This window comes from Sciurus carolinensis, chromosome 8, assembly GCF_902686445.1.
Source record: "Sciurus carolinensis chromosome 8, mSciCar1.2, whole genome shotgun sequence".
Lineage (NCBI taxonomy): Eukaryota > Metazoa > Chordata > Mammalia > Rodentia > Sciuridae > Sciurus > Sciurus carolinensis.
Genome location: NC_062220.1, coordinates 23,529,595 through 23,785,333, shown reverse-complemented (window position 1 = coordinate 23,785,333; position 255,739 = coordinate 23,529,595). Strand labels below are relative to the sequence as shown.

General features: G+C 39.3%; 4 protein-coding genes and 1 non-coding gene across 6 annotated transcripts; 2 read left to right on the top strand and 3 right to left on the bottom strand.

Moving 5' to 3' along the window:
- The first annotated feature begins 27,498 nt into the window (after nt 1–27,498).
- On the top strand, nt 27,499–27,605 carry LOC124992070 (U6 spliceosomal RNA). The gene has a single exon (XR_007110066.1). It is a non-coding gene; the product is annotated as a U6 spliceosomal RNA (small nuclear RNA).
- A 14,504-nt stretch (nt 27,606–42,109) lies between these two features.
- Nucleotides 42,110–64,381, top strand: Mest (mesoderm specific transcript). 2 transcript variants are annotated; one of them, XM_047560103.1, is made up of 12 exons: nt 42,110–42,250; nt 50,656–50,810; nt 52,335–52,414; nt 52,821–52,898; nt 53,021–53,157; nt 53,332–53,390; nt 54,552–54,592; nt 55,393–55,463; nt 55,704–55,805; nt 57,089–57,165; nt 58,011–58,074; nt 59,025–64,381. In XM_047560103.1, exons 2-12 carry the CDS (start codon nt 50,657–50,659, stop codon nt 59,140–59,142), a joined length of 981 nt encoding a protein of 326 aa, XP_047416059.1. In that variant the 5' UTR covers nt 42,110–42,250; nt 50,656; the 3' UTR covers nt 59,143–64,381. The 2 variants fall into 2 exon arrangements, with proteins under 2 accessions (XP_047416059.1, XP_047416058.1); XM_047560102.1 differs by lacking the exon at nt 42,110–42,250 and adding an exon at nt 47,565–47,831.
- Nucleotides 60,285–174,645, bottom strand: Copg2 (COPI coat complex subunit gamma 2). Its single transcript, XM_047560101.1, has 24 exons — nt 174,535–174,645; nt 173,382–173,434; nt 172,698–172,778; nt 169,889–169,960; nt 167,004–167,083; nt 150,276–150,351; nt 147,947–148,039; nt 146,827–146,913; nt 145,503–145,660; nt 122,693–122,826; nt 121,977–122,044; nt 120,732–120,920; nt 115,007–115,102; nt 114,219–114,462; nt 111,951–112,026; nt 111,032–111,135; nt 110,342–110,467; nt 108,904–108,966; nt 108,289–108,428; nt 106,225–106,396; nt 62,604–62,701; nt 61,734–61,872; nt 61,350–61,448; nt 60,285–60,894 (listed from the first exon to the last, which is right to left on the bottom strand). Exons 1-24 carry the CDS (start codon nt 174,569–174,571, stop codon nt 60,764–60,766), a joined length of 2,616 nt encoding a protein of 871 aa, XP_047416057.1. The 5' UTR covers nt 174,572–174,645; the 3' UTR covers nt 60,285–60,763.
- A 302-nt stretch (nt 174,646–174,947) lies between these two features.
- Tsga13 (testis specific 13) lies at nt 174,948–218,255 on the bottom strand. Its single transcript, XM_047562102.1, has 10 exons — nt 218,169–218,255; nt 212,763–212,850; nt 212,218–212,367; nt 210,187–210,307; nt 186,154–186,232; nt 183,825–183,896; nt 182,698–182,904; nt 178,705–178,847; nt 177,889–178,016; nt 174,948–175,117 (listed from the first exon to the last, which is right to left on the bottom strand). The coding sequence occupies exons 1-10, from the start codon at nt 218,253–218,255 to the stop codon at nt 174,948–174,950; spliced, it is 1,245 nt and encodes a 414-aa protein (XP_047418058.1).
- A 14,236-nt stretch (nt 218,256–232,491) lies between these two features.
- Nucleotides 232,492–233,475, bottom strand: Klf14 (KLF transcription factor 14). Its single transcript, XM_047562101.1, has one exon. The coding sequence runs from the start codon at nt 233,473–233,475 to the stop codon at nt 232,492–232,494; it is 984 nt and encodes a 327-aa protein (XP_047418057.1).
- Nucleotides 233,476–255,739: the final 22,264 nt, after the last annotated feature.

Below are 255,739 nucleotides of genomic sequence, written 5' to 3'. Positions count from 1 at the left end.
AGAAAGACAGGTAATTCTCTTCTGCCAAGTCCCACCAAAGATACAAGGCAGTGTTTAGCTACCACAGGAGGAAGGGAGGAAGGGGGGTTACTCTGAGAGGGTGTCAACCTCTAGTTCCAGGAGCACAGCCTTGCCTAAGATGGAGACTGGACCAGGAGAATCGAGAACTACCACCTGCTGCCTCCACATCTTAGCTGCTGCCACAGGCAGGTCTGCGGAGAGAACCCCAAGACAGTGTGGGTGTAGGCCCTGCTGAAAGCAAGCAGGCGTTTTGGGGGAAACCCTGTAGTGACCCACTCCCACCTCCAAACACAAGATCACAGCCCTCTCTAATGCACTGAGGGTAATGATAGCAAAACCCGCATTCAAACCAGCTCAGCCCCGCAACAACAGTAGCCTAGCAGAAGACAGGGCATGACCATATCCCAGCATAATACACTTCTTTTCAATTTCTACTAACTTGTTACACATAATGTTCAGCATTCGATATTAAATTATGACATGAAAAAAAGAAAAGAAAAATGAGAGAGAGGTTTATTGTCAGGAGATAAAGCAATGAAGAGAATCAACAATTAGGATCCATCAGACAGGGTTTTTTTTTTTTTTAATAACTATAACTAATATGGTAAAGTTCTAGTAAAAAAGTTAGAAACACATATATGAATATATGGAGAATTCTGGCAAATAGAATCTATTTAAAATGTCAATGCAAGAAATAATACAGTAATCAAAGATGAAGGATTCTTTTTTCTTTTCTTTTTTTGATGCTGGGGATCAAACTTGTGGTATTAACCACTGAGCTACAACCCAAGTTCCCTTTTATATGTTTGGTTTTAAGACAAGGTCTTACTGAGTTGCTTAGAGCCTCACTTAAGTTGCTGAGGCTGGTCTCAAACTTGCAATCCTCCTGCCTCAGCCTCCCGAGTTACTGGGATTATAGTTGTGTGCCATTGCACCCAGCACCCAGCAAGAATTCTTGCAATAGGATCATCAGCAGACTGGACACAACTGATGAGAGAATCAAAATCAATGACCTTGAAAATGAAACAATAGAAATTATATTATTATTATTATTATTATTATTATTATTATTTTGGTAGCAGACTGAACTTAGGGTGCTTAACCACTGACCACATCCCCAACTCTTTTTATTATTTTGAGACAAGGTCTTCCTAAGTTACTTAGGGCCTTGATAAGTTGCTGAGGCTGACTTTAAACTTGTGGTCCTCCTGCCTCAACCTCTAGAGTCGCTGGAATTAGAGACATGCTCCTCTGGGCCCCCCAGACAGTGGGAATTATCTAAAATGAAACACAAAGAGAAAAAAGGGAAGAACACACGGAGAATTAAAAATTTGTGAGACAATATCAAGGAGAAGCTAAAGAGGGAAACGGGCAGAAGAAATCAAGACATAGGGTTGGGGTTGTAGCTCAGTGGTAGAGTGCTTGCCTAGCATTCATGAAGCATTGGATTTGAATCTCAGCACCACATAAAAATAAATAAAACAAAGGTCCACTGACAACTAAAAATTAATAAAGACAGAATGGTGAAGGATTTTCTAAAATTAATGCAAGACGACAAACTAAAAATCCAACAAGCTCAACAGCATAAATTCAACCAAACCAAATCAAAGCCAAAAAAAAAAAAAAAATCTACCTATATACTCATAGTCACATTACTGGAAGCTAAAGATAGGAAATTTTATTTTTTAAATTAAAAAAAAATTTTTTTTAGTTATAGATGGGCACAATACCTTTATTTTATTTTGTTTTTATTTTATGTGGCACCCAGAGAAAAAAAGAAATATCACACCATACAGAAGAACAAAGGTAAGATTAGAGCAAACTTCTTGTCAACAACTATATAATACAGATGACAATGGAGGGACATTAGTTAAGTGCAGAAAGTTTTAAAAAATCAGCCCTGAATTCTATATTCAGGACAAGTATCTTTTTAAGATAAAACAAAATAGATATTTTTTCACACAAAAGTGAAAGAATTCGTTGTCAATAGACTTGCATTACTACACAAAATATCAAGGAAGTTCTGTGAAAGAAAGTGTGTGATACTAGTGGAAATTTTGGTATATATCAAGAAATAAGTAGTGAAAATGATTAAATGAGGGCAAATGTAAGAGATATTTTCCTGTTAAATTTTAGTCTTTTTAAAATAAAATCTACCAAGTACACTATTATACTAAGTATGTCATTTAGAACATGTAGAATTAAAATGTATGAGAATTCGCTCAGAGGTTGGGAGGAGTAACAATGTACTCCTGGGAAGTCCTTCAGCTATACATGAAGTGATATGTTATTTCAAGGTAGACTGTAAAAAGTTTAATATGAATGGCAAAGCGCATGTTGGCACACGACTGTCCTCCCAGCTACTTGGGAGACTGAGGTAGGAAGAATGCAAGTTAAGGCCAGCTTCAACAACTTAGCAAGACCCTGTCTCAAAATTAAAAAAAAAAAAAAAACTTTTAAAAGGGCTAAGATGTAGTTAAGTTGCAGAGTGCTTGCCTATCCTGTATGAGACCTGGGTTAAATTCTCAGTACTGCATAACACAAAAAGTTTAACATACATGTTGTATATCATATTATAAATCTTAGGCAACAGTGCAGATAACATAAATTAATTAAAAAGCATTCCATTTTTTTCTGAATAGCAGAAGAGAAAAAAGAAAAATCCAGAGAGTAAAGGGACAAGTAGAAAACAAATAGCAAGATGTTAAGTTTAAATTCAACCATATCAAGAATTAGAACAAATCCAAATGTTCTGAACGAGGGGTAGGTAAACAATGACCCTTGTCTCCAATCTAGCCTGCTGTCTGTTGTAAGAAAAGTCTTAGTGGAATACAGTGTCACCCTTGAATTTATGTATTGTGTATGGTTTCTTTCTCACAATGGCAGAGTGCAGAACTTACAATAGAGACTGGATGAGTTGCAGGACCTAAAATATTGGCTATCTGACCCTTTACAGAAAAAGCTTGCCAATCCCTGGTACACACACCCAATTTAAAAGGCAAAGATTTTCAGATTAGATAAAGAAAACCAACTATATGCTATGTGTAAGAAATACACCTTAAAAGTATAGGTACAGAATGGTTAAAATGAATAGAAAAGGTTATCTATGCAAATACTAATCAAAAGAAAGTTGGACTTGGGGAAAAGACTATTCGGAAATAATTCTGGGAAAACTGGATACCTCCACGCAAAAGAATGAAGCTGGACCCTTACCTTATACTAAATACAAAAATTAACCCCAAATGGATCAAAGATCTTGTCTTTGTCTGTTTTCTGTTGTTATTGCAAATATCTGAGGCCAGGTAATTTATAAAGAATGAAAGTTTATTTGGCTCAAAGTTCCCGAGAAGGTCAGGAATACAGAGCCAGTGTCTGTTCAGTATCCGGTGAGGGCCTCCTTGTGCGTATAACATGGCGTAGAGCATTGCGGATGAGACAGAGCAAATGTGCTAACTTCTTATAAAGCCACTGAGCCATCATAAGATCCCTACCCTAATGACCTCGTCTAATCCTAATTACCTCCCACAGGTCCCATCTCCAAATTCCATTAACATATAAATTTGGGAATTAAGTTTCCAACACCTGAGCTTTGGGGGAACAGATTCTCCATAACGAGACCTTTGAGATTCTGTTCTCTGCCCTCTGTTTCAGCCCAATTCCTTGCCATCCTGAGGGCTATAGCCATTTTGAAGTGCAGCTCTTCAGACGTGCTACCTTGTCTCTTGGCCTTGAATCTTTGTGTCTGCTACTCCTCCTGTTTGCTAAGTCCTCCCGCTCTTCATCTGGCTACCTTCTACTCATCCTTTAGGATAATTATGAAATACCCTCCTTCTTGAAACCCTGACTATCCTCTTCTCTCATCCCAGACTTTGGGAACTGCTCTATTTAAATGCCCTCAACGCAGTCATTTAAAAAGGCCTGCTGCTGGGTGTGGTGGCACACACCTATAATCCTAGCAACTTGGGAGGCTGAGGCAGGAGGATCGCAAGTTCAAAACCAGCCTCAGCAACTTAGTGAGGCTCTAAGCAACTTAGAGAGCCCTTGTCTCAAAATAAAAATATATATATATATATATATAAAGGGCTGGGGATATGGCTCAGTGGTTAACCACCCCTAGGTCCAATCCCTGGTACCAATAAGTAAATAAATAAATAAAAATTAAAAAGTCCTGTGCTGTGATAGATGGTTTCCTCATCTGTCTTCTTCATTGCCCCATCAACTTCTTGAAGGAAGGGATATCAATCCTCATTCCTTACCTCCAAGTGCCTAGTAGGGTATCTGGCATCAGGTAGGCAACTCAATAAATATTTGTCAAGAATGAAATTCTGTGACAGTGCCCATGATGGCACACAGGAGACCCAAACATGAGAAGCCTCCCCTTAACCACGCTGGTAATTTTCAACCTTTTTTTCTACTGTCTAGTGTATCAGTACATCAGACATGCAGGTGAAGTGTCTCCCAAATCAATAAGTAATATTATCCTTTGCTTGTTAAAATAATGAGATCCGCACACAATGGATGTGAAGAAACGTCTGCAAATGTCATCCTAGGAAACAGGATGCAGCAGCGCCTGGAAATCTAATCAAGGCATGACGGAATGTGAAGGCAAGCTGTAACCTAATCAATGGCCTTAACAGCTGAAGAAAGAATATGGGAGCAGAAGGGGGGTGGTCTGTAGGGAGTGCTGAAAAGTGAAGCCAAGGAACAAACATTTGTCATCATGTCTCCAACCCTGTCAAGGGAAAGAGCTGTTCTTTGACCATTAGACACAAATATGCAGTCCACCCTACATCCCTATGGATGCCACAGAGCTCATCCAATTCCCTCCCTTTGTTCCGATTTCATGCTCACAAACAACCTCCTGATTATAATTTGGCTTCCCATGTAGATTTTCCAATTGGAGAGAATGCGCTGACCAGTCAACATGAACATCTGGTCCATTTGGCAAGGAGCGTTCTCTTTGTATATGAATGCAATGGTGTTCTGGTTTATACATCAGTCAGTTTATACACCCCAGGGGCTACAGAGGTGCTCGTTCTCCCAGCTCTTGCTAAGACTGCCAGCGGTCCTGTTCCCCTTTGTTTGCACCCTCGCTCAGCATGGTTGGAGGACACAGCATCTCCAATGAGCCACAGCTCTCCTGGGGCCAAGCCCATCTTGCTTCAGGCTAACTTCTTCCGCACAGAGAAAGGGCTTTGAACCCCCCATCAGTGGTGATGTGCAGGGTCTGTCCTGAGTTTTCCCTCTCTTCAGAAATCTGGTCTATGCTCGTGATATAATTCTTACCTTCCCATACCGTGGTTCTTTGCCAGTATGTTCCTTCACCTTAGCAATCACATTCAAGGGTTAGGAATTAGGAGAAACACTTCCAGAGAGGATGTTAAGAGTTTTAAGAGTTGAGGTGATTCTTATGTCAAGGGCTCAGATACAACTGGAAGGGAGGAAGAAGAACAAGGCGATCAATCTCTGCCTGGTTGAGTTAAGTCATATTGGAATGAATGCTTAGACAATTTCTGTACACATTATGGCCTCCACTAAAAACTTGGGTAGTTTAATGGCTGTTCTGGGTGCTTTGTCTCAATGAACCACTTTGAATTCAGAGAAATGGTTAGGAGCTAAGTTAATGGAATCACTGAGAAGAAATGCCAAATGGATCAACAGCTGGTCAGGAGAGAGACCTTGTATACATTTTCAGACTGAAAAGATACACAGAAAGTAGAGAGAAGAAAGGTGGAGGTTAGTATCTAAGAAAAAAAACTTGCAAATTTGTAACTAAATGGAAGAGAGTGTACACTTATCCTTCCTTTCTCATAGGGACTGATTTGGGGGTAGGCAAATAGCCCATCTGTCTTAGTCCATTTTCTGATGCTGTAACAAAATATCTGAATTGCGGTCAATTATAAAGAAAAACAAGTTTGGGCCTGGTTGTGGCTGGGGGGTGGAGCGCTTGCCTAGCACGCATGAGGCACTGGGTTTGATTCTCAGCACCATATATAAATAAGTAAAATAAAGGTCCATTGACAACTAAAAAAAATTTTAAAAAAGAAATAAAAGTTTATTTGGACTCATAATTCTAGAGGCTGGGAAATCCAAGACTGGGCACAAACATCTTTCCAGTTTCTGGTAAGGGCCATGGGCTGCTTCAACTGATGGTAGAAAGCAGAAAGAAAATGGACTTGTGCAAAAGAGAGAAAAGGGACCTTCACTCTCATGGTAGCTGCCCTATTTCCTTGAGAAAAGTATAGATCCATTCATTCTTGCTCCTTTACCCAAACCCCTCCCTCTGCATCCCACTTCCCAACACTGCCACATCAAAGAACTCAGTTTCTAATACAAGAACTCTGGAGGAACATGTTCAAACTATGGCACCAAGTAGTTGATGAGGAAAGCTTTACCAGAAGAACTTTAGCAATCAAATGCATAAAGAATTATACAATAAGAAAAACAATATTGTGGAAGCCCTCATGAAATTGTTGATTCAAGCAGAGAGCTTCATTCAATTACTATTAAAAAAAAAAAAAAAAAACTGGTGAACATTTGTTCACCACATTTATTTGTTAGATACTTGTGCAGTGCTAAAATACAATACTTTTTGTAGTGACAAGGGGACTAATCCATACAATAAAGGAATAATGTATTCCTTTATCTGGGTGTCAATCTTAATGTCACAAATGGACAGTCGATAAGAAGATATTACACATCCTCTAATGGGACTATATGGAGCACACAATATAATCTATGATGTATTCTAGCCAAGTATATTTAACTCTAACAGTTTAAATATCAACTTTTTTGGAAGGGTTAAGCAAATACTCTACCATTGAGCTACATCCCCAGTCCAAAATATCACCTTTATTTTATATGCAAAATGGGAGATGGAGGAAAAAACTGGATGATTCCATGAAGAAGCAACCAGACAAATCCAGAGAACAGAAGATTCTGCAAAAGTAAGTGCGCTGGCCTCTTCGACAAGTCAAACTCATTGAAAAGGGACCATGCTGTGTTCAAAGAGACTTGGGGCATCAAAGCAAGATGTCGAGTAGTGTCCTGGGTCAGAAGTTGATTTGAGCAAACTAGCTGTAAAGAACATTTTTTTTCAACAAATGAGAAATTCCAATGTGGATTGAGTATTAGATGAAATGAAAACTTACTAAAATGAAAAGGCAACTGAAAAAGATTTCAGAGTAGTAATTTATCATTTAAAAAATACATATAGGCATAGAGAAAGATTTTAAAGATATCGATGTGAGTCTTAGGTGTAGTATATTGACCTTTTATGTCTGGCATCTATCACTCAGCATGTTTTCAAATTTCACCTATGTTGTTGCATGAATCATTACTTTATTCCTTTTTTGACTTATCCATTTATGGATGTCCACATCTTGTTTACCTAGTTATCCATTGATGGACACTTGTATCATTTTGACTATGATGATTAATAAACGCTGCTATGAACATTCGTGTACAGGTTTTCGTGGGAACATGTTTTCAGTTCTCTTAGATATATGCCTTAGGAGTGGATTCGTCATATAGTACTTTACGTCTAACTTGTTGAGGAAATGCTGTTTTCCAAAGCAGCTGTAGTATTTTACATTTCCACCAAGCAATGTATGAGGCTTCCAATTTTCTCCACCTCTTGCTAACTCTTATTCTTTCTTTCTTGTCTTTTCAGTGGAACGGGAATTGAACCCAGGATTCAGGTATGCTAGGCATGTACCCCACCAACTCAGTTACGTCCTCAGTCCTAACACTTGTTACTTTATGTTTTATTTTGTGTCTTGATAATGTCATCCTACTGTGTATGAAATTGTATACACACAATAAGTGATTTGGCTTTTCATTTCTCTTACAACCGACAATAAGCATTTTGCATGTGCTTATCAGTCATTTTTATATCTTTTTTTTTGTTGTTGTTGTTGTTATTGGAGATTGAACCCAAGGGTGCTTAACCACTGAGCCATGTCCCCAGTCCTTTTTATTTTTTTTATTTTGAGATAGGGTCTCTCTAAATTCCTTAAGGCCTCACTAAGTTGCTGAGGCTGGTTTTGAATTTGAGATCCTCCTGCCTCAGCCTCCTGAGACACTGGGATTGCAGACTTGCACCACCATGCCCAGCCATTTTATAACTTTTTTGAAGAAGTGTTTGTTCAAGTCCTTTATCAATTTTAAAATTAAGTTATTCTTTTTTTTTATAATTGAGCTATAAGAATTAGTTCATACATTCTAATACAAGATCCTTGTTGGATATATGATTTGCAAATATTTTCTCCTATTCTGTATTTTTCACTTTCTTTACTGTCCTTTGAAGCACCAACATTTTTAAATTTAATGAAATTCAATTTGTCTATGTTTTTATAATGGATTTTTTTTTCAAATATTTTTAGTTGTAGATGGACACAATACCTTTATTTTTATGTGGTGCTGAGGATTGAGCCCAGTGCCTCACACGTGCTAGGTAAGAGCTCTACCACTGAGCTATAACCCGAACTCCTGTCTTTTTTTTTTTTTTTGATGTTAAAAATGCCATGCCAAGGACGAATGATCTCGCTGATAAGTGGATGATGACACATAATGGGGGGTTGGAGGGGAGCAAGAATGGAGGAAGGAGGGACTGTATAGAGGGATAAGAGGGGTGGGAGGGGTGGGGGGGAAGAAAAAAATTAACAGAATGAATCAAAAACTATTACCCTAGGTAAATGTATGATTACAAAAACAGTATGCCTCTACTTCATGTACAAACAGAGAAACAAGTATACCATTTGTTTACAATAAAAATGAATTTTAAAAAATGCCATGCTTAACCTATATAAAGATTTACCACTGTGTTTTCTCTAAGAGTTTTATATTTTAGCTCTTATAGTTCAGTTAGTCTTTGGATCCATTTTGAGTTAATTTTTGTATATAGTATGAGGCGGGGTCCAACTTTATTCTTCTTCATGTTGGTATCCAGTTGCCCCAGAAACATTTGTTGAAAGGATTATTTTCCCCCACTGAACTGTCTTGGCACCCTTGTCAAAAATCAAATGACCATAAATGTATGGGTTTTTCTCTTAATCCTCAAACCTCTTCTATTCATCTATATGTTTATCCTTCTGACAGAACCAGACAGCCTTCAATACTGTGGTTTTAGTGTTTTGAAATTGGGCAGTGGAAATGTGAGTCCTTCGGTTTAGTTTTTCTTTTTCAAGATTGTTGGCCTCTTCTAGGTCTCTTACATTTCCATTTCAATTTGAGGATCAGTTTGGCAATCTGTGCAGGAAAAAAAAAAAAAAAAAAGAACTCTTCGAGATTTTTATAGGGACTGTGTTGAATCCATAGATAAATTGGGGAGTTTTGCCATCTTACCAATAATAAATCAGCATGTTTTTCCACTTCTTTAGGTGTTCTTTCACTTATTTAAACCAAATTTTATAGTTTAAATTGTGCAAAACTTCTATTTCTTTTGTGTCAATACAAGCAAACTCTCAGGGTTTTTGCTAATCACGTGCACAGCCCTGGGCATAAGCATTCTGTATGTATACACACAGCTTTCACAAGAACATACAGATCTTTTTTAAACCCTTATGGACATTTTGTTCCCAGATTTTTCTTTAAAGTTTTTTGGTCAGTCTATTATTTGGCCTAACCCTTATTCACTGATTCAAGCCACCATGAAGTTAAACAATTATCTGCAATTGTTTTTGACAAACATCCTAGGAAAAAAGTTTTTTGCACTGATGAACTCTAATCAAATAAAGCAAGCCTCACAAGTTGGGTCTCCCAGGGAAACACCAGACAGATAAAACAATGACAATTCTTTATGAATGAGGCTTTTAACTAGCTCTAACTCCTTCAAAGAGGGGCAGGGGAGTGCTGCCCTTTCTCTATCTGCTAGACTGTTGATTTTCATTGCAATCATGGCCTCTTTGTTTTCAGGGCTACTGTGGAACTGGAAAGAGGGAAGTAGAAACAGCAAGTTAAATTATTACAAAACTCACTGATTTGACTGAGATTCAGCAGTTTTTCTTGAATAAATACTTTCTGAATTGCTATATGCCTCGGTTAATTTCTGGAGCTCTGAAAAAATTGATTCTGGAGGTATTTTCTACTTTTTTCATTGCTTTTATGAAGGAGAGGATTTTGAAGTTCTTAGGTCACTATTTTTGCTAACATCATCCAGCAATGTTAAACTCTTGGTGATGATCATGTAGTATTTTATTTTGTAGTGTTAGTTTATCAAAATTTTCTGATTTTCTACAATATATATGATGTATATCACAGTAATAAGTGGTCATTTATATATAAAGTAAAAGAAATAAAATCTAAAACTAAATTCTTGGAACTTTAGTTATCATCTCAAAGTGAAATTTGTCTATTTAGACCAGAGACCATGAACTAGGATCATTCTTTTAATTTTCCCTTATTTGTTATTTCAGTGATCACTGACACTTTACCTCTATCAACTAGACATAAAGTCTTTAATTAATTAATTAATCAATCAATTAATGTATTTTTTGTAGTACTCGGGATTGAACCCAGGGATGCTCTCCCACTGAGCTATACTCCTAGCCTTTTTATTACTTTCATCTTGAGACAGGGTCTTGCTAAATTGTGGAGGCTGGCCTTGAACTTGCTTATCTTCTGCCTCAGCCTCCCCAGTTGCTGGAATTTCAGGGGTGCACCACTGTACACACCCCACTATAATGAAGCCTTTAAAATGAGAAGTTTGATGGCTGGGGAGATAGCTCAGTCAGTAGAGTGCTTGCCTTGTAAGCATAAGGCCCTGGGTTCCATCCCCAACACCCCACCCCTGCCACAAAAAAAATGAGAAGTTTATCTATATTTTTGTAAGGGGCAGCAAAGAGAACAGTGTAGTGACTGGCTTTCTGGTTAGACTTGAGAGAGAGAACTCCTTGGGATGGAGAGGTAATAGTTACAGTGACTGTATGCCTGGTTTTCCTGGCACAATTACAGTTTATACCTGATTTCACAGTGTCATAATTAATAGTATCCGGTGTTTACTCTCAAAGGGATCCCAGTGTGAATGATGAATTTTAATTCTTGACAGCAGCAGGTGATGGGAAGCCAACCTATGATTCAGGGACTGCTTCAAGAATGGAAAACGTGGGAGGCCAGCCTGGCACCAGGAATGGCCTGGGGATGAGCAGTTGAAAGGTCTGAGCATGGCTCCCCAGGAAATGCAGAGGGGCGTCCCCCATGGTTTCTCAGGTATCTTTGGAACCTCCATTGCATGGCAGTTTTTGGTTTAAACTGATTCCTTCTGAGTTACTACACAGCAATCACTAGGCCCTCCTCCCGGCTGCCTTGCAAGCAGGTGCGTTCAGTCCCACCTCCACACTCTCGCAGATGTTTCCCATTATCATTGGTAAGAACGGCCACATGATGGTCCTTCTCTGGGCTCCTTGGGTCAGTATACAACTTGGGATTCGTGGTACTGAGTTCCCTAGTTGAAGGAGATGCTGCTCGGATGGTCTTGCTGGCATCTAGAGTCTAACTGATGCTCCTTTGGAGGTGCAGGAAGAGACATAATCACTTCAAGAATTTAGGTAAATGATCAGGTTTGCAGGTACTGAGGCTGCTTCCAAGAGCTGAGGTTTTCAGCGACCTGAATTCGGTGACAGTTAAATGCAAAATTAGGCTACGGTCAAAAGAACTCGATTCCTCTGGGTTGAGGCAGGCAGCTCATTTCACTATCTTCTTGGTTTTAGAGGAGAGGAACACCAGAAAGGAATTCTTCTGGCCTGGGGCAAATATCTGAGTGTTGCTCATTGAGAAACTAAAGCAGATAAGTTCAGAATCCGGTGTCTGTACTACAGCATTGCAAACCCTTTCTATGAAAGGGATCTTTCAAGGAAGCAGTCAAAGCAAGGGGAGCCTATCCTCTGAACACTTGCTCTCACCTCCTGCAGGCGTGAGCCTGGGTGTTGATAAGGCAAAGCTCTTTCATAATAGAACTGGTGATGAGGTGTGAGGCAAATCAGCAGGTGGGGTAAAGCCAGTTGTATAATCGTAGCCCATATTGAACTAGACTCTGCTGGAGAGAGGCTTGTTTAAAAGGTATTGAGTGTACCTACAAAATCATTTGTCTCATTTACCTTTCGTCCCATCAATGTAGTGAATACTATCAATTGATTTTCAAATGTCAAGCCAATCTTCCATTCTTGGGATAAACTTAGCCATGATGTATTGTCCTAAAAAGAATTATCCATTCATTATATTAATATTTTCTAGGTTATGTTCATAAGGAATATTCGTCTAGCATTTTATTTGGTTATAACGTAAGTGGGTTTCAGCATCAAAGTATTGCTGGTCTCATAAAATGAGTTGAAAAGGGTTCCTTCCTCTAATTTCTAAAAGAGTTTGTATTTTCTGAAAGATTGGTATTGTTTCTTCCCTAAATGTTTAATAGAAACCAGTGAAACCATCTGTGCCTAGAGTTTTTCTTGTAGAAAGATTGTTTATACTCAACTTTATTGAGTATAATTTACAAGCAATAAAACACACCAACTTCAAGCTTGCAAGTCAATGAATTTTGACAAATATATATATATCCATGTAGCTACAACTGCAATCAATTCTCTTACCCTTAAAAATTTTCCTTCATCCCAGTCCTGGCAACATACCTTACTGTAGTCCTTTCGTTACTGTGGATTAGTTTTGCATTTTCTATAATTTCATCTATATAGAACCATAAGGGTATGATTATTGCTGTAAATCATACTTTTTTTTTAAAAGTCTATTTTTATTTTTTAATTGGCACACATTAATTATACATATTGGTAGGGAACAGTGTGACATTTCGATCATACATATAATGTGTAATGATCAGGTAACTGGCCTGTTCATCACTTCAATTTATTGTTTTTAAGACTTATCCATGTTACTGTAGGTATTAGTACTTAGTTCTTTTTGTTACTGGGTATGTATATACCACAATTTGTGTATCCATGCATGTGTTAATTGACAATTGGATTAATTTTCAGATTTTAGCTCTCTTAAATAAATGTTATTCATGCACAAACTTTTACATGGACACATGTTTTTACTTCTCACATGTAAGTAGGAACTGAATTGCTGGTTTGTATGGTAAGTGTATGTTCAACTTCATAAAAAACTGCCAAACCATTTTCCAATGTGGCTGCACCATTTTGCATTCCCATCCACAATATGAGAGATCTAATTTCTCCACAGCTTCTCCAGCACTTAGTATTCTAATCTTTTAAAATTGTCATCATCTTAGTGGTTGAATAGTGGTAAATTATTATGGTTTTGGTTCTTATTTCTCTGATAATCATTGGATTATCATTGGATAAGTATCCAATGATACTGTGGATTTTTGTGTGTGGTTATTGGCTAATTGTGTGTCTTATTTTGTGAAGATCTCTTCAAATCCTTTGCATATTTTTAAACTAGGTAGTTTGTTTTCTTTTTCATGAGTTTTGAGAGTTCTATATATGTTTTGGATTCAAGTCGTTTGTCTCATATCTATGTCGTGAATACTGTTTTTTGGTATTAGTTATAAATTTTAGTTTTTAGACTTTCCTCATTGTATTTCAAATTTGTTGGCATAAACTTATTGGTAAAATATTTATTATTACTATTATTATTTTGTACTAAGAATTGAACCCAGGGCACTTAATCATGGAGCCACATCCCTAGCCTTTTTTATTTTTTATTTTGAGACAGAGTCTTGCTAAATTGCATAGGGTCTCGATAAATTGTTGAGGCTGGCCTCAAACTTGTAATCCTCCTGCTTCAGCCTTCAGAGCTGTTGGGATTATAGGTGTGTACCAACACACTCAGCTATTTTATTATCTTTTAATGTCTGTAGGATCTGTGATGATGGCCCTTTCTCATTCCTGAACTTAGTTATATATGTTTATTATTCCTTGAACCATCTAGCTAAGGGTGTATCAGTTTTGTTGATGCTTTTAAGTAAGTACCTTTTTGCTTTGTTTAATTTTACCTTATTATTTTTCTCCTTGTTAATTTGTGTATTTTACTTTTATGGATTATGACTGTCTTTGTTTTTCTCTTTCTAGTTTCTTAAGGCAGAAGCTACAGTTATTGATTTCAGGTCTTTCTCCTTTGGGTCAGGTCTTTTTCCTTATGAACACTGCCTTCGTTTCATTCCAGAAATGCTGATATATTGCATTTTCATTGCCATTCAGCTCAAAATATTTTCTTATTCTCCTTGTGAGTTCCTTCTTGATTCATGAATTTATTATAAATTTTTTAATTTAATTTCTTTCTACTTAGTTATGAAGACCGTAGGAAAGACTATTGGTACTTTACTTGGTACTATACACCTTTAGGGTTTTTTTCCTGCCTGTGTTTGTTACCTTCTGCAGCATCATGATAAACTTCACTTACCCCTAGGTCCCATAGGCACCTGTATCTGCTTGCTGCCTCTCTGAAATCTCCTGCAAGGTGAAACCTCTTTCAAATCTCATGCTGGAAGGACTTCCTCTTATAAAATGTCATTCCTCACTGTGCATACCTCCTCTGTGTTCTGAGCTTTCTCCCAGAAAGCCATCTTTTCTGCCACTCACTCAGGGACGTCTACTCTTATGTGAGTAATTAATATTCCTTTGATTATATCAAAGGAGTACTGTCATGTTGACATCCAAACATAAAGTTGGTGTGTCTCTATGTCATGGTAAAATTGCTATAACAGGTATTTTGTTGAGTTTTATTTAATGTCTTTGTGGCCATAGAATACACTCTGTATAATTACCATCCTTTTATACTTACTGAAACTTTCCATGTTTCCAACATGGGAAGTCTATAGTGGTGGATATACCATGTGAATTTGAAAAGAATGGGCATTCTAAAATAATTGGGAATATGTTCTACAAATGTCAGGTCAATTTGGTTAATTGTGTTATTCAAGTATTCTGTATCTTAGCCAAATTTCTATTTGTTTTACCAATTACCGAGAAAGTCTATTTTTTAGTTCCATTAATGTTTGCTTTATGTATTTTGAGGCAATGTTGTTAGGTATAAACACATTTAGTTTTGTTGACGAAATGAAATGATTAGCTTAGCATTATGAAATGTGACAGAAAGGATTCTAAGATGACCCACAAAATTTCCTGCCCCTCTAGTGGACATGACCTGAATAATCTCCAGGACTCTAAGATGTTAGATTTTACTACCAGGAAGAGATTATGTTATAATGGCACTATAGAGTTTAAGAAGGGGAGAATTATTGGAGTGGGTCTGACCTAATCATTTGAAAACAGAGTTTTTCCAGCATGTCACAGAAAAAGAGTCAGCAATTTGAAGCATGAGAAGGACTTGTATTTGGAGGGGACCACATGTCAAGAATGGCAGGAACTGGGCTGGGGAGATAGCTCAGTTGATAAGAGTGCTTGCCTCGCAAGCGCAAGGTCCTGGGTTCGGTCCCCAGCACCACACACACACACACACAAAAAAAAAAAAAAAAAAAAGAAAGAAAAGAAAAGAATGGCAGGAACTAAGAGTGCTCGCAGCCAGCAAAGAAATGGGGAACTCAGTCAAAAGCCACAAGGAATCAAATTATTCCAACAAGAGTAAGCTTCCAGATAAAGACCACCTGGGCTGATTTCAGTCTTATAATAACCTGAGTAGAAAGTCTAGCCATGTACAGAATTCTGAATTAACACATGGGGATTGTTTTAAACTACTAAGCTTGTAGTAATTTACTATGTAACAATAGAAAACTTTTATAATTCTTCTTTATCTCTGGTAGTATTCCTTATTCTGAAGTCTGCTCTCTGATATTTGTTTAGTCACTCTAGATTTATTATGATTAGCATTTGCATGCTGTATTTCTTTTCATCTTTTTGTGTTAGTCTTTATGTCAAGTGTGTTCCTTGTAGTTATGATATATTTGAGTCTTGTTATGTACTCTGATAATTTATACACTATAATTGAATAGTTAATTAATTACTTTTGGGGTACTGGGGATTGAACCCAGGGGTGCTTAACCACTGAGCCACATCCCCCAACCCTTTTTTATACTGTATTTAGAGACAGGGTCTTGCTGAGTTACTTAAGGCCTCATTAAGTTGCTGAGGCTGACTTTGAACTCATGATCCTCTTGCCTCAGCCTCCCAAGCCCCTGGGATTACAGGCCTTCACCACAGCACCCAACTATTTTTATTTATTTACATTTAATTTAATTACATGTGTGGTTTGGTTTATATGTACCATCTTGGTATTTTGTATTTGTTTCATTGAATTTTCATTCTTTTCCTCCCTTTCCACCTTCTTTTGCTTTAATTGTGTATTTTTTAGTGTTTTCTCTATTGTGTTACTACCTGTGGCTCTTTGCTTTATTTTCCAGTGGTGGTTCTATGTCATATAATATCCATACTTACTACGTTGCATCTTCAAATAATATCACATCACATTAAGTATGTAGTTGTACATTTTGGATACTTCTCCAGTACTTTATGTTCTTGTTTTTATACATTTTGCTTCTACACACAAATCCCACAAAACACTGGAATTATTTTCAGCTTAAGCAGTTAGTTAATTATACTTTAAAGAAATTACAAAAATAGAAAAATTTATTTCAACCCATACACTTACCAATTCCTTTTTTTTTTTTTAATTTTGGGAGTGTGGGGTGGGTAGTGAACTGAGGTTCCTTTCTTCGAGGAGAAATAATTTTCCTTCAGACTGAAAAATTTCACAAACAAATCTTGAGGTATGGTAGTACATGGGAGACACACTATTTTAGCTTTGTGTTAGTCTAAAATATCTTTATTTCATCTTCATTTTAAAAAATTACTCTGAAACAAAAGAGAGTTCTTTTAAGTCCCTGACCATTTCTCCTATTATTAACATTACATTACTATGGCACATTTGTTAAAACTAAGAAACCAACATTGGTACATATCTAGTAACTGAACTCCTGCTTTATCTGCATTTCAGCAGTTTTCCATTAATGTCTTCTTTTTCCCTGTACCACGTTGCATTTTGTGGTCATGTATCGCTAGTCTTCTCTGGTCCATATAGTTTCTCAGTCTTTCCTTGTCTGTATTACTTTGACAGTGTTGAACAGCAATGGTTAGTTATTTTACAGACTGTGCTTCAGTCAGGATTTTTCTGCATTTTTCTTCTGATTGGATGAAGGGTCATGAGTTTTTGGAAGGAAGGTCACAGAGGTCAAGTGCACTTCTTGCTGTATCCTCTCAGAAGGTCCATTATTTTCACATGACATCACTGGTGATGGTAACCTTGATGCCTTGCTTAAATCAGTATTTTGTAGGTTTCTGTGTGGTCGAGTTATTATTTCTCCCTTTCCATACTTGATTATTATATTTTTTTAGAAGTGAGCTACTAAGTCAAGGAAAGAAGGGCTTAATTTCTTCTTCCTGGAGTGGGGAGCATCTACATATATTATTATATATATTACTTGGGTTTTTTTAATCAGCAAAGAATTTTTTTTGATGAAATGATGTCATACAAAGTCAAGTTGGTGAAGACAGAATGTGTATCTTGTGTCCTACTATACTCTAATCTGCTATAATTTTGAGGGAATTAAATGTTTAATGAATGCCTACCACATACCAAGATATTGGCTTAAATGCTTTTGCATGAATAATCTGACTTAATTCCCAACAAATCTTGAAATAGGAATTATTTTCCCTAATTCACAAATGCAGAAACAGTGGTTCCAAGAGGTTAAGTTGCTTTCTAAAATTGACCGCTAATAAAGCATGGAAATGGAGCTCTGGTCTAATTCTCTTTCTCTCTCTCTCTTTTTTTTTTTTTCCATAGCTTTATTGAGGTAAAATTATAGTACAATAAAATGCACACATTTGAAGTATGCAATTTGATCAGTTTTGACATTTTTGTTGCCAACACAATAAATATAAAATACATTTCCATTACTTTAAAAAATTTTTGAAATCATGCAGAGTGTGCTTCCTGTATGATTTATTACATTAGAAATCAGTCACCTTAAGATATACAGAACCCTACCCCCACATGTCAACTATTTCAAAATTAGATGGCACACTTAAAAATATCTCAGAGGTCAAGGAAGAAAGCATAAGAAAAGTAAATAAAAAGTGCTTTGAACTAAGTGATAATAAAAGTTTAAAATATCAGGATCTCTGGGATGGAACAGTACTCAGATGAACATTTATAACTTTAAGTACTTGCATCAGAAAGAAGTTAGAGTAACTTAGTAGGAAGGAAAAAATAAGAGTAGGAACAGAAATATATGAAATAGAGAAGCAGCAATACAGCTAACTTTTGATAAAAATCAAACAAGTTTAATCAAGAAAAAAGCAAGAACACAAAAATTAATATCAATGGAAAGGTAGCTATCAAAATAACCCTATATTATGAAAAATGAATCAAAATGCAGTCTGGTAAAAAAATATTTTAAAAATAAATAAAATAAATAACCCTACAGATGCTAAAAATATATTAAGGTAATATTACAGTTGTATGCCAACATATGTGATAGCTTACATAACGGTCTATATTAGGGAAGGATCCATATGCTGCTGAAAAGAAAGTATATTCAGTCATTGATGGATGCAACAAATATATATATATATACATATATATATGTATATATATATATATCTGTTAATTCTAAATTACCAATTATATTTTTATTTCTATAACTTCTTTGTTTAGTTGTAGTTTGGAAGATCTATCCAGTGGTGACAGAGACATGTTAAAGTTTCCCAGTATTATTGTGTTGTGGTCTATTTGATTCTTGAAATTGAGGTTTTTGTTTGTAAGTAAATGCTCCATTGTTTGGGGCATAAATATTTACGATTGTTATGTCTTGTTGATGAATAATTCCCTTAAGCAGTATGAAATTAATTTCTTTGTCCCTTGTGATTAACTTTGGCTTAAAGTCTGCTTTATCTGATATGAGGATAGAAACCCCTGCTTATTTATGTGATTCATGTGAGTGATATGTTCTTTCCCATCCTTTCACTTTCAGTCTGTGGATGTCTTTGCTTATGAGATGAGTCTCTTAGAGACAGTATGTTGTTGGGTCTTGTTTTTTAATCCAGTCTGCCAGTCTATATCTTTTGATTAATGAGTTTAGGCCATTAATGTTCAAGATTATTATTGAGATATCATTTGTATTCCCGGTCATTTTGGTTTATTTTTAGGTTTTAACTTGAATTAGTTTGTCCTTCGATTGACTATTCCTTTGGTGTAGTTCCTCCCTTTGCTGGTTTTCACTTTTTTTTTTTCACTTCATTTTCATGGAATATTTTTTTGAGAATGTTCTGTAGTGCAGGCTTTCTAGTTGCAAATTCTTTTAACTTCTGTTTTTCATGAAAGGTTTTTTTTTCATCTTCAAATCTGAAGTTTAATTTTGCTGGATACATGATTCTTGGTTGGCATTCATATTCTTTCAGAGCTTGGTGTATGTTATTCCAAGACCTCCTTGCTTTGAGGGTCTGGGTTGAGAAATCAGCTAAGATCTGAATTGGTTCCCCCTATACGTAATCTGATATTTTTCTCTTGAAGTCTTTAAAATTCTATCCTTATTCTGTATGTTAGGCATTTTCATTATAATGTGCCTTGATGTGGGTCTGTTGTAATTTTGTACATTTGGGTTCCTATAAGCTTCTTGTGTTTGATTTTTCCATTTCATTCCTTAGGTTTGGGAAATTTTCTATTATTTCATTGAAAAGTTTTTGCACTCCTTTGGTTTGTATCTCTGTGCCTTTATCTATCCTGATGGCTCTAGGAAGTTCTGTTCATGGTTTCTTAACATTTTCTCTCTGTGGTCAACTCTTTTCAGGATTCTATATTTTGCCTTTATTGCCTGAGGTTCTTTCTTCCAAGTGGTCTATTCTGTTGGTGATGCTTTCTGTTAAATTTTTAATTTGGTTTATTGATTCCTTCATTTCGAGAATTTCTGCTTGATTTTTCCTTTCTTTTTTTCAGAATCTCTGCCTCTTCATTGAAGTGATCTTTCACTTCCTGTATTTTCTCTCTGATTTCATTTCTTATGCTGTCCTTTTCTTCACAAATCAGGTTATGTATATTCTAAACTCCTTCTATGTGTGGCATCAGTCCACTATGGTATTGATTATTGATGGATTTTGTTATTGGAGTATCTTGGCTTGTCTGGGGTGATTTGTTCCCTTGCTTTTTCATGTTGTTTTTGTGTTCTACCCATCTAACATATGGATCTGAGGCAGTAGAGTTTTTACCTTATGGACTTATAGTGTCCCTAAACAGTACCTCACTGTTTAGGGGAAGACAAATAATAACAAAAAACAATGCAAAATGTATACAGCATTAAACCAAATAGTTCCTACTATGACGTCTACATTGTTAACTATCACAATAAACAAATTATGTGATTGGTTATGCCCTGAATACAAGCAGCAAGTTTGCAAAAGGGTTTATAATTTCATATGGTGAACAGGGAGAGAGCAAAAGTGATATAGGATGTGATGTTTATGAAGGAGGAGGAGAGAAGAAGAAGTAAAAAATGAATGGAAGAGAAAACAATAGAGATTGACTGTTGGCAGAAGAAAAGAGAAAATCAAGAGAATCAAGGGAAATGGGAGAAAAAATGTACATATATATATTTAAAGTAAACAATTAAAAATTAAAAACAAAAGTAAAAGAATACAAAACTAAAATATACTAACCAAATATTCTATTCACAACAAAACTAATCCATGAAAAATAACTGGCTTCAAAAATGTTAGAAATGAGAAAAAACCAAATATGAATATGTACAAATGCCCATGTACCAATAAGGTCACAATTAAGCAGAGAAAAAGAATTAAAAAAAAAAAAGATCTTGGTGAAAAGTTAAAGAATTCTTTCCATTGGAGTTCAAAGGATTCTCTGCTTCTCTTCTTAGCAGTTTTAGGTGGGGTGTTCTGGAGTGAGATGTTCCACCCTCTGCATTGCTGGAGTGGAGTGGTAATCCCATAGGCGGAATTCCTGGAGGCAGAGTTTAGCTTTAGGTGGGCTCTGGGCTCATCACTGAATGCCTATTGGTCTGGAGATTTTAAATCAGTGCACCTCCAGTGCCCAGGACTTGCTGGTTCACACTGGAAGACTGTGTACCCTAGGGATTTCCCCTGGGTTCCATTAGTGTGGTGGGGACCATAGTCTTAGTCCCCTAAGTCATCTGCAGACCCCACATTTCCTAGTCTCAGTTTCAATCTTTAAACAATCTCTCCTGCCCCCACCCTTCTGAGTTCCTGGCCAGAGGCACACCTCTCCCAGCCAGCTCTGCAAGCAGTCAGATTGGAGGCGGGAGAGGTAGAGCCAGGTGGGTTTCTGAGATGAGTTGTCCTCTACGTAGACCTCTTTCCACTTTTGATTTTCTTCTGGTCACTTAAGCACACTCTATGTAGTGTAGTTCGTGTTTACTGGGCCTGTATTTTGGGTCAAACTCGGGTTCGTCAGGAGTCAGCTTCCTCAGCTGCTGGGCCTCTTGCCTCAGCTATAAAATGGTTCCTTCCTTTATCCTCTGTATGCTGTCTGGAGAGATGGTGGCTTCTTTCCCCACACACAGATATTGTGTAGTGCATCTTTCAGGTTTGCTGGGCAACGTCCTTGATCTCTAAACACTCCATACCCAGGCACACCTTGGGCCTCCCTACAATGTGGGTTCCTATAATTCCCTTATCTCTCCACGGTGCTCACAGAGGGACTGTTTTGGCCTGCGCTTCCAGCAGGGCCGTGTCTGTGGCTGCACCACTGGGGATTTCTTCCTTGTTTTTTTATATCCAACCTCTTGAGTCCCCAGTTTGCTTTGAATGTCCAGCTTTACATTCCGGTTACATCCCTCTGCCTTTTTTTGTTCACCCACCTTGCTGAGAAATTGCCTGTCTGTTTTCTTGGTTTCAGGAGAATTTTATTCTTGGCCAAGAATGGAAGAATCAAGAGACAGACTTATAGATCAACTTCTCAACCCACTGGCGGTCAGGAGGTTACAGATTCAGGGAAAAAGAAATGAGGGGGAGGGATAGACGAATCAAAGAGAGGAATATTCATGTCTTTATGGGGGATGGGTGGAGATTTTCCAGGAATTCAGGTGCCACCTCTTTTTACTCCTTTTGTAGTTCTCCCCATCATTGGCATAGCAATTGTCCACTGGCATGGTGCTGAGGGATGTGTCATTGAGCATGCCATTGGAATCATATGAAGTCAGAGGCTATCTGGAGGTTAGTTTGGCAGCCATCTTGGATCCAGCCTGTTTTGGCCAGTCCAGCTGAGAGGCCTAGAGGCATCCTGTCCTCCAATAGAAACACATTAGCCATGCGTGGTGGCACTTGCCTCTAATCCCAGCAGTTGAGGAGGCTGAGGCAGGAGGATCGAGAATTCAAAGCCAGCCTCAGCAAAAGCAAGGTGCTAAACAACTCAGTGAGACCCTGTCTCTAAATAAAATATAAAATAGGGCTGGGGATGTGGCTCAGTGGTTGAGTTCCCCTGAGTTCAGTTCCTAGTACCAAAAAAAAAAAAAAAAAAGATAAACACATTGTTTCTTATCTAAAGAAGTTTGATCTTTTTGCTTTCATTTTATTTTTTGTTTGTTTTTATGTATTTATTTACTTATTAATTTAATCATCATATCATTAGGGACTCCCATATATTTGCTTTGTACTTTGGATTAAAACTCAATACTGATTTGTGTTGTTGTTTCTCAAATTGTTCCCAATTTTGGAAGTTGGGAGCACTTTCAACTTGATTCCCTATGTCCCGTTGACAGGTCCCTATCCTTTTGTTTTTTGGACATTTTCTTAATTTCTGGTACTACAAGATGCTCTAGGCTTACCTTGGATTTTCCCCCTGCCCAGCCCTTAGAATCAGTCTTTTTTTCAAGATAACTATTTTGTTTTACTTCATTATTATTATTATTATTATTATTATTATTATTATTATTTTGTAGTGCTGCAGATCGAACCCACAGCTCCATGCATGTTAGGTAAGTGCTCAATCACTCAGGTATATCCCCATCCAGTTTTGTTTTAATTTGAAAATGTCATATAGAAACCAAAATCTGGGCACTAGATCTGTTTGTTACTGCTAGGCTATCATTGTTTTTAGACTTCCTCAGTAGACAAAGGTAGGAAATATATGTATGTATGTATGCGAATTCATGAATACAAATATCTCTCTAATTGTTTTTCCATCTGTGTGTGTCAATCCATATTGATGCCTGTGATTCCCGTTCAGTCCCACAGAGTCCACTCCCTTTCCTGTCTTATATTTCTGTCACTTCCCTTCTCAACAGTGAGAAACCTGGTTTCCAGCATCCACCATGCATTTACTTAATTTTTCATTTTCTGTATACATGTAAAGCAATTTCAGAATTGTTAATCTGTACTCCAGTGGGAAATAAATTTATCAAGTAGGATACAGCGTGTGTGTACAGTTTCTTTTGTCTGTAGTCTTAAAGCTTCCAGCTAAAATTTCCAAGGTTACTTTCAACATTTCTTTTTTCTTCCACTCCCCGAAGAGTGGTTTTGTCATATATTTGTAGTACAGTTAGATTTATTGTAATAGTTTACATTCCATTCTGGGATTCCTGGCTGATCTCTATCTGTATCTACCTCTAATTGCTGTCAGAATTTCTGTTGTGTTGCAGCAATAGGAAGTCTTGAAATCAGGTAACTTGTTCCTCTTTTTGAGAATTGTTTGACAGTTCTCCCTTTTTTTAAAAAATATATTTGGCTGTAGATGGACACAATAGCTTTATTTTATTTATTTATTTTTTAATGTGGTGCTGAGAATTGAACCCAGTGCCTTACCCAGGCAAGGTGAGCACTCTACCACTGAACCACAGCCCCAGCACTGGAATTGTTTGACAATTCTAATTCTTGTGCCTTTCCTTGTGAATTTTAGAAAGAAAAAAAAAAAAAAAAACTTATTAAAAGCTAACAAACAGACAAACAAAAAAAACCCCAAAACAAGCTGGTTGGTATTTTGATTGGGACTTCAGAGCTTATTTGATAGAATTAATGTCTCTTTTTTTTTTTTTTTTTTGATACTGGGAATTGAACCCAGGGGCACTTAACCACTGAAATAATTTTTTATTTTTTTGTTTTGAGACAGGGACTTGCTAAGTCACTTAGAGCTGCCTTCACTATACTGCTGAGGCTGGCTTTGAACTTGCGATCCTCCTGCCTCAGCTTCCCAAGTCGCAGTATCACAGGTGTGTGCCACCGCACCGGGCTAGAATTGATATCTTTTTATTTTAATAACGTTGTTTATTTTTTTTATGTGGTGCTGAGGTTTGAACCCAGTGCCTCAAGTGTGCTAGACAGGCACTCTATCATTGAGCCACAACTCTAGCCCTAGAATTGATATCTTTATGTTGTCTTCCAGGCAATGAGCTTAGTATATCTCTCCATTTATTTAGATCCTCTTTTATTTCTTTTATCATCATTTTTTATTTTTCCACATATAGATTTTGCACATATTTTGTTAGATTTATACCTAATCCATTATCCTTTTTCCTTCTGTCTTTTTGTTCCCCACAATAGGAGGGTGCTATTATAAATGGTATTGTTTTGTTCTGTTTTTTTTTTTTGTTTCAGGTTCTAATCATTCATTCTTTTTTTTATTTTTTGTTTTTTAATTGTAGATGTTCACAATACCTTTATTGTATTTATTTATGTGGTGCTGAGTATCGAACCCAGTGCCTCATGCATGCTAGGCAAGTGCTCTGCCACTGAGCTACATCCCAGCCCATCATTCTTTGACTATAGGAGCGCGGTTGACTTTTGTATGTTAAGTTGGAATCCTATAATTTTGCTAGGCTCATAGGTTAGTTTCAAGAGATATTTTTAAATTTTTTTTTTTAGTTGTTGAAAGACCTTTAATTATTTGTTTATTTACATGTGGTGCTGAGAATGGAACCCAGTGCCTCTCACATGCTAGGCAAGCGCTCTACCACTGAGTCACAACCCCAGCCCTCAAGAGATTTTTAAATGTAGATGATTCTTTGGGATTTTTACATAAGCAATCATGTTATATGTGACCAAAGTCAGCTTTAGTTATTCCTTTCTAATCTTTATACCTTTTATTTCTTTTTCTTACCTTATTGTACTAGCTAAGACTATACTGTTGAATAGGAGTGGTAAAGAGGACATCCTTTCCTCCTTGTTCTAGATCCTAGAGGAAAAATATTTAGTCTCTCACCATTAAGTATGATAAAGTTAGCTATAGGACTTTTTTTTTTTAATATTAGGTTGCAGAAGTTTTATTCTACTCCTAATTTGCTGAGAGTTTTATCATAAATTAAAGTTTAATTCTCCCAAAAGCTTTTTCTACACCTACTAATTTGGCTATGTGATTTCCTTCACTTAGTCTATTAGTATAGTGAATTACATTGATTTTGAATGTTGATCCAGACTTGCATTCCTAATATATATCTCACTTAACCACATGTATTATTCTTTATATATGTTGATGGAGTCAATTTTCTAATATTTTGTTATGAATTTTTGTGTCTATGAAAGGTATCAGTCTGTAGTTTTTCTTGTAATGTCTCTGACTAATTTTCTTTTAAGATAATGCTGGCCTCATAATGATAAGTCAGGGATTTTTCTGTTTTTTTGTTTTGTTTTGTTTGTTTTTTGTATGTTGTAGAAAAGAGTGAGTGTATGCAGAGTTAGTGGTTATTTCTCCCTTAAATATTTAGTAGAATTCACAATGAAACATCTTGCTAATCTTGCTATGGATTTTTTTAGGGGGAAAAGGTTTTTTTAAAAAATTTATTTTAATTGTAGGTGAACACAGTACCTTTATTTTATTTAATTATATGTGGTGCTGAGGATCAAACCCAGTGCCTCACATGTGCTAGGTGAGTGCTCTATCGCTGAGCCACAACCCCAGCCACTAGGGGGAAAGTTTTTAACTACATATTTAACTTCTTTAATAGGGTTATCAGAACTATAGTCATCGATTTCTTCTATAACAAGTGTGATTAGTTTGTGTCTTTTAAGGAATTGGTCCATTTTATCAAAGTTTTTGAATTTGGAGGCCTAGAGTTTCTTGTAAAATTGCTCAGTTATTCTTTTAATATCTGTGGGATTACTCTTTTTTTATTCTTAATATTGGTAGTTTGTATCTGCTCCATTTTTTTCTTGGTTAACTTTTTTTTAATAGAGAGGGGGTCACTAGAGGGACATTCAAGGAGCATTGACTTACCTAGAACATTATACAGTATGCATGGAACTCAAACATTAGTCGAAGAATACCTGTAGAGTTTTTATTCTGGACTAAAATTGGATTTCTTGGCATCAGGAAGGCCAACCTTACTGAGCCTGCTGGGGAGTCATGTATTCAGATAGAGAGTAGATTTATGTTCAAGCATAATTTCTTAACAACCTGAGTTACTTTAGTTGCTTTAGTAAGTCTCCTTAGACATTGGACTAGAATGGTCTTGTGATAAGGGATTAGTAGCCCAGGGTTCTGGAATCTTTCTTAGAAGCTCATTCTTTTTGAGATGGTTAAAAACTGGTGCTTTGGAAACCAATGAAGTTGATAAAGCTGCAGTCATCCTGATCAGGAAGAAAACAGACGATACAAAGTACCAACGTAAGGAATGAGTGAGAGGATGTTACTACTCTTCCTGCATAGAAAGGAAAATGTCAGTAATGAAAGACTACCCGCCAGTAAATTTCACAATGATGCACACTACCAAAGCACACTCAAGATGAAATGGGTTACCTGAATATTATATACCTGTTAAAATAATTAAGTTGTTTCCACTTATTATACCCAGAATTGAACTCAGCAGTGCTCTACCATGAACTACATCCCCAGCCCTTTTTTATTTTGAGACAGGTCCTGGCTAAGTTACTGAGGCTGGCTTCCGACTGTGATCTTCCTGTCTCAGCCTCCCAAGTTGCTGGGATTGTAAGTGTGCACCGCTGTGCTGGGCCAAATCATTGAATTTACAGACTAAAAATCTCCCTCTCCATAAAACAAACTGAACAACGACAACAACCAAACAAGAAAAAGAACAACAATAGCAACAAACCCTCCAGGCTGAGATGACTTCACTGATAAGTTTTAACAAATCATTTTTAAAATTTCTATTTACTCATTTATTTTGTGGTACCAGGGATTGAACCCATGGTGCTCTACCACTGAATTATACCCCTCAGCCCTTTTAATTTTTTATTTGGAGTTAGGATCTCACTAAGCTGCTTAGGGTCTCCCTCAATTGCTGAGGCTGGCTTCAAACTTCTCATCCTCCTGCCTCAGCCTCCCAAGTCACTGGAATTACAGACATGCGCCAAAGCATCTGACAAGTTTTATAAAAATTTTAAGAGAGGAAAATACCAGTTCTATACATAGTTTTCTATACAGTGGGAGAGGAAGAACCATTTCCCAACTCATCTTGTTAGGTCAGCATCAACTTGATACTAGAACTGGACAAGGGTCTTATAAGAAAATGAAAATTATATGCCAATGTCTTTTATAAACTTAGACACATTTTTTTTTTAATTTGTTCTTGTGCTTGCTTCGGCAGTACATATGCTAAAATTGGAACGATACAGAAAAGATTAGCATGGCTCCTGTGCAAGGATGACATGCAAATTCGTGAAGCATTCCGTATTTTTTCACAATAGCTAGATTGTGGAACCAACCGAAATGCCCTTCAATTGATGAATGGATAAAGAAACTGTGTATGTATATATGTATGTGTGTATATATATATGTATATATATATATATATAATGGAATATTATTCAGCCATAAAGAATAAAAAAAATTATGGCATTTGCTGGTAAATGGATGAAGTTGGAAAATATCATGCTAAGTTAAATAGTCCAGGCCCAAAAAACCAAAGGCCAAATGTTTTCTCTGATAAGTGAATGATGATACATAACGAGGGGGCAGACAGGGTGTGGGGTGGCGGGGAGAGAAGAATGAAGGAACTTTGGATGGTGTAGAAGAAAATGGGGTGAGAGGGGGTGGGGGGAAGAAAAGATAGTAGAATGAGACAGACATCATTACTCTATGTATATGTATGATTACATGAACGATATGAATCTACATTGTGTACAACCATAGAAATGAAAAGTTGTACCCCATTTGTGTACAATGAATCAAAATGCAGTCTGTAAAAATTAAATAAAAAATTTATTCTTTTTCGTTATACATGAGAGTAGAGTATATTTTGATATATGTACATACATGGAGTATAACTTCCCATTCTTGTGGTTGTACATGATTAGAGATAAAAATTCTTAACAAAGGTTTAACAACTTGAACATAAATTAAACATAAATCATCAGTATTTGCTTAAAAGAAATATGTCCATACTAAGCCTTGCACATGAATGTTGAATAATGTCTTTAGATATGATATCCTAAAATGGAAACAACCCAAACGTCTATCTATAAATGGCCAAATAAATGAATAAATGAATAGATTGTTGATGACTATATAATTGATTCCACATAATGGAATACACTCAGCAATAAAAAAGAATAAACTGTATACACAACAGCATGGATGGTTCTCAAAACCATTATGTTAAGTGAAAGAAACTGGTCAGAAAAAGAGTCCATAATGCATGATTTCATTTATATATAATTCTAGAAAAATCAAACTAACCTCTAAAGACAGCAGTTGTATTTGGATCACCAATGTCCTGGGGATGGGGATGAGAGATGAAGAGAGGGATTGTAAAGGAGACAGGGAAGCTGGATTCGTTCATTACCTTGAATATGGTAATGATTTCAGGGGTACGTACATATGCCGAAATTCATGAAATGACATGACTTTAAATATTTGGTGTTTTTTGTTTATAGTATTAGAGATTGAACCGGGGGCCCCACACATGGTAGAGACACACCCTGCCACTGAGCTACACCCCCGGCCCAAATATTTGTGGTTTATTGTATCTCAGTTGTTTCTCTATAGGACTGTTAAAAACTCAAAAAAAAAAAAAAAAAAAATGCAGCAATAGGGCTGAGAGCTTTCGATGGACTTGGTCTCTGGCAGGCACCCATCTCTGGCTTCCCCACTTGCCTAGTTCTCGTCCTTGGATTTCCTGGGGCCTTGATCCTCCCTCATTTTGGCTCCGTGTCTTAGCTTTTATTTCCTATTGCAGCGTCAGCACCTTACAGGGTAGAACCTGGAGAAGGCTCTCTTCAACCTTTTCTTAAGCCCTCACTGTGTCTTTAGTTTGCCTTCTTTTTTTCCAAAGCTAAGACCCTTTCCAGAGCAAGTATTTGTTCCCTGTGTACATCCTATTTGTAGTCCCTGTCCCCAGTGGCTGGGCCCTTCTACTGCATCTATGTGAACCCAAAAGTTTAATAGTAACAAGAACAGGCAGTTTGTTTGTTTGTTTTTAACACCCTTGAGTTTTTAGCTGTAAAACTCTATCCTTGGATTGCAGAAGGCAGTCTGGCCTCTGATGATGGTCTCTGCCCCCTGTATCCAGGGCTTTGGGCCCCACCTCTAATCCTTCATATGCAATTTTCTTTCTTTTTTCCAGGAATCATTTTAACCAATTCCACAGCTTCCAGCTGCTTCATCTTGAGAGCATAGAGTGCTACACTAATAGCAGGCAGTTCTCCCAGCGCAATTTATGGCCTCACAGTTCTGACAATGACAGTCATTTACAGTCTTCTCCATTAGTGCCCTGACCCCATCCTGTTACCTCGGCATGTTTTTGGTTCCTGATGTCTGAAACTTCTTGTTGCTTTCCTACCTGATCGCTCCAAGCTGAAAGTGTTCCTTTTCCATTTCTGATGGGGCTTCTCATCTGAAGACCTGCTCCATATTAAAATCATGGGGTCACCTTTGTTTGTTTGTCACTGGGTTCACTAATGCTTCCATTACAAACCCCTAGTTTTCCATAATTAGTTTTCCTAAAGGGGATAGATGATAGGTAAATTCTGACTCTTCTCAGAGTCCTATTATGTAAGCCAGTCCTGTCTATTTCTCTTCTATGAGTGGGCTCATTGCACTTAAAATCTCTCCCACCATCAGTCCAACACCTGTGTCAAACCCAGACTTGGCTTCTTGAGGCTCCCTGTTAGTGAGTCTTGCTACCTATTTAAGCTGACCCTTGTTTCCTTGTTTATTTGTTTGTTTGTTTGTTTGTTTTGGCTTTTATTTTATTTTATTTTTTTGAGGTACTAAACTTAACACAGGTATCACTGAGATATATCCCCAGTCCTTTGTCTTTTGTGTGTGTGTGTGTGGTGCTGGGGATTGAATCCAGGGCCTTGTGCTTTGGAGGCGAGCACTGTACCAACTGAGCTCTATCCCCAGCCCTGTATTTTTTATTTTGAGACAGGGTCTCACCAAACTGCCCAGGTTGAACATGCGATCCTCCTGCTTCAGCCTCCCAAGTAGCTGGGATTACCGGGGTGCATCACTGTGCCTGGCTGATCTGGAGGGGTTTTTGTTTGTTTGTTTGTTTGTTTATTTTATCTGGAGGTTTTTCGGGAGCCCTGCGCCTCAGCAAGCTTAAGCCCAGTAGCCATTAAAGGGCAGTCAGGCCTGCTATAGTAGGGTGATTCTCAAACCTTGGGGTGTGTCAGAATTACTTTAAGGGCTTGTGGAGACAGATTGCTGCTGGGCTTTGTCCCCAGAGTTGCTAATTGGGGGTGGTGGCTGAGTATCTGTGTTTTACCAAATCCCCAGATGCTGCCGCTGTTATTGGACAGGGGGCCACACTCGGAGAACCCCAGCTTTAGCTCACTCTGGTTATGGGCGGTATGCTCTGGTCTTTGGTGATGTGTTTTCCAACCTCCACATTGCTCTTCCCTTTGTCATTGGCTACTGGTCGGCTCCACAGTTGTCCTTTGTGCTCATTCTCAGGCTTTGTTCTCTTGGTTTTCTCTTATCTAGGAGCTCTTGGACCTTTCTTTCTGGCTCTGCCTTCTCCAGGTCACCCAGGTGGGAGCCCCTTCTCTGGTTGTGGCCTCTCAGGGTCCTAAATTCGGTACCAAAACCCTAAACCATCTTGCAGGGGATGTTCAAACCAAATCTGACTGAATCCCAACACAGAAACTTCCTGACCATCTTTCCCAAGCCATTTCTCCTGAACTATTACCTTCAAACTGGCCAGTTAACATCAGTGCATTTTTTTGCACTAGCTCCCAACTTCCTCCTTTTCCATCTGCCACCTCAGATTACCATTGTGGGTACCAGGGACCAGGTGCTGGAATTTATTTTTATTCTTACTTTTCTCTCAGTGGCTCTCATGAGCACATTTTGCTAGTATGCTCTGGGGCAGAGGCAAGGAGATAGACAAGCATATCCCAGTTAGTGCACCCAGCAGATTTCCCTGTTTTTCCGTTAAATCGCTTGAGTGTCTCATCACCCATCTTAACCACTAAATGGAAACAACGAAAACAACTTCCTTCTTCCTAACTTCATTTTTCAAAGCAGTTAAATCAGCATTTGTTCTTTTAATTATATTTCTTTCATGTAGTCTAGTCTGGTTTCTAAGATTTCAGCCATCCTAAGTAGGGCCTTTTTTTCCCTCCTCCTCCTTCTTTCTCCCTTAAGCCCTTGTTATTTTCCTATTTGCCATTTCCAAGCTAAGACTGTCTCCAGGGCAACGGTCCTCGGATCCCCGGTGAGTCCTCAGCCCCTGCCCCCTTGGCAAAGGCCCTTCCACTATGTGCAAATTGGATTTTCAGAACTTAATGTTCCAGGTGGAGGCTCATTGTCTCCCCCTCAACCCGCTTTTTTTTTTTTTTTTTTTTTTTTTTTTGCCTTTGGGTTTGTAATTATTTAATTTTTTCAACATCTCAAAGAAGCTATATTGCCAATTTAATTCTCCCACTTCACTCCACCTGTTCCTGTTTTCTTTCCTTTAAAACACACAGTGATAATCAAGACTTATTGATTAAAATTTCCAGAAGACCCCCAACCAAGAGAGACAGAAATGGCAGTGTCCTTGGACATCTTGTGGTCACAGATTTCAGGCTGATGTCCAGGAGTCTATTGGAGTCTATTTGGTCTATTTTTTTGTTTTGTTTTGTTTTTTGGTATCAGAGATTGAACCTAGGGGCACTTAAACTCTGAGCCATATCCCCAACCCTTATTACATTTTGTTTAGAGATAGGGTCTCGCTAAGTTGCTTAGGGCCTCGCTAAGTTGCTGAGGCTGGTTTTGAACTCATGATCCTTCTCCCTCAGCCTCCCAAGTTGTTGGGATTACAGGTGTGCATCACCATGCCCAGTTTTTGTTTTTCTAAGCTGAAAATACAATACAGTTCTTTATTTTATGATATATTTAACTTAGAATTCATTTAAATTCATACAATTAATATACAAAGTAGTAAGAGTAGTTGTCTTTAGGTTCAATAAATACTTTGAATACAGAAATGGTGGTATGGCAAAACTATACTTAAGTAACTTAATCAATGAGTCAGCCTGTTTTTGAATAGAGTCCTCGTAATTTTCATATCATCCCAGAGTGCACGAAGAAAGAACCCATCCTGTCCCTGACTCCCATCCTTCAGAATGATGTGGTCTGTTATAGAGATTTTTTTGTGGCCTGTGTAATAAAGAAGAAAAAAAAAAAAAAAAAAAAAAAAAAAGAAAGAAAGAAAGAAAAGAAAAGGCCAGGTGCCAGCTAATGGACTTTTTTCTTCTGGGGAAGGACTATCACTTTCCATTTTGTCTTTCTTACTTTTTTTGCTCTTAAGTTGTTTTTTCTTATGACCCTTTGTGGAGTTCCCATATTTTATTAAACCTGTGATTTCAAAGCCTCCAAGGCTCCATCTCTCTCTTCCTCCAATTCTGAGGCTAAGAGCCGGCTCACTAGAGCTTGTTGTTTTGAGATGAACTTTCTCTGACCCCAGAATTGAATCTGCCTCTCCAAGAACACTAGATTCCTACTCCCACCAAGAGACGTTTGTCCAGACCCTAAGCCAGGGCAGGATCCCATGCTTTTCACATGAAATGTCACCTAGGAATGCAGCTGCTCTGAGGGTTTGTGTGAGCAGCCCCCAAACCTCAGTCCCTCATGCATATGCTTATATTGGTTCTGCCAACCCCACCAGATGTTAGCCCTGTCCTCAGAATCCCAAACCTTTCCATTCTGAATCCTTGCCTGGCTTCCTCTTCTGGCAAAGTATCTGGACACTGTTAAAAAAAAACAAAACAAAAAACCTTAAGAACATATCTGATCCCTAGTCCTTATTCCTTAAAGAGGTACTTCTCAAATGTTTCCCCAAAGTCTTCCTAATGGCAATAGAGAAACCTCCTGAATTTACATGAAGGGGAGAGCAAAAGGCAACCTAAAGGAGTTATTGAAAGAAAGAAATGCATATTTGATCTTACAGTTCATGCAACATTTACATTTGCCTTCATAATAGATTAATATTTGTGTTAATATAAAAGTGTTTCAAATGATTCATCATCAGGCAAAGAGGTCCGACCTTCAGAAGTGCATAGCTTGCAGGTGGCGTAAGAAGTGATGGTCCAAGAAGTGACCCCACAGATGTCTGTCATCCCCATGCCCCAGGGCATCCCTTCATGCACTCTGACCCATTCTCAGAGGTCTTTTATTCATCTATGTCTAACTTCCTGTGTTGTTTCCCTCAAGCGACTGACTCTATTAATGCCCTCCAAGCCTGATCTTACCTCCACCTCTTTCTACAAATTACCTTCCATTTGGGTAACAAAAGAGTTCCCCTTGGATGGCATCTTCTCCAATCCATTTCAGAGAATGTTGGTATGTGGGCTGAAGAGTGGATCCCTCCCCATCGATGTTTTGCTGTCAAAAGAGTACCTAAGGATATTTCCTTGGGCTCAGTTATTCCAAAGATTAAAAAAATAATAATCATATTCTTCCTGTAATCCCAGCGACTCAGCAGGCTGAGGCAGGAGGATCACGAGTTCAAAGCCAGCCTCAGCAAATTAGCAGGGCCCTAAGCAACTCAGTGGGTCTCTAAGCAACTCAGTGAGATTCTATCTCTAATAAAATATGAAAAAGGGCCAGGGATGTGGCTAAGTGGTTAAGTGCCCCGGGTTCAATCCCTGGTACCAAAATAATAATAATAATAATAATAATCTTTTTTTTTCTGATTCCAAAAGTGGTAGAATAGTTACCTGCTGCCTCTGTTTACCAAGCTGCCTACTCTGGTATTAGATCCCCCTTTGATTTCCCCAACTCCTCTCCTTTTGGAAACCACTCCTCTGTGTGGGGCTGATTCAGCCCTGGTCCTGCTCAGCTCCATGGATGGTCCTGTGACTTGGTCCTGGCCATCAGTCTTAGTGCTCAGAGAAGGCAGGGCATGTGTCTAAGTTGGGCCATTAAGCGTTGGTCCAGGACTTACTGTATGTTCCCCTGTGGGGTTTCCAAGCTTGTTGGCTGCTCTGCCATCATCACAGTGGGGAGAGGCAGCTGGAGAATGAAGACTGAACAGAGGGAAGAGCTGCCTTTTGGGGGGAAAAGCCTTTTTGCAACAAATTCATCAGAGTTCCTGGATTCAGTCATGTCTGAATCCACCCCCAGACTTTTCAGACACAGGAAGCAATAAATTCCTCCTTTTCTTAAGTTAGTTCAAGTTGGATTTCTGTCATTAGCAACCAAAAGAATCCTGGCTAATCTAGAAGTCTCTTTGTACACAGATTAAACACCATAGAAATATATAATAAAGTGAAACAAAGTGTTTTTAAAAATATTTTTGTTTTGGTTAAGAAATCTTTGCCTAACCAAAGCTCAGTAAGAGTTTTCTTCTGTAACTACTATAGTTACAGTTCTTTTAATATTTAGGTGTGTGATTCATTTTGAATATATTTTTAATATTGCCTATGATTCATCTTGAATTAAATTTTGTGATTTAGTTTTATTTCATTTGTGTGTGTATTTTGCATATGTATATCCAATTGTTAACATTTTCCAAAAATATTATCCTTTTACCACTGAATTGCCCTGGCAACTTTGTTGAAAATCAAATGGGCTGTTTCTATGCTCTTTATTCTATGACATCGCCCTACCTGTCTATTTTCATATCAACATCACTTTTTTCTAATTACTATAGCTTTATAGTCTTGAAATAAGATAATGTACATTTTTTATCTTTGTTCTTTATTTTAAAATTTTTTTTGGTTATTCTACATCCTTTGAATTTCACATAGAATTTAGAATCAGCTCCTTGTTTCTACAAAACATTCTCAGAATTTTATGGTGATCGTGTTGAATCTATAGATCAGTTTGGTGAGAATTGGCATTTTAACAGTGTCGTGTCTTCCAATAGATGGGCATGGCATAATTTCACTTATTTGGATCTTCCTTGGTTTTTCTCAGCAATGTTTTCAGACTCCAGTGATATTTTATTTAATTTATTCACAGTATTTCATATTTTAGATGTAAATGATATGATTTAAAATTCAATTTTCAATTGTTCATTTTTGGTAAACAGATATATAATTAATTTTGTTTAATCTTCTGTTCTACAGTCTTATCAGATTCACTTACTGGTTTTGGTAGTTTTTGCATAGGTTTTTTGGGACTTTCAACATGCACGATCATGTATATAATAGAGACAGTTTTACTTCTTTCTTTCCAATAGGCATAACTTTTATTTCTTTTTCTTACATTATTTTCATTGTTTAGGGCCTCCCATACAGTGCTGAATGGAAATATGAAGAGTGGATATCATTGCCTTGTTTTCTATATTAGGGAAAAGGCATTAAGAACACTCTTTGCTGTAGGGTTTTCATAGTTGATGTCCTTTCCCATGTTGAAAAAGATCCCTTCTATTTGTAGTTGGCTGAGAGTTTTTTAAAAAATGCAGTTTAAGTTTTGCCAAATGCTTTCCTGAATATATTGTAGTGCTTTACCTTCTTCAGTCTGTTAATGTGGTGAACTGTATTAATTGGTTTCTGAATATTAAAGCGATTTTGACATTTCTGAGATAAATCCCATTTAGTGATGATTTATTACCCATTTTATATATTGCTAGATTCAATTTGCCAAAAAAATTGTTAAGGATTTCTGAATTTATGTTTATGAGGATATTGGCATATAGTTTTCCTTTGTCTGTTTGTTTTGTAACTAAATGATGCTGGCCTTATAAAATGTCTTGGGAAGTATCTCCTCCTCTTCTGTTACTAGGAGATTTTGGAATCATTTTTTCCTGAAATGTTTGGTCGAATTTACCAATGAAGTCTTTGAGACTTGGGATTTTCTTTGTGGGAATGTTTTTGACCATGAGTTCAATTTATTGGGCAGATATAAGGATATTCAGTTTCCCTCTTTTTTTCTTGTCTCATTAGTTGTATGTTTCAAGGAATTTGTTTATTTCATTGAAGTGATTAGATTTATTGGTGTAAAGTTGTTCATAACATTTCCTTTTCACCTTATTTAGATGTCTGAGGATCTGTAGCTTTCTTTCTTCCTTTCCTCCTCTTTCTTTCTTTCTTTCTTTCTTTCTTTCTTTCTTTCTTTCTTTCTTTCTTTCTTTCTTTCTTTTTCAGTGCTGGGGATCAGATCTAGAACTTCAAGCATGCTAGGCAAATGCTCTACCACTGAGCTATACCTCCAGTCCCTCTTTTCTTCTTGATATTGGTAATTTTCTCTTATTTTTATTTCCCCTAATTCATTCAACTAGTTTTATTAATTTGATTGATTTTTAAAGGAATTAGCTTTTATTTTCATTGATGTTTATATATTGAGTTTCTATTTTCTGTTTCATCAATTCTGCTCATTATTTCCTTCCTTCTATTTACTTAGCAATTACTTTACTCAAGTTATAATTGTGGATTTGCCTATTTTTCTCTAAGTTCCATAAGTTTTTGCTTCAGTTATTCTGAAGGTCTATTGTCATATTGTCATAAGTGTATACATTTTTAGGATTTTCCTTTACTTTTTCTGGTAAATTGGTCCCATTTTTTATTGTGAAGTCTTTCTTTATCCAGGATAATATTCCTTGTTCTGAAAAATTTTAAATGTTGATTATGTAACTCTGCTCTTTAAATTAACATTATCTTGGTATATGTCTTTTATTTTTAAATAAAATATTATTGAGATATAAATTATATATATTTCACCTACTAAAATATATAATTCAATGACTTTTAGTATATTCACAGTTGTGCAATTATCACCACTATCAACTTATAACATTTTCACCAGTTCCATAAAACCCTGTACCCTGTGCCCATTACCAATCACTCCCTTCTCCCTCTCCTCCAACTTCAGGCAACCACTAATCTACTTTCTGTCCCTATAGATTTGCTTCTTGCAGATGTTTTATAAAATGGAATCATACAAAGTATGCTCTTTTGTGACTGACTTCTTTCACTTGACATATTTTCTACAGGCATCCTTCATTCCCTTTTATTACTGTATAATATTTCATTGTTCAGATATTCCACATTTTATTTATCCATTTGTTAGTTCATAAATATCCGGGATGCTTATGTGAACTCAGTGGATTTGCCTTGAAGGACTTGAACATTCCTGAGATACAGTGTTGTGGGACAGAGATAGTGGAAATGGGGGTGGAGTGGGTGATAGATGGGAACTAACTCTTCTATGGTCATAGTTCTCTGGTCTTCCCACCCTTATTTCTTTTTCTGAGAAATGAAGCAGCCAAAGAGATAAGTAAATCCTGGGTCTGGCTTTCTTCATGCTCAACGTTCCCTGTTTGGAGCCATGTTGAATTCCCTGCTGTTCAGACCACTGAGGAGAAAGTTTCTGACATACCAACCTCCGTTCAATGAAATCTTTTCAAATAAATAATCTCATTCAACTGAAGAATTTCCAGTGGATGAAAATACATAGTATGGCCTCCTGGACTCTCACCAGTCTGTCTTTTAGCTGCTGTCCCCAAACAAGAAAATGTTTCATTTGGAAGTGTTCCTTGTTTTAATTTAAAGGTAAGGTTAATCTTTACTTTTCAGACTGCAGGGTATTTTTTTCTTCATTATCTTGAAGTTTACTGTGGAACCACTGGTTCTTTGTTCCAGACAACATGAGCAGACCTTGACTCAGGGTTATTCTCGTTTGATTTCCAAAACCTTTGGTGCTGCCAATGCCCACTTCCTATACAGCTGGTGCCCACACAGTTAAGGGGGAGGAATTAACTCTCAGGAAAGAGTACTCCTGGGAGAGTAATCTCAGGGATTACCTGGACTAGAGTGGGCCTCCCACAGTGCAGCAGAGACCTACCCAATGACCTGGGTGATAAACCACAGGCTATAATTTCCAGAGGGGAGAAAGAAAGAACAGGGATCCCAGACATTCTTTTAATTACAGCAGCTGAGAAAAAAGTTTAAAGGTTTCAAATCTAGTGTTCACAACTTATCCTTGCTTCTCTGGCTAGATCAGATGCTCTTTGCTCCTTATCTGGGCTATTGGGGTAGCATCCAAACCAGTACCTCTTCTTTCAGGATCCTTATTCTCTTCCAGTCCCCAATCTCCTTGGCAGTGCAAAGATGGCAGTCTCCTACCCCACACTTCCTTAAGGTAAAGTCATGTTTGCTTACAGAATAGAAATGGAAAGTAAAGTCTAAGCACCCTTTCACTTGCCCTCACACCCTCATTTCTCTTCTCCTGTGCATTTAGGGACCAAATAATAATTGAGGGAAGAAGTGGGTATATGATAATAGGGAGGGTTAGAGAATGCACAGCAGCTCCTCCTTAAGGTATTCAAATTTAATCTAAAACCAACCAACCTATCAAACAAATCTTCCTGCAGACCACATTTATCCCTGGACTGTCAATTTTCCACTCCTGGGTCTTTCCAGGCATTTCAAATATATATACATAGATATTGATATTATAAATACAGATATTTAGATACAATGTACATGCATGTTTTTATACAAGTAGGATTGTAATATACCCATAGTTTTGAACTTTGCTTTTTCATGTAACATTGAGAAGCTTGCTATATTAGATCACTTCATATCAAGTACTGGATCATAAATTGTACCCTATAGGTGGATATTTAGTTTGTTTCCAGTTTAGAAAAAAAAATTTCCAAATAATGCAGCATTGTTCATCCTTGGACACATGTCAGGGAGTATGCACATGGGATAATTTGCAAAGTGGGATTGCTGGGTCAATTTTGATGACCACTGCCAAAACACCCTCCAAAAAAGTTGTATCTATTGAATTCTACCAACAGTGTTCCTCTGTTTAATTTTGAACTTTTTTCCCCTTATGTGTCTCATTAGTTATTCCCATCAGAATAACTGCCCTCTTTTCCCTGGGCCAGAGTGAATTACCCACAGTAAGTTTCTTTACTCTGTTTATTGAAGAACTGCAGGAACATAAATATGTTTTGCCTACATAAAGTTAATGGCCTGTGGTAAAGAATGTAGACTTTTAAGCAACCTTCCATGTCATTTGGCTGGGGAAACACTGGATTAGTGTGCTAGACACCTGGCACGGGTTTGAAGGAAAGAGGTGGGCCTTCTTGGGCAGTGCTCGCCAAGTTGGACCACAGCCTCCATGGCCTACCCCTTTCCTCTTGCTTAATGTACACATCATCATGTCTGTGCTCAACTGTTTCTGCACTCTAGGGAGGTACTGGAGCCTGGGGATGGGAATGTACCTGCCCTTCTTGGAGTCTGATTATCCCATTTAGACTCCTGGGTGGGGCTGAAGCTTCCTTTGGGTACTGAGCTACACCACCATAAGCTTATGTGACCTCCCCATCTCTCATATCATCTTAGTGAAAGTCTTTCTCCCTAACCCAGTGACCAAGCCTCCTGCCTATGACAGGCACAAAGAAATGCTTGGAATGGTGTGGGCATTTTAAACATGATGGTTTCTAAGAAATAGAGCTTCTCATAGTAAAATATTTTGCTAAAAATATTTTTTTGCAAAAGCTAGGTTGTATTTCTCTGGTTCTAGCAACTTGCTCATTCTTCAATCATGGGTTCTCTGGGTACCATCTTGTTTCCCTGCCATTCTTCTGATTCCCTGGCAGATCCTCATCTCTGAAATTCTCACAGAATTTCCATCATAGGTGCATTATATCACCTATCACATTCCTTTTATCAACTATATGTTTATCTTTACACTGGATTGGGAACTAGTTGAAGTTCTTAACAATGACACCAGTAATAATATAGTGTTTCCTATGTGCTGGGTGCTCGACTGAGTGTTTTGCATATGTTAACTCACTTAGACTTCACATATCCTTCACAATATCTTGACATCTCCATTGCTGGCAACTTCTTGAACAGTGTATATCGATTTTCAATTTAGATCCCTCTTCTCCCACTCATCCAGAAACTTTTATTAAAAAAAATTTGTTTATAAACATCAGTCCCTTAGCAAACATACTCATAACATTTATATAATAAGAACATGATATGGAATAATAAAAGGATTGTCTTTTCATTTAGCCTGACATCAAGAATATTTATTTGGCTTTATATGCCATTAGTTTAAATTAGAACACTTTATTTCCCTCTACTAGACTAAAATAGCTTTGTGCTTTCCTCTTAAAAGATAAATTAATTCTGTAAGCATTTATACTTTTAAGAAATGATCTGTGATTTTTCAAATATCACTTTAATTCCACCAAACTTTTCAATAAATGAATAAACATGAGCAGATAGATCTGGATTCAAATACTGACTCCACAATTTACCAGCCCTGCAACCTTGGCTAAGCTCCTTAATCCATCAAAGCCTCAGCTGTCTTGTTGGCAGAGTTAATATAATAACAGTTCTTCTTTTGTAGGATAATCACCAGAAGTAAGTAATATACATGAAGAGTTTGGCACAGTGTCTGGCATAAAGTGATCAACAAACGTTTGCTGTTCTTCATTCTTCTCATCATGATAAAATGTTGGGTTGAGAAAAGGGACACAGAAATAAATGAAACTGTCCCTGTCCTCAAGGAGATCAGCATATGGTAGAATAGACAAGGTAGACCTGCAAACATTACTACAAAACAGCCTGAAAAGTGCAACCTCATAAGTGTGTCCAAGGGAGAGTGTGCACAGGGAAGGAGTATCATTTCTGTAGGAAGGTTTCAGGGAAGGTATATAAGAGAACATTACAAATGAATTGAATTTTGAAGGCTGAACAGGAATTTTTTTAGGTAACTAAAGTGGGGAAGGACATTTGGTCAGGGAAAAGGACATGCCTGAAAATGTGGACAAAGAAAACTGCCTGGTGTTTTGGGAGAAACTACAATTAGTAACATTTGGTCAGATTATGAAGTTTTGGGGAATGAACAAGATAGGAGTGAAAGAGAAGATTCTGGAGGAAGGCAAGGGCCAGATTTTAAGTGTTTTTCATACCAAGCTAAAAAGGTTGAATTTAGCATCCGTAAAACTTTCAAGAGATGTGATCAGGTTTCCATTTTGGAAAAATCACTGCCAGGTGTGTGAATGATGGAAATAGAAAGGTATCATGGTGGAGAGCCAATCAGAAAGCAACAGTCCAGGTGAGAAAAAAGGAGGCTTGAAGAAGGGCAGATGGCAGCAGGATTGGAGGGCAGCAAAATGAGTTCAAGAGAGACTTGGGAGGTCAGAAGAAAAGGACCAGGAAGAGGGAAATTACTGACTGCCTGAATCCTGGGCCTCATTCCATTATGCCCTGGGTTTTGGCGATCTTGTGTGGGAAACTAGAGTGAATGGTAGTGCCATTAGTCAAGACAGAGAATAAAGAAGGAAGGAAAGATTCTGGAGACAGTTTGTGGTGTGACAAAGAAGGGGTGGAGAAAGGGTGATGAATTTCATCTAGCCATTGTTGAGTATGAAAGTTTGTGTGTCATCCATGTGAAGATGAGAAGGCAGGCAACTAATGCTGATCTATAGAGTGGGTAAAAGGGTAGGGCTGGGGATTAAAAAAAATTGATAGTCTTGAGGGTAATTATGAAATTAGTGTAATGGATGAGATAGGAGAGATTCGCCGAGATCTCTCCACAGTTAGGAACTTTCAAAATATCGCTTCTTGGGCCTTCGCTTTTAATAATCGAATGCGAAAAGTACTCGGATCAGGCCTTATACAATTCTATTTTTTATCCAACGCCTTAGACCCATGTCAAAGACACGGCCTGCCATTTCATACCCTTTGCCATAGGTGGCGCTGACGCCTGGCAGGGAGAAGGCGGCAGCACATGCTGGGCTCGGGGGCGATGGGCTTGAGTGCCGAGGAGGCGACGCTCTAGCCCGGAGCCTGACATTCGGTGGCTTGGCCGAGTCTTCCCTGGGGACTGGGTTAAGGCCGAGAACCTCTGGCCCCAAGGAGCGCATGCGCGCCCGGTTCCCCCCAGACATGGAGTCCTGTAGCCCAGGTCTTACCTGAGTCAGGTAAGAGACGGGCGGGGAAGGAGTGGAACCTCCACCCTCCCCCTCGCAGCCCACCCCAAGAGTGGGACTGGCCCCACTTGGGCTACGTGGATGGTGCGAATGGACCACGCCAGTCCTGGGACCCAGCTGGATGACAGTGGCCTAGGGGTGCGAGGATCTGCTGGCGAGCGCAGGGCGCCCGCGGGTGCGTGGGTGCGCGCACGAGGCGTGCCACATGGGCGAGGGCCTCGATCGTCGTCTCCCAGGTCTCGGCCTGGACCGAGCACAAAAGGCCCCCAACCCTCGCCCGAGGCCTGGCTCCCCTCCAGCGTTTCCTCATTCCGTTAGCCGGCGTGACCAGCCCTCCCGGGCGTCCCGGGGGGCTGCGCTTTTCCTCCTGGGATCGGCCTCTGTGTCTGGAGAGGTCGCAGGCACACCGGTGTGACCGAGGGGTGGAGGGCGAGGCGGGGGCACCGCGGGAGGTGGCAGGGCGGGGGTGCGCGGCGGCTTGGCGCGTGGGGGCCTCCCAGGCGAGCGCTGCGGCGGGAGCGGCCGGCCTGGGACCTGCTAGGGGGCGGAGGGCACGAAAGCTGCCATGGTGGCGTGGGTGGGGGCCCTGGAGGGCGGCGGGCGGACAGCTGGGGAAGGTGTGAGGTGACGAGAGCAATCGAGGAAAAGCGAAACACCTGCTCGTGGGTTGACTCCTCCAGGCTGTGGGAAGTAGTGGGGGAAAACCGAGGAAAGGCTCCCAGGCAGCAAGGAAGAAGTTGCCTGTCTGTCCGAAGGAAGGGTTTCTAAGAGGACTTTGGTGAGCGGCACATGAGATGACATTATGTGAAAGGACAAAGTGCTGTAAGCATGCAAGATACTGTTATCGAATTAGGATCCTTCAACCTTTTTATCCGTTAGAGTGGCTGAGATGGCCCCTAGGACTGGAATAGTGGGGTAGGAGTACCAGGGCTGGGATCTGGGGATGGGCGGAGTAATGCAGAGGGTGGGTAAAGATAATTTAGGGGTGCCCAATAATTCTGTAACGTGTGGAAACCACTGCAGTATCTGTCCTTTTGGTTCATCTGGTTACAGGGGTTGTTCAGCTGTGTTGTTTCCCTCCTTTACCATTGTCTTTGGAGATTTCCTGCAGAGATTTTTACCCAAAAACGGTCCTGAAGGGGGAGAAAGACAACAGGCACTTTAGGAATATGTTGGTTAAATTTGAGAGGGAGGTTGCTGTGATTTTATTGGTAATTTCTTCAATTTGTCTTGCCCTCAGCATGAAGCAGTCTGTTGTACAAAGAGTTCTGGGCTGAGTGACACACCTATGGAAGACTGAGGGGTGGATGTGTCCCCTGGGTAGAAGGACCTCCTCAGCCAAGTTCCACTACTTCTCTGAGCCTTAGTTTCTATCAGGAAGAAAAAGACCTTAAAGGTCATTCAGCCATATGTCCAGAGCTTGCATACCTGCCACAGGGTTACCCAGCCTCTAGTGACAGGGAACTTGTGTCCCAAAATGGCCAAGGCACCTCATCCCTCTAGACATTCCTGACTGTTGAAAATTCTGTAGGTTGAATCGACATCTGTTTCTCTACAGTTTGCACTCACTGAAGCCATACAGAATAAAATGTCTAATGCTGCTTCCACAAATATTTGAGGACTGCTAACACATTTCCTTCTTCCACTCACTCCACAAGGCTTCTTTTCTTCAAACTAAACATGCCCAGTTATTTCAAACAGGGAGGCAATGTGGGGCAGTGGAAAGAACGTCAGTTCTGGAGCCAGACACATCTGATTCAGTTCCCAGTCCCTTCCCATACTAACACTTAGCGCTCTGAGCTGCTATATCTTTCTCTGAGATGTGTGAATGAAAATACTCATTTAGCTGGGTTCCCGTGAGGATTAGGGATAAATTGGGTGATGATCCATGCTCATAGTAGGAGCTTAAAGTATGAGACCTGTTATACCTTTTATGACATGATTCGTAGTACGTTTTAGTTGATCTTTGAACACACTGCTGTTTGTGTATCTTAATATCTGCTCTATAGAACAGAATAAAATACTTTCTGTGAGGTCTAACTAGCAGAACAGTGTAGGATTAGCTTATTCTGTGTACTTCTGTATAGTCTACAATCACAGGAGTTTTTTTTGGAGCCATATCACACTGACTTACCAAACTTTTTTTTGTCAACTAAAATCCTAAGTTTAACAAAGTGCTGTTGTTCAACCAAGTTTCTTCCATTTTGCACTTTCTTAGTTTATTCAAATCTATAATTACGGCTCTTAAAAGTGGCAGCCCCAGTTCTATCCTGTTGTCTTTGTAAATATTCTTGAATTTGTCATAGTATGGGTCTTAAACTGGGGTTAGAAAAATATGATTATTGAGTCAACCCTGCTGATTTCCTAACACTGTTGTGCATCAGTGAGATGGTAAATGCAGAGCTTTCTATACTAATTTTTGCACAAATCTGAGGTCTTAACTGTGATGTGAACCGGTGTTAGAATTGGAATGTGATAGGAATGTCTGATAAGCTGTTGTCTGAGGAAATACTGCTTCGTGTGATGTTGGTCAAGGATAGGATCCATTTGGAAGAACCGAAGGGGTATCCTGAGAGCAAGCCAGAGGCCGACTTAGCATTTATGTACAGTTCTGTTTTCTCAGGCACTTCCAAGGGTTATATACCTCGGGCCAGATTCTCCCTCTGCAGAGAAGCTTCCCTCTGGAATTAAGTCAGGCACCGTTAGACGATTCCTTAACTCTTTGACTCCTGGGCATTATGGCTAGCGTTTTCTCCCTCTACTTCCAAAAGAAAATTCCTGGCTTTAACCAAGCTCATCTCTCATAGCATTCTCTGCATTTTTCCGACTCTTTGTCATTCTGCAGAGGTTTTTCCAAACTGGAATGCTTTCCCCACTTAACCAAGTTCTGGGTTCCATGGCTATCGACCTCCATTCCCCTTTTCCAAAGAAGTTTTTCCTAGTCGCTCTGTGCGGGAGGATTTCTCCTCACCGTCAGACTTGGAATTTCTGTTATTTTGGGGAGCTTTCCCTGGTCCTCTTTCTTCCCACAGGGGCTTACACTGTTTCTCCCCCAGTCTGTGCACTTGTTCCATGTGGGTAGATATGTTCTGTGGCCTTCCGAATAAGATCCTTTGTGGGGCACTTAGTCCATTAATTAGAAAATTGCCTTCATCTTGAATGCTGGTGCTTCTGATGGCCTGGCGAGAAAGAAAGTATGGAATTGTTTGTAGGACTTAAAGGTTCCATTGAGGATAAATATGAGAAATATATAATGCAGAGGCTCTTGCTATTGTTTTCAGTAGTTAAAAACAGGAAAGCCCTTACTTCTTTGAAAGGACCAGTTTACATCTTGCTAAATAATTCAGTCTTTAAAAGGTGGCAGTGGCGAGTTAGTATAGGTAATTCTCAACTTATAAAGAGGCTAATTTAAATTTTGTTAAGTAACCAATTAAGGCCCTTTAGGGTTTAAATCCATCTGTGGCGTCTCCTTTTCTTTAGGACGAATTCCAGACTCCTTCCAGACTCCTTCCGATGAACTACTCTTTCTAGCCTAATTTTTTTTTTTTTTTTGCCTGTTGGGGCCCGGGGCCCAAAGGGCGTGCCTTTTCCCCAATGGTTGTGCAGTCCTGAGCCTCCCGTGCTTTGCGAATGCCGTCCCCTCTGGCTGGAATGTTCTTTGTCTCTCCGGTAAATGCCTATTCATCATTCAAGACAACCCTTCCCCCCTCCCCTTAATTACTTCCTCCCCTTTGCGCCCTCAAATTTTTGTACTTATTCATGCAGTATTTGTTAGGAGCCTGCTTTGTGGCTGGCACCGTGGCGGGCTCTGGGGATACAAAAGGTGAATAACACTTGGGTTCGGTCTTTGAGGACCTTACCCGTTGGGGAGGAGGGCGCCGATCTGTAACAAAATGTTGCTAGGAAATCAAAAGGAAAATTTTAAAAGCATCAATTCTTGTCTGTCCCTCCACCTCCAGATGGCCAGCGTCTTTCTCTGGGGCAGGGGCCGTTTCTCATTTATTTTGTACCCCTGCTCTTAGTGCACTCTACGTGCTAAACAAGCATTTGTTTCATGCCCCTCTTAATCAGACCCTGGTAGGTATACCCCGTATGCACCACATGTTCTGATGACATGCTCCTAGGGCTGGCTTCTACAGCGGCTGGTGGGTGGCCCTGAGCTCCCGGCGCGATTAGATACCCGCGGGCTCCGCTAGCCCGGTGGCCGGTCTTTTGCCGAGTGGTGCTGCCTGCAATGCTGGCCTAACCGACTCGGCGAAGTGTAGGAAAGGCGTCGTGCTCAGTGCGGAACAGAGGTCTGCAGCGCCCCCGCTGGACCGGCCGGCTTTGGGCTGGTACCTCGCTTGTTAACGCTCCGCCTGAGCGCGGCCAACAGAATTTCAATTTACAGCCAGAAAATGAACGCAGACACTCTGATGGTCGACACTTCTCTTTTCAAAGGCGTAATAGACGCCTTTTAAAGGATTATGGGTTAAAGAAAATCCCTTTCCTTTTTCCTGCACCTTTGGTGCCCCTACATTGTGATTTACTGTACATAAAGGGGGTCTTGCTCTCTTGATTGTGCGGCAGGTCCAGTGCCGCGTGGGACCGGCGCTGCGGTGGCCTCCGGCATGCTGACCACGTCGCGCTGCTGCAGAGGAAACGTGCCCCTCGCTGCTGTGGTTGCCCGAAGGAAACCAGACTTTGTGCAACTTTGGCCTGCTTGGCTCCGTAGGAGCCATCCTATATGTGCCCACTAAACCGCTGGAGAGTCCCGCAGAGCTTGTGGTTCCCTAACCATTTGGTGTGCCCTTGGTCGTTACCCATACTTAGGGACTTGGGAGATGTTGGGTGCTCGCGGTCCGCTCTTTCGGACATGGGAACTTATAGGGTTTGGCATCCATGCTTTGGGTATGGAATTCGAGCAGGCACCGCGGCAACAACCATAGCCCTGCTCTCCTTTTAGGTCAGGCAGCCAGCCTTTAGGGCTGGGGCCTGTGGGGACTATAAGAGGAGTGTTGGGGGTCTCAAGGGTCTGCCATTTTTCCCTGAGGCCTTAACTTTCAAGGAAGGGTTCTGCATCAGAATCACAAGCTTAGGGTTTGGGGGGTCTGAGAAGAAGCTGTAGGATGGTGGGGGGGTCCACATTCCTGAAGCTGCCAGTGAGGGGGGCACCCCACCACTGCGGCGGCAGCAGGGCTGCAGGGAGGGGCTCTGCGGCTGGAGCGCGCGGGAGGGGCGCTGCGGTGTGGTGGGCGGGCCAGGGGCGGGGCGCGGGTGGGCTCTAAAAGTCGGTGCCCACTCGCTCGGCACTGCCGCGGCCACCAGCACATCCCAGCGCATTCCGGCAGGCGGCTGCAGCCCAGGCACCTCCTCTGCGGCAGCCGCGCCTCGCCAGCCGGGGCAGTGCCGCATCGCCCAAGTGGCCGCTCATTGCCGCCGCTGCCGGCTGTCCTGTGCCGGCCGTGGGCTGCGTCCCTGCCGCCACCGACCTCGCACGGCTGCAGGCGCCTCAGTGCGCCCAGTGCTCTGCAACCCTGCGGCGGGCGGCATGGGATAACGCGGCCATGGTGCGCCGAGATCGCCTCCGCAGGTGGGTGCGTGCGGGCTGCGGTAGGGCGCGAGGGGGTGTGGCCGGCTGATCCCGGTCTCGGGTGCCGGCAAGTGCCGCGGACTCTGCCTGGCAGAGCCGGGCTGCCTTGCGAAGAAAACCCCACCCAGCTGGCCACCGCTCAGTCTCCTTGGTGGTGGTGGGGTCACTTCTGTCAGATGTAGACTGTTTCAAATTTGGGGTCTCTCTGGCTTATTTTTTAAACCCTGGGATCTCCCCGGTGAGATTTGAGGTTTTTAGACCATGAGCTCACCCAGACTCCTGGTATCAACTTGCTGCGAATTAGAATTTTTTAGACCCGGTCATCTTTGTGGTGCGACTTAGGACCTTTACAGCCTGGAATCACTCGTGTGGTTTACGATTTCTAAGACCCTGCCATTGATGTGGTGTGATTTAGATTTCCAGATCTAGTCACTGCTGTGGCGTGATTTAAGATTTCAGGACCCAGGCAATGCCCCGGTGTGACTTAGGATTTTCAGACCTGACCATCACTGGTTGGTGATTTGGGGTTTCTAGACCTGGGTATCGCCTTGCTGTGATTTATGATTTCAAGACCCGTGGTATTGATGTGGTGCGATTTAGACCCAGGTATTGCACTAGTGCAATTTAAGATTTCCAGATCCTGGCATCCCGGTGGCGTGTTACCGCATAGGTGTGACTAGAACTTGCCGCGCCGTATCTCCAGGATGTTAAGTATTGTTCGGAGGTCCGTAACGAGGAGTGGAAGGGGTAATGGGGATGCAACCAACTGCCATGCGGGTACCGGCGATGTTTGCTTTGATTTAGCGGGTTTACAGAGTAGTTCGTCCTCTCACAGCAAAGCCGTCAGGTGGTATTAGATAAATGCATTTTTCCCGTGTACAAGATGAAGAAATCAAGGCTTAGAAGGGTTGATTTCCATAAAGTTTTTACTGGAGTTTGCTGAATTTATACTCTTGAATCATGGCTCCATCAAATAATGGGAATTCGACAAACAGAAAATGCTTAATCCATTTTATCTACGTACTACTAGCTTGTTTCACTACTAAAAATTCTAAAACGTCGATGGGGCAATTTTACAGAGGTATTTAAAACAGAGAACAATTCCCTATGGGGCTGCTGCTTTGCCTTCTCAAGAGTAAGAGGGTCCAGCGCTGGGTTGTGCGGGAGCGCAATGTGGGTATCGGGCGCCGGGTTTTTAGCCCCCTCCCTTTTATGGTTTGCTGCCAAAAGAGCCCCTCCCTGGTGCTCTGCTGAGTCACTGCAGATTCAGCTGCTGGGACCGCGAATGGATGCCAGGAGAGGTGATTTGAGAAATAAATGAACTGAGGTATAGAACACATAGCACTGAGAAAATGATAACCCAAACCTAATGTTTTTTTGTTATTTAGGAGGAGGAATTGGGATGTTGCCTGCTGCTGTTGTGGGGCGCAGATTATGATACGACTCTCTCGTTCCAGCCCTTTTCCAATCATTTCTAGTATTACCTTGAAAAGTAGAAGCAAATCATAGTGTCTGTTTTATAGACAGATACTTCAGGGGTCAGGGGAAGACTACTCTAGTGGCTAAAAACCATATGCAGGGGAACTGAGATTAAATCTTTAAAGGACATGGTTATTTTACCATGGTGGAATCATGGGTTTATTTTTAGTTTAAAAAAAAAAAAAGCATATTGTGAATTGCATTTGTTCATGATGGGTAGGGGTTTTGGCCAGATTACAGGTAATACAATGGCAGAGTGAGTGTACAGACACAAAGCGGTTCCCACCAAGGTGTGAGCAATTGATTTCCTTTATTTGTGACTACCTTATTGATAGCTCTTATTTTAGTTTTGGAGGGCATTATTTCCATTCTGGCTGTTTTGCAAAAACTTCTGGCAATTCTTTCCCTGTTGACCATGGGGTGTCACAGACTAGACACAGAGGAAATGGTTTCTAATTCAGTGTGGATGAATTGTTTGGATCTTTGAAGTCTTGGGCATGGCAAGGCTGGGCGTAGAAACCAGTGCTTTCTTTCCAAAGAGAAAAAACAATTCGCACATGCGGGGTATGCGCTCTGTCTGATTTGGGGTGGAGGGTTGGGGGGTGGTGTCATGAAATTAACTAAATGAGCACTTAAAAGAGTCTGCTAAGAAAAGCAGGAATATAATCTGTTGCCCAGACTTTGTAAGAGATTAGATATGCAGGCTCATGACAAAGCTGCTTATGTTGGAATATACAGTGTAGCAGCTGTCTTGTTGCTTTCACAGACTCTACCCTGGCCAAATACAGACAGGAGTGCTAAATGGAGCTTCACTTGGGTCAGAGGGTTGACAAGTATTAAAAATCAGGAGCAGTTTTCTACTTAAGAATATGTGATAAGTCACACACATACACAAATTTTAAAACATTAGTAGCATGCATATGTATTTTAAACACTGGGGGTTATTGAGTAGGTGGTAGAGTTTTTAGAGTAAATATGCAAGAAATTATATTTTTCCCTAGGAAACCTTGATAAAAGGCAATGAAACCTTTAGCAGGTATTGGGAAGAGCACAAAGGTGGGGGGTGGGGAACTAAGAGGTTAAAGTGGCTGAAGGGAGGTAGAAGGTCACATATTGAGATAATATATTTTCCCCTTAAAATTAGAGTGGCGAGCAAAGATGGTGATTGCCATAGCAGCAGAGATGTGATCGATTCCAGTTGATAAACTTTTTGCCATGATGGGGGGGGTGGTTACAGGGGAGGGAGCAATATGGTCACACTGTATGATACAGAAGTTTCCCACTCCATGTTACCAGCTCAGGTTTGTAGAAGTGTACCATGTTACTCCAACTGCTTTTCCCACAGGATGAGGGAATGGTGGGTCCAGGTGGGGCTACTGGCTGTGCCCCTGCTTGCTGCGTACCTGCACATCCCACCCCCTCAGCTCTCCCCTGCTCTGCACTCATGGAAGACTTCTGGCAAGTTTTTCACCTACAAGGGACTGCGCATCTTCTACCAGGGTAAGAACTGGACTACTGGAATACTCTATGGGTGTGAGCCACTTGGGTCCCAGCTGAGGTATTTTATTTTGTGTCCCTTGGTCTCTGTTGCCCCTTAGTGATGGAGGGGAGTAACCCCTTTCTTTGTGTAGTGTCCCTGAAGGAATGAGGGAAGTGGATTAATTCCCCTCATTCGCTGGAGAGCTGTGGGGGGTGGGGGTGGAGTCCAGAGTCTAATCTCTGTGTATACCAGACTTTTTAGTAAGTTTTTTTTTGTGTGTGTGGCTTGATTTGTATTCAGATATTAGTTTTCTCTTTTGAGCACCCCTAGTGCCAGGCTATATGTAAAATATTCAGAGGTGTTAATTACCATTGTTTTGCTTTCCCAAATCCCTGATTCAATTTTATTTAACTGTTTTCTATAAGATTGTTAAATGTGATTTAAGTCGTCTGTTGTATAAATTAATTTGCTAATGATAATTATTATGACTGTTGCTTATCAAGTAATAACCATATGCTGGGCATTGAGTTACATTTTCAACCTGCATTGTTTCATTTAATCTTTACAACAGCATTTGGAGATAGGTGCCATTAATCTCATTTTATAGATGAAGAAACCGAAACAGATTGGAAAAGATTTCTTTTGGGCGGGGGTCAAGAGCAATAACGAAAAATGTTTGTCATAAACCGTTTTTCATTATTGCTCCTGACCTCCTCTCATTTGCTATATTCAGTTAAGTAAGTATATTTTATGTTGGTTGTTTGGTTTGTTTCCAGATTTTCAGTATTTTTTGTTGCACAGATTATTTGCATAGATTAAGAATAAATTTCCTTGGCTAAAGCATATAACATTTTTAATTACTTTAAATTATTTTTTGAAAATCTCATTACTGAATTTTCATGCTACTGGTAATCTAGTACTGTTAGTGGGGCATTTTACTGTCTATTTGGCTATTTTGAAAGATGTTTAATAATTCCATTTTATCATATGCATTTAAAATGTTAGTATCTATATTGATTAACCCTTCTTTGTAGTTGACAGAATTGTATAATAGTTTAAACATTATGCTTTTGATACCACATTGGTTTTCTTCTACTAAAACAACATAAACTAAAGTGCTCATGGGAAGAGTTGCTCTGTTATAGAATTTTTGTAACAAATTGACAAATTACAAATAGTTTTTAGTTTCTGCTGATATATTTTTTAAATGTGAAAGTTTACTTTTTACTGTGAATAAGTTTGTATTTTAACATTAACACAAGGGAGGTATAGGGATATTGCCTTTCAAAGGGAATTTAGGTAAAGCAAGCTGCCTTCAAATATTTTCACAGAAAGTATGCTATTTATAATTTTTCAGCATATAGATTAAAAAGTGCCTGTTCTTACCTAAAGCAGTTAGCTTGCATTTTAAAAAGCAATGTATCACTTTAATGTCATTACTTTGGTTGCAGTTTTTTGTCCTTTGTACCATATTAGTTAGATTTTAACATAGTCAAAGTTATTTTTATAGGGAGTTGGCCTAATTGATCTGTCTTTTTTTCCAGACTCTGTGGGTGTAGTTGGCAGTCCTGAGATAGTTGTGCTTTTACACGGCTTTCCAACTTCCAGCTATGACTGGTACAAGGTAATGAAGTCAGATTTATAGATCCTACTGTGTCTTGAAAAATACAAAAGCAAGGATTTTCTTGTTAGCACTACAAGGCTCTTACAAATTTAAATCACTTTATGAAACAGCATTAAATATCAAACTGTTTCTCATTTACTGTAAGGGAGTGAAAAACTCTGGCAGTGTGGAAAGGCTCACTGCCAAGTTAAAAACGCTGGAGTTCCACCTCAATAGATTAATCACTAGGAATCAAGTACTTTCCAGGAGGATCAATTGGGGGGGCCTGTGGTAGATTCATGAGGTTTTTCACTTTTTGGAAGTCCATCTGTTAAGCCGGGATAGGGATGAAGCTTCTGTTGTGCTGTGGGTTGGGGGAGGGGAGGCACAGGAGCAGAAAGTCCAGATCATCCTTTCTTTCTTATAGATTTGGGAAGGTCTGACCCTGAGATTTCATCGAGTAATTGCCCTTGACTTCTTAGGCTTTGGCTTCAGTGACAAACCGGTAAGCAGCATCTATATGGAACCAGTGTTAGGGCTGGGGTGGATATGGATAGAAGGGTCAGGCTGACAGAGACACCTGTGCTCATGACTCCATCCTATGTATCTGACCCTTCCTTTTCTTAGAGACCACACCACTATTCCATATTTGAGCAGGCCAGCATCGTGGAGGCGCTTTTGCGCCATCTAGGACTCCAGAACCGCAGGATCAACCTGTTGTCTCATGACTATGGGGACATTGTTGCTCAGGAGCTGCTGTATAGGTCAGTGAAGCCAGACTTCTGTATTCTTCCCAGGCTGCACTAGCTTAAGATGCTGGGAAAGTAAATTGTTCCTGGCCCCTTGCTATTCCTTTCCCTGGGGGTTGTCATCAGCTGCTGCACTGGTATCAGTCTGCTCAGCTATGTGTGTGTGTGTTTCCTCATCCCCTGCTCCAGGTACAAGCAAAATCGATCCGGCCGGCTTACCATAAAGAGTCTCTGTCTGTCAAATGGAGGTAACTGTCTTGGCGGATGATGGAAAAGTGGGGCGTAGCCTAGGAGGGCCACCTTTAGAGGTTACAGGGACATCTAAGTGGTAATCTGATGATACTGCAGGCAGACATAAACTTGGAGATCTTTTGCCTGTTTTGTTTGGTGAATTTCTTTGGTGGTCTGATGACATTTATGAATCCTTTCTCAGAATAATGATTTTAAATATAGAAAATAAATAGGCTTATAAAGGAAAGTGATTATGGTGACATGCGGTCAATAAGAAGCTGCATTATAGTGATGTGGGCTGCTTCTGCAGGGCATTAGTGAGATCTAACGGCAGGCCCGGTGGCATTCTGACTAGCAGTAGTAAGGAGTGCCAGTGCGGCTCTGCGTGTTGTAACAACCACGGTGGGTTATGAAAGAACAGGCTTGAAGATATCAAGTCACAGATGCTTCTGATACATCTATGGTATTAGTCTTAGAGTCTTAAAATTCTAAATTGATGGCAGTACCAAGTTTCAGGTAGAAATCAGTGGGCCCCAGATTAGAACTTGTGGAAATGTTTCTTTTTCATTGTGTGCCATTGAGCACGGCTTGTAAATCCATGAATAATCCAAATGTCTCCTGAATGCCTTAAGGGCAGCTTGGGAGAAGAGTCAGTCTGTTCCTTTTTCAGTGATGTTTATGTCTTTCTTCCATTGATTCTGGAGAGAAATGGAAAAGGAAAAACTAGTTGTTTTTTTCCCCCCCACTTTTCTTTTAGGACCTTCACTTACTGAAAAAATCCTGTTTTTGCAGCCCAAATCATTAACAACACTATGTGTTCTGAGTGGTGGGAGGAAATGCTAAGGAGTCAGCCTAGTCATCAGCATTATGGATGGCTGTGTAATTATTTTTCCCACCTTTAAAATGGGGAAAATAATTCCAGTAGGATATAATTTAACCAGGTAAACACAAAAAATCTTGGAGAAGGAACAGTATGGTGTGATACACATATATGCAGTCTTCTGTTGACTGAAATGTTGTTATGAAGTGCATGCTTGTACAAAGTTTTATTTGTATATCTGTTTTGGCAGTAAAGACCCAAAAGGTGACAATGAATAGGGAGAATACTTTCTGATAATGGGCTTGTTTTTGACCTAGAATTGACAGTAAATGACTAAAAGAAGTATCTTCTTCTACAGGTATCTTTCCTGAGACTCATCGTCCTCTCCTTCTCCAAAAGGTTGGCTACTTCACTAAATAGGTCCTCAATTTTAAGACCTGTGCTCACATTAAGTAAAACTGGGACCTTTTAAGAGTCATACCTGCTGTAATGGGCTATAAAGTTTTCCTCCTTATGAATTCACTTTAATAAAGTTAATTTTTCCCTTCTTAGGCAAACAAAGCAGTGGGAAGTGGCTCCTACATAAAACTGAAAACTTTCTGAGAATAAGAGATGAATAGATATTTGGAGAACTACAACTATGTAAAGATTTGTGTCACAAGTGTGATGTTTGAACAAACTGGGACCCCTAGTCTAAGCTTGAATATGCAAAAGTTTAAAGTCCTAAGGATTATGGTCAGGTGCTATAGTGTACACCTGTAGTCCCACGCTACTTGGGAGACTGAGCTAGGAGGATGTCTTGAGCCCAGAAATTTAGGGCCAGCCTGGGTAACAGAGACCCTGATTCTTTTCTTTTTTTTTTTTTTTTTTTGAGACAGACCCACTATGTTGCCCATTCTGGCCTTAAATTTCCAATCCCCCTGTCTTAGCCTCCCAGGTAACTGGGATTACAGGTATGTACCTGTTTCTTTAAAAAAAAAAAAAAAAAGAGTATTAGGGTTTAAGTGGAGTATGGAAGTGCAGTCTGAAAGAGAAATAGAGAACATGGGTAGGCAAGACAAAACTGAAGCTAAGCATGGAACTTTTTAGAAGGAGATTTGACTAAATTCCTCTTTTTTAGTTCCTAGTATAAAACTTTTTGTTCTGATGAGTTGTTTTGTCTGGATTCTTGATTTTTACTTTCACTTATTACTTAACAGCTACTTAAAGACGGAGGCGTGCTGTCACCCATCCTCACGAGGTTGATGAACTTCTTTGTATTTTCTCGAGGGTAAGTCATTAGCAAAGACTGACTATGGCCTGTAGTGAAACGTTGCTGCCATTACAATTCAGGGCCAAATCCTGGGGCTTGAGATAGTCAGGCAAAGGTGTTGGCCACTTGCCAGGGAAGTAGTAGAAGGAATTCATAAATCAGTTAAGGGTCAGACTTCGTGACCTCTGAAGTTCCAGCCATGTTTAACATTCTGAATTCTCTCCACACTTATCCTCCTGCATTCTGGACTCTTTTCAGTCTTACCCCCGTCTTTGGACCATACACTCGACCCTCTGAGAGTGAGCTGTGGGATATGTGGGCAGGGATCCGAAACAATGATGGGAACTTGGTCATTGACAGGTAAGAAATAAGCCTTTGCTTTGTGTTCTGGAGAGGCTCTTTTGGAGAGTGGGGCAAGATGCAGGATTGCTTGTCCTATTCCCTGGCTTGATCCTATCACAACAAGGCTGGTTAGGACCTCTGAACTGAGAAGAGTCATGGTCTATGCTATTTAAGTAGAAACAAATAGCATAACGTTCTTATGCCATTAGGCATAAGAAGTGTGAATATACAGCTATAACTTCTAATGCTAATTCAGTTTATAACTGACTGATTGACTTTAGATGTTTTTGTTAATATTAATGCTTCAAAATGTCCAATCACAGTTGTGAAAGGAGCTTGGTGCATCTCTCAAAAAAAAAAAAAAATAAGGCTCTTTCTTTTGCATACCTTCTCTATAGCAACAGGGAATGAAAGATGCAAGACTTTTCTGTCTTATACAAAGAAGCACCATGCCTTGGTTCTCACTAAGGGACCTAGAGATGGTGATATCCATAACTACTTGAGATACCGCCCTGTCTTTTTTATCAGCGGGGTCAGGTAGCATCAGTGTTTTTAACTGATGGCTTTGCTGGGATTGTGTGTTAGAGGGACCCATTCCTCTCTCCTAACCCTAACCCCCATGAAATACTTCAAGATTAGTTTTAATATAAAAAATTGAAGAACAAACATGATCTCCTTTAAAATTTTCCAAAAAAGTAAATACAATTCCAAGAGGTGATATTTGGGTTCACAAAAATAATTGTCCTGGAGTTGGAAGAACAATGGAAATGCATGAGTCTGAGTGCTTAAATGTGGCTACAGCATTTATACTTTAGGAAAAGGAATTCTCCCCATTCTCTGTGGTTGGATAAAGTGCAGAGATGACATTTTATGTTCATGAACTTCTACACTTAGAATTTTAGAGGCAGATGTCAACTTAGATAGAGATCATGTAGTTTGAAACTGAGATCAGAAGATATATGTTATGCCTTTGAGTTGTAGAGCTGGTTAGTGGTGGAGCTGAAATCAGAACCTTAAGTCCAGGTATTAGTCACATATGCTCCGAACCAACTTTCAGCCTTTCTGAGCTCTCATTCCCTTCGTAATAAATGCATAAGACCATTCATGCTTCTGGCGATATGAGGCATGATCACTCCTGTAGCCACATGGTACTTAACACAAATGGATAAAGTGGGTCATTCCCAGGATGTCTAAGTTGTTCCCAGATGAAAAAGTGTTCCTTGTGGCTCAGGTCAGGCTTTGGAGTCCCACTAATAATCAAGGTTTCTTGTTCTGCTCCTACTGACTTACCTGTCCCATAGTCTCTTACAGTACATCAATCAGAGGAAGAAGTTTAGAAGACGCTGGGTGGGAGCTCTCGCCTCTGTAACTATTCCCAGTGAGTATTCTTATATTACTTTTTAGGAAAACTTAAGTTTAAAATAATTGCAACTCATCACTTCCAGTTAGGGTTAGCAAATAAAAATACAAAACACCCAGTTAAATCTGAATTTTAGCTCATGAGTAAATATGTTTTGAGAATTAGTATATGCCGTGCAATGTTTAGGACCTTCTTATACCAAACTCAAAACCAAACAACAAAGAAAACAAAACTTTTTTATTTTTTATCTGAAATTCAAATTTAACTGGGTGTTCTTTTATTTCATTAGCAACACTACTTCTAACATCTGGAACACTAGTGACCTGTGTAGAGTGAAATGTGTAAACCACTGAAGCATGTAGTTGATATTGCTGAACTATTGGGTCAGAAGGCTATTGAGATTACTAATCAAGAGGCTATATAGGTGCTTTGTGTTCATTTGTGTCTTCATTCTCACAGATTAAAAATATCTATATAGGCCTCACACTTAGTAGTTAGTGCTCAAGAAATTATTGGTTGATTTCAAATAACTGTAGAGACTTAAAGAATGACAATATCTTGGATTTACAGAAAGAGAATGTTGAAGTGGGGCTTATTCCTTTTGGTCCAGGAACAGAAGACTGGGAAGGATCAAATGACTGTATATAGGAGAAAATGTGCCAGATGAAACAACTGGCTTGTCCCCAGCAGTTCTTTGTAGCTTACCTATTAAAAGGAGCTAGGTTACCTATTAGAAAAAATTTATTTAATTTGCAAAAAATCTTTTTTTGTTTTGAGGAGGGGAGTTAATCTTAGGGTGGCAGTAGGAACACAGAAATGAGAGCTGTTGGTAATTCATAATTCATTCCTCTGCTCTTTCTTAGTTCATTTTATCTATGGGCCATTGGATCCTATAAATCCCTATCCAGAGTTTTTGGAGCTGTACAGGTGAGTCTCCCTCAGAGGTCTTTGTTTTGTTAGTACTTCATCCTGACAGGAATAGACAGAATTACTTGTTGAGGCTGCTGGCAATAGCCAGGGTCTCTGACCTCACTGGCTGTTCATCCAGAAACCATATAATGGAAAGATGAGCTGGGGAATCTTATTCTTGCATGAGTGTAAAGATCAAGAAATTGAGTTATATATTCTCTTAATGTGTATAGCCTGTTTTCACTGTTACAGCTATTTCATATTCTTAGATATAGAGGTAAGAAAAAGCTATCATGTGAACCAAAGAATGAAAGCGGATATATCTTAAATGTTTGTTTTAGTCTGACTGTAAAGCCAGTTCGTTGACCTAAAGTGAGCAGACTGGTAGGAGAGATTGAGAAGAGCTCACTGTGGAAAAGTGCCTTCTCACTGGTTGTTATGCTCTCTGGGTACTTACTTGGAAGGTGTTGGAATATGAAATCTTGACTATGTCACATAAGACTGTTCCATACCTTCATATGGCCTAGTGGACATATATGGCCTAGTAGTAGATGGCTTGCTTGTAATTTTAGTCAAAATAATCCCCTCTCTCATCACCTCCTGAGATTAGGGAAGGTCCTTGGATATCTTTTCTTGGGGCAGTAAGTTGCTGAGCGGTCCATTTGTTCAATGCTTCATGCTTCTCTAAAGAGCTGAAAGTCATCCTGTTTTGAAAACTGTTGCAAAAAGTGTTATATTTTCAAGTTGTTGTCTGTTGAATTATGAACAATTAAAAACTAGTCTGTATAAGTGGAATTGGCAAGTTTATCTGCCTTAGATAATTCCAAAGTAGAAGGCGAATAAGCTTTTTGTTGGTTCTTTCCAGTGTGGTATATGTCTGCAGGGGCATTTGCTGGGGCTTCCCACTGGCTTACACCCTCCCTTCCCTCCAGCCTTAAGTTCACCTACATGCTGTTCTCTTCCACTAGGAAAACGCTGCCGCGGTCCACAGTGTCGATTCTGGATGACCACATTAGCCACTACCCACAGCTAGAGGATCCCATGGGCTTCTTGAATGCATATATGGGCTTCATCAACTCCTTCTGAGCTGGAAAGAGTAGCTTCCCTGTATTATCTACCCCACTCCCATAACTGTTGTGTATTCCACTTAGGAAGAAATGCCCAAAAGAGGTCCTGGCAATCAAACACTAATTCTCTCACAAAAGTCCACTTTACTCACATTGTTGGAACAGAATATAGAAAAAAGGCAGCAGAAACCATGACAAATAGTCCACCTCATTCCTTTGTCATCTGATTAAGTATATGGACTTGTCTTTGTGTTATTAGGAAATTCTGCTGAGCATGACTTCTCATGGATGCATAACGATAGGCATTAGACATTCTTTTGCTTAAAAGACTTTTCAACACTTCTGTGGACTTTCCTGAAACATCTGAAAGTGCTAATTTTTGGCCCAACCCCAGTTGGAATTCCACAGTAAAGAATGAGGAGTGGGGCCTGTTACCTCTCCTTGAATGGCTGGAAGGGTACATGGTTTTTAAAGTTCTCTAAGCAACATAGCTTAAGTGAGAGTGAATCTCCCTCATCATACTTTGGATTAGTTTCATCAGCTGCTTCAAATTATAGACATTTTGTTAAAATATTTGTTTAAGTAACGCAGTATTTTAAAGTATGGCGTAAGAATATGATTTGCCTACACACTGTGTATAGTTTATAAGGACACTAAACTGGCAGACCCTTACCCTGCCATAGTAGTGAATCTTATTAAAGGTGTATTTTTTGAGTAAACTAAACTAAATCCAAATTATTTACAGAATTTCCTAAAATCACAGACATTAAGAACCAATTGCATCTGTGCCAGAGATTTACTGTTATTAGCTGGAAAGATCAATTCTAACAGCAAATAATAGTCTGTCTACTCATACCTCACTGCTTAGAAGCATGTCCCTCCTGGGTTGAAGTGTAGGGAGGGGACTATTGTATACTCCGAGTTACCTTGCTGAAGTACACTGATTCCTCTTGTGATGGTTGCTTAGCTTCCCATTGGCTGTCCCAGAGAGGCTTTCTCATGCAGCTCAGCAGTTCCTGTACTTAGCAGACAGGATAGTTCCCAGATACTTTAAGAACAAATTCTCAAAGACGTATGAGCAAATGGTGCTGAATAGTTTTTTTAAGCCACAGTTTCATCATCTTAGTCAAAGTAGAATTATTAAGTGATTAATTTTAAATTCATTTTTTAAAAATTAGGAACTTCAAGTATAACAACTTTGAAACTGGAATAAGTGTTTATTTTCTATTAATAAAAATGAATTGTGACAAAAGTGGATTCTGGCTTCCCCTCCCCCACCACCCCTTTGGGATAAAATTTTCCATCATTGCCAGGAGCTTTCACACATTAAACAAAAGAATGTAATGAAGTTAAGCAGCTGGAGTATAGGATAGTATCTGATTTTCAAGCTCACCCAAAGCTGCACTGTCATACCAGAGCTGACCAAGTGAGAAAAAGAGAAAGGAGAAAACGAAAACCAAGGAACACCAAAACCCATGCACAAGGACAGACACTGGCTTAATCTGCTGGCTCAGGGCCAAATAGTCTGTTTCTCTAAAGTCATTAAATCTTTAAAGTGTGATTTTAGGAAATTCATGCCACTAGCCTAAAAGCTCTCTGACAGTGAAGTACACATCAACCTCATCTTGCCCAGTAAGAACTTATCCAACAGAAGCCAAGATAACATCTACAGGTGTTCTCTCTTTGCTTCTGACAGTCACCTGCATGGTCACTCCATCTGCTAAGGCCAGCCTGGACCTCACCAATAAGTCAAAGCCACCTCTGTATATACCTGAGAGAAAAAGTGAGGAAAACCATATTTAAGAACTCAAGTTCCAAATAATGAAATTTATCATGCTCTGCCTGCATCTCCTTTCTATTATTTTAGTTTAGCGTTTCGAGAAATTTGTGAAGATTGAATCCTTCTATAAATTCTACTTTTAAAAAATATTCCCATGAGACCAGGCACATAGAAGGCATTGAATAATATTGATTTGGAGTATTCAGAAGACAGAGGGAGAGGCAGCACTGGTAGCTGTGTGAGATTTAAGTGTTTTAGGCTGGATGAACATCTTAAAAGAACCTAAGAATGGCATGCAAAACAAATTATTCGTTTTGACTACTTCAAATTGTTGCTCACAAAATGGGATGACAGACAATAATAGCCGGGCATAGGATGCTCATCCACATCCCTTCCTATTAAATTTTGCAACAAAATCTAAGGGAAATGTGATCCAAGTCTCTTACCTGCCAGATACAGTGAGTGGGAATTCTTGTTCTCAGGTACTTTATCTGACCTCTCACATGGCTGCATGCCCAGAAATGTGATGATGTTGCTGACAGCTTCTGTGTTGAGAAGGTTTATGCAACAGTATTAGAAAAGTTCAGCACAGGGATCTGCCTCTGCACTGGGATATCCTGGGAGATGGGGGTTAATGGGTGTAGATGGCATACAATGAGGCTACTGGCCTAGAAAACAGCTGACTTAATTAGATGATGAAGACAGGAACCTGGCCTTTTAATAGATGAGTTGTGATGGATTTAAAGAAAAAGGACTTCTGAAATAATACATGTGACTATTAGGTTTATACTGCTATCAGGCAATAACACTGGCAACAAAGTTGTTCTCACCTTCAAGGGTTTTTGTGGAGCTGAGGGCAAAGGTTTCCTCCTTCTCAAAGGTATCTCCCACCTCTTCCCAGGCAGCAGCAAAGTTAGGTTTCAGTACCTTCTGAATGTGGTCAGATACAGTCACTTCAAGATCTTCCAGCTAGAGGTAACAAGCAAGGATTAGTATATAAAAGTCCTTTTGGTACAGAACAAAGAGGGAAGGAACTAATCATTTATCATTCTGTACTGAATCCTGCAGAGGCAAGAAAAAACTCTACTACCACAATAGTTTAAGTTATGTAGTCTGTATAAAACTAATGTTTAGGCCGTAACACAAGAAAGTAAGAAAATAGAGCATTTGTCAGGTCAACACTTGCAGTCCAGAGTACACAGTAGTTATGTTGCCATACTCAACTATATATTTCAGGTTGTACAGAACCTTCTAAACATCACATTCACAAACAGGTATTTTTTTTCTTTTTTTAAAGTTTTCCCTTCTTTCTGTGAAGGCTTTTCAGTCCCTGATCTGGCTATAAGCAAACTAAAAGTGCTGAAACAGAAATAATACAACCCACTTTTAATAAAACTGATCTCATATATTATAATCTCATGAAAAATAATATAATTATTTCCAACTGTTAATTATCCCTAATATAAGGGGAAAAGGGGTGAGTTTCTTTGTTTTAACTAATTATGAAGTGGTCAATCTCAATTCTCTTTGCCATAATGCAATCCCATTAGAGAACAGGATTAGTCCAGGTCATCCTCGGTTGTAATCTGTTTAATAACAAGAACCCCATGAGTTCATGTCAGCTGTTCCTAGAAAAATGCTCTCAAGGCAGAAGTCACTTAGTGTTATAAAGGTGTCAAAGCTCTGCAGGGATGACTCACCACATACTCATCATCATACCCATCCTCATCTGGAACTCCAGTGTTAGGGTCACAGTCCCGGACTGTAAACTTCATGGTGCAGCTAAATGTGACTGCAACTGGGAAAGAAAGAGCAGGCAAAACCACATCAGTGGGTAGAGTGCAAGTCTGAAGTTTCCATCACTACTTACTAAGTACCATCCATGCTCAGTACTGGGTTCCGCATTTTCAAGTTACACATCTGCATGCCCTATGTTCTAGGATTATAGTTCTCAAAGCAGCCTGCAATGAAAGGGTCCAAAAGGCAGTCTGAGTATGATGTTTAAGTCTGTTCTGCACTATGCATTAAAATAGTAAAGATGACATGGGCGAACTGTTTTTATATTGGTGTGAAGAAAGCAGTAGGGGAAGAAACTTTGGGGTCTTTTTGCCATGCCTGTAGAAAGGGCCTGTAGGTTGAAAAATAAAAACAACCAGTGTTCCAGGACCTGACAAAGCAAAAAGTACTGGTGTAAAAAACATACAAATCATCAAAATAACACTGACCAAGTTCATCAGAATCTCACAGATCACCAGAATGAACTTGCTTTAAAAGTCAACTTTCAACCTATAGTTAGTAGGCTAATAATTAGGTTCTAGTATTGATAAAATCAATATCTTAAAATGGAAAAGCAAGTGGACAATTTTATGTTTGAGATGACTAGTCGAAATGATAAGAAACAGAGTTGTGGGCACATTTTTGGAAGATAGTCTTCAGGAAGACAGGATTGTCTTAAGCTGTTTGAAGGAGGGGATTTAGCCAGCACGACATTTAGGCAAAAGTCATGTAAGCTAATTCATGGTCTAGGAAAAAGGCTTACAGATACAAAAAATATTAGAAACTGGAACATTCGTTTGGGGGATGGGCAAGGAAAATAGATGCAGATGTAAATAACATAATTGACTGCCAGGGTAGTAAGACTTTCATCTACACAGTCTTAACTTTAAACTCTATTCATTCATCAGTTTATCCATCCATCCATCCACCCAACATATTGACATTTACACATAAAGGTGTAAGCTAATCTGCCAGATGCTTAAGACCAAAAGGTGACTGAGGCATGACCTCTTTAAAAACTGGTTATAGAGTAGTTAAATAAGTGTGGTTTGTGGGGGTGTGACTCATCTATCTATAACATTACAACTTGATGCCATATATTTTTTGATGTAAGTTTTAATAAGTGCTGTTTGAGGTTTCAGGATTAACAACCTGGGAAAACTGTAAAAAATAAGAAAGGATATAACAGTTCAGCTGGATCTCAAAACTTGGTATAAGAACAAAAGTAAAGAAGCCAGAAAGTCCATGGGTAGTTGGAAACTCTAAGGTATACTAATACATAGGTGCTGATGAGATTTTGTTTAGGAACAAGTTGTGAAATACCTTGTATTTTAAATTATTTTACGATGGCTCTGAGGCAGTTGAAACTGAAAGATTAGAGGACAGATAGGTAAGTGAGTGCTTCATTCAAACCACTGGTGGAATCCTATGAAGAATGAGTCTGAATTCAGAGCAGATGCATTCAGGAGAATGCAGAAAACAGAGGATGGTAGTGGGTTGATCCATATAGGAAGAGTATACCTATCAAGACTGCAGAATCTGTTTCAGTATTATAAAGGGAGTGATGAAATTCTTGTGACTGTTTAAATTAAGGTAGGATTTTCTTCAAGGGGAAGGGGAGAGAAGTGTATGTTAACACAAACCCAGCACAGGTCAGCTGAGATATTAAAAAAAAAAAAAAAAATGAAAGAGAGAGATGGGATTATGGTAGGAACAAAGGTCATGATCAAACATGAAGAGTCAGGACAGACAATAAGTAATAATGAGATTTGGTTCAGATTAAGCAGGGAGGCTATAGGCAAATGAGGAATGGTAATAAGAAAAGACAAAATCAGAAACCATTGTAGATCACAGACTGGAGACAAACTGGTTGAATTTGATGCAGAGGTAAAGACAGAAGACTGGTTAGGAAAATGTTCCTGAAACCTCTGTGGCATTTATTTTTGGAACTGGGAATTGAACGCAGGGGTACTTTACCACTAAGCTATATCCCCATTTTTTTTTTTTTTTTTAATTTAGACACAGGGTCTTAATAAATTGCTGAGGGTCTCAATTGAGTAGATAAGGCTGGCCTCCAACTTGGATTCCTTCTGCCTCAGTTTCCCAAGTCATTGGGATTATAGGTGTGTACCACCATGCCTGGCTTGTGGCAATTTTTTAATTAAATGATTTGGTTGACACAATGAGAGGTTACAGGAAATTTAAGGTGAACACCAATAAAAACCAGTGGTAGTAATATCTCAGTGTAGCCAGAAAGGATGACTGACACTGAGTGATGAAGAGAAGAAGTGAGAGTGGCCTTTTCAGGGCAAAAGCACAATAGCAAATCCAACACCACAATATAAAGATGAGAGCTTAATAAATAAGCAAAGCAAATAACCAAAGGGAAAAAGCAATGTATGCCCTGAAGATCTACATTACAATTATTTTCAGAAGTGAGGCTCATCTTGTGAGGGCTGGCTGAAAATGAGAGGCATCTACTGAGGAGATTTGTATGAAGAGAGGGCAGAGTTAGAGAAAAGATGAATGCTGGAAATTAAGTAAGGAGAGTGGTATGTGAAGTGAGCTAGCAAATGTCAGAGTGGGAAATTTGGAAGGAAACTGTCAGGTCTCAATCAGTGGTATCCCTCAGTGGAGGGAAGACTGACAGAATAAGAAAGGGGGTTATGAAGGGAGTCCAGAAGGCTTTATAGGGATAATAATTAAAGGAAAGGGTAGTCTTAATAGGGCAAAAGATTAGGAAGAGGGTAAGAGGGATGGATCTGAAATAGGCCAACTGCAGCAATCCACATAGATGGGGACTGAACTGAGAGGGAAAAGATGCACTGCAATCTGTAGGAGGGTGAAAGCATGTTGAGCAGTGAGTGCCAAACTGAGCAGACACCGATCCAGAAGACAGTCCTCAGTCCTTGGGAATGCTACACAAATGGCAGGAGGGCTGTTGAAGGTTAATGTTTTTCTTTAGGACAGAAAGAGGGGGATGGAAGGAATGGTACAGAGAAATAACATTAAAGTTGCCCTTAGCTTCGAAGGAGTCAGTCACTAAGGAACGACAGACAACTGGGGGGATAAGACAGCATTCCTGAGCCAAAAGCCAGGAGGGAGAATGGAAGTGAAGGAAAGGAATAGTATATAGTGAAAGGTCTACAGGCAGAGTAGGTATAGAATACAGATCTCAAATGGGGCCATCCTATCAGCTCAAACTAGGTTATATTTTAGGCATAAAGGACATGGCAAGAAAAAAGGACTTGAGTAAGACGTTGCGGTAGATTAGGTCTTGAAAATTTGGAGAGAGATTGTTAATTACAAGACTTTGGGAAAGGAAAGTTTATAAGGAAGAAGATTAAGATGATTGTTAATAAAGTTTTTGTTGACAACTTTAGAAATATTGGGCTTTCTTATTCAAGAGTATGAACAGGTAGTTTCCCTGGAGAATGGATTACTGCTGTTAGATGGGGAATGACTGACAATTATGAGGAGGGGAATATATCTGAAGAGAAGAATTCTGCATCCATTCCTTTTGTAGAGAAGTGGTATGTAAAAGTAGGACAGAGAGTTAAGATATTGTAGATTACTGCAGAGTGTATCATTAAATTGCTTATAAAAGTTACCCTGCTTTGTGGAGACAGGCTAAACGCAACACACCTTTCCTAGGGAGTCTTACATGAAAGTACCATGAAGGAGAAGATGGAGGCTAGAAGCTAAAAGGGAGAAAAGGAGAAGGATTTAGGCTGGGAGGCACAATACAAAATATGGGCAGGGAAGGGCATTAAAGAGGGCCAAAATGAATAATGGAAGATGACAGAAGTGAATATGTAGCAGACAGGTGCGAGTTAAGCTAGATTATAACCACAGGTGGAGAGAGCATGTGAAAAAGATATGGCTAAATAAGAATTTGTGTTTATGAGGGTGAGAATCTTTGCTTAAATGATATTTGAAGCAACAATTATCAATAGGCTGAAAGGTTGAGTTTAAATGGGATGGATCTGAGCCGTGGCAGTGGCAGGAATCCTTCCTATGGTCTGGACTAATATGAGAATGCAAATGTATTCAGCACAGTGTAAGAGACAAGGGAGATGAAAGAAAAAAACTATCAAATCCATGAGAATGACATAAGATGTAGCTGAAGAAAAAAGCAATTGTGTAGATAATGTAGGGGTTTCACATGTGGTCAATCAGGGAAAGAGTGGAAAAGCATACAGAAAAGATGGGGTCATTTGAAGACTGGCAGGTACTGATAAGAAGGATATGGCATGATAGTTGTACCAAAGACCATGATTAAGAAAGGGAAGACAGACAAGGAACTATGTATTAGGAGCACTATGAGAAGAGTTGTTAAGAGTAGAAGGAGTGGCATGAGCAGATATGATGAGAAATGGTGTTTCCCAGAATAGGAGACCCTGTAGGACCTTATAATGTGAGTCTTTTAGTCAAATTGTTGGCTCTTAATGCCAGACTTCAAAACGCAGTATATGCAATGGGAGAACAAGGGTCTGAACAGTTAGGGGAAGCTTTGGTGGGAGATTTTTAATTAAAAGGAAGTGGGGGATATGAATTAAGATGAACTAAGAAACCAGGAGAGAGCTCTGAGTAGTTTTTCTGTAGAACAGATAATCATATGGGAGTGTCTGGAGATCAGGCTGGGAATGTAACTAACTAAACAGTAAAACTGCATTTGTTATTTCCATGTATAGACAGGAGATGAACTTACACCATGTGTAATTAAGTTACTGGAGGGCAGGCTACCAACAGGAGATAGCAAGTTAATCTCATGTAAAGTGTTCTTTACATGATACACTGAGGTTACTCATAGAAGTAACTGTCATATGACAGGTTCGACTTAATCACTGAGGATCTCTATACTGTAAGTCACTCAGAGACCCTGCTGGTTGGGTGGAATTTCCATTTCTTCTTGCTGCCCTCTTTGCAAGCATATTTTGGGTATGCTGTAGCTAGGGAAGAAAGCACTGGGGTATGTCACACTGGCAATGAAAAGTTTCAGCTTGGAAGTGATACCGATAGCCAGAATTGATCACATGGCTGCTACCAACCAGCAAAAGATTCAGAAGTACAATCAGGCCTTGTGTCTGAAACCATAGGAAAATTAGCTGTACAGACCAGTGGACATAATAATTTTTCCAATTTACAGAGTTAAACACCTTAAATCATCTTAACCTGTATTCAAAATTTAATATATTCAATTTCCCTTTTCATTAATTCAATTATCTATTTGAAAAACAAACTTTACTGAAAGCATAAGTAAGTTTTGCAAATATAATAAATTAAATTATTTAAAAAAAAAAAAGAAGTAACTCCATCATGTGAAGGTTTTTTTGCAAATCAAAATCGGATCCTGGGGAGAGAAGCTGGATAGGGAGTACTGTGCAACAGTAGACTGAATCCATTTGAATGAAACATAGATTTCTAAACGAAGGGAGTTTGGCAGTAAGGCAGTTCATCTGTTTGTTCCTCCCTCACTCCCCTTTCCTTTGCCTTTTTGTTGTTTCAATTTTATTAGTCGAGCATGGGTGGCTGGATTTTCAGTTAGGGCAAGTTAACAAAGACAGGAACAGGAGAGCAACAAATGAAAAGATCATTTGAAGAATGACAGATACTGCCTGGAGAGAGAAGGCCTCATTTGGTCCGAAAGACATGGAAAAAGAAGGATTAAAGCCTAAAGGAGCACTATATAACCTAGAGAATGATTCTGAGGTGGCATGGTAATAAGAAAGACCAGAGCACCATAAACATTCCCAGAATAGAGAATTCAGTTAGATCCCATAGTGGGCCTAAATGATCAGATTTGCTAGGTATAAGGCCAGATTACAATGACAGATATATGGGAGCAAAACAAAGACCTGAATGAGAACAAGAGTCAAAAGTAGACTCACTTTTGATGTCTTACTGGGAGCTTTTTAATTAAAGTTCATGGTTGAAGGGAAAGTTAAAAGCAATGTTTTTTAAAACATGGTATGTCAGCATTACCTAGGAAGGTAGTAGTATAAAATTTTCCCCCAGACCCTGACCCTAGACCCACTGAATAAGAGACTCATCAGTTTGAGCTTTAGTAATCTATAGTTTGGGGACCACTGCTTTAGACAAAGGCAGATTAAGAATAATTCTGAAATAGAGCCTTTTCTAACAACTGTCATTAGAATTAGATGAAAATTAGAGAAGCAACTGAGGAGATTTGTATGAAAGGATAGGAGAGAATGAGGGAATGGAGAAGATAAGGCTAAAAATGGGGAAAAGATGAGGCTGGAGGGTGCAACTGGTAGTGTGGTGAAATGGCCTATGGGTAAGGGCATTAAGAGTGACAGGATGAGGAGCACAGGCCATGGGAGAGAAGAAACTTTGGATGAGTGATTTTATGTTATGTTAACCCAAGTCACAACCACTCAAGAAAAGAGAGAAAGGAAAGAATGGGACTAAATAAGAAATTGAGGTTATGAGGGTGAACTGTTTTGTGGAAGAGTGAAGGTACAGACTGACTATGTGGGATGAAGCTGAAATCCAGATGTAGAATCTGAATGATGAGTACGATTATGAGGAGTGTGTTTATCCAGGGGAAAGTACTGAATCCAAGGGAAAGACATCTACATGGTCTCTGAATGAAGGAGGGTAGAGTTTTAAAAGGCAAAATAATGAAATTAAAATTGCTGCCAAATGATAACACTTAATATAGACAAAGATATTGTCACTGATACTAACAGGAGGGATCTGGTACCATATTTGGGCCAAAGGTCATGATGGAAAAGGAAGAGGAGATGTTAGATGCTATCTAAGGGGAAAGCCCACTTAAAGAGTAGAAAACTGGTTCTCAGTGAGGGAGAGAGTGGGGACATGAAGAGGAGGAAACCTCAAAAAGAATATATATCCTTCATTATGAAAGGTTAGGATATACCTGGGAAATCTGCAAAAGGAAATCCAGAAGAACATTCTATAAGAGGGACATCAAGGAAGTACTTAGAAATTAACATGTTAAGATTTGTCAAAAGTGAGGGAAGCAACTGAAGGGACTTGTAGAAGCAAAGAGTAGAAGATGGACACTGAATGCTACGTAGAGAAGATGTGTGAATTAGGCTAGGAGCAGAACATATAATATGGAAAATGGTCTAAATAGTAACTTTTGGAAATGGAAATTGGAAATTTGTCAGAGTTGTGTATTAATAAGGAGAGACATAAGAATGTGGCAGAGGTATAAAGCTTTGTTGTCCGGGAAGCTTTGTTGGAAAAATACTAGAGGTCATCTGTGTGGTCAATATAGTGAGAGGTAAGAAAGAGGCTAAATAGGATGGACATAAAAAACAGGTCATTGGCAAGATCCTACCAAAGTTTAGGCTGAACTGTGGGCACAAACAAATGCAGTAAAGAAAGTAGGACACAAGGGAAGATGGCAGTGTACTATGCAGGGAGGGTCTGACATAAGGCAAGTATCCAGAGGAAACAGTTGAATCTGTAAGAATGTTATGGATGTGGTAGCTGAAAGGAGGGACAAAGAAGATAGGACTACATCATTCTCTAGGGTAAAATAAGGAACAGAGAGGAAAGGAATGGAGGAACAAAGAAAAGGAATGATTTGAAGAAGGGAAGATATGGATTGGCAGGTTATGGCACATATCTGAATCTAGGTTATGATGGAATAAGAAGGAAGTTTATTATCTGTTTTAAGGACTGCTGTATGAAATTCATAAGAGTTCATGGAGGGGCAGTGAGGCAGATCAGATCAAGTGTCTGAGAAAAAGAGATCCAGAATGGAGAAACAGGCCAGATCTCAAATTAGTCTCAGTTGGGAGTGATGATGTGGACAATGAGAAGCAAAAATCTGGCTCTGGAAAGAAAATAGACTTATTCTTGAAATCTTTTTTTCCCTTAACTATTTTTAAATATGCAGGACAGTAGAGTGTATTTTGACATACAATAATACATGGAGTATAACCTATTCTAATGAGGATCCCATTCTTGTGGTTGTACGTGATATGGAGTTTCACTGGTGTGTTCATATATGAACCTTGGAAAGTGATGTCCAATTCATTCTACTGTCTTTCCTATTTAGTTCTTGCAGTCTTGATGGGAAATATAAAAAAAAAATTTAAAGAGTACACACATTTAAAACCCTTAAGACAGTATTACAAATGATTACTTTTGGGTACATAAATATTTATTAAAATTATAAAAATAGGATAAGCATACCATTCAGATAGTGAATTTCTCTTGGAATGGAAAGTGGTAAATGATTAGGGGAGCAGAAGACAGGAAATCTTGATTATATGTGCAGTATTTTATTTCTTTAAAAAGATCTCAAGCAAATACAACCAAGTTAAGATATGAAGTGAGGCAGTGGGTGTATGAACTTTGGGAGGATGGAAAGTTTTAATTAAAGAGTTTGGCTGATAAGAAAGGTTGGGGGGAATATTAGGATGAATTTTGATAAAAAAGATATTGACAGCAATGTAAAAGACATTGACTTGACTAGAGAGCGTGGGGTGGGTAGTTTATTTGGTAAGAGGACTATCTGTACTTGGTGAGAAGTAAATGGTACCATTAGGGGAGTGCATCTCAAAAGTACATGCCTAGAGAAGCATAATGTATCCATTACTATGATTACAGTTATAAGATTATACAAATAATTGAAAAAAAAAAAACAACTAGGAGGAACTACTGAAGTTTGCTAAGTCAAAGTGTCATGTTAGAACTGGATGTAAGAGAAACTATTGAGATATATATAGAGAGAAGAGAGAAAGATGGAAGCTGAAATATAAGTCAGGAGAAGGGGATATAAGATTTAGGCTGGGATGCAGAGCATGCAGGTTTGCAAAATGTTAGAATCGCTAGGGTATTGAGGAGGATCAGGACAAGAAGCACTGAAGGACATCAGAACCAAAGTTCTAAAGGGGTATGTGTGAAACCAGATATCAACCAAGGGAGATGACAGGAAGGCAAGAAAATGGCGAAATAAGAAATAAAGAATGGTATCTGGCTGCCTGGAAAAATTTGTTGGAAAAAAGATTTGAAGCAACTGGTGCAGAAATAGAATGAGAAGTTAAGGGTGAGATTAATGAGCAGGAATCCTTGCAAAGTCCAGACTGAATGAAGGGTGGAAACAGATTCAGTACAGAAACAGGAAGACAGAGAAGGCTGAATAGTGCTGACTGTATACATTCAAAAGAAAGACTATATCCACTGGAAAGATCTAGCTGAAGGAAGGAGTGTTGGAAGTGGAAGGGTCTGCAGTGCAAGGAGGAGAAAAAAGAGAAAAGGAGTAGAAGAGCAGTGTTCAAGTTGTTTACAGATAGAATGACATTATTTTTGAACCATCAGAGTTTGATAAGAGAATGGCTGTTGTTCCATACTTGGCCAAAGGCCATGACAGAAGAAATATAGAGGCTAGTCACTAAGCAAGGGGACACTGTATGAATTTGCAGTTTTTAAGAAGGTAGAAGGACAAGAAATATAGATTAGGCATGAATTAAAGAAACAGATCTCAGAAGAACCATATAGAATAGAGATCAAGGGTCAGAAAAAAAGTTCACTGGATAGGCTGGTACTTGGTCTCTGTGGGAAATTTCAAGTGACTGAAGTGAATGCTTGCTAGGAAATGTCAGAAATTAAGATAAAGCCTGAAGCAACCATTGCTGGAATACTTGAAAACATTAGGATTAACCTTTTTTAAAGTAGATCTTAGAGAGTGTTTTGGTATAACAAATAAGTGCTACTGGTTGAGGATGGCTGGGGTCGTGATGAGGTAACACTCAGGAGAACAGTCTAGATTCACTGATGTATAGAGTCAGTGGAGGCAAGAAGTACAGAATGTTTACGATAGGGCAGGGCAAATGGTCAGAGGGAGTTAAGTGTGAGGTTAAATTGGCCAAGATGTTAAGGAATCATGTCAAGACTGGCTAAAAGTGAGAAAAGCAACTGAGAAAACACATTTTAAAAAGAGAGAGATAAGGGCAAGGAAGAGATGCTTGGGTGAAGAGGAAATGTATAAATTAGGGTTGGTTTGGAATCTGCAAGGTGCCAAATGGCAAATATGATTGGGAACAGAAAAAATAATGCAGGTATCACCAGCTCTCCAGTCACACAAATTAAATACTACTTAACACGAAAAGTTCTTATATATATAAAACACCATGTGCTTGGAAAATTTAGTACAATGAGTTACCATTCTAGTGCTAACAAAAATGATTTGCTTGTACATAAGCCTGCTTGGAATGGTACATTTTTGCTGTGGCCACAGCTCTTCTATCAGTAGGCTCACTTCCTATGCTGAAGGATTTTAAACACGTGCAATATTCCTGTCATCTTCCCCAAAATATGTGTGGGACACCTTAAGCAATTCGTCATTGGTAAGTAAACATTTCCACATTTCTTCTTTATATATCTCATTTAAAAATAAGTTTTTGTTATTTATCTTGAAAGAATGTCACTGTTCTTTGCAGTGTAAAAGGAAAAATCTAATTATGGTCTTTAGCATGGGATCATCTTGTACCACACAAAAATATGTCTACTATTGAATGAAATATATGTAAGACAATGAGGCATGTGTCCTTTAAAGTGGGTGATATCATAAGAAATTTGTGAATGTTTTCATCAGTGTTTTAGTGAGGGTTCGGAAAATATGTTGGGTTTTTAAAAGGGAGATTGACTAGGCTTTTTACAATTTAAGATAATGCAATATAAATGTTTGGCATAAAGGATACTGAAACTTTCTTATGCTCATATGGCTGTTAAGTCAGGAAAAGGATTGTGGAGTGTGGTTGTTTTTAAAGAAAAGAGGGAAAAGAAAGTGAAAACTAAGAGTAGGACATAAGAGACAGTATCCAAGAAAATGCGTTTAGAAAGAAAAGTTTACTCGATAGAAAAGTCAGAGACAAGTTCAGTGAAATGGATATAGAACAAGGCAAGTGGCGGGAATCTTACCAAGAAACAGAGAGAATGAAAGCAACGCAGCACAATATATAAGAAATCAGAGATGCAGAAATGGATCAAGCAATGAATGTAGAACAAAAAGAGGTAGCTAACAGGAAGATATCAGTGAATGCATAGTGGTGATACAAGAGTATATAGGTATAAAAATAGCTTTTCCAAGTTGAATAGGGAAAACAGAAGAAAAACAGTAGATAAGCACTGTAAAATTTACTTTTAAATAAAGGTCATATAAGGCTGACATACTGCCAAATTTAGATTGTAATGGTAACAAATGGAGGAAGAAAAAATACAAGTAGAAACTAAATGAAACAAGTAGTGTATGGACTGGATAACATTTCAGAGAAACTTGAATAAAATTTCAAGAACTGATAGCATCACAATAAGGAAACTCAGAAACAATGAAGTCATAGAAAAAGGGCATAACTGCTACCCCCCCGAAAAACAAAAACAACAACAACAAAAAAAAACGGATATAGGATTAACTGAAAACCAAAGTTACCCAAGGAGAAAAGAGTGAAAGTGAGAGACACTCAAGTGAGAAGACAACTAGATGCATCAGAGTGAAATGTTAGAGAAAGTCTGGGATTAAAGCAGACTGAGAAAAACAAGACATAAAAATAGCATTAATATACTCAAGGAAAGAAAAGACAGGAACAAAAAGAAATGTGGAGTAACAGGAAGAAGGTAGACTATGACCACATTATGATGCATTAAAAGGAATGTGTGATATGGGGTCAGAGGAAAACAGTAGGTGAAGTGGTCCTACATGTGGGATTCCGTGACACTTGATAGTACACAATTTTAAAGCGTAAAAATGTTAGTACAAGATATCAGACTGGTAAGAGGAGATTAAAAGTCTGGGAAGCTTTTATATATCTAAGCTTATGGAAAGGTCAAGTTTATAACCTAGATCTTTTAGAGGAATCATTTAAAGAGTCTGGGTATGAACTAGAAAATAAGGAATGGGAGAGCAAGGAACAAGCAAATCATGGGGGAAAAAAGAGAATATGAAAAAGTTGGCCTCCATGAGAATTCTAGGTTTTTAAAAAAATACTGAAAATGTAGATGTAAGAAGTATAAATGCACAAAGGATGAAGGTACACAAAAAAGGAAGATACAATTTAAAAAAGGTTAGAAGAAAAAATAGTATTGTCTGACTCTCTAAAACAATGATTTTGAGGGAAAAAAAGATGAAAATGAGGGGAAAAAAAAACATCAATTATATAACACAGGATGGGGTTTGGGGATGTTGTGTGTGAGGGAGAAAAAAGGGAGGGGAAGGTGTGGATCCCAGTGGAGAGAGCCAGGTCTACATCAGAGGGGGAGGTGCTGAGATCCTTGAGCAAGGACCTACACTGGTCACCACTGGAAGGCTGGAGACAGGAGATGGGAGAGTGAAGCCCAGAGAGTACAGGTGGCGTCCACACCAGTGATTCTCAACGGGGGTGGGGGGGGTGGATTCCACCCGAGGGGGGGCTGTGGGCACGGCCCCCAGGTAGGCCTATCAGAGCATCAGGGGGAGCACTGATCTGCTCACATGAAACAGCAACAACAAACCGACCCAAAGATGACTCTGATAGGCCACCTGGGTGTCGTGCATCCCCGGGTGAGAATCACTGGTGGAAGGGGGAGGAAGGAGATGGGGCAGAGGTGGGGCAGGGTAGATGGAGGCATCAGAGTTATGACTGTCACACATGGGAGGAAAGGTCCCATCAGACCAAGAAAGTGGATGCAGCAGAGAGGCATGAAGGATGGAGGCTGAGTGGGGATTTTCTGTCAAGGGCAGGGACAGCAGCACCAGCACTGTGGTCCCAGCTGAGGACTGAGGTGGAAGAGTGAGGCTGAGAGAGGTGGGTGGCACACAGGAGGACAGTGTGTGGGTGTGGGCAGAGAGGAGCAGGCTGGCAGTGCAAGGGGAGGGAAGGGGCAGAGGGAGTGGAGCCAGCATTGGAGGTGAGCTCACGGAGGAGATGAGTGTGGAGGAGGGAGGAGGAGCAGAGGTGGTGGATGGATGGGAGGTCCAGGAGGAGACAGGTGTTAGGCCTAGTGTCAGGTCAGGTGGAGAGCAGGTGTGGGTGCATTGGGATGTAGTGCAAGTGCAGGGCAGGAGTGAGGGCAGAAGACAAAAGTGTGTGGGGACAGGAACATGGTGGGAGAATCAGGGACACGGTTGCCATGAGTCTTTTCAGAGGAGTGTAAAGGAAGGGTGTGAAAGGTCCCTGAAAGTTTTCAGGGAATCATGGACGTGGAACTCCAAAAAGAACCCACAGCCTGCAGCCACAGGGACTGCTGGGTAGGACATGGAGGTTTGGTACGATCTTTGTGATGCAAAGCTCACGGAATGTGGTTGTGAAGGATAGGTCGAAAAGGGTGTGTACACACAGGACCACCATGGATCAGTCAGCTGATTCACAGGTGGCAGCTGAAAGCATGGCAGATGGGGAAGGGATGACTGACCCTCACTATGCAGAAGAGACCAAAGCAGGAGAAAGGATCACCTGGGCCCAGGAGAGGGGAGAGGAGGTGAGGAGTTTGCAACATGTTGGCAGAGCACTGGGCAAGGAGGAGGAGGAAGAGCAGAGGAAGGAGCCCAGCAGCTGGGAGAGGAGATGGCTGTTGAGGCATTGGGGAAGGCACTGCACCAAGAAAGGCACATGAGGATGGAGGAGGGAGAGGAAGTGATGAATCTGGGTGAGCCAGGGCAGGCAGGAAAGAACATGGCCTGGGTAAGACAAAAGGGCATGAAGGAGAGGTGTGAGGAGGCCAGTGGAGAATGAGGTTTTAATGCTGGTAGCATGCTGGAATTAGTGAGAACCACTATGTAAATTATGGTCATGGTGATATAATCAATGACTGAGAGAATTACTCTGATGTGGCAAATGATTATCTCCAGTACTACAGACTGAGAAGCTAGAAATGTTAAGGGTGAATTCAGACAGCAGAAGGACTCAACAGAGCCCACTGCAGACAGAGTCTGGCAATGGTGGCAGCAGTGAAGACAGGTCAAGAAGGGAGCCATCACTAAAAGAAAAGACTCTTGAGCCCATGGATTATCTGGCAGGTGGCACAGTAGATAAGAATGGGTGTCAAAGAAAAGTGGAAGACCTCTGGGAGAGTGGTGGTAAAAAATGCAAGGAATTGCCACACCAGGGTTAAATCTGTACCCAGGGTGGAAAGAGAGACACATGGATGTTGGGCTGTCATGGGAAGGTGGTATATGAGTTATTTGTTATGTAAAAGAGTCAGCTGAATAAGAAAGGAATAGGAGGAACATGACAGAGACACAGACTCATTAATTAGTAGGGGGGGTCAATTTTGAACAGGAGCTAGTGAGGAAAAGGAGTAGATACAATGCAGAGTTCCCAAGTTAAAGGTCTTGGCAGATCTCAAGGCACAAGTCAGTGGGATGGGTGGTATCAGGGTCTGACCTTAGAAGCAGAGCAGAGAATCAAAAGTCCAGACATTTGCAGAATGGGGCCCTACAGTGGTAGTGGGGCAAAGGGCCACAGTGAATTGTGTGAAAGTACAGCATGCACTTTAAGACAGCTCCTGCCTAGATGGCACTGTCAGATGACCAAAGGGACATGGAATTGGATCCATGCAGAGTGAGTCCAGAAAGATGCTTGCAAATGAAGAAGAGAAAATCTGCAGTGTTCACTGTATCTGTCCTTCTACCATTCCAAGGTTGCTAGAAGGCTGGACACGTGGCATGGGGGGACTGACTCCACAGGGGGTCATGCTGAACCCAGGGGACATCATGGGTTTAACGTGAGAAAGTAAGGAAGGCAGCCAAATAGTAGTGCAGGAGAAAGACAGTTTTTAGGGTCAGGGAACTTTTGGGATTTGAAGAGTTTCTATTTTGGATTCATTCATCTAGAGGATGAGTGGAGGTAGGAGAAGAGGAAAAAAAATGTACCTATATAATGAGAAAATCTTAAAATCTGAACACAAATGTTGGAAGGTTGTGTGCCAAGAGGGAAAGAAGAAACGAGTGGTATCTTGACACCATGAAGGACACTATAAGAGCAAGCTCTTTGAACAGGGGTGCGTTTGATTAATGGAGCTTTACTGGGGGAAATGGAAATGACAGACAGAAAAAGAGAAAGAGAAGAAAGAGCAGGACTGACTGTAGAGTTTTGTGAGAACTTGCTTGATGGAAGGGGAAGAAAGGAGAAACTAGCAGAAGAGACATAGGAAAAGGCAGCTTAAGGAAAGAAAGGTGGGAATCAATATTAGGAATGGCAGTCAAAGGTTCAGAAAGAGAAAGTGGGATAGGGAGGGCATAGAGTTTGAGCAGTATGAGCAGGTCCAAGAAGTGAGAAGACTCACAGGGAGAAGAGTGCGGCAGGGACTAGGCCTCTCCAGAGGGAGTTCATGCTGAGTCAGGGTGGAGTGAGAAGTTGACAGTGGAACCAAGGGGGGCATCATGGGTTTAATATGAAAGTAATGAAAGTAGCCAAATGGCAATGCAGGAGAAACAAGGTCCAAGGGCAGGAAACTTAGGCATCTGATGAAGAGTTTCTAAGACAAGTATGGGCCACAGAGGTGAGGCAGGGAGCCTTCCCTTGGCCAGGAAAAGAAAGAGAAGAGGTGGTCATAGAAAGAAAGGCAGCAAGAAAGGATGTAAGATGATCCATCAATAGGGGGAGGAGAGTCAGGAGACACTTAAAGAGGATAAAGAATAGAGAGAGGGGTAGAAGGGAGGCAGGTTAAATGGCCACATGGAGATAAGACTACAGCAAGAAGGGCAGTGCCATAGTTGGAATGAAGGTACCTAAGAATGCCTGGGTCAGACGACAAACTTGCATGGAAAGCAGAAAAGGGTTGGACAACAGGCAGGGAGGAACATGTGCATTTAAAGCCTGATGTTGTTGAATGGGTGCAAATTTAGGGCCAGACTGGTTACTATATGCTGGGCAGGGAAGGGTGGATGACTGAGATGGGTGGATTTAGGGGTTGACATTTCAGACACAGATTGGGCTGGGATAGACTGCGTTGTACTGGATGACATGCTTAGGAACAGTAATGTCAGTATTGAGGGTAGGAGTGGACTTGGACCTTGAGGAAGGCCCCAGACATAGAGAGATAACAATCATTTTCAACTGAGCTGGTGGAGGGATCTATTTTACTGTTGAGGGGGATGGATACAGGCTGGGGAAGATCACTGAGTCACCCAGAGAAGAAAGATAGAGGAGTGTTAAGTAGGGAGAAAGGAAAGACAAAGGTAAGAAGCTGTTCTGTAGGAAAACTAGGGATTTGTAGACCAAACTGGCAAGATCTGTAAGGGCTTTTTGTCTGGTTAGAAAGAAGAGGATAGATTAAAGAAAGGAAATAGTAATAGCCCTAAAGGATTACATTAGAGTCAAACATATTCACAGGAAGCCTGTGAGTGAGGGGCAGGGGCTTCAAAACAACAATTCTCATGGAGACAGGAGATGGGTCAGGTCCTGGATCAAGGAGTGAACAGGGAGGGGAAGGTGTGGATCCCAGTGGAGAGAGCCAGGTCTATATCAGAGGGGGAGGTGCTGAGATCCTTGAGCAAGGACCTCCACTGGTCACCACTGGAAGGCTGGAGGCAGGAGATGGGAGAGTGAAGCCCAGAGAGTACAGGTGGCGTCCACACCAGTGATTCTCAACGGGGGTGGGGGGGGTGGATTCCACCCGAGGGGGGGCTGTGGGCACGGCCCCCAGGTAGGCCTATCAGAGCATCAGGGGGAGCACTGATCTGCTCACATGAAACAGCAACAACAAACCGACCCAAAGATGACTCTGATAGGCCACCTGGGTGTCGTGCATCCCCGGGTGAGAATCACTGGTGGAAGGGGGAGGAAGGAGATGGGGCAGAGGTGGGGCAGGGTAGATGGAGGCATCAGAGTTATGACTGTCACACATGGGAGGAAAGGTCCCATCAGACCAAGAAAGTGGATGCAGCAGAGAGGCATGAAGGATGGAGGCTGAGTGGGGATTTTCTGTCAAGGGCAGGGACAGCAGCACCAGCACTGTGGTCCCAGCTGAGGACTGAGGTGGAAGAGTGAGGCTGAGAGAGGTGGGTGGCACACAGGAGGACAGCGTGTGGGTGTGGGCAGAGAGAAGCAGGCTGGCAGTGCAAGGGGAGGGAAGGGGCAGAGGGAGTGGAGCCAGCATTGGAGGTGAGCTCATGGAGGAGATGAGTGTGGAGGAGGGAGGAGGAGCAGAGGTGGTGGATGGATGGGAGGTCCAGGAGGAGACAGGTGTTAGGCCCAGTGTCAGGTCAGGTGGAGAGCAGGTGTGGGTGCATTGGGATATAGTGCAAGTGCAGGGCAGGAGTGAGGGCAGAAGACAAAAGTGTGTGGGGATAGGAACATGGGAGAATCAGGAATATTGTTGCCATGAGCCTTTTCAGAAGAGTGTGTAAGAAAGGATGTGAAAGGCAATGTGATGGGTCACCTGAACTCTTGGATTGGGGTGCTAGAAATATCCTATTGCTAGGCCACAAGGCAGTGATCATGAGTGTCTGGGCAGCGGGTGTATATCAGTAGAGTGTTAAGCATGCTGAGCAAATGTGGTGAAATGGTGGGTACCAAATGCAGGTTGAGAAGGGAATACACATCTAAAAACACTACAGAATCAGGCAGAGGACTCACAGACAGTAGCCAAAAGCATGGTGGATGAGGAGATATGATAGTACTGTTATGCAGTAAAGGAGGAAAGATGGAGAAAGGTTCAATCTGGGTCCAGGAGAGGGAAGAGAAGTGAGGAGTTTTCAACAGCTGCTGTTCTCCACTGCATAAGAAGAATGTGAAGAACAAAGGAAGGAGCCCACATCTGGGAGAGGAGAGGCACGCTGAGAGTACTGGGGAAGGTACTGTGCCAAGGGAGAGATGGCAAAGACAATGAACACTGAGTGAATTTGAGTATATAAGAACTGTGTCTTAATGCAGGCAAAGAGCGTAAAAAACCCCAGGAAGGACAGTGAACATGGGGCAAGATAAGATAAGGAGGGAATGAAGAAGAGGTGGTAGGAAACCTAAGGAGAATGAGGCTATAGTGATCATGGAACCTTGAAAATGCTGGGAACCACTTCATCAGCAATGTGCATAGTGGGACGATGAAAGGTTGTGGCAGTGGCTCCAAGCAAAGGGACAACACTGCAGCAGGTTAGGAAGGGAGGAGACGTGGCGAGAGAAGGACTCCTGAGTCCACAGCCTGACTGGAAGGTGGCCAGGACAAATGACTGAATGATGAAGAGGAATCAGGGTCCCAGAAGACAAAAGTGGGGTGGCGGGGGGAATGCAGGGGATGCCCTAGGAAGGGTTAAATCCACATCCAAGGTGGAAAGAGAGAGAGACACAGGAGTTGGGCTGCCATGGGAAGGTGGTACGTGTTATTTGAATTGTTTTGGGGGAGGTAATGGGGAAGAAAAGTACAGGAGGCACTCTGGACATAAGAGAATGTGACTCTGTAGTAGATTCAACACAGGTAATGGAAAGGGGGCAGGCAGAATGCAAAGTTCCCAATTCAAGGATGTCAGCAGATCAGGGACAAGCTAGTAGGAGGGGTAGTATCAAGGCCAGGCCTTTGGAGCAGAACAGAAAATCAAGTTGGCATTTGCAGAGTGGGGCTCTAAGAAAGGAGTGGAGCAAAGGGCCACAGCAACTTCAGATGAAACTGGGTAGTGTTGCACTTTAAGATGGGTCCTGTATATGCAGCACTGCAGATACCTCAGGAACATGGGGTGGACTCATGCAGACTGAGTCTAGTATGTGGGAGAAATATGCATGCAAATGGCAGAGGAACAGCTGGGAACCAATGCGGAACAGGCATTTCGCTTTGACCAATCTGTTCTACTGCAAAGAAATGGTTAAAAGGAGAAAGGTGTACCATGCAACAGAGAGATTCTGCAGGGGACACAAGAAAACCACAAGTGGGAGGTTGAAACCAGAGCTCAGTAAGGCAGTGGTTTGTATGAGAAGGCAATGAGGGTAGGTAAAGTACTGGAGCCAACAGAAAGAGAAAACAAGGGGTCCTGGACAGTCTTAGGGTACTGGGAGGGCAACTACAAGGGACAGTGGTGCATTTCCTGTATGAGGCCCTATCCAGGGGACAGAGATACAATGGAGGAGAGGACAGGTTGAAAAGAAACAGGGGAGGCACCATAGCTTCTGTAGAACCTGCTAAATGGAAAGGAAAGAGAAGTACCTGTAGTGGAGTGGGAGAGATGAGGGAAAAGGCATCCTACAAATAGCTGGAGGTCAGAATTAATGGACTATCTGGAGGAGCAACAGCTGCTGGTTGCAAAAGAGAAGGTGGTGGGGAGGAAAGAAAGAGTCTGAGTGTGAGAGCAGATCCAGGAAGAGAGCAGACTCCTACAGTGAAAAAGAGTGTGAATGTGATGACATGGCAAGTACTAGGTCACTGAGAGAAACATGGTCACAAGGTGAGGCAGGGTGCCTTCTACAGGCTCATGCATCAGAGGAGTAGGTGACAAGCAAAAAGATGGCAAATAAATGGGACTATGGGAGAGTAATGCAGCACAACAGGAGGGTCACCTAAGGAAGACAGACAGGATTCACGAGGAAACAGGGGGAACAGATAGCAGAAAGTGGGATGGATGGGAGACAGACTGAACAGCAAAGGGGAGCCTGAAGAAGCGGGAGGTCCCAGAGTTGAAATGAAGGCACTTGAGTGTACAGGCCAACCTACAAGGCTCAGCATGGGAAAATAAAAGCAAAAAAGGGAGGGACAGTACAGAGAGGGAAGAACATATGCTCTGATGCTTCAGCACTGCTCCAAGGATGCAAATTTGGAGCCAGGCTCTTTAATATAGATCCAGCAGGGAAGGGTTTGTGGCAGGGTAGGATTTTGGATGTGGTTTACCACGGGACAGAAGGGCAAGGTTGGGACTAGTGGGGCTGACAGTTGGGAAGGGAGTGAGGGAGGCATAAGAGATGTAAGCCAGGGTCCAGGCATTGAGAATAGAATGTTGCTCATCTGACCAAGAAGAAGATTCCACCTCCAGTGTTGAGGGTGACAAGTAGGTGCTAGCAATAATACTCAATTTACCCAAAGAGGACAAAGAATAGTTGCCTGGAGGGTGAAACCATAAGTAATGGCAAAGAATTTTCAAATCAAAGCAGAAGGCTCTGGAAGGGCTCCTTATCTCTGACAGGTAAAGAAGAGGGGGCATTAAGGAAAAGGGATAATAGTAAGCAAACAGAAGGACCAGACTAGGACCAAGCATACTGACAGAATGCCTGACAGTCTATGAGGACTGCTAAGGGTGTGTGTCTGGGCAAAGAACAGCTCTCTCATGCACACTGGGGTGGGTCAGGTCCTGAATCAGGAGTAAACCAGGAGGGGAAGGTGTGGATCCCAGTGGAGAGAGCCAGGTCTACATCAGAGGGGGAGGTGCTGAGATCCTTGAGCAAGGACCTCCACTGGTCACCACTGGAAGGCTGGAGGCAGGAGATGGGAGAGTGAAGCCCAGAGAGTACAGGTGGCGTCCACACCAGTGATTCTCAACGGGGGTGGGGGGGGGTGGATTCCACCCGAGGGGGGGCTGTGGGCACGGCCCCCAGGTAGGCCTATCAGAGCATCAGGGGGAGCACTGATCTGCTCACATGAAACAGCAACAACAAACCGACCCAAAGATGACTCTGATAGGCCACCTGGGTGTCGTGCATCCCCGGGTGAGAATCACTGGTGGAAGGGGGAGGAAGGAGATGGGGCAGAGGTGGGGCAGGGTAGATGGAGGCATCAGAGTTATGACTGTCACACATGGGAGGAAAGGTCCCATCAGACCAAGAAAGTGGATGCAGCAGAGAGGCATGAAGGATGGAGGCTGAGTGGGGATTTTCTGTCAAGGGTAGGGACAGCAGCACCAGCACTGTGGTCCCAGCTGAGGACTGAGGTGGAAGAGTGAGGCTGAGAGAGGTGGGTGGCACACAGGAGGACAGTGTGTGGGTGTGGGCAGAGAGGAGCAGGCTGGCAGTGCGAGGGGAGGGAAGGGGCAGAGGGAGTGGAGCCAGCATTGGAGGTGAGCTCACGGAGGAGATGAGTGTGGAGGAGGGAGGAGGAGCAGAGGTGGTGATGGATGGGAGGTCCAGGAGGAGACAGGTGTTAGGCCCAGAGTCAGGTCAGGTGGAGAGTGGGTCAATGTGCTGGGATGTTGGTGGGCAGGAGTAACGACAGATGAAAAAACCAAGTTGGGAACAGGAATGTGGTAGGAAAATCAGAAGCATATGTATTTTTGAAAGTGTTTTCAGAAGAGTTTGAAAGAAAGGATATTAAATGAAAGGACACCTCAAAGGTTATAGAGAGCCATTGTTGGAGCCAGAAAAAAACAGACATCTTGGAGACAGGGTCATGAGCATGAGCTACCAAACAGAACATTCTATCAAGTAGAATTGGTATACTGTCTTATGAAACAAGGACTGACTAGTCTGAATCATCAGGAGCTGCCAACAGATCAAGGAGATAGTACACACTAGAAAGGACTACTGAATTGATTAGACAAATCACAGATGGAAGCTAAGAGAATTATAGATGGGGAAGGTGACAGTTATGTTGTTATGCAGTCAAAGAGGAAAGCAGGAGAAATGATTAACCTACGCTTGTGTACTTGGAAAGGAGTTGAGGAATTTATAACCTGTGGAGAGCATGGGAGAGGCCAAGTGATTCAGTGGGCAAGAAGAATGAGAAAGACCAGAAGGAGACCAGGGGTCAAGGGACAAGAGGGAGTTGAAAAGATCAGAGAAAGCCATTAGAGCCACCACAAGGACCAAATAGGGAGAGTTAATCTATGGAATTCAGAGCTTCTTCCCTGCAAATGGGGCAAAGTATGAGGAAAGTCCCTTGAGAAGAAAGATCATGACATAGATAGAAAAGCCAGGAATGAAAAATAGATAGGAGGAGTCCTAAAGGGAATGAATTTGTAGCAGTCATGGCACCTAGGAAAGGTTGGGTCCACTATGTCATCAAAGAGCATGCTGAGATGAACAAAAGTCAGGGGTAACAACTCCAAGACAGGAGGTGACTGTGTCACCAAAATACTGCAAACAAGAAGCTAAGATGGTTAGGCGTAAATTCAGAACCAGATGGACTCAGTTGAGCACCCTGGGAACAAAGAAGCTGTCAATGGTGGCAGCAGTAAGGGCAGGTCAGGAAGGGAGCAGATATGGAAAGACTCCTGAGCCCATGGAATGACTAGAAGGTGGCAGGGGAAGTATGACTGAATGTTGAAGAGGAAGCAGAAGATCCCTGGAAAACCAAAGTGGGAGAAAATGCATGGGATCGCCTATTGAAGGGTTATATCCACATCCAGGGTGGAAAGAGAGACACAGGATTTGGGCTGCTGTGGGAAGGTGGTATGTGGGACATGTGCTGTTTTAGGAGAATTAATGGGAAAAGAAAGGGACAGGAGGCACTTTGATAATGAGAGAATGATATGAGTTTGTGGTGGTACCAGTATGAGTAAGGGTGCTGTTGGATAGGGGGCAGGGAGACTGCAGAGTTCTCAAATTGGGAGTGTGGACAGATATCATGGCATTAAGTTGGTGAGGTGAGCAGTATCAAGGCCAGACCTTAGAAACAGGGCAGAGAAGAGAAGCAAACCACAGGTGTTTTCAGAATAGGCCCTATGACAGAAGCAAGGCAAAGGGCCAAAGTGACTTGGGTAAAATGATGGTAAACTGGCAACTATATAAACTAAGACAGGTGCTGTACATATAGCACTGCAGGTACCTCAGGAACATGGGGTGGTTCCATGCAGAGTGAGTCTAGTATGTGGAAAGAAAATGTTTGCAAATAGCAGAGCAACAGCTGGGAACCAATGCGGAACAGGCATTTCGCAGTGACCACTGAATCCGTTCTTCTGCTATTCAAGGGTGGCTGAAATGAGAGAGGTGTACCATGCAATGGAGGGACTCTGCCGGGACACAGTAAAGACAGGAATGGAAGGAACCTTCCAACCCAGTGGAGTTTCATAGGCTTAGGGGAGACAGAAAGGAAGGAAGGAAGTCAAGTGGTAGTGCAGAGTAGAGGAAGGCCCTGACAGGAAGAGAGGAAGGCTCTGGGGAGCTTAGGCATTCAATTGCCAGGCTTTTTTCTTGGTGGCTTGATCCAGAGACAAGAGAGGAAGAAGGCAGATTAGGTTGGAAAGTGGTACCTGTAGAAGAAGAGGGTCTCAAAAATGTAATAGCTGCACAACATGAATGGTCACACTCTTCATAGAGAAAGAAACAGGAAAACCAGATTACTTCAGTGGACAGTGAGAGGAGGCAAGCACAATGGGCAGGGCTCTAGTCACTTTATGGGACCCTTTTGTGGAGAAATGGAAGTAAGAGATGAGAAGAAAGGAAGAAGAGCAAGAAGTACAGGACTGGTTGTGCGGTGTAGTGTCAGTCTGTTTATGGGAAGGGAAGAGAGGACGAGAAAGGTTACCATGGAAGATTGAAGGAAAAGGCTACCTAAAGGACTGTTCCCTTGAATGGAAGATCTGGACCAATGACAATGAATGGCTGCAGAAGAGAGGAAGGACAGGAATAGAGAGGTTCAGCAGTGAGAGCAGGTCCAAGGAGGAAGAAGACACTGGAGAAGAGAGGAGGACTGTGATGACATGGCAGGCACTTGATTATTAAGAGAAATAGAGGCTGCAGAGTTGAGGCAGGAAGCCTAACCTTGGCCAGGATGAAAAAGGGAAGAAGCAGGAAACAAACAAATGCAGCAATCAAGGGTGTGGCTGTAGGAGGATGAGGCAAGCATACAGGTGGAGTCTCCTATAGCGCACAGGGCAGGAGGCCCCCAGGGAGGATGGAGAGTAGGGTAGAAGGGAGACAGGCTGGACAGGAACAGAGGGAGTAAGGAGAATAGTGATCTCAGAGGTGAAATGGAGGCTCTTAGAGTGCTCAGGTCAGCCTGCAAGGCTTGGCTTTGAGAAGAGAAAGCAGAACAAGGGTGGACAGCAACAGGCAAGGGGGAATGTCTGAAATTTTAGGCCAGGCTCTTTACTACGGATCCGGCGGGGAAGGGTGGGTGGGTGGGTGGGGGTGGGAGGGATGGGGTTTACTGGGTTGGTGGGGAGGGTGGGGCTGGGAACTGGGGTGGGGTGGGAGGTTGGGGCAGGGGTGGGGGTGGGGTTTGGGGTTAGGGACACGAGCCAAGTGCCAGGCACTGAGAAATTAAACCTGTTGTTCTGAGCTTAAAGACAATTACATGTCCACTGTTCAGACTGATGGTCACCTTCTGGGAAGATAGGATCCACCCAATGGAAAAAGAGTAGATTCAAGAGGGGAAGACTGGAAAAGTAAGGGTAAGGGACTGGTTTGTAGGAAGGAAGAAGAGATTTGCAGACCAAACACAAGGCTCTGGAGGGGCTCCTTATCTCTGATAGGAAAAGAGGGGGCATGAAGGAAAAGGGATAATAGTAAGCAAACAGAAGGACGAGACTAGGACCAAGCATACTGACAGAATGCCTGACAGTCTATGAGGTGGGTCATGAGGACTGCTAAGGGTGTGCGTCTGGGCAAAGAACAGCTCTCTCATGCACACTGGGGTGGGTCAGGTCCTGGATCAGGAGTAAACCAGGAGGGGAAGGTGTGGATCCCAGTGGAGAGAGCCAGGTCTACATCAGAGGGGGAGGTGCTGAGATCCTTGAGCAAGGACCTCCACTGGTCACCACTGGAAGGCTGGAGGCAGGAGATGGGAGAGTGAAGCCCAGAGAGTACAGGTGGCGTCCACACCAGTGATTCTCAACGGGGGTGGGGGGGGTGGATTCCACCCGAGGGGGGGCTGTGGGCACGGCCCCCAGGTAGGCCTATCAGAGCATCAGGGGGAGCACTGATCTGCTCACATGAAACAGCAACAACAAACCGACCCAAAGATGACTCTGATAGGCCACCTGGGTGTCGTGCATCCCCGGGTGAGAATCACTGGTGGAAGGGGGAGGAAGGAGATGGGGCAGAGATGGGGCAGGGTAGATGGAGGCATCAGAGTTATGACTGTCACACATGGGAGGAAAGGTCCCATCAGACCAAGAAAGTGGATGCAGCAGAGAGGCATGGAAGGATGGAGGCTGAGTGGGGATTTTCTGTCAAGGGCAGGGACAGCAGCACCAGCACTGTGGTCCCAGCTGAGGACTGAGGTGGAAGAGTGAGGCTGAGAGAGGTGGGTGGCACATAGGAGGACAGTGTGTGGGTGTGGGCAGAGAGGAGCAGGCTGGCAGTGCGAGGGGAGGGAAGGGGCAGAGGGAGTGGAGCCAGCATTGGAGGTGAGCTCACGGAGGAGATGAGTGTGGAGGAGGGAGGAGGAGCAGAGGTGGTGATGGATGGGAGGTCCAGGAGGAGACAGGTGTTAGGCCCAGTGTCAGGCCAGGTGGAGAGCGGGTGAATGTGTAGGGAGGTAGTGAGCATGTGCGGGGCAGGAATAAGGGCAGAAGCAAAAAGCATGTTGTGCACAATGTGGTAGGTGAAACAAGAATATAGGTCCCAAGAAATTTTTCAGTAGAATCTGAAAGAACAACTATGAAGGAAACATGAAAGATTACATGGAACTAAGAAGCTGGAAGGAACCCAGCCTAGATCCACAACAACATCACCATGCATATGTGGATTTGCTATTCTGTCTGACACAAAGATGCTAAAGTATGGTAGAATAGTGGGTATTGGTGGAGGCCAAGAAAGGAGTACAGCCCTGAGAGTTGTATAGATTCAGGTGGACAATTTAGAAATATCAGCTGAAAGAACGGTAGATGGGGAAGGTATGACAGTACTTTGCTAGGCAGTACAAGAGGAAAGCAGGAGAAAGGATCAGTTAGGTACACATGAGAGCAGCTGAGAAATTTACAGACCATTGAGGGGAATGACATAAGAGAGGTGAAATGATGTGCTGGGCAAGAATGAGAAAGAGCAGAAGGTGATGTCTCAGCAGATGCTGAGAAAGGACAGGGCTGTTGGGAGCATTGGGGAAGGGACCACACCTAGGGAAACAAGGCTAAGATCAAGAAGTTAACATGAAGAGGTTAACATGAAGAATCTAGAAACTCTTCCCTAAAACTGTGGCAAATTACCTGATGAGTCCATGAAAGAGAAAAAGCATGACACAAATAAGCCAAGTAAGGATGCAAGAGAGGCGAAAAGAGGCCATAGGAGAGTGAAGCAGTAGAGGAAGTGGTCCCCTGGAAATATTGTGGGCATGCTGACATAATGAAAGGCAAGGGAACACCTCCAGAGGGGTACTGAATGTTTCCAGCATGGAAATTTTTAGGGGAGAGCATATGGACTTAATAGAGCATGGTGGGGACTAAGAGGGTGGCAATGGTGGCCACAGTGAGCGCAGGTCAGGAAGAGAACAAATGCAGAGGGAAAGACCCCTGAGCCCTGGCACTGCATGTAGCAGGGGAAGTACAACTGGACATTAAAGAGGAAGTAGAGGGTCTCTGGAACACAACAGAAGAAACAGGGGATTGCTTGGCAAGGGATAAATCCACATCCAGAGCAGAAAGTAAGCAACACTGCAATTAGGCTGCCATGTGAAGGTAGTATGTGGGACTTGACCAGTGTCAGAGATTGATAAGAGGAAAAAAAGGAACAGGAGATGGCCCAGACAGGAGAGGACCACTTGATTAGGAATGGTCAGTGTGGTATAGGTGCCAACACTGAAAAGGGGCAAGTGGAATACAGAGTTTACAAACTGAGGACATCAGCAGATTCCACGAAGCAAGTTGTTGAGATGGGGGCTATTAATGCCCATCTTACAAGCAGAGCAGAGAGAAGAAGAGAATCAAAAGCCCAGGTGTTTGCAGATCCAGCCCCTTTAGGGAAAGAAGGTAAAGGGACAAAGTGAGTTGAGTTAAATGGGGAAACTAGGTAGTGCTACAGTTTAAATGACTTCTACACAGATAGCAGTATAAGTACCGTGGGGCCATGGGTAGACTCAGACAGAGGAAGTTCAGTACATGGGAGAAAGATGCTTGCAAATGTTGGAGGAGCACTTGGGAACCAATGCGGAACAGGCATTTCGCAGCGACCACTAAGTATGTTCTTCCACTATTCAAGAGTGGCTGAAAGGGATTGTCTGGCAGAGAGACTCACAGGGGGATGTGTCTGGTGAACGGGTATTGTAGTTTTGATGCAAGAAGGCGGCGAAAGGGCCAACTGTTACTGCAGGATCAAGCAATGCCTGCAGGGAATGTGTGCATTGGGGTTTGGCTTCTTTTTTTGAAGTTATGATTTAGAGGAGAAAAGGAGGAAGGGAGAAGTGGTTGGAGAGTGGGCCCTATGTAAGACAATGTTATGCACTGAATGCAAGTGCTGCAAAATTAATGACACTAACAAGGGATGAGGAAATGGGAGATCTGCACTAAAGACATGGGCGGAGTCCAGAGCAATGGGCAGGGATGCATTCTGCTTCATGAGCCCTTTTGGTGGCAAACAAAAGAGACCAAGGAGAGGAAAGGATGCAGAGCAGGAAATTCAGGACTGGATGTAGTTTTGAGGGAACCAGGAAAACCTTAGGGAACAGGAAGAGAAAAAAAAAAGAAAGGTTGGGTTGGAAAAGGCAGCCAAGGTCAGAATCAATGAAAGATACAGATAGTTGACAGATGATGGTTCTAGAAAATTGGAGGAATATGGAAAAGACAAAAGAGATAGAGCAGTGAGATTGAGTTCAAGAGAGCAGATGCTTGGGGATGGGGCAGGACTCTGATGATGCAGAAGGTACTAGGTCACCAAGAGAAGTATAGGTCAGAGATGGGGTAAGAACCCTGCCCTTGGCCAGGAAGACAAAGGAAAGAAGGGGATCACAGGTAAAAAAGCAAGGAGTGTAGCTATAGGAGGATGACACAGCATAGGAGGACTCACCTATGAAAGGCAGGTGGCAGGAAGAAACCACGGAAAATGGAAAATGACAGCAAGATGGAAGAGAGACAGGTTGGGGAGCAACATGTGGAGCAAGAGGGAGAAGGGGATGATACTAGAGGCAGAATAAAGGCCCTTAGAGGCCTCCACATTTTGTGCCAGGCTCTTATTAAGGATCCGGCAGGGAAGGGTGGGTGGTAAGGATGGGGTTTGGAACAGGAACTGGGTTGGGACGGACCCAGTTGGATGGGAGGGCAGAGTTGGGGAGTAGTGTGATTCGGGATGGGGACACGAGCCTAGCTCTAGACACTGAGAAGACATCTCACTGACTGAGCTGGTGAATAATTCCATGTCGTGTTGAGTAACGACTGGAGCCCAGGAAGACTACTGAATCTCCCAAGGAAAAACAAGAGTAGCTAAGGAAGGGTAGAAGGGAGAGGAAGGGGTTGGTCTGTAGGAACGGAGGAGGGACTGGAGGATCACAGTGGTACTCTGGAACTGAAAGGAGTGATTAAGAGAAGGGGACTAGTATTCTCCTGGAGGACCACATTTGGGTCAAACATACTGATAGCTGCATGAGAGTCTCATGGGTTTTGTGGTTTAGGAGCGCTGGGGTGAGGTGGGGGTCTTTAAGAGAACAGCTCTCTCATGCACACTGGGGTGGGTCAGGTCCTGGATCAAGGAGTGAACAGGGAGGGGAAGGTGTGGATCCCAGTGGAGAGAGCCAGGTCTATATCAGAGGGGGAGGTGCTGAGATCCTTGAGCAAGGACCTCCACTGGTCACCACTGGAAGGCTGGAGGCAGGAGATGGGAGAGTGAAGCCCAGAGAGTACAGGTGGCGTCCACACCAGTGATTCTCAACGGGGGTGGGGGGGGTGGATTCCACCCGAGGGGGGGCTGTGGGCACGGCCCCCAGGTAGGCCTATCAGAGCATCAGGGGGAGCACTGATCTGCTCACATGAAACAGCAACAACAAACCGACCCAAAGATGACTCTGATAGGCCACCTGGGTGTCGTGCATCCCCGGGTGAGAATCACTGGTGGAAGGGGGAGGAAGGAGATGGGGCAGAGGTGGGGCAGGGTAGATGGAGGCATCAGAGTTATGACTGTCACACATGGGAGGAAAGGTCCCATCAGACCAAGAAAGTGGATGCAGCAGAGAGGCATGAAGGATGGAGGCTGAGTGGGGATTTTCTGTCAAGGGCAGGGACAGCAGCACCAGCACTGTGGTCCCAGCTGAGGACTGAGGTGGAAGAGTGAGGCTGAGAGAGGTGGGTGGCACACAGGAGGACAGTGTGTGGGTGTGGGCAGAGAGGAGCAGGCTGGCAGTGCAAGGGGAGGGAAGGGGCAGAGGGAGTGGAGCCAGCATTGGAGGTGAGCTCAGTGGGGAGATGACTGCTGACATGGTAACAGAAAGAGCAGAGGTGGTAGGATAGAAGAGAGAGTTGTCTGGCCCAGTGGCAAGTCAGTTTGAAAGTGGGTGAATTCATCGGGATATTGGTGGGCATATGTGGAGCAGGGAGAGGGCAGATGACAAAAGTCATATGGGGAGAAGAATGTGGCTGGAGTATCAGGGCCCAAACTTCCCAGTATGTTTTTAGAATGTTTTCTGAATGGACGCTAGAAAATTTACAGGGAACTATGATTGTGAGGAACCCAAATGAACCCATGGCTTTGGGCCACAGGGACGTAAGTGTGTGCTTGTTGGATATAGCATCTGAATTTAGTAATAATTTATGTGATCAAAAAAATGACTGAATGTGGTGGAGCAGGGGCCTGGGGGACAGGTCAAGATAGGAGTACACATAAGAGGATTACACAATCTGTCAGCTGGAAGAAGGGCAATGTGGAGGGAAGGACTGTACCTCTCTATGCAATAGAGACAAAAGCAATAGAAAGCATCAGCTGGGCCCAGAGGAGAGAGGTGAGGGATTTGCAACACACTGGCAGAGCATGATAGTTGGAGGTCTACCAGGTAAGAAGAATGAGAAAGAGCCAAAGAAGGAGCCCAGAAGCTGGCAGTGGAGTGGGCTATTCAGAGAATAGGAAAGGCACTATGCAAAGGAAGGAGAGAACATGGAAAACCCAGGGACCGTGCTCTCAAAAGGCGACAGTGTTCATAATGATTCCCAAGGAGAAAAAGTATGGCATGGGTAAGACAAATGAGGGGCACAGGAGAGGTGCAAGGAGGTCAAAGGAGAATGAGGTAGTAGGGACCATGGGCACCTAGGAAATGTGGACCATGTGACAATTAAGGGCATGGTGAGATGCTGAAAGCTTAATGAGTGGATTTGTGATAGAAAACAATGATATCTAATATGGCAGAACTGAGATGATAGGGTTATAAGGGGTGAGTTCAGATAGCAGATGGACTCAGAGAATTGACTAGGGGTAAAGAGGCTGGCAATGGCAGCAGTAGTTCAGGAAGTGGGCAAACAGAGGAAAAGACTCCTGAGTTCATGGACTGATTAGGAGGTGGCAGGGAAAGTACCTGGATGTTGATGAGAAAGCACAGGGTCTCTGGAAGAAAATGCAGAACACAGGTTGTGATAGTATAAATCTACATCCATGGGGTCCAGCAGCCATCAAAAGGCATGTTTAAGAGCAGAGTTTGTTCAAGTGGTGGACATGAAAAAACGGAGAGGAAGTGTGCACAATGAGAAAAATCTCACAAGATTTTTGGGTCAAGGATCCAACCCATGAGAGAGGAAGGAGACATGCAGCATTCCCAAACAGGTTTGCTGTCACAGCTAAATAGGGCAAAAATGTGACTTGTAGGGTATCTAGGCCAGACTACAGGAGCAGGACAGCCAAGAGAAACAAAAGCCTGGGCATCTACAGAATGAGGCCCTTTGGAGGAAGGATGATGAAGGGTCAAAGTAACTTGGGTTAAACAGAGTAAGCTGGGCCATGTTGCACACTGGCATGGCTCCTGTATAGACAACACTGGCAGGTAACAGCATGGACTCGTGTAGACTGAATCTAATATGTGGATATAAAGATGCTTGCAAATGGCAGCAGGGTGGGAAGGAACCAATGCAGAGGAGACGTTTTGTCACCATCAGTAAGTCTGAGCTTCTAGTTTCAGGGCTGATGAAAGAATGGAGACTTAGAGTGCACATACGTTTGCAGTGTACCACCATACCTGGGTAAGGGGGTGAGGGTGAGAGAGAAGGTGAAATGTGGAAGTGTAGAATTAGAAGAATAAAGTAAGAGAAGCAGATATTTGGCACAGCTGGAGAGAACAAGGCCAGGTGAGGGTGTGTTAGTGATATAAAAGTAAGACTTCTGTTGTGGGTGGTTTGATCCAGATGATAAAAAAAGTTGATAGGCCCTAAGCATGGAAAATTGTCCTTATAGAAGAAGAGAGTCTTGATATTTTAATATGGCTCTTGTGTAGTGTTACCAAGAAAGAGAATGGGAAGAGATGGATCCAGACAGCCTCAATTGTTAGAGAACAATTGGGATGGGTAGGAAGGCATTTCTCTGTGGAGCCTACGGTGGGAAATGGACGTGATGAGACAAGGAGAGGATGAAGAGAATGAAGTGGTGCAAACTGCCTGTAGAGTTTTGTGAGAACTAACCTTTTGGGACAGGAAGAGAGGAGGGTAGAAATGGTGGAGTGGAATTCATAAGGAAAAAGCAACCTAAGGAAAGTGGAGGCCGGAATCACAGCAATTCCCGAATTAGTGACTGCCAACTGCTCTAAGAGAGAAAATGAGATAGAGAGGTTGGAAAGAGTTGGAACGATGAGAGGAGGTCAAAGAAGAGTGCACACAACTGCACAGAAATAGGGCCTGGCACAGAGTACTTGAGAAAAATATGCGCATGGAGAAGAAGGAAGACTGCTTGTATCAAGGAGGCAAAAAGAAGAAATGGGTGTGACACATGCAGTTGGATAAGAAAGGACAATAATGCATGTGGGGTACAGGAGATATACCCCATAGAAGATAGGGTGGAAGAAGCAGAGAGCAGAGGATGGAGCATAGACAGCAGGATGGGAGGGAGGCAAGCCAGGAGGAGCAAGAAGAGGGTGGTCCCACAGTTGGAAAGACAGCACTTACAGTGCTCAGGCAAATCTCAGTTTGGTAAAGGAAAAACAAAAAAGGGGTGGACAGCACAGGAAGCGAAGAACATATGCTCTAAAGTCCTCAACATTATAGGAAGGGTGTAAATTATTGCCTGTGCTCTTTATTGCACATCTGCGCCAGGTTTTTATTATGTATCTGGAAAGGGTGAGTACCAGGGGTGGGGTGCTGGATAAGATTTAGATCAGGGTTGATGAGGCAGGGTTGTAAGCACAAGGGTTCCAAATGGGGTGGGGCTCACATGGTAAGTGGGTGTGGCAGGAGGAAATGAGACAAGTTATAGAAAATCAGAAAACAATCTTCTTGAAGTACAGTGGTAGAGGATTCGTTCAGTGCTGAGGGTAATGAATACAGGTAGAAAAAAGATAAGTGCATCCGTTGAAAGAAGTGAGAGAGTAACTTCAGGTAAAATGCAAGGAAATGAAAAGGTAAGCAGGGGTAATGAGGACAAAAGAGATGAGCTCTGCAGGAGCTCCTCATCTCTGACTGAAAAGAGAAGAGATTAGGGAAAAGAGATAATAGTAAAATCCCACAAGACCAAGACTGGGATCAAAGATTTATCAGGAATCCAGGGAAACATCCAGATGGCAGGGCATGAAAACTAGAGGAGAGGCCTTTAAAAGAGCAACTCTCATGAGGACAGGAGATGGGTCAGGTTCTGGATCAGGAGTAAACCAGGAGGGGAAGGTGTGGATCCCAGTGGAGAGAGCCAGGTCTACATCAGAGGGGGAGGTGCTGAGATCCTTGAGCAAGGACCTCCACTGGTCACCACTGGAAGGCTGGAGGCAGGAGATGGGAGAGTGAAGCCCAGAGAGTACAGGTGGCGTCCACACCAGTGATTCTCAACGGGGGTGGGGGGGGGTGGATTCCACCCGAGGGGGGGCTGTGGGCACGGCCCCCAGGTAGGCCTATCAGAGCATCAGGGGGAGCACTGATCTGCTCACATGAAACAGCAACAACAAACCGACCCAAAGATGACTCTGATAGGCCACCTGGGTGTCGTGCATCCCCGGGTGAGAATCACTGGTGGAAGGGGGAGGAAGGAGATGGGGCAGAGGTGGGGCAGGGTAGATGGAGGCATCAGAGTTATGACTGTCACACATGGGAGGAAAGGTCCCATCAGACCAAGAAAGTGGATGCAGCAGAGAGGCATGGAAGGATGGAGGCTGAGTGGGGATTTTCTGTCAAGGGCAGGGACAGCAGCACCAGCACTGTGGTCCCAGCTGAGGACTGAGGTGGAAGAGTGAGGCTGAGAGAGGTGGGTGGCACACAGGAGGACAGTGTGTGGGTGTGGGCAGAGAGGAGCAGGCTGGCAGTGCGAGGGGAGAGAAGGGGCAGAGGGAGTGGAGCCAGCATTGGAGGTGAGCTCACGGAGGAGATAAGTGTGGAGGAGGGAGGAGGAGCAGAGGTGGTGGATGGATGGGAGGTCCAGGAGGAGACAGGTGTTAGGCCTAGTGTCAGGTCAGGTGGAGAGCGGGTGTGGGTGCGTTGGGATGTAGTGCAAGTGCAGGGCAGGAGTGAGGGCAGAAGACAAAAGTGTGTGGGGACAGGAACATGGTGGGAGAATCAGGGACACGGTTGCCATGAGTCTTTTCAGAGGAGTGTAAAGGAAGGGTGTGAAAGGTCCCTGAAAGTTTTCAGGGAATCATGGACGTGGAACTCCAAAAAGAACCCACAGCCTGCAGCCACAGGGACTGCTGGGTAGGACATGGAGGTTTGGTACGATCTTTGTGATGCAAAGCTCACGGAATGTGGTTGTGAAGGACAGGTCAAAAAGGGTGTGTACACACAGGACCACCATGGATCAGTCAGCTGATTCACAGGTGGCAGCTGAAAGCATGGCAGATGGGGAAGGGATGACTGACCCTCACTATGCAGAAGAGACCAAAGCAGGAGAAAGGATCACCTGGGCCCAGGAGAGGGGAGAGGAGGTGAAGAGTTTGCAACATGTTGGCAGAGCACTGGGCAAGGAGGAGGAGGAAGAGCAGAGGAAGGAGCCCAGCAGCTGGGAGAGGAGATGGCTGTTGAGGCATTGGGGAAGGCACTGCACCAAGAAAGGCACATGAGGATGGAGGAGGGAGAGGAAGTGATGAATCTGGGTGAGCCAGGGCAGGCAGGAAAGAACATGGCCTGGGTAAGACAAAAGGGCATGAAGGAGAGGTGTGAGGAGGCCAGTGGAGAATGAGGTTTGATCTTGACACTGAGGAAATGTTAGGACCACTGTGTCAACAAAAGTCATGGCAAATGATGGAAGGTCACAGGGTTAACAAGCTCTCAGACCAGAAATGACTGTCCCTTCTACAGTGGAATTCAGAGTCTAGGATTGTTAAAGAGTGTATTCAGATAGCAGATGAAGTAATAAAAGTATAGGTGGCACAAAGAGGCTGGCCATGGTGGTAGCATTGAGGGCAGATCAGTAAGGGAACAAATACAGAGGGAAGGACTCCTGAGTCCATGGACTGATTGGCTGGTGCCAGGAAAGTCTGACTGGATGTTGAGGAAGAAGCAGAGGTTCCCTGGAAAACCAAGTTGGAGAAAACACAAGGGATATTTTGGCAAGGATGGAAAGAGAGACACTGGAATTGGGGTGCCATGGGAAGGTGATATCTGGAATTTAAATTTTATCCAGGAAGTGATGGGGAAAGAAAGGGACAGGAGGCACTTTTGTCATGAGAGAACTTCATGAGTCTTTATTGGCTTCAATACACATAAAGAGGCCAACATGGAAAAGGGGGAACATGGAATGCATGTTTAGTTCCCAAACCAAGGGCATGAGCAGATCTCAGGGAATAAGTGGATATGATGGATGATATCAGTGTCCACTGTAGGAGCAAGGCAGGGAGGAGAAGCACTTGCAGAAGTGGGCCCTCAGGAAAACGTCGGGGAGGGGGGCCAAAGGGACTCAGGTTAACTAGAAGAAATTGGGTGGTGTTGCACTTTAAGAAGGGTCCTGCACAGACAGCACTACAGGTACCTCAGGGACATGAGAGGACCCATGCAGAGTGAGTTCAGGAGAAGAGGCTTTCAAATGGCAGAAGAGGAGCTGGGAATCAGTGTGTGACAGGCATTTTACACTGACTCCTCAATCTGTTCTTCTGTTCAAGGGGATTCAGTGAAGCCTGGGTTGGGGAGAACCTTCCAACCCACTACGGTGTCATGGGTTTAGAGGTAGAATGGTAGGTCAGTAGTAAGTGGGCACAGTGGGAAGTAGCCTGGCCCAGAACGCCAGGACTGAAGAACAGAATGGGGGCTTTTCTGCTAAAGGCTTTATCCAGAGGGTAATGGAGGACATGAAAACAAGAATGCAGATGTCACCTACATAAAAATGATGTCTTAAAGTGAAGATAGTGTGGTCAAATGGCAATAAGGAAAAAAACAGATCCAGGGGGCCACACGGGCTATCAGTACGATGGGCAGAGTTGTTCTCTCTGTGGTACCTGTTTGGGGCAAATGCAAATAAGGAGGTGAGAAAAGCAAGCAGTGATAGGACTGGATAGAGAATTTTGCATCAGCCTGGTAAATCAAAGGGGTTAGAGAAAAGGGGAGAAAGGTTGGCATAGGATGAAGACAGCCATCTAATGAAAGAGGAAGAATAAATAGAAGATTCAGACCAGTGACAGTGAATGGCTCATAAGAAGGTGGGACAGGGAGATAGAGAGATTAAGTAGTAAGAGCAGATCTAAGCAGGGAGCAGACCCCTATGAAGAAAAGTGAATCTGATGACAAGGCATGTGCTAGGTTGCTGAGAGAAACATAGGCTAAAGAGACAGGAAGCCTACCCTTGGATAGGAAGGTAAAGAGGGGAAACAGGTCACAAGCAAAAACACAGCAAAAAAGTGTGTGTGAAGGAAGATGATGTAATGCATGGGAGCATCACACACAGAAGGTAACAGGAGACCCCAGGGAGGATGGAGAGCAGAGAATGGGGTGGAAGGAAGACAGGCTAGGAAGCAACCAGAAGGAAGAAGAGGGTGATCCCAGAGTTGGAATGAAGGTACTTAAGAGTGCTCAGTTCAGCCTGCAAGGATTGGCTTGGCTTGAGGAAGGAAGGCATGGACAGCAAATGGCAGGGAGGAGCACAGGCTCTTAGAGCCTTGACCATTGTTCCAAGGGTGCATATTTTGTGCCAGGCTCTTTATTAAGGATCCGGCAGGGAAGGGTGGGTGGTAAGGATGGGGTTTGGAACAGGAACTGGGTTGGGACGGACCGGGTTGGATGGGAGGGCAGAGTTGGGGAGTAGTGTGGTTCGGGATGGGGACACGAGCCTAGCTCTAGACACTGAGAAGACATCTCACTGACTGAGCTGGTGAATAATTCCATGTCGTGTTGAGTAACGACTGGAGCCCAGGAAGACTACTGAATCTTCCAAGGAAAAACAAGAGAAGCTAAGGAAGGGTAGAAGGGAGAGGAAGGGGTTGGTCTGTAGGAAAGGAGGAGGGACTGGAGGATCACAGTGGTACTCTGGAACTGAAAGGAGTGATTAAGAGAAGGGGACTAGTATTCTCCTGGAGGACCATATTTGGGTCAAACATACTGATAGCTACATGAGAGTCTCATGGGTTTTGTGGTTTAGGAGCGCTGGGGTGAGGTGGGGGTCTTTAAGAGAACAGCTCTCTCATGCACACTGGGGTGGGTCAGGTCCTGGATCAAGGAGTGAACAGGGAGGGGAAGGTGTGGATCCCAGTGGAGAGAGCCAGGTCTACATCAGAGGGGGAGGTGCTGAGATCCTTGAGCAAGGACCTCCACTGGAAGGCTGGAGGCAGGAGATGGGAGAGTGAAGCCCAGAGAGTACAGGTGGCGTCCACACCAGTGATTCTCAACGGGGGTGGGGGGGGGGTGGATTCCACCCGAGGGGGGGCTGTGGGCACGGCCCCCAGGTAGGCCTATCAGAGCATCAGGGGGAGCACTGATCTGCTCACATGAAACAGCAACAACAAACCGACCCAAAGATGACTCTGATAGGCCACCTGGGTGTCGTGCATCCCCGGGTGAGAATCACTGGTGGAAGGGGGAGGAAGGAGATGGGGCAGAGGTGGGGCAGGGTAGATGGAGGCATCAGAGTTATGACTGTCACACATGGGAGGAAAGGTCCCATCAGACCAAGAAAGTGGATGCAGCAGAGAGGCATGGAAGGATGGAGGCTGAGTGGGGATTTTCTGTCAAGGGCAGGGACAGCAGCACCAGCACTGTGGTCCCAGCTGAGGACTGAGGTGGAAGAGTGAGGCTGAGAGAGGTGGGTGGCACACAGGAGGACAGCGTGTGGGTGTGGGCAGAGAGGAGCAGGCTGGCAGTGCAAGGGGAGGGAAGGGGCAGAGGGAGTGGAGCCAGCATTGGAGGTGAGCTCACGGAGGAGATGAGTGTGGAGGAGGGAGGAGGAGCAGAGGTGGTGATGGATGGGAGGTCCAGGAGGAGACAGGTGTTAGGCCTAGTGTCAGGTCAGGTGGAGAGCGGGTGTGGGTGCGTTGGGATGTAGTGCAAGTGCAGGGCAGGAGTGAGGGCAGAAGACAAAAGTGTGTGGGGACAGGAACATGGTGGGAGAATCAGGGACACGGTTGCCATGAGTCTTTTCAGAGGAGTGTAAAGGAAGGGTGTGAAAGGTCCCTGAAAGTTTTCAGGACGTGGAACTCCAAAAAGAACCCACAGCCTGCAGCCACAGGGACTGCTGGGTAGGACATGGAGGTTTGGTACGATCTTTGTGATGCAAAGCTCACGGAATGTGGTTGTGAAGGATAGGTCGAAAAGGGTGTGTACACACAGGACCACCATGGATCAGTCAGCTGATTCACAGGTGGCAGCTGAAAGCATGGCAGATGGGGAAGGGATGACTGACCCTCACTATGCAGAAGAGACCAAAGCAGGAGAAAGGATCACCTGGGCCCAGGAGAGGGGAGAGGAGGTGAGGAGTTTGCAACATGTTGGCAGAGCACTGGGCAAGGAGGAGGAGGAAGAGCAGAGGAAGGAGCCCAGCAGCTGGGAGAGGAGATGGCTGTTGAGGCATTGGGGAAGGCACTGCACCAAGAAAGGCACATGAGGATGGAGGAGGGAGAGGAAGTGATGAATCTGGGTGAGCCAGGGCAGGCAGGAAAGAACATGGCCTGGGTAAGACAAAAGGGCATGAAGGAGAGGTGTGAGGAGGCCAGTGGAGAATGAGGCTGAGGTTCTTGGGTATCTGGAAAATTCTAGGGACCACTGCTATCTGAAGATAGCAAGATGATAACAGGTCATAGTGAAAGTTCTTAAGAGAACAATGAAGTATTTCTAAAGATGGTGGCACTGAGAAGCTAGCATAATTAAGTGTGAAATCAGATAGTAGATAGACCGACTACAGCCTCCTGGAGACAAAGTGGATGGCTACTGGCATCCATGAGGGTAGGTCAGGAAGGGAGAAGACACCAAGGAAAAGACTCTTGAGTGAGTATATCAACTTTGACATGATGGCAAAGAAGTCTTAACTAGATTTTGAGGAGGAATAGAACAGTCTGTGGAAAACTAAAATGGAAGGAAATGTAGGGAATGGTTCATACAAGGATTAATTCCATATCCACTGTGAAAAGAGACATTATAATAGGTAGCAGTAGGAAAGTGATGGTTGTAAATTTAAATGGGTCAGATGTATTGATGGGAAATGAAATGGACTGGACAGTATAGAACCTGCTGAATTTATGGGTGCTTGCCCTCACTAATGGAGTCCCTATGGAAAAGCAGGAGGCAGAATAGGGTTCCCAAGGTGGAGGGTGTTGTCACTCTTAGGAGATAAGTCAGTGACATGCAGGATTTCAAGGCTAGACCATAGGTATTAGTGTAGGCAGAGAAGTCGGTGTCTAGAAGAGAAGCAATGTCTTGCGGAAATTACTGATTGAGAAAATACAATACAACTGTATTTACAGGAGGAAACTATACAGTTAAAGCCCACTTACAGGTAGTGACAGAAATCACTGGGAGGTCAGGAATTGGAACATACATGGTTAATTGTAAAATTCCAAATATATGAGATTTGGACATAGATTGAGTTACATTCAACATGGTTTCCAACATAATTAACCTGTTCAAATGGAAGGCAAATATTAGTTAAAGTGGAATTGGGTTAAGGGGACAGTATTCATTTGAAATTATCCTGGAAATCATTTAGCAAATTTTGAGTTGATAAGATAATATTTCCATTTAAACTTTAAGTATGGAATAAAGGAAAAAGAGAAAAGTGTATAGAAAGAAATCATTCATATAGAATTTGGTAGCTGCCTGAAAGTTCCATTAGATAATCACTTGATGAATAGAGTCTGGAGAATAAATGCTCACATGGACATAAATTTGTGAAGTAGAATCTGAAGGGAAAGCTTGACTAGAACCTCATGAAGCCAAGGATGCAGGCTGATTGTGTTGGAAGGCAAAAGGGTGGAGATGTTTGATCATCAAGGGCAAGTTAAGAAGGAAACTAACACATATTCACATTGGAAACTCATTTCCATGACCAAGAATAAACAGTGCTTGGGGCAACAGCAATAGATCAGGTTTTTTCTCCCGTAAGGCAAAAAGATGAAATGAGTGTGTATTCTGTTTAAGTTACATTCTGGAGAGATGGAATCATCTGAATAAGGTCAGCAGTGAAGATTAATGACACTGATAATGATGGGATCATTATATTTCTCATCATCTGGAACCATTTCAAGTAGGGAATATCAAATAGGATAGGAGGATGGCTTGAAAAGGAAATTCCAGTGAGTTTAAGGAAAGGCAGGCTGAGTAAAGACAAATGAAACAATGAAAAAGAAGTTCTCCAGGAGGAATCCAGTCAGATCCTGGGAATACTGGCAGCAAGAACTCACATTAAATGTTTAGCATGGAAGACTGCAAAGTTTCATTATGGATTATTAATGTGGATCCCAGTGAGTAAGTAGAGGTGAGTCAAAGTAAAAAACTCCAAGGTGAATATCACTTAATTGAAGTTGTGGATTCATACAGAATGCCAAGAGTTAATATGGTTAATATGGAACAAAAAACAATACGTGGGAGATTACAGATTCAAGGAATTCTGTGTCCATCAGATTGCAGTGGTAGCTTAAGTCAAGATGGCACTTCAAGGACGTGTGGGCAGCAATTCCAGAATTGGAGTATCCCTAATGAAAAACAAAGAAAAGAACTCATACCTGTACTGTTGGAAGTTGATTTTAGTATAGATATTTTGTATCAAAGACTGTTTTTTAAATCAGTTATTTATATTTGTTGAAATGGTTCCAGATCATGAGAAATATGATGCAATAAGATCTGGCAGTTAATAACAAAAGCAATACAGGGTTTAGAATGGTTCTGAATAGGTAGTAGAATAAAAAGGTAAAGAGGTTCAAATGGGGAGCAATTGATAGATGTTGCCTCTATGTTATATATTGTTACTGGTACGAGAAATATTTAGAGGAAAGTAAAATAACCACAAAATATTTTATCCCAGCATGGTGGCACACGTGTATAATCCCAGCTACTTGGGAAGTTGAGGCAAGAGGATTGCAAATTGTATAAGGTCCTGGGTTTAATCCCCAGTATTAATAAAGAAATAGAGAAGAGAGAGAGAGAGAGAGAGAGAGAGAGAGAGAGAGAGAGAGAGAGAGAGAGAGAGAGATATGGAGGGGTGGAGGGAGAGAGGGACAGAGAGGAAGACAGGGAAGGAAAGGAGGTAAGTAAAGTAAGTTGCTGAATGAGGATGCAAAGAAGCAATAAATGAGTAATTCTAAAAGATAACAAAAGGACTTACTATCAACGTCAAGACTATGACATTGATAACTTTTTAAAGAAATTACCCAAGCTCAGACAGAAGGTGTTATTGTAATATCATGATGCTTGATTAAAGCAGTTTTTTCAAATAGGGTACACTTTGTACATTTATGAAGTAAGGGGGTTTGGGAAAGTTTACAGTTTGAGCAAAGAAAGGTCTAATTGATAAAACATATTTCTGGAGGACACTGGAGGATATATGTCTTTTCAACTGTGGAAGACTTGATTTTAAAGATGACAAAGGGGGAAAGTAAATAATTCCAGAATTAAACAAAATAGCATCTATTATTTACTAGGTGTCCAGCACCATTTTAAGTACTTTACTTATTACATTTCTTCCTCGAAACAGTTATAACCAGCTTACAAAGACAAAATAACTTGTCCAAAGTCATACAGTCAGTAAGAGGACTAGAATTCAAATCCTTACCTGTCTATAAAACCTATATTCTTTTCTATTATGCCATATTGCTTTCAAGTTGAAGGAAATCACAACCAAGAATTTCTATTTTTTTCCCTTTTAACTGTAAGGAAAATATTTTTCTGAGATGAGATGTAGAGGTGATAGATTTTGATATAACTGGTAAAATTTCAAATATATGTAATGGAAAAAAGAAAGAAGGAAGGGAAGGAAGGAGGAGGAAAGGAAAGAACAGCAAAGAAAGAAAAAGGAGGGGGCTGGGGAGATAGCTTAGTTGGTAGAGTGCTTGCCTCACAAGCACAAGGCCCTGTGTTCGATCCCCAGTACCACAAAAAAAAAAAAAAAAAAAAAAAAAAAAGAAAAAGGAGAAAGAGGAAGGAAGGGAGGGAGGGAAAGAAAGAAGGGTAAAGGACTTTCATTGCCATCTATGCCCTGGTATTTCACTTCTTTCATTGAATATAGCAAATATTTTAGATTGGCCATCGATTAAAAAAAAAAACTAAAAAATAGAAAGGAATTTGTAATGGGTCAGATATTATTGATGACTAGCACAAATTTAAAAGTCTATACATTGGGACAAGATTCCATTTTTTTCCCAAAGATGAACTGGTAAGAGTTTATAACCACATTCTATCCCTGAGTTTAACATCAAAGAATGAAAATTCTCTATTTGCCAAATTTTTATCAACAAAAATCAAAAGAGTCCATAGCCAGCAGATCAAAAGTTGAAACCTCTGGGCTAATTTGTAAGATCTATTTTAAACAAAAATAAACACCTTAATGAAGAGGGGCGAGAAAACTTCCTCTATTCTTCCTCTTGGTGGAAATGCTTTCTGTTGTTGTTGTTGTTGTTATTGTTGTTGCTGTTTTCCTATAATATATGTAAATTCTGTAACCTCAATATTGTTGTTTTGTGTATTTTGGTATTGCAAAATTATATTTATAGTATTCTGTTAATTCTACTCCCTGGGGTGTGGGGCACCTGAGTTATCAGTTATCAAAGTGAGCCTGGAGAATGGGAGGAGCTATTATTCTCAATTGGCAAAGACTAGATTTTTCAATGAGTTCAGCATTTCACTTCCCTCTGAAATTAAGTGGCATCCCTTAAAAAACAGAAACTTGATGAGAAGTACAATGGGAGAAGAATTTGGAACTAAGGAGAGATGGCTACTAGAAAGAAAAATGATAAAATGCAGAGTCTCCCAGGATGATGGCAGAAACCACAGAGCTAGATTAAGTAGGACTGGGCCCAGATACTAGTCTGGAACAAGAGTACATAAATCTAGTTTTACTTAAAAGTACAGCCAGTTTAATTAGTGGCTAGTGGACACATTTCAGGCATATCTAACTGGAGAGAAAAACAGAGCAGCAGAGAAAGTGAAGTTACAAGGAAATAGAACTAGAGGAACCTCACAAAGGGACAAAGGAGGTAATTAAAGGTTAAAGCCAAATGGCATAAAGCTCAAAGGAGAAGTATTAGAGGCCAGATAGGAAAGTGCCTTCCCACCCAGGAGGTTATAGATCCAGGGTGGCTGTGGAATAGAAGTGCAGTTCCACCCAAGACCAGAGGGAACAACCTGGGATTCAGACTCAGCAATGGTGCCAACTTGAATCTACCTCGTGCCAGAGTCTGAGTAGTCTGGTCTAGCACCCAACACAGATAAGAATGGAAAGGAGCTCCAAGGAACAATCCTTAAAGAAGGGAGTTAGAAGAGGGGCTAAAAGAAAGCTGGTTAAGTCCCAAATGTTAATGAATGATGACCAGGGATAACTATTTACTAGTACTTTTATGATTTCCTGTAACTCTGTAACTTTCCCTAATATTTGTTAACATTGTTAACTTCTGCTTTTCCTGTACTACAAGTAGTAAAAATTGTTCAAAACATAAATGTGACGTGTGTGTTTATTTCTGTGAAAACTGGGTGAAGGTTAAGAAAGCAAGCACAAAAAAAAAAAAAAAAAAAAAAAAAAAAAAAGAAATTAAGTACAATAGATATTTGACCTTCATAAGTGATAGATCACAAGACTGTCCCAAATCCCCAAACTTGTAAATAGTACTATTGGCACTAGCAACTGGCTCTCTTAAGGCCTACTCCTTACCTCTATACACATACAAGTAATACAAGTAGAGAATTACAAAAAGCCTTTCTCAGATGTGGATACACAATGGTTGGCTAAGCTACTCATTAGGCTGAAACATACCAGCTTTATGCTACAGGACCTTTAAAAAATTGATGTATTTTAAAAATGCCAACCACCTAATAAATAAACAAGTTTTTCCAGGATGCCCCAAAAAGAAACATCAGGAAGAAGTATGTCATGATTTTTCACAGGAATATCAATTTTATATACACACACACACACACACACACACACACACAAACAATCATTACATTAAATTATGGAACAGAATCATGTTCTTGAACCCTGAACATGTCCAGACATTTTAAGAGCTCAAGAGGTAATGCATTCACAAACACCTAAGTATCTTCTGCCTTATATGGGTTAGTACCTGCTGTAGGGTCCTCATCAGGTAAACGAACAAGAGTGTAACATATTCCTGGTTGATTATAAATGAGGCTGGGGGCTGGGATACAACACAGTACTTCATAGGAATCTGATGGTTCCATCTGCACTGTCACTTTCTCCAGAAGCTGATCATTCAGAGTATTGGTACAGTCAAACTAAAAAGTCAGCAAATGGAAAAGATGTGAAGGATAAGAAATGTTTTCAATCACATTGTTCCTTCCTGTGTAATCCAAGATTCAGTCAGTTCTAGAACCCACTACAACTTCCCACTCCAAATAGCACTATAGGTCTCCTAAGATTTTTTTTTTTTTTTTTTTGGTGCTTGGGATCACATGCTAAATATACTAAATATGTGCTCTATCACTAAGCCACACCCCAGCCCCACCTAAGATTTTTCTTTGGGCAACAGGGTAGTCTTATTCTTGAGCTCTTTCTGTTTATATAATTCATGAGTTTTTTCTTTCTGGAGTCCTACCAAACAAGATGATAGAAATCAGATGAATGTCAAATCTAAATTCTCTGAACAACTCAATTTATTCCCTGCCACCTCAGTACCGGGGATAGAATCCACTGCCTTGTGCATGCTAGGCAAACACTCTAACACTAAGTTACATCTCTATCTCCCTGCAACCTGTTAAATTAAAAAAAAAAAAAAAAAAAATTTTTTTAATTTTATTTTGTGACAAGGTTTCACTATATTGGCCTTAAACTGGTGATCCACCTGCTTTGTCCTCTCTAGTAGCTGGGATTACAGTCATGCGCCACCATGCCCAGCTTACCTTGATGTTAAATGTTAATTTTTTAAAATAGTTAAGACTTTATGTTGTCCAATTTCTTCATATATATCAGTTTTATGTCCTTTAAAAGATTTTAACCAACAAAAGTTATACATCATATGAAGGGCTCTCTACAGTTCTGAAAAGAAAACTAAAATTGCTGCTAAATTAATTCCTTATAAAAGGAGCTAGACAATTCACAGTAACCAAGCTATGGAACCAACCTAAGTGCCCTTCAACAGATGAATGAAGAAAATGTGGAATATATACACATAATGGAATATTACTCAGCTACAAAGAAGAATGAAATTATAGCATCTGCCAGTAAATGGATGGAATTGGAGAATATCATGCTAAGTAAAATAAGTCAACTGGTCAAAAGTTCTCTCTGATATGTGGATGCAAGGGAGGGTAAGGAGGGATGTTTAGAGTTTATTGGATTAGACAAAGGGGAATGAAGGGAAAGGAGGGAGATGGGAATAGGAAAGACAGTAGAATGAATCAGACATAACTTTCCTATGCTCATATATAAATACACGACCAGTATAACTCCTCATCATGTTCAACTACAAGAATGGGATCAAAATTGTAATGGGTTGTACCCCATGTATGTATAATATGTCAAAATACACCCTACTGTCATGTATATCTAAAAAATAGAGATTTGCAAACATATGCAAATAAGTAAATAAATAACATAAAAATAGCATCATTCTAGCCTGGCACAGTGGCGTATACCTGTAGTGACATTTACTCAGAAGGCTGAGGCAAAAGTTGCAAGTTCAAGGCCAGTCTGGGCAATTTAGCTGTCTTCGTCCCCAAAATTTAAAAAAAATTTTTTTGGTAGTTGTAGATGGGCAGCATGCCTTTATTTTATTTTTATTTTTATGTAGTGCTAAGGATTGAACCCAGTGCCTCACACATGCTAGGCAAGTGCTTGGCCACTGAGCTACAGCCCCAGCCCCACTTATCTCAAATTTAATTTAAAAATTAACAAATAAACAGGGGCAGGGATTTAAGTCAGTGGTAGAGTGTCACTGGGATCAATCCCTAGAACTGTGAAAAAACCAAAAAAACAAAAAAACAAAAAACAAACTCCAAATAAATAAATAAATTAACATTTTAAAAGAACAGAAATAAAATGCATGATTTACAATGCCAAAAAATAAAATAAAAGGAGCTAGAATCATAAAAAAAGGGAAACTAAAGTTTATCTCCAAGCATAATGGTTTATACTAATTTCCTATAGGAATCAAGGGTACTTATCTCACCTGGAACACAATATGATTGGTAAATATGTGCTTGATACATCGAACAAAATATTCTGTCTCTGCTTCTGTAAGCTGAACAGGCTCAGAAGACTTGAACAAGGGTCCTAAATTCATAAACTCAGGAATGGCAGCCAGTTGTTCTATGAAGAAAAGAGAAAAGTAGGAAAAAAGTTAAGATATGAAGAAGACAGGGACAGGCTTTACTAAAATAATTTAATTTCCACAAATTGGAAAAATATTTTAGATACTATAGCCTTACTAACAGTTGAACACTCAATTCGTATGTCCCCAAGTGAAAGAAGTTTTTAAGTTAGCAAGTTTACTGAATTACTAAAAGCAAAAAAAGAAACTAAATTCCTGACTTCTTAGAATCTCAGTTCCCTGTTAAGCACAAGGGATAGGTAAGAATGATATTGCCAGGTAGTAGTTAGCAAATGAAAACTGGAAAATTCCATTAGACTGTACATAGCACAGTAACTATAACATATGATCTTCAGCCATACAAAGACATCCTAAACTGAGAATTAATCAAACTGAATAAGAGCAACAGACTTTATTTTATTTACAATGCATAAGGATTAAAGATTATTACTTCTACCTGTGAAATCATCATACCTTGGAAAATGTCTTGCCTGGAAGGAGCCAACTTCTCTGGCTTAGGAGTCACAAGTGTGATTTCTACAAAGAAAGATAAGAGCCAAAAAAAAAAAGAAAGATAAGAGCCATCAAGTGAGCTTCCCTCCACTATTAGCTCACAATACAGACAGAAAGAGATGAAGACAGAAACTTTTGGTAGATATATAATGAGCTACTGCTAAATCATACCAATAGGTTCTCTGTCAGTTTTAGGAAAGCAGGTACTCACAATGCATTTTTTTAGGGGGAGTACCAGAGATTTAGCTCAGTGGCACTTGACCACTTGCCACATCCCCAGTCCTATTTTGTATTTTATTTAGAGACAGTGTCTCATTGAGTTGCTTAGTGCCTTGCTTTTGCTGAGGCTGGCTTTGAACTCTCCATTCTCCTGCCTCAGACTCCGGAGCTGCTGGGATTACAGGTGTGTGCCACCTCGCCTAGCTCATGATGCATTTAGTGAACAGAATTTTATAAAGTAATAAGGTAAGTCCTAAAAATACAGAATTTGCCTTAAATAGACAAGGATGCACAAAAATTACTTAAAAAGGTGAAACAATTTATAAAAAAATTCTTATGATCAAAACAGGAAATAGCACTAGTATAACAGGTAATGAAAAAGGAAATTAAACATAAGATCTTTCATTCCCAGTTCTTATGTGTTCAAACCACTAAATACTTTCTTCTTTTGTTTTTCTTTTTTTTTTGAGTTTTAAAGCTTGTGTGTGTGTGGGTGTGTGTGTGTATACACACATATTGTGGGGGGTACTAGGGACTGAGTTAGAGCCTTGCACACGTCAGGCAAGCATTCTATCACTAAGCTACATCCCAAGTCATTTATTTTATTTTGAGGCAGGATCTAAGTTATCCAGGTTGGCCTTGAATTTGCAATCTTCCTCCTCATTCTCCCAAACAGCTGCAATTAAAGGCATGTACCATGGCACCTACCTTCTTTAGAAATTATTTTTATGATCTTGTCCTACATTCTTTCAAGATAAACCACCAATAACAAAATTAACTAAGAGATCACAAAATTCAGAAAATAAAAATAGGTGGTAACAGTATTATTACTATTACTGCTCTGAAATATATATTACTATTAATGCTCTGACAACTAATTTCAAATACTGTTTAACACTTTGCATTAAAAAAAGGAAAAAACTTTCATTTTGGGACACATTTAATATTCTTGCTCTTACACAAAAAGCAGTAGACTTAAGAAAAAAAAACTCCTAATAAAAAACATCATCCATATTAGATCTAAAAGATTTAGAAGGATTGACAAACATGTATTGGAGAAAATACGCTAATATTTTCTAGGGTTTTTTTTTCCTAGTTTAGAAAATATGTTAACATTTACTAGTTTAGCAAAAGCTACTTATATACAGAAAAACTAACAGAGTTAGCTGTTGGCCATTACCTGCTTTTTGTTCAAAGACAGGAGCCATAGCAAGAGGAATTGATTTCAAGTCAAAAGGTTTTTCTGAAGGCTCCAATGTATACTGGTGTAAGGCCTTTTCCATCCCAGGAACAGAGACTGTCAGACCTGTAAATGCAGAGAAATCTCAGCATTATAACCCTCACCAATGACTGGTAATGTTTATCTAACCTTTCTGAAGGAAGAGAAAAATAAAACCACAGACTTTAAAACCTAAATAAAAATAGAGGCTACTATGTAAACTTCCTTATCAACTTATGAACTGCCTTATTTCTTTAAAGGAAACACAGCACAAAATTTTCAACAAACTGTTAAGGACCTCTCAGAAAAGAAACCATCTTAGCCATATGGAAGCAGTGAGAGCATAAGGAAAGGGAAAAAGAGCCGAGCCATTCAAGAGGGAGATCAAGAAGAACCAAGAATAAACAATATTCTTTGGGCCCTTACATGCTTTAATAAATATAGTCTCACAGATTATTTTGCAGGAATTCCCATTCCCAAATTAGAAAATATCCTTGTACAAACAGGTTTCCCTAGAAATTGAAGTGCTTTCAAAGACAAAACCCAACCATTTGCCTAGTGGAGTCAGCTAAGACAGAGATCACAAAATATGCTTTCAGAAACCATTTGGGGAACAAAAGTATATCTGTGTATTTCTTGACTCTCACTGACCATTGAAGATGTATGTAGCATTTAGTGCCATCTGCCTTTGCTGTAGCACATTCAGATAGAAGGTAGCTCTGTCTCGTACCTCATCATCAGTATCCATCATACACCTAACCAGAGGACACAAAATAGGCATGTTTCAGTACTCCAAAGATTTACCACCATACCAAAAGGACACAATTCAGGTCATCTGATACTATCATTATAAAAGAATTCAATATTTATCAACATTGGCTCCTAATGTCTGCACAAATCTTGGGGATTGATCTGAATTACTAAAGAAATATCATCATGGTAAATCAGAAGTACTACATAGGTAGACACTGAAAGAACTACAAAGAACACAATAATGTCAGACAGCAGTTTGGAGTCTATTCTTGCACATAAAACTATATGGCCCTGATAGAGACTAACACTTCTGTACAATTAAGAAACAGAAATATTACACTTTCCCAGCATACTAAAAAGATAAATAGCATTCAGAATCCAGTCATTGTTATTGTTCAAATAGCAATTTGTTTTGTTTAAACCAGTCAGCCTTTGGCTTGTGATTTATCTGCTTCGATTATAAAATGTAATCACAGAGCATTTACTAAAGCAAGTCTTTTCCTTATCAAATATGGCATTATGGAGGCGACAAAAACCTAATATTTTCAGCACATGAATCACCTAAGATCTTCTTAAAGTTAGGGGCTACTATACAAACTGAGGTCATTTATGTTCACTTTCTCAGAATCCAAACTCAAATTTTGTTTGTATCTAGCATATATATAATAACTAGAAAGAGAAAAAAAATGCCATTTGCCCCTGATTGACTACATGAGTTCTTCTCTTAAGTCCTAAGATGCATATAACATGGTACAAGTATATCACTATTTAGCCACATGTAATTCTTATTTTTTAAAAAAGGCATTCTTTTACTTACCTTTGTAAGAGTACAAGGATGCTTGGGAGAAGACTCTCATTCTGAGCCCCAAATTTTGCCAAAGCACTCACAGCAGCTATTATGAAGCATAAAATAAAGCAACGTAAATAATGGCTTCTCAGAGTTAATCAATCAATCATTAAAAAGAATTAGATAAGCAGTTCGTATTTGGTGAAGTCTCTTGTTTTAATGAGTGCTCCTTGATCTTATTTCTTTGATACATTAAAGTATAAACAGAATTTTACAGGCCCTAGAGAGCTCTAAAGAGCAAATCCTCAAGGAATTGAGGATAATCATGTACATTTTCTAGATAAATTGTCTTCACTACAACTTCCTATATCTCATTGGTGTGATTAAGTTCTAATCTCAAACAAGGCCCAATTATAAAAAGAAACTCTATTATTAAAATTCCTTTCATTGACTATTAGAAAAAAGGAAGGGGATGGGGGAGGGTGGAAGGGAGGGAAGGAATGGTAATGGAGCTGGATATGACAAAATGTTATATGCATGTACAAATATGCCACGATGAAACCCATTATTCTGTATAATTAAAATCCACTAGTAAAAGCTTCTAAAATTCCTTTCATTTCAACAAAGATTCATAGCTTACCTAACTTCTGTCAAGAACTGTAGTAGGTACTAGGAATAGAAAGATAAAAAGGCAAGATCTCTGACCTTAAGGAGTTACATTGTACTGCAGCAAGAAAAACAGGTAAGTAAAGAGATACTTACAACATACCATAATAAGGCCCTGGTAGAACTATATCTAGAATGCTGGGTGAGTGAGTACAGAGAAGGGTATTTAAATCAGAAGTGGTAGTGGAAAAGAAAGACAAGGAGTTTACCCTTATTACTTGAGCTAAATTTTGAAGAATGAGTAGTGTTTTAGCTAGAGGGAAAGGCGTTTGAGGCAAAGAGAATAAGTCCAAACACTCTCTGCTCAGACCAGAAAGCATGGTGTATTACTCCAGGACCCAAGAGAGCAAAACCGACCATAGGTCTTATATTGGAGTGCAAAAGAGACAAATGAGAAAGCAAAGATAAAAACTGGATATGGTTCAGTCTCAAAGTTGTTATTGCAAGGACATTACAGAAAGAATAAATTTTTGTATGTTAAAGACCATTCTTTTAGCAAAGTGTGGAAAATAGACCAGATATATGTGAGACTTGCAGCAGTCTCATCCAGTTAGGCATCTGAAATATGGTGAGAGCTTAAACAAGCACCCATGGCAACAGGTAAGAGAACGAAGAAAAGGTAAGGAGACAGAACTGGTAGGTCTTTGCTAAAGAACAGATGGGGGCTGCAAAATAATAGAACAAGTTTCTATCTTCGCGGTGAATGTGTAATAAAGGTGGGGATTTCAATCTGAGTTACTTTGAATTTCAAGTTGAATTTGAAGTGTGTTAGAAAGGCTGGACACGCAAGGTCAGGAAAGAGACCTGACTTGAAAATCATAGCACATCAACAGAACTCCAAAAATGATCACCAGGAAGAATGTGTATGTTGAAAAGACAAAACCCTAAGGATAAGTAATGTTTTAAGGAATGGGCCTAGGAAGAGAAGTAGTATAAATAAGACTGAGGAATGTAAGAAAAACGCAGGCTATTATGGAAACCAAGGGAGGAAAGGACTTCATGAAGAGTTTAGTCACATCAAACTGACTGACAGGTGAACAAAAATAAGAACTTTAAAGTGTCTCACGATTTTGCAACCAGTTTTTAAGTAATTAAATAAAAAACAGCTTCAAAGAATTTTTAAGGAAAAAGGCTAAATTACATACCGTTAAAGAGAAAATGGAAGATTAGTTCATGGAAGCAGCTAGTAATGGCTACTTCAAGTTATCTCTGAGGGAAGAAAAAAGTATCTTCGGTAGTTAAATGAGAGACAAAGGATTATAGGAGGGCTTACATTTTTTAATGAGAGATTTGAACCCATTCACAAGCTAAGAAGAAGAAAGGATTAGAAAGAGTTACGTAAAAAAGAGACATATTTACACATAAATTCTACATACATTCATATTTATTGCTATAATTCTGAAAAAAAAAAAAAAGGTGGAGAAACCACGATGGTATTCCTATCATACTGAAAGCCAATCTAAGGCAAAAATCTGGATGGAAACTAGAGGTACGTATGCAGGCCCAATGTATGCTCCAAGATCCCATCATCAAATAAGTCTTGCAGTTTCATTTTCCAATTTCATTACCACCCTGAGTTCAGTATTTCAAAAGACCAGCAGTTACATAATCATCAGTGTTCCAATAACTCACCAGCTCTGACAGCTTCATTCTCTAGGACGACCCTATTAAAAATGAAGCGGATGTACTTGGAGGGGACAGGTGTTCTGGGGCCCTCTTTGCCCAACAAGTGTAAAATCTTAGTAGCCAGAACAGTATGTTCACAGTCCTCAATGAATTCACAAAGGTGGGCTAGACCTGCTTCTTTACTCTCAGGGTTCTCTTCTACAATGCTGATTATGCAATCCACAATGGCCCGCTTGTATTCAAAGCCTCCCTGGCAAAAGAGAAGATAAAACTGTCATTCGTTCTAAAGATATTTTTTGAAGAAATGCCTATATTCCAAGACTTATTCTTATAATATTCAAATTTCAATTTCCTCCCTCTTCCCTTTCTTTTTTTTTTATTTTTTTATTTTGGGTGGGTGCAGTTCTGAGGTTCGAATTCGGGACACTTTACCACTGAGTTACATCCCCAGTCCTTTATTTTATTTTGAGACAAGATCTCACCAAGTTGCCCATACTGGCCTCAAACTTGCAATCCTCCTTCCTCAGCCCTAAGTGGATGGGATTACAGGGGTATGCCACTGTGCCTGGCCCTCCCTTTAATTTAAAAAAAAGAAAAACAATAGGTGTTTTTCCCTCCAAGTGGGAAAGTAAACAATAGCATGTTTAATAGTCATAAGGTAGCAATCAGAATCAAGCATACTACTTGAGAGGTATTTTAAGATGATACAGAAATTTGCATAAAATACTGATATTTAATGGCAATCATGAGAATTTAAGAGAGTAAACTTCTTTGGTTAAAAGCAGTCTACCTACATCATCTCGGAGCATGTTGGAGAGGAAAGTCATCATGACGCTGTGCTTCCTAGGGTACTTCTGACAGAGAGCACTAATTGCCTGTACAACTACCACCTGCAGAAAAACAAACACAATATTCACCTTAGAATGTACGATACCAACTGTGAAAAAACACACACACGGAAAAGACATGCACCTTCACAACTTTAACTGGGCATATTTTCTCTGTGATTTACTGCAAGCTAAGAAGGTGCGATAGTTACCTAAAGGGACAATTATGGGTTTTCAAGAAAGCAGAGAGACCCCAAAAGGAAATAAAATGTAATGGGAAAATGAAGTTAGTTCAAGAGATCCCATACTTCTGCCCCAAACACATAAAATTCTTAAAGATAAAAAAATTCAGTAAAGATAAAGAGCCTGAATAGACTGATTAGAGAGGAAATAGAGAAAGCCCAGGAACTACTTCACAAAGGTTTCCAGGGAAATGTTATCACAACTTTAAAAGACCAGCATCAAGGACTGTACAGGGTGTGAGATTTTACCCTTCTTGGAGCTAACCCTCATAATTTCATGGGTGCTGGTAGTAAAGACTCCTACATCAGAGATGAAAAATGGTATGTTATAACAGTAGTAGCAAGACTATCAGCGTTTTAGAGCTGGCTCCTTCAGCCACAAATCCTATAAGAAGGCAAATGCAAAGAGAATCAGATAATACCTGGGTCCACAGTGGGTTGTGTTACAGCATAAGAATCCTGAGCCACAGAATTTGATGATTTTACAATAGGCAGTAAGCATGCTTATACTTTGTACTGAAGGAAAACATTACTAGACTAGATAGTAAATATGCTGCTTTTTGCTCCAAATGGAGCACTGTTTTTTTTTTCTCGCACTGTAAGGAATCCTTCTCTCCTCTTTAGAAGGCTGGATAACATACCTTGTATTACACAAAGAAAACATGAGTGCAGTTGGCACATAACTTACAAGGTGTGCAGAAATGTAAAAAGGCTCATGAGGAATTGATTATTGTCTCCCAACAACCAGTTAGCACATAATCACTGTATAACACACTGTGTTTCAGAGAACAGAAAATGTCCATTATCTTTTTATGAAGCAAAGATACTTAATCCTAATAAATATGGTGTAAATGCACAGAAAGAAAAAAATTATAGACTGAAACAATTGGTGAATATTAATGTAAAAATTCTAAGGAATATATTAACCAAGAGACTAAGAGACTACATTAAGGAAATACAACCATGATGAAATGGGATTTATACCAAGAATACAAAAAAGGTTCACCACTGGAAGACTGATTAATATGAATTATCTTATTAATGAATCTAAGGATAAAAATTATATGTTTATATTCAAAATGCCTTAAAGCCTTTGATAAAATCTGACACTCATCTCTAATAAAAGATCTTGAAAAAATAAGAATGGATAGATACTTCCATAACATAAATATATGTAACTGACTCCTAATTCCAGCATATTTCTTAATAGAGAATCCCAGGGGGAATTCCCAGTACGGTCAGAAACAATGTAGGATATTGCTACCTCCATTATTATGTACCATTACTCTGGAGATAGTAATCAATGCAATTAATAAGAGAAAACAACTAGAAGAATAGAAACTGGAATAGACAAAACTATTTTCAGATGACATGATAGAACACCTGAGTATCTTAGAGAATCAATGATAAAACTAAGTCAATAAAATAAATCAGCAAGGGAGCAGGACATAATATAACATAGAAAACATTAATATTTATCTACAAGAATAAAAACCATTTAGAAAAGTTAGAAGATACAATGGATTAAAAAGGGAAGGGTGATAGAGGGAAGCTGAATAATGGGTACCAAAAGTTATACAGAAGGAATAAGTCCTAATATTCCCAAGCAGAGTGCGTGAATACAGTTTACAATAACCTATTATATATTTTATGAAGAACTAGAAGAGAGGAGTTCAAAGGCTCCAAAAATAAAGATAAGGAGATGGAAATGCCAACTATCTTGATTTTATCAGGACATACTGTATGCATGTGTTGAAATTTGATAGTGTACCCCATAACTATGTACAGTTATCATATGTTGATAAAAAATTTAAAAATTATAACAGCAATGAAAAGGATAAAATATTTAGGAATAAATGTTTAGAAGACATTCAAATCCAATATGAAAATTACTGAAAGGCACAAAAGTAGAATGTGAACAAATTAAAAGACATCCAGTGTTTTTGGTCAGGATATGTCAACATCATCAAGATGTCTCTTTTCCCCTAAAGTTAACCTGCACATTTAATGTGATCCCAATAAAAATGCCAATGATATTTTTTATGAAGTTAGAAAAGTTAATACTAAAGTTCATAAGGAAAGTAAATATGCAAGAATAGCAAGGAAAATAAGGAAACATGATGAAGGTACTAATAGATATTATTACAGCCTATTTTCTGTATTTTAAAAGAGACTTTCTCTAAAACTCCTAAATCCTTGGCCTAACATTTAAAATGGATTTTCAGTATGCAATTCTCTTGAGATTATACTTAGGAGTGAATTACTCAGTCATGTGGGATATGCACTCATTCAGCTTTTATAAATACTACCACGTTTCCAAAATGTCTGTAATAACTTACATTCCCACTCAGTGTATGAAAGTTTTGGTTTTTCTCATCTTCATCAACATTTGTTATTTTCTGATTTTTTGTTTCTCACCCACCCCCAAACCACCCAGTACTAGAGATTGAATCCAGGGCCCCAGAGACACTTTACCAATAGGCTACATCTACAGCCCTTTTTAATTTGATTTTGAGATAGTGTTTCAATAAGCTTCCCAGGCTGGACTTAATTTTGTAATACTCCTGCCTCAAGACTCCCAAGTAGCTGGGATTACAGGTGTGCACCACCATGCCTGGTTGTACTGTTTTAAATTTTTTTATTGATGTCTTTTTCTTTTTGGTTTCTTAGAGTTCCTTATACATTCTCAAATTGAGCCTTTTAAAGTTCAGCTATATATGTTATTGGAAATATTTCTTACTCCCTGGATGCTTTTTCACATTCTTTATGGTATGTTTTGGTAAATGGAAATTTTTTCTTCATTTTTTTTCTTTTTTGGGGGGGGGAAAAGGAAAAGTAGTTTTTTTTGTTGTTGTTGTTTGTTTGTTTGTTTTTTCTTTGCTAGTGTGATTCTCCCCAGCAGGGGAAATAAAGGTTTTTAAAAGAGATGCTTCAAAGCCTACATTCTAGGTATGCCCTGATGGGGGAAAACCGAAATTCTTTAACCAAGTCTAGGTTATAAAATTTCCTTCTTGTCTTATCTTTATCACTCCAGAATCAGGACGATGTTCTAAGTTTTCTTCTAAAACATTTAGTGTTCATGCTTTGTATACTTAGATCTGTTATCTACCTGGAATTAATTTGTGTGTGTGGTATGAGGTTAGGGTTCGGATCTACTTTTTTCTCATCTGAATGTCCAACTGATAAACTTTCATATTGTTTTAATAACATTTTTATCTTAACTAACACAGTCAATACCTGAACTCAAAGATGTCAGAAAAAGCAGATAATTAAAAGCAAACAAACAGAAAATCAAAAGGCCAAAGTCTTAAAATAGACCCTCTACAGAAAAGGACATAAACACTGAAATGTAAGGTAGCAGCAAAAGAAGCAGAATGGTAGGCTGCCGGCAGGGAATGCATTTGAAATTAGAAAATTCAGGGTTTGGTCTTGGCTGAGTTACTAATTCCTTTGTATTATATAACTCCACACAGTCACAGAAAACAAGAATACTTACCTTTTCATAACTTGATAAAATTTATTTTACAGGGTTAAAAAACTAGGCAGGTTAGTGACACAGAAAGAGATATTGCCAATTGTAGAGGAGTATGGCTTAGCAATTTGAAATGGGTTTTTGAAAACTTTTTCTTATGACATATTTCATACTACATATTATAAATATATATTAACAAACCGTTATAAAAAAAAATGCCTACGTTGCCATAGAGTTGTGCTTTTGGTTTTTGTTTTTTGGGTACTGCGGTGCTTAACCCCTGAGCCCCAGTCATTTATTTTATTTTTTATTTTGTGACAGGGTCTCACCAAGTTGCTTAGAGCCTCGCTCACTAACTTGCTGAGGCTGGCTTTGACTTGTGATCCTCCTGCTCAGCCTCCCAAGTCACTGGGATTACAGTTATACACCACCATACCTGGCACCATATAGTTTTTTAAAAAGAAGATTTCTACTATCTGAAATTCCTATATGCCCCCTCACTCCTCCTGATCACACCTCACTGATTTCTTTCCAGAGATACTCTCCTCACTACCCTTACCCATTTCCTCACTTTACTTCAGTTTCCAAATGTATCCCCAAACAACACAGTTTAGTTTTGCTCAGTGTTTTATATCCATGTAATCTTCTGCAACTTGCTCAACATGATATTTGCAAAATTTAATGTTTGTGATTGAAATGGTCTCATGGTTCCAAAGTGGAATTATGAGTTCTTTCTTTTTTTAAGAAAAGAGCATCTTCGGTTTTATTAGGTATTGTTGGATTATTTTCAAAAGCATTTGTACACAGGGATATATAGAGATTTCCATTGTTCCAAACCTTCACCAACAATATTTTGGTATACTTTTTGGTGTACAAGTTTTTTAATTTTCTAAAACTGAAGTCAATAAACTACAGCCCTATTTTTTCTGCATCCCATTTTTCACAGCTAAGATGATTTTTAGATTTTTAAGAGTTGTAAAGAAATAAAAACAAAAAAGGAAGAATATGTAAAAGATAATGGGGGAGCCAAAAAAACCTAAAATATTTATTTTATGGTCATTTAAAGTAAAGTTGGTTAATTCCTGTTTTAAAACATCCTTACCAAACTTACTTCCTTCATAATTCCAGTTTATTTTACAAACAACTGCAAAAATGACCTTCATTACCTCCTAAGGTTCCCCAAAGATTCAAAATGCCCACTAGAATATATAGGCTAAGCTTAAAATTTTAGATGTATACTTAGTATAGAGAGTAACAAGATCAATTATACTAAGTGGCTGAGTATTAAGAATAAAACAAAATCTACTTTGATTCTTTTAACTGAAATTTATTTTTTTAATTATCTCTAATATACTCTTACTAGTTCTATTCAACACTGTATTGGAAATACTAGCTATTTTAATAAGGCAAGAAAAAACAAAAGACATTTTGATTGGAAATAAAGTGAAACTTTCTCTATTCAGAGATGAGATGATTATGTTCATGGTCCCAAGAAAGGTATATAATAATAATTATAACTAATAAGGGAACTTAGCAAGGTCCCGGGATATGGAATTAATTAGGAAAAATAAAAAAGCTTTTTATATACTACCAGTAAACAATTATTTGGTTATTTGCTTTTCAAATAAAGATGCCAAAGTACTCCAATGAGGAAGTATTTCAGACAAATTATGCTGGGATAACTGGATATCAGTAGAGAGAAACACTGAAATTATCACACAAAAATTAATTCAAGTTCAGTTATAGACCAAAATATAAAAGCTAAAACCATATAACATTTAGAATAAAACAGGAGAAAATATCTTTATGACTTGGAGGTTGATAAAGGTTATTTAGATTGCTTGCTTATTAACTGTGAAAGAAAAAAATTGATAAATTGGACTTCATAAAAATTAAAACTTCTACTCCTCAATAGACTCTGTTAAGAAACAGATGTGTCACAGACTGGGAGAAAACATGATCGTGTCTGAACTCTTACCTTGAACTCATCTGAAATTTCAGACACAAAAGAAGATATCTGCTTCATGAGCCTGTCTACACTGCTCTCACTTCCTGTTTTGAGCAATGTAGTAATGGCTAGGGTAGCTATGCTTCTGTTTGAGTCTGTGATCAAGTTTTCTAAATCCAGATTGCAGGCAGTAACAGCAGAGGGGTGCTTCATTGCCACCTTGTGGAAGGGCAAGAAAAAAATTAGTAAGCAATATTGCCACTGATAAAGGCCAAAACTTAAATTTTAATGAAGGTAAGTGGTAGTCCAAAGGGAACATTAAGGATAAAAGTAATTGTTCTGGTAGCTCAGTGGTAGCATGTTTGCTTAGTGTGTGCAAGGCCCTGGGTTCAATCTTCAGCACCAAAAAAAAAAAAAAAAAAAAAAAAAAAAAAAAAAATTCAAAGATAATTTTAAACTAATGAGTATAGTATATCACTTGTTAAATGATTAATTGTCACAGCATAGTACAGTACTCTTTTTTGTTAGGTTCTTACTGCCCTTTAACAATTGTCACAGTCTTTTATTATAGATGGCCTTTATTTCTTTATAGTACATGTGTCTATGAATATCTACTTTACTAGATGTTAGAGTTATGAGAACAGTATCCGCCATGGTAAACACTGCTCAACAAAGAAAGTTAATATGCTATCACTTAGAAAACAATTCTGTAATTAAACAAGTAAATTCTAGCTAAACTACATTTCCAATGGTCACTAAAATATGCCTGTCATTCTCCCATTTCCTTTGCTTTTGGTGACGTTGTTCCACCTGTCTATCTCATACTGGTACAGAGTCCCTGATTCATAACTCTGAAAATGTGAAAACACTCTGCAAAGCACTGTCATTAAAATTCATTTAACAGCAAAACATGACCCAAACTAATGAAAAACTAAATATGCATTTGTCCCACTTAACAAGGATCATATTAAGTTTTGTGCAGAAATATTTGTGTGCCTTATGGTACAATAATTTAATTTTAAATAGCCACTTGTGGTAAATAGCTACCATACACAACAGTGTAGTTCTTGAACATAAAGTGCATAAAAGTGAAAAATGAGTTATAATCTTCTGCTTAATAATACTATAAATGGTCATACCTAAGACCACAAATACAAATGAGGTGTTATAGAAGTGAAGACCATAAATTATATACCTTGAAGAGAAAGCCAAATGCTCATATTTAATGTTTCTCAAACTCTGATGTAAGTCCACAGTTAGCAAACGGAAACCTACCTTGTTCAAGGTCCTTACAGCTGCATATCTCAAGGCTGGCTTAGGTGAGCTACAGAAAAGTTGAAGAACTAAAACAAACAAACAAAATCCCTATATTGTTCATTTCAGTATATATCATTTAGATGAAAATATAATGTATAATGAATCATTAAAAAGGAATAAGAAAATGAGATCACAGCATGAGAAATGTTTATCATATCAGAAATAGAAAAAGTTATTAAACTTTACTAGAAAATACAGTCCACTTCTAAGAATTAGAGTACTCATTAATATTTGAATTTAAAATGACAGAAATATGGAAAATTATGGCCTGGGATGTAGCTCAGGAACAAAGCACCTGCTTCACATACTCAAGGACTTGGATTCAATCCACAGCAATACACACACCACACACACACACACACACACACACACACACACACACACACACACACGCAGGTAGTTATGGAAGTAAATGGGCTTTCTAAACATTAAGGAAAACTTGAAGATATTAAGGTTATCTGTCTTCTAAGTAAAATTCTCTCAAAAGTTTTATATGGAGAAACAAACTTTAAAAAAGTAATAAAGAACAACGCAAATAAGTTACACATATGCTATCAAAATGCAAAGGCTATATATAGTTAAGGTTCAAAAATCATTCTTAACACCTATTCTGCAGAATATCAAACTTAAGATTTTAAGAACATAAAAAGTCAGTGATCAAATACATAACTAACCTGAGACAGCAGGTGCCAACTCTCTTGCAGTACAGTTAGGAAGATGGATGATAGCAGAAGCAGCTTCATAAATAACCATTTCATGTTTATTTCTCAAGCAGCTCTCAATAAAATCAAAGAGTGGACTTTCGTGGCTGCCAATAAATATATATATATATATACATATATATATGTGTCATTATTTGGATATCAAATAGACAATAAACATAGTGGTAAAAGCACAGATAGACTGAATCTACACTTCTGGAGTGGTGGATGAAGGACCTCTGAAAATTCACTTCTCCAAAAAACAATGACAAAAAAATTTATCAAAACCAACATTTTCAAAACTCTAGCAACCAAACACTTGGAATAATCCTTTGAGCATTAATTTAAAAAACAAAAAACAAAAAACAAAAACAAAAAAAACAAAACAAAACAAAACAAAAAAAAAAACAGCTGAATCTTGGTTTAGAATGATGAGTGTGTTTTAACTTACCCTACTCCGGATTTTCATTCCCACCTTTCCGGTTTCATTGTAGCCCTGGAAACAAGTAGCCTCTGAACCACAGAAGCTATGAAAACCAGAAGCCTAACAAAGTTGATCTAACAACAGAAAATCAATTCGTGTTATATGCCACATTAATACTATAAAAGATGAAAACCACACAGCTTAGTTTTTGATAAAAAAAAAAATTATGAGTCATACAAAATAACAGTGAAATATGGTCCATACATTGGGGAAAAAAGCCATCAACAGAAATTACTCCTGAGGAAGCCCAGAAGTTGGACTTGCCAGGCAAAGCTTTAAGTCAGTCAGTTCAAATATGTTCAAGAAACTAAAGGAAACCATGTCAAAAGAATTAAAGGGAAGTATAATAATGATACCTCTCTACAGAAAGACCATCATCAAAAAGATACAAATGATTTCTTTAAAGAAACAAATTAAAAATTTTAGATTTAGAAAGTACAATGACTGGAATGAAAACATTTACTAGGGAGGTTCAATAGCACTGGCAGATGAAAGAACCAGCAAGCTTGATAAACTGAGATAAACCAGTGTGGCGGGGAACACGGGAAGGAAAATGACAGATTTGAAGACCTGTGTATCATGAACAAGGGTACCAACTCTGCATTACAGGAATCCAAGAAAGTGAGAGACAAAGAGGCAAAAGAATATTCAAAGAAATGATGACTGAAAACCTCCCAAAGCTGATTCAAAGACTGAGATAATTCACTGCTTTACAAAAAATATAAGAAGAATACTTTAGACTAAAAAACTGATTTCTGACTGACACATTAGAAATGTGACTAATATAATATACTCTACAGATGTTTTCTCATTTCTCAACTACTTTAAAGGCCATAAAATTGTATAAAGTAATAATTACAACATGCTATTAGTGAATTTATAACATACAGAAGCATCATTAGTGATAACAGCAAATAAGAAGGAAAAAGGAATAGAAACTATATTGGAATAAAGATTCCATATTTTACTAGATTTAAACTAACATCAATCTGAGGTAACTGTGATAAATTAAAATACTTATTATTATCCCTACAACAATAATTAAAACTGGGTTGGGTTTGTGACTCAGTGGTAGAGTGCCTAGCAGTTGTGGGGTACTGGGTTCGATCCTCAGCACCACATTAAAAACAAAAAACTATTTTAAAAAAATAATCAAAATGAAAAAGTTAGAATATTGACAGGAATTGAAATGAAATGATACACTTATAAAGCAATTAAAGAGGATGCAAGAAGCAACAATAAAAAGGACAAGAGATTTACAGAGAACCAAGAGCAAAATGGCAAGGATAAATCTAATGATATCCATAATTATATTACCATGAATGGTCTAAAACATCCAAAAGATAGAGACCATCAGACAATTTAAAAAAGTAAGATCCTCCTGTGTAAGATATATACATTTTACATTTAAAGTTACAAGTAGAATGAAAGTAAGAAATGCAAAAAAGATATGGCATGCAAACAATAACCATGCGAGATCAGGAATAGCTATATTAATTTCAGACAAAATAGAATTTAACAAAAATATTGAGACAAAAAGAGACATTTTACAATGATAAAGAGGTCATTGTATGAGGAAGGGTATAACAAGGATAAACATACAATAGAACCTCAAAAAAAATACACTAAATAAACCTGACAATAAGAAGATAATCATTTAATAATAATAGCTGGAGTTGTCTATAGCTACCGAGTAACTGACTGAAAAACTAGGCAGAAAATTTATCGAGGATACAAATGATCTGAAGAACACAACCAACTCAACCTGATCACATAAAACAATCAATTTGCTGGGCAAGGTGGGGCATGCCTGTAATCCCAGTGGTTCAGGAGGTTGAGGCAGGAGGATCAGGAATTCAAGGCTAGCCTCAGCAACTTATCGAGGTCCTAAGCAATTCAGTGAGATCCTGTCTCTAAATAACGTATTTTTAAGAAGAGCTGGGGATGTGGCTCAGTGGTTAAGGGTCCCTGGGTTCAATCCTTGGTACAAAACAAAACAAAATAAAACCCCAATAAACAAAAAATCCACAATCAATCCAATGACTATAAAACACATCTCCTTTTCAAGTGCATATGGACCCTTGCCAAGGATAGATTAGATGCCAGGTCATAAAACAAGACTCAACACATAAGGACAGAAATCATACAAAAAACAAAGAGACACAAATTTGGTTATCTGAAAAGATCAACAAAACTGACAAAGCTTCATCCAGACTAACCAAGAAAAAAAAGACAAAAAGACACAAATTACCAAAATCAAGAATGAAAGGAGACTATCACTAACTGATCCAAAAGAAATTTTTAAAAATCATGAGAAAATTTTATGAACAACTGTATGTCAAAAATTAGGTAACCTAGATGAAAGAGACAAATTCCTAGAAACACCTAACTACTAAAACTGACTCAAGAAGAAATAGCCTAAATAACTTATACTGAGTCAATTATTTTTTAAAAAATCATTCCTCTGCTGGGTATGGTGGCACACATCTGTAATCTCAGGGGCTTGGGAGTCTGAGGCAGGAATATCACAAGTTCAAAGTCAGCCTCAACAACTGAGTAAGGCCCTAAGCAAATTAGTAAGACACTGACTCAATATAAAAAGTGAAAAAAAAAAAAAAGAAAAAGAAAAAGAAAAAAAAAGGGCTGGCAATGTGGCTCAGTAGTAAGCACCCTTGGGTTCAATCCGTGGTACTACCCCAGCAAAAATCACCCCTGTCAGGCAAGATGGCATATCCCTCTAACTCCAGTGACTTGGGAGGCTGAGGCAGGAGAATTACAAGTTCGAGACCAGCCCAGGAAACTTACACTTTAAAAAAAAAAAAAGAAAAGAAAAAAGGGAGGGTTGGAAGTGTACCTGGGTGGTAGAATGCACCTAGATTCAATCCCCAGTACAACACACACACACAAACACACACACAAAACCCACCCCTCAAAGAAAAACAAATCTAGATGGCTTCACTGGTTAGTTCTATCAAATATTTAAATAATAATACCAATTCTTCACAAAAGAAATAAGGGAACACTCACAACTCAACTAACTATATGATATCGGTATGACAAAAATTCACAAAAAAAACCAACTACAAACAATATTCCTTTCAACATAGACAAAAACGTTTTTAACAAAATATCAGTAAATGGAATCCAGTAATAAACATAAAAATTATACATCATAGTTAAGTTGTATTAATCACAGGGATACAAAGTTGGTTTAACATTAGAAAAACAATTAATGTAATATGGTACAGTAATATAAAGGACGAAAACTATAATCATCTTAATATATACAGAAACAAGAACTAAAAAAATCTAACACCAATTCATTATTAAAAAAAAAAAATTCCCATAAACTAGAATTAAAGGCATATCCTCAACTGAATAAAGGATATTTTCAGAAAATCCACACTTAACATCATGCTTAATGCATTTCTAAGATCAGGGACAAGACAAGGGTGTCTGCTTTCATCACTTCTACTTAGCACTTCTACTCATCACTTCTACTTAGTTAAAGGCCTGAGCCAGTGCGGTGTGGCACAAAAAGAAATTAAAGGCATCCAATTTGGAAAATAGGTAAAACTGTCTTTTTTCACAGATGGCATGGTCCTATACACAGAAAATTCCCAGGAATACACATAAACATATCATGCATACCTGGAACTAATAAAGGAACATAGCAAAATTGCAGTATACAAAATCAACAAGTAAAAATCAACTGTATTTCTACATATTGGTAACAAAAATTTCAAAATGAAACTAATAAAATAGTTCCATTCACAATAGCATAAGAATAAAATATTTAAAATTAATTTTAAAAAACATAAGACTTTTATGCTGCACAATGCAAAATCCTTCTGAGAAATCTAAATGAAGGACTAGTCATGGACTGAAAACTTCTTTATTACCAAGATGGCCACTCTCACATTCATTTATTTAAAATACAGCTACTGGTTTGCTTGTTTGTTTTCAGTGTAATTCTTATCAAAATGCGAGTAGACTTTTTCTTGTAGAAATTCAAAACTACTCCTAAAATTTACGTGAATATGCGAAGGACCAAGAGTATTCAAAACGATTTTGAAAAACTTTTATTTCCTAACTTTGAAACTTACTATAAAGCTTCAGTAACCATCATAGTATAGTACTGGCATGAGAATAGATATTTAGATCAACTGAACATAACTGGGAGTTTTAATACATTCATGATCTGCTAATTTTCAAAAAAGATGCCTAGATAATTCAAAAGGTTTTCACCAAGTGGTGCTGGAAAAAATGGATATTCATATCTTTTAAAAATGAACTTAAGACTATTAATTCATCATACACAAAAATTAACTCAAAATGGACTACAGTCCCAAATGCAAAAATGAAACTATTTGACTTCTAGAATAATGCTTGGGAAGTCTTTGCAACCTTGACTTGGGCAGAGTTCTTGGATACAACATCAAAAGCACAATTCTTCAAAGGAAAAGTTGATAAAATGAACTTCATCAAAATTTAAAACATTTACACTTTAACAAGAAGTCACAAGGAAATGAAAGACATGCAACAGACTATGAAAAAATATCTGCTGCATTTTGTGAAGGAATTTTTTTGTCAAAATAAAGCAAGAGATTAGTCTGTGGTTTTCTTATGAAATTTCTGTCAGGCTTTGTTATCCAAGTTATTCAGATTATCATCTAGTTGACAAAAGATTTGTATCCAGAATATTTAAGGAAGTCTTTTAATTCAAACATTAAAAAATGGGTAAAAGATGTGAATAATTTTTCACTCAAAAACAAAAAGACCAGTTAATAAGAACCTGATGAAAAAATAATTACAAGCCATTAGGGAAATCAAAATAGTAACCAGAAAGAGACACTACTACAAAAGCAGGACAAGTTGGCACATGCCTGTAATTCCAAGAACGTGGGGAGGCTGAGGCAGGAGGACTGCATGTTCAAGGCCAGCTTTGATAACTCAGTGCAAACTTGTCTGGAGATAGGGTCCAAATATAAAAATGGGATAGGGACATAGCTCAGTAGTAGAGCACTACTGGGCTATTCAATCTCCAGTACCATCAAAAAGAGAGAAAGAGAAAGACCATTCATTACACACCCACTTAAATGGCTAAAAAAAATAACAACACAACAACAAAACATCAGACAATATCACCTGTTGGTGAAGATGTAGAAAACTAAAGTTCTCATACACAATGTAAAATGCCAGGGCTACTTTTTCTTAAAAGTTAAACACACCAAAAAAAAAAAAAGTTAAACACAGCATATAAACCAATTCTTCCATTTATAGGAATCTTCCAAGAGAATCAAAAAATATACGTCCACACAAAGATTTGTATGTGATTCTTCATAGCAATGTTATACTTAATAGACAGAAAAGGAAACAATCCAAATGTCCCATCAATTGATGAACAAATAAACAAAAACTGGTCTACCCATACCACAAAATATTATTTAGTCATAAAAAGGAATACAATAATGATGCAGGCTACAACAGTAAACCTCAAAAACAACATGCTAAAGAAAGAAGTTCATATGAAGAAGTTAACATGAAAGATGCGTATGTATGATTCTAATATCTACATTTTATTTATCTGTTCTATCTAGACATGTTTAGATAAGCAAATTTATAAAAACAAAAGGCAGCTCAGTGGTTGCACTTTAATAGCAATTTATAAATTAAATATAATTCCAACATTTAAAAATTATCCTGTTACAAATTCTGCTACATTTAAAAATATTACTTAAGAAACTATCAGAAGCCAGGCATGTGGTATAGAAGTCAGGCCTGTAATCCCAGTGGCTTGTGAGGCTAAGGCAGGAGGATTGAAAGTTCAAGACCAGCCTCTGCAACTTAGGGAGACCCTAAGCAATTTAGCAAGACCCTGCCTCAAAATAAAATCCAAAAAGGTCTGGAGATATGGTTCAGTGGTTAATTGAACTTGGTCAATTCCTAATACCAAAAAAAAAAAAAAAAAAGAAAAAGAAAGAAAGAAAGAAAAAAGAAACTATCAGAGGGCCCTTACTCCCAATAGGCCTAATGTGCTTTCCAATATCCAGTTGGTTATTGTCACTATAAAAATCATTTTGCTACCATTCTGTGAAAAAGAACATATAATACCTGTTTTTAAATTAAAAGTTTAATTAGCAAGTAGTATTTATCTTTGAATTTTTAAGTTTAAATTTACCTTTTAAAACTGGAGACAGTACTCCTTGACAATCATCCCCAGTGGCCGTCCCTATATGCCTGGTTCCTAATGATAACCACTAGAATCCGAGTTTATAATTTATCTTCCAAGATCTTTGAAAATAAAATTTATACCCACACATACACAGGGAGAAACAATATTCAGGGTTTTTTTTTCCTTTATAGAAATGGTGTTCAGCTACACATTTACTTTATTGTGTGTTTTCCATAAAGCAACATTTAAAAAATACAGAACCATATATATATATATATGGTTATAAATTCAATTACATATGTAATCGATTTCTCATTAAATGTTTATTAACATTCTATAACTAGGCTTTTTATTCAATATTTTATTGGACAAATGTTAAAGAATCGCTTAATATTTTGACATTATAAATAATACCAGAAGTGACTTTCTATTTGTCTCCTTGTGCATATGTACAATTGTTCCTCTGTAGTGGATTCTTAAAGAAAAACCAGTGGATCACAGGCAATGTATGTACTTTTTAACAGACACAGCCAAATCACCAAAAAAAGTATTTGTACCAATTTATGCTCTCAGCAAGGTGGTATTAGAATACCCACATTCTACTCAATACTCTACAAAATATTTAAAATTTTGCCAATTTGATGGGTAAAAAAACAGACTATTGTTTTAATTTGCATTTCTCTATAGTACCTTATAGTAAGATGATGCTTTTTAAATATGTTTATTGCAAGTGTGTTTCCTTATCTGAAGGTACCTGTTAATAATCTTTGTCCAATTTTTCTATTTGGTTATTTTTTCTCATAATATGCAGGAATTCTTTAGATACTTGGATACTTTCTTCCATGAATAGTAGATATATGTGTAGCAAATATTTTCTTCCAGTCCATTTTAATCTAACTCTGAGATTTTTTTTTTAATCATAAAAGAAGTTAACTTTTTGTTGTGGTAAAACATCAATATTTTTCAATATTTTTGTCTACCAAAAGGTGGCAGAGTACTTTTCTTATGTTTAGCCTTAATTGATTGAAAAATTTGGGGTTGTTTATTTAGGTTTTTACTCCACCTACAATCTATTCTTATGAAGATAGAGATTTAAATTCCTCGGGGTATCAACACATTAGAAAATTATATGAACAGATTAAGGTTAAACTATATTAACAGATTAAACAAAAGAAATCATTTGATCTTCTCCATAACTGCAGGAAAAGCATTTGACAAAATTAAAATTCTATTAGTCATAAAAATTCCACACTCTAGGAAAAATAAGCACTTCCTTACTTTGATGATGAATATTTTAATAGAATACACCCATATAGCAAACATCATATTTAGTGCTAAAACACTGAAATTATTACTTTTGAGAGTAGAAATGAAATGTAGATGCCACTATTATTTTATACTATAGGTCCTAGCCAATTCAATAAGAGATGGGGGAAGCACACTCAGCAGCATATGCCTGTAATCAATCCCAGCAACTCAGGAGGCTGAGACAAGAGGATGGCAAGTTCGAGACCAGCCTCACCAACTTAGCAAGACCCTGTCTCAAAATAAAAAATTTTAAAAAGGACTGGGGATGTAGCTCAGTGGCAAAGAACCCCTGGGTTCAATTCTCAGTACCAAAAATTGAAAAATAAAAAAAATTTAAAATGGGGAAGAGAGAGAGGGAGGGAGAAAATTATGGGAGAAAAACCAAAACTGTCACTTTTTAAATGTCATCTATAAAAACACAGTGTGTGCCAAAATAACATTTTAGCCAACAATGGACCATGTACATGATGAACTGTATATACAATGCATAATACAGATCCAAGAGACTACATCTTGTAGTATCACAGACATCTAAGTTTAGGTAAGTACAGTGTTGTTCATGCAACAACAGTTCCCCAATGACACATTTCTCAGAATATACGCCCATCATTAAGCAATGGATGACTGTACACAAAAGTCCAAAAGAACTGACAAAAGGAATTATGAGTATCAACAAGTTAGTTTAACATGTGACAGGGTTACTTTATCCAAGTCATCTGCTGCCCCCTCACATCATAAAAGGAGTTCGCTTCCTATTAACTCTCCATCACAAGATTCCTCAAAAGACTAGAAATAAAACCACCATGTGACACAGCTATACCACTCCTCAGTATTTATCCAAAAGAATTAGTCAGCATGCTATAATGATACATGTGTACCCATGTTTACAGCTGCACAATTCACAATAGCCAAGCTACGGACCCAGCCTAAGTACTCATCAGTAAATGAATGGATAAAGAAGATAGGGTATGTACACGCAATGGAGCTTTATTCAGTCATAAAGAAGAATAAAATTATGGCATTTGCAGGAAATGGACGGAGCTTGAGAGCATTATGTTAAGAGAAATAAGCCAGACTCATAAAGTCCAGGGTCGTATGTTTTCTTTTATATGTGGAAGCTAAAGGGAAAAAAGAGAAGAAAAGAGAGAGATCTCATGAAAACAGAAGTGAGACTAATAAACTAGAGAAAGAGGACCAGGGGTACAAGGACTGGATGGAAAGGGGAGGGACTGGGGAATGAAACTGACCAAACTATGTTATGTGCATGTACAAAAACATAACAAATTCTGCTTTGTATAATAATGATGCACCAATTAAACCAATTAAAAAATTCCAGCCCTTAAGTATGCCAGGAGGGGCTACTGCTTCTCAAAATTTATATTGGGCTGTTAAAATAGAACTGAAGTCAAAGTTCTGCCATATTTTGTTGCTACTGCATCTCACCCTGATCACAACAGCAAGTAACTGAAACTTCAATAGTTAATGCAGTTTAAAAGTCTCAAAACCCAAGGGTCTTAATCCTTCTGTCAAGGTGTGAAAACTGCCTTGCTAGGCCTCTGGAAAGTGACTCAGAATGAACAGGCAACAGAGGGACCAGAGCATCCTGGCGTTATTCCATTCTCTTATCAGTTTCCTTCAATGAAATGCTACTCTAATAGGTTCTATATAAATTCTGCTTGGCCAGTTGTGCTTAACTGCACAAAAATTGTCACAGAAAACTGGAATCAGGTTTGGTTTTCACTGTGATTTTATGAAAGTGAATTAAAGGATCAGAGATGAAAGATTCATTTTGGTTGGGTGCAGTGGCACATGCCTAAAATCCATGCTACTCAGGAAACAAAGCAAGAGAATTGTGAGATCAAAGTCAGCATTGGAAACTTTGTGAGACCTCATTTAATATAAATAAGTAAATAAATAAATAAATGCTGGGAATGTACCTACCTCAGTAGTAGAATAACCCTGAAGAAAAAAAATAATAAAGAAAGAAAAAAAGAACAAAAGAATCATTTTGGCAGCATACTCAGTCACTGGAATGCTTGGTCACTGCCTCCCTGTGGAAAATAGCCCTAAATTATCAATGAATGAAAAATCTAGAGTTAAAATGTCCATATTAGAACTCCTTGGTTGTTACTAATGGCTTTGGTAGGAGTCTCCCAAAAAGAACAAACTCTCTGATTGAAAGAATAAACAATATGTGATAAAATTATACAGACAAACACAGAAATAGGGATGCAAAACAAAAGTTGAAAAACTTTTACAGATTAAGTGAGGAGAATGTCTCTAGCATGTATCTATGTGATTATGATAAAGCAGTATATTGTTGGTTCAGGAACAGAAATAGCAGCAGAAAATGTGAGCCCAGAAACAGATCAATGCATGTACAACTCACATATGGACACCTGATTTACGACAAAGCAGCAGTGGATACAGACACATATTTCAAAAAGTGGCTCTGAAAACACTGAATATTCATGGTGGGGGGAATGAAATTAAACTACTATTTTATATCATATCCAAAACAATTCCAGGTAGACTATAGATCTAAAACATGATAACTGAAACCATAATTCCTAAAGAAAATAAATACAAAGGCTGTATCTGTGAACTTGGGCTAAGAAAGGGTTTTTTGAGCAAGGCAGCAAAAACATAATTCCCACAGTAAAAGATCACTAAATCTGATTTTCTTAAATTTAAGAAGTTCTATTCATCAAAAGACACCAGAAGAGAGAACAGACAAGCTAAAATATAGGAAAAGTTTCTACAATATACAGATCCAACAAAGGACTCACATCTATAATACATAAAGAACTCCTAGATATCAAAGCATACAACCCAATAAACAACTAGGGAAAACTCAAACAGGTATTTCAGTAAAAGAATATTCAAATGAATAATAAACACAGAAAGAGGTTGTCAAAATAATTAGCAATTAAGAAATTATAAATTCAAACTACAATGATTAGATTAGGATGCCAAGATAATTCAATAGAAAACAGTCTTTCACAAAAGATGCTAAGACAACTAGATTATCCACCTGCAAAAAAAGTGAAGTTGAAAAAATAATCATCTCAAAATGAATACATAAAATTCTTAGAAGAAAACAAATCTTGGTGACTTTGGATTAGGCACTGGTTTCTTAGATATAACACTGCAAGCACAAGCAATAAAAGAAAAAAATTATAAATTAAACTTGATGCAAAGTTAAAACTTCCAAACATTAAACAACACTATCAAGAAAGTGAAAAAACACCAGGCACGGTGGCGCATGCCTGTAATTCCAGCAGCTGGGGAGGCTGAGGCAGGAGGACTGGAAGTGCAAAGCTAGCCTAAGCCACTCAGTGAAACCCTGACTCTAAATAAAATACAAAATAGGGCTGGGGATGGGGATGTAGCTCAGTGGTTGAGTGCCCCTGAGTTCAATCCCCAGTACCCCCAAAAAAAAAGTGAAGAGACAGTCCAAGGAATATTCAAGGAATATAGGAGAAAACATTTTTAAATCATATATCTAATAAGTGTATTATACCAAAAATACATAAAGAGCTGTTATAATTCAACAATAAGACAAAAAAAACTTAAGTTTTTAATGGGCAAAAATTTTGAAAAGATATTTCTCCAAAGAAGATATAAAAATGACCAATAAGCACATGAAAGGATGCTCAACATCATTAGCCTTTAAGGAAATGCTAACTGAAACCACAATTTGGTTCATACAACCTCTTCAAGCCTACATGGGTAGGTATAATTAAAAAAAAAAAAAAAAAAGATGTGTATGGTGAGGATATAGAAAAATTCAAACCCTTATACATTGCTGATAGGAACGTAAAGTGATGCAACCCTTTTGGAAAAGTCTGGTGGTTCCTCAGAAAGTTAAATGTAGAGTTACATTAAGATCCAGCAATTCTACTTCTAAAGTATGCACTTGTTTTAGTCAGCTTTCTCACTGCTGTGACTTAAAAGACCCGACCAGAACAACTTTGGAGGAGGGAAAGTTTATGTGAGGGTTCACAATTTCAGAGGTCTTAGTCCATAGAAGGCTAGCTCCATTTCTCAGGGTTCCATTTCTCAGGATGAACATCATGGCAAGAGAGGGTGGCAGAGGAAGCAGCTTACATCATCAGGAAGCAGAGAGGTCTCTACTCTCCAGATACAAAATATATACCCCAAAGTCAAGCCACTAATTCCCACCTCCTCCAGCCACACCCTAGCCCTTCAGTTATCACTCAGTTAATCCCTGTCAGGGGATTAATTCACTGATTGGGTTAAGACTCAGAAATCCAATCACTTCTCTGAACCATCTTGCATTGTCTCACATGTGAGTTTTTGGGGGACACCTTATATTCAAACCATAAAAGCACCCATAAGAACTGAAACCTCAAATGATCACACTGATAAGCAGATGATGACACATAATGGGGGGTGAGAGGGGGGCAAGAATGGAGGAAGGAAGGACTGTATAGAGGGATAAGAAGGGTGGGAGGGGAAGGGAAAAAATAACAGAATGAATCAAACAACATTACCCTATGTAAATTTATGATTACACATGTAATTTATGATTACTCCATGTACAAACAGGGAAACAACATGTATCTCATTTGTTTACAATTAAAAATTGAAACCTAAGTTCACATAAAAAATTATACACGCTATTCAACAGCAGCATTGTTCATAACAATAAAAATGTGGATAGAATCCAAATGTCCCCCAAATGCTTGAATGGATAAATAAAATATGCTATGTATCCACAAAATGTAATGTAACATAAAAAATGAAATATTCATTCTTCCACAACAAAGATGCACCCTGAAAACATTACATTACGTGAAGGAATACAGAAACAAAGGTCATGTATTATATAGACTCCATTTATAAGTCCAGAATAGGCAAATCCATACATATTTTTATAAAAAACAGGAAACAGGGAGGTCAGAATGAAGAGACTATTAATGGGGTGGGGTTTCTTTCTGGAATAAAGAAAATGTTCCAGAATTAGTAGTGATGGTGATATAATTTTGTGAATAACAAAAGCACTGAACTGTATTGTATGCTTTAAAAATGTGAGTTTTATGGTTTCTGAGTTATAGCTCAATAAAAAAATTCAAGATACTTCTGAGATTAGAAAAAAAATAAATTTTACAAATATCATATCTTGGCCTCAGGAAATCTCACACTGCGAGCTAGAATGTAAACTGATACAATCACTTTGGAAAAACAAAGTCTGGCATTACCTATAAAGTGAAGAGATGCATATCATCTGATGACCTAGCACTCCCATACCTAGAGAAATGCATGCTTACATATATGGAGATAAGCTATGGTAATTGCTATGGCCTGAATATGTTCCCTAAATGTTCAAGTATTAGAAATTTAACCCCCAAATTCAGGTGTTTAATGGTACTTGGAGTGGGGTGTTTTTGGAGGTAATTAGATTACATGAGGTCATGAGAATGGGCCCTATGAAGGCAAGAGTGAAGGCAATATGAAGAGGAACCAGGTATCTATAGCAGCTTATTTGATCTGTATCATCATGTGATGCTCTCCACCATGTTAGGAGAAGACCCTCACCAAATGCTGAGTAGATGCTAGCAGTATGCTCTTGACTAGAGTCTTGGTCTTCAGAATTGAGTCAAATAAATGCCTATTGTTTATACATTTCTGGGTCTCAGATTGAGATGTTCATTTACTTATGATGGGGGTATGTCCTAATAAACCTGTTTTATTAATATTGCCACACTGTATTTCTTTGTACATATATACCCAATATATATTTGTAATATATTTATTATAAATGTTTCCTTGTTAACCAGGAAAAGATCAAAATTCAAAGTATATTTTATACTGCATGCACACTGCTTTTGTACTGTCATAAAGTTGAAAAATTCTAAGTCAAAGTATCATTAAGTCCATAAGGGGTAAAAAGCTAAAGCAAAGAAACAACTACCTTAAAAGTCAAGGTGATACAATAGCTAGATTGTGGAACCAAACTAGATGCCCTTCAACAGATGAATGAATAATGAAACTGTGGTATATATACACAATTGAATATTATTCAGTAATAAAGAATAATATTGTAGCATTTCCAAATAAATGGATGGAATTGGAGAATATTATGCTAAGTGAAATAAGCCCAATCCCAGAAAAACAAAGGCCGAATGTTTTCCCTGATAAGTGGATGATGATATATAATGGGGGTGGAGGGGCAGGGAAGAATGGAGGAACTTTATGTATAAGGAAATGGGGGGGGTATGAAAAATCGTGGAATGAGACAGACATCATTATCCTATGTACACGTGTGATTACACAAATGGTATGAATCTGCATCGTGTACAACCACAGAAATGAAATGATGTACCCATTTGTGTACAATGAATCAAAATACAATCTGTAAAACTTAAAAAAATAATAATAATTTTTTAAAAAAAAGTAAAGGTGATGGTTTCTCCTAGAGGTAAATAGTTGTGATGAAGTGAAATACATAAAGCATTTCAGGGATTTCAGGAATCCTAGAAATGTGCCAAAATCAGACAGTAATGATCACAATGTGTGTAATCATTATACAAGTTTTTCATAGCAATTTTATACATATAATGCACAAAAAAACGTAAGCTTTATGTATTTTTCTATATGTACATTTTCTTTCTCAATTTAAAAAATTAAAGAACACTGCATATTCTCTATTGGATACAGGGTTCTAGATTAGTTTTGTGATCAGTGATGTACAGATTAACTATTTTTTCTATGTACCAGGCAATTTCTGAGAGATGTGTTAAAGTCTCCTAGGAAGAGATGTAGAGGAATAAATTTCCTATATTTCTTTATGATTTTGCTTTACATATTTTGAAACTATATAAAATTTATACAAGTTCATTCATGTTATACTGTTTTTTAGACTACTCTGTCAAAATCAAAATCTCACTTTGTTATTTTTAATGCTGTATACTCTGATTCTTATTCTGGTTTATTAATATTGCTATACTGTTTCTTTGTGCCTATGTACCTAATATATATTTGTGAATATTTATTATAAATGTTGCCTTGTCATTTTGTTTAGGAGTGTATTTGTAAAGGCATAATTGATTTCCTGTTTTATTTATTCAATCTGAGACTGTTTTCATAAGTAAATCCACTTATATCTATTACAACAAATAATATATTGTATGTGCTAGTCAGACCCCCAAGATGCTCCCACAAATCTCAAGTACTGAATAGTCAAATTCTTATGTAGTCTCCTCCCACATTATAATAAGGTTGCCCAAGGTGATCAAGAATACATGAAAGGTGATGGCATGTCACTTTTGAAATCTGGTCATAAAACACTGCAGCTTCCATGTCAGGTTCTCTCTCAATTCACTTGTTTTGGGAGAAATCAGTTGCCATACTACTTGGGAGACTGAGATACCCTATAGTGTCCCACTAAAAAGGGAAATTGAAGCATCTGGCCAACAAGGCAGGGAGAAACTGAGGACTGCCAACAACTACGTGAGTGAAATTTGAAGCAAATCTTCCAGTCCCAGATGACTGCAACCCTGGCCAACTCAACTGCAAACTCAAGGGGAACCAGGAGCCAGTCCCAGACAGCTAAGCCCTTCCCAGATTCCTGACCACAGCAACTGTGAGACAATAAATATTTATTATAAGCAGCCAGTTTGAGGCCAATTTGCCACACAGAGAGAGATACCTAATACGTTTATAATTTCTACCCAATTTATTTTGGTTTTGGTTTACATGGCTTTAGTTATTTTTTCTCCTTAACAATCCTTAATCATATTTTCTTTGTTCTATTTTTTTTTTTTTAGCATTTTGAAAGGTTTACATTCAATTTATACTAATTACTGTTATAGTTTAAATGTGTCCCCCAAAACTCATGTGTCAGAAACTTCATTCTCAGGGCAACAGTGTTGAGAGGTGGAACTTTTAAGAGGTGACTGGTTCATGGGGGCACTGCTCTCCTGAATGGGTTAAGGCTGTTATCACACGAGTGGTCTCAATGTAAAAGGAGAGAGTTTTGCCACTTTCTCCCTGCTTCTTTCATGCCTGAGTGTGGTCTTTCATGTGTTACAGTTCAAAGGCCCTAACCAGATGCTAGTGCCATGCTCTTGGTCATTCCTGTCTCCAGAACTGTGAGCCAAATCTACCTCTACCATTTATAATTTACTCTGTCGTAGCAGCAGAAAATGAAGTAAGCAATAAATAACTGATATATTTTTCTGACAAAGTTTAATATTAATCATTATAATAATTGCTTCCCCCCCAAAAAACAACAAAAACAAACATGGTATACTTTTACTTCCATCTAATACCACCATCTACAACATTATTTATCATGTTGCCATCCTCTAGAACTTTAGACCCTACTTTTCAATTTAAAAAAATTTTTTTTTATTTATTTTATTTACTTATTTGTATGTGGTGTTGAGAATCAAACCCAGTGTCTCACATGTTAGGCAAGCACTGTACCACTGAGCAATGACCCCAGCTCCTATTATTCAATTTTTAAAAGCTAAAAACTAATCTGTATAAAATTACCAACATTTATACTAATTCCATTGCACAGTATTACTTCTTTAAATCTTACTATTGCCTTCTGAGTATCTATTTCTCCACGCTGGAATAAATCTGTTCTTATAAAGTGATTGGTAAACTATTTAAGATAAACCTGTGTGTCTGAAAATATCTTTCAGATTCATAGTTGATTAACAGTTTGGCTGTTCTGGGTTGCCAGTTATTTTCTCACATTGCTCTACTGCTTTCTTGCATCCAAAGCAGCTGAGAAAACTCTGAAGTAACTATGGGTCAATATCTTTATTTCCATATAACTTCTAGAATTTTCTCCTAACCCTTGATGTTGAAAAAAAAAAATCAGTGTGCAAATGTGCTCGCTTATCTTTGTCCTTCACTTTACTCAGATGTTTTTGTTTTTCAATCTTAAATCTTTCTACAAGTCCAAGAAATTATTGGCCATTTAAAAAATTTAACCTTGTACTAAAATTACATCAAAAAATCAAAGTTTTTAAGGACTGAATGTCTATGTCCTCCTAAACTTATAAGTTGACGCACCAAACCCTGATGTGGTTACATTTGGAGTCTTCAAGAAAATAATTAAAGTTAAATGAGGCAGGACCCCAAGTGCACAGGATTAGTGTCCTTATAGGACAAGACACCAGAGAGGGCACTTGTGCACTTTCTCTTCCTCTTTCTGTCCCTGGGTCTTTCCCTAGACAAATACATTAAGGGAAGGTCATGTGAGCATACCATGAGAAGGCAGCCATCTACAATCCAAGGGAAGATCCCTCACCACCAGACATCAAACCCACTGGCACCATGATCTACTTAAGAAAATAAAATTCTGTCATGTAAGCCACCTAGTTTGTGGTATTTTGTTATGGCAGTCCAAGAATATAGTAACCAAACTTGAAAACAGTTTCCAGTGATTCTTGCTTCCTGCTATTTGTTGCCTTAATAAAGCTGGACTTCTATTCACAATAAATATGGCAGAAATGATGACGCATGGCTCCAAGACAAGCTCAGAAAAAACTCATTCTCTTATCACTGCTCTGGGGAAAGCCAGTCACAATGTTGTGAAGACATTCAAGAAACCTTATGGAGGGAGAGGTCCACATAACAAGGAATAGGGATATCCTGTCAACAGTCTGCATCAAGATACTAGCAAGCACCTTGGAAGCAGATCTTCTAGCCTCCATTAAGCCTTCAGATGACTGCAGCCCTGGTCAACATGTTGATTGCAACCTTGACTGAAAGACCACAAACAAGAACAATTCAACTAAGATACTCCCAAATCTCCGACCCACAGAAACGGTATAGAAAAGAAATGTTTATTGTTCTTTAATATGGTAAGTTGTGGAGTAATTTGTTATGTAACCATAAATAATAGAATGTTCAAATTATAAGTGAATTATTATAAACCTGACAAGAAATTAAATATTTCAAGCACTCCAGAATTTACCTCACAAGTACTACCTTGATCCTACCTCAAAACAAAACAAAACAAAAAAATCACAATCCTTATTTATTTATTTATTTTATGATTCTGGGGATCGAACCCAGAGAGTCACATATGCTACGCAAGAGCTCTACCTGACGCACACCCTCAGCTCTATCCTTACTTCCAGTACAAATTAGTTTGTATTTACTAAACCTGAAATTAACATAAATACAGAATGTATTCTTTTGGGTATAACTTCTTGGAGAAATTTATCCACAGGGTTGTCTTTAACAGTAATTATTCATTTCTACTGTTGCATACTAATACCATATTTTTTTATTCTAGCACTGATGGAAATCTGGACTGTTTCCATCTGGGCATTATTATGAATAAACTGTCCTATAAACCTTCTCTGGTATTTGTAAGAAACTGATTGGGATTTTGTTTGGGAAGGAGTTCATGGAATCCATGGGTCAATTTAGGAAGATGTAACATCTTTGTAATACTGAATATTCTGGTTTAAGAACATGAAATATACTTCCATTTATTCAGGTCATACTTCAAATAATATTTTATAATTTTCTGTATAGATGTACACAATTTTCAGTAGAGTTATTCCTAAGGATTTGGTTGCAATATGGTACTATCTTTCCAAAATTTTATGGATTTATTGGCTGCTAGAATAAGAAACAAACTGATTCTGGATACTGATCCTGTTACCCAGTAACCTTCATAAATTCATGTTTTAATTTTTTAATTACAATAGATAATGTAGATTATCTTGCATTTATATATATATGATCAGGTTGTCTACAAATAAAGAGTGGTACATCCTCCTTTCAAATCTTCAGGTATTTTATTTTCCCTTTACTTATTGAACTAAAGAGAACTCCTAGTAAAATGCTACTAAAAAAAAAAATAGCAGGTATCCTTATCTCATTCATAATTTCAAGGGAAAAATCTTTAAGAGTTCACCAATAAATATAAAGTTCACAGGAGATTTTTTTGGTACACCTGTCAACATAATGATGTTCCCTTCCAGTCCTGGTTTGTAAGATTTTTAATCACAAATTGGCATGGCCTGGAATGGAATTATCAATCTTTTTTTTTTTTTGTACCCCTTAAAACATTAAGATATTTCTCCTTCATTCTTTAAGTGAGGCATAGTTGCATTGAATTTGGACTGTTAGAAAAACCTTATATTCCTAAAATAAGCCCACACTGGGAAATAGTCATTATTTCTTCAATATCTTCTGGATCCCAATTACATATATGTTAGGGTACTTGAAATTATCTCACAATTCTTTAAGGCTCTCTTTATTTTCTTTATAATCTGTTGTCTCTCTGTTCTTCAAATTAATTTCTTTCTATTGCTCTATCTTCATTAATTCTAGTATATTCACTCTTTTATCAGTCTTCTCTAATTTACTATTAAGTTCATGAAGCAAATTATTCATTCCAATTACTGTACTTATGAAGGCAGTACAACTGCTCTCGAGAAAATGTCAATGCCTTCAACCCTAGAACTGGTGAATAAGTTACATCATAACATGGCAAAGGAATTCTGCAGATATAATTAAGGTTAAGCAACTGATTATCCAGATGGGTGCAATCTATCAAATGAGTTCTTTAGAACAGAGATGTGGTAAAAGAAGAAGAGGAGGTATGGCAGGAGGGTAAGTCTGTGAGATTCAAAGTACAGACTCAACACACCATTGCTGGCTCTAAGATAAATGAGTCAACACACAAGGGATTGAAGAAAGGCCTTCAGTTGTTCATTCAAAGTATGAGGAATGCAGGGATCTTTTTTTTTATTCTATTTTTTTTTATTTCTTTATTCTACACAAATGGTGTACAACTTTTCATTTTTCTGGTTGTACACAATGTAGAGTCACACCACTTGTGTAATCATACATGTACATAGGGTACTGATGTTTGAAGGAATGGGGGCATCCTCAGGGGCAGAGAATGATCCCTGGCTGAAAGGCAATAAGGAACAGGAACCTACAACCTAAAACCATTAAGAAATCAATTTGGTCAACAACTTAAAAGAGACTGGAAATGAGATTCTTACCCAAAGTCTCTAGTAACAGGCACACTGCCAACACCTTGACTTTAGCCCCATGAGAGCTGTGTCAGACTTCTAATCTCCAAAACTGTGAGGTAGTACATGGATGTTGTAAGCATTTGTGGGAATTTGTTATGGCAGCAATAAAAAAACTAAACCAGATTCTGGTACGTGTAAATAGAATGCTACTGTTAACAAATATATAAAAATTATGGAAATGCCTTTGGAATTAGGCAGTGAGTGGAAGCTAAAAGAATTTTGAGAAGCATAATAGACAAAGCCTAAACTGCTTTGAACAGATTGTTATTAGAAATCTGATCTTTAAGACAACTGGTGGTGACTCACAGACTGTTCACAGAAACCTGAACTTGAAGGACACTTATAGTGGCCTGAGCCCTTCTGAGGGCTCAGAAGGAAGTAAGGAACATGTTATTGTAAAATGGAGTAAGGTGGATCCTTGTTATGTACTGGGGTCAGAAAGCTTAGTGAATTTGTGTCCTGAAGTTATCTGGAAAACAGACCTTATAAGCGATGAAGTTGACATTATATGAGGTAATTTCCGAAAATGAAAGTGTGCCCTCATATCATCTTGCTGCATACGATAAAATGTGAACAGTCAAATGCCACCTATAGACAGCAGTTCTGGCCTATTCTAAGAACTCCACCATACCTGTGATGTTCCCTTCCTGACTGCCTCCAATATGGATTTGGGGACTTGCCTAGCCAGTCCCAAAACTGTATTCACCAACTTATATAATAAATCTCTTCATGTATTTATATGTCCTGAGTCTGTTTCTCTGGTTGAATCCTAACTTTTAAGCTCTAGAATTTTTATTTAAAAAAATTTTTTTTAGTTATAGATGGACACAATGCCTTTATTTTATTCATTTATTTTTATGTGGTGCTGAGGATTGATCCCAGCGCCTCACACGTGCTAGGCAAGTGCTCCACCACTGAGCCACAATCCCAGTCCCTCTATTTTTTTTTTTAAGTTTCCATTTCCCTTACTCATTTAAGACAACTATTTCCCTTTAGTCTTAGACAAATTGATATAATAGATAAATTTTTTATCTGCTAATTCCAATATCCAGGTCATATCAAAGTCAAGTTTTTTTGATTACCTTTTCTCTTGACTACTACTGATTACATTTCCCAAATTCTTTGCACTCTAGTAATTTTTCACTATATATTAGCCACGGTGAATGGTAAAGTGCAAAGATTCTAAAACATGATACTGAGATAGAACTTCAAACTTCATATTCTCCACAATGAACTACAACTGAATTCTCCACTTAATGCTTTTATCTTAACAATTCCTGCTTTATGCCAGGCCTCCTAACTTCTTCCCCTGTACAAGCACAATTTAGTGGTCAGCCAATGAGTTTTTTCAGAGTTTAAATGAATTCTGAAATTCATTCCTTTGTGGCTCCCTCCTTTTCAGAATTTTTACTCTATGTTTTCAGTTACTCTTCTAATCTCAGGTTGTGCTCTGACTCGGTTCAGTAAATACTGTAGCTTTTTGCCATCTCATACCCAGGAATTGTGGAATGATAGCAGAAGAACAGCCATAAATAAACTTCACCCAGAAGAGTTTTTGTCTTTTAGGCATCAACTGCCCTTGTCTTTTATGCATCAACTGTTACCTCCTTTTCACTAGTACTTTCAAATACTTGTGGGTTTTCTTCAGTTGGTGGAGGCATATTTCTATACTAATGATATAATCATTTTTTGCAGAAGGATTAATCTGACCAAGTTACACCACCACACCAGAAGCAGGAAGCTCAAATGAATATTTTTAAATATTCTATTTTATCTCCCCTATTAGCTTTATCTATCTATTTATTTATTTATTTATTTGCTTGCTTGCTTGCTTGCTTGCAGTACTTGGGATTAAACTTAGGTGTGCTCTACTACTGAGCTAGATCCCCAGTTCTTTTTTATTTTTTATTTTGAGATAGAGTGAGTCTCACCAGGTTACCCAGGCTGTCCTTGAACTTGAAATCCCCTGCCTCAACCTCCCAAGTCACTGGGAATACAGGTGTGTACCACTATACCCAGCCTCTGTTAACATTTAAGGCTTTTTAATGATTACAATATTTATCCTCACAAGATTATAATATTCACCATACTGTAATGTAGTTAAGTATAAATTAAGCCATAACCCTTTTGCACTGGGGAAGCAGGTTTTTTTTACTCCCTAGATTCACCACCAGCTTACTATACCACAAATGATTTCTCTCCTTTTCCTGTCCTTTTCCCCAGGCTTCAACAGACTACTAAGAAAAACTTGAAGAATGATCTTGAGCAAATTGTTAATTCAGTACTTCAACATTTTCTTTTATTAAAATAAAGCCTACCTGATTCTCTTTTTTTTTTTTTTTTTTTAGTTGTAAATGGATACAATACCTTTATTTTATTTAGTTATTTTTAGTAGTGCTGTGGATCATACCTGGTGCCTTACATGTGCAAGGCAAGCACTCTACCACTGAGCTACAACCCTAGCCCCCTAAAATGATTCTTAAAGTCTTTCCAACTTTCATATTTGTTTGTATATCCTATAATCTATAAGTACTTTTGTTCAATAGGTTATTAGTATATTATTAGCAATTGTAGTCTATTAAGTATACATACAAAAGCTATATTAAAGTAAAAAAAATTGTGTTACTTAGAATCCTCTAATTTTTTAATTTGGAAACGATCAAACTTATCTGTAAAATCAGCACTGCCATGAGATACTCATAAAAGACAAACTCTAAGGTGTATTACTTTGCAAATAGAAAATAACTTAGGTTTACATGAAGAACTTACCCGTCCTCGGCTTCTTTTAGTAAGCGACTAGCAATTCTGATCAGCATACAGTAAGCAAACTGTGATTTAAGACCAGATTTAGTAAACTTATTTAACATCTTGGAAACAGCAAGACGATCATTCTTTCTAAGGTGATACAGGACTCCCAGTGCATGGTACTAAAGAACAAAAAAAAGAATATAGCATGCAGATTAGATGGAAGACAAAACACTTCACATGAAAACAATCACATGGAACTAGATAAAAGATTTTTAGTGAAAGGATACCCAAGTCAAATGTACATAAATAGAATATCTTTTTCATACTGAACTAAACATAAGCAAGACTAAAAGAACTGAAGAGGTTCTAAATAACCCTAGAAATTTTAAGTTCAGACTGAACGAGTATGAAGGAAGTGACATACAACCTGAAGACAGCTCTGACAGGTCAACACTGGCCCATACATCTTCAGATCCAAGGCTTTACCAATGTAACAAGTCTCTTTTCATTTATTTTCATTTTCATTTATTTATTTATGTTACCTAGGCTGATCTCAACTTCTTGGGCTCAACTCCTGCCTCAGCCTCTTGAGTGCCAGACTATAGGCATGCACCACTATGCCTGGCTATAGGACTCTTTTAATGGCTTTCAATTAATCTTGTACCACCTTAGGAGGTACAAGATTAATCTCCTAAAGTAAGCTGAAGAAGCATTATTATCAAGACACTTTATATAAAAACACAAAAATGAAATTTCAGAGAGCGTATGTCCCTAGAGAAAATTGCTTCTCCCTTTTCTTATGATTAAATATGCTAACACAAGATGCTATAAACATTGAAATGGCATAAATATCTTCTCAAATACACATGGACTATTTTATATAAAACAACTAGTTAAGAATTTAATCCTGTTCTTTTTAATACAAAATAGCTTAATAAATACCATGGGATCTTTTTGACAAAATGATTTCTAAATTTCATAAAGTAAAAAAGTTGTTTATTATTTTTTAAATGTCTATAATCAAGGCTTGAGAAATATGGGACTGAATATCTTCTACTCAAATTATTTTTAAAATAAGACTGTAATGCACTGTGAAGTAGACTGACATTTCGATCTACTACAGAATATAAGATTAGTTCCCAAACATTGCTACAGGAGGTCATCTAGCTTCCACTTGAAAGGCCAATGGCATTAATTATAATTACTGAGACACTTACTTGAGAATATGCACTAGTAGACTGCTTAATATGCCAAAGAATTTGCCTTTAATTAATGCTAGAGAATCAATACATTGCCCTTTAATAAAGTTGATCCTGAGACATGCTAAATGATTAAATGATAGTACCTGGACCATAATATTGTCACTTGATGCAGCTTCTTGGGCTTCATTTATCCAGCGTTTAACCACATCATAGCTTATCTTCATCATATGCTAAATACAGGGGGAAAATGAGAATAGATAATGCATGATCACTAGAAGCACGAATTCATTTTCTTGCAAAATTACTAACAAATTTCACAAAAGACAGAAAACTTTGTAGCTGTGTAAGTTACTTAAGTCTCTATTTCTAAAGCAATAAGCCAAAATATTTTCTTCAACACCCCTTTGCAAAGGTAAATACACGTAAGCTGGAAGGGGTGTGTAAAAGGAAGTAATGAGAGGGGAAGAAAAGGAAGGGAATGGATAGTCACAGAAAGTAGCTTATATAATGTTAACCTGTTTTACTTCCAAGAAACTTCCCTAGAAGAAAGGAACAGAGTACAGTGTAACCTCTGCTACAAAACCCAACCCATGACATTCCAGAATTTAGGAAGTCTTATGATTCAGCAGCCCTAATGCAGTCATACTTTGGTAACTGATTTTAATCAAACACAATGCAACAGATTTTAATGAATATAGTTTGTTTTGATGAAAAGGAGAAAGAAAAGCTATTATTAAAACAAAGAGGGCTGGGGATATAGCTCAGTTGGTAACGTGCTTGGCTCGCATGCACAAGGCCCTGGGTTCAATCCCCAGCAGCACAAAACAAACAAACAAACAAAAAAAAAAAAAAAAAAAAAAAGACCACCTCCTGAGAGGAAATTCAGATTTGGGACAGAAGACCTGGGATTGAAAAACATATGCAGACAAGGCACCTAGGAAAGCTAAGGCCCAAGAGGTAGTAGTGCAAGTCACAAAAGATTTTTAAAAGAGAATTCCCTCAGTTTCTCCCTGTCTCCTACTTCACCCTTACCCTCCCTCATCTTTATTATGTGCACAACTTCAGATTCACAAAACTTTTCAAACATGTTTCATGTTTTCATGTTTTTACTGGCTCCAGATAAAACACACTTGGATAAAGTAGCAGAGATGCATTGTGTACTTTTTCATCTGTTTCATTTATGAGAAAATCATAGTAATGCTTTGTTTTAGCAATGAGAAACTGTATCATACATAAGAATCAGGAAGATGTTTGCTCACTTACTAAGGAGGACACTAGTGCTGAACTGGACACACTGGAAACTTTATCCACTATGGCCTGTTTCATGTATCTTTCAATGGCTTGTAACATGGTTCCCTAATAATATTCAAAAAGAAAAAGCTGTTGAAGAAAAACACGTCATGCAAAATTACTACTTCAAAATAACTTACAAAAACCAGTCATATACTTGTTTCTATACAAATATCCAGATACCTTTAAATAATTATAATATAGTAATAATATTCCAGAGGACAAAACCCAAACAACCCAGTAGATGCTTTAAGAAAGAACGTTTAGCTAGGAATGGTGTGCACACCTGTAATTCCAGTAACTCAGGAGGCTGAAAAAGAGGATTGCAAGTCTGAGGCCAGACTCAACAAGATCCTGTCTCTAAATAATATATAAAAAGGTCTGGGGATGTAGCTCAGAGGTGAAGCACTACTGGGTTCAATCCCCAATATCCAAAAAAAAAAAAGAGAGAGAGAACATTTAAGATTATATGGAGGAAAGCATAACTGTTGAAAATGAAATAAACTGTCTTGAAATGGAGCATAAGCATTATTTGAATTATTTTTTCAAAGTGACTTATGTGCTTGTTCCAGGAAAGGAACACAGTTGAAATTTAGAATACAGGAATAAAGGGCCTACTCCAACTGTCGCTAATGATAAAATAATTCTATAAAGAGAAGTCAACAGAATAATTCTATAAAATAGAAGTCAACCTATAAAAAGCGATAGTATAAAGAAACTTCTATACGGGGACGGAGGCCAGTTTTGAAGTTCTGAAGATACTTCTATGTGAAGGACATATATTATATGTGAATCCCAGACAGTCCTATAAATTAAATGTAATCCTTCTTTATCTTAGACATGTAAGAAATTAAATGTGTGATATACTACTATATAAGATCTCAGTATGGAGCCTCGAAAAAAGTCCTTTTTAACCTTCACTGGGAAAAACCTTAGCAGTAGGAAGGTGGTGGCAGATAAAAATGAGTGAACCAAGATCAATATTCAGATAAAACAAGAGTTTTTTTGTTAGAACTGGCAAACACTAAAAACAAAAACAAGCACAATAAAATGAAAAGGGCAGTAAAAAAATTTAAACTGTTTATATTATTCCTTCTATAATTCAGATTTACCAAATTCATAATTTGATCAGGCTAAGCTTTAAAAATTGAGAAGGTTGCAAACACACACATAAGATATACCAAAGCATGAATTATAGTATACATGTTATTCAACTTGCTTGGCAATGCTGGCCTACCTTCATTTCAACCTTTCCTACTCAAGAGTTCCTAGAAAGGGATTACCTATCATACTTTATATAACCTAATCCCCCCAGAAACAATGGATTGAATCAAGGTTAATCACCTTCCTTGAACCCAAGTGGATACAAGTTACTGGCTTTACTAGGGGATAATCAGATTCTTTTAAATATTTGAACAAGGGGGCCTAAGTCTGGTAGACGACAGATCACCACAATAAATACCTGAGAAATCTTGCATCTGAGTTCCCTTAGAGCTTTCTATTTCTTACTCTGGTGACTGATTATAAGCCTCTAATTCTGAAACATCTGCATCCTATAATAAAGTTTTTTTATTTTTTGAATTAAATTTGAATGGGTTTTTGTTTCCTATAACCAATGTGCCTCTTATAGTTTAGATATGAGGGGGGATTCCCAAAAGTTCATGTGTAAGACAATGTAAGAATTTTCAGAGATGAAATGATTAAATCATGGGTTACAACCTAATAAGTAGATTAATCTACTGATATGGATTAACTGGGCAGTAACTGTAGGCAGGTAGGGTGTGGTTAGAGGAAGTAGGTCACTGGGGGTGTGCTTTGCGGGTTTACACTTTGTCCCTGGTGAGTAGATTTCTCTCTGCTTCCTGGTTGCCAAGTCCTGAGCTGCGTTCCTCCTCCATGCCCTGCTGCCATGATGTTCTGCTTCATCTCATGCCCAAAGATATAGTCTCAGCTGGCAATGGACTGACCCTTTCAAATCACAAGCCAAAATAAACTTCCTCCTCTACATTGCTCTTGTCAGGCCATTTGGTCATAGTGACAAAAAAGGTAAATAAAAACAGTGCTCTAACTCCAACAGGTGTGTGAGGGCAAATACAGAGAAAATAGGCTAATATAAACAAACAAAAGGAAAAAACAAACAGGAAAAAAAAAAAGCCTGGAATCACAAAAGCCTTTCTGGTGGTCTTATTTCTCTTACACTGAAGAGTCACCAAGTCAAACTAGGGGATCATACTAAATCTACATATCACCAGTAGATAAAGATAGTGCTCCCTTAGGTAACTCAATAAAACAGAGAACTTACATCCGTGATTCTGCAGAGAGCCCTGATGGCTGGACCTCGGTATATATCTTCCTTTCCAGTCATGTCCTTAGTCAGACTAAGAAAAACCAAATTAGTGAAAGGGAGATCAATTGAAATGTTCTCTCCTAAGGAGTCCACTCCTAGCTAATTCCCAGCTGTCCCCATAGTTATCTTAACACAACTACTGAATCAACAAATATTTACAGAGTATATTCTTTGTGTAAGCGCTAAATCTATTAGAAGTGGACTATTATAAATCTACAGAACACAATGATAAGCAAAACAAAGTCCTTTGCCTTCACAGAACTTACACACCAGTAAGAAGAGAGATAAAAATCACAGACAACAAGAGAAAAAACACAATTTAAAATATGGAAAATTGGGATAAAAAATAAAATAAGGACAATAGTACTGAGAGGCCTAGGTTGAAATCCACCTGAATCCTAAAGAACCATTAGTAGAACTTTTTATATAAAACTCAAAAAAATTACTAACCCATGAAGTCTCTCTCACTCTCTTGCACAGCTTTCTAAAATAATAATCAACAGCTTCAGATATTTCTGCTGAGCTTTAAAAACAGGCAGAGACACGTGGACTGAGCAACAAAATTCTATACCCATACTTTAAAGAAGGTTTTTAGACTTTGGCCCTCCTTCTCTTGTCTTCTGTGCATTTATACTATCCCCAAACTATTAATTTCCCCATTCCTTAATTCCTCTCACATAATTCAAAATGGCCCAACTCACTGCATTAGGACACCAGAGGAAAATGTTGAGAATACTGAGAGTCTTTTATTTCTTTCTTTTCAAAATTATAAATATAATTCACTTAATATTTTTAAAAATATTCAGAAAAATATAAGATAATACTTAAGTCTCTGCCCACCTACCTAGCCTTTAATATCACTTAGAGATAACCACTGTGAACAGTTTCTTATTAAGGAAGTTTTTAAAATCACATACACATTATTAAAATGTACATCAATAAATGTGTACTCCTTTGACACCTTTCCTTTTTTGCTTAATAATATAATGAGAATCTTTACATATTGGCATTTAATATTTATCCATATATTTTAAAATAAAAGTTTCTAAAATATCTTTTTATTGACAGCACAAATTTCCATTGTTCACATATAAATGATTTGTTAACCATTCTTTTTAACAAATATTTATATTTTTCCAATTAAATTTTAAAACGAATGCTTCTGTTAGTCAAATTTGGAATAATATGGCATCACAATATTATTTAATGATAGAAATGGTTTATAACACAAAGAATAAAATTCCATGATTCCAAACTGATGACAAAAAAAAGCATTTTTTTAAAGGGAAGAAAGTTATATTTTAAAGAATGTCAAGTAATAAATGTGAGAATGACAGAAATGGGGAAAAAAAATCACCATTTTCAACCACCACAGTAATAAAATCAGACAAGTATTATCAATGAGTGCTAAAATTATTGGTAAAAGATTGTTAAGGAAATAGATATACACAGCATCAACGGAAAAGGGTGAGTTAATTTTTGTGAAACTTGTTTAGTCAAAATCCATGTTGCTTCTCCCCCCTCAAATGGTAACCTTTATCCCAACTTGATTCTTTTTAAAAATTTTACACTGATAGGAAATGTTGTCTCTTTTACTTAATATAACTTGAAAATCTTTTCACATGAGCACTTATATCCTCAGACTTTAGCATTAATTTGCAATGCCATCTTTTATGTACTAAAGTCATATGTGAATTTCGGTCTATTTCTGTACTTTCTCTTATATTACTCTTTTTTTTAAATTTTTACCCTTTTCAGTATAAAAGTTTATTTTAAAACTATGCCAACATACAATTTTTTATATCTAAAGAGCAGGTTCCCCTGCTTTCAATCTTTATCTAAATTATCCAGTTATTGTCAGATCGTTTCAGATGAGATTTAGAATCATTTGTCAAGTACTAACATTTTACTTAGATAACAATAAATGTTGACAAGGATATAGGGGAAAGGCACACTCATACATTGCTGGAAGGACTACAAATTGGTGCAACCACTCTGGAAAGCAACATGGAGATTCCTCAGAAAACCTGGAAGGGAACCATCATTTGACCCAGTCATCCCACTCCTCAGTTTACACCCAAAGAACTTAAAATCAGCATACTACAGTTATGCAGCCACATCAATGTTTACAGCAGCTCAATTCATATGGAACCAACTTAGGTGTCCTTCAACAGATGAATGGATAAGGAAAATGTGGTATATATACACAATGAAATATTACTCAATTATAAAGAAGAATGAAATTATGATATTTGCTGGTAAATGGACGGAACTGAAGACTATCATGCTAAGTGAAATAAGCCAACTCCAAAAAACCAAAGGTCAAATGTTCTCTCTGATATGCAGATGCTAAAACACAATAAAGTGTGGGAGATGAAGAATAAATGTTCATTGGATTAGACAAAGGGGAATGAAGTGAAGGGAGGGGGTGGGAATAGAAAAGACAGTAAAATGAATTGTAACTAACTTTCCTATGTTCATATATAACTATACAATTTGTGTAACTCCACATCATGTACAACCACAAGAATGGGAAGTTATACTCCATGTATTTATGTCAAAATACACTCTACTGTCATGTATATCTAAAAAGAACATATTTTTAAAATTTAAAAAAAAAATAAACATTTTACTTGGAAATATCCTGTACTTAATACATAGGTTAACAAAAGGATAGATTCTATTTTTCCAAGCCTTCTTTAAATGATCCCCAATAGTTTTTAAGTTTCATTTAGATAGGCCCTGTACATTTAAGTTTGCTTTTCAATATTTCTTCATTTTTTTGTGCCACTATAAATTGTACCTTTTATTATATGTTCTGATAAGCATTTGAATATAGGAATACTACTCACTTAATCTCCACAAAATCCTAAAGAGAAGGGATTCGTACTATCCCTATTTTATAGATTAAAAAAAAAAAAAAAAGCATAGAATAACTTGTCTGTAAAGTAAAAGGGTAGGGATTCAAATCTAAAAAGTTTGGTGTATCAGTCAATCATGTTAAATAATAATTTTTCCATTTTCTTTACAGTATTATATTATTTCTTTCTATCATGCAATTATACTAATACTTCTAGAATAGTGGTAATGTTGGTTATTTTATATTGTTCCTGACTTAATGAGTATGTTTCCAGTTAACTATAATGCTGGCTTTAGATTTATGACCTACTTTTCTTTTAATTGTGTCAGAGCATTATGTATCTCCTGTTTCTCAGAGTTTTTTAAAAATGAACAAGTATTTAATTTTGACCAATATCTTCTGGGCACATAATCATATGGCTTTTGCCTTTGACCTATTAATACAAGAAACTGTATTTGAAAAATTCCTCACATTAAAGAATCCCTGAGATGAACCCTCTACATTGTAATGAATTCTATTTGTTAAAATTTTATTTTAAGACCTATTAGAAATGATACGTAATATCATTCTCTAGTTCTCTATTTTTACAAACCTTTTAAGTGGAATTAATTTCTTCTACTGAGATGGTCTACTTAGATTTTCTGTCTATTTGGGGGTCAGTTTTGATAATTTACATTTTCATAGAAAAATTGCTCTGATTTATCTATCAATATTATTGTTTTCTGAATCAATTTTCATTAATTTCTGACTTACCAAAGCTAATATCTTCCTTTGGCTTTCCTTGGGCTTATTTTATAATTTTTCTAACTTCATAAATAGAATACTGAATTCATTGCTTTTCATCATTTTCTCATCGCAGAATACTGTAAACCAGAACACTGAAAACATACTTCAACTAGCCCTTAACATTTGCTTTCTTTTTCTGCTAGAAAACTAAGAATCAAACTTCCTAGACTCTCTGTAACTAGGATACACACCTGTGACCTAAGTCTACCATGCAGACATAACGAAGTCCACTTAAATACAGAAGTACGCAATGTGTAGGGAAATGAGATCTTTAGTCAGAGACAGCTGCTTTACCTGGTGTGGCTGTGGTGGAACTTTGGATATTTCTTGAACATAGTACAGTGCTTATTCAGGTGACCACAGCAACAGTGTGATGCTAAAATAGTTCTGCAGTGTGAGTAATTTTCCCTGATGCTTTCTTTTTGGCTCTGTAGGATGCAAGCTTGGTTCTCTAGACTTCTAAGAGTCTATAAACTAGACTCTACAGTCAAAGGAGAACCCTAAGGAATACATTCATTTAGTAATTTCAGTGCTAATGGTAGTGAATTGTCCTTTGAGTATAACTTTAGTTGAAATAATAGTTTTTAATCATTCATATTTTTTTAAGTATTCTGTTTTAGTTGTAGGTGGAAACAATACCTTTACTCTACTTTTATGTGGAACTGAGGATTGAACCCAGGGCCTCACGCATGCTAGGTGAGCACTCTACCACTGAGCCTCAACCCCAGCCCCCATATTTTTTAAAATATATTGCAATTTCAATTTTCATTTATACTCAGGCAAAAGCTGAGACTTCTTTTTATTTTTTCATTTTTATGTATCTTAATATTGTTACTTCCTTTTCAAAATAAATTTATAGTTTGCACTGTAATAAAAAATAATCTCTAATATATTTCCACTTCCTGAAATTAAGGAGTTTTCAGGGGCTGAATGTTTGCTAAACACTTTATAAATTCTCCGTGAACACTTTTATATTACAAGTGTATAATTTCCATAAAAATTAATCTTTTTAAAGCATAATACTCAGATCCTTTCTACCCTTTGGTGGGTTTTTTTCTATTATTAGCAGTGACTGATACTATTTTCTTTCTGTTAATTTTTTTGTGATTTTTGGTTTACATACTTTGATGCTATATTAATTGGTAAATAATTTGTTATAGTTCTATACTTGTTTTGGATATTTATAACGTACTCCTATTTTGTCTCATTCAAAACTTTTCTGCACTAAAACCAGTTTCCTAATATTATCACTTAAGCTTCCTTTCAATAGTGTGTGCCTTGTGTGCTTCCACCCATCCTTTCACATTCTGACTTTACAACCTTGTTTTATGTGTATCACAGTATGTAGCATACAGTTAGTTGTATTTTAATTTTTAAACTAATTTGCATTTCTTTTAATAGGCTACATTTAGGGTTAGTTCCATTGATTTGTTTTGTGTTATGACTATTGTGAACACTTTTGTATCCTATAAGGCAGCACTAATAGAACTTTCTGCTATGATGGAAATGTACATTACCCAATATGGTAGCCATAGTTAAATGTGGTTACTGGGCACTTACAATACGGCAAGTGAAACTATGCAACTGAATTTTTAATTTAATTAATGTTCATTATAATTTAAGTAGACATATGTATATAGCTAAGGGCTGCCTTACTGGATAATACAGCTATAAGGATTATGTTTTGTTTTGCAGTGTTGTTATGTTTTCCTTCTGAAATATGGAAGTTCTATATTCTAACTTTAGTTATTTTTTACCATAAAGTTTAGATAAAACAGTTATCCTGTGAAAACTAAGAAAATTAGTGCACAATGTCTCCTCTTTCATCTGCTCTCCCTTCTCTATTTTTGTTAGTATCATTCTTTTAGCATTATCATGAAAAACATTGTAACATTTATATTCTATCTTTAAACACAATTCCTACAGTGGTTTAATCTAACTTCTATAATTGAATAAATTTAATGTTCACTGCTAAATTATTACCTACAATTCCTCTATTACAGAATTCATTTTTTTAACTTTTGGATTACTATAATTTGGATTACTATAACTTTTTAAAGAAAAGTTTATAAGTATTATGATCCCTGAATTCTTTTAAGTCTGGAAGCCTGCTTGTTGTCCCTATACTTGAATGACAACTTGCTTAGTTATACTGTTCTTGGATCTCATTCTTTTTCTTATAACTCTGCAGACATGGTTGACACACTTTTTCCAGAAAGGGTTGGTTAGTAAATATTTCAGATTTTGCAGGCAATATGTCTCCTCCACACTATTCAATCCTGCAGCATGAAAGCAGCATACTCAATACATTAAAAAAATGTGTGTGTGTTCCAATATAATTTTATTTACAAAATTAGGAAGTGGTTTTGGCCATAGGTCATAGTTTGCCAATCATGCTCCATACTTCTGTCTTAGTTTGGGCTGCCCTAGCTGCAAAGGCTCAACTATAAAGAGCTTTATTTGGGAATGTGTTCAGAAGACAAGTAAAGCATAGGGAGTTGAACAGGGAAGGAGGTAAAAATCAACATAAAGAAGTTTTCTTTGAGTGGGTCACTGGTACTGGCAACTGGTTATTTAATGAGCATTTATCTCACAAGCTTTATATTTCAGAACCACCAGCTATTGCTCTCTGGCTGCACATTAACCTTAGAGTGTTAACTCCTCCATATTATTTTTTAAATATTTTTTTATTTTATTTGTTCTAATTAGTTGTACATGACAGTAGAATGCACTTATACATTTTGATAGAACATACATAAATGGAGTGTAATCTCTCATTTTTCTGATTATACATATTGCAAGATCACATCGGTCATGCAGTCATACATGTACATGAGATAATAATATCTATTTCACTCTACTATCATTCCCTCCCCCATACCCCTTCCCCTCCCTTCACTCCTCTCCATACTTCTGAGTAATAAAATGTGTGTTGCAAGACAAGTACTGAACACCAAAGGAAAGGAAACAAACAGGCAGGTACTATTAGTGTTGAGTGGGCAGAGCAATGCAAAGAACTGCTCACCGCATAACAGCTGGAGTCAAAGATGAGATCATGCAAAGTGGTTCAGAAAAGGCATCCAATACAGTCTACTCTGTGCACCCCTCAAATCTGTACACGTTCTCCATTAAGTCTAATATGCCACTGAGGCTTCAGTATGGTAACCACCAAAACACTAAAGAAGATTAAGTTGAACATGGTATAATGCTTGCTGTTATTAACTCATTCGAAGGCCATATTGGATCAACTTCATCTCCTTCCTATAACCACCTATACTATTTTTACCTCAACCTTAGCCAGCACTTCATCTAGTCTTGGTTACTCACTGGTAGCTGACTCAAACCTTTATCCTAAAGGATCTGAAGTCCTTTGTTGGAGGTACCCTGGTTGGACCACTGGTTGTTCCCTATTCCCTATTCACCATTGTCACAGGCATGAAAAGTACTAAAATGCCCAAGTGAATTCTAGAAAAAGTTCTCCTTGCCACCACTATATAGAAATAACCCTACCTCCCAAATGGGATCAAGATCAATTAATTATCTCTATGAGTACAGTAGCACCTTCTTTACCTTAACTAACATCAAGAATCCAGAGTGACCCAATAGTAATCATAATTCCAGATCTGTAAACTGACTCACTCTCTGCCCGAGGTCTTCTGACATTGGAGTGTGAGATGCCTATGGTTGACAACTTCTCCCTTAGGCATGTATAATGCAGAAGAGTCAGGTATTTCTGTGCTGGCAAAAATCCTCAACCAATAGGAAAAAAGAGCCCATGAGTGAAATGCATTTTCCTTTTCATCTCTCAAAAACATTGTCCCCTGCAAACTAGGCCTCTAATCTCAATTCAGGGTGGTGATGATATGCCACCTTAATCCATTCCTGCTTCTGTAATAAAATATCTCAGACTGGGTAATTTTTTTTTTTTTTTTTTTGCAGGGGTGGGGGAAACCAAGGATAGAACTTAGGAGCACTCAACCACTGAGCCACATCCCCAACCCTATTTTGTAATTTACTTAGACACAGGGTCTCACTGAGTTGCTTAGTGCCTTGCTTTTGCTGAGGCTGGCTTTGAACTCTCCATCCTCCTGTCTCAAAAGCCACTGGGATTATAGGCATGTGCCACCGTGTCCAGCTAGGTAATTTATAAAGAACAGAAATTTATGTGCTCATAGTGCTGGAGTCTGGGAAGTTCAAGATCAAGGCACTAGTGGATTCAAAGTCTGGTGCAGGCCCTTTCTTCACAGATGGCACCATCTAGGTGTCTTCACATGGTAGAAGGGATGGACGAGAGGAAGGCAGCTCTCTGAAACCTCTTTTATAATAGCATTAATTCCATTCATGAGGGCATGGCCTAATTACCTTCCAAAGGCCCTACTTCTTAATACTACTGCATTGGGAAATAAGTTGCAACATGAATTTTATAGAGACACAAATGTTTAAATCATAGCAGATGCATATATTCTGTCACTGGAATGAGAGTGAGATAGTCCAGGCCTACCTCCACTTCTTAATTACTAGACTCATGTATTTACTGTGACATTTCCATACACTTGTCATCAAGTCAATGTATATAGTGCATCACAGTAGAACATTCTCCAACCTCACAGGGTCCCATCTCCAACCTAGTACCTCAACTGAGTATTTAACAGGCCATATCAACATTCCATTAGGCTGCCTTCTCCTAGGTGAAATAGAGTACAATAAAACTATTGTATCTTATAGTCAAGAGTCCACTGTCACATTATATCATAAAATGGGTAGCAATGGGGCTGGGGAGATAGCTCAATCGGTAGAGTGCTTGCCTTGCAAGCACAAGGCCCTGGGTTTGATCCCCAGCACCGCAAAAAAAAAAAAAAAAAAAAAAAAAAAAAATGGGTAGCAATGTCAAGCAGTATACCATAACAATAAATTGAAAAGAGCTGTTTGTATCACAACTTGGACCTATGGAAAATCCTTGGTTCATTTTATATTTCATGATGTTTTAACATGCTTTAAAAAAAATTGTTTTCAAATTCATCAACCTTTTATTATTTCTGGAATTTTAGTCATAAGTAATAAAGTCTTTCCTTAGGTGAACATTAAAGAGGAATATATCTATATTTCTTCTGGTATAATACGTATGGTTTCATTTTTTTAAATATATATTCCTTATCCATCTAAAGTTTATTCATGTGTATGAGATATAGATTGCTAGTGGTTTGAATATGGTTTGAGTGTGTACCCCAACAGTTTATGTGTTGAAATTTAATACCCATTGTGAGGTATGAAGAGGGTGGAAACTTAATCTGGCCATAGAGTTTAGAAATGCAGCCTTTGGAAGGTGATTAGAGCATGAGAATTGAGTCCTCCTGACTGCAATCGGTGCCCTTATTTTTTTTTTAATTAAAGAGTACAGAGAACTAGCTAATCTATTCTACCACATGAAGATCACCTTGGGGTTTAGGACTAAAAAATACGAATTTTAGGGGACATGAACATGTAGACTCCAGAAGGGGTTTTAATTTTTTTTTCCTCTTAGAAGTTTTGTATCATTACTGTCAAATTTATTCCCAAGTATTTAATCTGTTTGGTTCCTGTTGTAAATGGGGTTCTATCACTATGATCTCTATTGTATCTATATGAAAACTTTTGAATTTTATGTTAATTTTATTCCCCGCTATGGCACTAAATTCTTTTGTTTGAGTTTACTTTACTAGTGAGTATCTGGAGTTTCCAGGTATTTTATTACATCACCTAAAGAGAAATTTTACTTATTAATTATTATGTTTCAAACTGGTTTCTCCTAACTGCATTACACAAACTTCTAGTACAATACTGAATAGTAGTAAAGATAATGAACATCCTTGCCCCATTTCTGATCTTAGTGAAAATAACTTTAGTGCTTCTTCCCTTTTAAAAAATATTAGGATCATATCTGGCAATTTGTACTTCCCTGGGAAGTTCCCCATTTCGTCTAGATTTCAATTTTATTTCAAAGAGCTTTAAAATCTATTTTAGAATTTTTATATTTCTTCTGTTTCATTATTTCTTCCTTATCATTTCTTATTTTTGTATATTTGTGCTTTTTCCCTTTTTACTGATCAACTTAGTGGTTTCCTATTTTGTTAACTTTTCAAAAGGAGAATTTTGATTTATTAGATTTATTTTCTCATTCTTTATTAATTTCTGCTTTGATCTATATTTCCTACCCAATGCTTTCTTTTGAATTATTTTGTTATCTCATTTTTTAGTTGAGAATTTAATTCATCCATTTTTATTATTTCCTTTTCACTAAATAAACCCCTTAGTGCATTTCTGTATGAATTTTAAAATCAATACTGTCAATTTCTACAAAAAAGCCTGCTGGGATGTTGATGGATCTGTAGATCAATTTGAAGAAAATAAGCACCTGAACAATATTGAGTCATTCAAATCATAAACATATCTCTCCATTTATTTATCTTATTTAATTTGTATCAGCAATGTTTTAGTTTTCAGTGTATATATGATAATCTTCCAACAGATTTATACCAAAGAAGTATTTCATATTTTAATGCTACTGCAAATAGTATTAATCTATAATTTATAATTAGTCTTTGCTAGTATATTGAAAAGTAACTGATTTTTATATATTGAGCTTATATTCTGCAAACTTGCTAAACTCACATTAATTCTTGTAGTTTTTGTTGGATTCTACCAATTTTATACATATATGTCAGTAGCAAATAAACAAGTATTGCCTTTGTTGTTCAAGTTGTTCAAATCCTTAATAAGTTTTCTGTGTACTTGCCTTATATTTTTGAGAGAAAGGTATTGAAATTTCTAACTTTAATTATGGATTTGTCAATTTCTTCTTGCAAATCCATCATTTTTTGCTTCAAAGACTGTGGAACCTTGTTAACAGTTGCATAAACAACCAGGAGTATTATGTTATCTTGATACGTTGAAATCTTTATCCCTGATAGTATGACTTATTATAAAATCCATATTATCTGATATTAAAACCAAGAATGCAGCTTCCTTGTTATTGAGTTAGCATGCTGTATCTTTACATTTTTTACTGGTATTTGTTTCTACATATTTAAAGTGTGTCATTATAAATAACACAAATCTAACAAATAGTTAGACTTGGCTTTTTAGAAAATCCAATCTAGCAATCTGTGCCTTTTAATTGGGATGTTTAGAGTATTCACCTGTAATGATATTGGTGTGGCTAGATTTGAAATTATCATCTTGCTGTTTTTCTGTTCATCTCATCTGTTTTTTGTTCTTTTCTTTTTCCCCTTCTTTTGGATTGAGTGTTTTTTATGATTTGGTTTATCTCTTTGTAGGCTTTAATTAGCCATAACTGCTAATTAAATTGTTATTTAGTGGTTGTTTTAGGGCTTACAAGGTAGACTTTTAACTTATCACTGACTGCCTTCAAGTGCCTTTATCTCACATACAAAGTAAAAACTTTATAGCAATAAAATTCCATTCCCCCCCGCCACCTGGTCTCCTGCTTTTATTACCATTCATAAATTATAGAAACCAAACTAAATTATGATCTGTATTTAACTAGTCAACTAACTTTTAAAGAAATTTTAAAAATTAGAAAATTTTCTTATATAACTACTCAGGTTAACATTTCCAGTACCCTTCACTCCCCTGTGTTAATTCACATTTTCTTTCAGTTATCATTTTCCTTCTGACAAAAAAATGCCCTTTAATATCTGCAAGTTAATCTGTTTTGGTATATCTGAAACTGCATGAGTATACCACATCTATCCATTCCTCTACAGATGCGCATTTGGGTTGTTTGAAGTTTATGTAACAGAGTTCCTCTGCAACGAAAAGCTCTAAAATGTATTCCCTCCAACTTTCTGGTTGGTATTTTCTCCATCTCAATGAAAGCTAAGAAACTACCCCAAAGCCCAAGTGGCACCAGCAAAAGTTGAGAAAAAGGAATTGTGACACATTCTCTATGAATATGTACATTTTCTGCCTTTTGTTCCACTGTACTCCCTGTCTTATAAAAGCAGTGTGAGAACTGAGCTCCCCAAAGATGGAGATGTGAGACAGAAAAGGCCTCTATCTTCTCCAAGACTGGTTTTGAATGAATTTGTTTTCCTCCAACCCCTGTCTCCCAAGCTCTAGTGGAGCAACAAACAGTAGAACCTTTCATTCCCAATAACATACAGACCTATCACAAGTGATCAGAAATTCTTGTACAGTCTTTTTTTAGGGCTATGTTTTCATTTTCTGTGGGTAAATACCTAGAAATGGTATTACTTGTCACACAGTATGTGTTTATAAGAAACTGCCAAACCTTTTCTAAGGTAGTTAGACCATTTCTCTTTCCAATCTGCAATGTATGAGTTTCAGCTGCTCCATGTACTCTGTACTGAAGTATAAAAGTAGACTTTTTTGATTTTGGTATTGTCAAGCTTCTTTATTTTGGCCATTCTAGTCAGTATGGGATGATATTTCATTAAGGGTTTCTTTTGTATTTTTGAGAACATTTTCATGCACTTATTGTCTAGTCATATATTTTCTTTTATGAAGCATCTGCCTTCTGGTTTTCTTAATCGCTATAGTTCTCTGCAATAAGACACAGCTGTCTCTGTATAGAGAATGGTCATCTATGATATTAGTTTCTATTCATGCTACAACAAATTACCACAACTAGGAGCTTAAACAACATAAATTTATTGTTTTTTACAGTTCTGTAGAATAAAAGTCCAACATCTCACTGGGCTAAAAACCATTGTTGTCACTAGGCCTGTATACATTTCACATGCAAAAATACATTCTCCAGACCCCAAAATCTCCCCAAATTTTAACACATTACAGTATCAATTAAAAGTCCAAAATCTCACCTATTCAAAAGTACCCCAGTGGCCTACTTCCTCCAACTAGGCCCCACCGCCCAATAAGGTCATCAAATATGAATCCCTGAATGGATTAATCTATTGATAAGATCAGGGCCCTCATGATCCAATCACTTCCCCAAATCCCCACCTTTAAACATTTCTACACTGGGGACCAGCCTTCAACAAACAAGTCTTTAGGGGATACTTCATATCTGAACCATAACTGTGAAATTCTTGAGATAAGCCATCCTGAAGCAATATTCCTCTTCATCTCTGAACCCATGAAATCAGACAAGTTGCCTGCTCCCAAAATACAGTGTGGGAATGCCATAGGACAGCAATTACAGGTATTTCCATTCAGAAACAGAGAAAATAGAAGAAAAAAGTCACTGGTCCCTGTTTTAAAATCCACCCAGGCAAATGGAATAGGGTTCTGCCTGGGCAGAACTCTGCGAAGTTCTCCCAGCCACCGGTAGCCTGCACCTCTGCCCTCCGAGTCACCACTCCTTTGCCATAAAGGGTGGACTGCCCGTATTCAAAGCTGAGTAGTTCTAGTAGCCTATTTCCTGCCTGGAGAATTCTGGGGTGTTGACAACTTTCTTTCACTTCATCCTCTTTCACTTTGTGTACAAGCTGATAGAATTTCTGCTGGCGTAAGATTCTCAAGAACCTGTGGGTCTACCATAAAAGTACAGAGGCTCACTCCATTACACAAGAGGATCCTCCACAGATCTTGTCTAGATAATCCCATCTCTATTTTTGGTTTCTGCTTAGATGCTAAGGGAATCTATGAGTCTCATCCTTGATCTCTTCAGTGTGTTCTGTGTGAGTGACTACTCTTAACCTTCTGATCTGAGGTTCCAGCAAAAGGTTGTGCAGTGACTCCTTTGGTTTTATTCTCTAAAGTACACTTTCCTGACAGTGATCTTCTGATTTAAGCACCTTTCCCTTTTGAGTAGACTGAGAATTACCAAAATTATCAAGTCATAACTCTTTTTTCTTTAACAAATTTCCTCTCAATTTACTTCTCTGCTTTAAAATTTTACTAAGAGCAGCAAAAATAAACCAAGTGCATCTTCAACACTTTGTTTGGAAGTGTTGAATAGCCAAGTTCACTGCTTATAAGTCTTGCTTCCCATATAATCACAGGACAGAATTCTGCTAAGTTGTCACTATAAAAGTAAGAGTCCCCTTTTTTCCAGTTTCCAACATCTTCCTTATTTTCCTGAGACATCCCAACAGCATCTATAATGTCCACATTTCTATCAACAGTTCACAATGATTTAGGCTTCTCTAAAATGATGTTCTGTCTATCCCACTCACTACTTCTTGAATCTGGCATAGCCATTAACATCCATACTTTTATTGTTCCACCACCTCCCCAAAATGCTTCTAGCCTGTTCTAACTCCAAAGCTACTTTTATAATTTTAGGTCTTATTATAGTACCACTCCATTTCCAGGTACCAAAATCTGCATTAGTTTTCTATGTCTGCAAAATACCACAAACTTAAAGGTTCAAGACAATATTCATTTCTTTATCTTATACTTATGAGTTTGAAGCCCAAAATAAGTCTCACTGGTCTAAAATCAAAATACCTACAGGACTGCATTCCATTCTTGGAGACTATAGGGATTATTAAAGTTTGAATATGTTCCCCAAGAGTTCATGTGCTGGCAGTTCAGCGCCTAGAGTAATAATGTTGAGGTGGTGAACCTTTAAGAATTAGCACCTAGTAGAAAGTGAGTTAGGTCACTGGGGGCACCACCCTCAGACAGAATTAATGGAGTTCTCTCAGAACCCAGTTAGTTCTCATTTACAAGAATGAGTTGTTGTAAAAAGAGGAAGCCTGGTTCTGAATCCCTCTGGCTTCCTGTCTCACCACATGATTTCTTCTGCATGTACTCCTAGCACTGTGATAACATTAACCATGTGGCCCTTGCCAGAAAACAAATGGACGGGACCATCTAATCTTAAACTTTCAGCCTCTAAAATGTAAGCTAAACAAACCTCTCTTCTTTCTAAAATACGCAGCTTCAGGCATTTATTTTTTTAACAACAGAAAATGCACTAGGGCAGGGTAAATCCATTTCTTTATTTTAGCTTCTAGAGGTCACCCATGCTCTTTGGCTCATGGCCCCCTTCCTCTATCTTCAACTCCATCAACAATGGCATCTCTTTGACCTACTTCCATTATCACTCTCTTTACTGAACTTCTTCTTCTGCTTTCCCCTTCCATTTTTAAGGATCCCTGTCCTTACAGGACAATTATTCTACCTACTACATCTACTAACCACTTAAAATGAACTAGAAGTAAACCATAATTCAAGGTAGTCTAGTAAGACTCAGAGGGAAGTACCAACAGCTAAAAGAAATAAACAAAAAGCAGGTGACTAATTAAAATTTCCAAATATTTAGTGAATCTAGCAATCTAACTGTTTTCTGTTCCTTACTTGCAGCAGACACGGTTGGTTGACTAATACAACACCCATTTCAATCCCTTCTCCCTTGCCTGCCCCTAATACTTGAGCTATAAAAGCTAAATACTCACTTTCCTGGCCTCAAGGATAGTCATATAACACAGTTGTGCCAAATGAAATCTAAAAATTGCCTTGGGAAAAGCAATTGCATTCCTGATAAAGAGGCAGATGGTGCTGGCACTCCCTGGCCCACTTCCCAGTAGCCCTCCTGCCTTGAGTGTGGTGCACTGCCAGTAATTCAGGCATCTATTTTGCAGTAATGGAACACATCCAAAAGAACTCAAGAGACACCAGCCCTGCCACTGTTGAATGACTGAACCAACACCAGTTAGTCTGTGCCTCCAGACTTATGGTTATATGAGGAAAAATAAACTCCCATCTTGTTTAAGTCACTGTTTACATCTGCTTTTCTGATTTTCAGCTAAAAGCTTTCCTAATTGAAACTATATTCAATATAACTGCTGGTTAAACACACGCACCCTCCTCCAAAAATGTATTTTGTTGTACAAAAACCATATTCGTTTAAATAAATTATAATTAATAAGTAAAAAGGCAACTTTTAAAAATAACATTTATTTTATATTTTAGAACTATAAATTGTACATGCTCATTCTAAGACATTTTGAAATTAGCAAAAGCTTGAAAAACAAAACAAAACAGAACAAAACATTATTAGCTCCAATCCCCAAACCAGAGATAACCTACTGGTAACATATCAGTGTACTTCCATTCATATTTTTTATATGTATACATAAAATATTTTTAGTGAGACTATATGGAATACATAGATTGAATCCAACTCTCAGCACTAAATTTAGCAGGGACTTAGATATATCAAAAATATTTTCAAGAACTTAATATATTTCATAATATGGTTATAACATGGTTAAAACATTTTATTAATGATAGACACACAAATTGTCCTTTTGCTACTGTAAACAGTGTTTGAAAAACTTACATACCTACATGTGATGATTTTCTGAGGATAGTTGCAAAGATACAGTATTACTGAGCAAGTGAATAAAAATCTTTTTATTCAATAAAGGCTACCAAATTGCTTTCTAGAAAAACTGAACGACTCTTAAAAGTACTGACTGCTGCCTTTTTGGTTTTTTGCCAATTTGATGAGTAAAAATATCTAATTTTTGAATTTTAATTTACATTTTTTGGTCACTATTGAGAGTGACTATCGATATTTAGATCCTTTATACTAGCTATTTTAAGAATTATCACTTGGTATTGTTTTTAAAAATAAGAGTTCTTTATATATTATGCATGGTAGCCTTTTGATGTTATATTGTAAATATTTTATTTCAGTGTCTCATTTACTTCTCAGTGTCATTTATATATTTTATGAACATTTTTAAGGTAATAAAATCTATTGGCATTACTCTATGATTTATTAGATAGGGATGGTTTTCACATGATGACATCTGCACTTTAGAGATGAATACCTTAAAACACAATATTCTTTTAAATTCTTTTTGGCTTCCTTATAGTCAAAAAAGTAAACAAAGGAGAACAGAAAATATTTCATAAATATAACATACTAGTTTTTTTTTTTTTTAATTTTTTTTAGTTGTAGGTGGACACAATACCTATATTTTATTTTTATGTGGTGCTGAGGATCAAACCCACGGCCTCATACATGGTAGGTGAGTGCTCTATCACTGAGCCACAACCCCAGCCCTCATCCTAGATTTTGATACCAGGTAGTCACATACCTGCTTGTAACAATTATCACATCCTCAGAGATGGTAGCCATTTCTTTGATGGTAAGGTAGCACATTCTCCTCAATGTTTGCTGAAAAAATATTTACAGAAGGTAATAGGTTATTCAGAAAGAAAGGTTTCCTTTAATTTTTGAAGTAAGGATTCCCAGTACAAATATTTAGAGAGATTCTTACAAATATTCTTACCTACCAAAAAAAAAAAACCTTTTGAAAAATATCTGGGTTAGAAAATAGAATATTATTATTTCCTAAGCACAAATACTTGCTGCCCTGACACCCTGGGAAACAACAAAGAAAAACTGAAAAATTCAATTAAATGGGTCTTTCTACAGAGATTCTGAACTTAAGACTCTGATAGTTTTAGTTCAAAGACATAGTTTTCATCATTTTCATCAAAGTGTTAACAGCTTGTCCTGGTAAAAGTATTTTTACAATTCTTAAAAATCATGTACGGATGGGGCGGGGGTTGTAGCTCAGTGGGAGAGCACCTGCCTAGGACATGTGAAGCACTGGGTTCGATCCTTAGCACCACATAAAAATAAAGTTATTGTGTTCATCTACAACTAAAAATATGTATATAGTTAAAAAAAAAATGTATGGAGAAAGGTGCAGACTCTCTTCAGCGTATACCAGTGTTTCTCCTGAACACTAAATGATTTGTGCCACATTTCACTTATCTCCTCCTTCCCTAAAAAAAACTCTGAATTTAAAGCATATGCTTTAAAATGGTATCATTTTTACCATCATTCCTGGTAACATATAGACTCCAAGTTATTTCCTTATTTAAAAAAAAATTACACACACACATACACACACTATTACCTTACTCGCTGTCACTCTAATATTATCCCAGTAATAAGAACTGGTGATCTTACTAGCCAAACAGACCTTATCCCTGAAAGTCTTGACCACTCCATTTCTTGACCTCCTCTTCAATGATCCTTTCTCCCATAAAAAATCGTCCATTTCCATTGCCACAACCTATATCATTAACAGTATCTCTTTCCATTTTATTTCCAAGCATCTCACTCCCCAAATACCATTCCTGATCCAACAATTCTTTTCATTCCACCATGACCTATAATTCAATGATCCTATTAATTTCTGCTGACCCAACCAGGTCTACCACCAGAAACCTGGCTGCAAAATCAGAGTCACACAGAGGCAAACCTTTCCATGACTTTCATAACAGCAATATAAGCTCCACTCCAACAGTGTGAAATGCCTCATTTTCTAGTCTCATGCCTCTAATAAGTACCTAATCCCATAATATTCATAGTGATTTTGCTTCCCTGGTTGAACCCTAAATTTCTATTACATAAAGAGGTTAAAGGGAAAGAGGGCCTGAAAGCCATGAGCTAAGATTATTTCTCTGATTTGATTAAAAGCATTAATGACTCTGTTTCCAGTGGTTAAAAGGACTCAAGTAGTCCACAGTATGCAAAGGCAAAATATTTAAATTATCATCTGCAGGCAAAGACCTATAGAAGACAAAGTAAGTAAGCAGTTGACATCAGAGAACATTTTAGTAAAAATAAGTTGCTAAAATTTAAGTTGTTGGGTTGGGGATATAGGCCAATGGTAAAATGCTTGTCTAGCATACACAAGGCCTTGGGTTCAATTCCTAGCACTGCAGAAAAACAAAACAAGTTGTTATAAGTAAGTTGCTCAATAAAAATAATAGATTAACTAGTTGTTTCTAAGTATAATGGAAAGCTATTTGGGGGGGAAAGCAAAATGATAAGCTTAAGAGCTTTCAATGCACAGCTCAAGATCTGTGTAAGGGATCAAAACTCTTCTATAACTGCCTTAATGTCAAGTGGTCACAGAATGGAAAGGCAAATCCTGCAGGCAGCTGAATTCCAATGCAAATTTAATTCAAACTTACGTTAAAGTTAGGACATTGACGGGCAAGAGGGTCTTGAAAATTGAGATGGGGACATATGGGCGGATTCTGATGAAGCTGAGTACCTAGAATTCCTACATTCTGCCAAGCATCCTTTGACAACAGAAATAGTATTTTGTTTCATGTCTGAGGAAATGTGTCGCCCTTTGCCTAAAAGTCAAAAAAGAACTTCCCTAAGACAGTGGCCTTACAGGGAATTGCTAATCCACCTAAGGACCTACTCCTACAACCTGATATTATCGAGACAAATGACCAGTCTCAAATCCCAAGAAATCTTGGGATAGAACACAAACCGTGAGCTATGCTGATATGCAATACATATGAAAAGAACAGCAACACTGACCAATTTATGCTAACAGAAAGCTGAGAAAGATACATCCTAGATCACTTTCCTGTATGTTTGTGTTAGACTGGGCAGAAGAGAAATATGTGTCACATTTATATGAAAAGAAAAGCAGCAGTCATTATGCTCTGAAGGTTGGGTGGTCTATAGTAATGAGAGGCAGATGCAGAACTGCTGGCAGAATTAGTGTGTCTCACTCTTCTCTTTCCTTATCCCCAGCCCTTCTCCACTCCACAGCTCTTCTCTACTGCCAGCCCTGCTGACCAACAGCAACCTCAAGTCCTCCAGAAACTTGACTAAGAACTGACAGGTGTGGAAGTTATGCACACTGACTTCTATACCAGTCCACCTTTGCAGTGTTATGACAGAAGCTGGATATTAACTGTTTTTTTGGACTGCAGTGTAGATCTGTGGAGGAAGAACTTACTATATACTTTCATCAACTCAATTCCTTCATTTTCACATGACCTTTAATGAGCATTTATAAGTTTTATAAAGGCAGTTTTTCAGTAATTTTAAACATTTCAAGCAACCCTCCCCTAATTTACAACACTCTAAGCTCCCTGGGGAAAACAAAAAAAAAAAAAAGGAGTTTCTTTCATTGAAAAAAATAAAAAACGAACTTACATCATTAGATTGAAACAATCGAGTCATTGCAAAGAAGGCTTCTGTAGCTTCCATAGTTCCAAAGTGTTCACCCTAAGTAAAATGTAAAACAATTTAAACTGATATCTATGTACACATACTCAAAAACACACTTTATATGCTTTTTGGAGGATTTTCTCTTTTGTAAAAATCTGTTAGAATTCAGGAAAAAATATTCTCTGTAAACACTCTACTTCTTGGTAGCTTTTCTGGCTTTCAATTTATAAACCCACATGGCTATTTAACTTCTTATTAAAATAATTCAGTAACACACACTACACTTAAAAGTTGTAGAATAGTGGTCTCTAGGTTTTCAGCAAAAACTGTTTTTATTTCCCTGAAGAAGGATTTATAAGGAGGCAGAATATGATAGCAAATAAAGTTCCTAATCAGAATAGAATGTTATTATTATACTGCCTAAGAGCAGAGATCATATCTTATACATTTCTATAATCTAATGCCCAGCACAATGCCTGACAGATGATAGGAGTAAAATAAATATGAAACTGTAAAGAACTGTCTATGAGGAATCCCAGAAAAAGCAGCAAAGTGGGATCCAACCAAAAGAGTCAGACCCTGATTTGTCACATTAATAAGGTTTACAGCACTGCTAGAGATCTGAAACCCTTAAGAATATGATTCGGATCAGCTTCACAAACTTAAAGTAGATAACAAATAATCAGCTGATCTTGCCAAAAATGCAGATTCCCAATCAGTGGAATCTTAGGGTGAAGCCTGAGATTTTGCATTTCTAACAAGCTCCCCATGATACAAAGGATGCTGATCTGGGAATCAAATTTTTTGAGTAGCAAGGTGTAAGATAATCTATGTCACTAATTTTCAAACCATTTCAGATCATAGACTATCTGAAATACTGCCATTTCAATATTTAATTTCTTCATTTAGAGCAATTTATATAATATTTTAGGCTCAATCTCTTTTCAGTGTTTCAAATTTCACATCAAATATAGGTAGTTTTCAATCTATTTACCATGGGTGTTAAGAATAACTGTTGACTTAAAAAAAAAAAAAAACTGAAAGTTTAGGATGAAAGACAAAGTATAATAAGAATTTAGAATTATTTAAATCAGAGCACTCAACTTGCTCATTAGCATGAGATTACCTTCTTTCTGTCATAAATATTTACTAAATACCAAGAAACCCATGTACTTTACAGTTCTATTAGAAAACCTTAAATTCCTACTTTTTGACTTGAAATTCAGAGAACATATGCTTTGTCAACTCCAGTAGAAAGTGAAAAGTATTTTTCCATAAAGCTCTAATAAGAACAAGGGAAAGGGGCTGGGGAGATAGCTCAGTCGGTAGAGTGCTTGTCTTGCAAGCATGAGGCCCTGGGTTCAATCCCCAGCACCACCAAAAAAAAAAAAAAAAAAAAAAACAAAGGGAAAAAGATAAAATGTTCCCAAACCTGTTTGGGTACTTAGTTATGTTTTTGATGTGCATGATAATTTCTTTATCAAGACAATTGTTTCAAGTTGAGTTGCCCTATGAAAACAGTATCAGTTAATATAAAAATACGTGATACTCTGAATCAACTTTGTTTAAAATTATTTATATAATGGATTTAACCAATGTGAACACAAAGTATGCTACAAAAAATTTATCCAAATTGACCATGGCTTAAATGTTTCTAATATGCTGCCAAAGAGGGGTTATGCTATTTGTGAACAACTATATTTTATTTAAAACTATATGCATGTTGCTCAGTCTCCATTTGCAAAAAATATAGCTTCATTAAATCTCTGGATGAGATTGTCAGTTGCAAAACAGTAAAGGTAAAATATTCTTTCAGAATTCATATTGGAAGCTAGTTTTCTTACCATAATATACAAACCACCTGATGTGTATGGTATATTACATGCATGTGTGCATGCATACTTGTCCCTCTACACACACACACACACACACACACACACACACTCACACACACACACACGGGATCTACAAAACAAAAATCATAAGGCTTTAAACATTTCATATTTTTCTAATAGTCTGAAGCAAAAAAGTAAATAAATAACAAAATTAATAATAGAAAGAAAAACCTACATTCTATGAATACAACTTTTTTTGTTTTGTCCACTATAACTCTAGTGCCTAGAACAGTGCATAGGGCCCAGCATGCATGCAATAAATATTTGCTGTGTGACTGAATGAAAACCATTCCCAAATGCTAGTCTGTGTTCAGTACTACTCCCAATGCTTGATATTTATTTCACTCAATTGTTACAACTTTATACAACACATACTATCATAATCCCAATTTACAAAAGTGGACATTAAGGTACTCAATGGTTAAATTACTTGACCATTATTGTATTACTGAATATTACATTAATACTTAGTAGTAGAATAGGAATAAAAAGTATAAATCTGAATATTAAAACCAAAGCTTTAAAACATCACTATTATACAAAAAAAAGGATAAAATATCTGAAATTTGTCTGACTCTGCAGTATATTTTCAGAGAGACAAAGACACATGTAAACAACATGTTCTAACTAGTGGCTTATTAAATTCAAATTAATGTATTTGTTGAGAATATACTATGTGCTTAGCTGGTTTAAATACTTCATTATATAAAAAGAAATAGATTTCACAGTCCCCGTGCTCAAGAAGTTTTACACATTATTTTTGTGGATAAACACTGTGGATTTTAAAATTAAATGAGTTTTTTAAAAAAATAATTATGCTTTCCAGAAAGTAATTTCTGTGTGTTACATATATGTTTCTATTCTAGGACACAAATCCAAGGAAAATAAAAATAATTTACCTGGTTCAGTAAATAAAGAATCTTTGTAAGAATATGCAAACATCTTCTTGGATTGATGGGGGTTTCGTTGAATATTCGAGCCTATAGAAATATACAAAATATTACCGTAGGTAGTCAAAATGTTACGTAGGTAGTCTATTTTTTCCCTTTTCTAAATCAGACTATAACAAATCAACTTTAATAATAAAGATTTTTAAAATACAATATCCAAAGAATGTTAGTTGTCTCCAGTTCTCAGTTTACTATGGTATCTGATAAATTATTAGATATGGCCTTGATTTTCCAGCCTGTATTTTCTAACTCATTCCCTAAGGTCTACTGAAAGCCCCTTTATGGGCTTTATCTGTTAATTAAGAGTCAGAATGTTTACCTACATCATATAATGCGAAAAGCTCAATATTCTTGAGAATTTCTTCCAATAACCTTGCACTAAACACCTCTTCAGACATTTTATTTAATATTACCAACACAAGGCAGAGCCTGCCATGTCTTTGCATTTCTCTCAGCTCTAGATTCTCCTGTGACAAGTAATCTCTCTTCCTTCTCCCTCCAGTTTATATGCTCTGCAATCAGTTACATTCCTTAATTCCTTATTTTGGAGTTCCTGATTGTAGTATCCCACAGATTCTCTGCCCACCATTCTAAAACAGAAAAGAGGCAGCACAATGTAGTTCCAAGCCATACCTCCTGTAAGACAGCACTCTTCTCCAGATGTTGGAAAGGATTGGAACCACTACCTATAGCATAAAACAAAAGAATGTCTTCAGTAGCTGTCCTACCTAGACTTATTTTCTAGAGAAGAGAACTGAATGCTTGAGAAATCTCACCTGAGACTATCACTTGGCTACTACAATTAGTCATTACTAATATATTAATTGGATGAAATCATTTTGATTTTGATACGAGTTCTGTCATTTGACATACTGTAAGAGCTTGGACTTCGCTTTTGCAGGACCCTGCCCAAAATGAGTGTCTTCATTCCCTATACCCTCTTTTTTATTCCCAAGAATGTTTATAAATGTGTCATTTCCACAACAACCAAGATTAATGAGATTATGGTAGGGCACTTTTGATTTTCCTAAAAGCAAGCCCTATTTTATGTGTTTTTAACATTTACTGAGAGGCAAAAATGGAAGTTTTGCCGAGAATTACTTAACAGAAAGTTGGACGGGACTTTGGGGGTTAACTACCCAACCCTCTAACATACTATGTGAGTAGCCATCAACACTGACATTTTTTTTTTTTTTTCTTTTTGAGGTGACTTGGCATCTTCCCCGTTTGCCTCGGACCACAGACGAGTATCAAGACGCAAGTCACTTCTGGAAGCCTGACCATTTGTCCATTCGTGTCCCGTGGGACAGACTTGGCCCCCAGGAAGATCAGAAGGTACAGACACCTCAAAGTCCATATACACGCATTGGCTGCACCGTCGACCCCAGCCCCGAGAACAGGGCGCTCCCTTTCCGAGCCTAACCCACCGGCAACCCCCACGCTGCGGAAGACAGGAGCGCACGCTCTTCTTCGCCCCCGCCAGGGGCCCTCCGGGAAGCTGCTCGGAGGGGCTCCGCCGGGGGCGGGGCGGGGGTGGGGACAGGGACCGGGGCGGGGCCGCCCAGCAGGCCGAGACGGCGCCGCGCGCCGAAGCGGGAGCGCGCGGCCCAAGGGGAGGCCCCGACACCCGGGGGAGGGGCTACGGGCAGGCCCCCGGCAGGAGCGGACGGCCCCTCGCACAGCGGCGCCCACGCCCCCAGCCCCGCCGTTCCGGAAAGCAGGTGGCGGCGAGCGAGGGAAGGGGACCCCCGAGGCTGAGATTGGGAGTCAGAAGCCCCGCGCGTACCAGACTCTTCGTCCTTCTTGTCGAATTTTTTAATCATCTTGGACGACTTCCCAGCGCCCAGACCCACAGCAACCGTCCCAGGCGCCGCTGCCGGCAAGCGGAAGAGGCTGCAGGAAGACCGGCCCTGTGCTCTCTCGCCGGTTGGGCCTCCAGGCCGTCACTCGGGGCCAAGGCCCGCCCTCCCGGGCCGTCGCGGCCGCCTTCGCCCCCTGGGGACGTAGTCACGCCCTCTACTCCTCCCCTGCCGCGCAGGGGCGGGGCCAGGCGCTGCCCTTGGGGCTCGTCCCGCCCACCCTGCCCACGCCCCTGCAGCCCACGCCCGCGGCAGCAGCAATGTGGTTTTATTTGGTCAGCGACTTCTGCAGACCCCTCATTCCCTTGAGAACTAGGCGGGAGGCCTGAAGAGTTTTTTTTTACTTAATGACAGTGGCGTTTTTGATGATCCACTGTTGGGCCCTTCCGTTGCGGAAGGCGCTTTCCCCTGGCACGATTCTGGTGGGCTTCTTTTCAAGCAGCGATGAAAGTGTGAGTGGTTCCCAAAGTACCTGGGGAGTCAGCATTTCACTCACGGACTTCTTGGAAACTACGACAGAGCACAGGACACCTTGGTGAATGTGCATTTCCAAAAGTACTAGAAGAATACTTACTTGGAGGCATGGAAGGGCCAGAAACCTGGTCTTTCCTCTTCATTTCCAACCTTCTTTATAATTCTGGATCCTTTCTCTTTGTCAAAACCCAGTTCAAAGCATATTGCCAGTTTAAGATCTTCAATGCCTAGTCCCACCCCTTTAAAGTGATTCCATCTGCAACCATATTAACACTTCAGTCACTATTATTATCATGCACTCAATTGTGTGCCTCAGCCTTTACTCAAACTGCATGTTGCTTTTCTGTTTTCTGAGACTGTGACAAATTTTGCTTCATTTGACTTCAGTGACATCACTTTAGCCAGGTTCTATTTCAACCTCCACCTGTTCTTTCCAAGTTTTCCATCGTGGAATCTTCTTGCTCCAGTCCCTCCCCACTTATGGACACTTTTTGTCTTTTAAACGTCCTTTGAATCTGTTCCCTTAGTCCAAGCTGCTGTCATCTTGGTTCAGGGTCCTATGGTCTGCCTCTTAGCCTCTTTAATGAGATTTCACAGCTTCCACCCAAATTGTTCTAGGTGTAATCTTTCTTTCTTGATTTGGGTGTTGGTAAATAAGGGACATTATTAGGGGGGAAAGGCAATATTTGCACTTGGTGCTTTAAGTGGAAATACTGGTTCAACCCCCCCTGCAGATTCATTTTTGTGTAGGAAATACATCATGATGGGCCCTTTATGTACAAAAGCAGACTAGATATTCTTTTATTTATGTATGTATTTATTGGGGAAACTGGAGTCACCCTAAATCTAAATAGAAGCTGCATACTGAGATATTAAGAGTTCTCTTTATAATGTAAATTGAATGCATCCTGTTAAGGACTATGCTCTTGCAAAACTAGAGGAGTTCTAATCTAGGTTAGATTCTAGAGAAATTCCCCCCACATATGGATTTAAGCTGAATTGTTTCTATTCTACGAGCAGTATCATTGAAGACTTAACTTCAACTTGACTAAATGTACTATATTAACTATTATTTTCATCTTATATGACTTACAAAGCTCAAACTATACTTTTCAGGTGAAGTCTTTCTTGAAAACAATAGATATTTGTACATACAAAATATTCTGGGACTGAAAATAAACAGGCTTTTGACTAGACTCTCAGCCCCTTCCTTGGAGAAAAGGTATTGGGAGCTGGACAGAGACAGTGTCAATAAGCATGGAGATTCCCAAGAATGGATAACCAGAGGGAGGCCAGCTGGGAAGGAAGAAACGGAGGTTGGAATGAGGCTGAGCCTAAGAGTAGCCCCTTTTGATGCAAGGAAAAACACTCTGCTATTCTTCAGATTTTTTCCTACATCAGTTAAGTTTGGTTTCATACCACAGGTTGGTTTTAGTTGTATAAGAGAAGTTAAGGAAAGGCAGTAAGTGGAGATGGGGTAGGGGAGGGTGGGAAATGATAAAGAAGGACCAGAGAAGGCTAAAGAAGCCAACCGAGGGATGATACAATGTGACCTCATGCCTCTGAAGCCATGACTGGACTGAGGATGGCTGGCAAGGGTGTCAACACCATCACTAGGATGGTTCTGTGGGGCAGGTAAAGATACTTTAGGGAGTCTCAGAAATGACTTGAGGAGAAAAGCCCAGTAGGAGAAATGAACCTCCTTCTGAACCTATGACTGGTGAAGCCTAGGAACCCATCAGTTACGTGACTAACATTTCTGTATTCAATACCCGAAATCCTCCAGTGGGACCCAACTGCCTAATGGTGAAAAGCCAAACCCTAATTCACATCATATACAAGGCTCTTTGTGGTCTAGTCCATTTATCTCACATATTGAACGTGCTGTCATTGGTGTGTGATAAGCATCCAAAACTTAGTAGGAACCCCATAAGTGTGCTTAAATGAAAAACAATATGTGAGGAGCATTCTAATTGCAGCCTCTTCCATACAACCTTATCCCAAACTTCTGCTACCCCATCTTCTATCCCAACCCCAAAGAGATCTGTGGACCTCTGAGACTCACAGGCTTTTCCTTTGTGCTTCTAAAGCAGTTTTCCTCAAAGTATGATATGTGTACATCTGGGGTGGTTTTAAGTTGTACATAGGTAAACACTTTATATCTTTGTATATCAAAACCATAATGTCAAAGCTATGGTATTTAGGACTGTGTTTTGTTTGTTTGTTTGTTTGGTAGTCCTGAGGATGGAACTCAGGGGTGCTCTACTACTGAGCTACATTACCCAGCCCTTTTTACTTTTTTATTTTGAGATGGGTTCTCGCTAACTTGCCCAGGTTGACCTCAAACTTGTAATCTTCCTGTGTCAGTCAGTGGAGTGACAGGATTCCACCATGCCCAGCAGGACAAAAAAAAAAAAATTTAAATCCTTAGGCTGGGAGTATAGCTCAGAAGTAGAGCACTTGCCTAGCATGTACCAGTAGTCCCTGGGTTCAATCCTCATCAGCCAAAGGGTGGAGGGGAGGATTTTGCTAAATAAATAATAGAACAAATAATACATCGATATGTCAAAAACTATGAAAGTAGTAGATAATATAGTTTGGGAAAACTGGTGCTTTCTTGACATTTGAGGATTAGGTCCAAAACCTAGCACCACTTAAGCTTCTTTTAGTTCTCAGCTTCTCTGCTGTAAGGGAAAACATTGTCCAGAACCACCATGACAGGTGCCAATCTGCCCACATCTCTAATCCCTGTAGGTTCCACCACCAGCCCACATCTCAATCCACTGCACTGAAAGAGAAGAGCTTACCATTTTTCCTCATATCTCTTTCACAGACTGGAGCAAAATTGAGCTGAGGGTACATTTTTTTCTGCTTCTTCAAAGCGACCGCTTTTGAATACTTTCCTTCACTTTTGAAGTCATTGTCAGTGGAAAACCTTAAAAACAACAACAACAACAGAAGTTCATTTAGTAGACCTTAGGGCAAGGGGTTAATGGCACCAGTCACTTTAAAGTTGGCTATATCCTCAGAGATTCTGAGGCAGAAGAAGGGACAATGCCAAGAGGCTGTTGATTGGTTCAGAGAGGCAGTATTAGTCAGCCACAAGAGATACTTATGTAACTTAGCACCACAACCCTTGGTGCTAAGTTACCTTGGAAGTAACTTCAAAATTTTTCTCCTCTGCAAACCAGATAAAGGTTGCTCTAGTAACTAATTTCAAGTAGAACCTCTTTTGTCTTTTTGTTCTCACAGCACATTGCTCTTATTCTATAGTCTTAAACTGTGCTAAGGGTCCATTTCCTGTTTCCTCAAAACACAGATTAGAATACAGCACTTTCCTTCACTCTTAAAATCCTTGTCAGTGGAAAACTAGTTATGCAAGACTGTTTCTCTTCCATTAACATGGAAATGAAGTTGAAAGTCATGCAGAGAAGCCATTAGACAGGTTCCCCACAACCAAAATTACGTGACAAGCATTCTTATTGTCCCCTCTTTCATACAAACTTATCCCAAATCCCTTGAAGCCCCCTTTCAAGTTTGTTAAATTGTATTGAAAGGAGACAGTAACATGAGTAAGGAAAAAATAGAAAAGAAATTAAGTGCAAAAAGAGCCAGGATTTCACCTAAACCATTGTTCTCGCTTGGATGTAGGATCATCTGAACATTTCATAGGGAAGATTGGTTTTATTCTGGATCTTAACTTTTTTTTCTGAGGCATCAGAGGCAGGAAGAAGTTCTCAGTGGGTTTTTGCTGGTGATGAATTTCCTGTGGCAGAGGGAAGAAGAGAAAGTAAGCCCAGTCCATTGGGACTTGAAGGTTGGAGCAAGTTCCTAGACTGTCATGATTCCCCTAACATGATGAAACAAAACCCATGAGAGAGGGACGTGGAAACTCAAGCCAGAACCATAGGAAGCAGTGCCCTGAGTAGGATAACACTTTTCACTTCATTGCCAGCTGATTTGTCCAAAGCTTGGTCAGTTTCCTAAGCAATTGATCAAACTTGCCTACCGGCTCTTGGAAGTGAATGGCAGAGGAAGTTGCCCAGTTTAGAGAACTCTATCAGTGAATTGGTAACAAGTTGGGAAATAGATTCCATGGGACTCTACCTTCCTTTCTTGGAGATGGCTACATTATCGACATTTCTTTCTCCATCTGCAGGGAAAAGGGCCATGGAATGGAATGTTTTGTGAGGTAATAATTTCATCATTCCTAAAGGTCATAGAATCAAAGATTTTCAGGGTCTTAAAAGTTCTCTAGAGTAATTGTTCACTGATACTTTTATCCTCTCAATTTTATTATCAAATGATCAGTCTTCTTATGTCTCAAAACAACACAAAACATAAAACAATTTCATCTTTGATCAGCTATCTCCCTATAACTTTTGCCCAATAATCCAAACAGAGCAAATCTAACTCCTCTTTCACAGAGTCCTTAACATTTTTGAAGAAATCTATCACGTTCCTTCTAAGCTCTATTTCTTCCAGGCTGAACATTACCAATAATTTGAGCTTTTCCTCATATGACATGGCTTTGGATTCCCTTATTCTCCTGATTTATCACATTTAAGAAAGTTGCAATGAAAACAATATTCTAGCTGTAGCAATTGCATGACACCAACCCCGTTAAATTATCTACTCAAAAATCATTACCACTTCTGAGAACCTTCCCTAACTACACTATCTAAAGATGTCACTCACATGTCATTCACATTTATCCTGCTTTGGCATGGCATCTATCACATTATACATTTTGTGTGATTGTTTACTTGCTTATAGTCTGTCTACCTCGCTAGAATTAAACTGCATTGAAACCAAGACTGTTTTAGTCACTAATATATTGCTTGCATCTCTAATGGTAGGTGCTCAAAAATATTGTTTGAATGAATGAATGAATGAATGACCAGCCTATTAATTGGTATATCAAGCTTTTTCTTTCAGAATTTTAAAGCTGCTAGCGAACCATGATTTCTTAATTCTAAATTCATTCTCTTTAATTTGAACAAATTCTCTTTAATTTGTTTTAGTTTTATTAAAATCTATTCAATTGTTACCTCAACTAGTTTTAATGAAAGAGAGTGTATGTCTAGGAACTAAGACATAGCTAATGACCCAACCATTAAAAAAAGCAGAAATCTTAGTAGAACTATCTCATAGCAGAAAAACAGGAACTGAAAAGATATTTGGAATCCCAAATGGCACTATAAGAGACCACCATCTTGACCCTAGCATATCACTATGTCCCTCCTACTTTCTTCCTTCTTCTCTACCTTGTACACTCTCTCTCTCCCTCTCTCCCTCTCTCCTTCTCCACTCTCCCCTCTCCCCTCTCCCCCCTCTCCCCTCTCCCCCCTCTCCCCTCTCCCCCCTCTCCTTATATATTTCTATTTTCCTATAACTTCAAGTCACCCATACTCTACTGTCATGGCCCCTACACTATACCCCTTTTCCTCATGGTTTGGTTCATGGCTTTACTCTGTGTGTCCTTTCTGCTTTCATTCCTACTGCCTTCCCAATTCAGGTGCCCAGAAACAAGAATCTGAGTAGCTTCAGTTGTTGGTAAGCTGGTTGACTTCTATTTTGATTTGGTTTTTGTTCCTTTGGTTTGGGGTACCAATCCACACCACAGGTCACTAGCCAGCCTATGAATTGTGCTTCGCTGGGTCCGGTATACTTTCTGATACTTGCTAAAGGTAGAGATAGGTCAAACTGTACAAAATAGGCCCTCTAGAGCATTCCCTTCTTCAGGAGACTGTGGTAGAGCCATTCCACTTAAAAGGGACTATAAGAGTCATCACTGTGATAGACACACTTGGTACATTCTATGATTTGCCTACTAGAACCCACACTCTTGTACAAGGACGTGAGCATGGTAAAAGAATGCTTTTCATTTATACAATCCTAAGTTCACAAAAAATTGTCTTTCCCAACCAGGGAAGGAGAGGATGCAGCATGCATATTAAAGAGCCATTGTAGATATTGCACATTCCAGTCTTTAACAATCAGAGCCTTAACTCTGTCCATTAATACAATTTAACTGGCACCACAATTTGCTCATGAATATGACCAAGTTCTGCACCTGACCTGGAGGGCTCCTAAAGTACCAGCTGTTGCAAGAAACTCTTCCTGTACCCAGGTTACATGTTAGCCTTGTATTTCCTTCTCTGTGTTGAGCAGGGCAATCCTAGCCTGGCATTTATTTCTCTCTCAGTGCACATTATACCCATTAACAGGATAAATGACCTTTGCACTTACCTTCAAAGTGCACCCGAGAGACCACAGGCAATGAATTCATTAATTCCTTTGTCAGTATATTCCATAAGATATTAACATTTTATCTTCTACTTGAAGAGGATACTCTGATTGCCATCTATCTAAGAACTAAGGAAACACTAACTCCAAATGCACCACATTTTATTATAAGCGTCTCTCTTGGGATACCACGTTTCCAGAATCTAATTTCTATCAAAATTCTTTTGTTTGTACTTTCACTTATCTCATTTAATTTCTTCCTGTTAGATTAGGCCCTCTTTCAAGGCTGTCAAGATCTTTCTTAGACCCTGATGCCTAAATATCTCTTAAATCAATTTGCTTTATTTCCTCTGCTATTGACTTAGTTCAAATATTCAGCATCTCTCATTTTGACTATTATAGTAACATCAAAACTAATCTTTCTAGTTTTTGTCTCTTCAACAACTAATGCACCTTCTTCAACCTGCAAAATGCCTTTCTAAAACGCAAATTTGATTACATCCTTTTATCTCCTACCATTTACTCTCTGCATCTCCCTGAATGCGCCTGGCTTTCTCGTGTCTCCTTGCCTTCACACTTCCCTCTGATTGAAACATTCTCCTATTCTTTTGTCCTGAGTCACCTCCTTGATTACTCCCTTTTCCCCAACAGAGATACTGTTCTCAATTCTATGTTACTTCTGTATCTTGTATATTCTTCAATTATTCATATGTCCTGGTGGGTTAGAGTTACTTTTCTATCTCTCTCTTTTTTTTTTTTTTTTTATCTATTGGATTCCAAGTTCCTTCAAGATGGAAACTGTTCTGTAATCATCTTTATATTCTGATTTTTACCTTATTGAATGCTCAGCAATTGTTTATTGAATGACATTTGAACATCATTAGCCTATAAGGGAGTTCCAAATATCTATCTATTGTAATGGTAAATTCCTTCTTTCCTTTTCCTATCATCCAAAAGCAATGGGTGTAAAACATTACCCTTTACTCTCTTCCCATTTAGATATCTGCCAGTCTTCATTTCTCATTTCCTGATTCATCTTTTACTGTTTTATTCTTGATTACAAAGCCAGCGGACAGTTTCCCCTTAGTTCAGATGTCTTTGGTCAAAGACCAAAGAAGAATACTTTCTAATTAAGATCCCACCTTCTCCCTGAAATGAAGTTTCATGGCCTATACTGACAGAATTCCTATTCTGCCTATTTGCCAGGTCTTTCAGATTCTGTTTTGTGAAGCATATGTCCAGCAATGAGAAGGAAGAGGTAGTTTTCTGAGTACCATTCTCCATGTTCTTAGTTCCTTAGTCCAGACTAATTCCTAATTCTTTAGGGTCCATACTTGGGGTTACAGGAAACTCCCTGGGTGCCTTACCTCAAGCAATAACTCCTTAGAAAAGTATTTTGGAGTGCTGTCCTTTTCTTGCTGGTGGATTGAGTAGGGAGGTGGGTTATTGGTCATAATCAGTAAGGTCAGATCCTGATCAAACTCTGTTACTTTTAACATGAAGCTGGTGGTTTTCCTGTTTTGAGCCAGGAATTTCTGCAGTGCAGTGGACTTCAAAGGTTCATAGTACTGGGCCTGAGCAGATAGGTTTCCAGAGAGACAAAGAGAATAGGTCAAGAGAAGGCTCACAAATCGATTGGCTAATCTTTCTTCTCCGTGGGGTAAGGTGAGAAGTTGAGCAGTGACTGGGCAAATCTGCCCCAAAACCTGTTGACCCAAAACCGTAGGAAGCTCTCTGTCCCCAACTTCTCTCAATATATTCATTCCCCTGCAAATAGACTAAGGGACTGGGGAAAGGCAACAAAAACGTTCACACAGGAACAGGAACAAGATGATTTAATTCTTCAAAAATAAAATGTAACACAGTACTCAGCACAATGGGGCAAACCAAGAAGTTTCTATGTGTCTCAATGTTCTTGGCCTTGTCTTGACTACCATCTCTGAGGCAGAGAGTTAAACCAGGGACCGAAGCCCGTTGCTCAGAGCTCTTCAGGAGCATGGTGGCTTCCCTTACCTCCCACCTTTTAACACCTCTCCGCAGGCACAGCTGCCCTAACAGGCATTCGTCAGCACAAGGTTAGAAAGGAAAAGCTATCCCGTCAGGAAACACACAGCATGTCACTTAAAAGCATGGGTGGGCAAAGGGCGGGCCCACTAAATTTGCTTTTCACGCAATAGGAGGATAAGAGGCAGGGAAAGGAGAGGGAGAACCTGGATTATAAATATGTTTTCCTTGATTATAAATATTTTTTTCTCAAATGAAAAAATACCAATTGTAAGGACCACTTTCTGCACAGAGCTCCCCTCCCACCTCACCATGAGGATCCAAGCTCTGCCTCAAACCTTATATTCCCAGGGCTGCTCTGCCTCACTGTCCTGGAAAGGGACCGCAGCCCTGGGAGGTATGGAGGACTAGCAGTACTCTGCAGGGGGCCTCTGCTCTGCTGCAGAAACTCATCCTTAGAGATCTCTTGGGGAAACATTTTTCTACCTACCAAATTTGGATGAACCGAGTAGTACCGAAGGTTCTTTAGGACAAATTTGGATTGCCCGATGAAATCAAAAATCTAAAGACAATAAGAAGAAATATTGGTTTCAAGTTACTCCCATTTAAACAGTAGTCCTCTCCCTACCTCACCTTAGTCTAATGCACACTTAGCGAGGGCGCTGGCCTTCATGTTTTGCACTCTGGGTTTCTGGAATGAGAACCTTGGCAAGGAGAGCAGGGTTCTGAGAGGGAAGCTTGTAAAGGGAAATGCAGACCAGACTTATGAAATGTCAGGTAAGGCTCTTCCAAGGTGAAGTCGACAAGCACAGCATCCAAGCTCTGACAGGGACACATCACCCCCAGGAATCACACCCCTTCCTCTGCCTTTCCCCTATCTGTCGTGGTGAGATGGAGTGGCAATCAGCCTGGAGGACCATCTTGAAGGAGAAAAGCAAGTCACAAAAGGGCAACAACCCAAGGGTTGTGGATGCAAGGGGACCATGGGGACCAGTCTGTCAACAGGGCTGGGAGCAAACCCACAGAGGAAGGCAGAAGAGACTGCATTTTTGAATCTCTCTCTACAATACTCTTTTTCCAAAAATGTTCCAAAAAGTAGTTGAATTTTAGTATTGCTTCTGTCTACTTCTTTGCATTGTTGTGCTGGTGGTAATGCTAGTTATTCGTGAATTTTTTAGTGTCTCCTCTGGTAGCAGAGGAGCTGAGCCTCCTTCATCCCCTGCCTTTCATCCGCTGCCTGCTGCTCCCAGCACTGCTGCCTCCTTCTTGCTTAGCCCTGGGTTAGTTAAATATGAACCCAAGGGAGGAACATAAGGAGTGCGTTGTGTGTGAACACAGGAGTTGAAAGCTCCAAATTACCTTCTTCTGCCTTAGCAAAGTCAGAAATCGGGGCGGGGGGGGCACTTAACCACCCAGCCACATCCCCAGTCCCTTTTTTGTATTTATTTAAAGACAGGGTCTCACTGAGTTGCTTAGGGCCTCACTAAATTGCTGAGGCTGGCTTTGAACTCTCCTTCCTCCTGTCTCAGTCTCCTGAGCCACTGGGATTATAGGTGTGTGCCACCACACCCATCTTTTTTTTTTTCTTTTCTTTTTTTTTTTTTTTTTTTTTTTTGATACCAGGGATTGAACCCAAAGGCATGGAACCACTGAGCCTCATTCCCAGTCCTTTTTAAAAAATATTTTCTTTTGAGACAAGGTCTTGTTAAGTTGCTTAGGGCCTCACTAAATTACTGAGGCTGGCTTTGAACTTCTGTGGATCAGCATTTCTAAAGATTGCTTCACCCACCAGGAGGTGGTATGGTTCGAAGGGGTACAGGGAAAAAGAGACAAGCTTGAGGTGAATAAAGTGAGGAGGCCAACAGAGGAAAGGGAAGTAGTTAAGAATGGGACACAACACGGGAGACCAGTCCTTACTCTGTTCTGGGAGGAAAGTGCCAGAACCTGGCAATTCTTGGGGTTGGAAGAGAACTGGAAAGAATATGGATGAGATGAATTATGGGACAAATCCAAAGCTACAATCTTTTAATTTATATTACCTTTCAGAAAACTGAAACCTGTTTGTTCAAAACAAAAGTATATTATGAAAAACCTGCTCTGCAAATATATGTAACATTTAACTACTAGAAATCTAAGAAAAGTTTACTGGGGAGAAAGGTATGAAGAAGATTTTTTTCTTTTAAGGTTTTTTTGTTATTGTTGTTGTTTTTGTTTCTTTTCCTTTTCTTTCTTTCTTTCTTTCTTTCTTTTTTTTTTTTTTTTTTTTTTTTTTTTTTTTTTTAATTAATTCTAGGAGAGAAAGTCCCTGGGGAAAATGTTTTTAACTCCTGAATTTTTCTGAGGGAATTGCATCTCTGTTCCAAATTAGTCTCCAGTGGTTGAATAAACCCACAAGATTGTCCAAATTGGAATATGTTTTTAGTTTTGTATGTTGACTTGCATTATCACTGGCTGATGAAATGAAAGTTGGCCTGGAAAATTCACTTGAATATGCTAATGCTGGGAAAGCAACCAAGACGCTTAGTGGAGCTCTGCTACAAGAGGTAGCTTTACAGTCCAGGTAAATCAGGGGTTAACACTCCCTTACTCCCTGAGATAGGTTTCTGGGTCCTGGGCTCCACACCCTGATTTGTTGCTGATGTGTCTTTGTATCCTCTTTTTTTCTATGCTTCTTTCACAAAATGAGATAAATTAATATTGTTCTTTATATCATCCTTTACCCCGTTTTGCTTTCCCATCAGAATCTATAGCCCCAGCTGGTAAGTACTCTAAGCAAACCCGAAGATTACACGTGAACTTGTTCTACTGCTTTTCCTTACCTCGTCACCATCAGCAGCCATTCCTTTCTCAGGCTTAACTGGCCTGTTTGATGATACCTTTGGTTTGCTATTTTGAAATCTGAAAAAGAGGCAGAATAGCCAGTTGCATTTGCTGATTCAGTGTCCTGGCCTTCTGGATGTTCTCAGTCTCCTTCAACTAAGTTTAGGAGCCTAATTGAGAAGATTATTAATTAGGTGATCACAAATTAAATGTTTAGTAAGAATCATATTCATTATCCAGTCTGCATGCTGGAGAAAATTTTGGTTTAAAAGGTTGAATATGTGGGACATCTAAGCGATCCACTAACATCCAAATGAATTATTTTCTTCTAAGATAGGAGTTTTAAATCACCCAAAGAAGAGCTGTAGTTGACTTTCTAAAGAAATTCTTTTGGGCAGCTAGACCCTCAGAATACCCTTAAAGACCTGCTACTATTTTGAATGCCTACTCCTACTCTTCCTGGAAATGGCACTGTCTTTGCCAGTGATGAACTTCACAACTGAATTTCCTGTTCTTATTGACCTTGCTTAGATTACTGTCTATCTCATCTTCCTAACCACATCTAAAAGTTTGTCTTTGTAGAACTAAGGTAGTAAAACTAACCATTAATGGCAAATATTTTCAAACTCGCTTACTTTCCTATACCTCGCTAGACACCTATCCCCCTCTGGGGAAAAAGGGGAGGAAAGGGCAGAAGTTGCAATATCTAATAATAAAGTATTTTGGATTCCCTGATTCTTTGTCACCCCATTCACTGCCTGAATATAGTGGATACTTATTAGTAAGAGTAGGTTAATGATTCAAATAAATGGTTCTCTTCCTCTTCAGAGAGAATTCTGATTGGGGGTTAAACTAGCTTAAATTCAGAAGAATTCTGCAAGTACCTCAACTAAACCTCTTTTCTTTAAAAGTGAGCTTAGCTGAAAAAGGTCCAAAGTAAGAAAAGTAGAAATAGCCAAGCTAAGTAGTTGGTAGATCAACTGGCTACAGCATGGTGCAAACAATCCTGAATTCAGGATCAAATCCCATCCAGGGATGAGAACTTCCATCTATTGCTGACTACCAGTTGCCCCATTAGCACGGGCTCTTAAAAATGGTCCCAAGGGAAGAAGGACACCCACTGTGGATAGACCAAAATAAATTAATTCAACTTAACATCTGGAAATTTGTGCCCTTCTGATGTGGCCTACTGCTGTAAGTTATCTAATAATAAATAACAATTTTTACTTTAGTGCTTTTTCAAATGATTCTTTGGAATCTTAATGGCAGCACAGGATCCCTTTTCTTCAAGTCCAATGTAAGACCTCGAACTACATGAAAAACATTTCTTTAGTCCAACAGTGCTCATCTAGTGCTTTCTTTTTGACTATAGTTGCTACATGAAACAAAGACCAGGTTCTGGTTTTTGATCTGCAAACAGTCAATTAAAATGTATTTAATGAGGTTCTACTCTGTGATTAGCACTGTTCAAAGTGCTTTGGGATAAAAAGTAAACTAGTATAAAACAGTGTTTATAACTTAGTTAAGCAAACGAGACTACACACTTGCCATATCTCTCTTCGCCCATTGCTATTCACTGCTAATTGGGCCAACCTAAGGCAGGGATTCACTCAAGTCCAAACTCAGTGTCTCTAAATGGTCCAGGTCCTGCAGTGATTCAGTTCAATTCAAACATTCTTTCCTTAGCACACACTGTGTGCCCAGCCTTCTTGATCCTGTGTGAGAAACAAGAGGAGACTGATAGACAATATTGTAGATAGAGAAAATACACAAAACATGGTGATCCTTGCCTGCAATAACTTAAGTTTATTTGACCAATGGGAGGAGCAGACATGATTATTAACTGTGAAGCAACAATGACATACATGCTGATGAAGTGAACTTTATCTCTTGGGAGTTCTCAATTTGTTCATCTGTAAAGCGGAGGGTATTAACCAAAGGATTTAAAGGTGACATTCTAAATCCATGATAGTGGAGAGATTTACCTACATGAATATCTTAAATAAATGAATTCGCATGTTTTGGTAGTGGGAGAAAGTTGAAGGAACTGCCATCTTTTAATTTTCCTCTCCTTTTAATACAACCACACCCATCCATAGATTAGGACTGAGAAGCTAAAAAAAAGTGTGGATATGTACTGAGGGGGTTTTCTATGCATAGACAATGAGAAATGGAGATAAAGGTTAATGATGTGGAGTGCACCATTTAGAGAAATAAACCGGTCAGTTAGGTTGAGGGAAGAGGCTTCCTTAAAAGGGTGGAGCTTGAGTCGGGTCTCCTTGCAGGACAGTGTGTGAAACTTTCCACCTTCCTGGAAGGTGATTGTTGTTTTAAGTAGTAAAACATAACGGTAGGCAGACCCAATGGAAGCACATGTTGGAGACCTTGACAATCAAGGAGAACTTCCATAAGATGTATAGCCCATAAATGTATAGTATAGATGTATAGTTCCCGTAAAGAACACAAACTTGGGAAAATGCTCTGTGTTCAGGTCAAGAGGTGTTTTTTTTAGTGTTTATGTCTAGTTCAATGGTCTAAAGATGATGATCCAGAGTTTGGAACTAGACAGCTTAACCCTAAAGTTCCCATCTGAAGAAGTAGACTAATAAGCCCATCCTCCTCTTCCTCCCTCATTTTTAATTTTTATTTTTTTGGAACTGTAAGTTCAGTTTGAATATATATTAAAGCGAAAATAAAAAGGAGCTATCCAAGTGGGAGCCCAGGCTGGAAAAAAAAAGTCACACAAACACAAAAACAACACTCAAAATAAAAATATTTCTATCTGGGCATGGTGGTGTGTACCTGTAGCCTTAGCTGCCTGGGAGGCTGAGGCAGGAGGTCAGGCTGAGTAACAGAGTGAGACCGTCATTCTCAGAGACAGAAAGAGAGAGAGAGAGAGATCTGAAAGACTTGGTGAGCAATACCTTTGAGGACATTAGGGAAGTAGATAAAATTCCTTGATATGGAAATTTTCCATTTGGAAAATATCTTAATGATTCTCTTCTGGATTCTGGAGGAGACACAGGAAATTTGTGATGAACAGGCAGTCTAGAATGTGGAGGTGTTCTATGTTGAAGACAGAGAATGATGAGAACAAAGACATACTTAAACACAATCTGCTCCAATTTATTTTTCTACCCTGTATGCTCCATATACACTGACCTGATTAGCATCTCCTAATCCATCTTTTCCTTAGCCAACATTTTCACCCCATTCCTCAAACAGAGTGTTACAAACACAATGAGCATTCCTCTCTTTATTCCTCATACCTAAAACACTCTCCCTAAATATTTGAATCTTTTTTCTTTATGTTACTGTTCAGATCAAGCTTCTCAAGAGAAGACTTTTCAAACTCTAGTCTACAGGCTTTGGTGGTTTTTATTGTTGTTGTTTGTTTTTCGTTTTTGTTTTTAGGTGTATGTATATAGTATCTTGTAGTTCTACTTATAATTTCTTATATGCAGATCTTGTCTGTCCCTGAGGCAGTCAGCTCTTTAAAAATGGAAATGTGAATGTTAAGTATATTTACACCCTCTGTGCTTTGTATGCTAATCACTCCAAGTCAGTATTTGTTTATTTCAATATATTTACTGAACATTTATGACATATTAGGAACCAAAATAAATCAATTGTAATTTTTTTTTTTTGGTACCCAGTATTGAACCTAGGGGTGCTTAACTACTGAGCCACACCCCCAGCCCTTTTTATATTTTTATTTAGAGACAGGGTCTCACTAAATTGCTTAGGACCTCGCTAAATTGCTGAGGCTGGTTTTGAACTTGCAATCCTCCAGCCTCAGCCTCCAGAGCCACTGGGATTACAGGTGTGCACTACCATGCTCAGCCCAGTTGTGTTCCTCTACCTTAAGAAGTTCACAGTTTAGGGGCTGGGGCTATAGCTCAGTGGCAGAGCACTTGCCTAGCATGTGTGAGGCACTGGGTTTGATCCTTAGCACCACATAAAAATAAACAAATAAAATAAAGTCATTCTGTCCATTTACAAGTACAAAAAAATTAAAAGAAAAAAAAGAAGTTCACAGTTTACCTAGGAAGAGACAAGGAAGGTGTTGACTGCAACATTGTGATGCCTTTATTACAGATAAATTCAGGATGCTGTGGGAGCAAAGAGGAAGAGCACTTATTCCAGACAGGAAGAGCCTGGGAAAGACTTGGGACTAATACTAAACTGAGCCTGCAAAGGTAAGTGTGAGAAAATGGACACTTGTGAAAGAGGGAGCAGCACAAGCAAAAACACAAGAATACAACAAAGTATGACTTATTTAGGAGAAGTGAAATAATTGCAGAATGTCTTGTACATCAGACCTATGGGAGGGGTAAAAGATGTAGATAGGATTCAAATCCTTAAACGAAATCTTTGCTAGGAAGCTTGTAGGTTACTTCAAGCAATGAAGAGCTATAAAGGGATGTTTAAGTACAGAGATACATTCAATGATACGTATTTCAGAGCTATGCAGACTGTGGCAGCATGAACTGTAGAATGGAAAGACGTAAGAATTATAGATTAGAGCCGGGTGCCGTTGTGCATGCCTAGAATCCCAGCGGCTCAGGAGGCTAAGGCAGGAGGATCACAAGTTCAGAGCCAGCTTCAGCAACTTAGCAAGGTCCTAAGCAACTCAGCGAGACCCTGTCTCTAAATAAAATATAAAAAGGACTGGAGATGTGGCTCAATTGTTAAGCACCCTAGGTTCCAATCCCTGGTCCCAAAATAAAGAATTATAGATTAGAAAGTTGAAAAGAGGCAAGATGAGAAGGTTATGGCGGCATTGGGAAGGGGCTGAGCAATGGTAAGAGTTTGTAGCTGCCACATACTTATTCCATTCACCCCGTGTCCTAGTCCTGGGTGATTTCTTTCACCAGGAATTTGAAAGATAATTGCATCTGTACCTCTTGCTGAGGTCCCCAGAGCTATCCCAAATTTAGTTCTCCCTGAAGCATGGTTTTTCAGTTTTCCTTTCAATTCTCTGAGTTTTCCCAGTATCCTTTCAAATAACTCCTCCCCTTTTGCTTAAGTTAGTAGAAATGAAAAGGTTAGTTTCTGTGGCTTGCAACCCAAAGCACATACACTGATAAAAACTCTGAAGCAAGGCAGTGACAGTGAAGAGGGATAAAAGGATATCTGAAAGATACCAGGAAGGTAGAATTAAGATCTAGAAGCTAGGGCTGGGGATATAGCTCAGTTGGTAGAGTGCTTACCTCACAAGCTCTAAGGCCCTGGGTTCAATTCCCAGTACCACACCCCAAAAGAGATTTGGAAACCAGCTGAATCCATGCTAAGGAGTCACATTTTTAATTTTGTTATTGGAGCAAATGGAAATGCAATTTACAAAATTAAGGATAAAGGAGTTGGAGCAAGTTTGAGGATAAATGTTGAAATTTGTTTTTGTCAGTTAAGTATGATGGACAGGTGGGGACATTGTCTAGTAAATGGTTTGAAAGATGAGTCTAGAGCTTAGGAGAGATATGTTTGGTGCTATAGGCTGGACTTTCATGTGTCCTCCTCCCATGTTTGTATGTTGAAGCCCAATCCCCAACATTAGGGTGTTAGAAGGTGGAGTCTTTGGGAGGTGATTAGTTCCATTATAAAAGAGACCCCAGAGAGCATCTTTGTCCTTTCTGCTATATGAGGACCCTTCAAAAAGATGGTTACCTATGAACCAAGAAGCGGGCGCTTATAGAAACAGAATCTCCTGGCACCTTAATCTTGGTCTTCTAGCTTCCAGAACAGTGAAAAATAAATTTCTGTTGTTTATAAGTAATTCAGTTTATGGCATTTTGTTATAGCAACCTGAACAGACTAAGACATTTGGGATAGAATTCACATTTGGTCATCAGCCCCAACTATATGTGCTAGCTGAAATCACTGGAGTAGATGAGATCAAGTAGGAAAAATGGTGGACTGTAAAGAGACTAAGACATAGGACAGAGCCCTGGACTAGGCCAGCATCCAAGGAAGAACATCATAAGTGAATGGTACGAAGAACACTGAAGACAGAGGTCAGAAGTTGGAGGAGAACCAGGAGAAAGTAACCACATAAATCATGGGAAGAGATGATGTCATATTAAAAGAAACAAAACATCTAATTTAAATGTGGCATGTGAACTACAATTTCTGAAGGTACAAAAATGGATCAAAACTCACAAAATGACCAAAAGCTTAATTAAAAACCCAGTACTGCCAATTAAGAGGCAGATAAAAAATCTTCTAGAGACTGAAAAAACCTATCAGGCTTGAGATGGAAGAGCCAGGATTTGCTCACAGAAACAGGGACCATGTAATAAAAGAATATGAATTATCTGGCAAAAGATAATGTAAATATCCATTGATTGATTCATTACCTCCCCCCCCCTTCTCTCTCTCTCTCTCTCTTTTTTCCAGAGAGACAAGGGCACCTGAACCAAAACTCAGAGTGGTCATCTCCTCCTACAACTAGGGTACGGATCTAAGTCGGGACCTAAGAATAGTTCCTTTTCATCCCTTTACCTCCACTACTTTTTATATTCAGATGGAGACTTCACTCTCCAGGTAACAATGGGGCAGAAAGGATGGGATCTTAGCGGTGGCCCAGTGCATTCCAGGAGAGGTAACCTCAGGAGCAAAGAGCAGGAGATGAGGGCACGTTCAGGTAGTACTCTTTACAGAACTATATTCTTCCTCTTCTTTCATTTCTAACTGTTCTTAAGATAGAATCATCTTCCCTCTTGCACATATTGGTATGAAAGGTAAGTAAAAGTAAAAGAAGAATCACCTTCCTTCTGCAAAGAAGACGTGGTGGTACGTAATGTTGAACACGGGTACCACATTTCATTTTGGGTTCACTCTTTTTCAAACAACTGCCAACAACACATGGTGCTCTTCCTTTAGAGGGGAAGCCAAACTTTTATTAGCGACTAGACAAGTAGTTCCGTTTCAGGGGATGTATTAGGAAGCCAAATTTATGTTCACAACCCAGCCACAGTCTCCAAACCAGCTTTTAGCAAAAAGGAAAAAGAAAACCCTGATATTTTGAACTTACCTGATTCTTGAATGTTTTTATTAATTGCCTCAGAACCCATATGGAGAAGAGACATGATTGGTACCTTAAATACTTCAACATCCTGGCTGTTATAGTTTTTATGTTCTAAGTTGGTTCAGATTCCACAGAACGAGGAAACTCGTTCAGAAAGTCATCTTCTTAGCAAAGGAAAAATGAAAATCTGCTAGAAATTGGGGACTGGGTAAGGAGCTTTGCCTAGCAACCTATCCTCCATCCACAGGCAGAAAGTAGAACCAGGGTTTAAAATTCACTCACCCCTTCTGTTTACCAACATCCATTCTAAACAGAATTAGCATTATTCAGAGATGAATGAATAAAAAATGATTTTCGCAGTTAATGAATTTTATGATGGTATGAATACAGCAGCAGCAATTGCCTCTCTGGCATAAATGAGATGCCAAGAAAGACTGGCAGGAATGGAGAATACGGAGATTGGTAATCTGACAACTGGGAATCAAGGCCATGAAATTCATTTGTGTATCTGTTAAAAATGTGGGGAAGTGTACTTACTAGAGAGAGTAGAAGCTGTAACTTCCATTGTTTAGCATTGGAATATCAGGTGGATAGGAACCACGAGAGAAACAAAAAGGGAAAAATGAGATTTTAAATATACCAGAGGTACAGTAAGGGATGGAAGATGGTCTCAGGAAAAACCTAGAAACCAAACACGGCCACCAGAGCAAATTTCTAAATGTTTCAAATATGATATATGAAGGAGGAAAGAATGTGCTGCTCTTCCCTGTCAAGGTATCCCCAACACTCCTTTCTTCTTAGAGCCTTTCCCTTGATCTCACTCAATGGAAGAAAGAAGATTCTTAGCTTTTAAATACAAATGTCAAAGACTCAACTGCAAAACAGAATGATTTAGGAAATAGATGTGATCAGTTCAGATGCCTGTCTAATGAAGAAGGCAAATAATTAATCTCATAGCTTTCTACCCTCATATGGGAGACCTAGTGTCACAACTGAGTTACCATTGGGTATCATAATCGAGTCCACTTATGAAGGGTAGATTCTGGGCAACGAGCACTAGTTCATTGCCATCTCTGTGAGACCAAAACCAAGAAGCTTCCTCCCAAACCTATTACTTTGTAAATGTTTTTGGTTCTTCCAGTTCTTCCAAATAACTTCATACTCCGGATGCTGTTAGAGCCAGCAACAGTGATAAAGAAAAATAGATAATTGTACCAAACTACATATTATAAATATTTCCCATATATTAAACTTTCATACCAAACCATGCATTAAATTTCAATAGTGGCAAAGACTTTTAAAAATATGTCAGTTGAGTTAGGGAGATGGGAGTGGGGAGGAGGAGGATTTTGAGGAAGTCTCTTCTGTTTCCCTTTCTCACTTTGCTTTCTCTCAAGAGGAAAATCTTATTGCTATTTGGGTTTCCTTTTCTTCTTCAAGAAGTTCTCTAGACATTTAAGTGTTTGTAAAAATGGGTTTGACTTATTCCTCTGGCCAGCTCTTCTCTTTGTTCTCCCTTACATATATCAGGCTAATCCAAGCATTGGGTTTCCTTCAGATAACAGGAAGATGCCTCTTAGATGCTGTGCTTCTTGTGAGTAGCCTCCCATGCCAGTTATTTACGTATTGTTTCTCAGGTGCAAACTCCACCTTCTAAACTCCATTCTGAGATGCAAACTACATTTCCCACATTCCCTTACCCAATGGACTACCTATTCGGTTCTGCCAGAAGGAGGGACTAGTGGAAGATTGGAGTGTAGAAGGGAAAAAAAAAAAAAATCCTTCCTGTTTTCCAGTTCTTGTCAGCATCTCTCTGGCAAAAGCAGTTGGCTCATCTACAATTTCTCTGGGCATCTGGAGTATTGATAAATGATCTTTGTTGCCAGTTTGCTTTTTATCATTCTGTTTAGCATGGGCCACAGGCCAAGACTTCAAACCACAAAGCCCCAGACTCATATTCATTCATTCATTCAATTTTTGTTCAATTCATTCTGTTTACCACAGGCCAGCAAATACAGCAGTAAATAAAAGAGGCACAAGTCCCTGTCCTCTTGGAGCTTGCCTTCCAGGGAGGGAGGTAGGGGTTATTTGCAAGAGTAGTCTATTTCTTGGTAGCTTGGACTTGACAGTTGGAAATAATTATTGATTTTCCCTCCCCTTTAAGCCCATTCCCTCAGTCTTACTCATCTTAGTGAGTGACAATGCCATTCATTCTGTTATTTAGGCAAAAAAACAAAAAACAAAAAACAAAAAACTTTGAAGTTTATTCCTGATTTCTCTCACTCCCTCCTATTCATTTTTGTTTTTTTTTTTTCTATTAGAACATTATAATTATACATAGTAATTGGGTTCATTTTTGCAAAATCATACATGCAAGGGATTTTATTTCAAGCCCCATTTCCTGCCTCCCTCTATTCTCCCTCCTCTACCCTATTAAACTTCCTTTCTTTCACATAGACATATAAGTGAAATTCCCTTTGGTATCTTTACATATGAATATTACATGGTTTTGTTAAAGTCATTCCACTTATCTTCCTCTTTCCCTCCTCTCCTCCCTCTCATTCTCCTACATCTACTCCACTCACCTTCCCCTATCTTTATGTTTGATCCCCTCCCCCATTGCCTTCTTTCCCTTATTTTGCTCTAGCTTCCACATATGAGATGTGATTTCTGAGTCTGATTTATTTTCTGAGTCTGATTTATTTTCATTTAGCATGATTTTCTCCATTTCCATCCATTTACCAGCAAGTGTCATTATTTCATTCTTCTTTACGGCTAACTAAACTCCATTGTGCACATATAACCACACTTTCTTAATCCAATCATCTGTTGATGGACATCTGGGTTGATTCCATAATTTGGCCATTGTGATTGTGCAGCTATAAATGCAGTGGCTATGTCGCTATAGCATGCTGATTTTAGATCTTTAGGATAATCACTGAGGAGTGGGATAGCTATGGTGGTTCCATTCCTAGTTTTTTGAGGAATCTCCACACTGATTTCCAGAGTGGTTGTACTGATTTGCAGTCCCACCACATCCTTGCCAGCATTTATTATTATTTGTGTTCTAGATAATTGCCACTCTGACTAGTCACTCCCTTCTATTCTTAATTCTACACATCCAATCTGTGCATTGTCAAGTCCTATTGATTATGTCTTCAAATATATTCCAAATCTGAAATACGGGTACTTTTCAAACATCCTTGCCCAATCCAAAGTCTCCTGTTGCTTTGGCCTGTTTAAACAGTCATTTCTTTTCTTGGTATAAATCGCTTTACTAGGAGAGAGAAAAAATGGAAGCAATGTTAGGGAGTGAGCACTCTATCAGGCAGCGATTAACTGCATGTTGGAGGTTCTCATCAGCTCTGTTCCCCTTAAGAAATTATAGACTTCTGTAAGAAAGAGTTCCAAATGATCTTTCTTAGGCCCTGAAGAAAAGTCTATGAATAATAGCCTAAGTATGTCATTTTCTTGAGTTTGCAGGCTGTGCTTGCCTCACAGTGGAACAAATACACAAAAAGGAAGAGAAATGTATTTCTATATATAGATTATTTTTAATATAAAAAACAATTATTTTCTTGCTCAAAATCTTCTAATATCTTCCCATTATCCTGAGATGCTCCTGCCCCTTCCTAACTTCACCTCCTGCTAGTCTTCTGTCATGTCAGCCACTCTTGCCATCTTAGACATCTTGCTAGTCCTCAAACATGCTAAGGTCATTCCTTTACAGGGCTTTCTTAATTCTATTCTCAAAAACTTCCTATAGCTTACTCCCTCCATTCATTTTTCTCTTCAAATGTCCCCTTACAAGAAAGACCTTCCTAGCTGGGAACAGTGGTGAACACCTGTTATTCCAGCTATTGGGGAGCCTGAGGCAGGAGGATTGAAAGTTCAAGGCCAGGGTCAGCAACTTACCGAGACCCTGTCTCAAAATAAAAAGGCTGGAAATGTAGCTCAATAGTAGAGTGCCCCAGCTTTCAATCTCCAATACCAAATAAATAAATAAATAAGTAAATAAATAGGGCTTCTTCTCTCCCAATCGTGTTCTTTTTGCTATGCTTTTTTATTTTTCAAAGTTCTTAGATTTATCCCTAATATATTCATTCATTTACTATCCATTTCCTTCACAAGATTATACCCTCCAATGTGGTAAACACTTTGAACTCTATCCCCAGGTGCCTTGGGCAGTAGCACTTGGCACATGCAGAATACTTGTTGATTGGATGAGTGAATAAAAACTGAAAATTTCCATGTAGGGCTGAGGTTGTGGCTCAGTGGAAAGAGCGCTTGCCTTGCATGTGTGAGGCACTGGGTTTGATCCTCAGTACCACATATAAATTAAATAAAATAAAGGTCCATTGACAACTTTAAAAAAATTTTTTAAAAAGGTTTCATGTGAACCATGTGAGATTTTGGGTTTCAAGTTATTGTTGGAACTACCTGATATCCATTCCAAAATTTCTTCCTTTTTATCTCATCCTGATAGAAGAAATACTAGATCCAAGGAAAAAGCAGATAGAAGCACTATCGAAGGGTCTATGTGGCTTATCTGTAGCCTCTCTGAGGCATTTCTACCTACCCACCGTCTGCGCTATGCTCTCAATTGACCCTGGTTTGTCCCTTAGTTATGTTCTAATCAAATCACATTTCTGAGTGCCATGACAATATAGCAATGGCCAGAGGAAGATAAAGGGGCCTCTTCCTACAGCAAGAATAAAACAGTGCCATTCCAAAGGCAAAAAGATCCCTCAAGGGAGTCTGCCTCTGTTATGCATTCAGTGCGTAGTCAGGTTGGCCCAGGAACAGTGGGAGGGCCTTGGCCAGCAGCAGGCCAACCTGCTGAACAAAGAACCATGACTTGAGATTGTTAGCTTTAGAAATGACTGAAAGCAAACTCGGGATAGATCAGCAGATTAATGGAGAGAGATGATACTTGGGAAAGACGTGAGATCTAAAATGTCCAAACTAGTCACATTAGAGAAAAAGAAGGGTATCTCTCTGATTTTATATCTGGACCTAACTGCTTTTACATTTGAAGAGTAGGCTAGGGAAGGGTTGGGAAGATGCTTTTGATGATAGTGGGTCCCAGAGAGTTTTAATGGAAGAGGAAAGAAATTGGAACAATTTGGAATTATACCCCAAGAGGGAGCCTAGATCTAGGAAACTATTGAAAGTCGCCCTCTGATGGTGACAGGTAGAAAGTCCTTAATGAGAGCAATTAAGGGGGACTTTGATGATGGGGACAACACCCAAGATAGTTAGAGAAAATTTAGATAGGTTTAAGGAAAGGTGACCCCCAAACTGATCAGAGAGTACTTTAGGCGTTCTTTTGTGGATTTCATTGTGATGTGACTTTTGTAGGTAGGGAAGCATGATAGCACACACCATGAGGAGCATGTCCAGGTAACAGTCCCAGTAATGTGTGAGGCCAGGACTCTCTGGATAGCAGATCAGCCAGAAGGGGCCAGATGGTAGCACAACAAAATGGGTCCAGGGTATTAAAGGAAAATGAACTCAGTTCTTCCTCTTCCTCAGCTGAAATGAACTTCGGGAATATTGCATGTTGAAACGTTAAAGGTAATTACCAAAGGAATATATGAATACTTCTCACAGAATATCTTGCTTGTTAATATTGTGAATGTGTCCTTGATTTTAAATACTCATTTTATAGAAGTATATGTCTCCATATAATTTTTTCCATCTATTGTCAAAATTTGTATTCATGTCCTCAAAATTCAATACAACTTTAAAAACATGTATTTTAAAGATGTTCAAGTAATAATTTGATTTATATTCCAAGTACAATTGTAGTAGAATGTGGAAATCACATTGTAGTCACTTTACAAAGCCCAAGTTTTGACAAAGGGATATGAATTTCAGATGTTACTGGTGCTAAGAGGCCAAATTATTGCATCAAATCAACTGTTAACAATTACATTGTTTCTGATCAGAATTCTAATTTTTCGTTCTAACATGATAATTTGTTAATGATATATAGATGTTCTGGTTGTTTTAGGAACCTGAATGGGAGATTTTTGATGACATGTAACCCATTATAATATTTTCCATTTTAAATGATAGAAAATATACTCTAACTTAACATTTTCATACATAACATTTGGTTTTCAGGAAAGAATTATTGACTTAAGTGGGAGATGCCTGAAAATTAATTTATAATTTTCAAGAAAACACAAGGGACTAAAGAAAGATTGATGCAATATGTCAAGAAAGGAAAAAGAATAAAAGCAAAGACAAAACATGGTAAATTGAAAACACAAAGATGGTAAAATAAATTCAAATAAATCAAATAAATTAATAATCACAATAAATAAATGGATTAAACTCACTTATGAGAAAGACATCCTCGGGTGGAGTTTAAAGAATCGAGCCATGTACTCTTTGCTTGAACAGACCTAAAATACAATAACAGGATAGCTGAAAAAGGAATGTAGTCCAAGGAGAATTTTCTTCTCTTTTTGCTCCCCCTTTTAAATCTCCTCCACCTCCATCTAATTGGCCTCCTGTGCCATAATATTACTGAGTTATAGGTGATGTCCATGTGTCTTTCCCCAATGAAAACAGCCAATAATAGCAGTTGATGATGCCCAGGTGGATCTAGGCAGGTATTGGGTTATGTTGGCTATAAACAATAAATACCAGAAGCTGCTTTCTTCTAGCAGGGACAATACACCTTCACCATCTTGCTGCAAGTGTTCAGGCATTTACTCTTATCTTTCTACACTCTGCACGATGATGCTGCAACCAGACGCTGCAAACTGTTTTCCAGATTCCCTTACTAGCTACCTTCCCATAGATTCTGCCAAACTGGAGACACTTTTGAGAACTGAAAGTGGAGGAGGGATGTCAGACTCTTTCAGTTTCCAGTTTGGCTTTGCACACCCTGCAGCTAAGGCACACAGCTATGATTCCAGCCTCCAGCTTCTCTGACAGCTCCCAGCAACAATCCCACTTTGGTCCATCAAGATGCTTACAGCAGCCAAACCGCCCACTGGCTTCTCTCCATTAGGCTTAACATGGTTCAGCCTTCACCCTCTCAGCAGCCTGAGCACTAGCAGTGAAGTGTCCTCTATGTTCTGTTAACCCCACTTCCTCTGTTTTGTTCCTCCAGCCCTGGGGTAATAGCTGCTTCTAAAGATGGTAATCTTTGGGTGACTTCCACCTCAATTTTTTGTTTATTCAGTATTCTAACACCTGTGTAGACTATTCCCTTTATTAAATCCCTTCGCTTGAAACATCCAGTGTGGTTTCCAGGATTCTGACTGGACCCTGACGATAAAATTACCTTGATCCTCTCATCAAACCAAAGAAAATTATGTGGTCCACTATACTGAGGGCTTAGAAAGCAGGAAATATCCTAAAAGCTTTGCTTAAACACATATAGGCCAGAAATCAGGAAGTAAATATGAGAACTTTTATAATGTTCTCCTAGAGGGTTTCTTCGTGTCTTACACGAAGAAAAAGGCACAGTTTTGGGGTGGCAACAAACGACATACCTGAGAGTGTTGCATTGACAAATTCAACAGCTGACTCTTTGAAAAATGGCCAAATTTGAATGGGGCCCAAAGCAAGAAAAGATTCTTCAGCTGGTTCAGGCTGTGAACACTTGGCTCTCATGATTCAGTAGATCCAGTGAAGCTGAAAGGTCAGGATGATGAATGAAGCCTGTGCGGGGCCTTTGAAGGAAGATGACATCAGTGACCCCTAGGGTTTTAGAATAAAAACCATGCAACTAAATATTTTCCTTGTGAACCCATGTGATAATTCCTTTGGGATAAAAAAATGAGGATTCAGGGTCATACATGTTTGTCTAATATAATTTTTCCAAGAAATGCTAAATTGCACTGCACAATGACTGCTTCAATCTCGTACCCACCAGCCATCCACCAAGGTTCTTGTATTCTTGTACATCTTGTAATGGACATCATTGTTGCTATAACTATGAATCTCTGACTTTGATTCTGTGGGCCCATCTCCTAGTTTCTATGTTGTTTGCTTCTGGACACCCAAGATCTTCTTTAGAGTACTGACCCTGGGCTCTTGGAGCCACTTAGCCCAGAGCTGAGGAAGTGCCTGGAGGTTAGATCTGAGGTCCTGCAGTCAATGAGCCTCTGCAGCAGAAGTATGAAGTCCAGCTCTTTTGGCTTAGAATGGTTCTGGCCGAGGTATAATTTCTTCTCCAGAACTCCCCTGCAGGATCAGGTTGAGACCAGAACTCCATCTGAAATGCATCTTTGTTTAGTTTCCTCTCTTTTCCTGTCTCTATCATCCGTATTTATCCTGGGATGACTTCCTGAATGAATTATTTGAAATTGAATATAATCTTTAAGGTGAGCTTCTGGGAACCACGCTCTAAGACACATTGCCCTTTCTCTAATTTTTTCTCCTAGATGTAAATTAACCTCACTGTAGTTTTAATTTGTATTGCTCTGATTATTAATAAATTGAAACATTTCACTATAGCTTCATCAATTTTTGTGTCATATCTGCAAATACTGGTTCATATCTTTTATCTACTATTTTACAGATTGCTGTCTTTTTCTTGTTAATTTGCAAGATTTTCCTGTATATCCTAGATATTAGTCCATTGTCACTTTTAAAGATGACAAGTAATCTTTGGTTCTATTATCTATTAATTTTCTCCCTAGAGAGCTTTTTTCTTTAGTGCCCATCAATTTTTTTTCATTAACCATTTTAAAGTGGATAATTCACTGACATTTATTTCATTCACAATGTTGTGCAACTATCACCTCTGTATAGTTCCAGACATTTCCTCCATTCCAAAGTAAAACCCCTTAGGCATTAAGCAGTTTCTTTCCATTCTCCTTAACCCACCGGGAGTCCTTGGCAATTTGGGTTTTATCTCTAAGGATTTGTCTGTTCTAGATATTTCATATTATGAAACCATACAACATGTATCCTTTCATGTCTGACTTCTTTCACTTATCGAAAAAGTTTTAGAGTTTCATTTATGTTATAACATGTTCCAAAATGCTATCCTGTTTATGACTGACTAATAGTCCAATATGGAATATCATAACTTGTTTATCCATTCTTCCATTGATAGACATTTGGGCTATTTCTACCTTTTGATTATTAAGAACAGTCCTAATATATACTTGTATGTACATATGCTTGTTTAAGCACTTGCTTTTTATTATTTTGGATATAAAATAATAGGAATGGAACTTCTGGGTCATATGGGGTACTTCTATTTATCTTTTTGGAACCATTACATTTTTTTCTACAATGATAGAACCATTTCACATTCCCACCAGCAATGTATGAGGGTTCCAATTTTCCTACACCCTTGCAAACACTGGCTATTTTCCATTTTTTAAAAAAACATAGGTGTCCTAGTGGGTGTGAAGTGGGACCTTATTGTGTTGTTGGAGAGCTCTGGGTTTATGGTAATCAGATCTATCAGTGTTTTGCCTTATGGTGTGTGTTTTCTAAGTTTTGTTCAAAAGTCTGTCTCTGGTTCTAGAGCATAAAGATATTCTGTTTGAGTTTTTGAAAATTCTATTGACATTTTTCTTTTCACACTTAAGTCTTTAACCTATCTAGAATATATCTTTTTATTTGATGTTAGATAAGGATTCAGTTAACATTTCTCAACAAAATAATGATGTGGTATCAGGTCATAATCTATACCACATATTGGTCCACATAGTCAGTTTTTTCAACACCATTTCTAGGAAATAATTTCTCAATGGATTTTTATGCCTTCTTCAGTATATATTAAAGTCAGATACATAAATAATTTTTTTCTAAACTATTCTATTCCATTGGTCTATTTGTTCTTGAGCCCAAATACGTTAATATCAGCTAGGAAAAACTCCACTATTCTTTTTTTTTTTTTTTTAAGATTTAATGTTTTTAAAATTGACTTTTATTCATACTTAAGAGTGAGTTTATTGTCTTCCTCAAAATGTCAAACTGGAATTAGTTTCAAGTTGGATTACATCAAAATTAGATTTAGAGAAAATATTATCATAAAGCTGTACCACATAAAAGCATGAACTTTTTTCCTTTTAGGTTTTCTTCATAGTCTTTAGTAGGTTTTTTTTCTTCAAAAGTAAGTTATTATACTACCAAATTGTTCCACTTAAGAGTATAAAATTTAGATAGTTTTGTATCCTCTATTGGAGGTTTAAAGTTTTTTTTATACAAGTCTTGTGTATTTGGGATTAAATTTATTCCAAGCTATTTCATAGGTTTTGTGGCCACTGTGAATTGTGTCTTATTGTTATTACCTTTTTCTAACGGGCTATTATGGGTTTAAATTAGTTCTTAACAGTTTGTCGATCCTATTAGTTTTTTTAGTTCAATGTTCATATCATCTGCAGATGAAGACAATTATATCTCTTTTCCTCTTCAACCATTTATATCATCCTTCTTCCCCTACAGAGTTGGCCAGGACCTTGAGCATGAACAAGAGGAGAGATGGGGATGGTACTCCTGATCCTTTCTTTTTCTTGAACTAGTTTCTACATTTGTAATGTTTGCCATTGTTTTGTTGTTGTTGTTGTTGTTGTTGTTGTTTGGCTTTTGGTACCAGGGATCCAACCTGGGGTGTTCAACCACTGAACCCATCCCCAGCCCTTTTTATTTTTTATGTTGAGACAAGGTCTCACTAAGTTGCTTAGGACCTTGTCAAGTTGCTGAAGCTGGCCTTGAACTTGGGATCCTCTTGCCTCAGCCTCCTGAGCCACTGGGATTACAGGCACATGCCAGTGCACCTGGCACCATTGGTTTTTGACATATCAACTTGATCCTGTTGAACACAGGGGAATCTCGTTGATAGATTTTCTTTCTCTCTCTCTCTCTTTTTTTTTATTTTAGCTGTAGATTAACATATCACTTTATTTTATTTATTCATATTTATGTGGTGCTGAGGATCGAACCCAGTGCCTCATGCACGCTAGGCAACGGCTCCATCACTGAGCCGCAACCCCAGCTTGATAGATTTTCTTATAGAAAATCATACCACGATGTCTGAAATAAAATTCAATTGATCATGATATATTATTTTTAAATTCTCTATTAGACCCAATGATCTATTTTAAATTTTATTTAAATTTATATTTGTAGATGAAATGGGCCTATACATTTCTTGTGTTTTCCTCAACTTTGGGGGTGTTGTTTTTATTTCTTTCTGTTAAAGATGTTAACATTTTCTGTTAAAATGATCGCTCGATTTCTATTTTTTGGAACAAATCTCATACACAAGACTGAAGCTAACTATTCTTTGAATTTGGTAGAAATGGCCTGTGAAAAATGTGGATTTGAGAGTTTGGTGGAGAGGAAGGGATGCCTTTGTTTTTTGTATTTAATGTTTACTTATGTGCCCAAGATCTCCATTTCTCCTCTTGCTAATGCTGAAAGTTTACATATTTCTAGGAACCAATAAATAGATAGATAAGCCATTTATGATATTTTAAAAGTCTTTTATATCTACATAAGTCTTCTATAGCCTCCTTTTTTGTTCTGTATATTTTAGATCTTTTTATGTGGATTAATCTTAACCACAGATTTATCTAATTAATGCTTTTAACTAAGTAAAGTAGCTTTTGGTTTTGTCCTCTAACTCACTGATTTCTGCTTCTGTCTTTATTATTTTCTCCCTTTTTTAGTGGGGGGTACTGGGAATTGAACCCAGGGGCACTTAACCACTGAGTCACACTCCTAGCCCTTTTTAATATTTTATTTAGACACAGGGTCACACTAAGTTGCTTAGGATCTTGCTAAGTTGCTGAGGCTGACTTTGAACTTTTGGTCCTCCTGCCTCAGCCTCCTGAGCTGCTGGGATTACAGGTGTGGGCCATGGCACCCAGGTTTTTTTCCCCTTTAAAAAAAAATAAATATTTTTAGATGTTGATAGGCTTTTATTTTTATTCATTTATTTATATGTGATGCTGAGAATCCAACCCAGTGCCTCACACATGCTAGGCAAGCGGTCCACCACTGAGCCACAATCCCAGTCCCTATTTTCTCCCTTTGTATTTTTCAGGTTTACATTATTACTCTTTTGTCAGCTTCTTTAATCCTGTAAATAGCACATGTGTTTTTCTTCGGCTAGCCACTTCCAAGAATAATCAATATTTCTGACTTCTAACAGCATAGATTAGTTTTGACTTGTGCTGTATTTTATTTAAACAGCATGTATCCTTTTGTGTCTATTCTGTTTTGTTCGAACTTAGGTTTGTGAGGCTCATTCATATTTTGTATATAGTTGTATATCCACTCACATCATTTTAGGGTGTTATATAGTGAAAATATAGCACATTTTTTAAAAATCCATTCTACTGCTGATTGGCATTTAGGTAGTTTCCAGTTTCAAACAAGTATAGAGTATGTGACTATGAACATTCTAACTGGAATTTTTGATGAACATACGTACTCTCTTTTATTGAGAATATATTAAGAGTGGAATTCCTGCTTGGATGTGTGTTCAGCTTTAGTGAATACTGCCAAGTGATTTCCCGCAGTGGTTGTACCATCTCTACTATAACCAGCATGGGTGAGTGTGCCAATTGCTCCACATCTTCTTAAACACTTGATGTTTTCCTTTTTATTTTCATGTGAGCTATTTTGGTTAAGTTTGTAGTTGCATCTGACTGTATTCTTACTGGCATTTTCTTGATGGTTAATGAAGTTAAAGAAACTTTTATTTCTCAGCCACTTGGATATTCTTTTTATGTATCAATGACGTTTTTTTCTTGATATGTGAATTTATAAGTACCCATTTCTACCTAAGAACCCTTGTGCTGGGCCCACACATTTCTGCCACACTGGAAACCTACCTCAGCTCATCTCTCATGAGAAATTCTCTGTGAACAGTTAACTGAGAAGGAAAAATTTGAACCTCATTTATAGATGGCTCTTCACAATGGTAATAAACAGAAACAGAAGCTAGTGGTATTGTAGACCCTCTCAAGAGTAACCAACAAGGACAAGGAAGTGGGAAATGGACAAGTTGGGTAGAACCAGAAGCAGAAAAGCCCATGGCTCACCTCTTTGTACTGAAGGTGAGACAATTATGGTGTGATTTAATGAGCAACCAAACAATTTGTTCACTTACCAACAAATGCTTGAAGAGAGGATTCACACGGGCTTATAGTGGAGCCTAATGCTTTGGTCACATAGGAACTTGGAAGGAAGAAGATTGGAGGATTGGTGACAAGATTTAGGAAAAAGGATTTTTAAAATTTCTCTCTCTTTTTTTTATTGGTTGAGAATCTTCTCTTGATCTCACCTCCTCTGTGAGCTATAGCTCTATTCTTTCCTTCTCCTTATAACATAATTTCTCAAAAGATTTGTCTATAGTATCTCCAATGTCCCTGCCCCCTTTTTATACCCCTTTGAGCCAGCATACATCCTTAATATTTTACTAAAACTGCTATTACAGGGCCAGATGCAGTGGTGCACACCTGTAATCCCAGTGGTTTGGGAGGCTGAGACAGGAGGATCGCGAGTTCAAAGCCAGCCTCAGCAAAAGCGAGGCACTAAGCAACTCAGTGAGACCCTGTCTCTAAATAAAATACAAAATAGGGCTGGGGATGTGGCTCAGTGGTCGAGTGTCCCTGAGTTCAATCTCCCGTACCTGCCTCCCCAACAAAAATAAACAAAATTACTATTACAGCATTATCTATCTGCATTACTTCCTCCAATGGTGATTTTAGGCCAGGTCTTACTTAACTTCTTGGCCACACCTGTCATAGCTCCTCATCTCTCCTTGGTCTCCAGAGTACCACACCCACACTGTGAAATGCATATGTAAACTTACCCTTTCTCCTAAAATCCAGACTCATATATCCACAGAACATCTTCCTACCTCCCTTTGGATGTCAAACAACACGTCCAAAAATGGTCTCCTAATGTCTACCCAGCTACACATATGCATCTAACCCGGGCCTCTTGTGATCCTTCCCATCTCAGGAACAGCAATCACTTTTTTTCCTAATAACCAATGAACCCTGGGGTCAACTTCCTCTCTTCATCTCACACCCATATCCAGTCTTTTTACCACCCTCCAGCCCTGCTCCCACACGGTCTAAGTCATCATCTTGCCCTGACCAGATGGCTGCCCTACCCTCCCAGCCGGCCTCCTTCTCCTACCTTGGCTCTCCCTCGCCTCTTCAGTCCACCTCAGCACAGCAACCGAAGTGGAGCTGTAGACACTTGTCAGGTCATGTTGCCCCTTTGTCCCCCACTAACTTTCCAACTCACTGACCATGTCCCATGAAGTCTTACATGGTTTGACCTCCACCCTGCCTCCCTACTCCTTCGTCTCCCTGATACTCTCTCTGAACACGGCCCTCTTACTCAGTCCACTTCGCCCACTAGCCTTCTCTCTGTTCCTCACATACACCAGGCACGCTCACCTTTCAGGGCTTTCCACTTGTTCTTCCCTATGCGTGGTTTGCTTTTCCCAGAACCTCTGGTCTCACTTCCTTTTCTCCTTCAGGTCTTCTCAGGGTCCCCTCTGCTCTCTTATTAAAAGTGTGATAGTTCCTTCTCGCTCAATATTTTCTGTTGTATTATCTCATTATTACCTGTGAATATCTAATAGACTACATATTTTAGGCCTGTATCTTATTTGTTTTTTGAGTTCCATGAAGTTAAGGGCTTTGTTTCTTGGTTGCTCTGTCCTCAGCATCTGGAATAGTGTTCTGCACTTAGTAGGTGATTTAAGTGCTGTTTGAAGAAATGCGTGTTGACTTCCTCTGTGTGCCTCTCTCAGTCCACTCTGCTTGTTTCCATTTCTGTCCATTTCCTGCACTCTGCCTGGGACACTGACCTGTTTGGTCTACATCCTTTGTCCTCCCGTTTTTGAGTGAGTTTGATAAATAGGAAGCCCAGCAGGAAGCAAGTGGGAGAAGGAGATGGAAGTCAAATTACTTCCTCTTCCGACTTTTCCCTATTGGGTCACCTCGACAGAATGGGATAGCTTTTCTCAAGGTGGCCCTCTACTTGAATTTCTCTTTCTGGGTCCTGGAAATTTCTCTTTCCCTCTGTTTTTGAAGTCTGGTGTGGTAACAAAACTAGGGTACTGTATTGTCCTTTGTAGTTTCTCTATATGTGGTCTTTTATAAATAAATCTCTTTGCCTCCTTGAAATACCTTAATTTATGTGTACCATTTGTTTCTGCTTAGACCCTGAGTGAAAGCAAGTGAATGAACTGCTCAGAACAATCCTCAAATGTAAGAATATTTGTTTCACGTGACTGTTTGTCAAAGGCTCTTTTTGCAGAGAAGGCTGAATTATCAGGTAGATAAATGACCTGCTCTGTGGATGTCAGTCGGCCCCTTTCCCAGCATTGAGAACTTGTTTCATGGGCTCATGAACACAGTGTATTAATGGCAGACGGAGTTTACGAAGAGTCTTAATAACATGGACCTTTTTTCCTTTTCATGTTAACAACCTATGACCAGCAACCAACACTGAGCCCTCACAGCCAGACAAGTGGTGGCAGATAAGTCACACTGAATCCCTTCAACCATAAATGGGATTGCGTTCTTTCCCACACTTGAAGAAACACTCTGGACGTGCACATGTTTCCCTTGCCTTCCCTGCATCATCTCCCATTTGCATCATCTTTGGCTTTAGTGTTCGTTCAGTAATACAATATCTTTATATATATAGTTGCTCCCGTACTGAAAGGGCAAGAACAGAGGGCAGGGTGTGGATGGCATCCAACTTTCTTAGCAGGGAGCGGCGATAAATGTCTGCACATGTAATGTCATTGTCTCAGAGAAGATTCTCAACTATTGGTATAAAGTGAAGAATTTTTCCCCAGTGACTACTGTATCTGTTTTCTTTTGAAATTCCCCTTCCTATCAATTCAATATTTTCCAATAACTTTCATCTATTGTAACACTCATTTTCAGGTCTTATAACTCTTTGCTGTTCATTTTACAACTTAAATCTGATATCATTTTAAAGTGTCCCCCTAAGCCCCTTAACGAACTGACTTCTAGCAGCTTAGAGTGGAGAGGGGCAGGGTAGCCCCCCACATGCCCCTCTGAGGGTGGAGCAGGGAAGAGGGATAGCAAAGGGACTTTCTTCTGTGATTGCCTGTAGAGACAGTAAGGTCCTCTTCTTGGTTCGTTGTCCACAGATATGGTGTGGACAGGGTGCTGGTTCCAGAAGGCCACACACAGACTCCCCCCAGACAGTCTCCCTGTGGTTACCTTCTAGCCGGGGTCCCCACATCCCACTCCTCATGTGTGTGCACATCTTTGCCTCACGGTGGCAACTTCAGCGAGACGTAACCCAGATCCCACTCACCCTTTACAACTAACTTGGGCCCCCATGCTTTTGGAGACCACCACATTCTGTTCCTCCCAGAAGCCAGGGACTTGGCGAGGGAGTAATCCTGGCTGCTTCTCCTCTTATTCCCCCCCCCCCCAGCTATCCTATCTACCCTCCACATTTTCCACCTGACCTCAAGGTAGGGGGGCAGATCCCCTGGTCATCCTTCCATTCACCTGGACTGTCATCCACCAGCCTCTCTCACGGAAGTGGGACAGGTATCTTCAAAATCAATAAAAAAATAAAATAAATGAAAATCACTTTGTTAGGAATTACTATGTTAAAATGAGTTTTTCTCTAGTTGGTCAAGAAAGAGTTTCCCAAGTTGTCAAAAGTCTCAGTCCGTTCAGAAGAAAAGACAATTTCTCTTTAAAAACAGGGCCAAGCCAGGGGCAGTGGTGCACGCCTGTAATCCTAGCAACTTGGGAGGCTGGGGCAAGGGGATTGCAAGTTTGAGCCCGCTGAGCAGTTTAGTGAGACCCTGCCTGAAAACAAAAAATAAAAAGGATTGGGGATGCACCTCAGTGGTAGAGTGCCCCTGGGCACGACCGCTAAATAACTAAATAACTAAATAAACAAACAGGGCCGAGTGGCCACGTCTGGAATCAGATAGTCCTGCCCTGTCCTTGACAGGCCTGAGTTGGAGTCTCTTGGCTCACTGTCCACTGACCTGCAGCTTAATGTCATTCTGTAGTGCTTTGACCCTGTTGCTAAGCCGGTCCTGTTCAGCTTTCCGAAGCGTGGACAACCTGATCGTCCCGGCTGCACATCTCTGGGGAGCGGGTCCAACCCTGAATAACAAACCAGGAAGGCACTTTAACATCTGGCTCTGTTTTATGCCAAGACTCAAGGTGATGTTCTGTGCCTGAAAAAATTATTTAACCCAGTCCCAAATCAGCACCTGACAGCTAACAGAAGGCCTTCATTTCTGTCCTTTCCCTAGTGATTCCACTGCAGGGGAGATTGTTTATGCCCCGGCCAGAATGACTAATTTCAAACCTGTTCCCTCTGTCTTCCACGTGGAGCATTTGTAAGTGGACACCTGGAACTGACGCCTCCAGAATGATCGACCACATTCTAAATTAGATGGGATGCCAGGAAACAAGGTCCCTGAAGTGGAAGATCACAGTCCTGCTCCTGTGATCTGCCTCAATACCTCTAGAAATTCCCTCACAGGTAACCTCGAGGTTCTTCTCTGGGCCCTCGAAGGGCTACCTCACATCTCTTAGGCTACCCCAATTTAGACAGTTTCACCTCCATAAATAGGAGCATGACTGGGCATCTGTCAAACAGGACCCTTCCCAGTCTGTCTCAGAATAGCAACAACACTCCGGGGTTCACAAAAATCTGTGGGTGCTCACTTTCTAGCTAAGTATGTTCTGATCCAATGGAAATTTCTTAATAAGTGTTCTGTATCCCTCTGTTCTCCTCTTATTAATTTTGGGCAATGCTTATTACAGTTGGAGATAGTGATGGTTTAGAGATTATTAGCCCAACTTGCTTTTGTTAACATTTTTAAGTTGATTACTCTGAAACGATTCAGGGAAAAAGATACGTATATATGTGCATACAAATTATATTTATGTGTCTGTGTACATATACAGACACACACATATACATGAAAAGAGAGAGGTAAATAAAGCAAATGTGGTAAATTCTTTACATTTAGAGAATGATTGTGAAAGGAACATGGGTATTTTGTGCATCACCGTTGCAATTTCTCTGTTAGTCTAAAATTATGACAAAATAAAAGTTGAAAAATACATAAAATATATGTAAAACATTTATGTTTTACATATGTTATATTATATATATGATATATATGTTTTATATATTATATTTTATGTTTTATATTATATATATATATATACACACACACACATACATGTAAGGTAAGATTAAGACACTTAAAAAGCATCCCATAATATTAGCAGTGGTTATTGCTAACATGAAATTACAAGACAGTTTTATTTTCTCCTTTTGGCTTATTTATATTTCAAGTGTTCTATAGCAGAAATGTTTTGCTTTTGTGCTGTGATAAGAACGAAAGAACATTAAAGTTATAAATTAGGAAAAGGTAATATTTTTCAAAGTTGATCTTGTTGGCATGCTAACCACATGGTCCTATTGCTCTTCCTGGAAATGCAACTTAGACATTGAATTCAGTAATGTGTGGTATAGATTTCCTGTTTTGAGTGAGTAGATGTTTTGTTCTGTGATCAAAACAGGGGGAAAAAGTAATTTAAAAAGGGGTTCCTGGCATTTCTACAGTCCTTGAAAATTATTGATATTTTGCTGGCTATCAGGATGCCACTCCATACTCATTTTCCACCTTTCTCTGCTCTTCTTCCTCAGAAGTCTGACATGGTTAAAATGTTCTCTGGCTTCCACTGAGTTTGGCCAATGGTGATCAAGGAACAACAACATCAATCAGAATCCATGGAAGGGAGGAAAATCAGCTGCGGGTAATTTTTTTTTTTTTTTTTCGCTTCACCCTTCCAGGATTGCCACAAGTTGGCTTTGTCCCTTAGTGGAAGAACATTGCACCTGTCAGGTGTCCTTTCCACTTGGCTCTCTTCTAAGCTCGGGATCTCAATGTCCTTTTGAATTATGAGCATTAAGTTGCCTGGTGTTACAGGATTTCCCCTTGAGTTTTTTCAAGGAGACGCAATACCTTGTTAATTTACTATTGTTCACGTACCTGTACGTCTTCTACCCAGCTTAATGTCATTCTGTAGTGCTTTGACCCTGTTGTTAAGCCGGTCCTGTTCAGCTTTCCGAAGCGTGGACAACCTGATCGTCCCGGCTGCACATCTCTGGGGAGCGGGTCCAACCCTGGGTCCCTGCTTCCCTGGAGAGCCCAGGAAGCAGGAGGGACTCTGAAGTCAGTGCCTAGGAGAGTACCAGCAGTCTGGACCTGCGGTCTCATTCACCCTGACTGGCCTCTGACTGTGGCAACCTCCTCACTAGCTGACATGTCTCCTAGAGCTCTACAAGAGACTAGACTCTTTTAAAAAAGTGAACTTCCAAACCTCTGAATGTACCTACTGCTACCACCAGCTCCTAATTGCAGTCCTGGAGAAAAACAATGAGCTCTTCTTGAATTTGAGTATCCTTATTATGGCCACGATGTCTATCCAAGGGCCACAGATTCCCATTCTGAATAAAAAAACCCAATCACCATGCCACGGAGGCCTCTGAGTAATTCAGTGGAAGCAGAGCAGGTAGGACAGGGCCGAGTCTTGCCTTGGTCTCCCACTTCCACAAGGCATGGGTCCACCATCCCGTACACCTTCAAGAGGTGCAGGTTTGGCCCTTCCTTGCCCACAGCTGCCTGTGGGAGAGGAAGCACTACTTGCCAGGACAACTAATGGCTCAGTGATCTCTTCTCCCTCTGGGACATGGAGGCCATGGATTAAATTTTTCCAGCCATGGGAACTTTCCTGGCTAGGGAAGGCTCATTTGTCTCAAGAAGGGTGAGGTTAAAGGTTTGCTGGGGATGTGACCCTTTGATGAGTCCACACTGTGAGGCTGTATCCCTGTTATTTGCCTGCAGTCCCACTTCTAGGTGAATATATGTAACTCCCTGGACTCTTAGATTCCCTTTCAGGATAAAATACACTGACTGAGATGGTTAATTCTCTGTGTCAAATTGGTGAGGTCATGAGGCACACAGATATTGGTCATACATTATTCTGGTGTGCTTTGAGAGTACTGTGAATGAGAATTACATTTGAATGGGTAGCTGAGTTTGGTGGATTGCCCTCTCTGGGGTGGGTGGGACTCATCCAATCAGTTGAAGGTCTGATTAGAACAAAAAAAAACTGAGTAAGAGGGAACTCTTCTTGCCTGAATGCCTGTAGCTGGAACATCAGTGTTGTTCCTTCCTTCAGACTGGTTTTAAGGCTGTAGGTCTTTGGTCTAGAACTATACAATCAGCTCTCCTGGGTCTCAGTTTGCCAGCTACACAACGTAGGACTAGTCAGCTTCTGTAATGGCACAAGCCAATTCCTTGTAGTAAATTTCTTTCTGCACGTGCACGCACACCCACACACACACTTTTGGTTCCTACATCTCTGGAGAACCTAATATCCTGGCTACTCCTGAAGGACTCTTTTTCTGGGTTCTGTGCTGATTCTCCCTGTAAGACAGCAGCTGCCCTTTCTGCCACCAGTGCTGTGAGGTCTCACTTTGTGGCAGACCATGATGTCTGTATCTCTTCTCTGGTAGTCAGGATTTCATTGCCCTGTTGCCTCTGTTCAGCCTCGGGCACAAGGCCAGGGTCCCTGGTGGATTGCCCCTGAACTCTCCAGCACCCAGCATTGAGGACAGTCTGCTCCCACTGCCTGACCCTCTGCGGGCTGTGTCCGCCCACACAGCACAGACCCAGCTGACCTAGGCTCACACTGCCACCACCAGCTCCTAATTGGCTCCTCATGCTCCTCTGAGCATCAAACCAGGTCAAAGGGGAACATCGGGCTATGTGTGTTAGGGACTCCTGTCACTGTGCCTCCTCAGATTCTGAAAGCTATGCAACCTCCAAACCTCATTGGTAGACTCCCTCAGAACTTGGACTGGCAGAAATGCCCCCTCTATTCACCTTTTAAGTGCATGGATTGGCCTAATGGTTTTTTTTTTTTCTGTCTTTTTTTCTATGCTTTTTAAACAAAAAGTGCCTTCCAGAGAAAAATTTTCTCACAAATCTTAATGATGAGTCAAAGATTGAGAGATGTTTCATAAAGAAATCTGGGTAGGACGGGGGAGATAGCTCAGTTGGTACAGTGCTTGCCTCGCATGCACAAGGCCCTGGGTTCAACCCAGCACCACAAAAAAAAGAAAAAAAAAAAAAAAAAAAGGAAAGAAAGAAAGAAAGAAAAGGAAATCTGTGTAAATCAGCAATCCCAGCTCAAAGAGTCTGAATTAGGGCACCCTGAAGTCACCCCAAAAGTGAGAGGTTCTAAATAAGTCCCAGACAGTGTTGGCTGGGGGTCAGAGACAGGAATAACCACTTATAATTTATCTTAGAGACTCCCTAAAAGTAAGAGAAATATTCTTCCCCCTCCCTATCCTCCTGCTCCTTGTTTGGGAAGGTAAAATATACTATTGTTTCATATCTGTAGCAATGATAGGGATGTGCAATTTTAAAGAGAGCCAAGATGCTAACGCCCGTAATAACCAAACAGTGGGCATTACCTGTTGGATTTGCCAGTCTAATCAAATACTGGGCTTCAAATTGCAAGGGTAATTTGATGAATAAGTGTATTGAGGGAATCAAGGGATCAAATCTCTGCCCCTATTCATTTACAATATATTCAATTCTTGAGATGGACTGGGAGTTTACTATGGTACGTGGGGGCCTAAAGCTTGGTGGTGGGATGGACACTAGCCTATTGGAAGAGAAGGAACAACTGCAAACTTTCACATAAGTGACTCAGGATGCCACCATTATGGTCAACAGGATGTTTAAACAGATTCATCAACTTTCTATCCAAAAAATATATTTCTCCTTTACTTATTGCAAAAGGAATCTCAGTTTTCTTCAGGAAGGCTCTAGACTATGGATCACAGTTAGGCTGATTCCATTATAACAGTCCTTTCCTAAATTGTCCAGAATTTCTTGCAGTTATTGTTATATGACTCAGTTCTTGCCCTTTAGGGGTGAGGAGAATTATCGCCCACTACTTGGGGTGGGTGGGAGTAATTCTGGAAAGCTTTTCATTTCTGGCAAGAGGGAGAGACTCCAGTGAGTCTACCTTCCCTTTCTTCCTGTATTAAACATGAACAAGAGGCATAGAGTTGGCCTGATCACCTTGCAACCATGAGGTGGCAAAGCTAGATATGCTGACCCTGCCGACACAGAGCTGCTGACAAATTCCATAGGCACTTCCCTCCAGATTTCTTATTATATAAGAAAAAGAAATTTCTCCTAGTTCAGTTACTGTAGGGTGTCCTGTTCCTTGCAGCCAAAAGCAATCACACCTAATACAGGTGCTTTAGCAAAATTATAAATGCCAATAAATGTTCACCAGAGAGACAGAAGCTTCTAATAATCCTTTTCCAAGGACTTGAATCCTAAGTTAACTCTGATATGGTTAAAGGGTGCACTCTAAAGACGAATGGGACCTAGCTGGTAGACTGTATTCTCTCTTGTGTGAAAGTCAAACAAGTGCAGTCACAAGTATAAAGTGATAGCATTGAATAATAGTCACACTCACTTGGTTTCCCACTAGGAGATGACAGGACTGGCTTCTACCCTTAGTGCCCAACTTAAATTTGCCAGGGTTTTCCAGCTGTGGGCCATGGAAGGTCGGTGTGGGACTAAGATGCTGGGTTCTCACTTCTCCTACAACAAGCACTTGAAATAAAATCTGGCCTGTGCTAGGACAAGGGAGGGGGGTGCTGCCTCTCAGAGCAACCCAGGCTGGGCAAGTAAGTACTCAGAGCTTGGTGGGCCAGAAAAGAGAAAAGAATTTTTGCCCCGTGGTAACTGCAACTTCGACCTACATATCCTTGATGAACAAAGTGGGGTGGCTAGGAAAGAACTTCAAGCTGTTTCTTGGGCTTCTTGTGGCCAAATAACCCACCCAATGGTACTAAATGGAATGAAAGCATGACATTCCTTTACTCCCATGGAGCATGTTCCCCTAAGTATATTCAAGGGATTAAAGGGATACATGCCAAATGAAGCTGTGAGGCAGGACTCTTCATAACTGAGGATTGTTCTGAGCAGTGTCAGAAGGTTCACCTGTGGCTCTCTGGTCAATGAGGACCTTGCTCCTCACATCTCGACCAAGGTATCGCGAGTGGATGCTGAGACCCTCTAATCTCAGACCTATGTAGCTTATTTGAGGGGCTAAGAAGGCATCTCACAAATAACCCTTGGGCATAACTATCACTCTGTTCTTCTCAATGATCCAAAATCCATTAATCAAATTGTTGCCTGGGAAAAGTGTTTTTGCTGTGTCTGTATAGACAAGTGGTAAGATGGGAAGGTAAGCTATTGCTAGGACTTGAGAACAAAACCATCTCTGCATTACAGGAACAATATCAGAATGGGCCCAACTATGAACCCCATCACAGTGACCCTCCACCTGTCCAGGGTCTCCTGGGTAACAATGCCAGGTGACTTTACTGTCACCAAAATGGAGCAGAAGACCCAGTTTGTCCCAGTCACTCCAGTCACAAAGGAGATCAGATTGCTCCACTTAGTCTTAAAAACGGTAATTGGAATCAGGCATGATGGCACATACTGTAATGTCAGCAACTTGGGAGGCTGAAGCAGGAGGATCGCAAGTTCAAAGCCAGCCTCAGGAATAGCGAGACCCTGTCTCTAAATAAAATATAAAAAAAATGTTTGGGGATGTGGCTCAGTGGCCCCTGGGTTCAATCCCTGGTACCAAAACCACAAACAAACACACAAAAAAACCAAGAAGGTAATGAAAAAAGAAATCACGAGAAATTAGCAATCTAGGGAGAAAGGTATAGCATATAATTTGGAAATCTAAACACCTCCAAACTCTTGGTTCCATTTGTGTCCCATCATACATTATAGACTAGTGTTCAAGTAACTAAGGGCCAGTGTAATGCAGAACAGGCCTTAGTAGAGAAAAAAAATCTGAATCTCCCTAAAAAAATGAAGGCATAATAAAATGGAGGCATAAATAAATCACTGAAGCTAATGGAAAGGTTTGTTGTGTTAGCAGGAGTCAATTTATTGCTTGAAGGAACAGTACAATGCTACCTTTTCGTTTGGGCACAATCCATGTTTTCTGTATTACCTGACATGATTTTTTTTTTTGCAAATAAATATAATATATGGTGGTAATTACAGGAATAATACTTGTATGTATGAATCATTACATGTTATTGGAAGGAAAAACAGAACTAAGAAGTGTACTATTGAAATAGAGAATGCCTCCTCGACATTACTGGCATAAAGCAGGAGTCCCAGCTCAGAGGCATGACTCTCTGAGAAAGAAGTCCTTAAGTAGTGGAAAACGCTGACAGGGATCCTTGGGGAAATCTCTCCTTGCTGGGCTTGTACCCCTTTAAGCAAATATTACCCTGTAGCAATGGTTTGTTTTGTTTCCATGCAATAGTTAAATTAATGTATAAATGGTGTGTTTCAGATATTAGATTTAATAGTGATTTACTTTCACAGTGTCAGTGGATTATTCCTTCATATTTCTTAATAATTTTACCTCTTGGCCATTACAACCCTTTCTGTAACCTTTGTGAATGCCAGATATGTGTAAACAACCTCAGTCTCTCAATTCTCGACCTTCCCTTCTCCAATAATCTTCTTTGCCCCTCCACTACTCACTTCCACGGCCAGAACTTAGATCTCATCATTACGTCCAGGTGTAACCTCTCCACAATTTCAATTTCATGTTCTACTCTTTGATCACCTTCTTCTAACTTTCTAATTTACTCCCCAACCCTGATAAACCTTTGCATCCTACAATCAAACTATGTACTATGTATACGCTCTCAAGATAGAGGGGTGTGTGTGTGTGTGTGTGTGTGTATTTTATTTTCTTACCAAAAATCATACCAGGTAACACAGAAGACAAGGATTATGTCAAAGACAGAAGGAATGTTTAGGGTCATATAATTATTTAAAGCAATAAACTGCTTCCATAAAACACGTACCATTCCATTTGTGCCACTAATTTCTTTCCACTCTTCTTCCCTGTCCTTTTTGCTCTCACTCCCCTCTGCACCCAGTTTGAATTTCATGGTCCATCTTATAAGCACTTCTATCCACATGCCTTTGATTCCCTTGCCTCCTCTCTCTCTCTCTTCCCCCCCTCCCTTTGGTCAAACTAAAATACTGGTTAACTCAGTTTCTCTGTCCAATCTGTTTCTAAACCCAGGAGGCTAGATAAGGCTGATAAGTGTAAGTGTGCACACATTTGTGTGCACACACATGCATGTACAGACTAGTGTCACTAAATTCATGATCACTAACTTCAAGTAAATTTTTTTTTTTTTTTTTTTGGGTACTGGGGATTGAACTCAGGGGCACTGGGTCACTGAGTCACATCCCCAGCTTTTTCTTATAATTTATTAGAAACAGGGTCTCACTGAGTTGCTTAGCCCCTTGCTTTTGCTGAGGCCGGCTTTAAACTCACGATCCTCCTGCCTTAGCCTCCCGAGCCACTGGGATTACAGGTGTATGCCACCGTGCCCAGCAAGGGAATTCTTTTTTTTAAAAGATGCCGGGGATCAAACCCAGGGTCTCACACATGCCAGGCAAGCGCTTTACCACTGTGTCTCAAATCCCTCCCCTATTCCCAGCCTTCTAGTGAATTCTTTAAAAAAACATTTTTTTTAGATTTTTATTCTAAAAATTTTTTAGTTCTTTTTAGTTATCCCCTCAAGTGAATTCTTAATGCTTCCTGGGAATCATATGCTCCTAGTTCATTACTCTCCCAGGCTTCTAAAGGACTGTTTCACACCTCTTTCTCTCTTCAAATCCTAATAGCTCATGCTCCATTCTCAAGCTCACTTGGTAACCTTATTGACAAATTCTAAGCAATCAAGAGCTTCTTCAGACTCCCACTTGGCTTCTCCCCACCTACCAGGGTTGAGCCCCATATATTATGCCTTTCCAGCGACTTCGCAGTGAACTGTCCACGTTCCTAGCTCAAACCAACATGTCCAGGTGTGCTAGACCTCCTAGCTTGTCTCTTCAGGAACTGCTTCCGCAGTCCGCTCCCTCTTGTCTTGCATTAACACCTTTTTGTCCCTCTTGGATGATATTCAAGAGCATAGAAACAGGCTGGTTTCTTTCCCATCTTTAAAAAAAAAACAGTCACTTCTCTTTTTAAAAATTTTTTTTTTAGTCATCAGTGGACCTTTATTTTACTTAGTTAAGTGTGGTGCTGAGAATCGAACCCAGTGCCTCACCCCTGCTAGGCAAGTGCCCCACCACTAAGCCACAACCGCAGCCCAACAGTCACTTCTCTTGACCCTCTTTTTTCTTGCCAATTTCTACTCCATTTCTTTGCAGAAAATATCTCAAAAATTAGTGTCTCTATTCCCACAATCTCCAGTCTCTTTCCTCTCATTCTTTTAAAATCTGCTGCTCCTAGGCATTGCCGCTACCCTTCGACCCCAGTTGCTCTTATCAAGGTTGCCAGTGACTCGAGTGAACCGCTGCCCCCCAGCCTTCGTCCCACTCAGCGTGAGCATCCTACAAAGTGGGCTGGTTTCTTTCTGGATGTACTTTCTTTACAAGACTTCTAGAAAACTATGCCCTTGACAGTCTTCCTGCCTCACTACCTGGTGGCCCCTTCCCAGTCGTCTTTGCTGGCTCCTCCTGACCTCCCACAGTTCTTCACGTTTGAAAGCTCTAGGGATCCGTCTTAGCCTTTCTTCCCTCGGCCCTCTGTATTCAGTCTTGTTAATATGAGTCGGATCTACAGCTTTAAATAACATCTAGAAGTTGTTAACTCCCAGATTTTTCTCTCTTGCCCAGACTTCTCTCCCAAACTCTAGGTCTATTCATTTCACTATTCACTCAGAATTTCTACTGGGATATCTAACACACATCTCAAACTTAACATGTCCAAAATGGAATGTTCTTTCTTCTACAGATCTACCCATTCCCAGCCTTCTTCTTCTCAGCGATCCACTCCGCCCTCCCAGTTGCTCAGATCAAAGACCTTTGAGCTACCTTGACTCTCCTCTTTTTTCTTTGAAAGGTACCAACATCTGACCACTTCTCCCCAAGCCCTCTACCACCAACCTGGTCCAGGCCACCATTCCACCGCCATTATCTCTTACCGAGGTTAATGATTTGCCCCCTGACAGTTCTCCCTGCTTAACCCCTCAAACCACAGTCAGAATAATCCTTTGAAACACATAGAACACCATATCCTGCTCAAAGTCCTCAATAATCTCCATTTTACCAGAGAAGAGCCCAAAGCCACTACAGTGGCATCTAAGATCCATATGGTCTGGCGTCCCCTCCTCCTTCTGACCATAAGTCTGCTCCAATCATGCTGGTCTCCTTGCTTTTTCTTGACCTTATCACATATAGTTTTATCTGGAATGCACCCCAGAAGCTCATATGGTGAAGACCTGGTCCTCAATCTAGCAATGTGTAGAGGTGGGGTTTGGGGGAAATTATTGGATTATGAGGGCTCTGACTTCATCAGTGGATTAATCCATTTGATGGATCAAGAACTTGAATGGGGGCTGGGGAGATAGCTCAGTCGGTAAAGTGCTTGCCTTGCAAGCACAAGGCCCATGGGTTTGATTCCCAACACCACAAAAAAAAAAAAAAAAAAAAAAAAAAAAAAAACTTGAATGGCCTATGGAAACTATAGGTAGGTGGGGCATGGTTGGAGGAAGTAGGTCACTGGGGGTGTGCACTTGGGGACCATATCTTGTCCCTGGCCTCTTTCTCCTTTCCTCTCTCTCTGCTTCAAGGCTGCAATAGAGCGGCTTTCCTCGGCCACGCCCTTCCACCATGATGTTCTGCCTCATCTAATGCCCAGAGTTAAGGAGTCTGCTGATCATGGACCGAAACCCCTGTAACCATGAACCAAAACAAACCTTTCTTCCTGCAAGTTGTTCTGTCAGGTATTTGGTCACAGTGAGGTAAAGTTGACTAACACAGCATTGTTTCTTTAGCTGCCCCTTCTGCTTAGAACACTTCCCTGTAGATCTCTGCTGGCTGACTCCCTCACCTCCTTTAAGTCTTTGCTGATATCTTAGGTGCCCAATGAAGCCAAAGCAGATCACCCCACCTGTTATCTCAACCTAACCCTACTTCTACCCACCCTTGAACCCACTTAATCTGCTCTGCTTTAAAATTCCCTATCTTCTACTACCTAACATACTATATCATCTATTTTTTGTTTATTTTCTATGTCCTTTCTGTTAGAATATAAGATCACAAGGGCAGGGACCTCTGCTTTACTCACTCGTATATCCCAAAGCACCGATGACAGTGCCTGACACCTTGCAAGTGCTCAATAAATGGTGGTGGAGTCACATGCCCCAGCTCAGGAAAAAAAGAGCAAAGCCATGACTAGGCAACAGCCCGGAAGGAAAGGCTCTCACACCCTGGGCTGCTCTGTGCATTCCAGTCCAATCCATTGCTGACCCCTGCTGGAACTCACTGACCAAGTTGCTGTCCATCCCGTGATGAGGAGAGAGGATCTAGAACTCCCTGGGGATCAGCGGGGCAGAGATGCTGGTGACACTCTCTGTCCCTCTCTACCATCTCCTGTGCCCTCCCCTGCCTGGAGCAGCAATAGTTATAATCCTTCCTCTCCCTCAGACTCTTCCTAATTATGGGGGCCAGCATAAGACAGATAGAAGTTTCCTTTTGTTTTATTTATGTGTGGTAAGTGTTTTCTCTTATAAGGAATTAGTTAGAGGAGGAATGAATTTTAAAACCCTGTTCTTGGTCTACTTTCAGAACTGAAAACTTAATCTTTAACTAGATGAAAAGTTGGCATGAAGGAGAACATCTGTTTTGAAAAATGTCATTATGATTTTGTTTTCTTATTTTTTTTCCCGTATGACCTTTCCCTTTTCAACCAGAGGGATCCTTTTTTTCCAGAGAGCATTGTGGTTATGACAGAAATGTGAAGGTAAATAAGGACACTAGTTCAGCTTTTGAAGCCAATTATTAAATAGCAGACTTGAAAGTTTTGTTGGGAAGGAAAAGGGACCTCTAAGTCCCCAAATCTCTTAAATATTAAGAGCAAGGTGTGTAGCCTGGACATTGGGTTTCACTGTGATCGATAGTTAGAGCAAACCTGGAGTAGGATGGGGAGTTGCCACCTGCCAAAGAAGGAAGTAAAGTCATCTTCCAGTTGGAAGACCAAGGAGAGGGGCATGGTCAGAGGGCTGAGAGTGGACTCACTTGGGTATTTGGGTCCCTGAAAGGGAACCCACCAGCTGCCCCATTCCTTAGACCAGGATGGGGAATAGGGATATGAACATCAGGAACCCTGTATAAATTAAGGTAGAATCCAAAGCTTCTGGGCTCTTCTTTCAATTCCACTCCATGCTCACCAAGGTACCGTGGCAACATGGGGACATTCAAGAGGTAGTTCTTAAATAGCCAAGAAGTAGGCAGATAGCCCTATGTTTGCACCCCAGTTCACTGTGACCTTGGTGTGGTATGGAGGAAAACTAGAATATATTTGATGTCTTGGTTATAGGGTACAAGGTACAGAGAGAATCTCAGGTTCAGAAGAGGTCTATACTGGGGATGGGACAGTCTCTCCCAGCAGGGACCTCATAATAAGAGGTATAGCAAGACCACAGACTCTACCACTAAGTGCCAGAAAGGCACCAAAGAAAGCCCCAGACCTGTCACAGTGACTTGGCCACCAGCATGGTATACCCTGAGACTCCCAGAAAAGTCACGTAGCATAGAAGATGAGTGAAGACCCAGACAACAGCAGAGCACAAAGCCCTGAGCCTGCTTCTCTTCCTACTCTTAGGAGACTATGTAGCTCCCTGCCTGGAAACCATGGCAGCCAGGAGGGGGCGACCCTTGGGGAGGAGACAGCTCCGGGAGAGAATTTCAACTTGGAATTGACTGAATATCTCAAAAACACCATGTAAATTGAACAGGAATATTTTAAGCTGAAAATGACTAACTGAAATATAATTAAGTTACATTAATTGACAAGTTTATCTTTTTCCTCTGTCATTAAACAGGAGTGGGAGCTTATTAATAAGATGCAAGCAGATGTAGATAATAAAGAACACTACAAATTTTTCTTTTAAATTGACTTGTAAATGTTTGCATGCTTTGACTGTTTTGCTTGTCTGCCCCTTTACCAAGTTAGAATATTTTAAGAAGGGGAGCTAGCATTCTGGATCAAATTTTGGATCATTAAGAATTGCTGTGAAAAAAAATAAGAGGGATAAAGAGTACTTTGGAGGAGGAGGGAGGGATGACATTTTCCGCAAGGGAACTCAGACTGGGCTCAGTTCCTGTGTGATTTAACCTGTGTTGACACCCCTCTACCTGGCCACCTGCGACAAACTTAAAACACTAGGACTGGCTCTCTGAATTCCTTCTGAGGGATGGAAAAGACAGTCACCCCTGCCCAAGACCTAGTCTAGGTACCAGAGTTCCCATACCACATATAGAAGCAAAAAGCTTCTTGATTATTTTGGATTCTTAATGTACTATACTTTTCTCCATATAAGATAATCTATCAAACAGGCACGGTGGCACACGCTTGTAATTCCAGCAGCTCGGGTGACTGAGGCTAGGGGACCTCAAGTTCAAAGCCAGCCTCAGCAACTTAATGAGGCCCTAAGCAACTTAGTGAGACCCTGTCACTAAATAAAAAATAAAAATGTCTGGGGAAGTGGCTCAGTTGTTAAGCATCCCTGGGTTCAATCCCTAGTACCAAAAAAGTATGTAAAATAAAATAAAATAAAATAAAATCTTCCTTTGCCCCCCTGTTTTGTGCTTGGAATTGTATTTTGACTCTGATATGAATCTTGTCACACCTGTTTGCTTTTATTTACAGTGGCCTGGCATGTCATTTCCTTCCCTACCATCGTATTTTGTTTCTCTCCCTTAAACTATTTTTAAATGTTATTCTTTTTAACATATGCAAGCTATACATGAAGATATTCTCCTTTTAAAGAATGAAGGCACCATTGCCTATCCTTTGAGCATCCTCAACTCCTGAATTTTGAATTTTTGAATTTATTATATATTCTGGAAGTAATTCTGTGCCTGTTAAACATTTTTTTCTCAGAGTGTAGGTTGATATTTAATTTTGTTTACATTTTCATGTGAAACATTATTGAATTTTTATGCATTTAAGCATCCTTTCCTTCTTTAAATTTTTATTTTTAAAATTCTTGTGCCCTAAACAAGACAACCTTCCTTGTTCAATGTTGATGGATTTGCCAGTATGTTTGACTAATATATTTCATAGCTTAAAAATGTTCATGCTTTTGCCATCTATAATTTTTTGAAAAGTGAGAGAGCAATGTTTCCTTTTGTTTTTCTCTCCTCATGAAGAGCATCTATCAATTAGTCTACCTTTTCCCTACACACATGAAGTGTGGCCACTCTCATCCACAGATGCTACAGGCACGGGTTCATTTCTGAGCTTGTTACTCAATTCCACTTACTCATTCATCTATTTCCTCACCACGGTGTTTTGATCACTATAGCTTTATAATATTTTGATATCTGGCAAAACAAATTTTCTTTCCTTATTTTCAAGTTCATTTGTAATGTTTCCTTTAAAAAGTTCCATGAAAAATCAGTTTGGGATTTTGTTTGAATTTCTTCTTCCTTTTTTTTTTTCTCTCTTGTGGTTGAATGCTCACACATGCTAGGCAAGTGCTGTATCTCTGAGTTACATCCTCAGCCCTGGTATTTGTTTAGAATTGCATTAGACACAGATTAATTTTAGGGAACAACTGACATTCTTTATAGTATTGGATTTTACTATCCAGAGATATGTCTTTATCCAATTAGTCATATTTTCTTTTATATCATTTGCTAAGTTTTTATAGTCCTCTCCATAAAGATACTTTATGTTATTTGTTGCTACCATATATGGAATCACTTAGTCTATTATATTTTCTGATTGATGATTGCTGGCATATAAGAAAGTAATTGATTTTCTTCTTTGTTTGATTAATATAGTGAAGTATATTGATAGATCTCTATTTTTGAATTAATCTTGCATTCCTGACATAAACTTCACATAATCCTGATACATTATTTTTTTCATTCACTACTGAATTAGAATTTCTTATATTTTACTTAGGATGTTTGCATTATAGATTAAATTAGTGCATTTTTCTTCTCCTGCTTTGTTTTGGCATAAGGATTCACTTAACTATATAAAATAAATTAGTTAATTTTCTACTTTTCTATGCTTTGGAACAATTTATAAAAAGATGGAATTTGTTTCTTGAAGACTTGCAGAACTTGCCTATATAACTGCCCAGACAGAGTGCCTTTTGCGGGGATCGATATTTACCATTGCAATTTTAGATTTTCTACACCTTCTTAGACAATTTTGAAATTTTATATTTTTTAAAAAATATTTTATATTTTCTTATAAAATTATCCATGTATTTTTATTTTCATTTATTATTAAAATTGTAATTGTAGATGGACACACTACCTTTATTTTATTTATTTTTATATGGTGCTGAGGATGGAACCCAGTGCCTCACACGTGTGAGGCAAGCACTCTGCCACTGAGCCACAGCCCCAGCCCTATCGATGTATTTTTAAGCTTGATTGATAAAAAGTTGTTTGTGTCATTCCCTTATAATTAAAATATCTGCTCATGTGCTATACTTTTAGTTATTTTTCATTCCTGATAACTTCTTTGTAGCATCTATCTTATTTTAAATTTATATTTGACAAATAAATCTATTTATTAGTATTTTTAAAGTTTTTCTCAACTTTTTACTTTTATTTCAATAATTTATCTGACAATTTTTTCATTTTTTCAATTTTTTATTATTCTAGTATCATTTTTAGATTTTTTCCTAATCACTCTCTGCCCCCTGCCCATATAAAATCTTAAACCACACATAAAGTGTATATTTATTTATGAAATATTTATTTGTAATATTTTTATTATTTGAATATTTATTTATGTATAATATCCATGCTCTTTTGGAAGTCACAATCATTGTGATATCTAAACACACACACACACACCCACTTTTAAGAATCAATTTTTAAGTGCTGGGGTGTATGTAGTTCAGTGGCAGAGAGCGTGCCTAGCCTCCATGAGGTCTTGGGTTTGATCCTCAGCACTGCAAAAAACAAACAAAAAACTTTTTGCTCTTTGGTATCAATATCTCCCCAATTGAGGATGCATGGTCCATGATAATGTCTCTACTTTCTGTGGATCTGTATTCCTTTTCTTCAAGAGTTAAAGCTTAATTAACTCACTTTCAATTGATTTTTTTTTCAAATAAAAATGTTTAAGGCTACAAACTACATTTCTTTCCCTAGCTTTTGATGGCTATAGGATTTTTCCACCCATATTTATAGTTATATTGATGCATTTTTTTCCTTCTTTTTTTCTTGTTTTGTCATCAGGATTAACTTAACTATGTAAAAAATTTAGTTAATTTTCTTTTTCTATGCTTTGGAACAATTTATAAAAGATGGAAGTATCGGTTCTTTGTTTTTCACTCAGTTCTAAATTTTTGTAATTTGTCCTTTTTATCTGAGTTATGTAGTGGTTTACTTCTACATTTCCCCAGGTAAGACTTTTTAGTGATATTTTGTTGTTTTTTTATATTATTATATGCCTGGAGTTTATTGAGGGTTTCCTATTTTACCACATGGTCAACAGGAATGCTTGCAATCTTTCAGTATTTAAATTTGATGTTTACAGTGGGCTTTTGGTAGATAGTCCTTACCAATTTCAGAAATTATCTTTTGCTACTAGTTTACTAAGGCGTTTTATTATTTTTTTTTTTTTTCTGGCACAGGGAATTGAATACAGAAGTGCTCTATCACCGAGCGACATCCCAGTCCTTTTTTTTTTTTTTTTAATTTTGAGAGAGGGTCTTGCTAAGTTGCCAGGCTGACCTTGAACTTGCCATCCTCCTGCCTCAGTCTCCTGAGTTGCTGGGATTATAGGTGTGAGTCATCCCATTTGGCTTACAAAGGTGTTTTAAAATCATATTGGTGTTTGATTCTAACAAAGACTTATTTGGGAACCTATTGATATGATCATGTTCTTTTTTCTTCCCTAATTCAATTAATTTGATTATTTTAACATTAATGTATTATTCATGTATTCATGTATCTCATCTTCCTATGCTTTCCCCCAGACACCTATTCCTGGACATTTTTCCAAGTCATACTTGTGTTCCCACTGACAATGGCAAAACTAAACTAAAAATGTTGGAAATATTGTCTATGTTCTTTGTAACCATCCACCATACCTATCTTAAGGTCAAAGAGATGACTTCTCATTAAGGTAGAGGTATTTCTCAATACTATATTTTCTTATACCTGAGACCTCTGGTGGCGGTAGACATTCCTGTTTTTCTCTGAAAACTTGTTTCCATTCTTCTGTTACATCTCTTTCCAATCACCTCTTCTAATTTAGCAATGACTGAATACCACCCTTTTTATAATCCTATCTTTAAGATTAATTATCTCCTGGTTTTTATTTTTCCTTTCATATTATCAATATTGTCATCTAAGAAGGCAGACTTTGTTCTAAAGAAACCTTTCTTTCCTCCAGCTTAATCAGCCTGCCTTCCGTTACTTTCCACCATTCTACAACTTCTCTTTTGACTTCAAGTTCTAAATACATATTTAAAACAAACATGGCTCCTACTTGATTTCCTGGATAGAGCCAATTCCTAGTGGGAGAAGAATCCATGCACAGCCATTTTTAATTCCCTTCTGTCTTTGGGATCATAATAGATTTCTTCTCTCTTCCTCAAATCCCCATATAACAAATACTTCCATTCCTCTTTATATATTTATGATAAAATCCATCATTCCACTGTGGTTGAACACAAAGGGAATTTCAATTGAGTCCCTGATATCCTACTCTCAGGGCTTAACTAGTCAACAAATCTAGCTTCAACTAGGGACAAAAATAGAAGATATGTTTACCCCATATGAAATAAAAAACTTGCTCTCCCCCTACTCCTAGAAAAGGATGCAATTCAAATCAAGATAAAGGAGAACCAAAGAACCAAATTGGTTAAAACTGATCTAAAGTAAATCTAAGGACTGGACTCTCCTAAACTTGTATTTTTTTTTTTTTTTTTTTTTTTTTTTTTTTTGGTACAGGGTATTGAACCCAGGGGCACTTAATCACTGAGCTACATCCCCGGCACTTTTTATTATTTTATTTTGAGACAGGGTCTCACAAAGTTGCTTAGACTGACTTTGAACTTGTGATCCCTCTGCCTACGCCTCCTGAGCTGCTGGGATTACAAGTGTACACCACCACACCCGACATATTCTTAAGTATATGGGCAACTTGTGCCATTGTACCCTGAAGTTTTCACCCATCTTGTAGCTGAGAATAAAGGTTTTATAAATTGACCCATTCAATGGTACAATGCCTTCCCTTTCATCAGCAAGCCTGTCTCTCAGCTCTGTTGATGGGAATCAAAACCAGTCACAGTAGCTTGTACAGCCCACTGTTGTAAAAGCCTATACCCAGTGCCTATAAAAAAGTAGTGGCTTGCAGGTGGATACTAGCTACCATAAACTGTTTAAACATGATAAAGCCAAAGACTTGGAAGGTCCAAGATTGCTAAAGCATTGAAGTCCTGTGGTCTGGCACATCAGACATCCAACCTCCACACATCTTACTTTGGTTCCCCAATTCCAGGTAGAGAGCCTATTCCTCCATATTTAACAGCTAATGCTAATTTAAATGTGATAGGGTCCAAAGCAGAAAATTAACTATATTCCTTTCCCCTCCAAGTTCTCAACCAAATGAGGAATAGATACAGGAATCAGATTAGTGAACATCAAAATATCACTACTTTGCTAATGAAGCTGTATCATAGTCAAGACTGGAAATAGTATACAGCCTCCTCAACCAATCCCAATTCCTGGTCTTGGGATGACCCACCCAAAGGACAATGTGCAAAGAAAACACTTACCTGAATAACAGCAAGGGGTATGGCTGTCCCAAAAGTAGGAAGAGAAAGGCACTCTTCAGTCTGCCTCTGGAAGACAGACCTGGGTTCTCTGCAGGTGTGCTTACCAAATGAAAGCCAGATTCAATCCAAGTGGAGTGCAGACACACAGCAGCCAGGTAGGTGCAAGAGAGATAAGGGAATGTAGATATGTGTGGGCACGATGACCCTCTTCCCTAAGTCTCCATCAAAGACCATGATCTTTTTCCTTAGGAGAGAAATGTGTGAGGTAGAGACAGGGTAAAAAGGCCATAGGCCAACATGGTTCCCTGCTTGAAGAACAGAGAAATAGGGTCAAAAGACAGATTCTTCTTCCCATGGGTGGGGACAAAGCCTTTGCTCTTCATTTCCTCTCAGAAGAAGTAGGGGATCCACTCCCTTACACCCCAGGTCTGACCCAGAATTCTTTCCCAGCTTCCAACCCAGATTTCAGGAAGACTTCTTTTATAAGTAGTACTAATAGTTAATTCCTACATCAGATCTTAGTATGGTTGGGTGGGACAAGGACCCAGAGGTTCAGGCTGACCCTAACCAACCCGCAGATATATTCACTCAATGAGCTCCATCTGATTAACAAAAGGAGAAGAAAGACCAATATATCTAGAAAGCCCCCTCCAAGGCACTTCAATAGTAACTACTCTTTGAGAACTATCCAACTGTTGGAGTGAAAAGAATAACAATACTGAGACCAAGAAAGACCATCTAAAAATCTTGTTTCCATTATCTGGCTACTCTGGGGTCCTGAGTGTCTTCCTCCCCACCACTCCAAAACCTGAGAGTGATCAGTTTTGTCAATGAAAGATAAATCACATGTTGGTTGTCAGAAGCCATCCCCAAACAAATGTTCTCAAGCTAGAACCCAAGAAAGGGACACTATTTGGGAATAGAGAATTGAAAGTTATTTATCAGTGGATGGTTGAAAAGTCAAGACTTTTTGAGTCCAATTCCAGAATAATTGATAGGAATTCCTTTCCTTTTAGTTTTTTTGGTCCACTTACCCAGTCTTCTATAGAAAGGGACAAAGAGTAAACCCTAGCCTTCAGTGGCCCAGCTGAGGAAACAGAAGAACCAAAGGAGGAGTCTCCCTGTTACCAAAAATCACCTCCTCAAATGGGGGCCTCCTCTGTCCACATGTAACTCAAGGACAGCCCCACCTGCCCTGCTTAGCTGTCATCGGACACAGGCCATAGTTTGGGATATTCCTTTCTAAGAATGCCTCCTTAATATAGTTTAGGAGGACTTAATATCATCCCAATGATATGTTTGTATCACTTGTGCTCTCAAGGATAATAAATGCCCAAGACCAGACATAAAAGACAACTGGCAATGAAAATTAATCTTGCAGGTCCAAAGAAAAAGTCTCTCCCAAAAAGCAAGAGCCTTCTCTAACTCTACATGGTGCGCAGGATGGTGTTGGGCTTTTAAGTTAGATACAATAGGCAAAGGGTTCAGGGAAAGACCCAACATTTAAAGATACATATAAGTGATAGGAGAAAGGGTGGGAGGGGATCCTGGTGGAAGAAAGATAGAGTAGCATCCCTTGTCTAAGGGCCCAGGGAGTGGGGCTGACAGGAAACCAAATATAGAGGAAAGAGTCACTCCAAAGGCTAAACACCCTAATTCTAGCTCTAGCTCTTGCCAGTAACTCAGCATATGACTTTGAGATGATATAGACTTCAATATCTTCATCTGTAAAATAGGTGCAAGTGGTTTGTTTTAATCAGGTACCTGTTATGGTCCTATAAGATTATGGTATCTCACACATTAGTGAATGATGGGATATTATAATATGTTGAGGAGGGGGCTGAGGCGGGCCTCACCACTAGGAATCAACTTTCAGCCTCCCACCACTGGCACTCACGCTCTCTCTTCCTCTCCCACTCCCCACCCCACAAGGGCCTCATGAACGTCAGGCAAGAACTCTACCACTGGGTCACATCCCCAGCCCTCAGCCTCATCTCTAGTGAAAGAGTCACATACACACACATTCACACATATACAAAGAGAGTAGTTGATGATTTCATCCACATTAGCAGGGACGACGCATAAAAGAAAAAATAAATATTGTTAACACCTAGTTCTCTCATAGGAGGAGAAGGGTCCTGAGGACATAACTTGGAGGGGCTTCATGGTCAGAGGAGAAGGATCCTCCTGTTTGATAACAGCTGTTCTCTCCCCAGATCCAAAGGCAGCCAGCTCTTTGGAAGAAAGCAGTCTCTCACCCCCACCCTCCAACACAAACTCACCTGTACCAGAAACAAAAGTGTACAGATCTTGAAGGAAAGAAACCTCTAGTTAACTACTATAAAATGAACAGAATCTATCACCTCTGAGATTGCTTGGGATGAGGCAGCTAGAACCACATGCCTCAGTTTCCCTGAATGTTATCAATGGTTCTGAAAGGTCTTGTTTTGGACCTGCCCCACCAAAAGTTGATCAGGTTTGCCATCTGGGTGAAAGGGGAACTAGTTTGTACCACCCTTTTCTTTCTGTGTTTTTATGGTTGTTTCCAAATTATTTAACCAATCTCACCATGAGAGTGAGTCAGGAAATTACCATCACCAAGTAGGAATTCAAATGGGAAGAAGGGTTAGGACGACGCAAGCGCAGGGTTCCAATTCATGCTAGAGGATCTACAAACAGACTCACACCACTTCCCATACACCAAGAAGCATCTCCCAGCCATACATCCACATGGACACTCGCATAGCCTCTCCTAGCAGAGACAGCAGGGGGCAATTGGGGAAGTGGAGGACATACGCCTCCCATCAACCAAGAATCCTTGTTTAAAAGATACTAAAAATAAATTAGTAAACATTGCTGTTTACAGAAATAGAAATCATTTCTGTTTCCAAAGGCCTCTCACCATCCCAGTCCTGGACATTTCCAAGACCACCACCCCTGTCACCCTCTCCAAGGTCCGCCCTGGTGGGTGGGTGAGGCACCCGAGTCCTTTAAGACTGGGAGTTCCTCAGGCATCTGAGAATTTCAGTTCTCTGGTTCCTGGGAAGAGAGAATCTTCAGTACTCTGGAGAGTACCAGAGTTCATCCCTTCTCACCAGTTCCTGGGGGCTGTCTTGATCAACCCCTCCTTTTTGGATGATATTTGTGTTGCAAGAATTCCCGGTATTTTCCGGCTCCCAGTCCCTCCCCAGAGTCCAACATGCCCACCTGGAACCACCCTCAGAGCGGAGGAACCAGTCTGTGCCTTGGTCTAATGACTCTGATAAAAGAGGGATGGGCAGAGAGAAAGCAAGGACAATGGTCTGGGAGATGGTCCTTGAGGGGATAACTGACAGCAATGACTGTCCTACAGGCTGGTAGGGAGGCTGGGCTCCTGGCCAGAGCCAGAGCCGAAGCCAGAACTGGAGCCGGAGCTTTCCACCACAGTGGTGGGTTGCGGGTCCACGCGGGGAGTGCGACGACGTCCCCGGTACTCAATCATGTCAGGATGGTAAGTTGGGTGGCGGCGAGCGTGCTTGGTCAAGTGGTCGCTCCGGGAGAACTGCTTGGGGCAGAGGGGGCAGGAGAAGCGCTTTTCGCCCGTGTGCGTCCTGTAGTGGCGGGCCAGCTCGTCGGAACGCGTAAACTTCTTGTCGCAGTCGAGCCAGTCGCAGGAGAAAGGGCGCTCACCCGTGTGGGTACGCTGGTGGGACTTAAGGTGCGATGACTTGTAATAGGCTTTGGTGCAGCCAGGGAAGGGGCACTGATGGCGCTTGGCGGCGGGCGTTATTGGCCTCCTCCGGGACATCTGACCTGTTGCGGGTGCGGGGCCAGCCTCTGGGGACCCTCCAGACACCCCTCCGGCGACGTCGGGCGCTCCCGGGTCGGCAGGCGCACTTGGGACGGCAGGCGAGCCGGAGGAGCTCGCGGGCTCGGAGAACGCGTCTGCGCCCGAGGCTGAGGCCGGCTCGGAACCCTGGGTCGGGCTGGAGCACTGGGTCGGGTCGGAGGAGCCAGACGAGGCGCGCAGAGCTTCCCCCGAGGTCTCCCCGTAGCCCTCCCCAGAGCAGCCGCGCAAATCAGCCAAGACGCTTGCAGCCAGCAGGTGGGGCGCGGCGCCACCCGCGCCGGGGCTGGGGGCGGGAACCTGGGGGAGCAGGGGGACCGACGCGGGCCCCGGTGGCCCCGGACCCGGCAGAGCGCACTCCGGCGGCGCCGCACCCACCTCCGAGCCAGCGGCTCCGCCCGCGCCCTCGGGGTCCGGCGGGCGGCGGTGAACCACGGCGCCCGCGGACATGGACACCAGGCACTCGGCGGCGAAGTAGTCCAGGCACGCCACGGCTGCCGACATGCTGGGACCGCTCGGCAGCCGGCGAGCGCCGTCAGAGCGCGGCCGGCCGCGGGCGAGAGAGTTCCCGGGAGCGTCCGTCCCGCAGCCTAGGAGCGAGAAGCAGGAGGCCGGGTGCGCGCCGCCCGCCGCCCGCCGCCGCCGCCGCCGCCCGTGCCGAGCCCGCCCCGCCTGACGCGCCCCTGACGCACCGGAGCCCGCGGGGGCGCCGGGGACCCGCCCCGGCCGGCAGGACACCCCCGGAATGCGCGGCCCACCGGGCTAAGTCATTTTTAACAGCCTAAGAAATTATCTTGTCTTCGCGTTCTTTCTTCTGCTGGTGAGCCAGGTAATTTTAATAAAGCGAAAACTCCCCGATCGTAACTTCTGGGCAGCCTGCCGGCTTCGCCCCCCCCGCGCCGGCTGGTCCTCCGCCAGCTGGGTGTCCGGCGGAGTCCGAGAAACTTTTTTTTTAAGGGGGAAAAAAAAGGCTAATACCTGACTTGTCTTTCGATTCATAATTGCGATTGTTAGCTAAGTGGTCTGGAATTACATTTCACTCCCGTTCACCGCTCTCAGACCAAATTGAAAATATCCCCAAGTCTGCATCAAGGAAAAAAAAAAGTTTTCCCATTTAGCAGTTCAACTGTTAATCCAGGGTCGGTAGCAATTCCCTAAATAGATCCACTACGTAGCTATTAATTAATAGCATTTTGAACCAGAAACATTTTAACCTTGGAAAAACGAAGAATCCTCTCATGGTTGAAATTGAAACTTAAAATCCTTTGAGTAACGATTTAACTATTCAACCAACGAAAGAAAAATGCATGTTTAAACTGCATTAACCTGTCACCGGCATACAAACAAATTTCCACGCTGAAATATAAATTATAGACTAGCAGCGAGATAAACACATTAAAATGGACTCCCACAATTTTAATAATAGAAAGTCACGTTTCCAATTAGGCAACATCTTGTATTTTTCTTTTGGCAAAAATTAAGAATAAGAAAACACAGCAAATGATATAGAATGCTCATGTGGTGTTTTATGATTGTGGAGGCTTTTCTTTTTTATAATCAAATATGTGAATAATTTCTTTTACCTGTCTTCATTGCTCTCATTTGCTTTCCTCTTTTTCAGTCTTTAAAACTGAAAAACACGTAGAAAACAAACAGGATAATTTCTAAAAACAGTCATATCACAGTTTGGCTTGTGTACAAGCTTTACTTTTTTATTATTGAATGATGTGCATTTTATTTGTAGTCCTTCAGTACTTTTTCTTTTGAAAATTAAAAAATACAGATGCATCAGGAATAAAATGTTCATGTATCTACTGACCAGATTAATCAAATGTGATATTTTTGTCATATTTGCTTCATATTTAAAATTTATATTAAACATTAGAGACAGAGTTACATGTCACTTTATCTTTTCTCTCCAGTCTCATTCACCTTTCTCCCCCCTTTATTTCCCTAGGTAATCAGTATTATAAAGTATATATTCTCCCAGCATTTGTTATTATACTTTTATTACTCAGTTACCTCTATATGAAAATAAAATATGTATATAACCACGTTTATATATTTAAAAATTTTTTATAAGTGGGACAGTAGTGTACATGTCATTTTGTAACTTGCTTTTCTCCCTCAATGTGATTTTGAGAACTAGCCAGGTTAACATCTTTAGAATCTACTTTATTCATTTCATCAGTTTTAAAATAATATTGTCAGTTGCATTATTTTTAAGGTGATTCCACTTAAAAACTGAAAATGTTTGCTAAAGTTGCTTGCCTCAAATTTTCAGATGATTAACAATCTAGACATTAAAATTCTATAAGAAATAGGATTCTTTACTAGCTATTTTAATTTTATTATTTAGAAAAACTAAAGATATTTAATAGTGCAGAGATAACATTATAGGTTCCCAGGTACCTGTCTCACATAATTAATCAGTGTTACCCTTTTGTCTTATTTGCTTCGGATCTGTTTTTTAATTGAACTCTAACATTTCTGATAAAAATCAAAGTCCCCTTTGCATTCCTCCCTGATATCCTTCTTCACCCTTTTCCCCAAAGGCAAACACTATATAAATTTGGTATGTAACTTTGCAATCTAGGTTTTACACTTTTACTGCATACAAACCCATATGGAATATTGCTTTGAATGATTTTTAAAATGTACACACATGGTGTAACACTGTACATATCAGTCTATGGCTTTTTTTTTTTTAATTCATGGTATTTTTTTTCTTCATGTTCATAAATGTAGATCCAGTTCATTCATTTTAATTGCTATATTGTAGATCCATGCATATGAATGTGCCCTGTTTATTCATGCTCCTATTGATGAATATTTCAGCTGCTGCCAGCATTTTGGTATTACTTGTACATGTTTTCCTTGCACATATGTGAGCATTTCTCTGTGTATCTACCTGGATGGGGAATTACTAGGCTGCACACACATTTTCAGTTTTACTAGACTGCCAAATGGTGTTCCAGTTTGCACACCCATCAGAGTGTAGGAGAGGTGTTTCCCTCAGATGACATTGAATACTATCTAGATTCAGACTTTTTTTAGTTCTTAGCCAATTTGGTTTTTAAATACCCCAGTATCTTGTTGTTCTATTTGAGTTTCCCCCACTGCTAGTAAGGTTGAGCTTTTTTTTTTTTCCATATATTTATTGGCTGTTGACGTTTCTGAATCTGTGATCTGTTTGTTCACAGTCTTCGTTTATTTGTCCAATTGTCTGTATATGTTTTTACCTTTTATTCTTTTCATGTGTAGGAGTTCATGTGCATAAACATTAAACATTTTGTGTCAATCTGTAACTTGTCTTTTAACTTTTGATGTTTGTTGCCATAGAAAATTTTAAATGTAGCCATATTCATTGATGTCTCTTTTTAAATAATTTGCATCACTTGTTTATTATAGAAACTTCTCCACACCTGATGTATGAAGATAGCCTCTTATGTCTTTTTCCTTAGTGTTTGAAAGTTTTGCTTTCTACACGTGAAATTGATCTGCCTGGGACTTATCTTTACAAGTGGTATAAAACAGTAATTTAATTTTACTCCTTCCCCCTCCCCCAATATAGAAAGCCTATTATGACCTGATTTATTGAACAGTCTTCGTGTCCCTATTAATGTGTAATGCCACCATGACTGCAAATTAAATTTCCATATATTCATGGATATGTTCCTAGTTTGTCCTTTTCTGTGGATCAAACCAATTCTGAGCCAACACCACACTAATTACTATGGCTTTATAATAAGACTCAATGTGCAGAAGGGCATGCCCCTCTTTGTCCACTTTAAAAATGGTTCTGGCTAGTTTTGGATTTATCCTCTTCTATACCAACTTTAGCATCAGTTTGTCAAGTTCCAGTGAAAAACTTTATTGGTATTCTGCTGAGTTAAATTGAAGGTTAAATTTAGGAATCTGTGACATCTTTATAAAATTGAATAATCCAATACATGAATATTAGTCTGATTTTTAAATATCCTTCATAACATTTTAGAATTTGTTTATGACATACCTGTATCTCTTTGCTATTTTCCCCTAGATACTGTACAACTTTTGTTGCTATTATAAGTGTGTCTTTTTTCTATGAAAATGTTTAATTGGTTATTGCTGCTGTTTGGAAATGGAATCATCTTGTTTTAAAGGCAAACATTTTTGATTCTTATTAAATAATTAATTTTGTAGATTCCTCATATTTTCATGTAGATAATCATATTATCTATAAATAACACTCCTGACAAGCTTTTCACCTTTTTTCTCTCACTGGATGTGTGGGGACCTCCAAGATAGCAAATAGGAAGGGCGAGAGGAAGCACTGTTTGCCTATTCCTTTCATATTGAGAATGTTTCTGAAGTGTCATCATTATTTATCATATCTATGTTTTTATAGAAAGCATTATCAGGTTAGTGTGGTTCCCTCCTATCCCAGTTGTGTTTAAAGGAGGAATATTTTTAAACCATGAAATGAATATGGAAATTCTATTAAATGTTTTTTCCTAAAACTGTTGAGATGGTTATAGGTTTTTGTCTGTGATGTGTGAACGCAACAGGTCACGCTGATAGAGTTTTCTAATGGGAACCTATCATTGAATTCCAGGGTAAGCCTGCTTTGCCATAATGTGCTATTAGTTTTTAATATACTGCTTCATGTAATTTTTGAGTTTTAAAATTTTTTAGCATCTTATTCATAATGATATTGGTTTATAAATTTCCTTTCTTGCACTGTCTTTTTCTGTGTTTGATATCAGGTTTATATTATCTTGATAAAATACGTTTGAAAATTTCCTTCTGTTTCTGGTTTCTGTGACAGCTTGCATGAGATAGGTATTATTTTCTTGAATGTTTGGTAAATCTCATTTGTGAAGCCATCATCTTTTAAAAGTTTGGGTTTCCTAGTTCTTCAATCAATTTTGGTAATTCACAGTTTTCTAAAAATTTAAATACTGCACTTAAACCTTCAAATTTTTGGTACAGAATCCAAAGGCTCTTATTTTAAAATATACTACATTATCTGTACTAACATTCTTTTTTTTTATTCCTGATATATTTTTCTTTTTTCTCTTAACAAAAGTTGATATTTTTTGGACAAATCTGTAAACATTTGTCCACAGCCTTTTTAAATGGGCAGGTTTTGTTGATCATATCTGTTTCTTTTCAAATATATATTTACTTAATTTCTGTGTTCATTTTTATTAATGCCTGACACTTTCACTGAATTTAACATGTTACTCCTTAAACTGAAGGGTACGGTGAGCTTTCCAACTTACATACATACCTAACATTAATTTTTAATCTTTCTTATTTTCTAATATTAATTTAGTGCTATTGATTTCTCTTGAAGGGAAATTTCTCTTCCTTTATCTGTAGCCCACAAGTTTTCAAAATAGTGCCTTCATTGCCATTCAGTTCTAAATACTTCATAATTCCACTGCGATTTCTTAAACATTAAATTTTCAGAAGGGTGCTTTTCCTGGATTTCCCTGGTATTATATCACTTGAGCTCTTCTGTAACCAGTGCTCACTGTGTAACCTCTCGGGATTTGGCTCTGGAAGGATAATTGGGGATTATTTGAAATAGAAAGTAGAATAAGGGTAACTTCCCAGTGTGGTGTATACTATGGCCTCGAAGTAAGTGGTACCAAAATAATTTCTCTCCCAAGCCCATTCAGAAGTTGTCAGGATCAACTCCAAAAAGATGTTCCTGAAGGCCTTGAGTTCCTGACTGGTCTGACCCTTTGATTGCAAGTGGTTCAGAGCAGACACATAGTAGGTATTCTATAGATATACAAAGAATAAATGAATAAGCATATGTAAACTGACAGATTATGATCACTATCCATTCATCATTACCAGCAATATTGCAAACCTGTATGCATCTGCGCCAGTCACCTTCCCACCTTTAGGCAGAAGGCAGTCCTTTCTTGTTCTAGCCCCATTACCTCTTGCTTTCTCAGGGTCCATAATTCATTACATCTCTCTCTCCAACATCCTCTGTTCCCTTTATTTACAGAATAATCTGAATCCACATTCAATAATGGACTTATTGCTTCAGTTTAAAAGTCCCTCTGTATTCCTCTTTTTACTATCCATTCTCTCCTAGCTCCTGCCACAGATACTTACCCTTCAAAGGCCCATTTCTCAATGCTGAATATATTCTCTGCCACTGTGTCTTTACCCCTGTGTATCTTAAAAATTGCTCCACTATTTAGCCCTCACTTTGCTATAGAAGTTATTCTTATTAGGATCAAAACTGATGCAAAACAGTGTGATTGGGTTTAACATCACTGAACTGTATGTTTAAAAATGGTTAAAATGGTAAACTTTGTGTTATACATGTTATACCACAGTAAAAACCCTCTTTTGTAAAAAAGAAAAAAAAAAAAAAAGATTAACATTGGCCCCCTTGTTGCTAAATCCAATCCTCATATAACCACTCTCAGAGCAGTTGAGCAATCCTTGAAAACATTCTCTTCTTTTGGCTTTTGTGATACTACATACTTTTGGGCTTTCTTCATCTTTCTAACTGTTCCTTAACAATGTAAGTCTTAATTACTCATTTTTCCTCTTTTACCTAAAATCTAAAATTTAAAGTTCTACAGAGCTCTATCCTAGGCCCTCTTCTCTCAGTTCCACCCAGTCTCTAGGTAATTTTTAACATTTCCCTGTATACTTCTGAAATTATGATCTTTATCTCTTTTCTAGAGATGTCAGCTGGTCCTGTATCATCTAACCACTTGATAAGTTCCCATCCGTCCTGAGATGTCTCACAGAGCTGCCATAGATTCAAAAACTGAATTCCTGGTCATTGACTCCAAGTCTAATCTTCCTGAATTTTTCCCATGTCAGACCAAAGCACTTTCATGTATCCTCTTCTTCAAGCCAGGAAGCTGTGGTCATTCTTGATCTTTCTCTCTTCATCCCCTACATTTAATTCATCTTCGAGTTTGGTTAATTCTACATACAAAATATATCTTGACTATTCACTTTTCTTCTTTTCCCTGCCAGTACTACCACTAACTGTCACTCTCTTTTGGTCAAACTGCAGTGATACTGAGTTCCCTTCAGTAATTCTTCTGCTTCACTTTTTTTTTTTTTTTTTTGGACTGGGAATTGAACCCCCTGGCACCCACTGAGCTACATCCTCAGCCCATGTTTTAAAAAATCTTATTTTGAGACAGGGTCTCACTAAGTTGCTCAGGGTCTTGCTAACTTGCTGAAGCTGACCTCAAATTTGTGATCCTCCTGCCTCAGTTTCCTGAGTAGCTAGGATTACAGGCATGTGCCATCACACTTGGTTTCTGCTTCGTCTTTGCTCTATTCCACTCTGTTCCCCATTGAGTTCTAGGTGCTAAAGTCCTCAAAGCCTTCCAGTCACAGTTAAACCAGGTCCACATGATAGCAGTGACCTGCCTCCTGTTAGCCTCTCCATCTCTACTCACTCACTATAGCCCAGCTTCCACTGACCTCTGCAAACACTAGTTCCTCAAATGCTCAAGCTTTCCCTGTGACCTCACCTGCTCTTTCTCTCGCCCTTTGACTGGTAATTCTTAAGCATCACTCACTTGTTTCACCTCTTCCAAGAAGCCTGATGCTCCCAATCCAGAGTGTGTCTTGACTTCAGTGTTTAGCGGGCGCCTCTTCTCCGCCTGCCGCGGTCTGAGGCACCGGGGATGGGCAGTGAACAAGAGTCTCTGCTCTCACTGAGCTTACATTTTAGTGAGGACGTCTGATAACACGCAAATAAAGAAGTGAATTTATAATATTTCAGAGAGTGACAAGAGAACAATTTAACAGGGTCAAGAAGATAGTGAGTTCTGAAAGGAAATATTTTGTGTAAGGTGGTCCAGCAGGGCCATTCTGATGAGGTGAACTGGAGGGAGTAACTTCTAGAAAAATCGGAGGCAGGAACAGAAAATGCACAAATCTGGAGACAGGAGCGTGTCAGGGTGCTGGGCAGCTGAGAGGCTTGTGTTAGTTTTCTATGGCTGCCATAGTAAATTACCATAAATTGAGTGACCTGAAACAGCAAAGAAAATTTTTTTTTCTTTTCTCACAGTTCTGTAGTTCAGAAGTCCAAAATGAGTCTCAGTGGGCTAAAAAAAATAAAGGAGTCAGCAAGGTTACATTCCTTTCTGCAGAGTTGAGGTGAGAAGTAGTTCCTTGTCCTTTCCTAGCCTGGAGAGGCAGCTGTTTCCCGGGCCCCTCCTCCATCCACAAGGCCAGCACTGATGGGCATACTCTTATGCCTCTCGCTTTCCTAATGGGGACCCTTGGCATTGCCCTGGGCTCACTTGAATAACCCAGGATGAGCTCCCCACTTCAAGATCAGTCGATCAGTAACCTTTATTCCATCTGCTGTGTGAACTCTCCATGGCCACATAAGGTAACAACTTCATGGGTTTTGGGTATCTTTGGGGAACCATTACTCTGCCTGGCAGAAGCCTAAGGCAGACCAAGCAAAGGGAAGCATGGTGAGAGGGGAAGAGCTCTGGGGTTGGGGCTGAGTGGAGGACCGGCCATAGAGCACCTTGCAGACAAAATGTGAAGGGCAAGATGGGAAGTCTTGAGGAGGATAGAGGTGCACCCTGGGTGCTGCGTGGCCAATGGGCAAGAGTGGACGCAGGAAAGTTAGTAAGCACAAGATGATGGTGTTTGGACCATGGCGGCAGTGTGGCAGTGAAAGTGGGTGGTCAGGGTGGGCAGTGCTGTGTGCAGAGCAGGGTGTCTGTTGATGTGTTAGCCGTGGGGTATAAGAGAAGGTAAGGACCCTTGCATCAGGGCAAGGACTTCAGCCCAGCAACTGGAAGGAGAGACTTTCTGCTTTGAGATGGGGCAGACTTTAGAAGAAGCAAGACACAGGAGATGGAAATTGGGAGTTTGGTTTTGGAGGATCTGGAGGTGCCTTTAGACGTGTAAGTAGAGATGTGGAGTAGCTGTGGGATCCATGAGATGGATACTTTTGCAGTTTAAAGTTCAGTGGCATCCCTGACTGAGCAACAGAATAAAAGGGTTTTTTTAAAAAGCAAATATATATATTTGGTTTTTTGTTTGTTTGGTTTTTGTGTGTGTGTGTGTGTGCTGGGGATTGAACCCAGGGCCTTGTGCATGTGAGGCAAACACTCTACCAACTGAGCTGTATCCCCAGCCCCTAAAGCTATATGTTCTTATATGAATGTTTCTGGAGAACAGGAATTCAAACTCTTAGTGAAGTTTTTCAAAATGCCATAATTATTTAATAATATTTTAGCATAATAATCATATTACCCAAGTATTATTGAAACTAATAGTTCAGTGTTAAACTATAAAACTGTAACTTTCTACGTAAGAAAATCTAGTCATTTCATTATTTGTTTATGTGGTGCTGGGGATCGAACCCAGGGCCTTGCACATGCTAGGCAACTGCTCTACCACAGGACTACACCCCCGGTCCCCAAATCTACTCACTTTAAGTCTAATTTTTCAGATTTGATTGATGAAACCCCAGTGTTCTTAGCCACCAGGTTTCTTTTAGATTCAACTGAACTTCCTTGGTGTTACATTCAGGTTCATGTTAATTTACAAGTCTAAGTGAACTACACATGACCTTGTGATGTTGGTCAATGGGTGCAAAGCTACAGTTGGCTAGGAGTAAATTCTGGGGTTCTATTGCACAGCACGGTGACAGTAGTTAATAATCATGTATCTTTCAAAAATAGATGAGCCTTTGACTTTTTTCAGATACTTTTCAGTTCCTATAGTATTGTCAGCTTTAAAAAAAATGTAAACAATAAAAGAACATAGTAAATACTTTGTAGATATTTTTACGCAAGACAGAGAGCTAAGGCCCAAATGAGGTGTCTAAATAAAGACAGAAAGAAAGTGGCTGACAGTAAGATTCCACGGAGTGATAGCCCAGTAGTTCAGCAATATGTGTTGTGACTTTGGAGTTTAACAAGCCAGGTTCAAACGAGACACAGAACCTTTTTCTTCCCTGTGGAGGGAATATAACTTCATGCGTCAATCTGACAATACCCTGCCAAGGTGACAATGTGCATACCCTACGACTTCGAGATTTCTCATCTTGGTTGTATGCCTTAGAGGAGCTCTTGTAGTCAGCCCTAGGAGACAGCTGCAAATATGTCCAGTGCAGCATTCTCTGCCATATTTCTAAGCAACCTAAATAGTCATTAAAATGCAGGGCAGTGCTACACAGTATTAAAAATCAATAAAAATTTTAAAAATTAACAATGTACAAAAACTAACTAGATCATGGATACTGTTTTCTGTGTAGTAAACAGAGTAGGAAAATTCTCCAAGATGTCTAATTTGACACCATTTAATCTGGTTAATACTTGGTAAGTATTACCTATCGGTATATTGTATTTTGTTAATAATACAAACTATGGCCAGATTGCTGGGTTGGGGCTCTATCGCATACTAGCTACATGACTGTGATTAAGTTACTTTCCCTCATTTGTAAAAAGGGGATGATAATAGTAGCTACTTCACTGTGTTATAATGAGAACTTAATTAGTTAATATATGTAATGTGATCATACCCATATAGGTGTATATTATATATTAGTTACTACTAGTGATTATATATTGTTTGTCTACATATTATCCATTTACCTATATCCATAATAATGTATATTCACATGTTAAAAGTATAACACATTAATAGGTGTGATAAGCTACAAATTAAGAGCAGTGGTAATCTTTTGTATGGGAGGATGGGAAAGTGAATGGAGTTTCCACTGATTCTTAAAGATTTCATTCATTTATTTTTTAAAATATGAAGCAAATGAGACAAAATGATCAGATCTGTCCATATTAGTGGTGAGTACATTGTTGATTGCTGTATTATTCTCCATACTCTTCTGTGTACATGATTTTTTTAAAATTCCAGAACAGAGATGGCACATTAGATTAAAAACAAATATCTGCTAAATGAGTGAGTGATTAGGGAGTGGCGAGGACTGGGGAGGCAACCTTGGGAAGGTCCAGCCCTACTTGCCTTTTAGTGTGTGCTCTAGTCCCCGGGGACAGCAGCAGGGCCTGTGGCCGGTAGGAGGGAAAGTGTCTCATCAGTCAACCACTGTGCACTCAGGGAGACAGTGGAGTAAGGTTTTCAAGGATCTAATGGGAAATGATTTGAACTTAGAATTCTTTACCCAGGTGAACCCATCATTCAAGTGTGAGAGCAAGATAAAATCATTTTTGGAAATGTGTGGGTTCAGAACATAGACCACTCAGTCTCCTTGGAAGGAGAACTGAACAATGGATTCTGAGAAAATGAAAAATGAATCAAGAGCCAAAGCATGAGGGACATGAAATTTTGTGACAAAGCACAGCAAAAAAAAAAAACCTCAAACACACAGAGAAAAACTTACAATAATTATTGATTGAGGAGATAACAGAAGGCAAAGGAGAAAAGTAGGACATGAGAAGGTCCGTGATTTTGTTTACAGAGAAACTCGTTACACTGAATAATTGAAGAGGTTGATTTTATAAACTGAGTTTAAGTAGATGCTTAAAAATTAAAGGGTAATCACCAGAAAACATTGAATTAAGATATATAGCTTCCTAACTATTAAGAAAATGTAATAAAGGAAACGCCAAAAAACAAGGAAAAAAAAAAAAGGAGGAAAAGGGAAAAGAGAAATAACAAAACAAAACAAAACACAGTAAACAGAAAGAAGAACAAAATGCAGGTGTTGGTCTGGAGTGTCAGCGAGCACAATGTCAGTGGATTTATTTACTAACCCTACGAAAGACAGTGTCCCTAGGACTGGAGTTTAAAAAAAAAAAAAAAAACAGGTGGGGGCAGAAAACCTAAAACCCTAACAAGCTATGAGCTATTCATCAAAAACACCTAAAACAAAATTGCTTGGAAATTCAAAATTAATAAAAATAGACATACTGAACAAATGTCACCAATGCAAGCTAATGCTATTTGTTTTAACAGTTCATGTAGAGAAAAATAAGGATATTCTAATAACATTATTAAAACGCTTTATGCTCAAGAAATAATGGAGATAGATTCTGTTTCAATTTGCATGGAATATTTACAAGAAAATTTCAATGGATTCTGTAAAGCAGAAATTGTACAACCTACATTCATTACCCCATGCATAAAATTACTATTTAGCAACAAAAAGATAGTAAAAAAACAACAAAGACAGAAACCACTATCCTCTAGAAAATGAGAAAACACATTTCTAATTAACTTGGATTACAGAGGAATTAAATTTGAAATTACAAACTACTTAGAAATGAACAAATGCGCACACTACATTTCAAGATCCCAGAGAGCTGCCAAAGTGGTGCAAATGGAAAGATTTACAGCCGCGAGTGCTTGCAGAAAACAGAAATTGTGAAAATAAACAAACCAAGCATTTGACTCAAGTGCTATAAAAAGAACAGAAAAAATAAACCCAAAGAAATAAAAGGAGGAAGAGAAAAAGAATAAAAGTAAGAATTAGCCAAATAAAAAACAAAAATGTTCAGCTTCATTAATAAAACCAATTACTACTTCTTTTGCCAGTCCAAAACTAGATGAATGTGTGGTAAATCAGATTAAGGGAAAAAAAATGAAAAAGAGATGAATAATGTAAGGAACAAGAAATGTGCAAAAACTTGAATGGTTACTAAGTACAACTTTAAATAAATACAATTAAAATTAAGTTGAAATGTTTTATCCATGAAACCACAAATCACCAAAGTTAGCTCAATAAGGAGGAAAAAATTTTTGTGGACATTATCTAAAAATAAACAGAAAAATAAGGAAACATCTTCTTGAAACAAAGAAAAAGAAAAGAGAGCCAACCCCAAGTAATTTTTCAATCTACAGCTACCCAAACTAAGGGACAGGCACTTCCCATGTTAAATAAATGACTGTAGTTCATAAAACAGATGGGGCACTTTTACATTCATAAGCAGCAACTACTACCTTGGTTCTGAAATCAGTTGAAAATAGGACTGAAAAAAAAAAGAGGTTAATCTCATGTACAAATGTAAGTGCAAAATGTCTAAATCTGCAATACATTAAAATAATAATGCATCACCCTCAGTTGTTGAGTTTTTCCCAAGTTGTTGAATTTTCCCAAACTGGACAGTAGAAAATACATTAGAATATACATAGAATTAACTATAGTCTCTGAAGGAAAAAGTAATTATCTCAATAAGTAAGTACCAAAAAAAAAAAAAAAAAAAGAGTAACTGATAAAATGTAAAACACATTCCTGTTTTTTTTTATCTTAATAAATTAGTCATAGAAGAAAGCATCATATATTTGAAAAAGGGTCTCTACTGAAAACCTACAGCAAACATAATGCCTAGCCATGAAATATTTGAAGTGTTCCCATTAAAATTAGGAACATCTACTATTTAGCAATGCAATAATGAAAAAAAAAAAAGGCAAAATACAAGATTATATATAGAGGTTGGAAAGAAAGATACAAAACTCTTATTTTTTTTTTGCAGGTGATATTTCCATGTACTTAAACAAATCCAAGAAAAATGGCTGAAAATTTTAGATGGAGTAAGACAGTGGTTGGCAACTATATAAGCATCATTTTGAGGAAAAGTGTCCAACTGAATTGAAATTTGCAAAATCCTGAGTAAATTGGGAAACACATACTGCTTCTTGTTCTTTCTTTATGCAGTGCTGGGAATTGAACCCAGGACCTTGTATTTACAAGGTAAGCACTCTACCAACTGAGCTATATCTCCAGCCTCCACATGCTCTTTCTTAACAGAATAACTCAGTGCTACGAAATAACAACAGTTATAAAATATTTATTAGTTGAATGCTGTCCCATTCAATATTGCAACAGGTTTCTGAATGGAAGTTAGCAAGATGATTCAAGTTCTGGAAGAGAAAAACAGCACGGTAACATTTTTCTAGCAGATATTAAAACATCATAAAGTTTTAGTAATTGATTTAGTGTGGTATGGGCATAGTAATAGTCCAATAAGTTGGTGGAACAAGAGATGGTCCAGAAACAGAGCCACTTACATGTGGGAATTCAGTATACAATAAAAGTGGCATTTCAAATGAGTGAGAAGATGACAGGTATTTTGTTAAAGAATGTTCAACAGTTAGTTAATCGTTTGGGAGAAAATGAAGTTCAATCACTTTCACATACAAAATTTTTTAAAAATTCCAGAGGGATTGGAGATGTAAACATACAAATACAATTTAAAGCATGCTATAATAAACTCAACAGAGGTAGAATAAGTATTTGGAGAAGAATTCAAGTTTTTTTTTTTTTTTTTTTTTCATGATTAACATCTCTTAGAAAACTAGGAACAGATAAATGGCATCTTTGAAAAAAACCCACATTATACTTATTGGCAAAAAATGGAATAATTTCCCCCTACTATTGGAAATCGGCCTAGGATGTTCACATACCCACTTTTACTCAACAGTTTACTGGAGGTTTTAACCAGGTCAATTAGACAAGAAGACTAAAGAAAAGGCATCCAGATTGGAAAGGAAGAAATAAAACTAGTTCTTTTTTCAGACATGAGCTGTTTAGAAAATCCCAAGGAATCTACTAAAAAGTTACTAGAACTAAGAAATAATTTTAGTAAGGTTTCGTAATACAAAGTCAATATGCAAAAATCAGTAGTATTTACATATACAGTAAACAAATACTAATCAAAATTAAAAGCAAATTATTATTTACCACCAAAACCAGTATCAAAGAAGAAAAATAGTATATGTTTAACGAAATATGCATTATCTGTATACACAAAACTACAAAGCACTGATGAAAGTCAGCATACACCTAAATAAGCATTGTTTAGATGTTAAATCTCCCCTACCTGGTACATAGTTTCAGCGCTGTCCTAATCAAAATCTGAGTAGAATCGTGACTTTTGTAGATATTGTATCTAAAATTGATGTGGAAAAATACAGTAACTAAGATAATAAAAATGATTAGGAAAAGAACAAAATTTGAACATTCAAATTATTCAAGAGTTATTCTAAAGCTACAATGATCAGGGCAGTATAGCACTGTATAGTTTGTTTCTGGTGAGAACAGACGCCCAGATTAATGGAGCAGAAGAAATATTTCAGAAATGGTTCAGTTTGGCCAACTAATTTTTGTCAAAGGTGCAAAAACAATTCAATGGAGAATAAATCATCTTTTCAACACACAGCTCTCTAGCAACTGGACATCCATATGCAAAAAACTGAATCTCAATCCATACCTTGCATCTCCTACAGCATTATGATCAAAATGGATCATTGACCTAAATGTAAAATCCAGAACTATGAAATTTCCAGAAAAAAAGGAAAAAAAACCACCTGTGCTCTGGATTAGGCAAAGATCTCTTAGATATAATACTGTAAGCATAAACTATAAGAGAAAAATTAGATCTCATTAATAATTATAATAACAATTTTTAACAAATTAAAAATTTTCTCTGCAAAAGATACTTAAAAGAATGAGAAGACAAACCACTGGAAGAAATGTTTGCAAATTACATATCTAATAAAGTGTTTGTATTTTTTAAAAAAAGGAAGGAACTTTGAAAATTCTATACAAAATTACCCAGTTTTTAAAATAAACAAAAGATTTGAACAGACCCTTCACCCAAAAAGACATATGGGAATAGCAAATAAGTATACAAAAAGATGCTCAGCTTTTTGAGTTGTTAGGCAAATACAAATTAAACCCACACTGAGGTACTACTATATGATATATTTTTTAAAAACTTAGAATGCTACTAGTGCAGAGTAATAGAACTCTCAAAAATTGTAGGGAGAATGCAAAACAGTCACTTTGGAAGACAATTTGACAGCTTATAACTTACCATGTGATCCATTAATCCTCTGTTTAGGCAAAAGGAATGAAAACTTATATTCACCTTAAAACCTTTATGTAAATGTTCAGAATGGCTTTATTCATAATGGCCCCAAATTCAGAAACAACCCAAATGTCCCTCAGCTGGTGAATGGATCAACAAACTGGTATTTCCCAAAAAATGGAATGCAGCATTAATGAGTGATTAAAAGGGGTAACCATGCTGGGTGTGGTGGCGCATGCCTGTAATCCCAGCGGCTTGGGAGGTAAGGCAGGATGACCACAGGTTCAAAGGCAGCCTCCCAACTTAGAGAGGCTCTAAGCAACTTAATGAAGCTCCGAGCAACTTTTCGAGACCCTATCTCTAAACAAAATATGAAAAGGGCTGGGGATGTGGCTCAGTGGTTAAACAGTCCTGGGCTAAATCCCTACCTAGTACCAAAAAAAAAAAAAAAAAAAATGGGAGAGGGGGATGAACACGTTACACACAACCTGGATGACCACAAATGCATTATGATAAATGAAAGAAGTCAGATAAAAGGCTATGCACTTTATGGTTCCGTTTATACAAGAAATGCCTTAAAAGCAGATTAGGGACTGCCTCAGGCTGGGGTGGGCGGAAGGGCAGAAATGAGTCTGGGAAGTTCTGGAACTGTTCTGTATCTTGAGATAGTGGCTACCTGGCTACACAAATTTGCTCCGACTCATAGGGTGGTATACCCCAAAGAGAGAATTTCACTGTATGTAAAATTTTAAAATGTGAATTTTAAAATTACTGTGAATAAAAGGGTAGACCCACCTTCATAATTTTCAGTGCAGTAGGATGACATGAATCTCAGAGGCCATGAAAGAAAAGGCTCTCAGATTTGAATCATATAAACTATCAAACTTTTGTAGGAAAAAAGTCACCCATCATAAACAAATTAAAAAATCAGACCACAGACTAGTGAATATACATTTCCATCAAATATTCCAGACAAAGGATTAACACCCATAATACAAAGAGTGCCTTCAAATTAATATGAAAAATAATGAATAATATAATAGACAAGTAGGTAAAGGACATGAAGTAAGGCACAGGGAGCTCACAGAATCCAAAGGATCAGTAAATATGAAGAGACTCACAACCTCATTATCAATAGGCCGCTATGCATTAAGGCAGTAACATAATACCATTTTCAGACTTCAGATAGGCAAAGCTTTTAAAGATTGTTAAAACCCAACATTAGTAAGGGCATGGAGGCGATAAGTATTCCCAAAGAGTTTTTAAGAATGTATAAATTGATGCCACTTTTGGAAGGGCAATTTGGTAGTAGCTATCAAAAACTTAATTTAATGTGTATATTTTTGACTCAGTAATTTCACTTCTGGGTATTAATACTACAAAAGTACTTGCACGGGTTTACAAATACATATGCAAAAGATTTCTTGATTAGAACACTGTTGTGTTGAAAAATAGTGACCAAATTAAACATCTATCAGCAGAGAAGTGTTACATAAATGAGACATTCATATCATGGACTGCTAAGACAATAAAAATGAAAAGTATTGTTATAGTACTGTACTTATTTATTTACAATGAAATGCTATTAAATAAAAGAAACTGATAGCAGGAAAGTATACATATTTATCCTATTCATTTTTTAAAAAATCTACAAATCTGTACATACACATACTTACACTAAAGGGTCTGGATGAATACAAGCAAAGTTAAGGTAGTGTCCTCTGTGGGGTGGGGCACAGGAAGTCTGGGGTCATAGAGCCAGTTTTCATACTTTTTCACTCTAAATACTTTGTTTATATTTGAACTTTAAAAATGCAAACGTATTTGTTTTATTTGTAAAGTTTTTTTAAAAAATTAAAGAAATAAAGTATCATCAAATATATTTATACATTTTTAATTAAGTAGACTCAAAGAAGAAACAAAATGGCAAGTGATTTCCAAATCATGAATGGGGGGATATAAATTTGATTACTATCATATGAAGAAAAAAAGAAGTATTAAAATATAAACCATAAAATAAATGGACAGAACAAAGGTCAAGTATAACTTCAGTCATGATGGATATGAATGGCTTAAAAATATCTACCAAAAAACAAAAGAGTCTTAGATTGAATGATAAAAATGAAATTTAGCCATAAACTGTTCACAAAATGAAATCGAGAGAGAAGGTTGAAAAATAATGATTTGGGCAAAAATATCAAGGCAAATGCCATGAGAGAGACCCATGTGTATCGATACTGTGTTAACATCACATAAAATTGAATTCAGGACCTAAATATCAAATGGGAAAAATGAAATTATTTCCATACTGATAAATGATGGAGCATACTAGGAAGGTCATAGAGACAAGCACATAAATGGTCCAAATGGAGGACTAGTTATATTATGGTTAGTTATATTTTAGTGCCTATTTATTTACAAAAAAACTAAACAGGCAATAAATTGCTAATAGCTGTAATTACTGTATATACTGTAATGATCTCAACTTTGTTTTAAAATTTTATACAAAAAGAGAAGAAGCCAGATGTGGTGGCACATGCCTGTAATCCCAGTGGCTCAGGAGGCTGAGGCAAGAGGATTATGAGTTCAAAGTCAGCCTCTGCAGCTTAGTGAGGCCCTAAGCAACTCAGCGAGACCCTGTCTCTAAATAAAATATTAAAAAGGGCTGGGGATGTGGCTCAGTGGTGAAACACCCCAGGTTCAATCCCATGTACCCCTTCCCCCCTAAAAGAGAGAGAGAGAGAGAGAAAGAGACAGAGAGAGATAAAGGACCAGAGGATCAGTATTCAACCTGTCCCTTGTGCGTGGTGTGGAGGTTGAAAGACAGAAAAGAAGCTCCAACCCATCACATGTGAGGACACAATGCTGGGTAATCCAGCTTCTGTCCCTCACTTGTCCAGCCTCCTAACCACCTGTATTCAGAATCCTTTTAATGCCACTGTGTGGTGGTAACTTGTAATCCCTTCTCCTGAGGCCAATGTCAACCATCGAGAGCCACCGCCCTTCCCCTCACATGCAGGTGATTTCCGTATTTGGTTCCGGTACTGATGTTATGGGATATCCTGTGAGGGGCCCTAGGATATTAGGGGGACCCAGATTGACATGGAAGCATTTAGGTGACGTGGGAAGGTACTGTCAGTCTCAAGGGGCCAGATTCAATGAGAGGCACAAGGTGACCATGGCTTCCTCTGAGGACAAATATCTGTGCTGGTTTTGGAGCTCCCATCAGAAGGTTTACTCTTTCTGTCTCTCTTGATAACATCTTCTCCTTTTCCCGTGGGCTTGGGTTGTTGGGGTGCTGAGAAGTGGGCGAGCTAGAGAAAATGGGGAGAAGTGGCCCCAGAGGTCCACAAGCCATGGTTGACATGGACTCCCGTGAAGGAAGCTCTGGGTGGGATCTTGCCTCTTCCATGAGGCTGAGTAGCAGCATCATGAGGCCAGAACGGTTCCCAGGTTTTGTGAGCTGGGTTAACCTCTGTCCTCTGAATTACTCGGAAGCACTGGAATTTAAGAGGTGTCCTGACACCAGGGCAGCGAAGCTGCAGTGGCTGGCAAGAGTGGTTGAGGAAGAGATTTGCCACTGATAACGGCCTCACTGCCTGCAAGGAAAGAAGGGGGAAGAGGCAGCAACGCCTCAGCCAGAGTGGAATTTGTGGAACAAGGAAAAATAAATCTTTGCCACAGTGGCCTGATTCTAGAGGGAGAGCACGGAAATCTCCTCTGGGGTAGAGATACAGAGTTAATCAAAATGAAATATTGCTACTTTGTGCATAAAGGGAGGAAAGGGGCTGAATTTCAGTAGAGAGATTCGCATGAAACAAAAAAGAGAAGTGGACTTGCTTTTCATGAACCAACTGTGACTTGGTGCAAATCCCTTAGTGATTCATTAAGTGGAGCCTGCATCAGAAGCTCCTGGTGGCGGTGGGAGGTGCTCATATACTGATTTGCTTGCTTCCCCATCACCACCCCACCCCAGAGGTTTGGAGTGGTGGGTCAGGGGTGGTGCACCAAGATCAGCATTTTGAACAAATTACTGCTGGCTTGCTGCTGGTCTGTGGAACACACCTGTGAAGCCCTATGGGCAGGTAAATAAAGTAAATGCCTGGAGAACCTCAAAGACTCCGTCTTCATTCCAAATCTAGGATCCCTGTATTGAAGGACTTTCTGATTTAGGGGTTATCAGAATTATGGACCCTCTGTTAGATTCAAATGGGAGAGGCTCACTGGCTGCTCAGGTGATGACCTCAGAGACGCTGGCCCTGCCCCCTGAGGAGGTCTGTCCTTCTTCTCATAGATTCAGTAGAGCCACACATTAAGGGGAATAATAGCTAATCTAGGTTTTTAATAGGGTGTTCAAGCTCCTTCCAACAGCCTGGGGAAATTCCAATGACCTCCTGAAGTTTTCTGTGAATTTCTGGGGGCTCATTTATCCTCCTGGCCTTTAGTTCTGAGTCCCTGTCTCCACTGAGCTCTCACCTTCTGCCCTTGTTCCTGCTTTACTCCACACGGCCAGACAAGCCTCCTCACCCGTCTCCTCAGCCCCTAACTCCACTCACAGGGAATGCGGCGGACGGGGCAGCCATCTGGTGCTTAGCCTGTCTGCAGCTCAGCCCCCCATTCCTGCCCTAGTAGCCCAATTTGCTTTGGGCGCTGCCCCTCGCCCAGAGGAGATGGATGCATGGCTGTCAGGGTGTCCCGCCAGCCCTGGGCCAAGGAGCTGGGCCAGTCAGAATCCATCTTCCTGGTCTCTGAGCCTGGGGGGCGGGCTGCCTGTGGACTTCGACAGTGGCAGATTAGCCGAGCTGGCCGCCAGCACGCTGTTCTGAGCCCCACTCTTCAACAGGTCCTGTAATTCTTTGATCTGCTCCATATCTTCTAATAAATCCTGCTCCTTAGAAGTTTAACCACAGTCGTATTTGTGAAGAAGAAGAAAAGCTCACAGACCGGAGGTTTGGGATCTGGAAGGGATTTAAGTACCAATAACTTAAAATAGGATATTATTAGTCTTGTTGACTTAAAAAAAGACTCTGTCCACTCTGCTGCAGGACTCTCTCTGTCCATCTGTCCATGGGCTTTAGTCACCTCATATACTGTGTGTCCACCCTCTCTGTGCCCCCTGTCCTTCATCTCATCCATCTGCTTCCCCCAACATTCATTTGCTCACTGGTGTCTCCTGCAGAGACACTGCAGGACATCTCTGTCTCTTCCTCTCTCTGTCCCCTTCTCACCCTCACCCTGCACTGTCACCTACTGATGGAGCCAAGGTGCTCCATCAAGTCTTCCTCTTAAAGAAGACAATTCCTTCCTCAAGAGGAGCTGGGGAGCCAGCCTTCTGCTAAAAAAGATGCTCTGCTTACCCTACAACAAATTGAATGCCTCCTGTGAGCTGGGTCTTACAAAATGAGATACTACTGGATGCAGCAGGTCCTTCTACACTATGGATTAACCCTCAAAAATAAACCAATGAAAGACTGTTTTACCAACCACGAGAACAGCTGATTAATTTAAATGTGAGTGATCAATAAATGGATCAGGGTGAGGGTTGTCAGACTGAGGCCTGTTTAAGTATAGGTCCCAACCTAAGAACTTGAAGAAAAAAGAAACATTTCAATTGGTTATAAAAAAGAACATGTGTAAAAAAATCTATATGGTTCACAAGCCTAAAATACTTATTCTCTGACCCAGGAAAGTTTTCTAACCCCTGATCAGGATATTCTTGTAACAGGTGACCAAGGCTGGTTTGCAATACCCCGGACCTCAGGACACAGGTCTGTGTTGGGTTATTTTATTTAAGGTTTGTCTACTGGGGTCCGCTTGCTGTTTTAGGAGGAGGCTGATTCTGTGGTCGAAAAGAAGAGTGGGGAGGGGTTTGTAATCACTGGATCCAACTCAGAGGTATGGAAAGGCCAAAGGGATCCTTGGGTGGGACAGCTGCTCCCACCTGTGGAGGACCTGGGAGGTGGCAGGGGAGTCTGGACTCTGAACTTCCAGGAGAAGAGGTTGCATGTGGAAGAGGGGGTCCTGGCCACCGTGGTGTCCCTGGATGCCCACAAGCTCAGCAGAAGGGAGGTGCGGGGAGCAGAGATGGAGGGTGACCTGGATTGGGGAAATTCCAACCCCCGATCTCCCAGCCAGCTAACTGGCTCTCGGACCAATGGGTGCCAACCTCCTCTGCTGCTGCTGATAACCCGGCTTCTCCAAAACTGCATCCCCAGCACCACCCCCGTGCCCCCGGATTCCTCTCACCTGCAGCTTTATTTCTCTTCTTCGTGCTTATCACTATCCAGCCGTGATATTATTTAACTCCCCTTAATCACGGTCCCCTCCACTAGAAGGGAGAGGGACCACCTTGACTCACTGCTCAATCACCATGCCAGAGCTGCACCCAGCACACAGCAGGTGCTTAATAAATCCTCGTTAATTGAATGGAACAAATCCTGTTCCCTAAGAGTATTCATGGGGAAAGAGTTCGAGGAAGGTCTTCATTCCTGGTCAAGGAAGGGGTTTGAAGTCCCTCCAAATTGAACATTAGTGGAAAGGTAACCTTATTTTGTATCCTAAACTAATAAGGGTGGCCCCTTACTCATATCAAAACCAGCTGGCTTTCTCCTTGGCAAGATGTTTAGGTAGAAAGCTCAGTTACTAACATTTTGCTGACTGAATACGGAATCAGAATGGGAGGCGGTGAGATCCTAAAGCTGGAGTAGCCTCCTGGCCACACGATGGGAACACACCCTTCAAGGGGGGCCCCAGACTCACAGACTGCACAGGGCTCTTCCGGCACCAAATAATAGCAGCCTACATTTATATGGTGCTGACTGTGCTAGGCACAATGGGTTAAAAATGTTCTGTGCGACTCGTTGAGTGCGCTAAGTGAATTATGCGTGCACACTGTGCACACGCAGGTGCTGCGGGCGCTTAGTCCCCTGAGAATCCTCTGCAGGGGCTTCTGAATTACCCACAGGGCG

What these genes read in the sequence shown, in the direction of transcription:
- Mest (XM_047560102.1), top strand. Translation starts at nt 47,806, where the DNA reads ATGGTGCGCCGAGATCGCCTCCGCAG. An exon ending in TTGGCTTCAGTGACAAACCG is followed by an intron (nt 52,899 to 53,020) that starts GTAAGCAGCATC and finishes TCCTTTTCTTAG; the next exon opens with AGACCACACCACTATTCCAT. An exon ending in GTCCTCTCCTTCTCCAAAAG is followed by an intron (nt 54,593 to 55,392) that starts GTTGGCTACTTC and finishes ATTACTTAACAG; the next exon opens with CTACTTAAAGACGGAGGCGT.
- Copg2 (XM_047560101.1), bottom strand. Translation starts at nt 174,571, where the DNA reads ATGATTAAAAAATTCGACAAGAAGGACGAAGAGTCTG. An exon ending in CAAGAAGGACGAAGAGTCTG is followed by an intron (nt 173,435 to 174,534) that starts GTACGCGCGGGG and finishes TTTATGCTATAG; the next exon opens with GTAGTGGTTCCAATCCTTTC. An exon ending in GAATGAAGCTGTCAGAGCTG is followed by an intron (nt 112,027 to 114,218) that starts GTGAGTTATTGG and finishes GCTTCATAATAG; the next exon opens with CTGCTGTGAGTGCTTTGGCA.
- Klf14 (XM_047562101.1), bottom strand. Translation starts at nt 233,475, where the DNA reads ATGTCGGCAGCCGTGGCGTGCCTGGACTACTTCGCCGCCGAGTGCCTG.
- Tsga13 (XM_047562102.1), bottom strand. Translation starts at nt 218,255, where the DNA reads ATGAAATTCAAACTGGGTGCAGAGGGGAGTGAGAGCAAAAAGGACAGG. An exon ending in TTAGTGGCACAAATGGAATG is followed by an intron (nt 212,851 to 218,168) that starts GTACGTGTTTTA and finishes CCTCTCCCACAG; the next exon opens with GCAGCTGTGGGCAAGGAAGG. An exon ending in ACTCGGTTCATCCAAATTTG is followed by an intron (nt 182,905 to 183,824) that starts GTAGGTAGAAAA and finishes CTATCTGCTCAG; the next exon opens with GCCCAGTACTATGAACCTTT.